At 43.3% G+C, this 224,830-nt stretch overlaps 1 protein-coding gene across 1 annotated transcript; it reads right to left on the minus strand.

The window, feature by feature from the left end:
- Positions 1-19,590: 19,590 nt before the first annotated feature.
- MARCHF11 (membrane associated ring-CH-type finger 11) lies at positions 19,591-158,158 on the minus strand. Its single transcript, XM_055140727.1, has 4 exons — positions 157,707-158,158; positions 156,462-156,617; positions 49,898-50,090; positions 19,591-22,028 (listed from the first exon to the last, which is right to left on the minus strand). Exons 1-4 carry the CDS (start codon positions 158,118-158,120, stop codon positions 21,706-21,708), a joined length of 1,086 nt encoding a protein of 361 aa, XP_054996702.1. The 5' UTR covers positions 158,121-158,158; the 3' UTR covers positions 19,591-21,705.
- Positions 158,159-224,830: the final 66,672 nt, after the last annotated feature.

Below are 224,830 nucleotides of genomic sequence, written 5' to 3' on the forward strand. Positions count from 1 at the left end.
AAAATTTTGAGCTTGTAGGAAAAAATTCATTTTTTATGAAGAAAATCAATTTCCTGAGATTTAATAACTGGAGCAATAGCACAAAGGGTAGAGCATTTGCCTTGCACATGGCTGACCCGGGTTCAATTCCTCGGTCCCTCTCAGAGAACCCCTCAAGCTACTGCGAGTATCCCGACCGCATGGCAGAGCCTGGCAAGCTACCCATGGCATATTCAATATGCTAAAAACAGTAACAACAAGTCTCACAATGGAGACACTACTTGTGCCCGCTCTAGCAAATCGATAAACAATGGGATGACAGTGTGACAATGATACAGTGCTAATAGTTTTTAAAAATCCCATCTCACTGAAATCTAACAAATGAGCTACCAGTCCCCAGTTCCTTCATTTGTGAATATTTGGGGTGAGAGGTGGAGGAAGCATATGGAAGGAGCACTGGAGTTCTAGAGGTCATCTGATTCATTGTCCTAAACAACCTGAGAACAATCCTCCCTGAGTCAGCTTGCAGAGGCACCCAGTCTGGCAAACAGCGGTGGTCCAGGTGCTCTGCCCTCGGCCTGTGGGTAAAGATGTTTAGTGGGAGTCAGAAGGAAAGATGCAGGAGAGCCATGGGATATTGATGGTTGGGTCCAATATAGCACTAAATTATTATGCGCATTTATGGGAATTGCAGGGATCCTCTTAGTTTAGGCCCTTTAATTTATTTTTCAAATGGCTCCAGAGCTATTTCTCCTGAATCCAACACCTACATCATAAGACAAAGGGACTTACCACTAACTAATTATGGACACTGGGAATAGCCTCATTATCTCCTCTTTTATCAAATAGAAATTCTCACCTGCCATACAGTTATTATGAGGAGAAGTGAGAGGCTATAGGCATGCTATATCTAGGATAGTGCTTCATGCAGAGTAATTGTTTAGTGATATATCATCTGGGTGATTTGTTACGTCCTTTTGTCCTTTATGGAAAACACTCACTTTCTGGAGTTTGATAACGAAACTCTAGGTTGCTTAGAAATACTCTTGTTTGTCGTTTCTTTAGTCTGGAGAGGTTGTACATTATAGAGATGATGACAATAAAGGAGATAAATAATAGATAGCTAGATAGATAATAAATGATTATTTGTGTAGAGATAGGAAAAATATATCACATCTGATATATGGAGAGCGGCATATAGCTACAAAAAGATGGAATGATGAGGGAAGAATGAGAGAGAGAGAATTGAATTATTATTCTTGACTCACCCATATCCCCTGGAGACATGACCATTTAATCTCCCTGGATCCAAAGTCAGAGTAATTGCAAATGATGTTTGAACTTAGGAGAATTCTCTGAAGACTGGGTTATTTATATTTCTTTCTTGGTACTGAGTGATGAAACATCACAGGAAAATGGAAATCATGGATAAGAAAGAAACATTTTCACCTACTTCTATATAAAAATAGACTCAAATAAAAATTGAACAGCAGGAACTTATATTTTTCACTCTCTATTTCCTCAGGCCTCCAACTCTGTTACAACTTCAGTATGTGCCTCCTCCCCTCACCCCACACCTTCTCTTCCCTGGAACCTCAACTTTTACTGCAGAGCTGGGAGGCAACTAAAGCTACTGTGTTTAGGGAACCTCGGAGTTCTCATGCTCACCTTGAAAGAACAGGGCCATACACCCCAGATTGAGCAGGTGTTCTCTCTTTTCCTTCTCCAAATGAACCCCTGGCAGTCACAGACACCCAGAAGAAAAGCCCGGGTATGTGGGACCAGAGACTGAAGATGCCAGGCCACATGGCATCTGGGACAGGACAGTCCTTCCAATCTCTGCGTCCTTTTGGGCTCCTGGCTGTCCTGCCTATGAGCTGCCTCTGGGTGCCATTTGAGCACATTAAGAGCCTCGATCCAGAGACTCACAGGTGAATCTCAAATGAATTAGCTTGCTGCAGAGATGTCTCCAGATCCCAGTTATTTGCAATTTTAGAATTCCAAAAGCGTGCAACATCTCACGATACTCATAACAAGCAATAGAAAATAAATTACCTAGCATCTGCCTGTGGCAGGCAGGCTTGAGTGGAGGTGGGAAAATTCAAAATAATGGTGGGTGGTGGGAAGGGGTAATGGTGGCGCGATTGGTGTTGAAATATTAAATGTGATCAATTAATGTGAACCATCTTATGAAAATAAAATTTAAAATTAAAATAAAAAGAACAGGGGCGGAGGCTATAAGGGGGAGACTCATGGGAGGGCAGAGAGGAGTTGTTCTAGCATGACCACAAACACCTCCTTACCACATGAGCAGTGGCCTTCCCACTGGCCACAACAAGAATCCGGAGACCACCTACAACTTGACAAACCAAAGTTGATCACAGTAGGTCCAACGTATCCTGCTGACCCGGGACTAGAGGCAAATATATGTATTTTTGGTTTTGTTTGAGGGCCATCCTTAGTTGTGCTCAGAGTTTACTCCTGATAATATTTGAGGGACCATGTGCAGTGTCAGGGGTCCAACTCAGATGGGCTATGTGAAAGACAAGCTCACTACATGCTCTACTATCTCTCAGACCCCAACTAGAGACAGAATTATGTAGGATTTATGGGGCATGTAAGTTCTTCCCAATCATAACCCTGGAAGAAAGCATCATTCCCAAATGTTCCTTAGACCAAGTTCACATTTGAAAACATAAAGTATTTTGCTTCATCCTCTGTGATTATTCTTAGAATTAAGTTTTTAGATCTTCCATGTTCCAAACCCCCTTTAAGAATAATGATTCTGGCTTTTTTTTCTTTTTTTTTTTTTAGTGGGGAAGGGTCACTCTCAGCGTTACTCAGAGCTTCACTCCTGGTGACACTTGGGGACTATATATCGTGCTGGGTATGGAAGCCAGCAAGCACCTTACACACTGTACAATCTTTCCAGACCAGGCAAATGATTCTGTTAAATTCTACCTCTCCCTCTCTGACTTTGATAACATTGTGCCAGTCCACAGAAAAAGCCAAGGACACGGGGCAATTAAAGTAGCTGCCAAAGTTGCATTGAAGATAAACATTGAGTTGTAAATTAGGCTACTTGGCCCTTGACCTGAACAGCTATACCATGCTTTTGCCTGACGATAGGCTTGCTTTCACTAAATAATGAGTCACTTAAGACAGAAGTATTCTGTGCACCCAGAATTCCTTTCAAATTAACCACAGCTGAAAAGAAAATATGAGGAGTTTATGCAGTAACACATGGGGTTATAGACTTTTAAAGAGGGCTCCCTTTGCCCTTGGAGTGCAAGACCCAGCCCTGACTTGTACGCCCTTAGCCCTCAGGGACTGCTTCTGCATGATATTCACACATTCTTTTAAACCTCTCCTAGAGAGGAGTCATATCCTTGAGTTCCGGGAATGCTTCTTCATTATTATAATTCATGCACGTATCACATCTTCACCAATAGGTGCTGAATAAATATTTCTGCAGTAAATGCATACAGATTTCTATAACTAGCTCCTGCTTCCCTGCCTTCAGTTGAAGGTATTTCTGAGTACACTTGATTTGGTGATTGGAGTCTTGGTAGAGCAGGTAAGGAACTTGCCTTCCAGATGGCTGACCCTGGTTTGACCCTGACATCCCATATGACAGTGATCTCTGAGTGCCAGGAATAAACCCTGAGAACTTGTGGGTGAGGCTTAACCTCTCCAAATAAAAATCGTATGGATTATCTGTGCATCTTTCTTTCTTTCTTTCTTTCTTTCTTTCTTTCTTTCTTTCTTTCTTTCTTTCTTTCTTTCTTTCTTTCTTTCTTTCTTTCTTTCTTTCTTTCTTTCTTTCTTTCTTTCTTTCTTTCTTTCTTTCTTTCTTTCTTTCTTCCTTTCTTTCTTTCTACTTTTCTTTCTTTCTTTCTTTCTTTCTTTCTTTCTTTCTTTCTTTCTTTCTTTCTTTCTTTCTTTCTTTCTTTCTTTCTTTCTTCATTTCTTTCTTTCTTTTTTCCTTTCCCTCCCTCCCTTCCATCCTTCCTTCCTTCCTTCCTTCCTTCCTTCCTTCCTTCCTTCCTTCCTTCCTTCCTTCCTTCCTTCCTTCCTTCCTTCCTTCCTTCCTTCCTTCCTTCCTTTTATTAAAGAGCCAACATTGACAAAGTTGCTAATATTTGAGTTTTAGACATGCAATAATTCAATACCAACCCTCCACCAGTGTCAACTTACCTCCACCATTGTTCACAGATTCCCTCCCCACCCAACATCCACCCACCCCCCCAGTCAACCTGACAGGCACATTACAAAGTTTCACTGGTTGCCACCTAATGATCTGTGCTTTCATAGACTGTGCAGTCAATGGTCATCTAAGGTCTTTTGAGAATGGGGAATCACGAGCAGAAGCGGAGTTAATTAGGAGTTCCCTCAGAGGGACCAGTTGGCCAACCTGAAGGAGAGTGAACATGCCAATGAAATACACAACCACGCACCAGATTCCATACCGGAAGTACACCAGAGGAACACTCTTCCAGTCATGATCCACTTGAGTGTGGTGGAAGGTGGAGGGCTTTGTTTGAAAGTATGACCCATGCAAAATCAGAGTAGAAGCTTTTCTGGGGCTTTCTTATCTCTCCCATGGCATAGAGAATAGTGTTTCGTTTGAACAAAAATTCACCTGTGTCAGTTTCCTTACCAATATTCATTTGAGAAGAGCACCTCAGATCCACCTATTGATTATAGATAAGATGTGTGTGGAGAGAGAGACAGTTTATTTAGAGAATGATCCTGAAGTATTTACCATTGACTTGGCTTTTTTCAGAAAGGTGGAATTTGAAAATCATTTTCAATCATCAACATGGTTATTCCTTATCGAGCATCTCAGGAGTCCTTGAAAAACTAGTTAGGATCTTGAAAAATGAGTTAATATCTATCTTTTCTTTACAAATATGGTGCCCACCCCCATATACTCAACAAAGCATAACAAATCGCTCACTGCCTGTTAAAACTATAAACCTCTTAAAAATGAGAAATGTACGAGACAAGCAGGTTAGTAAGATGCAGGCTATGCACGCAGTATCAACCTTTTGCTTTGGTAGAAATGATCAAAAGCAGAAATTTCTTTTGTGCAGAGATGAGAGTGAGCCCAGTGCTGGTTATGGGCAGATTATAGCATCTAAAGTGCATATAAAATCCAATTGTATGTTGGCTAAGCCCAGGGCATGACTGGATTCACTTATTGCTAATTGCAGTGAATAAAAAGAGACATGGGGAGATGTGAAGTTTAGCATATTCCCTAGTGAAAGCCTTTTGATGGGAGGAAATCATATTTTTCTGGTGTTTTGAAAAATAATTTCACAGAGTGTCTTTCCAGTATTTATGTCCTGAAATTTGTGCCATGTAAGCAATCAATTTCTAAATCCAAGAAACCCCTCTCTATCTGATGGGACCACAGGGCCCAAGCTAGGAAGAGAGCATGGATTCAGCTCCATATTAAAGAATGGCTCTCTCCTACCTGGCCACATGGAAGTATATTTTTCCTTCTGTCCCAAGTAATAAAATGCACAGCACCAAGCAGCATCCTGTATACTGTTCACTGAGGTTGGTGTGAACTGACTCTCCAGATAATTCACTTGTACTTCCACCTTTGGTGTTAGCTTCTCTTTATCAGGGTGAGTTCTTTACGTACTTCTAGGTTTTTTCAAACAAGGAGTTGGACAGAGGGAAGTGCAAGGGTACAACACAACAGATCAATGAAGTTCAAGCATGAAAGGGGATTTTTTTAATTGAATCCCCATGTAGAAAGTTGCAAAGCATTCAGGCTTAAGTCTCAGTTATACAATGATCGAACACCCATCCATTCACCAGTGCACATATTCCACCACCAAGAACCCCAGTATACCTCCCCTCCCACCCCCACCCCCTGCCTGTGTAGCTGATAATTTTCACTTTAATTTCTCTTTACTTTGATTACATTCAATATTTCCCAAAAAACTCACTGTTATTGTTTGGAGTTTTCCCCCGAAAATCAGACCTACTGAAAAGGAAGCATTTGATAATTTGTTTTCCATTGCTGAGAATGAAGAGATACGATGTTTTGGATTTCTGTATGTTAGTATTTTAGTAACTAAGTCCAGGGAAATTTCTGCCAGAAATTGCATCATTGCAAGCTCATTCCTCTCTTTAGTAGTCCTTATAAGATGGCGGGCGCCACACCTTCCCCTCTGGAAAGGAAAAGCCAAAATAGAACAACCTTTCCCCTCCTGAGGCAGCATGGGGCCATGGCTTAGTTCACAGTCTAGAGACATTTCTGCAAGAAGCTTCTGGTACCAAAAGTAGTTTAGCTGGCCTCCGGGATCATGGTCATCCAGCAACGGAGAGACGGCAAACGTGCGGCCACTCGCATCACATATGGGCGGAGAGCCGAAAGGGGATTTCTTACAGGAATTCTTACTGCACATTGCTGGAACTTCCCTTCCCTCCAACTCCCCCTCTCTGGCCAGTGGTGAGTTTGGAGAATCGTTTTGAGCTTCGCTCTATTTAGGGGATAGTTGTGTCCCTGAGGAAATGGAGAGTTTTGCAGAGCATGCTAAGCAATTGATTCCAGATGGATTCTCTTTATATCAGTTTTGGGTTTATTTTCTCTAAATGCATTCTAAAGATATAATGAACATATTAATGAAAGATTGGAGGATACTGAATAGTAAGTAACTAGAATGACAAATCTTTATATATTAGGGTGTCATTGTAGGTGAATGACTGCGTTATCAACTGTTTTCCTCTCCTTCTTCTTCTTCTTCTTCTTCTTCTTCTTCTTCTTCTTCTTCTTCTTCTTCTTCTTCTTCTTCTTCTTCTTCTTCTTCTTCTTCTTCTTCTTCTTCTTCTTCTTCTTCTTCTTCTTCTTCTTCTTCTTCTTCTTCTTCTTCTTCTTCTTCTTCTTCTTCTTCTTCTTCTTCTTCTTCTTCTTCTTCTCGTGTAAACTGCTTTCCAACAATAAAAAATTACTTGTTTTAAAGCAGTTACAGAAATAATTATAAGCTGAAGTTAATTGTGAGCATGTTGTATGTGTGTGAGAGAAAGAAAAACAGAGATATAAAAAGATAATGTGTGTATGTGGGGGGGGTCAACAATGAGACAAGGGGCAGAGAGAGCTAAATAAGAGAGATACACACAAAGAGAGACAAAGAGAGTTTGTAATGGATGAACCATACCTGATTCTTCCCAGAATTTTCTGTACAATGTGCCTGACATCTAAAGACTTATTATCAAGTAATCACCATGCAAGGGTGAGATTCAAGGCTGCTGGTTCAGCCCCAGTACCACTCAAATAGAACAAAGGCAGCTACAAAATTCCAGCATGACTGCCCTAATGCTCTTGTCAGAACATCAGAGTACAGGTAGATGGGCCAGAGAGTCCAAAGTTCTTGCTACACCTGGTCAGAATGAAAGAGGATGTGTTATGTGACTCTGGTATTAAATATGGATATTTTTACCACAACATATGACTTGGATCTAAATACTAAAATGTTAACTATATTCCAGGTGTCCTAGTACCTAGTTTTAGTTGCTTATTTGAAATCTCTATGAAATAGGTATCATAATTATGATATCCTTCTTATTTAGGAAGGTCAGAGGGTCTTCCTATTAAACTCAGTATTAAACCATTCTGGTCATTGAAAATGCCAATTGGAGCAAGGTAGTTTTTCAAAAAGTTGATTTGGTGCATTCCTTAAGCACTTTGTTATCTTTCAAACGTGAGTGTACTTTAATCTGGCAAGGATATTTTTGGTAGAAATTGCTAAATGAAATTTAGCACTGTTTTTCTGGCAGGAGCAACACACAAAGCATATGTTCAACATTTTCTAGTTTTAGTTTCTGAGATGCAAAATAAACCTGGAGACAACATGTGAATCAACCTCATGCAGAATAATCGAGATTTGTTTTATTTTCTATTACCTTTTCCAACACCCACCTTTCCTAGATCCACCTTGCCCAGTTCTTCCAGACCACTCAGCCTACTTTCCAGAGCAGCAAAGGTGGGGAGCACGTTTTCTGCATACTCCAATTTCACCATTTGGTATCATACTTGACTACAGCATGCAATATGACTGGTGTCTAGAGGGTTGAAAATAACTTGTAGACAATCCGCATGGTAAGGATAGAAACAGAGAGGTATCTTAAAGTGGGATCTATATTCTAAGAGAGTTCCAACTATATATAGTGTCTCCAACACTCATTTAGAATTAACATTCCTTTCCCTTTGGTGCTCCAGAGGCGGTAGAGTCTATGTTGAGAAAGTGGGGCATTAATGAAGCTGGTGACTTCCAAACTTAATGCTTTACAGTGCCACATCCTTGTCTTTGGACATACTACACATTGGAAGCATCCACACTAATTGAAGCTGTAGAGGTATCATCACCTGGAGAGGAAATGAGACTGTTAGCCTGGAGCCCTGGCTGAGCTTCCAGATGGAGCAAACCCCAATGTGCGACCATGTGCATGAACTGTACTGACAGCAGAGTCTTCAGTCCTGGTCCACCCTCCTCAGTTTATCCTGAATCAGAGATAGATGGTTCCTGTGAGTACCAATTTGGGAGTGTGGGCTGTTTGTACTAAAGAACTCATTAGGTTCTTTGGGTGTCATCTGTATGTTTCACAAGGGAAACTGGTAGGTTCACCAGTGGGCTTCTTAAAATACTACTGTAACTTTTTCAAGATTATGCAAATAATATAAGATAAAGTTTAGTATTGAACTCGAAAGTCTAATTCCAGAACTACATTCCCATGTACCAGAAAAAGCTTTTTAGCCACTACCAAACTATACAAAGCGGTTGGTGATTTATAATAATCTGGTCTGGTTTCTTAACTGGATGCTTACAGACAAATCATTTTGCTTTTTGCAGGGTCCAAGAGATCAGTACAAATTAATACCAGATTTTTAATTTTATAAAACTAGAAATAAAATTTAAACTACTCAATGAAATAAGTTTCCTCCTCTTACAAATACATTCATGAAATCTGAATGGTCATAATTAAGCTCTGTGACTCCTAGGCTAGGCCCTTCTCTTTCTACCCCTGAACTTTCTCCCAAATACAAGAATTTTGATCCCAGGTGCATCCCTCATCCATGCAGCCTGTTACTTCACCAGCTCCCTCCTAACCAGCCCCATATCCTCAGGTCATACTGGAGGCTTGAAACTCAATGTACTCATTCACTTTTACTTATAAATTGATATTCTAGAATAGCAATTTACAAAGCAAGTATGAGCTCAAGACAATTCAATTTTATTCACTTTCAGGACCAGAGGAATATGTGTACTTGGGTGGGCTGTTCTGCATGAGTTGTTTGTGTGTGTGTGGGGGGGGGGGAATGATAGCAGTTTCTCAGTGTCTCTGGAAAGTGCCACTCTTGGAACTAAAGTTTGGGACAGCACCCAAGGTTTCAGTCTCAAATGTCTGGAACTTGCTTTGTACTACCCTTCATGGAACCAAATGTAAGTCACATTCATCCTGCGTTCGATTCACTTAGCATCCATTTCCCTATCTTAAGAGGGCTTAAGGAGGTCTGCCTTCTCTCCCAGCTTGATGACCTCAGAGCCGACTGTCTTCAGTCCTAGCAGTATCCAGGATCCAAAAAAGAACATTTGCCTGCGGGAACAAGGCTACCTTCTCAGTAAATATTGGTCCTCAGTGACAAGCAGGTTCCAATGAGAGATGATGGTGAAGAATCTGGAGAGAAACATCACAGGAGAGAGAGATTTGGTACTAATGGAGAGCTGAGGAGAGGAGAGTGGCATGGACCCCTTACAGTGCTCCTCAAGTTCCCTCTACCCTTGACTGAATGTCAAGGGTTCATGTCCACCCAGAGTCTATCTAGAGCTCCCCTCTCCTCCTAGCCCAGGTTCTAGGCACTAGCACTCAATTTTTCTACCCCAAATGATTTGGGTCTACTTCTTAATTCTGCAGGGATCTCTTTCCTGGGTTCATTCTCTTGAGACCTGTCAGCTTCTATCTAACTGGATGGAGTGTTGGGGCCACTTGGACCACAGCAAGATAAAACGCTAGAGAGAAAATGAAAGGCCCGGGACTTTGGGTACAGTGTTAAGAAATTTGCATTTCACCCTGAAGGCCAAGAGGACTCTGAAAACATTTTAAGCAGAGAGTAACATGACTAGATTGTGGTTTGGAAAAAAATTACCCCAACAAAAGTTGGGTAATTGGTATATTTAAAAAAAAAACAGAAACTGGAACAAGAGATGAGACTATTGCGGAAAGCAAGGCAAGGCACAGTGTTGAGATGCTGTCAGTGAGTAGAGCAGCTGAGACAGGAGAATATCAAGGAAGCAAGCCCAGGGGAGGGAGGATATAAGGAGGCTCTTTCCATCCTGCCTTGGGCATCTCTGCGGGTTGGGATGCCATTGACTGAGGAAAGAAATGCAGGAGGTTTGAATCTGAAGTTGAGGGTTTGTGGGAAGGAAGTCAACTAGCTGGGATTTTAATGTGTAGCTTTGAGATGCCCGTGGAACATTCAGGAGGACACATCCAAAGTTCTGTTGGGGTTTAGGGTTTTATGGCCTGGAGTTAAAGAAAATAAAGAGAAAAACAAACATAAGTTCTTGGCTGAAAATTCCGTGAGAGAGTGGTAAGAACAATTGGACGATTTGGTGTTCTGCTTACAATAGAATTGCTTTCCTTTCTGTAAAAACAAAACAGAAACAGTTTTGCTTTTCTCACTAACAAAACACTCAGAAGTAAGTGATTCCTGGCATTGGCTTAAAGGTTCAAATATGATGATAGAAGCGACATATTGGAAGTTCTCTCAGCCTTGTGATCTAAGGAAAGCTGTTTTAGGTCTTGCCACCATAGACATTCAAAACCAGAAGCAAGAGGAAGTCATAAACTTCCCTGGAGCACCCTTGCCAGAGTCTGTCTAGTTTACTTTGCCAGAACAATTTGTACCTAGTGATCTGGCATTCAAAGGCCACACAAGTGAGGATACCTGTCACGTTCTGTATAGTTACAAGGGAGATAAGATTTGCAGTCTTAATGAGTGGGTGTCAGGTTGACCAAACAATAATGTCTGCTAAGTCCAAAGCAACACAAACGTATTAGTGATCAAGAAAGTTGGGAAGTCTCTCTAGGAAACCATGTAAATCTCAACACCTTCTCGTAGCAGGTTTCGAAAATCCCATTACTTGCTTATTTAGAGAAAGGGGGAACAACAGCTGACTTGTAGAGCTTTGTCTTTGGAAGGCACCGCAACAGCAAGGTGAAATATCATTGAGTTGAAGAAAAAGGACCACCAAGTAGGATGCTGAGCTTGCATCCAACAATGCCACTCCCCAAGCAGCTAGCCTTCCGTGTGGTACTAAACCTCTTTTTTTTTTTTTTTGCCAGAATTTCTTTTTCCACAAAACAAAAATAAACATCCCACATGGCACTTAGACCAAAGCAAGGACTCTCCCTCCAAAATCATGTACTCTCCTGGTCACATACAATTCTGATCATGGAAGTCAGAACAAATTTTAAAAATTTAATTTTAATGTAGACAAAGCCACAACTGTCGATACAATTCTAGAGTTGATGTTGAGTAAATGATAAAGCTCCAATACTAAAAACCACTAAGTATAAACGAATCGATTTGTATGTGAAAAATGGTTATATCTCGTCATGGAGTTAAGTCTTTGCCGAAAAATTTAGTAAGCTGTTTGCTGCTAGTTGAACTTTCTGTGGTATTGTTTTTATTTGTCGAGTTTAGCTGCCTTCTGTGACTATCCCATCTAATTTGGTGCGTTCCTACCGGTATTTCACTATTGCGGAATTAGGAGGTGCCCAGAGACTTCAGGACCTGTGGTCTGAGACAACGCATGCATATGGCAGCAGATGTGGGAGGTGGTCGCGGCTGCTGAGGGGGCTGGGGAGAGTCGACTCCCCTTACTCCAAGAAGACAGTGTATTTCTTAGCCTGGACACCAGGGTATACCTGAAGTTATTCACAGCGTGACGTCTCTGCAGAGAGTATTTATGAAGTGCTGGAGTGAGAGCCGGTGGGCTGGCTGCCACTGTGGGTGTGGGCGTGGTTGCAGGGGGCTGGGCAGAGCAGGGGCTTACCCGCTCGCCTCTAGAGGGCGCTCCGTAATTTTCAGAGTTGTTTGCTCAGATTCTGTCTGCTTGGCTAGCACCTCCTGGGAGATTGAGCCGGGAATCAGCAGAGCAGGGCCAGAAGCTTTGTTTTCTTAGTGAGGAAAGCACCACCACTGGCCCCAGGAGCCCGGAGCAGGCTAGAGCTCAGAGCATTGTCAATTCGCAGAGGATTGATCAGGCTCGCTGGTCACCTACACCCTGCATGTTTCTAAGATTGACCTGCAAATCATTGGGGTCTCTGGGAACACATCTGCTTCGAGGACACAGCGAACCGTGTACTCAGCAGTGGTCATGCTCCACAAGAAATAAATTTGAAAGACGCAGCCTTAGCAAGCGTCAAGAAACGAAAACCAATATGCCTGCTGCCTAGAGTGCAAAGTTGTGAAAGGCAAGACCATGGCCCTACATGGATGTCCTTATGCTCCATCTGCAGTTCCCTTACCTGTTAGAAAGGATTTGGTGTTTGGGTTTAAATTTAGGGTCTTGAGATCACTGTGAGACTGTCACACTCATCCTGTTGCTCATTGATTTGCTCGAGTGGGCACCAGTAATGTCTCCATTTTGAGATTTGTTGTTACAGTTTTTGGCATATCGAATACGCACGGGTTGCTTGCCAGGCTCTCCCGAGTGGGTGAGATACTCTTGGAGGAATCGAACCCTGGTCGGCCGCGTACAAGGCAAAAGCCCTACCCACTGTACTATTGCTCCAGCCCGGTCCTTGAGATGGAACCATTATTTTGGGGTGTGATCTGTGGGGAGACCAAATATAAGCACAAAAGTCTGTTTAAGGAGGAGACAGGAGAGTCCCTGACAGTGTGGCTGAGTCTGCAGTTATGGGATTTGAAGGTGGCAGAAGGGACTTCAAATCCAGGTGGGAGAACAACTGTAGGAAGCTGGACTTTTGACCCTCTCAGGTCTTGGTTAGACTCCAGATCTCCAAGAATGTATGCAAATAAATCTGTGTTGTTTGAAGCCATTTTAAGTCTGTTCTAATTCATGCTGGCAGCAGCAGGAAACTAGTAGAAGACCTTCTCATCTGCTTTTTATGTGGTCATGGGTCTCAGTATGTTCCTGCTTCAGGATTCCTTGATCTCTCTTAGAGCTGAAGCCAGGCTGAGAGTTCTTAGTAAGGAATGCTGAGACACGAACTGCTGATGGTTTCTGGTTCTTTGTACAAGCTAAATTTCTCTGCTTACCCCCTCCTGCATGCATGCACACACATAACATGTGTTTCTTAGGCACTAGGTCTAGATGACGGAGCACATACAGGTGTTCCTGGGTTATCAGAAGTGTGGTTGTATGGTTGTTGTCACTCTTGACAACCAAGAGTGTTGTCACTCTAGACACCAAGAAATAAGGAACTGAGCCAAGTCAAAAATCTAACTACCAGCACTGCCATAGAGGCAGACAGGGAATGAGGGGTAGGGGGTGATGGGAAGGAACCTGGGGACACTGGTGCTAGGAAATGTACACTGGTGCTAGGTGGAGGGATGGGTGTTGGGATACTGTATGACTGAAGTCCGATCAAGAACAGCTTTGTAAGGGTTTATCTCACATGATTCAACAACAATTTTTTTAAAAAATTCTACCTACCACAGAAATGGAGTCTGACTTTATATGAGCTGCTCAAAGGGTGATCTCAGTAAGCTACAACAGGCAAGTCCAAATAACTGGCTCATGTACATTTTAATTTGAAAGAATATTTAGGGGATGTTTAAACACTCTCCTGATGCATCCCATGCTATTCAGCTGACAGCCTTAGAAGCTACTCTCTATTGAGGACCATGTGGAAAACTTCTGTATCAATGCTTCTTCCTATATTGAACTGACCAACTCAATCTGGCTTTCTAGATTATCACTTTTTTCCCAAGTGAAAAACCACTTATATACCTAATGGTTTAATTCATTTGTGAATCACCAGTATTAGGCGGAGGACATTTAGATATTTATTACATAAGACACTGTTGCATCTTGTAGAGGATTATATAGGAAGGAGGATATATAGAGAAAAATGGATTCTCAATAATTTAGATCAGCTTTATATATGCAGTGAAATTAACCATAAGCCAATACACTAGACCAGTACCTTGTGGACATATCCTCTTAGACTATTTTCAAAACACCCATGACTTGTGCCTTTCAGATTTTATTTCAAGCACAAATGTTTATAGGATTTTTCCAAGTATCCCACCTGTGTACCAAAGTCAGGATTCGTACATGAAGATAAGGAGGGAGGATGCTGGTCAGTGTCCTGAGAGTGGCATCTAACACAACTCATTAGGTGTGTAAAGGCACAGTGAGCGACAATTTATTCTTCTCTGTCTCTGAAATTGATGTACCCTATGCCTACTTGGTTTTATCCTTCTGTCTTGATATTCCCAAAAGTCACATGGGAAGCAGTTCTAGTCTCTAGCCACTGTGTCCTTGTCACTGCAACTTCTAGATACGAGGCCTTGTGTCCCCAAGGCCCTGTGCAGCTGTAATGCAGAGCTAAGTGCCTGTAAAAGACATTTCTCCCCGGGGTTCCTCTGGCCTTGCTGCAGCTAGTGCCCCTTCTGTGGGTCAGTGACAAGGATGGGGATGAGCAATTCTACTGAGAGGCCCAGAGAACGGGATTTACAAGTACCCAGATCACTATTCTCCACCTCTCAAATGAGGACCCGTTACCCGTGTGACTTTACTACTTTTCTAGCAAACTTCTGATTTTTTTATGTACGGTGCTAGTGAAAAGGCAATATCCCGATGCATATAAACTTTTTTTCATCCAAAAGAAATTACAAGGAAATTTAGCCACTGCTAACTTGTTTTTAAAAAATCAATATAAAATGCCTTTGGTTTATAATATTTAAAAATACATGTAATAGGAAGTCACGCATTATTCTCATTCTCTCAGGTTTCCTATGTCTCCTATTTTATAGGAAAAATATCCCTTAAAATAAATGTAAAGTGACAAATTTACTAGATGAATCTACTGGATATAAAATGACACCTTAATGAAGATAACTAATTAGCCTCTTGGTGTTCTAGGGCACAGAACTTTGATCTGTGTTATAAATAATGGCACCGGCTATAATAATCTATAAATACACCCAATAATGGGAGTATTTTTTCTGAATGGGTAAACTGGAGTTGAACTAATTGCCTAAATTATCTTCTTAAGATCTTTAACTACTTAATATAGAGGAATCCAGTGTTTTGTTATTTTTTTGTCATGCCGGGAATCAAGTCTCATTCCTGCAGGGTACAAGTTCACTGCTGAGTTATATTATGGCCCGACATTATTTATATGGAGTGATAACACAGCGGTAGGGCATTTGCCTTGCATGCAGCTGACCTGGGTTCGATTTCTCCACTCCTCTCGGAGAGCCCAACAAGCTACCGAGAGTATCTCTCCCACAAAACAGAGCCTGGCAAGCTACCCATGGCATATTCGATATGCCAAAAACAGTAACAGCAAGTCTCACAATGGAGACATTACTGGCGCCCGCTTGAGCAAATCAATGAGCAATGGGACGACAGTGACAGTGACTGTGACTTATATACAGATATTAAAAATTAAAATAAAGTCATTAAAAATTGTCAGTAATTTTGATAAAGAATAGACTTAGGTATTTTGGGGCTGGAATATAGCTTAGTGGTCAAGTCTACCTTTCTTGTGAGGAAGGAAGGAAGGAAGGAAGGAAGGAAGGAAGGAAGGAAGGAAGGAAGGAAGGAAGGAAGGAAGGAAGGAAGGAAAGAAGGAAGGAAGGAAGGAAGGAAGGAAGGAAGGAAGGAAGGAAGGAAGGAAGGAAGGAAGGAAGGAAGGCAGGCAGGCAGGCAGGCCAGGAGAAAAGGAGGTCTGGAGGGAGGTCTGGAGGGAGGGAGGGAGGGAGGGAGGGAGGGAGGGAGGGAGGGAGGGAGGGAAAGGGGGAAAGAAAGACTCTTGAAGAGAAGAACAGCAATTTGTAAAGGGTTGCCATTAAGAAAATATTGACCATTTCTCCGCGCCCGCACCCCCAGAATGACTGACGAAGAGGAGGAAGCTGCTTGGGACACCAGCAGCCCACCAGCAACCTGCAGTATGTGACTTGAGAGTTTCCGCCAGGTCCCCCGTGCAGAAATCTCTCTCTCTCTCTCCTTCAACTTTTTCCCTGGACTTTAGACAGAAACCCAAAACTGCGCAGCCGCGGCAGCGGCCGCGCGACCTAATGTCATCTTAGTATCAGCAATATGTAATGGTTCCTTCTTAATGGGTCGGACTTTTGTGGGTGATCCTAACAAGAATAGTAAGTATTTTGTTGAAATATTGAAGGCAATCAAAATGGTAGCCATCTCTCTGACTGAACTAAGCTATATCCCCACGCCGGCTGAGAAGAAATATCCTTCTTTCTCGGGAAGAAACGTGGTGTGGTGTCAAACATAGTGTGATGTCCATTAAGCAAACAGACCTGGTGGCGTGGGAATGGGAAATAAGGGGAAAAATTAGGTACATGGACCAGCGGGACGCTGGTGGTATCTCGAGCCGGAGCCGATATCAGCGCAAGACCTTTGGTTCCAGAAACTGCTTGCAGACACTCTACTAGACTATCAACTAAGCCAGAGCCCCACGCCGGCTGATGACGGGAAATAACCATCCTCTTCGGTTTTTTTCCCTTTGTCAGACAGCGTGGCGATTACTAAACAGGCGTGAACTCGGTGGCGCGGGGCAAGGGGGAAAAAGAAAAGTTATGTAACAAACAGCGGGACTTAATATCTCTATATTCTTAGCAGTGGAGAACTATCAAATGCCTCCTTGGCAATAGGACTGTCTTTTTCTTTTTGGGGGGAAACCCCAGCAACGGTAGTGAGTTGTGTGTTGAAACATGGAATGTAATCGAGATAAGCGAGAATGAAGTGAAACTTATCACGTACAAGGGTGGGGACTAGGGAGGTGGGAGGGGGCGGCAGATATACTGGGGGGGTTGGTGATGGAAGATGGGCACTGGTAAAGGGAAGGGTGTTTGAATATTGTATAACTGACATAATCCTGAGAACTTTGTAACCCTCCACTTGGTGATTCAATAAAAAAAAAAAAAAGAAAATATTGAGGAATTTATGCAACATGTGAGCAGGTACTGGAAACCCCATCTTGTTATAGAATTTTAGATATTTCTCATTTCCTGCTTCGACCTTTCCCTGATATGAAGAAGTATCTTTATGAACTGCCTTTAGTGTTCAAGTTGGAGCCAACCATGGATTAGAGGAAACAGATGAGGTGTCCTGTCCCTGATGATGTCACCCAGACTGCTGAAGCCACATACACGTGATCTAAAGTTTTACAGAGAGGGCCAGAATGATAGTATAGCAGATTGCATGTTTACCTTGCACCTTACATGAGGCTGAGCCAGGTTCAATCCCAGATGGCTCCAAGAGCACTGCCAAGAGTAAATCCTGAGCTCAGAGCCCAGGTGTTGATCAAAATCCACTCCATCCTCCCAAAAATTTTACAAAGAGTATGGTGGGCCTGATTAAGCTCATCTGACATCTGTAGGACGTTCCATGACCCAATCTACCCACCACCCTTTTCTGTATTTGCCTACTTCTTCCACCAACCAATTATAAACCCACAACCCAATCTGGTCTGAGAGTCAGCTGGTTGGGGAGAGCAAGAATTCCACCATCATCTCAGATTCCTAGCACCAGAACCAACCTGTTTTTCTCCCAGTAGCCCTTTTCTTTTGAGTACTGGCGCTCAAACTGCAAGCAACTGGGCCTTGAATTCAGTGACAGAAGCGTGACCACGGCTTTGAAAATGACACAGAAGCCACGCAATGTCAACTAATCTGGGTTATCCAAAAGAAGCTAACTTTGCCTCTCACATCACGACTCACCGATCACTACAAAGAGTCAGCTGTATCAAAACTGCCAAGGGGATAAAAGATCCGAAGGCAGAAGATCCAGACTGGAATAGAAGCAAGAGCGCTCTTGCTTGCTGGAATCTAACTGTAGTCAATGAAACAGAAGCAGTAACCATTTGGGAGGGGACAGGGATAGAGAGATAGCCCAGGATTAGACACATGCTTTGGATACAGTCTACCCTGGTTCAGCCTCTGGCACTGCATGGTTGCCTGAACGCCACCTCGGATTCCCTTCTCTGAAGGCCCCCAGAAGTCTGGCACAGCAAGGCCCAAACAGCACCATATGCTCAGGCCCTAACATCGACCCTCTGACTGTAATGGCCACAAATGATTTGGAGGGACCCTTGGGCCCCCTGAGCACCGCATGAGAAGCCCCAAACACAGAAACAGTCAAATAAGATTAACATGATTTTTCCTTTTTTTCTAATTGTTTTCTGAGGACCCACACCCAGCTGTGTCCAGGCGTGTACACCTGGCTCTGGGCTCACTCCCGTAGGGGCTCTGGGGGTACCAGAGATCTAACTCACGCCAGTTGATGCAAGCTGTACTCGCTCTCCAGACCCAAGGCTAATGATTTTTTTCCCAGTGTGTAGCCAACACTTGATAAACTCATTTATGCTGGAATGTGTTTGGGGCACTTTTAAAGATGGAGACGTGATCTTTACTTGACGTATCTGTGACGTAGTTTCCTCTTTGGATCTGAGGGCTCAGCTGTCTCCTGAAAGAGGGGAGAGGAGCAACATGCCCCTTGGAAGTCCAGATGCTCCATCCTATCTCCAGCAATGGTATCTGTGAATGAGTGCTTACCACTTCACTTGGTAGGATTTCTCCAGACTCCTGTAGCTATGGTTACCACTGACATCATTTGATGCTCAGCCTTGAGAATGGGAAGTGTAAGTCAGGAATATGAGGATGGGGCATTACCTCGCCAACAATATGACCATTTCGTAACTGGGGGTTATGAGTGTGAGATATAGTGACTAGGTATCAGCTACCCACCAGTCCTTTAGGGTGGGTCATGCCCTCCCAGGTGAAATCTCTCACTCTGGTAGAACACATCTTTTGTTGAGCCCGAGCATTTCCCAGAATGCTCCTCTTCCTCAACTGGAAAACCACATGTTGCAGAACCCAAATCCTGTTAACTTCTTGGAGACACTTTCTCTAGCTGTCCTGGGGCACACTGATCATTGTGACATCCTGCCAATGCTTTGTTCACCAGTGTCTGACAAATCAGATGAGCTCCAAGACAACCCCCAAATCTCCCTGAGAATGTGTGTTGTTCCACTGTCCAGAGTGGCGCTTCATAAACATTGGCACCTCAAAACTCAAAGTGAAAAGAGGCAGACCACACAGGGGCCTAAGTTTTAATATTACTGAAAAATAAAATAAAAGAAAGAAAAAAAGAGAAGAGAAAATAATTAATTACTTTCAAATAATCCAAATTCTTTCCTTTCCATATCTTCAAAATTTAAGGCAACCTGAGTTTGAATTACAGTATTCACAACTGAAAGATAATTGTTTATACCATTACTCATATTGCACATTAGAATCTTACTTTTTTAGTAGTGAGTTCATGTCTCTTCATCTATTCCCCCCTCCCACCCAAGTGTGCTTTTACTGAGCTGCTTTGTATACATTTCACGGATGGTACGTTTGGTCAAATGGAAACTCTTCAGGTTCTTATTCCGGACTTGAGTTGGGTCCTCTGTGGACATGAGCATTTGTGTAGGTGAACTAGAAGCCAGTGAAAGCTATGCAGAGACAGAAGGTGCGTCCGAAGGTCAAGGGTGGAAATGAGCACCTAAGGGTGAGTATTCCTCCCAACTGACCAGCCATGTTTGTCAGGAACATCTCATCCCCCTCCCCAAAACACACACAGGCATTAGAGAGTGGCTTCTCATTTGTTCTTGGTTTTCATGAGTTGACATAAATGCAAAAGTGTGCGGTAATTAGGAGGCCAGGTCCTGCTAAATACTTGAGCCTTTTAGTCTGTGACTAAAGTCTTATTCTATACTTTTAACACAGTGGTTTAAACACCAGTACCCATGATTATATTCTATAAAATGTGTCACTTTACCCTCTTAGGGACTATACTTTCCAAGGCAAGGTTCAGCACCTGTGAGGCATAAATACTGATGGTTTTCTTGAGAGGAGATCTGCATTTCTATTCAATACTCTATTTCTATCTTAATTTATATTTGAATACTGTATTTAATACTCCATTTCTATTTAATACTCTGCTCCTATCCCAGGGAGCAAGAGTGAGTGAGGACCCATGTCAACCTCTGGGCAATTCTCCCAGGACTGATAATGTATAATATGAGATCCAAACCAGCAAATTGTAACTAAGGAAGTTTGGTGCATTGACTTGCTGGATAGGCCCCTCAGCAGTGATTGTCTTTCCCTTCCTTTCTGGTTTTGTGATTCACTCTTCCCATTTCTGCAAATTGTTACATTCTCAATTCATTTGTGACAGTTTCTCAAATGGGAAAATATTACTTCAAGTATTGACAGAATCTGCTACCTATGTGTAGACATATTCTACTGTTAATCATACAAAGGTTGTTTTTAAGAAAATAGGTATGGGGGTGTCAGAGATGTAAATATGACCATCTTTAGCTTCCATGCTCAACCCATGTTTATAAGAAAAGTAAATCAGCATGCTTCCTTATCCTTTCTTGTTGCCCATTAAAATGTGCTCATCCCCTCCATTAAGAGGATAAAAATGTTGGAAAATCCCCAGGTGCCACCACTTAGCAACCTATTCCTGGAGAGTCGAGAGCCTCATTTTTCTTTTCCTGTTTTCATTTAAAAACAACTTATGCTGTGAAAGAGACACACTCCTCACTGCTGGGGAATGCATTTCCCAAGACTTCATTAAACCCAGTAACAGGATCAGTGTTGAAATGATCAAGTAGGTACAGAAGCTTTTATGAACCAGAAATGGAATTAAGAAGGGGCTCATTGACATGAAGGTACCGACAATTAACCCAAAGAATCACGACAGGTCTCTGCAAGTGCAAAGCAGAATTGTTTACAATATGTGCAAAGATGCACCCCTTTGGAGAGCATTTGCAGTGTGGCTCACAGGAGGCCCGATCTGTATTATGGATGGTACGGGTAGGAGTACAACTATTCCACTATCACAAATCATCTAGGTCTTTGCAAAAGATTTCACACTTGTTTAGAAGTGAGAAAACAGGCCATTATTTCTGGTGACAGATTTCTTTCATTTCAGAAAGAAAAAAAAATCACACAATCCAGTTTGCTAGCATGAAGGACAAGGCAGGCAGAGAATTTAGTACCTGGGCACACGAGGGTCTGTCGTACAACCTTCTAAACTCTCTCCCCATTCCCTTTCCAGAATGTCTCAAAAACTACACAGGGAACAAAAAGTTTGATCAAAATATATTTAAATCAAGCAAGAAAAAAAATATTTTGGGCCTTAAAGATATATTGTTGTTTTTTTTTTTAACCAAGGCGAGTGAAATGATAGGGATAATGATTTCAAGTATCAACTTATAAAAGATGTGATAAACCCAAAAGCAAAGAACAAGAGGACTCTTTTCTTCAGAAAAGTGTATTTGCAATTCAAGTGTTCATATAAAAAGCATAAATTTTAAAAAGTTCATAGATGTGTGTGTGTGTGTGTGTGTGTGTGTGTTCCCGAAGCGCTACTGGTTCTGCCATTCGTTACAATTACATTCCAACGTGTGCAGGGTGGGTGGCTGTCCCCTGGCTCCTTACACGGAAGTCACTCTCATGACCACCTCTCCGGAGCTGTTGTCTTCCGACAAGTCTTCGTGGGTCCTCATCCGATTGAACAGGTGCAAGAGCACATACCCGCACTGGAACCTCGGGGAGCTTAACTGCGTGGGGTGGACCAAGTTCCTGTTCCTCAGAGCTGACAAGGGCAGCCATAAAGTCCGACTTGTGGAAGACTCTCCCCGGCTACTTTCTTCGATATCTGTGGCTTTGTCATAATTTTGGACATCCCAGTGTAAATTAACTGCGCGCCAACGCTTAAAAACTCTGTAAACTGCAGCTCCTTCATGGACAATGAGACCTGAAATACAAGGGTGGAGGGGGCATGAGATAAAAGAGATAATCAGAACAGGGGAATGTTACCGGGTATATACATAAGGGATTAATGAAATAGTTTACTATTATTCATCATCATAAAGACATATGGTATAATGACTACTCAAATATTATGGCTAACGGCAAGCTTTTATTACAGTAATAGCAGCTCAGAATATCAACACCCAAAGAGGAAGGCTGCATTCATAAGTATCAATTAGTATCAGGGATAGAATTAACTGAGCCACCATGGAACAGAACACACCTGGGCATTTGCACTGCCCCAAGAGAATCATGTGTGGTTCATTCATTCATTCATGCACTGTTTCTGTATATTTCTTGATTGTCACAGTGAGCCAGACAATGTGTTAGGAACTTGGTCCCATGTGGCAACTTAAATTGAGAAATAGATATTAAAGTCGCTGCCATCTTGCCACTTCCTAAACCCAAGCCTGGCCCATAGTAGAAAGAGATGTTTGTTACTTTTTCCCTTCCTCAATGAGTCCACAACTGAAATGATGAAAGAATTGCTGGGGGAGTTTTGTGCCGGACCTCTCTCTGCTCAAGCGCCCCTGCGATCATCTGAAGAAAGTATCCCTCCTTCGTACAAACAAGGAACCCGCTCAGGAGCAGACAGCTAGCAGGAGTCGGGCCAGGATTCAAAGCCAGGCGCGGGATCCAAGTCTAACATGAACAGGAAGCTGGTGTGTTTCAGAGGCAGACTCTCCGGGAAGTAAACACAAGGCTGCTGGGACCATACACCGCAGCACATACATCACAGACGCCAGCTGGTACACGGTCTGATCTCTATCAGCCGCCCACGTCCCACCACACTCTGCGCGTTCACACATTTATGCCTTAGTAGGTAGTCCAAATTTTTTGAATGTGTGATGCTTCACACACACAAAAGGGAAATACTGAGGGTGGGAGGGAGAGGGATCCTTTTGGAAAGAGAGGCAAGGAGGAACTCTTCTCTTTAAGGAGGTTGAAAGCCCATTAAAACAGTGGTGATGGGCCAGAGAGATAGTATAGTGTGGGGGGAGGGGTTTGCCTTTCATGCAGCCAACCTGGGTTCAACCCTTTCCATCCCCTGTGGTCCCCCAAACCTCTCCAGGAGTTGATTCCTGAGTGCAGAGTCAGGGGTAAGCCCTGGGCACTGCTAAGGGTGGCCCTAAACACAAAACCAGAAACTAAACAGTGGCAAAGACAATGAATCTTTCTCCTTTGAATATGAACCATGGGATATTGTGTTTTAAGAGTATGTCAACTGGTACCATCACTTTTTTTAACAATTTTTTAAAAATTTTCAAGGAATGAGTTGCTTAAACCTTAGCAAGAAAAGAAAATATACAGACATAACAAGGTTTTATTTTTAGTTAGACTTCACTTTAGTCAGACTTCACTCCCACTGGGGAGAAGCCTATGTTCCCTCTTGAACATCCTCCCTCCCCCTCCCTCCCCCCTCCCTTCCTCCCTCCCCCTTCCTTCCTTCCTTCCTTCCTTCCTTCCTTCCTTCCTTCCTTCCTTCCTTCCTTCCTTCCTTCCTTCCTTCCTTCCTTCCTTCCTTCCTTCCTTCCTTCCTTCCTTCCTTCCTTCCTCTTTCTCTGTTTCTCCCTCTCTCTCTTTCACACCCCCTTCACACATTTCACTAAGTGGATTTTGTCCTTTTTTTTCCAAAATGTTTTTATTCAAACACTGTGAGACAGACTCTTACAATCACTTTTTAATAATAAATTTTAAAATAAGCAGATCTTGCCTCCTAGCACTGACCTTGAGTGTATGACCTAAAGAAACTCACACATGTGAACTAGGAAATATGTTCAAAAGTACTCATTGCAGGGCTGGGGAGATAATATGGCAGACATGGTGCATGTGGCTTGATTCCCATCACCACATTTGGTCCCCTGAGAACTTCCAGGAGTGATCTCTGAGCACAGAGCAGGAAAAAATTCTGAACACTGAGAGGTGTACTCCCCGAACCAAACCTCAAAAGCCAAACAAAACCTAACCCCCCAGCTGATTGCATAATTGAACTCAAGGGGAGAAAAAAATCAGTGTCAATGCCCATTCTGAACATAATGGATAAATTGTAATGGTTGAATTTAAAGGGGACTGTAGCAATGAAACAAAAGTAGATCCTAGAATCGAGAAGACAAATATGAAAAGACATGAACTTCTATGTTCACTGCAGCACAATGCACAGCAGCCAAGATCTGCAAACAACCCTAACACTTCCAATACATCAATGGGTAAAGAAGTTGCGGTCTATATGGACGGTGGAAGAGGAACTTGGGCAAGATACAAGTTCAAATCTTCTTTTGAGACAACATGGAAGGAACCAAAGGCATTAAAAAAAAAATTTTTTTTAGACCACAGTTTCAGGAACAATTCCTGACTCCGCACTCAGAAATCATTCCTAGTGGTGTTTGAAGGGACCATAGGGGATACCAGGGATCAAACCTGAGTTGGCCACATGCAAGGCAAAAGCCAGTTTACTATCTCTTCAGCCCCCTTAAAAAAATTTTCTAAGAGAAAAATGTTGAGAGGAAACCAAACACCAGGAAGTGATCTCTCTCATATGTAGCATGGTGTGATATAAAGAAACAAAGCAAGGGAAAAGCCAAAGGAAAAGAAGTCGCTGGACTCCCCACAGAGCTGAGTCTACCACAAAGGAAGAGAGAGGGGATGAAATGGCTGGCGGGGTGGTGGATGGATACTGGTACTTCAGGGTGGGGCTGTTATTGTAACACCTATTTCAAGAGGCTTGACACTAGAGCCCTAAAATATCTACAGGTTTGTAAACAACTTCATGCTAACTCAATAAAGTTTAATAAAAATAAATCCAAGGGGTCAAAGAGATCATACAGGAGGTAAAGCATTTCCTTGCATGTCACTGTTTGGGCCACAATCCTGGTTTGATCCCCAGCACCATGGACGGTCTCCTGAGCACCACGAGGGGTCTCTCCTGGACATACAGCCCTGGACACAACTTCTCAAAAAAATAAATACAGAGCCAATAATAAAAGTCACATGAAACAATTGAAAGTGATGGAAAGAAAAGACTGGGGATTAAAAAGATGCCACATATCAGATGGTGGGGTGAGGGTGGATGAAAGGGAGGAGACGGACTGAATATAACATAAAGACACTGGCGTGGGTCATGGGGACTTTGGTGGTAATGACGTGTGGTCACCAAGTCCATCACAAACATACAAAATGGGGATGGTGGGATAGTACCTTGGAGCAGGCACTTGACTTGCATGCGGTTGACTAGGATTCTATCCCCAGCACCCCATATGGTCCCCTAAGCACTGCCAGGAGTGATCCCTAAGCACAAAGCCAAGAGTAAGCCCTGAGCACTGCTGGGTGTGGCCTCAAAAACAAATTTAGAAAGTCCATGCGTATTACGACTATTATAAACATAGACATATTATTGGTGGAGATGTGAGTGTTCAACAGAGCACTTAGACCTAATCTAAGATGGGGAACAGACAATCCACATAGGAGAGACAAATAAGGAAGTAAGGAGAAAAAAGAAGCCAGATTAGAATTGCATTTTCAAGAAGGGAAAATTCAGAGTTCCATATTTTTTAGACCTGAGAAACGTATTATTGTCAGAGGCTGGCAGTCGCTGACACACAGTTACGACAAAAGAAGGGTCTGAACATGTTTTCAGTGGGAGAAATTATGTTTTTTTTTCTTCCCAGCTAAAGCAACACCAGATATGAGTAAGAAGGTACCCTTCCTCTGTCTCCTGCCAGGAGATAAGCTTTGACACATGTATTCAACTGCATTCCAAGTACATTATCAAAGGCAGTAGTTGGGGCCAGAGATAGAACAGTGGATAGGGGCATTGCCTTGCAATTGCTAACCCAGTTCAATCCCCAGCACCACACATGATTAACTGAGAGTGCCTAAAATGATTCTTGAGCACAGAGCCAAAAGTAAGCGCTGAGCACCACTGGATGCCACCACTCCTAACACCCTAAAGTGCTGTGGTTTAATAAATAAAAAAGTCTTAAGGCCAATGATACATGCTAGCAAAATAAGGAGAAATTTTAACTTCCCCAATGATAGAAATTTCAAATAGCAATTTGATCACATCTTCCCAAAGGAATAAATCAGGGTTGACCCCAACTGACCAGGTAATTTTGGGAAACAGAATTAGAAGCAGGACTATCGGATTGCAATTGATGATTCTATTAGGAGCTTCCTGAAATCTCTGTGGCCCATGATTGAACTTTTCTGGTTCAATTTTTCCTCTTTAAAATGCACTCGGAACTCCTAATCTCTACACTCAGCAGGATAGTATGAAGACAAATTGGAATTCATCAAGCTTGGTTTTCCTTGGAGATGGTAACTCTATAAATGCAAGACACTGTTATTAACTGAAAGTCAATAGTCAATCTACATGGTTCGGAACATCCATTCCCACTGATCCCCAGTGATTAGGGTCTGGGACAGGCTCATTCCCAATAAGGATGGACTTGCTGGGGGAGTCTCTTACAGCATAGGTGCTATTTTCTTTCCTAATTTCTTTTTTTGAAGGTTAGAAATAAGATAATTTCCTAAAGTGTAAAGTCACTTTCTGGGACTATATTTCCAGAACCCCTTTTCTAAATACATAAATTGGCTCCACGTGCAGCAATGATATCCAAAGTCTTATCTGCACATTCTGAGCTGACAGTGTTCACAAAGATGTCATGTTTCTTCTTACTTAATTGCATTACGAGTTATGAATATACATTTCTAATTTTATCCTTTATGAGTTTTCAGAATTTTTCCTCACTTTCTGGAAGCTTCTATTCTATTGAATAATGAGGAAATTCTTCTTGCCACGCTCCCCCGTGGCTGTTCTTGACAGATTCCTTCTCTAAATCTGCAGCTGTGGCTCATGGGAGGTCCTCGACGGCCAGGATGGTAGAAACACAGGAGTGAGGACTCATTCTCTTCTAACTCATGTGTTAGAAACCGGGCTTTCCAAAGCTGCGTTGTCACTTGTCCTTACTGAGGGTGGCCTCTGGTCCCGGAAGGAAGCTCACTTTTCCTGCGGACCTCACTGTCTGAATGATAACTCAAGGTGAGCCTGAAAATGAATTTGTCTTGACCCTGAAGGTCATGGCAATAGGTTTAGATTTGGTTTTTCATTTAGTCGCTAAGCATGATGGAAAAAGCGGTAATACTTTCTACAAAATGGAAACATTAAATCTTTTAGGCTAGTTTCCATATTAATAGCAGCATGGTTTTCAATAAGATGATCTATCGGGCATTATTTTTAAAATTTGAGGAAATAGAGGAGAAAGCAAAAGGGGCGGTGGGAGGTGCTTGGCTGTTGTTTAAATTTTTTTTTTTTTTGCTTTTCGGGTCACACCCAGCATGCACACCCAGGGATGCACAGGGGTTACTCCTGGCTCTACACTCAGGAATTACTCCTGGAGGTGCTGGGGGACCATATGGGATGCTGGGGATTGAACCCGGATTGGCTTCGTGCAAGGCAAACGCCCTACCTGCTGTGCTATCACTCCAGCTCCTGTTGTTTAATTTTTTTAAATCATTTTCTTCCCTGTACATTTAATTGAAGCATTCCCTTATAGGCACGCAAAGGAATATTTTTATTAGGGAATTATTTTTTAAAGCAGTTTTAAATAATTTTTTTGTTTGGAGTAGAAGCACAGTGAATAAAGCACATCCAAATTTTTGAAATGGTGCCTTAGTTGAAATTCTCTTAAGGTAGCAGTAGATAAGCTAATTACTTGAAGAAATAATGGAAAGGACCACTGAGATAAATATGATCTTATATTCATATGATTGTATAGGTACTCACACAACATTTTCAATATAGACAAACAATGTGTTGCAATTAAACGAGACTTGCAAAATTTATGGTCAAATACAAATTTTTTGATATTAACTACCCAAACCTTTGGTAAAACACTTTAGCTTTTTGGTGTTAGTTGTCTAAGTCAGGGCTATTGTTGAATAGGCTTAGTATTTGCTAAAATAATCTAAAAACTAATTTATTATTAAAAATAAGTTTTGTGCCAAGCACTGTGCTAAATGCTTTTACATATATGGTTTTTACTTGCATGTAATTGGCAGATATCACACAAATAGATATCACACCGCAGATATCACACAAGTAGAAAGTATTATAGAACAATCTCAGACATTGGTGGAGGAAGCTGAGTCCTAGAGGGACTTAACCACTAGTCTAACCTCACAAAGCTCAAGTTATGAAACAGAGATCGGAGCCCAAGGTGGTCTAGAAGTAAATGTGGAAGACAGCCGTCCTACCCATGCTAATCTTTCATGTTCAGAAGACTCCGCTAGTCATAGAATGACTAACCAGCTACAATCCCAAATCCACCCACATGCAGAAGCCCTAATGCTGCTATGACACTCTGAAATGGGGACTTTGAGAGGGACTTTGAGTCATATTCAGCCAGAAATGGGCTCTGGCAATGGGGTCAATGCCCTTTTCCAAAGAGGTTGAAACGTAAAATTGTTCTCTTTCCTTGTACATGCACCAAGAAAACGCCACTTGAGCACACAACAAGTTGACTTCACTCGAGCTGGGGAGAGCATCACAGATCCTGCCCTTGACCAGGCATCTGTAAGTAATGAAGCCTCCTTGTCCGGGCACCTCCTGTGTCTTGTGTTAGAGCAGTTCAAAAAGACTAAGGCAGACATGGTTGCTAAGTTCCATCACTTTCTCACATAATATGGATAAATTAAATCTCGGAGGTTATAATTTGGGCAAAGTTGGTGCTTTTTTTTTCTTTTTGTGTCATACCCAGCGATGCACAGGGGTTACTCCTGGATCATGCACTCAAGAATTACTCCTGGCGGTGCTCGGGGGACCATATGGGATGCTGGGACTCGAACCTGGGTCAGCCGCGTGCAAGGCAAATGCTCTATCCACTGTGCTCTCTCTCCAAGCCCCAAAGTTGGTGCTTTTTACATCCTTGAGCATCACAGATACTGCCAATGTAACAGCCCCCCCACCCCACCCCTCCGATCTATGGAAGAAAAAAAAGTAGGAAAGCCAGGTTCCAAATGGTAGGCTGTGGGGCTCAGAAATTCACTGAGTGAATTCACATCCACTCTGAGTTTCCCTGAGAAATACAAGGTTCTCTCCGATGAAACACAGAGGAGCACCAGTTACCACCCTATGCAGGGTTGGTCAAGGGGCCTCACGGAGAGCAGATCACCAGCCCCTCACCACAGACAGTGGGCACCAACAGGGCTCTTGTGAAAGTGTGCGCGATTTCCCCTCTGAATTTCAACACTGCACTGCCACTCATGAAGCACTTCTATAACATTTACACCAAATCAACCCTGTAAACCTAATCCGGTTCCACCTGAGAAGATGGTGTGCACTGAAACTAAGAAATAAACGTGGGGCTTATTTCTTCTTGGTTATTCGCAGTGCCAGGGCTTGAACCCAGACCGTAGGCAGACCAAGCGTGCACTTGGTTGCTGAGTCACATCCCCAGTCTTGGAATGAATTTAACTTAATGACAGATTAGAGTCAATCTCATCAACTGACCTCAGTTTTGACTCCCTAAGATTCCGGTACGGGGTGAAGACCTATCTATGCATCGTTACATCCAAAGCAAATAACTAAATGAGGCTGGACTCCAAGAAATGCCTTGCTACAATCATCTTTGCTAGAACAGAATGAAATAAGAGACATTAACCCTCTGGCACAGTTTCCCAACATGCCCTAATTTAAATGCTCAACAGTGATGGAGACTTCGATACTAGGATCAAGATAATCATTTTAAAAGCCCATCCCCTCCATCATCAAATCTTGTTAACACAAGTCTTAAAGAAATAACTCTAAATCATTACTGTTCTGTACAGGGATGCTTGGCTAGATGGAGCCATAATTGAAGTTTAAAGCATATATGTACATTACAAAATTTTAAATTTAAATAGAAATATCAGGGAGATTGAGAAATAATTCCCATGTCACCATAACAGTTATTAATAAACTAGTATACTAAAATCCAGCCTCTGAAAACTATAATTGTCCTGATTACATATAGATATCTTTGTGAATATACATTTTTATTGTTTCTAACACCAGAGCAAATCATATAAAGTAATATTCCACAAAAACTGCATTTACATGTAAAATAATTTATAAAGGATGAGTTCTTCCTATTGCCAAATATCATTTGGATAGGTAGATAGGGGTGTGTGTGTGTGTGTGTGTGTGTGAGAGAGAGAGAGAGAGAGAGAGAGAGAGAGAGAGAAAGAGCGGGAGGGGAAGTGATAAAGAGATTGAGAAAGATATTTTTCCACTCAAAATCAAATTGAGAATGATGAATGAGGATTATGGGCTAGCTACAGAGCTTAAAGCTCAGAGGTTCAAATACAGATTCATCATTATCACTGGAAATAAAATCTTCTGTGCAAGAAATGTGATAATAGCAAAAAATGATTGAGGAATCTCCTGCAACATGAAAGCCCTTGAGGCTCCAAGCCACTGGATGCCCAAGCACTGACCCTGAGCCCCCTCCTCCCTAAGGCAGAGAACAGCACAGGCGGATATGATGGAACCCCCAGGGACAGTTCCCTGAGACCACGCGTCCTCAACACCACTCCTTCTCCCAACCCACACAATGAAATATACCCGTCACTTCCTAGAGGCAAAGAGCATGCCTGTGTTGGCACTGCTGCGTGGACGATACCACTACCTGGGTACAAACAAGGTCAGCAAGCCCACTTTTCACATAGGGTATAGCTAAGCTTTCCCTGGCTGGCGGTGAGGGCACCCCTTTTCTGAAAAGTCCTGCAGAGCTGAATCTGCCATCTGATAGCCATCCACGCCCCCTCTCCACCCCAAGTCAACTAAAGCCAAATCTAGGGATCCCTTGGCTGTTTCTCTCCCCCTGGCACATCCTTCTGCTAACTCTGGCTTTTCAGCTAATCTGAGATCAAACCCAGCACTGCTTGGCTTCAAACCTGCCCGGGACCATTTGCTTATACATCGGTGACACCAATCCGCCATATGTTTCTCAAATGCAGTACCCTAGTTGCTACATCACTTGTAGGATACCTAAAAGCGACTCAATAAATCTTTGTGCAAGTAAAGAGAGGAAAAAAAGAGAGTCATGAATCCTGGAATCTAAAGAATGTCAAGGATTGAATGAACCGAGTTATGACAGTGAGAGCAAACCAAAAGAGATCTCAAATACTGGTCTTTAAAAACACGAGAGGACAATTCTAAGACAGATAAACAGAGAGAGGCTCTCCAAGACCAGAGACAAATTAAGCTTTAGAGAATTAGGTCTGAACTTTGTGACAGCAGGTTTAGATCCCAGGAGCCCACAGTCCCCACAGGCTATGTACACACACAGTTTCCCCTTGAACAGCATAGGTTTGAACTACTTTAGACCACTTACATGGATACACCTTTATTTTTATGTTTTTCATGTATTTTTTAGTGGATCACTGTAAGGTACAACTACAGAGTTATAAACATTCATGCTTGCGTTCCAGTCACACAATGATCGAGTACCCATCCCTCCACCAGTGCCCATTCTCCACCACCAATGACCCCAGTATCCCTCCCACCATCCCCACCCAACCCTCCCCCTCCACCCTGCCTCTGTGGCAGGGTGTTCCCTTTTGTTCTCTCTCTCCTTTTGGGTGTTGTGGTCTGAAATAGAGGTATTGAGTGGCCATCATGTTTGGTCTATAGTCTACTTTCAGCACATATCTCCCATCCTGAGCAGGTCCTCAGAGCACCCTTTACCTGGCGTTCCCTTCTCTATGCGAGCTGCCCTCTCCCCTAGCATGTGAGGCCAGCTTCCAAACCGTGGAACTAACCTCCTGGTACTTAGCTCTACTATTTTGTGTGCTAGTCTCCCATTCTGTTGCTTTACATTCCACAGATGAGTGCAATCTTTCTATATATGTCCCTTTCTTTCTGACTCATTTCACTTGACATTATACTTTCCATGTTTTTCATATTTTTAAAAGACTTTTATTCTCAATTTTTAAAAAATTGAATCACCGTGAGATACAAGTTACAAAGCTGTTCATGACCAGATTTCAGTCAGACAATGTTCCAACACCCATCTCTCCACCAGTGTATATTTCCCACTAGTTTCCCTCCAACTCCCCCAACCCCCGCCCTCTCTCCTTTTGGGGTTTGCAGTACAGATACTGAGAGGTTATCATGTTTGTCCCTTTACCTATTTTCAACACAGTTCTTATCCAGACTGAACATTTCCAAGTATCTTTGTCATAGTGGTTCCTTCTCTTCCCCAACAGACAACATAAGCCTACATGATCAATAAATGAAGCAGAGGCGGTAAATACATTTTCTTTTTCTTATGATTTCCTTAGTGACATTTTCTTGACTAGTCTACTTTGTTGTAAGAATGCAGTATATGATACAGGTAACGTACAAAATGTGCTCATCAACTATCCATATTATTGGTAATGCTTCCTGTCAGCCATAGTTTATTAGTCACTAAATTAGGGGGTGGGGGTAAAAGTAAGGAGGAGATTTTCAGCTAGGCTGGTTGGTGCCTTTAACCCCTGTATTGTTCGACAGTCAAACAAACTAACAAAAAAATCAACTCTATGTTATATATGCAACATATGTAAACACACATATAAACAGAGCACACACCCTCTAACGCCTAATAAGCAGACATGGCTTCATCCCTTCTATTTCTAGGCAAAACAGGAAGGAAAATATTACAAAATATGCTGGCCACTCATTTGTACATTGGCTTTTCTAAGAAGTTAATCCACCAAGTTATTGATTTCTCTTATCCATTGGTAAGTAGAAAAATCTCCTGTCATTTTTTGATTACTCACTGCTGGGGCACAAAACAAAACTGTCACTGGCATATTCAGAGAATGTCCCTCAAAAGGTATAAGCATTGTTACTCAGGACCCGAGACCCAGAGGTCTTGACCTGGGTTGACTGAAGAGTCACGATTAGTGTCCCAGCTCCAAATCACAGCAGACTCTTGGCACCCAGGAGTTCTCCTTACCCAGAGCTTCTCTCACCCATGTCTGTTTGGCCTAAAAGCATTACGCAGACAATGAAGTAGCTAGAACCCAAACCTCTTCAGCAATATTGGAGACTGGGTTTGTAAATTCTCCTCTACCTTTTTTTTTGGAGGGGGATGGGAAATTGGACCACACCCTACTCCTGGCTCTGCACTCAGGGAACACTTCCAGCGTAATCCCGGGGACCTTACAGGGTGTGGGGAAGAGAGCACAACTTTTATGTGTGCACGGCAAATGCCCTATCCTCTGTATTATCTCTCTTGGCCTTGGGCTTGTAAATTCTCCTCTCCTCTTTCCCCTGAAGAGTTATATATGCTAAAGCATTTAGACTGACACTGGGTGGATTACAGTGACCTTCACAGTCTTAAAAATCAACTCCACAGACAGTGATGTAATAGTATTCGGTTTTAAAAACCAATCGATGTCCCTTCTTCTATATTAATTCAAGCTCTTAGGCTGGGAAATCTACTTTGGTTGATACTTACTTCCCACACGAAAGACAGTTTTTAAATAGGTCTGTTAGTGGATTTTTTCCTAGTGGCAGATAGAAAACAAAACTAAGTTTTCCTTCCTTCAGAGTAAATTGCACCTGTACTGGTTATTCAATCTTTGAAGGTGGGTATAATATTCTAAAAGATCTAATTAAAATGTCTAATTAAAACCTGTTTATCTCTGTGACCTGTAATAAGCTATTTTATTTGTTAGCTTTGTGTTTTTGTTTCTCTTAAATCACACAGGCAGTGGGTAAATTACAAATGGAAACTACCATCGAAGCATATCTAAAATTCCTAGTTCTTCAATTTTAAGCACGTAATATCAGTGAGCCTTTAATTGAAAACATTAATGGCATGTCAAGCCTGAATATAAAAATGCTCCAGAGTTAGGCTTCCTTAACGTATCATTCTGTGCCACAGACACCAAATCCAAGGCAGGAAGTGCTTCAATCCATAAATCCTTCTTATTAAGACACAATTTTTGCTTAGAAGAATGGTGAAAGATGACTTTGTAAAAGAACAAATCATACAAAACACGATCCCAAGTATCCTTAGAGATGCTTTTTCTTTCTTTTTTTTTTCTTTTTGGGTCACACCCAGCAATGCACAGGGGTCACTCCTGGCTCTGCACTCAGGAATTACCCCTGGCGGTGCTCAGGGGACCATATAGGATGCTGGGAATCGAACGCGGGTCAGCCACGTGCAAGGCAAATGCCCTACCGCTGTGCTATCGATCCAGCCCCTAGAGATGCTTTTTCGATAGCACTGTAGCACTGTTGCACTGTTGTCCCAATGTTCATCGATTTGCTTGAGCGGGCTCCAGTAACTACTCCATTGAGACTTGTTGCGGGTAGGGTGTTTGCCTTGCATGCGGCCGACCCGGGTTCTATTCCTCCTTCCCTCTCGGAGAGCCCCGAAAACTACCAAAAGTATCCCGGTTGCACGGCAGAGCCTGGCAAGCTACCCATGGCGTATTCGATATGCCAAAAACAGTAACAACAAACTTTTTAGGTGAAAAACCAAAAATCACACAAATGAAACCCTTCCTTTTCTCATGTCTAGAAATCTTGGAAAACACAAGCTGGGTTTCATCTCCGTGTACCTCTCTGTGGCTCCCTGTGGCTCTGGAGTGCTGCCTGGTCCTGAGTGAGCACCCACAGTGCCCCCACCGCTGTCTTCTGTGTAGGAGCACTGTTTAGAAGAACCACGGTGCTCACATCCTGCGCATTCTCTCCTACGCAGGAGCAGAAGACACCTCCCGGTCCTTGGGGAAAAGTGGGCGACTGTTTTTTGGGGGATGCCCTACCCCTCCTTGGAAAAGAGTGGGTGCTTATTTTGGGAGGACACCTCACCCCTCCCTGGTAAAAAAATAGGCACCTGTGCAGAGGGGACACCCCCCCTTCCTGGTAAAGAATGGGTGCTTGCTCTGGGATGTCACCACCTCTCCCTGGTAGAGTGGGTAACTCGTGCTAACAGGACACCCCACCCTCCCTGGTAAAGAGTGGGTGCCTGGGCTGTGCAGGGGGGGATCACCTCAGGTGCTTCTGTGTCCCCAGATGAGGGACGAGGAGGTCAGAGCTCCTGTGACAGCACGGTTGACCTGCTGCTGCTTCCACAGAGAACATTCCAGGGCCAAATCAGGGTGGTCTTAGTAAGAAGCCCATTTCAAAGTGGCCGAGGGAGACCCTCAGGTGTCTCTGTTGCTGCTATTTTGTTTCCCAGCCTAACATGTTTATAGCACTGTCGCACTGTCCTCCTGTTGCTCATCGATTTGCTCGAGGGGGCACCAGTAACGTCTCCATCGTGAGACTTGTTACTGTTTTTGGCATATCGAATACGCCACGGGTAGCTTGCCAGGCTCTGCTGTGCGGGCGGGAGACACCCAGTACTCTCCGAAGGGATGGAGGAATCGAACCCAGGTGGGCCGCATGCAAGGAAAACACCCTACCCACTGTGCTATCGCTCCAGTCCAACATGTTTATAATCTGCACAAACTACTCTGCTGGTTAAAAAGGGGAAATCACAAAGAATAAAGTGGTGCAGAAGTGCGCAAGCATGCTCCCTGTCCTGTACAGCCACACACACCCACACCCACACTCACATACACACACACACACACACACACACACACACACACACACACACACAGCCTTCAGGCCCTCATCCTTGTCAGTCATGCTGGGCGCCCTGGCCCCTGGCTCTCCTAGCCCTGCTTCACTCACTCTTCGCTCCTGCCTCAGCGTTTCTATTCCAGAAACGAAGCCCAAGCTCTCCAACGTGGCCAGCCGCAGCCGACAACCACCCCCTCATCCCCCTCCCCCTCCCTCTTCTCCTCTCCCGCTTCCGGTAGGCCCTGAGTTCGGGGCCTGCAGCCCTGCCCCTACCTGCCAACTTCCTGCTCCTGTGTCATCCTTCCCCAGTAGCTGGCAGGAAGCGCCCGAGCCAACCGCTCTCTTCCCATGGAAACACCTCGCTCCGTCCCGACTCCCGCCGGGAATCTACCCTCATGTGTGGTGTGCCCTGGGGGTCTCTCCGGATGCCCGTCCCCTCCTGGCCCTCCCCGTCTCCCCACGGCCACCAAACTGGCCACATCTTTCCTGCAGTTAACTCGCTCGGGAACACTGGCTGCCAGTCTTCACACAGGATAACCCTGTGCCCGAGTGATCAAACCCTCTCTCTCCTCTCCTCCAGCACGGCCTTCTCACCCTCAGCCATCCCGTGGGCTCTTCAGCCCCCTGAGGCCCATCCATATGTAGCCGATGATGCTCAGGGGCTCCCTGACTTCCCCCGAACTCCGTCCGCAAGGCTCTCCAGATCGATGCTGCTTCTCGTAGCCTGCTCCCTGCACTGCGCCTTCCCTGCTACCGCCCCTCCTCCTCTCCAACCTGCTCTCACACCATGTTTACCATGTATCTGAGTCTCACCTGAGGCCCCTTGGAATCTCTCGGGGGTCCACAGGAGGGTGTAGAGTTATATGAACAGCCTCCCTCCGTCTGTCCTCATGTCTATTTCTCTCTCTTTGTGTCTCCATGACTCCATTCCTCGCGTAGCTTCACCAGCAAGGAGAAAGCACCATCCCTGTACACCTCCCCTGGAACAGCCGGATGGCAAAGATTCTGCAAACATTCCATCATCATATCTCACTGGGAAGCAGCAACTGCTCACCAATGACCAAAATTGTTGGGGATTTGTCTGATTTCCTACAATGCTTCTTTTTAACTGCTGAGAATTATATTTGACAGCAGTTTCATGTGTCATGAAATAAAAAAATGATCCTTCTTGGATTTTTTCCCCCAAGCAATCCCGAATTTGTACAAAACCTGGTAATGGACCACGGACCCCGGATATGTTTGCGCTCTCTCTCTCTCTCTCTCTCTCTCGCTTGCTCTCTCTCTCTCTCTCTCGCTCTCACTCTTGTACTCCATGCTTAGGACACAAGACATCCTCAGAGAATGTCAGCTGACTAGATGACTGTTAACCCTGACAGCACTGTTGTCGGCTGACAAAGATGTCAGTGAGAGACCCACCACTTTCTGTGGAGGAAGACAGAGTCCAGTGGAACTTCAACTTGAACTTTACAAGGCCAAAGGAGGAAGGTGTTCAGTTGCGTTTTTCTCCCCCTGCCCTGAGAAGTCAAATTTCAAATACAGCTGACAAGTTCCCTTTGATTTCATTTCCTGGAACAATATTATTAATAACTATGATAATAACCTGGAGAGAAATTGGTAAACATCAGTGTGATTCAGGCTTCGAAAAGCCTATAATTTGTACCTCCAGAATAAAGAGATAATAACTGCCTACTTCCCAAAGCATAAAGATTTGTCTTTTCTTGAATATTTTTGACATTACGAAGGGCTCGCCTGTCCCACCCATGCAAGCTGGCTGTGCTATGAAATCAGAAATGCAGATGCTTTCTGGAGACAAATGCTGTTTGCGCTTCAGACTGGTCACTTTGGGTCACTCTAAATGAAGTGTGGAGCATGAAGCTTGTTAAAACAATCTGAAATTAAAAAAGCAATGATTGTGGGGCTGGAGAGACACCACAGGGGATATAGCCTTTGCCTTATATGCACTCGACCCCAGTGCGATCGCCGGCACGACACAGAGTCCTGGAGTACCACCAGGGGTGGCCTAAAACTTTCCCCCCTCCTCCCAAATGCAATGGCTGTGCTCCTTTATCTCAGAAACAATTTCACATGGCCTAAATGGCAGAGATATCCCGGCTACCCATGTCCCACACCCAAGTGCCATGTCCCCAACCTCAGTCCAGGAGGAAATCTGGAGGGAAATGTAGAGACGCTAAGAGAAGCAAGAGCAGAAGTTTCTGAGCCTCCAGTATTAGCTCGGGTGAGGGTCAAAAGAGCCAGATCGTATTGCTGGGAGGACAGAGTTTCCCACCATCAAACGACTCATCAGGAAAATGGATTCATTTTTTGCAGCAGAAACAGAGGATCCAATTATCAGCTTGGGTCTGCAGGGAAAGCCACGATACAAAAGGAACTCAGAGGCCAATCAACATTCCGAGTTACTTTGCCTCACAGTTGAGCTTCCCTTGCAGGCCTGATGATTCACTCGGACATGTCCGTGTTGGGGCTTCCTACGGCACTGAGAAAGAGACAAAGGAACAGCATTGCCTGCCACCTGCCTCCCACGGCCATCCTAGCGCCTGGGCCCCCACTCCGGCTGATGCCAACCCACTGCCCTTTGACGCCCCTTTCTGCCAAGTGATCCCAAAAGCTGCTGTATCAAGCCTGGTAATGGTGGTGCTAATAATGGCGGTGCTAATTCGGTGGCAGATATGCTCTGTCGAATGTGACAAAAGACTGAGTCTAGCTTCCATGGTTTGGGAATTTTATAAATGAAGAAGAAACAAACAAAACAATAAACAGCTTTAGCTAGCTCTGATGCCTTATGTTCAAACTTGTTGGCAACTAGCTCTGATTATTATCAGAGCTATATTATTTCTGTGCCCCAAAAAGAGTCTGAGAGCTCTATGAGCTCCACATTTTTAAGAAAAATCTTTAGTGGGAAAAGGTTTCCAGACACATTTGCATCTTGGCTGGCCTTGGGTGAGTCAGGAAAGGCTTGGCCATCAGACTTGCATGGCTGCCCTGAGCAAGGCAGCACCTTGCAGAGTGTGTATTGCAGGGGGGAGAGGGGGGAGGGGGCTCCAAGGGCGCCCAGGGTCCATGGCCAGGACCTCAGGAATTTGCAAGCACTGTGCTGAGTGGCTCCAAACACTGGTAGGTCTGGCTCTCAAAACCAAAAAGCAAAACAGAAAAAAAAAAAGGGAGGGTGTACATGGGATTCGTCTGCTCCACGGGTACAGACGTTTCCCAGTGGGTACAGAGTAGGGATGCTTCCATCCCAAAGTGGCTAGGTCACCATGGGGTGGTCACCATGAGGGTCAGCCATTTCTGGGCTCCTGGGAGACCCATCACCATTTCTGACAATCACTGTCACTGTCATCCTGTTGCTCATGGATTTGCTCGAGCGGGCACCAGTAACGTCTCCATTGTGAGACTTGTTGTTACTGTTTTTTGGTATATCGAATATGCCACGGGTAGCTTGCCAGGCCCTGCCGTGCGGGTGAGACACTCTCGGTAGCTTGCCGGGCTCATCGGGAGGGGTGGAGGAATTGAACTCAGGTTAGCGGTGTGCAAGGCTAACACCCTACCTGCTGTGCTATTGCTCCAGCCCATTTCTGACAGTATGCAGAGTATTTGAAGAACTACGGAGGTTTCAGAGAGTGAGAAGAAGCTCTTGTCTGTGGTTCTCCTCTTAACCCTTTCCTAATCAAATGGGCCCTCATTGCTTCCCTTGATTTGATTTTGTTGTTGTTGTTGTTGTTTTCGGAGTGAGCACACCTGGCTGTGCTCTGTCTGACTCCCAGCTCTGTGCACAGGCATCACTCCTGATAGGACTGAGGGGGCAGTACGGGGTGCCAGGGATTGGATCTGGGTTCGCCACGTGCAATGCAAGTGTTCCAGTTGCTCGACTATCTCTCTGTCTCACGGATGTAGAGAATGTAATCTGCGGGGGCTCATCCAGGTGTCCGTGTACCTGTAAGCGTGTCCTCTCTAGCTGGGAGCTCATCTTCCCTCAGGGCAGAAGCATGAGGCCACACCCTTTAGCTTCTGACTTCAGATGATGCCCCTCACCCCCCTGCCCCATCTCCTTGCAGGGCCCAGGTGTCTTGACATGGGCTAAATATCCAGGATCTACAACTGACTTCGGAAGCTACAGTCACGTCAACTCTCCAGGCCCATGCTACTGAGTTTCCCTTTGCTAACTTATCTGCTGCTGTGCGGATTCCTCGTCTCGCTCAAGAAACACCAAGGGGTGGGGGAGAGGGATTTTCCCTGTCTCGACAGGAATTTCAAACAGCTTCCCTGGGAACTATTTGACACATCTGGTATTTAGCTATAAATATTTTACAGTTAGGAAAACTGCTGTCTCTCCACAGTGGCTCAAGACAGCCCATCGGAACAAATAGTGTTGCCTTCACACACTTGTGATTTGCTCTTTCAAATCTCGTGCTTTCAGAAGCCCAGGGCTGGCGACCCCCCAGCAGTTGGGTATAAAACCCAGGCTCTCATGCAGTGGCCAGCTCCTGCCTTTCTGTCTGCTCTGAGTGATGGCACGCCTCAAACTTCAGTGCTCACTTATTTCTTGCCCTTTCTTCTCAGTAAATAGGTTTCCCACCAGAAATACTTCCAACAATATTGTCAAGTTCGGAATCATGATGAGAGAAGATACTACAGAGCACCATGATTTTAAGCAGGAGAGAGTCGAAAAAACTATTTTTGGATTTTGCTTGAAATGTTCAAGAAATCCCGCCCCTCCTCTTCCCTCCGCCCTCCCAACAGATTTACTTTCTGAATTATACTTTGCTTCTGCTAACTGGCTCCAATTTGATGGACATCAGCCACAGGAAGGCAGATGTCATCGTGTGGAATTTTAGGAGGAAACAATCCTGGTACAGTGTAGACATTCAGTCTCCATGGCTGAGGAGAGCTCACCTTGGTAACCAGAGGAGTTGGATAGTTCTGGAATTCTTTGTCAAAACTCTTCACCTAAACTCAGAAAACATACATTTGGAGTTCCACATCAACACAATGCTAACTTTCGTGTTATTCTTAAATGCTTGGGGCGGAGGAAGGAGGGGAATCACCAAAGAAACAACATCAAAGTCAAGAAAAAAAATTAACTTTGCCTTAAAAAATGCAAACATAAACCCAATATAATGAACCTGAGAACCTAGGAATCCATTCTCCTTCTTGTTCTAAAATTCTGTAATGAAACGTGAATATTTTACCCATTGGCAACTCGAACGTTTTGGGGGGCGTGGGGGCCACACCTGGTGATGCTCAGGGGTTACTCTTACTGCTTTACTTAGGAATCACTCCTAGGAGTGCTTGTGGGACCATTTGGGATGTCAGGGATGGAATCCAGGTCAGTTGCATGCACAGTCAGTGCTCTACCCACTGAACTATCTCTCTGGCTCCCCTAGTTTTCTTATGTGTGCAGAAATAACTTTATCTAGACATCTTAGCTACTCAAAGCACAGATTTTTTCCAAAAGGATTATAATAACAGCTCAACAAAGTTACATAAATTGTAAACAAGTTATTCAGACTGAAAATATAAGAGATAAAATTTTAGGTTGGAGAACATGAACTGTCTGCCAAAGGGGCGTTTTCTTTGTTATTGATAGTAATTGGCACAGAAAGATAAGATGATATTTCCATCTGCATGTATTATAGTGAATGTGTGTTAGTTTCTTAATTCCTCCATCTCTGCAGCTTTGAAAGCTCAAAATAGCAAAAACAATCATATTGTGCTTTATTTTAATATTCCAGAGCTCTGAAAGGTATTTTGGTTCTTGGTGGTTCTTCATACTGCGTGTGCTCATGTGTGTAAGCATGTGTGAATGAGTGCATGTGTCGCCTCCATTCTCTATGTGTGTGCTGTAACGTGAGACACAATAACAGAGAACAAGCAATAACATAACTGGTCCTTTGACCAGAAATCCAATTGTCAGAAGGGACAATTTTCTTAAAAGAAATTCAAGAAGCACTTTCAGCACATACAAAAGCAACTAGTGGAGAAGCAGGATGGCCTGCACACTACCCAATGTGTAATATGCAGAGAAATAGACCCCAGAGCCCATTCGCGCCTGCAGGGAGAAGGGAGGGATATTGAGAGGTGGCAGGCTTGGAGCTTCAAACCTGCTGCTGGTTCTGGCTTTCAGAAGTTATATTTTTAGCAATGCCCGGTGTGTCCATTTTTGTTTCTTAGGTAAAACTGACCTACAAACCTACATAGTTGTAGAATGGATTTTTTTTAAAAAAAGAACTCCAACAGTGTTAAATGTGGTTCAAACTATCAGTTACAAATATTTTAAAAATGCTGGCCAGATAGTACAGGGCGGGCAGAGTGCTTGCCTTGCATGTCTCACGTCCCAGCTTTAACCTCTGGCTTCACATATGGTCCCTGAGCACTCTCAGGAGTGATACCAAAGTACAGGGCCAGGAGTAAGCCCTCAGCACACTCGGGTGTGGCTCAAAATTTATTAAAAGTAATAAGTTGTTGGTACTGAGGTGTAGGAAAAAACAAAACTGGTGTATTCCGGAGGAGGCCGAGTTGGAAAATTCCTTCAGACAACATGGGCTGACCTACACTTAACTACTGCACCCACACATCCTGCTGCTTCTCACAATCTGCCTGACAGCGAGACTCCCTTTCTATTTTTTATTTATTTATTTATTTATTTTTGCTTTTTGGGTCACACCCGGCGATGCACAAGGGTCACTCCTGGCTCTGCACTCAGGAATTACCCCTGGCGGTACTCAGGGGACCATATGGGATGCTGGGAATCGAACCCGGGTCGGCCGCGTGCAAGGCAAACGCCCTACCTGCTGTGCTATCGCTCCAGCCCCAAGACTCCCTTTCTAAATGAGTGTCTTTTGCAGGATTTTTTTCCTAATGGCAGAAATGGATAACAACCTAAGTTTCCATCTGTAGAATGCAGGTGAAGTCAACCACTGCATTTGCTCTAGCAAAGGAAGAGCTCTAGATCATATTATTGAATGAAAAAGACCATCCGATTGACAACCCAAGGAGTGTGGATCTGGAATATTAAACATAAAACGCACAAGTGTGTATGTACCTAGAAGCATGGAAACCTAATGGAACAGATCTAGAAGACGGACATCAAAAGGCTGAGAGCAGCGTTGCTGAAGGGAGGACAGAGCGAGGAGGTGAAAAGTTCTTTTGAAACTTTTATATACTTCACAATTAGAACATAAAACATGCTTTTTATTTGTGTATCAGGACTGGAGTGATAGCACAGTGGGTAGGGCATTTGCCTTGCACACAGCCGACCCGGGTTCGATTCCTCTGTCCCTCTCGGAGAGCCCAGCAAGCTACCGAGAGTATCCCGCCCACACGGCAGAGCCTGGCAAGCTCCCTGTGGCATATTCGATATGCCATAAACAGTAACAACAAGTCTCACAATGGAGATGTTACTGGTGCCCGCTCGAGCAAATCAATGAACACCCGGACTGACAGTGCGACAGTGCTATAGTCCATATTTTGGGAGGGGACAATGAGGACACATTTTAAAAACATTTTAAAAACAAAAGTAAGGATTACAAATGTAATCCATGAGGGGTGACACATGGATTAAGGCATTTGCCTTGCCTGCAGCCAACCGGTTTGACCATCAGCACCACACAGCCCGTCAGCACCTCCAGGAGGGACCCCTGAATCAGGAGTAATGCTGCCACCACCGAGGGTACTCCACCCCCCACCAAAGTAAAAATAATGATGAGTAAATAAAGACCATAAAAATAAACCATGTTTCTACCTTTGATAACTACAAATTAGTTCTTCTCGGCATCTCAGAGATCAAACTATCCTCCAGACATGATTTTGGCAGTGACTTTCCATGCTAAGGAGAGTAGGTCTAAGCATCCTCTCTATGTTGGGACTCCCTCTAACAGAATAGGGTTTGGGTTTCAGTGTGCAGTTGCTCCAAGACACTGCGTTCCTCATCAAGTTGGTCCAGACACTAAAATGTCTTGGTAATTGCCTTCATGTTGGTGATGCAAAATCAGCCAAATAACTCCTCCTGCCCCCAAGGTCCTCTCTCAGCCCTTGAAGCTCATGGTCCTCAATGAACTCAAGCAGCTGGAGCTTCCCTTGGGACCCTGCAGATGTGGCCAGTCTTGTGGCTTTGGTCTTGTGAAACTTTCCACGTCAAACCCAAGAGCTGTACCCAGTGCTTGTGGCCCTGCATCCGCGCCTCCTTTCCAGGTTTGTGAATCTTCCTTCATCCACTGTGCAAATCTTTTGAGAAGAGGAAGCCAACAGGAGCCTTCTATGCTTATTAGTCCCTAAATGACTGCCCCTCGGCTATAAAATTGTGGGGATTGGAATCCTTTATATTAGTTTCGCCTCTGAAAAATTCGTCTGAATGCCATCTATTTAAATATTGCAAAGAGCTGCCCAAATATAATATGAATTTATAGCTCCGTATGCTTCAGTTTCTAGACAACATGGCTGCTTTGTACTGCTCTTTGATAACCTCTTAGCCATCCCCCTCGAGTCTTTACTACCCTTCTCTTAATCCTCCTGAATTCATTTCTACTCTGGCCATTTCCATGTGTCTTTATCAGGTAGGAAATACAACCCACGAATAGTATGAAACTCATTCATCCACGCTCTCTCCATTTATCATTCCAGCATAGAGGATTCATGCCATCCAATACGGTAGCCACCAGCCATACCAAGCCATTTAAGTTAAATTTAAACAAATTTGTAGCACTGCAGCACTATCATCCCGTTGTTCATCTATTTGCTCGAGTGGGCACCAATAACGTCTCCATTGTGAGACTTGTTGTTACTGTTTCTGGCATGTCAAATACACCACAGGGAGCTTGCCAGGCTCTGCCATGTGGAGGGATATTCTCGGTAGCTTGCCACGCTCTCCAAGAGGGACAGAGGAATCAAACCCAGGTCAGCTGCGTGCAAGGCTAACACCCTACCCGCTATGCTATTGCTCCAACCTTAAATAAATTTAAGTAGCATAAATTTATTTAAATTTTTAAATAAATTTTATTATTGTTTGGGAATATAGTGACAATAGTATCAACATGTATGGTGTTGGTGCAAAAAATTACTGCCCCACCACCAAAGTGCCAAAATCTTTTTTTTTCTTTTTTTTTTTTAATTTATTTATTTTTAATTAGAGAATCACCGTGAGGGTACAGTTACAGATTTATACACTTTTGTGCTTATACTTCCCTCATACAAAGTTTGGGAACCCATCCCTTCACCAGTGCCCATTCTCCACCACCCGTAAACCCAGTGTCCCTCCCACCCTCCCCAAACCCATCTCCCCCCCACCCCACCCTGCCACTGTGGCAAGGCATTCCCTTCTGTTTTCTCTCTCTAATTAGCTGTTGTGGTTTGCAATAAAGGTGTTGAGTGGCCGCTGTGCTCAGTCTCTAGCCCTCATTCAGCCCGCAACTCCCTTCCCCCACATGGCCTTCGACTACAATGTAGTTGGTGATCGCTTCTCTGAGTTGACCTTTCCCCGGAACGTGAGGCCAGCCTCGAAGCCATGGAGTCAACCTCCTGGTACTTATTTCTACAGTTCTTGGGTGTTAGTCTCCCACTCTGTTATTCTATATACCATAGATGAGTGCAATCTTTCTATGTCTGTCTCTCTCTTTCTGACTCATTTCACTCAGCATGAAACTTTTCATGCCCATCCACTTGACTACAAAATTCTTGACCTCCTTTTTTCTAACAGCTGCATAGTATTCCATTGTATAGATGTACCAAAGTTTCCTCAACCAGTCATCCGTTCTGGGGCATTCGGGTTTTTTCCAGATTCTGGCTATTGTAAACAGTGCTGCGATGAACATACATGTGCAGATGTTGTTTCGATTGTACTTTTTTGCCTCTCTGGGATATATTCCCAGCAGTGGTATTGCTGGGTCAAATGGGAATTCAATATCTAATTTTTTGAGAGTCGTCCAAATTGTTTTCCAGAAGGGCTGAACCAGTCGGCATTCCCACCAGCAGTGAAGAAGGGTCCCTTTCTCCCCACATCCTCTCCAACAGCGGTTGCTTTTGTTCTTTTGGATGTGTGCTAGTCTCTGTGGTGTGAGGTGGTATCTCAAAGTTGTTTTGATCTGCATCTCTCTGATGATTAGTGATGCAGAGCACAAAGTGCCAAAATCTTAATGCATTTATTTTAGGGGAGGACATCACAAATGATGCTCAGGGGTTCGTGGTCCCCTCCTGGTCATTTTTAAGTAACTGACCAAATGCCCAGAATGTGGTATTGCTGAGCCCCTGAAGCAGCATGAATTTAAAATTTAGTACCTCATTCTCACTAACTGATGCTTGATTTTAATGTTTAATAACCAAATATAGCTGGTATAAATGGCAGAGGTCCCAAACACAGACTTACTGTCCTCTTTCAGGAAAAAACAAAAAAGATCAAGCAAATAAACAGAAAATGCCCCCAACTGCAGCCAAGGTCATGGTCACGATCCCCTCACTACCCCAGTGCCCCTAATAAAGTTGCTACCACATTTGTGCTCTGTGAAGCACTGCACTACGGTACAGATGTTTACAACATTGCAGGAAATCCTGGTGAACAATCGAGATCTAGGAATTTTAGCCATAGGAGTGTCCAGCCCTTTGGGAGAAGTCAAACTCTGATAGCAAGAAAAAGTCAACTCTTGGGGAAGAAGAAAATACACCAATTAGTGATGAATGAAGCAACAAACAAATTCCCTGCATCTGGAATTGAACAAACCAATTTTTCCCCAGGATGATATCCTCTTCGAATCTTTACAGTTCTGTTCAACAATGCAAGAATAACCCTTTCATAAACTTCCTATGCCCTCAGTGGGTGGTGACATTCTTTTTAAGATTCTGTAATACTCTTAACTAGATTTTTTAGAGTTATTTTGTTGTAAAGACATTTATGAAGTTACCAATCTGTTCATTCTCATTTAAGTCTAAAGTTTGCAAAGCCTGGACCAACAGGAACATAAAACGCTTCCAAGTCTCTTCAAGCTCCGAATGAAGAGCTGATCTTACATCTTCCAAGGATGACAAGCAGACAGTCTCATGTCCCCAAGGAATCTGCCTGAAATCGTCCCCTCCCGGTAGTCATCTGTTCCGCTCAACCACTACCTTTACAACTGTACACACACCACTGAATTCTAATCACCTACGTACTTGCCTCTCCATCCTGTGCTGCTGGGAGCTCCCGGCAAAGTGACCAACTCTGATTTGTATTCTCGGCACCCAGCATTGTGTCTGACACAGAAAGTGCTCAATAAATCTGTACTGAACCAAGTTGAGAAAACGATGCTCAAAGCTGTAAATCTGCTCTTCATTCTAACACTGAGTAGAATTTACAGTCGAGGCATTTGAGTTATCTGTGCAATCTATTTTGTTATCACCTACCTTTAATTAGCAGACATTTGAAATGTCAGCCAGAGTTATTAGCAGCCCTGACTCAGCTGGTTACTGGGGGGTCTACAGTGCCAGGCACAGACCCGGGGATCCCCTATGACCGTCCGCCCTCTGAGCCATTTCAGCCCCGCTTTCTTGATTACAGTAGTTTCCCAATTTCTGGGGGATAAAAAAATATTTATCTGGGCCTAAACATACAAATGCCATTACTAAGTAAAATAAATAAAATTGCTTAATTTGAAATCTTTTCTGTTTGCTTTTGGGACACCCCCAGTGGTTCTCAGGGCTTATTCTTGGCTATGTGCTCAGGGATCACTTCTGGTAGTGCTAAGGATCAACTATGGAGCCAGGGATCGAACCTGGGTCAGCTGTGTGTAAGGCAAGTCCTTTACCAGCTATACTATCTCTCCACCCCCCACACCTGAATTCTTTATCAATATACACAAAAAAAACTAAAAAAAAGATAATTCAATTCAACAAGTTAGACAATGAACGGTACTGTCAATATTGAAAACTTGTATTAAACAGCACTTTCCGAATATTTCTGAGGAAATGTCAAATACTTTCTGTTCCTAAGTAACTTGCTTCTAGAAAATGAGCAAGCTTCCAGTTTCCAAAAGAAAAATCAAATAAGTCACGTAGCTCTGAAAGATCATTAGTTCATATGCATGCACTTTTTAAAACCAAAATTTTAATAATTTAGATTTTAAACACTGGCATGAGCCTTTGCGATTTTAGAATCAATTACTCAGGGATGAATGCAAGTTGTGAAAATCAGAATTTCCTGACCAGGAAAGGAATAGTGCTTTTTAACGCTAATGATAGAAACAAAGTCAACTGAACTTATCCCAAACCCACCCCGCACCCCAGCCTGACTTGGAAACCTTATGACTTTTCTGGTTTACATCTACTCCTGTGATAGCCATAAAACAGCAAATTGCATAACACTGTGTTGAAAAACAGAATAAACACTACTTCTGAAACACTGAGGGATTTGTAGAACAATTTAATGATCCGTCTTTATTTAGATGAATGCCCAAGAGATCATGTTGGTACAGACTTAGAATTTTCAAACACTGATACGTGATGATTACATCTAATGTAAATTACTGATATTCATGATTAGTCCAATTATTCAGGCAACATCTGTTCAGCTGTACATATTATTCCTGGCATACTCGTCCCCCTTCCTTTTTTTCCTTCTCTGGCATAATGTTGAATCATTTCCTTTCTTAGTTCTCCTTTAACAAGCGGCACGGGAGGAAACAATGAAATGAGAGAAAATCCAGACTGACTGTAACTTCAAATTTTATGGAGTTCCTTTAGAAAATAAAATGACCAAGGACATTCAGACTATTGGTTAAATTAAGGCTGTACTGAGTACAGGCGTTAGTCTAATAGATTTAAATTATTTCAATGTTTGTGACTTCAAATTGAATTAATCTACAACTTTCAATGAGCTCAATTATTACATAATAGTTATTTCATTAATTTAGGCCGTGTGCTAGGGATTATCAAAGATTAGAAATGAAGAGATTTGATGCTGAGTTTAGGCTTCGTGGCTCCCAAGCCTCCATCAGCCTCAGAATCTTGTGGGCTTATAAAGCTTGGTGGCTCGGGAGAAGTCTCCTTAAAGTTTCTGGATCAGGGGCTGGAGCAATAGCACAGTGGGTAGGGCGTTTACCTTGTATGGGGCCGACCCGGGTTCTAATCCCAGCATCCCATATGGTCCCCTGAGCACCGCCAGGGGTAATTCCTGAGTGAAGAGCCAGGAGTAACCCCTGTGCATCACCGGGTGTGACCCAAAAACAAAACAAAAGAAAAGTTTCTGGATCAGCAGGTCTGGGCTGAGGCTCAAGAACGTACATTTTTAAAAATCGGGTTAATGACGCCACTGCCAGTGGGGAGGACTGGGGCGGTCTGAGGACCACACTCTGAGAGCCACAGTTCTAGACTGCAACGGCATCCCAGCACACTTTACAGTACCCCATTGAGATGGAACCCTATCAGGGCCCAGAGTGTCCTATCAGTTGCCTCCACCCACCCCTGCCTCCCAGTGCCAAGAGGCCACCGTTGAACATTTCCTGTAAACGCCTCCTGTAGTAACTCTTGTTTTCTCGCAGTACTTAGGGAGCCTCTGATCTGGGAAGTGAAACCGATCACAGCCCTTCTCGGTGGACTTTCCTCGAAGCTAAAATGTTTGCTCCTTCTTGTCTCCTACATGACGGGATTTTTAAGTGAAATGAAGTGGAACCAGGAAGGCAAGTAAAACTGTTCCAAACCCCCTGGCATCCCAAGGAGCCTTTCTACCAGAGACTCTGTATCACTGTATCATGATGCAAGAGAACTAGACACAGAGAAGACTTGTCTCTCCCCAGAGACAGTCTCTGCACTGGCCCCAACCCATGCTCTACCAGTGTGGACGGGGGTGGGGGGGCCCGGGGGGAGAATGTGTGCTCACTCCCAAGAAACCAAGTATCCAATCGTCTGCCCCAAATCATTTCTTCAACATCTTCCCTTTTCAGCGCAAGATCGATGACTTTAAGTGGCCATGAACCTGTCCGTGTTTTCAGACTACATGGGCATATCGATGCTAAGCTTTTTGGAAAAAAAAAAAAAGAGCAATCAGATGGTGAACCCCTGACCTCTCCCCCGCCCCCCCCCACCACCCCAGACCACAAAAATTAATTAACTGGAGAATCAAGATCATGAGAATCACATTCTACATCAAATCCAAGTCGTTGAAAATAGCAGAGCTGGCAACAATGGATTACCGAGAGTCGAGAGTCGGTTAATGTGTAACATCATGGTCTTACCTATGCACACTAGATCCATAAAACCATACATTCCATAGCAGATTTGGAAAAGGATGTCCTTCCTCTGCCACACTGCATAGGGGCTGAAGGCTGACCAGAGGAGCCAGGTCACACTCGCTATTAAGAACAGGGATCCTAGGATTACAGCCACCATCTGAACTTTCTCAACCAGTGTTATAGAAATGCTTTGCCACTAAAAGAAAAACAGAGGCATGTAAGAAAAGGTGCTGTGTAGAATTTAAAAAGAAAGAAGAAAACATTTTCAGCCCCATGTGTCTCTTCATTAGACCCTTTTCAATCTGATCATCCCCAAGTAGATCACCCCATTTCATCCAGGCTGTATGCAGAAAAACAGACAAGCAGATAAAGATTAATGAATTGCCTTAACTTCGTTATTTTTTAGTAATTCAGCATTATGTTCATTTCATCTAACTTTATACCAGATAACAGCACTGAGTGTGAATGGCTGAGAAATATTTAGTACCTGGGAATTTCATTATTATCTCTCACACACGCGTGAAATTAAATACACTCTGGCAAGACGTGCTGAGAACAGAAGAAGCCTCTGTTTGGAAATTGAGTTTATTCTAACACATTTGGCTATTGCACAGGGGGAGAAAAAGCAACTGTCTCTTGTTTTTATGGGAAAATGTAGAAAAATTAGTTACATAAAGCAGAAAAAGTCATTAGGCAACACATTATATAATTCTAAAGGAATGATAAAATTGTAGATTATCTGTTATTGGTACATCTCATCTATGGAGATATCACTAACTTAATTATCTAAAGGGAAATCCACGAAATAATTTTTAGTCCAGACTCAGAATTTGTATGCAAAGTGAGAATATTTGAATGTCACAATCTTAGCACACACAACTCAAGGGGGTGTCTTTAAATATCAATATTTGGGTATAATTGGGTGTCCTGAGTATCAATATTGAGAGAATTTACAGTATAAAATGATAAAAAATCTTTCAAGAGTGTTATCGGCTAAAGAAAATTAATTAGTCATGTTCTCACTTTTGCATAATTGGGCCAGAAACAAAGCTAGAATTGCTAATATCTGCCAGCAAACAATGAAACAGTCTGCACGATCTCATTCCGAGAGGAAGAGTTCCTTCTGACTGTTGAGACATATGGCATACCAGAAGCATTCCTAAACAATTTAAAGAGCTTTGACAAACAAATGAGCTTCAATCACCAGGGACCAATGGATCAGTCTGGAACTTCCTCAAACTCTTCACTTACCTTGAGTCTGAATCTTGGCATCCCCCAGTGGCCAAGCTGCCATTTCCTTAACCTCCCTCACTGTCTGATCACCAGAGAGTCACATGCCTGCTTTCAATAAGCCTTTGACCTTGTGTAGCCATGACTACTGCTTGATTCTACATTTGCTAAAATATTAACTTTCCAAATTCACTGGAACTATCTCATTCTCTTAAGTCATCTATACTCTTTTTCAAGGACAGAACCAAATGACAACATTGGGTGGAACTCTATAAGAGAATTGCTTCAAGTCATTGAATTGTGAAGGTTCATTGACTGAGACATAAAATGGGTCTTGCTCTTACAATGCTGGAGGAATCATGATTAAACAAGTCAGTTTTAAGTCAGTATTATTTTCCATTACAAAGGAAGTAATGCCGTATTTCAAACATGCCTTCAAATTTGTTTCCGGTTTGTCTTGTTAACTTCCTGACATCAGTTGAGCATGTCAACTTCAAACAATTTGAGTCAGCATTGAAAGCCATCTTAAATTTTCCTTTAGGTCTTTTTAAAGTTTATGTTAGATACAATATGGTCAGCAGTACAGAAAATGACATCCAATGAACAGCCAGCAAAGCCAATGCCTTGTCTGTGATTATCCCGAGGGAGTTTCAGAGTGGGAAATAGAGGCACGAGAAAGATAGCGAGTTCTCTGCTCTCCAGCTTGGCCCACCAAGACCTTCCTGTTGAAGTACAGTGAAGGCAAGACTGGTCTAAGTGAGCAAAGCGCTTACATACGTGGTGAGGACCCTCTAGTGCTGCCAAGCCATCACTCTGCATCTAGTGAGGGAGTTGGTCCCCCCACACACACCACCCAGTGTTTCCTCAGGTTTCTTAGCTCTGCAGAACAAGGAGAGTTGGTCTGAACTTCGGCTCAGGTTTCCAGGGTTTTGCCTACTCTCCCAGGAGGGAATTCTAAAAGACAACTAGGGAAGCACAGAAACATTACTAAAGTGGGAAGGGAAAAATGCTTGAGAGAACACAGGCTCCTGCAGACAGGAAAAAGAACTCGCAACATAAAGCAAAGGAACAAACCCCAAGTCAGGTTGTGGGTGACTCCAGAAATGGACAGCATGTTTGTTTTTGCAAAGTTGGTTTTATAGACATTTTCTCAAGTCGCCTTGGCCTGGAGGTTTCTTCTGCAAGTAATAAGTAGTTCCTCAACTACAATGCCCCAAAGGGGAGAGAGAGAGAGAGAGAGAGAGAGAGAGAGAGAGAGAGAGAGAGAGAGAGAGAGGGAGGGAGGGAGGGAGGGAGGGAGGGAGGGAGGGAGGGAGGGAGGGAGGGAGGGAGGGAGGAGGGAGAGAGGAAATTGTCTGCCATAGAGGCAAGGGGTGTTTAGTATACAGTTTGCTGCAGGTTGACTTCAGGTTGACCTTGAGACCACTCAATACTTTCGGACTAGCCTGGCAAGCTCTCCGTGGCATATTCAATATGCCGAATACAGTAACAATGATGGGTCTCATTCTACTGACCCTGAAAGAGCCTCCAATGCGGCACCACTGGGAAGACCTAGTAAAGAGTGACTGGTAAAATCTCAGGATGGATGAAGACGTTACTGGCAAACTGATGATCAACGGGATGACAGTGATAGAGTGATAAAGTGATACAGAGGCAAGGGGAGAGGTGGGAGGGATACTGGGGACACTGGTGGTGGGAAATGTGCACTGGTGAAGGGGTAGGCTGTGTGGACTGATCACTGCATGACTGAAACTCAAACAGGAAAGCTTTGTAGGTGTAGCTCAGCTCAGTGATTAAAAAAAGAAGAAGAAGAAGTTGCTCGTGTTTAGTCAAGGGAAAGGGTCTTCTTTCACAGCCTTTTGTTCCTGCTATTCTCCGTTGGGCCCCTGCTTAGACTCGAATAAGCATTCAGAGTCTCAGACCTCAGGTGCCAGAACCACTTCCACAGGGGTTCAGCCCTGGGGTGTGGCTGGCATCCTTACTCAGAGCCTGGGGTAGAAGAACGTACTCCATTTTCATATCGTATCTTGATTCAAATAGTCCCTGAAACTGACTGCCCAGGGGTGGAAGGGTGGCCCACCAAGCTGCCGATCTGCCTGCCTAACTATCAGTCTATCGCTACCATAAGCAGTTCTCATTATCAGTTTATTCATCTCATCCAGATTTTTTTAAAGCATATTTTAAGTCTATCAGGGAAAAGAATCCCACATTGAGTGTGTGCATGCTTCGCCCTCCACTGAGTGAGCCACACATTTCAGAGTGCATGTGCCTGTTGCTGTATGTGCAGCACAGGAGGGAAGGCACACTGCAGTGCTTCAGTGAGCATCAGCACTGCATATGGTCCCCTGGTCCCTGAGCACCCAGTCAGGGTTCAGCCTTGAATGCCACCAGGTGTATTCAAGAAATACAAGAAAACAAAAAGCCAAAAACCAAAAACCAGCACGTGCCCAAACCCAAGCTAGAGAAGCCTTGAGTAATCACAGGTAAGAGATGAGAATTCATGAATGGGCTTCACTGACACATATTCTTTCGTCAAGAAATTTAATTTTAAATTCTAGATTCCTTACTTAAATTTAGTGGATCTAAGTGAGGACACAGAATATGAAATAATGGATGATATTCAGCTTCAGTTAGACTTGCTAACGAGCTGGTCCCAGGCTCTGCGCCTGGTAGTTAAGAAACTATATGGCGGCCCTCATCAATGTGGCCAGGCCCTACAGAAGCTGGTTTGGGTGACCGGTGGGGTCAGTAAGATGCTGTCTCTGCTGTGTCCTGGAAACAGGAAACTGTTCTGGATCATGTCCTGGAGTTCAATGGCTACGACAGAAGGAAGGCCGTACAGCACATGATGGGGAAGAGATGGCTTTAGGCTTACTCGGAATAAGAAATCCTGATGCCTCATACTTATTTGGGTGGAATCAAATTTAGAATGGCTTAAAACACAAATATCTGGGATTTTGGAATTAATGTACTGAAAACTATGTCAGGAAGCAAAAAGAACAACTCTTGATTAAAATACACTAGGACGTGTACTGTTAACTTAGAGATTACTTTTTGTTATGGATATATAAAATCATTTTAGCTTTTTCAGGCTTGTTCTAAAAAGACAAAACACTGACCATCTATCATCATAGATGGTCATCTATCACATATTATACGGAGCTCATCGTTCCCTAAAATTTCTGGCATTAGATTACCCTGCCGAGGGTACAAATGTTCAAATGTGTCTGAACGTGCATAGGTAACCCTAAAAATTAGTATCATTTCTCTGAATAGCTCATGAGGACAAGCCATTATTGAAACCAAAATTATTAAAGTGATTATGGGCGCTGGGATTTCCCTTTGGGCTAATATCATTTTGGTAATTTCTTTGCCCACTGTACACCCTGCTGGCTCTCACTTTTACCATCCTATGCAATAAGAGGCTGCTTCACATCCTTCCCGTAGAAGAAAGATGCTGTTTTCCACAGCCAGGAAGTCCCCACCTGGCGTCTGTCCTTGCCCTAGTAGGTGTTTGTAGCTAATGGGCTCAGCCTCAGGGAGCTGTGTTAATGGGCCATTAGCTTGGGCAATAGAAACAGAAGATGAGTCTCCAGGTCCTGCATTCTCCAACCCAGGGGGACCCAGGGCCTGGATTTCAGTTTGTAAAACAGCCTGGACTTTGAACAAAATTTGTCAACTGCTGAACATACTTTTCTCCTCTAAAACTTGATTCAATTATTCCATTTAAAATGGAAAGATCTTATCAGAGTATGGTGTGCTATGACAACAATCCATTTGGCTGTAAAATACTTGCTATTCCTTTATTTCTTTTCACAACAGTTGAGTAGATGTGACCCTCATTATATATGCTGGAAAGTCCTTCAGTTTTATACTAATTATTGGACCCGCTGTTTCTAGCAAAAGTGGGACCCACTGGCTCTTTTTCTAGAATCTAATAACCACAGCCTGAGTTTATGTAGAGCCAGGCAGCTTTCTAAGTACATATCAGCTCATTTAATCCTCACAACTCAATGAGGAATCTGCTATTAATATCCCCATTTTACAGGTAAGTGAATAGAGGCGAGGTGGTCATATCATTGACCCAAAGTTATTTGTTTCAGACTAAAGTGAATATATCCACCTAGGCAGTCTAGGGCCTTAGTACTTTCATCCTTGGAGAGCTTCGTATAATAATTTTGGGGAACTCTGGTAACAATTGCATATGCTATGCTCGTCTTGCCAGTATCAAGTCAATTTTCCTGGTAAAAGTTTGAAGTCTTCCTTCTCTGGTCCACTCAAATATGGCTCCTGCTGGACTTCTAGTTAAGACTCCGTGACTCCTGGCCTGCTCCTCTTGTGTATTCAGAGCCGATAGTCCCTGTGAAAGGAGAGCAACGATACCGAACAGGACCTCGGATCCCTGGAAGTTTCTCCTAGCACATGACATGGAGCTGTTGCAGGGAAGCAAGAGGACAGGGCTGGGAAGGATGACAGAGGCGGGGCGGGGGGGGGGGGGAGAGAAAAGGAGGAGAGAGAAGAGAAACAAGGAAAGTGAAAGGGACACCCTCGAGGCAGCTTCATCTCATCTATCTCATTCTGCCACAGGTGTTTGGCTTTGCTCTCTCTGGTCTCCGCTCCCTTTCAGCACAGTCCTCCCTCGGCATGCAGTGCGGATGCTCCTTTTCCTCTCGGTGAAACTGCACACTCATCCATCCCTGCCTCCACAGACTCCCTCCTCTCCGCAGGAGCCCACCAACTCTAGTTCACCATTCTTCCTCACTTAGATCTTGGAAAGTGTTTTGGTCTGCGGTCCTTGGACGACAGATGTTGAGTCAGACCCAGCCTCTGACATTCACCAAACACTGGCAAATGCCTGAGCTCCCTCAGGCCCCAACTCCAGGCGCCAATCATGTATCTGAGCACCGGACCCTCATCCATCGGGATAAAATGCCTGGCTTTGGCCCTACAGTCCCTTTGATGTAGGCAGATAGGGAAGGCCCCTCCCCAGGCAATGGCAAAAGCCAACCTTGCAGGAAACAGGAAAAACAGGATCTAAGACCTGCAAAGACCCTCACCCATCTACAGCAACAGACCCTGAAGAAGCTCCTGAAGAAACAAAAGACCAGGAAAGGAATTTCAAAGACCATCACCACTCCCAACCCCCCTGCAATGGACTTTGACCTAGGTAGAAGCCCCACGTTGAGCAGATTGGAGAAACCCTATAAAGGCTACCTTGGACAAAGGAAACCTGAGCCCATATGCTGCTTCTGCCCATGTGCCCAGGCACATGTGTCGCCTGCATCTCCCCTCTTGAAATGTGGACTTTCATGCTTCCCTGTCTAATGCTGGGCTGTGTGTAGGGGCTCTCTCTGCCCTTGGAGAAGCCTGGTTCTCTCTTGAGCACGTTACTCTCCACACTCTCCCACTTTCTCTCCCTCATTCCCTTCAAAACCACAAAAGAAAATCTGTTTTACTTCACTGCTTGTCTACTCCTGAAATTCCTTTCTGTGAGGCGAGGCAAGAACCCAGTAACCCTGGGTCCTGGGTGGCAAAGGCGGATGGGGAGAAAGTGACCGTCTTTCTCCTCCCCACTTCAAGTGAGTCACCAGTGGGGCCCAGTGAATCATGTTGTGTTGAGAAAAGATGCTCTCAACTCAGAACTCTGTTCCCAGAACCCAGGTCCTTCCCCAAATGCTGTTTTCTGCCTCTCTGTCTGCTTTCCTCTGTGTCCACTTTTGTGTTTTCCTCTGTGTCCACTTGAATCAAGACCTACACTTGAAAGCAAAATGAATTGCGGAGACCGGCACCTGTTCAAAAGGTAGTTGATACGGATATGTGGTCAGAACATGCAAAATGTGTCCAGTTCAGCAGAGAGCTAGGAAGTGCCTTCCTCATGGCTTCCTCACGCATTTCTTGAGTCTTTCCTGCAGTTTGTGGCATTAGAGTTAACCCCCACAAACACAATTTCAAGGAGTTTCTTTCTCTTTCACTTAAGTGACTAGGAAGGGATAAAATAAGTCATACGAGAAATTATTTTTCAATTCTCATTATACAAAATTGTTGACATGCACTGCACTTAAGAAAACATGTCTGTGGCCAAAATGGAGAGTCCTTTTATGTGAGGAGCATGGTGGTGTGACTTTCTTTCTAAGAAATTAGATTAAGTAACCCAATCACTACCAGGGTCTACTGAGAAAATATGGCAAAATTCATTACCCTTATCAACATTTGGCCAACACTGATTTATTTCTGTCTTCAGAGGGAAAAAAAATGGAATAAAAGCAAGGGATTTTTTCCAGGCCACAAAGGGATGGAGAATGTCCCCCTTACATAAATCACTTTCACCCAGAAAGATCAGAACTTGAAAAAGCAATCACTCCATCAGACCTCTGGGAAGCTCCTTAGAAAGATGGACCTGTCATTTCATTTTCTGAAAGAGTTAATGCACCTTCTCAATTCAGAACTCAATTTCCTCCCTACAGTAACACATACTTCTACGGAACAAGGCTGAACTCAGAGAAAGTAGATCCCTTTGGAGCACATTCGACCATTCAGTCTGCAGTAAAGTTTCATCCTTGCTTGTATAATGCAGCCCAGATCTGAAGATGAGGACATGACAGCTGGGGTTACTTACCAGTATCACGGGAAAAAACAGCTGTTCTTAAGAACTGTCCTCTTTGAAAAAAATGAATTTAGCTAAAACCTATTTTCAATCATCTTTAGATGGTATTTAAATGGGACCATTGAAGTTGGGATTGAAATGCTGGCAGAAATATCTCAATGTGTAATCAATTTGATGTGCAGATATGAGGCTCAGTTGGTTATATGCCTATCCTTTTACAGCTGTATTTATAGGCTACATATTAAAAGAAATTTCATGGTTTGGTATAAGTCTTCTCTACTGAAAAGAGCATATGCATAAACTTATCAGAGCTGAAATAAAAGTTGAACAAAAGGAAATTCCTATTCCTAAGAAAGGTGAAATTTATAAACGTCCAAGAGAAAGTTCATTGGAAAACATGGAATTGTTTCTTTTTAAACTAATAAAAATAAATAAAATTTCAGCAAGACTAATGAAGAAATAAAAGAAGGGATGTGATGACCAATTTTAGAGGTGAAAAGTGTAGTATGTGATTAGTCATTGTCACTGTCACTGTCATCCCATTGCTCATCGGTTTGTTCAAGCAGGCACCAGTAACATCTCTCATTGAGAGACTTATTGCTACTGATTTTGTTATGTGATTAGTAATATCAACTTTATGCCAACTGATTCAATTACACTGGGTTAATAGGCAACTTCCTTGAAAAATGTAACTAACCAATACTGACTGAAGAAAAAGTAGGATGTCAGAATTTATCTCCATATAACATAAATTGAATTTTCCATCAAAAGCTCCCAAAGTAACAAATGCTGCCAGTACTAGATGATTTCACAGGAGAATTGTAGCAATAATGTAGAAAAATATCAACTTTACATAAATACTTTGAGAAAGTATTTATTTCAGAAAGATCTATCACATCTTCCAGAAAGGCAATGGAGAGGATTATTCATGACTTCTACTTGGATCTCTTTGACAGCCATGTCCACCTGTCCACATACCAAATTCCGCAGGATAGATATGTCATTCCCAACATCCTCCCTTCTGAAATCCGACATGCCATTTTGTTGGTAAAGACGCGTAGGGCACCTGGTCCGGACAAGGTCAGACCTGAACACCTGAAGAATCTGCTGCCAGTACTCATCAATGCACTGGCTCAGCTCTTTACACTCTACCTGTCTCAATGCAAGGTTCTGTCTCAGTGGAAAAACAGTAGGACCATTCTGTTGTACAAGGGAGACATCCACAACATCGGCAACTATTGCCCAATCTGCCTGCTGTCTGTCGAATACAAGTTGTTGACTCATGTCATCCTGAATAGAATAGACAGAACACTAGACTAAGGACAACCATGCGAGCAAGCCGAGCTCCAAAAGGGATTCAGCATGATAGACCATATCCACACAGTGACCAAACTCATTGAGGTGTCACAAGAGTTCAAGATGCTGCTCTGTCTAATGTTCATCAACTTAAACAAGGCCTTCGATTCTGTTGAGATTGAAGCAGTCATCGAAGCCCTAGTCAAACAGGGCGTTCAAACTCATTATATCAAAATCCTCCTCGAGCTGTACTGTGGATTCACCACCAGGATCTCACTATTCTACAAGGAAGTTATCATTGATGTAAAGAGAGAGGTGCGGCAGGGTGCCACTCTCTCTTTAGTGCCACCCTCGAGAACATCATGCTATGACTGGTACGGGAAGGAATGGGAGTGAAGATAGACGGTCGGTAATTACACCACCTCTATTTTGCTGATGACATCATTCTCACAATGCCAAACATTAGCCAAGCAGCACAAACGCTGGCCGACTTCGACCACGAGTGTGGAAAGGTCGGATTGCAGCTGAATTTCAACAAGACAATGCTCAGGAAAAATGAACTAGTCCCTGAAGCTCCATTTGCTCTCAATGGAACGAACATCCAAATGCAGCAGCTATGTGTACCTGGGTCGAGAAATCAACATGAGGAATGACTTGGCGCCAGAACTGCGCAGGAGGAAGAGAGCAGCGTGGAATGCCTTCAAGAGCGTTGAAGAAGTGGTTAAGAGGACGAAGAACCTCCGACTCCGGGCACATCTTTTAATTCCACCATTCTTCCTGCACTAACATATGCCTCAGAGACCTGGGCCCTACAAAAACAGGATGAGAACGCTATTAGAGTATCCCAAAGAGGAATCGAAAGAGCTATGCTAGGAGTATCACATCTCACTCAAGTGAGAGAAGGAATCCGCAGTTCTGACCTCCGTCGACAGTCAAAAATCAGGGACACTGTCTTGTTTGCCAAGGTATCAGAAATCAGACGGGCCAGTCATGTAATGTGATTCAGAGACGACCGTTGGACTAGAGCTGTTACAGACTGGATTCCACGGGACATCAGAAGACCTCGTGGCCACCCACCAACTAGATGGTCAGATTTCTTTGTCAAATCCATGAATGAATGATTTGAGACTCTTCCTGTTCCTGGAGCAAGCAGATATCATTGGGCTGCCCTAGCTCGCGACAGGGACAAATGGAGACGTTACTGGTGCCAGCTTGAGCAAATCGAAGATCAACGGGACGACAGGTGATACAAGTGATACTTTCAGAAAATAAACAAAAATATTCCCTAACTCATTTTATGAGATCAACAAAACTTTGACACCAAAACTCTGCAAACACATTTCAAGAAAAATTCCAGATCAATACTTGGAACATAGATTTTAAAAATCCTGCACAAATTATTGACAAATTATCTCTAGTACTATAGAATACTGAAGTAAAGTGAGTGAAGTTTATCTCAGGAATAAAATTCAGCTACCACTGTAGCTGACCATAACAACAAATTAAAAATGAAAAAGATTCTTCAACATAAGTATCAAAATTATATGACAAAGATCCATCCATGATCAAAACTAGGAACAGAACAACTTAACTAAGGACAGTTTTAAAAAATGCTTAAAATTGGGCCCATACTTGATGGTGAAGAAAACACGTTTCCATTCAAAGACCAAAAATTAAGCAAACTAATCTACCACCGATATTTCCATTCAACATTAAGCTGTGTTCTATTCATTAAGGAAAGAAGGAAAAGAAAAAGGGAGGGAGTGAAGGGATGAAAAGAGGAAGGCAGAAAGGGAGGAAGAGAGAAAAAGAATAAAAACAGAAAAGCTGGTAGGAAAGATGAAAGGAAGAAAGAATTGTAAAGTAAAAAATGCCTCCATTTGAAGTTCATGACTATTTAGTAAATCTTAGGGAATCTATAGAAAAATCAAATAAATGGGGCCAGGGTGTACAACAAGTATAATGCTTACCTTGCATGTGGTTGACCCAGTTTCTATCCCCAGCACCCTATATTGTCCTCCAAGCCCATTAGGAATCATCCCTGAGTAAAGAATTAGGAGTAAGCCCTAATTACTGTCAGGTAAGGCCCCCAAACAAAACAAAAAACCAACCAAACAAAAAAAATCAAATAGAATTAAGAAGTTAATTTAGCAAAGCCTTGAAGAAAAGATCAATACAAATCAATTGCATTTTAAATATCAGCAGAAGATAAAATTACAAAATAAATACATTAAAAATTCATGAATCACAAACTATATAGGACTGACTTGTTTTCATTGATTTACATATTCCTGCTATTAAAAATTAAAGAAAACTCAAATGGCACTTTTATGTTAGCCCCCTTGATTTAGAATTGGTTAGAAAACCATCCTCCTTAAATTTAACTTCTAAAGTTGAGATGGAAGAAAACAGGAGCCATCAGTTTAGAATGATCATCATCCAGCTGATCGAATTAAATTGCCTAGAACTGGATTGTTCTCAAGAGAAAAGCAGAGAGGTTTAGGAGCAACTCAGAGCAATATTGTGAGAATGTTATGTTATTACACAAGAATCAGAACAGCAAGAGAAACATTCTTCCAATCACCCCATGACAGAATTTTATTGTTTGTCCTGGGCCCCACAACCTACAACCCACCATTCCTAAAAATATACCTTCCAGCTCTGTTTCTCTATGCCAACTCCTTTATGTGACCACAAAGATAAATAGTTGCCTTGTCATTATAAGTCCATCATCTCCCAACCTACCCACTTGTTTCCAATAAAGTTCGTTCTCAACAGGTCAAAAGTTGTAAAAATGCTTTCTTCCAGAAATCTAGAATTCCAAGATTTAACCAGCCATGTCCCGGAGCTGTGGAGATGTGCTTGGCATAGTTAGAAGCTCACAAGGAAGAAACTCAGCACCCCAGAGTGAGGAGGCTGGTGGGTGTGTATGTAACGGGTGTATATGTGCCTGAGTCCGAGGATGATGACAGCGATAGATGACACAGACGATGAGCTGGACCACCCCCAAATTCATCCAAAGGAAAGATAATTCATCCAGACTTTGGAACAAGGAGACCATGTCCTCTTAAGCCTGCCCTACCTGGAAGCTTCCAGATTAACAGGTAGATGGGAAAATAAAAGTAATAATAGGTGGGAAAGTTTCCTTATAAAGGATGAATACCCTTAATTGGAAGATTTTATATAACAGATAAAATCTCTTAAATAACTGTTTCATTTTTCTTTTGGGGTCACACCTGGCAATGCACAGGGGTTACTCCTGGCTCTGCACTCAGGAATTATTCCTGGCGGTGCTCAGGAGACTATATGGGATCCTGGAATCGAACCTGGTTCAGCCGTGAGCAACGCAAATGCCCTACCCACTGTGCTATCACCCCAGCCCCTCTTAAATAACTCTTAACAAGTACAACATTTCAAAGAGACAGAGTTTGTTCAGCAGCTTCAGGGCAGAGTCTATATAAGAAATAACAAAGATTCTGGAACTCACCTAGGAAAACACCTGTTTATTCTTCCCTTGTTTCTTCCAAAATTTTCCAGAACTGTCTCCGTTATCACCTGTTTAATTGTTTTGACTATTATCAGTGTCAATATACTTCAAGGATTTGTAGTCCAGATGTAACAGTTCATAAGTTTAAACAAAAATATATTAAGGCTGTATACTGCCTTTTATCTCTCTGTGTTGTTTCTTGTTGCAAATTTAGGTGCTATCCATTACTTCAAAGCAAGAAAATTTGCCCCAAGAGTCAACCGTCTGAGATGATTAGTCTCAGTAACAAGATTTTGCCCCAAAAGAATTAAAAGTGCGTGCCTATACAGAATGTATTTCCAGTTCATTATTCTTCTTGATATTTGATATTAATTATGTTTAAACACAGACTCACCAGGGAATCTCTATCAAAGTAATTAGTAGGTGATCAGAACCATATAGACTTGTGCTTCTCACAAGGAGTTGAAAGCTGCCTTTGCCAAAAAATGCTATTAAAACAAACTCTTGGTGTGCTGTTGCTGTTTTCAACCTTGCTTTTGGAGAAGTATGTTCTTGAAAATCAAGTACCTTTCCTTTTGAAAGATAATTTGGCAGATTGGAGCAAATGCTGCATATGCTCTTGACAATCAAAAGAGCATCCTTGCTAATTAGGGACCAAGGATGAGATGATCATGATGCAGTCTTTACAAAGTGATTCTTTCTCAGGTGCAAAAGGGCAATATACTGTGCTGAGACAGATTAGAATGAACTCTACCACCAAGTGACTTATTCCTCCCAAAAGACATCAATGTTTTTCTCTCTAAACGTATGTTTGACAGTTGACCTGTTGCTTGCTGTTCCACCATCCCAGGTGAGGCTTGTCTCTGGCTGAATCAGTTGACCTATTCTAAACAGGAAGTACAACAGGAGGCAAAGCCCCACCCTCCTGGGTGGGTTCCAAGAGCTTCCACCTCCAGCCTTCGCCATACAACACAGCTCACAATACAGCTCCTACCTAACCTTCCGCTGGATATTTCCCCATATTAGGCAGAGAAGACAGAGAGCCATTTCCAGCAATAGCCCTCAGCATCTCCCGGGGGCTTAACTACAAAGACTCACTTCTAGCACAATAAGAATACTAAAACATCAATGAGGAAAGCATGTATAATCCCATTAAGCTCAATAAGCAAAAACAGTATCACTGAAGACATAAACATTACCAGTAAATCCTCAGAGAGTGTTTTTAGCGACTTTATGACGAGGATGTTCAATGAGTTCAATGAAACGATAGTGCAGGTAATCAACAAAGCACAAGAACATATGAGACTCAAATGAAAAACTTACTGGCCAGTCATGACAGGTGATATAAAAAGTCAACAGAAGCTCTGAACAGCAGAAAAACAAACGCTGAGCAAAATATTGGGAAGCTCCAAGAGAGGAAACTGCTAAGAAGCAGAAGGTGAAAAATAGCCTGAAAAAAAGAATCCGAAGAGCAGATCAGAGAACGGTATGAGTTCAAGAGGAAAATGTAAGAATCAACTAAGTCAATGAAGAACAGGAAGACAAATGGGATGAACCATAGTCAAAGAAATCATTGATAGAAATTGCCAAAGTTGGGAATAACAGCCACCGAGATTCAGAGCATCTGGAGTCCCAGTGAAGAAAGACTCGGTTCAAGAAACTCATCATACTAAAAATGACAAAATCCAAAGGAAGAGACAGAATGCTGAAAGCAGAAAGATACATGCAAAGGAAAGCCCATAAAATGTACAGCAGATCTATCAAATAAGACTCTATGAATCAGAAGAATATGGAAGGACACAGAACAAAAACTCAACAAAATGAACATCTCACCAGGAACATGCTCTCCAACTAAATTATCATTCCGCTCTGAAGGAGCTATAGAGAGATTCATGGGCAGGCAGAAGCATGTAGAATTCTTAGCTCTGAAACCAGTTTTGCACGGTTTTGCAAGAAGTGTTAGAAGAGTTTCTTTAAGGATTGAAGGACCTTTTATTTGTTTATTGTTTGGGGTGTTTTTTCCAAATTTTATTTTATGAAAGCAGTATGCTACAAGGTTATTTATAGGTGGGATTTTGGCATACAATGTTCCACCACTGACCCTGCCACCAAAGCCAACTTCCCTCCACCAGTGTTCCCACGCTCTCTCTCCTACTTCTATCCCCTACAACCCCAGCCTGCCATCTTGACAAGCATCTTTTAAATTTGGTTACTAACTTTGGGTCTTGTGATTTCAGTGTTGTTGACTCTGTGGTTTAGATATTTAGCATATCCTTCTTCAACACCACCAAAGCACCTGAATCCACTTCACCCCTCCCCCTGCTGCTTCCCATGTATCTCTTTTCCCCTTCCATTTTGCTCTATTTCTTTCCTTCTCTTCCCTATAACCCGGGGCCATGGGGGATCTAGGCACACACCCTGCCCCATCCTCTACCCTTAAACCATTGCAATCGCTATCCAGTTACTTTAAATACCACATAGAAGTGATATAATTCTGTGTTTGCAGCAATTCCACTTGGATATCTATCTTAAGGACAGAAAAATGTTCATTCAAAAGGACGTATGCATATCGTTATTCATTGCAGCCCTCAGTACAATAGCTCAGATTTGCAATCAAGCTAGATGTCCAACGACAGATCAATGGATCCTGAAGATGTGGTATATGTACACAATGGAACACTATGAAGCTGTAAAGACTGAAGAAATCACGCAATTTGCTGCAACATGAATATATAACATAAAAGTGAATATGTCACAAATATAATACCATGGAAGATAATGTGTTATGAAGTATGCCAGAAGTAGGAAAAGAGGCCCGTTAGTGACAGGAGAAACTTCCCATCATGTGGCCATGTGACAGTGAGTATAGCACTCATGGAGCACTGGTTGTTCTCTACTAGATTAAAAAAATTAAAACCACATAGCAATTAATCAACACAAACTGACACTGATTTATTTTCTAATAATTCTATTTGACATTCTTTTTAGAATTTTGTTTAAAGTAGTCACTGTCACTGTCGTCCCGTTGCTCATCGATTTGCTCGAGCGGGCACCAGTAACGTCTCCATGTGAGGCTTATTGTTACTGTTTTTGGCATATTGAATACACCATGGGGAGCTTGCCAGGCTCTGCTATGTGGATGGGATACTCTCGGTAGCTTGCCAGGCTCTCTGAGAGGGATGGAGGAATCGAACCCGGGCCGGTCGCGTGCAAGGCAAACGCCCCACTCGCTGTGCTATCGCTCCAGTGCAATTTATATTAAGGTAAAAACAAAAGGGGAGGCTGGAGCGATAGCACAGCGGGTAAGGTGTTGGCTATGCACGCGGCTGACTCGGGTTGGATCCCCAGTATCCCATATGGTCTCCAGGGGACCACTAGGAGTAATTTCTGAGTGTATGAGCCAGAGGTAACCCCTGTGCAACACCTGGTTTGACCCAAAACACGAAGGGAAAATGGGGGGTAGCGAGATAGTACAGCAGGTGGGCAAACTTCTTGCCCTTGTCAATCCAAACTCAACCCCTGACAACCCCATACGGCCCCCCACAACCCAGGCATGATCCCTGAGTGAAGAGCCCAGGAACAAACCCTGAGTTCTGCTGGTTTGGCCCGAATCAAATTTTCAAAGACCTAAAGAGTTCAATGGAGGCAGGGCGACAATGCACAGGATTGGGAACATGCTTTGCACGCAGGAGCCTCCGATTTGATGCAGGGCACCACCTGGTGTCTGAAGATCACCTGAAGTGACCCCGGGCACTGAGCCAAATAGCAACTAAGGGGGTGAGACTCTTAGAAAGACATGATCTTAGGGTTTAAAGTAGTATGAAATAAATTTGTTACATGCCTGCTAAGGGGCAAAAGAATGCTTCATTTATGACAGGGCAGATATAATGATTACCACAGTAAGATTCAAGTACAAAATAAAATTTAATGCAGTGTTGTTTTCGATGCCAGAGATGAAAACTCAGTTATGCAAATGAGAATAGGCAGTATATTACATTGTATTAAATGATTTAAATTTATTTATATCATTAAAATCATATAGCAATCAATCAATACAAATTGACTTTTATTGATTTATTTTTTGATAATTCTACTTGCCACTTTCTTAAGTTTTGTTGGAGCAAGCAATATGAAATAAATATGTTATATACAGGACCAAGGGGCAGGCTGGGGAGATCAAAGAACCTGAGGGCACCAGTGGAGGGAAGGGAACATTAGTGGCCCGATTGGTTTGAGAACATTATTTTTTTTATTGATTTGGGAACATTCTATGCCTGAAACAACTCTATTGTGAACAAAATTATAAATCACGGTGTCTTAATAAAAAATTATTACATTTTAAAATTAAAAAATTAAAATTACATCTGGCACTGTTATTGGAGAATAATTGTGTCCCAATGCTGCTACACCTTGCTCACCTTACTTGATTGGTCCGGGGACGAAACAAATGGCTCTAAGACCATCATGAGGCAGAATCACTATCAGAGAGGTCACAGCCTGCACCGAGCAGTGAATGTGCAATGTCTATCACAGGGAACTGGGCTTGGCTTCAGTTCTCTGTTAGAGAAATATTGTCCTGGAACCATCAGAGCAGCATAGAGGTAGGTGCAGAATCCCACCTTTGGGTTTCTGACATGTAGACAGTTACCAGGAGCCTGGCACGTGTCACACACGCATTGGGAAAAGTCTTATTGAAATGAGACCACCATCCAAGCAGCAACTCGAAGCCAACAAGGTGGCACAGGAGCTGACTTAGAGAAGAAAGGCTGACTCAGTGGGAAGTTTGTGGAACTGAAGACATGAGGGAGATGACTCAAGAAGAAGGATGGGCAAAGGAGCTGGTATGTTTAAGAAAGAGTGAGTGTTCTCTCGGCACTAGGGTCTTAAACTCACATAGGCAGCTCCTTGGGGCTTCTGGGATGAGCTGTGGAGTGTGAACTTTGCAATGAAAGTTCATCAATAAAAATACCCACTCAGAGAGAGAGAGAGAGAGAGAGAGAGAGAGAACCCATGTTCATGAAACCCAATCATGAATAACTTTGTAACTGTGCAAATCACTATGATTTAATAAAAATATTTTAAAAATAAAATAAAAGCATAAATAAAATGTTTTTCAAAAGCGCAAAAACTAAAAAAAATACTGAAGGAGGGAAATGAGTCAAAAGAGAGAGAGGGGCGTAGAATGACTGAACTCATCTGTGGTACATAAAAACAAGGACAGTAGAAGTAAGGGCCAGGAGGACCAGATGGAAACTTGCCACAAGTTTAAAAGCAGGGGAAGAGCACCTAGGATAGAGAAGGGACCACTATGACAACTATAGTTGAAATGATTGCTCTGCATAGGACTGGGTGCTGAAAGTAGGTAAAAGAATATGCAAACCATAATACCCAGAAGGAGAGAGAGAGAGAAGAAGAGGAAGAAGAGGAAGAAGAAGAAGAAGAAGAAGAAGAAGAAGAAGAAGAAGAAGAAGAAGAAGAAGAAGAGCAAGAAGAAGAAGAAGAGCAAGAAGAACAAGAAGAAGAAGAACAAGAACAAGAAGAACAAGAACAAGAAGAACAAGAACAAGAAGAAGAAGAACAAGAACAAGAAGAACAAGAACAAGAAGAACAAGAACAAGAAGAAGAAGAACAAGAACAAGAAGAACAAGAAGAAGAAGAAGAAGAAGGAGAAGGAGAAGAAGGAGAAGGAGAAGAAGAACAAGAACAAGAAGAAACATGCCTGCCACAGAGGCAGACTGGGGTAGGGAGGTGGGGGAGGCAGGTGAGGAGGGTGGTGGGAAGGAAACTGAGGACTCTGGTGGTGGGTAATGTACACTGGTGATAGGATGGGTGTTGGAATACTCTATGACCGAAATCCAACCAGGAACAACTTTGTATCTCATGATGATTCAATTAAAGAAAAAAAGGAGAGGAAAAAAATACCCACTCTGAATATGACGGGGATCTCTCCGCAAGGCTGACCTGTCTGATCCTAGTCATGATTTCTGCATTTTCAGTGACAGGTACAAAACACCTCACCCCACAACCTTGTCTGCTGTGTGACTGGGGACATTCCACCTGGGAGTCCCCATTGCTCCACTCTCTGGAATGAAGAGACTCGGATCCATGAGCCACAGCAGAAGGGACCCTTATCAATTCCATGCCAAGAGACTCACAGGAGCTTCACCATCCTCACTCCTACATGTCACGCTGACAGCTGTGTGTGATGACCTCAGGGCCCCACTCCGCAGGGCCTCTCACACCACACAGGGGGTCCGGGATGATGAGACAGCTTGAAAGACAGCTTGAAAGTGGCACAGGGCGAGTTAGGGTGGACGCTGTCCCATGAGTGGACCCTCCCACTCTCCACAGAGACCCCAGCAGCTGCCGCCGCTGAGCCCATGCTTACCACAAAGTGATGCTCAAACCAGAACTGGTGGAAGCACTGGGCAGTTTCTTTAGCACCCAAAGGCCAGGGCGGCATCGACATTTGTTGAATATTCTTTGTATCCGGAGGACAGCAAGAGCACGAGGCTGAGACGTGGACACCCCACATTCCCGTCTTTGCCCTCATTTTCAATATGAAGATTTCAGTGAGATCACCGGAGGTCTTTTACAGTTTCACCTCCCTCAAAGACTCTTTATTTGGTCTTCTACCCTCTTTCTGCACAACCCCTTCACACCGTCCCCACATCCACCTAAAAGTTCTCTGACATGGCCTTAAAAATTGGCTGGGGAGGTAATGAAAACATCCCAAAACAGAAATGTAGTGACAGTTACACATGTCCATACATTTATGAAAAAAGCAATGAATCGTATGCAAGATTATGAATTTCATGGTATGTAAATGATACCTCATTTAAAAACTATTTTAAAGCCGTTAAAAAGTCCTTAAGAGGACAAAATGACTAGAAATCTTTCTGGGCAATTATTTGCTTGGCTTTCCGTGTTATCATAAAAATACTTGAAAAGTACTTAATTTTTAAGATTCTATATAAATCTGAGCGCAACCCAACAGAGAGAGAACTCTTCGGGAGCCCATTTGCCTACATTAAGTCTTTTTTGAGAGTCTCTTCCTGGAAAGCCACAGAGCAGAGGAAATGTTCGGATCCCAAGGCCAGTCTAGCAGTTAGAAGCTGACGTTGTCAGCCCTCTGCTATATGACTGTTGGCCAATGGGCCTTATTTTCCTCATTCTGATATGGTAGGGCTCTCATCTTACATGTGTAAGATTCAATCTCTGGCACCACAACCCATACACATACGTAAGCGTGCACGCGCGTGCTCTCGCGCACGCACACATACACACACACATACACACACACATACACACACACACACACACACTACATAGCACAGGGTCTGAGTCCATAATTTAGGTATAATTACTTGTCCCCAAACAAAAAGTCCTAATTGACCACTTCTCTCAGCTAAGAGCACCCCCTGAGTCTTGTATTTCTAGAGGTTTCTAGATGAAGTCTGAGTGAAAAATTGTCTCCAGTGTATCTGGACTATGCGGTCTCCCAAAGCCCTCAACTGTACCCCATGCCCTGTTCCATTTCCTGATACCCTGCATACCATGGGTTAACATATAACTTCCCTCAAGGGTACAGCAATGCTTTCCATACTCCTACTACTCTGGCCTGAATCTAGCCCAGAGTTAAGGTACCTGCCGGGCTAGCAGTTCGCCCAGGTTCTATCCCCAGCATCACATATCCCCGAGCACTGTCCAGACTTATGGCTGAGTATAAAGCCAGGAGTAAGCCTTGAGCACTACTGGAAGCTCCCAAATGAAATAAAAGTGCAAGTTTAAATAAAATGACTATATATCCAGGCTGAGAGTACAGGAGGTCAAGCGCTTGCCTGGAATGCAGCTGACCCAGGTGTGATTTCCCAGCACCCCACATGGTCCCCTGAAGACTTCCAGGAATGATCACTGAGCACAGAGCCAGGAGCAAGCTCTGAACACAGGCTAAACTAAACAAAACAAACTAAACTTTTAGTTTAGTTTGTAAACTAAAACAAACAAAACCACTGTACATTTCTTAAGATTTGGCAACTCAGTAAGGGAAGAGAGGGTGGAAAGAATTATCATAAAACTTACCAAAAAAAAAGAGGAAGGAAGGAAGGAAGGAAGGAAGGAAGGAAGGAAGGAAGGAAGGAAGGAAGGAAGGAAGGAAGGAAGGAAGGAAGGAAGGAAGGAAGGAAGGAAGGAAGGAAGGAAGGAAGGCAGACGACTGTTTGCGGGACCCTAGAAGAAGCACCGCAGAGAGACAGTGTGTCATACTAGCGATCTGTAGCTGTGAGTCCAACGCTTCCGGGAGAGTCATGTTTTCCTATAAATCCTTATAATCACAGCTGCTTCTCTGTCCACACTGGGAGCTCTCTGCAGGAAGTGACTGCATCTTCTTCATGTCTTACTCTTAATTATTTGACACAGTACTGATGCCCATCCTTAGAATTCAAGAAACACTGGGTAATGAGTGAGACTTAGTTTGATTTTGTCTCTCTATGTAACCAGTTTTGAGAGCATGAAAAGACCCCAAAGTCACTTTCATGCTCTGATTCTAGCCTGGTGGTTCTCAACCAAGACTGATTTACTCCAGTCACTCCCCAGGGAACATCTGGCAATATCCGAAGACATTTCTGCTCATCTTTATCCGGAGATGCTACTTGTGGCTCCTAGAAGGTGCAGACTAGAGATGCTGAACATCCTACAATGAGAAAGGCAGGTTCCATACCCAAAAAAATGACTCGTCTCCAAATATCTGGACAGTCAAAGTCGAGAAACCTTACTCTACTCTGCCAAACTTAATGCAGAAGTGGGCGTTTGAATTGTAAGACTTTCAGTTCTATTTTCTTCTGAACTTAGAGCATGTTTATGTTTTTTTAGGAGTGTGGGAGAAAGACCCTGGTTCTTTTCTAGGGAACTGCTCTTCGTTTACTGGGAAACTTGATGGCATGATGCCCAAGGTGTTTTAGGAGTCACTCCCTTGGTCATCACACTGCATCACCTGGGAACTGCATGAAGAAATTGCAGGAGAAATGGATAGCATAGAGAAGGCAATGCCAGACAGTGGCTAATGTGCTGATGCAAAGTGCCTCGCCAACAAGTTCAAATTCTTTATCACTTGGCATGCAAGAAGATACATCATATAGGTCTGTATATAGCCATAAATATATATGCAGAACATGCTATTTTTTTAATTAATGATAGTTAATAATAGAGGAGGGGAAATCAGGCTGCTTAAAGATTTCTTTAATAAAGGTCAGAGACAGGAAAGGAAAGAAGGAAGGAAGGCTGGCTAATGGACTGCTGATATGGAAGGTTGGATAGATGGATGGATGGATGGATGGATGGATGGATGGATGGATGGATGAACAAACTGATGGGCAGATGGACAGATAGATGGACTTACTGAATTATTCTTGTCCTCAGTCATGATCACTACAACATCTGTAATGCTGCAACCTGCATCATGTCTCTGTACACTGCAATTATTCATAGTAATGGCAACTGGGGCAGAGATGCTAGTTAGAAATGGAAGCTATCCCCCAAAGGTAGAGCAGTGCTACTCTACTGGAACCGGTTTCTGTTCTGAATGAACTCCATGAAATGTGCTTCTGAGGCAGGGATGGATTCCATACAGTAGGAAAAGGCAAAAACATACGGTTCAGTCCACCGAGGACCGAATTCAGTTTACTACAGATCTGAACACACAAACCTCAGAACTTTATGTCAAGAAACAGATTTGGGAGGAGGCAGGAAGTACCTCAAAGACCCATCATCTTAAGAAGAGAAAAGGGTGGTCCAAGGAGGAACATAAACAGCTGTGGCCAGGCCAACAAGTTTGCCGGCAGAGTAGCAACTGAGAGGCCAGTCCTGGCCCCAGTGTCCATCTGGCCCTCCCACCAGGCCTCTGCCCTGAGCTTACAACCACCCCTCCCGGAAACTGGGCCAGCTTCTCATTTCAAACAGTTCAGGAACTCTTCATTCTAAATTCTATCTTGCTAGTTGGTGTACTGCTTAGGGTATGACAGAAACCAACTTGGCCATCACCCAAATCATCAGAGGTATAGCAAGAGGAGGGGTCCTCAGCCCCACTGCTGCACAGGTACTTCTTAGGAAATGTGTCCAAATAAGGAGCATTACAGAAGGAATAGATATTAAAATATCCACTGGAGATGGTGTAAAAGCAACTCTGCTTGTACGTAGGGTTTATTGGTAGAAGATGTGAAGGCAAAATGTGGAGACTCTTCTCTCCTTGAGGATGCTTTGTGATAAAAAAAATAATTAAATAAGCAGTTTGTGGAAAAGAGGGTATGAAGGACGCCTTATTGATTGTCTTTTTCAAAGCAGATTACTGCATGATTGCTTTGGAGGGGGCCGTGTTCCTTTTTAAAGGATGATGTACTCTTCAACACACTTGTGACAAAAATTTGTCATCAGAACTAGGATTGTGTGGCTGCAGGGAATCATGCTTTATCAATACTAGAATAACTCAACTTACAGTCCCCTCGATAACTAACAGATGATTAAAAAGCAGCAACAATAGTAAACGGCTACTCATTGAAAGAAATAAGTACTTGGGGCTCTGGTGGCTGCGCGAGAGAGGACGGGCACAGAATGGGCAAGCTGCTGTCCTAATGGGCACAGACAGGGAAGGGGAGAAGGTTCCCTGTTGACAGAACCTTAGGGCAAGACGAAGTCCTAGAGGGACAAGAAGGGGTACAGAGGGCCGGGTCTCTCTCATGAACTGACATTTCAGGCAGCTTGGGGCAGGCGAGGGAGCACAAAGGGGGGCTCAAAACAGAAGCAAGAGCACTGAGAGAGCACCTCTGCATGCTACAGTGAGTGACACCGCAAGGCCAGGGAACTGGGAGAGAAGATACCACAGAACCAGGCAGGTCATTTTCCAGGCCGTGTTGCTCCTGCAGTGGCAGAAGCCGAGCACTGCAAGGAGAGCTCCACAAATGTGGTTATGGTGCACTGCATGCAAGGACATGTGCACGAGTGCCTCTGTTTGCACCCATTACCGGAAGTTGAGGGTCACTGGTTCACATCCTGTGCCCGAATGTGATGCTCCTAACCCCCTTTCCTGTATGGTTTGGAAAACTGTGACGCCCATCACAGCCCCAGTTTCCTTGTCTAAAAACAGCCAGACTGCTACGTATTTTTTTGGTCTGATGTGAGAGTCACAGGAGATAATTTTCATAGAACATCTAAGAGAATCCCTGGCACATAACTGCTCAATGAATTGGCATCTAAGGGAGAAGAGAACAAAGTTCCATAAGCTCATCAGTTCACCTCTGAGAGAAAGTTAAGTTTAAGGATGTTTTATCAGATGGGCAATACAGCAATCTCTACATCAGCACCCCAGTGGGACTATTTCTGTCCCGGATTGGTGAAGTCCTGTTTGGGAAATATTCTTTCTTCCTGCTCCCTAGCAGAAGGAATAACTGGGTTAAGATATTTTCAGTATCTTAGAGAATTTTAAAAGGCATTATAATTTTATAAAGTAGTTTTAAGGTTCTCTTGTATCACTGTATCACTGTCACTGTCATCCCGTTGCTCATCGATTTGCTCAAGTGGACACCAATAACGTTTCCATTGTGAGACTTGTTGTTACTGTTTTTGGCTTCTCGAATATACCACGTGTAGCTTGCTAGGCTCTGCCATGCGGGTGAGATACTCTCAGTAATTTGCCGGGCTCTCCGAGAGGGACGGAGGAATCGAACCCAGGTTGGCTCCGTGCAAGGCAAATGCCCTACCCGTTGTGCTATCACTCCAGTCCAAAGTTCTCTTGTAATAAACAAAAATAATACAATGAATTGGTTAGGAGGCTTAAGTGAGACCACAATCACATAATTCAGTTCATCTGTAACACTGTCTTTCACAAATGAATCATTCTATTATGTCACTGGGCTCTTTGAGACAGATGGAGTGAAGAAGGCTGTCTGTTCCTTCCACTCTCCATTTCCCCAACACTGACAATGGCAGCATAGGTTGTGGATGAAGAGTGACATCTTTAGTAGAAAAGACACCGTCCTGCTAAAAATAGAGCAGCAGGATATAAGACAGATATATTCGAACTAAGGAATAGCACAGTTTATCTTTATAAAAATGGCTATTTCAAAATAATCTTGTGTGAACTCCTCTGTTTTTTTTTTTTGTTTGGGGCCACAGCCAGCAGTGCTCAGAGCTTACTACAGGCTCTGTGCTTAGGGATCACTCCCGATGTGCTCAGGGGACCATCTGGGATCTATGGATCAAACCTGAGTCCACCACATGTAAAGCAAGTGCCCTACCCTCTGTACTATCTCTCCAGACCCAACACAGATTTTGCTTCAAATTATTAACTACCTTAACATGGTTTTTAGAAAACTTCATACATTGTCAACAGTCAAAGTATGGTATAATTTTTTTCTGAGATTTATATTCCAAAGGAAATACCTAAAGCTAACATATAGTTTGCCTTTCTGTAAATAATAACCAAATTTAATGTTGACAAGTGATCAAATAAAATATATAAAAACTTAAATGTAGAAGAGTTTCTCTAGGTATAATAACAAACTCAACATGTTATTATCATTTGACTTTTAAAAAGATGTAATTTCAGAAAGAAGTCTTTGAAGATCCTTTCCAGTTAAATTAAATATACATGTATTTGAAAGAGGATAAAGAAGAGTATAATTAAGGAGTGACATTTATTAGAAATTCAACTCCATGCTGTCTTCGAGAAACTATTAACAATGCTAATTAGAGCGATAGCACAGTGGTAGGGCATTTGCCTTGCACGGGGCTGACCCGAGTTTGATTCCTCTGCCCCTCTCAGAGAGCCCGCAAGCTACCTAGAGTATCTCTCCCTCATGGCAGAGCCTGGCAAGCTACCTGTGGTGTATTCATTATGCCAAAAACAGTAACAACAATTCTCAATATGGAGACGTTACTGGTGCCTGCTTGAGCAAATCGATGAGCAGTGGGATATGAAGAAAATATTTTTGTTTTCAAAGAAAGAAGCTATTCCTGCCACAGAGGCGGAGATGGGGTAAAGGTGATTGTGGTGAGAGGGATACTGGGATCATTGGTGGAGGAGAATGGGCACTAGTGGAGGGATGGCTAAATGATCACTGTATGACTGAAATGCAAACACGAAAGTTCATAAGTTTGTAGCTATACCTCATGGTGATTCACTAATAAAAAAATTTTAAAGAAAGAAAAGAGATTCTTGCAAACTAACATTGATATTAAACTTCTATCTCCTCATTTGTTTAAAGAAGCTATTGTCTATGGGGAGGGGTATGGCAGGTTTATAATGGCAGAATTCAAAGTAACAATGAAAACTGAGATCATACAACTAAAGAAAGACTAAAATCTGGAAAGACATTTATAATTCACTTTAATAGTGGTAATGTGTGCAGGCCATTTATCAACACTCTTTCCCCCTTAGTGTTACCTGATTTATCTCCCAGATGGAAGCAATGGTGTGGGTAGAATGGCAATCTTGAGAACTGCCACATTGCCCACTAGTAGATCAGGATAAAAAAGACCCACAACATACTGTGCAGTAGTTGGGGGGTAAGAGAGATTCACACCAGGCAGAGCTGAGGGTTAAACCTGGGGTTCCTTCATGCACGTCATACACACCATGCCTTTAAGGCATCTTCCCAGCCCCGAACCAGTAAATATGAAGTATATGCTGAAAATTTCTAAAATCTTTCTTTTCTAATCCAGAAGAAATTTCCCTATTAGTCAATAATATTAAAATGAATACAGTAATAATGCTATTTCTCATGTTTTTTTTCTTGACTGAATTTAGTTTGTATTATGTGCATTACTATTTTAAGAATTATATTTAAATCCCACATTGATGAAAATAAAGGGGGAACTCTTCGAGAGATGGATCTCAGAAGAATCCTCAACGATTCAAATGCATTGGCAAAGGAGATGAAAGCAAGCAAGTGGGATCACACCAAACTAAAAAGTTTCTGCACGGTCAAAAAACTTTGGCTAAAATAAAAAGGCACCTTATAGAATAGAAGAAAATATTCACATCCCCTATATTGAAAAGGGCTAATATCCAAGATATATAATCATCACCGAGCTCAAGAGCAAAATAAACACAAGTCTCCTGAAAAATGGGTAAAGAAAAAGAACAGATGTTTTCCTAGAGAGGAGAGACATCCAAATGGCCATACAAAAGGTATATAAATAAGTGTTCACTGTCATCCCATTGCTTGATTTGCTCGAGTGAGCACCAGTAATGTGTCCTTTGTGAGACTTGTTGTTACTGTTTTTGGCATATCAAATACGCCATGGGTAGCTTGCCAGGCTCTGCCATTCGGACGAGATAATCTCAGTAGCTTGCTGGGCTTTCCTAGAGGGATGGAGGAATTGAACCCAGATCAGCTGTGTACAGGGTAAACTCCCTACCTGCTGGGCTATCACTCCAGCCCAAATAAGTGTTCATCATCAGTTATTGTCAGGAAGATGCAAGTCAAAATGGCAATGAGACAGTGCCTCATATCAGTAAAATTATCTACATGAAAGAGATCAAACACACCCAGAGTTAGCAGGAACCCTCATTCACTGCTACTGGCCATCCTGCAGGGTGCACCCTCTGTGTAAAACACCTTAAGAACGTCATAAAGATTTCAAGATAGAACTCTTATATGACCCTGAGTTCATTCCTGCACCTTATCCCAGAAACACTGAAACATTAGTGTGAAAACATATATGCACACTTATTTTTTTCTTTTTGGGTAATACCAGCAATGCTCTGAGGTTACTCCTGGTGGTGCTTGGGGGACCATATGGGATACGGGAGATTGAACCCAGTTCGGCCGCATGCAAGGCAAATGCTCTATCCACTGTACTGTCGCTCGAGACCCACTTATTTATTTTAATGCTAAGTACGCATGGCAGAGCCTATCAAGCTACCCGCAGTGTATTCCATATGCCAAAAACAGTAACAAAAAGTCTCACAATGGAGACGTTACTGATGCCCGCTCAAGCAAATCGATGAACAACGGGATGACAGTACTACAGTGCAATGCTAAGTACATTCCTGGCAGTGTTCAGGGGACCATGTGGGATACCAGGGATTGAACCTGAGTCGACTTCCTGCAAGGCAAATGCACTACCCACTGTACTGTCGCTCCAGACCCTTTTGCACACTTATTTATTGCAATGCTAAGTAATATTAATGTAACCACTAAAATACAAAAACAACCCAAATGACCAAAGTCAAAGGAGTGAATAAAGACACTGTAGCATAAATACAAGTGGATACTATATGGCTGTAAGAAAAAATGAAATTTTGCCTTTGGCTACAGCATAGATGGATATGCTAATCATAATGTCAGCAGAATAAAAAAATACAGGATGATCTCACTTGTGTGCGCTACATAAGGAAAATAAAGCAAGGAAATTGTCAGTATCAGATGATAACTTTTGCCATCATCTGACAGAATGGAGATCAGAATGATGGGGAAAGGGCTATGAGGGGGGAAGACAGAGGGGGAAAGTAGTGAGGTAGAGGGTCTCTGGCATGTGGGAGAACAGGAACTGTACATGAAAAAAATAGCATCAGTACTATTCTAACATGTTAGCTTAACAGCAATGAAAATAATTGCTTTATTTTAGGCACCACAACTTACAATACTGTTAATAGCACGGTTTCCTGCATAAAACATTTCAGCTACACCCCCACCCCTAACACACACACACACACACACACACACACACACACACACACACACACACACCCCAATAAACTTCTACTGAAAATGAGGCCACAGTTTGTTTCGCTTGGGCATCTGCTTTCTCTCTACTATGTCTCTTTATATCCCACATATGAGATCATTCTGTGTCTGTCTCTCCTAACTTCACTCAGCATGATACTCTCCAGGTCTAGCCTAGAAGCAGCAAATTGCAAGACCTTATCTTTCCTTAGAGCTGAGTAGTATTCCATTATGTACAGTTAACGAAGTTTCTTTATCCAGTTATCTATTATGGACACAGCCCTTCCAGATTTTGGCGACTGCTAAATGAACAGAAGTGTTGCAAAGTCAACACTTTGTAATGAACACACACATGAAAATGTCTTTTCTGCAAAGAGGTTTTTGGGCCCTTGAGGAAAATCTCAAGACGTGGAATTGCTGGATCCAATGCTTGGCAATTCCAAGCCGAAGTGTCTGTATATTGTTTTCCAAATAGGCTGGACCAGTTGACATTTTTCCCACCAGCAGTGAATGAGGATCCCGTCCCTTTTGCCCTAGATCCACGCCAACCCAGGTTGTTTCAGTTCTTTATGATGGATGCCAATGTCACTGGGGAGGGCAGAGATCTCATTGTCTCGATTTGCATCTATCTGATAAGTGATACAGAAAATTTTCTTTCATATACCTTTTAGGTCATCTGTATGTCTTCACTGGGGAAGTTTCTGCTCATCTTTTCACCCCTCCCCCCATTCCTATTTTTTGATGAGGCTGGTTGGTTTTTATCTTGAAATTTCTACCAGTACTTTATATATCTTGGTCATTAACATTTTGTCAGATGAGTTGTAGGCAAGTATTTTTTCCCACTCTGTGGGGTGTCTTTTAATTCTGATCATTGTTTTGTTATTGTTGTGGTTGTCGTTTTTCAGTTATCACTGATTATTCATGTTTGACTCTGCAGAGATATTTCTGAATGGTGAAGGAGATGAGACACTATAAAGGATGTTTTTCAATTGACCAAAATCACTTCTTAGTTTGATGTAGTCCCGTTTGTTTATCTTTACTTTCATTTGTTCAGCCAATGACACTGAATCATTTAAGTAACATCTAGATTTAATGTCTTGAACTGCTCTACCTAGATTTTTTTCTCAATATAATTTATGGACTCAGATTTAAGGAAAAGGTGAAGGAATAATAATTTTCCAGCAACACCCTCCTTTCCCCAACACACACACACACACACACACACACACACACACACACACACACACACCTGTCTAAGATAGAATTCATCTATCTAAGGTTTTTTCTAGTTGAAGGCATTTATCAATAATGTTTCACTGCATTATCACAGTTCACATTTTTGCAATGAATAAATTGTTATCACTGATTATTCATGTTTGACTCTGCAGAGATATTTCTGAACGGTGAAGGAGATGAGACACTATAAAGGACGTTTTTCAATTGACCAAAATCACTTAAATATTTAGCCAAATGACTTAAGATAAAAATTTGTGAGTCTAATTCAATCCACTGTTTCATAATGAGTGGCCCTTTTCCCCTTCTCTGTCATTTAATGTCACAACACTTCCATTCGCCACACTGAATTCTCTTCCTGTGCCTGTCTGAATTTCATGCTGCATTGTGTACTGCTGGCTGTCAGGTGCAGCTCCATGTCGCAGCCTCATCCATTTATGAGAAAAGAATGAACTCATCAGAAAATCCGATTCACAGGAGAAAGGACAGAAGCAATGTCTCAAAGGAGAATTTTTTTTTCCTTCAAGAAGTGGTTTCAGAAGGCAGGAGTGTTAGCAGTCACTTAGCATTTTTCACACATTGGGGAGGAGGAACTGCAGATTCATATATAAAAATCTTGCCATGGGGCTGGAGAGATAGCACAGCGGGTAAGGCGTTTGCCTTGCACGCAGCCAACCCGGGTTCAAATCCCAGCATCCCATATGGTCCCCTGAGCACGGCCAGGGGTAGTTCCTGAGTGCAGAGCCAGGAGTAACCCCTGTGCATAGCCAGGTGTGACCCAAAAACCAAAAAAAAAAAAAAATCTTGCCAGGGAAATGGAAACTTGGGGCTTGTTTAGTGTTCAAAAGTCTTCCTATTTCTGGGACATTTTAATATAAGCAATTATGCTGAGATTGGTTCTGCACGTGTCTCTCTGGGAACTGAATCCTCCTGCCACCTCAGGTTGACGGGCATTTTGTGCGGCAGAAGATCATTTGCAGACAGGTGACAAAACTTTGGTGGCCCAATTCCAATATATCAACTTACTAATGACCCTCAGGAGATCATGAGAGAACAAAGAAAAATATCCTTAAGAAAAAAACTTTATTGGGGCTGGAGCAATAGCACAGTGGGCAAGGCGTTTGCCTTGCACCCGGCCAACCTGGGTTCTAGTCCCAGCATCCCATATGGTTCCCTGAGCACCACCAGGAGTGGTTCCTGAGTGCAGAGCCAGGAGTAACCCCTGTGCATCGCCAGGTGTGACCCCAAAAGAAAAAAACCTTTATTTAAACACCATGATTTACAAAGTTGTTCACAATACAGTTGTTTCATGTATTCAATATTCTAGCACCAGTCCAACCACTGATGTGCTTTAGCCTCCAGAAAATAATCCTTTTTAAACTCATGTGTACCAAAGAGGAAAGTTCATGCTCTGCATGAAACATTTCCATTACATGAGGGGCTGGTCTGCGCATCGTGACAGGGACAGCTGTATCTCTATGGCCCACACCACAGTGCTGGGAGACCCGGAGTGAATCTCAGTGTGGAGACCACCACCCCCGGCGTGGTCTTCACATCCTGTGGAACATCTCACAGACGAGCCACAGTCGCTCACTTTTTGGTGCCTGTAAGTTCATCCAACAGCCCTGAATATGGCAAATGGTTTTTATATCCCTGTCCCTCCCTCCCCCAAGCCACAGGGAGCTGTCATCAGCCGTGCTTTGGAAAATGCTTTCTGATACGAGATGCACTTGTGAAGGACAGAAATGCTAAGCAACTGATTGCATGCTGTTGACTTGGACAAGGTGAGAAAGTCCTAAAATGATGGGAAAAAAGGTCATGGAAACTGCTGGGATCATAAACCAAATAAAAGCTGTTACACTACTATGCATGATGGCATGACACTGGGGACCATGTGGAAAGAACTCAAAGGGTGGAACCTCTAGCAATGAAGAATAATTTCCTAGGACTATCTAAACCTATAGAAAATGCCTAAGAGCATCCCTGCATAGAAGCTGCTTTCTCAGACACTGACTAAACCCTCTGGCCAAGGTCAGAGGCACAGGAGGACACAGGCTCAAGGAGAAGGGGTAAGGCTGTCCAGTTGTTCCAGTAGAGGTGGACAGAGATGGTGGGAAAGAAGTGATGTGAGGAGAAAGCGACTCTCTTTCATTGTTAGTGGAGTGCTGAGTGACTGGTCCTGCCTTTTTTTTTTTAATTTTATTGAATCGCCATGACACAGTTACAAGCTTTCATGTTTGGGTTACAATCACACAGTGATCAAACACCGATCCCTCCTCCAGTGCACATTCCCCACCAACGATATCCCCGGTATACCCCCCCTTTCCCACCCTCCCCCTGCCTCCATGGCAGACAATATTCCCCATACTCTCTCTATATACTCTGGGGCATTATGGCTTGCAACACAGACACTGTGAGGTCATCATGTTTGGTCCATTATTTAATTTCGACATACATCATCCATCCCGACTGATTCCTCCAGCCATCATTTTCTTAGTGGTCCCTTCTCTATTCCATCTGCCTTCTCCCCTCTTCTCATGAAGCAGTCTTCCAGCTATGGGGCAATCCTCCTGGCCCTTATCTCTACTGTCCTTGGGTGTCAGCCTCATGAGAAGTTATTCTATACTCCACAAATGAGTACAGTCCTTCTATGTCTGTCCCTCTCTTCCTGACTCATTTCACTTATCATGATTCTCTCCATTTCTATCCATTTATAAGCAAATTTCATGACTTCATCTCTCCTAGCAGCTGCATAGTATTCCATTGTGTAGATGTACCAATATTTCTTTAACCAGTCATCTGTTTTAGGGCATTTGGGTTGTTTCCAGATTTTGGCTATTGTGAACAATGCTGCAGTGAATATATAGGTACAGATGTCATTTCTATTGTGCTTTTTTGCATCCTCAGGATATTGTCTCAGAAGTGGTACTGCGGGGTCATATATGGAAGCTCTATTTCTAGTTTTTGAAGGACTGTACATATTGTTTTCCAGAAAGGCTTGGTCCAGCCTTTTTTGGAAAACAATATGGGCATTCCTCAACAAACTAGAAATATAGCTTCCTTGTGACCCAGCATTACTGCTCCTGGGATTATAACCCTCGGGGCCAAGAACACACAGCACAAATGTCACCTGTACTTCTATGTTCATTGCAGCACTGTTCACAATAATCAGAATCTAGAAACAACCCAAGTGCCCAAGATCAGATAACTTGATGAAGAAACTATGGCACATCTACATACACAATCACACAATGGAATCATATGCAGCCACTAGGAAAAACAAAATCATTGAAATCTGCTTATAAATGGATGGCCATGGAGAGTCTCATGCTGAGTGAAATGAGTCAAAAAACAGAGACAGACATATAATTACCACATTCATCTGTGCGATATAAGAAAGCATAACATGAGACTAACACCTATGGACAGTAAAAACAAGGGCCAGGAGAGCTGGTCCAAGGATGGAAGCTTGCTAGAAATAGAAGGGTGGGGAAGGGTAGTTAGGATAGAGAAGGGACCAGTAAGACAATCGTAGTTGGAAATGATCACACTGGACAAAAACTGAGTGTTGAAAGTAGGTAAGGACATATACATGATAACCTCTTAGAACCTATATGGCAAACCATAATGCCCAGAAGGACGGAGAGAGAGGAGAGATACAGAGACAGAGACAGAGACTGACAGAGACACACAGAGAGAGAGAGAGGTAGAGGGTTGCAGGTGGGGAAGGTGTTAGTCAAGAAACTAGGGACATTGCTGATGGGACATGTGCACTGGTGAAGGGATGGATATTGTGGATATTGGAATACTGTATGACTGAAACCCAATCATGAACAACCTTGTGCTGTGATTCTCATGGTGATTCAATAAAAAAGAGGGAGAGGGAGAAGTGAATGCAGTGGCAGCCATGTGAATTAGAAGTCCTAAGTGACCATTTAAATTTCAACTCAGAATCGTACTGAGAAGGATAATCATACAAACACTGCAACAGGGATTACCCTGGAGATTTCAAGGCAGAAAGGAATAAGTGCAAGACAGAAAAAAAGGCAGCACTACTGTCTGGAAAGAACTACTGACATTAACACAGAGAAGGACTAGACTGTGAGTGCTGGGGTGGCTCAAGGCATTCGCTCAAATTGATTGTCTTCGATATGGAGAAAATAAAATATGACTAAACCAACTATGTTATCAGGTAGCTCATTAGTGAAGCTGTGAATGATTACTTCCTGCATGTCCATTCGGTAATTTCTTGATTAACTGTTTATAGCCCTCTGATGCCCTGGTGCAAACGTTTCTTAAATTGATTCACTTGGGTAGAGCTGCTTTAGGACTGGCCCTTTTCTTTTCTCTCTTTGAAACTTTCAGTTTTGCATCCAGAGACAAAGGAAGATGACAAAATATGAAGTACCTGTAAGAAGTGCTCCCTAGCCAAATATTGGAGAGATACTGCAGCTGAATCATCATAGGGAGGCTGTCTTCTGGTCTGAAATCTCTGGAGCCTTTTCTAGATGGGGGCAAGCTAAGTCCCCACCCTGCCAGAAGACCAAGTGCCACACCCAAACCCAACTTCCTGTGACATACAAACAGCCCAGTCCATTACTAATCTTGGAAAAACACCAGGCTGATGAATCATCCCAGTTTCACAGTTTCTGGAGCATGTGGCTACATATGTGGTCACGTGACATCTCTAAATTTCCTCAGTGCTGACGGCCACTAATTAGCACAGAAAATTAGATGGAAAAGTTCCATAGAAGCCCACTGAGTTCAGTGAGCAAAAGCAATAACACAACTCGCACCTAACAGCTCAGTAAATCCTTGGACAATGATTTCAGTAACACCATTCTAAGAGTTCTAAGATAGATGCTGTAACAAGCAATATAAAATAAATGATCTGGTGCCTGCTTAGGGGAAAGTTTGAGGGGTGAGGGCTGTCAATGCTCTCCTCTCAAAGTAGGAATTAAATTCATTTCTTCATGCTCATACATACCACTCATGATGTGTCTGATGCTTGATATTTGTTGATTAAAAGACAGAAAGAGTCCTATTGAGGCACTTCTCATAACTAAGCAAAAGATGCAGACAATGGAACAAAAGTGGTCAGAGGGAGTCATCATATATGATGACAAATACTTAGAGAGAGATGTTCGGGAAGAGGAAAATAGATGTTGTTTAGGTTAGAAAGTTCAAGGGAGCCTCTTTGTGTACACGTTACCTTCTATCCTCATACCTGAATGATGGGCCAGACATCATCAACAGATGAGCAGGGATACAGACAAGACGAATGCTGAAGTGTCTACAGTGCTTTCAGTGCCTCTGGAGATCTGTCGTTAGAGTGTGGCAGGTGCAAGGACAGGCACGAAGGGAGCTGGGAAATGTGAGCAGAGTTGTGAATCCTCTCAAGGACTCAGATGTTCTCCCATGCTCACTGGGGAACCGACTGCTGAAGTTTTAGGGCAGGAGATCACATTCCCTTCACCACCATATGGACTGAATCTGAGCAGAGAAGTAAAATAGATCCATTCAGACAGTCACAGAACTAGTCCAAATAAGAGGGGCCCTTGATTTGAGACAGGATGGTGTGAAAGGGTAAGTGAGTGGACAGGGGACACTGAAATGGGAAGACCAGAGAAATATGAGGCAAAGACCCAAGACTCCTATTAGAGACATCTCATTGGAAATTCTCTCGTACATTCAAATGGATACTTGGTACCTGGATTTTTGAGCATGAAAGAATCACTATATTGGATAGAAAAGGAAAAACCAGGAATAAAAATCAGAATAAAATATCCAAGCAAAAGAGAAGTCAGAGAGATAAAATAAGTCTAGACAAAGACTAATTTTATTTACTTATTTTTTATTTAAAATAAGTCTTTGACTAGACTTGTTTTATACCAGTCCCTTATTTTATGACTGGCTCCTTTCTTTTCTCTCTTTGAAACTTTCATTTATGCATCCAGGGATGAAGGGAGATGACAAAGCATGAAGTACCTATATGAAGAGAGAGCTCAAAGCCCCTGTCTTGCATGCACAAGGTCCCGAGTTTAATTCCCAGCACTGCCTGCGTCCACTCCCAGTATCACCAGCAACACTGCTGTGTCTGAGCTCCAAAATCATCAGGTACTCATCTCTAGACTGATTAGCACTGGGAGCAGTCCCCAGAGTATCACTGGAGTGTCCTCCACCAAAAAAAAGGAAAAAGAAAGAGAAACTCAGGATAGAAGCATTAAGAAAGAAAGAAAGAAAGAAAGAAAGAAAGAAAGAAAGAAAGAAAGAAAGAAAGAAAGAAAGAAAGAAAGAAAGAAAGAAAGAAAGAAAGAAAGGATGAAGGAAAGAAAGAAAGAAAGAGAGGGAAGGAAGGAAGGAAGGAAGGAAGGAAGGAAGGAAGGAAGGAAGGAAGGAAGGAAGAGATAGAAGGAAAAGAAAGAAAGAAAGAAAGAAAGAAAGAAAGAAAGAAAGAAAGAAAGAAAGAAAGAAAGAAAGAAAGAAAGAAAGAAAGAAAGAAAGGAGGGAGGGAGGGAGAGAGGGAGGGAGGGAGAAAGAGAGAGGAAGGAAGGAAGGAAGGAAGGAAGGAAGGAAGGAAGGAAGGAAGGAAGGAAGGAAGGAAGGAAGGAAGGAAGGAAGGAAGGAAGGAAGGAAGGGAGGGAGGGAGGGAGGGAGGGAGGGAGGAAGGGAGGGAGAGAGGGAGGGAGATCCTTTGCCAAGTCCAGTTTGGCTTTTGCATGAAGAGTTTTGTGAAAGTACCATCAGAAGCAGTTGGTTTAGAGCAGGCTGAAGACTGACAGGAAGTGAAGAGGAGGAAACAGCTCAGGAGGACAACACTTTAGGAAGTATGGCTCCAATAAAAAGAGACGCGCATAGGGGAGGGTCAAGGGAAGTTCCATTCACATCTTGCCTCTTCCAGTTTCTGTTCTTTGGAACTGGAGGGGGCCGGACTATCAAACTCCAGACAACTCTTCTGGTGTAATGCAACACACAGGAGCTTCAGGAGAGTCAGGCGGGCACACAGCAGCCAGGGAATGAGACTCTTGCATGGTTGGGAACTCTGGAGCAGGTGGGAAAGGAAATTCTGAAGAGGCCAACTGACCGCCGTGGACAGGAGGAGCTCAGCAGGAAGCCTGACCAAGACAGTCTTCCTACACAAAACCTGACACGTTTTAAGGTCTTTAAATTTATAGAGTCATAAAAAGTGGAAGTCTTCACAGTTTCCAAAGGGAGCCCCATATCTGGGGGTACTGAAGTCGGATCAGCCAGCAAAACAATTTTGCATACTGATTTGCTGACAACATTATTTAAGAACTCTCAAATTCTGAGTTTATTCCACCAATTATTTCTCTAAGGCAATATATATATATATATATATATATTTAAAAACAGGGCTCTCTTTCTTATTACATCTATTTATAGTAATAAAAAGTCAACCCCACAGCTTCAAATAAAGACCCAGAATGCAATAAAATAAAATGGACTAGCTTAAAATGCATTACTAAATAACCTTTCACAAATGGATTGCCCTAGGCTTTATGTCCATACTAGTCCTCTAAGTGCTTAACTCAAGGACACTCCCATCCCATTAGATGGCCGGGGGGTAATGAGCAACATCCTGGCATCTGCAGAGCAAGCCACGAGCTGCCCCAAACCAGTGTGGGTCTCTTAAGAAGTCTCCACGGGTGGGGGATCTATTTGGTTCCGCATGTTCACCTTGGAAATATGAAATACAACGAATTCCTTTACGCATTCACTTGGACTTTCCATAAATACTTTCAATTATGAAGTCAGACCACAGTGCAGCTCTATTTCTGCCTCAGATAGCTTTTCCGGAGCTGGGGAGAACAGCAGCGAGGGCATTTATGGTGCACAAGACCAACCCAGGTCCTACAGAGTCCTGTGAACCCTGCCAGGAGTTTTCCCTGAGCACAGAGCTGGGAGTAAGCCCTGAGCACAAACTGGGTGAGTCCCCAAGCCCAAACCGAAACCAAACAAAACCAGATATGTTTTTGTCTGTCCCGTGACACTAGAATGAAACCCAAACAGCCCATTTCAAAGCAGAGCTCTCTAGCTGCAGGGCTGGCTTCTCTCATTCGGGCAGGCTGAAGTAACGGCAGCGATGATTTCCACGTCTTCCCATCACCAGGTGAAGCCCATCCCCTCCCCCTTCCACATGGCTCCGTGATGAGACTTTGCCATGAGACTTGCTTGGATCCACAGAACATGGCAGGAGTCACTCCCAATTACCTCTCAGAAGGTGAGAAGTCAATGTGGAACAGAGACATATCACTGTTCCCCCCCCCCCAGGCCTCAACCCCCAACACCCCATCTTTGGGACTGACAGACCCTCCCTCTGTTTCCTGTCAGCTGCCAGAGACACAGAAGCAAAACTGTTAAGAAAAAACACAGAAGAACTGGCCGGCTGAGCCCAGCCAAACAGCTGAGGAACATGTCTTGAGCCAATTGAAGGGCAGTTTGTTATGCAACAGAACCTAACTAATACCCCTTCCCTCTCCATGTTGTCCCGCCACACCCATGCATTGACTGTTACAGGAATACAAATATGCGTGGCACCTCAGGACCTTTGCACTTACTATTCCCAAAAACATAAGAACATCCAACATCAGCGTGCCACTCCCTTTAGGTTCTCTGCCCAACAGAGGCCCTGATTGGTAACTCCTTGCGCACAAAATAATCCACCTACAACCCAGAACACCTCTATTTCTTTACTTTGAGCTTATCACCATCAGATATATTGCACTCTGTGTCTACCCATTTAAATTATTTTCAATCTGCCTTATTCTTTAGACTCTAAGTCCCACAAGAAAAGGACTTTCTCTCATTTTGCCATTCCTGCATCTCTGGTCACTAACACATTGTTGACACATGATAGAAAGGCAATAAATAGCGGTTCGTGAATAACTAAATAGTGACTGAACATTCACATAAGAAAATGTCACTGTCATTATCACTGTCATCCCGTTGCTCATTGATTTGCTCGAATGAGCACCAGTAACGTCCATTCTGAGACTTGTTGTTACTGTGTTTGGCATATCGAATACACCACGGGTAGCTTGCCAGGCTCTACCATGCAGGTGAGATACTCTCGGTAGCTTGCCAGGCTCTCTGAGAGGGGCGGAGGAATCAAACCTGGGTCGGCCGCGTGCAAGGTGAATGCCCTACCCGCTGTGCTATCACTCCAGCTTTATAAAAAAATAACAATCATTATAAATATAAAGTTAGGTCATGAGGTAGTGACTGGATGCCCACTTTCAATTCAGCAAAGACAAAGCCCCAGTGACAAGGTGACATGGGAATAGACAATGAAGGAATTCAAGTTCGTTTAAAAATGAAAGGTCCAGGGGGCTGGAGCAATAGCACAGTGGGTAGGGCATTTGCCTTGCATGCAGTCGACCCGGGTTCGATTACCAGCATCCCCTGAGCACCGTCAGGGGTGATTCTTGAGTGCAGAGCCAGGAGTAACTCCTGTGCATTGCCAGGTGTGACCCAAAAAGCAAATAAATAAATAAATAGAATTTTTAAAAAATGAAAGGTCCAGACTGCAGGCTCCAGGGAAGTGGCTCAGGGACAGCATGCCTGCCTGGCATGCACGAGGCCATGAGTTCGATCCCATCCCCATAGCATCCCACATCACTTGAAGCTACTGCTCTCTCCAGGAATGTGAGCACCTCCCTCAACCCTTCCCCCCCAGCAACAAGCACGAAGGCAACCCAACATGAAGCTCTAGCAGCAGCCACTGGGAGCGGAGGGATCAAATAAAGGACTCGGCGTCATGGAAGAAGGGTCTCTCGGCTCAAATTGCTGTCAAGGCCACCGCTGACAGGGCAGCGGAGGAAGAATCTCCATCCCGAGATACAAACTGAGACGGAAATGCTTCTCACGCTTCCTGTAGGGGACAGAGTCCACCCCCGATTGTGTTCTTCCCTAAAGCATCATCCCTAAGAGCCCCTGTCAGAAATGCCCCAAATCTCAGTGAGAATCTGGACCTGCGCGGGCACTTTAGGAGTGTCACAGGTATTTATGATCTTCATCCCACCGTTAAAACTAGGAGGCAGACAAATTTGGAAAGATTAGGTCCTCTGTGTAAGATGTGGAAAGATTTAGTCCTGTGTCTAAAGGAACAGGGCTAAAACCATATGTGAAGGGTGCGTCTCACACCTTCTGTGGAAGTGTGGGGAAGGCACGCCTGTGTTTATCATCCACCCAGTTGGCGGAACTTCATTTCAGCAGCCCCAATGGAGTCAAAAGACCCGGAAATGCCTGGGGAAGAGAATCCCTCTCATCAAACTTGCCCCATTCTTAGATCCTCAGAGCTGGGATTTTGATGGAGGTCATTTTCTTTTAAGGGGGGGATGCAATTCTGCTCATGATATGTAGGAAATGTAGAGTCTCTTGCCCGCACGCCTGGCTGTCTTCCTCAGGGCCCCTCAGAGAGGATGGGCTCCAGCTTCCCTCCCCGCCCCGAGCAGAGCTCCTGGCAGCCAAAGACCACCAGAACCTAGCCACAGCCATGCTCAAGGCCCCTCTCCACACGTTCGGACAGGCCTGATGCATGAAGGTACCGGCAGAGGAACCCAGGTGTGTGTAATCCCATCAAGAGCCAACATCCAGAGACTTAAAATCACGCTCCCAGAAGCAATATTTTATAACCTACTTCTCCCTCTGGGAGAAACTGGCAAGCTACTGAGAGTTTCCTGCCTACATGGGACAGCTTTGTAAGCTTCCCATGGTGTATCCATATGCCAAAGCCAGTAACAAGCTGGATCTCATTCCCCTGACCCTGAAAGAGCCTCCAATGCGGCATCGTTGGGAAGGCCGAGTGGAGAGAGGCTTCTAAAATCTCAGGGATAGGACGAATGGAGAGATTACTGAGCCCGCTCGAGCAATTTGATGATCAATGGGATTTCGTGATCGTGATATGTAGGAAATAAAATGAGGCGATGAGTTTGGGCAGGGTGTGGAAGGAGAGAAGGCTCATGCCAGAGGGGCAGACTCTAAGTTGCTCTGAATAGTGGCAGGGACCAGGGAAACAGAGACACTGTTGCTGCATGAGCCACCTGGCCACATCCAGGACCTTCCCGCTGAGAGGATGGGTGCCCGGGCGAGCACATGCAACACTTTGAGGCAGGGGGCGCCCCCACACGGCCATGGCAGACCCCGACACAGTGGCTGCTGTTTACTTCAAAGACTATGTCTGTCCCCAAGTTCTTCCAGCACCCCCGAAAAGCACCACTGAGCGTGATCTCTGAGTGCAGGGCCAGGAGGAGTCCCTGAGCACTGCCTGGGGTGGCCGAGAAACCAAATAATGACTCAGTGAGTGAATTCAACTTCGTCTGAAAATGAAAGATCCGAATTGGAGGCTCCAAGGAAGTGGCTCAGGGGTCACCAGCCCGCCTGCTGAGCGTGAGGCCATGAGTTTGATCCCTGTGACTTTAAAGATGGGTGAGGGATGGAGCTCAGGGGTAAAGCACACACGTCTGTCAAGCGTGAGAGGCTGAGTTCAACCCCTGGCACCAGCACGCACGGAAAGAGTCCCAGAGAACACAGATACAAGCGTGGGGTCTAATTTTTCTCAAGCATCTTTAGGCCCCCATCCCCCACACTGAGGAAGTCCCTACAATTTGAAATGGGGGTCAGTAAGCCTGACTGGCAGCCTGGCTTAATCTGCAGTGAGAACGGAATCTCACACAGGGGGGCATTCTGAGGGATGCAGTGCCGGGTTTTGGGTACTGGGCACTCAGTGGAGCAAGATTCTGGAGGGAGGGATAGAGGGAGGGAGAGGGAGGAAGAGGAAGGAAGAGGGAGGCACTCGGTGGAGCAAAATTCTGGGGGGCGGCATAGAGGGAGGGAGAGGGAGGAAGAGGGAGGCAGACTGTGGGGGGGGGGGAGGGGAGGACTGGGGACATTGGTGGTGGGAAATATCCAGTGGTGGAGGGAAGGTGCTGGAACATGGTTGACTGAAACCGGAGCAGGAACAGCTTTGTGCCTGTGTCTCGGGTGATTCTGCCCTGACAGCAGATAGCCGGGCTCTGGGGAGGCGCTGCTCAGGACTGCGGCACTGTCTCCTCCCAGGGCAGAAAGAGAGCTAGCTGGAGCTCACTGCCGTTGCTAAGGGCACCAAGCCCATTCAAGAGGGTTTCAGTCTCCTCACTTCATCACCACCCACCCCCCTCCTGACCCCATCCTGCTGGAGAGTCCATCTGGGTCCACGGGTCGGGGAGGGAGCAGGGAACAGAGAACATTTAGTCTTTAAGTGACAAGGATCAGGCTCCTGGGGAACCAGGAGGTCATCGGGTCCAGCCAATCTGACCCACAAGGGACAAATATGGACAAAGGCAGAAAGACCCTGAGAAGACAAAGGAGCAGCAGCAGATGCCATCTTTAAGCCAAGCACAGAGACGGCAGAGAGAGTCCGTGTGAAGCATCAGAGGTGGGCTTGAGACCCTCAGGCTCCCGGACCCTGAGGTGATAAACAACCTGAGTTGGACCACTTTGTTACCATCACCCCAGCTGGGGGAGGCCGTCTGCACCGGGCACCTGGGCTTTCCTTGTGAGACAGGTTGTTTGGCTAAGGGGACCTGCATTTATTCTTCCTTAAACTTAGTCTGAGCTCACTTATCTCTGCAACAAGCTGGCGGGCCAGAAACCACCAAGTCTTTTCCCTCACAGTCACTGCAAGTATGTTCCCAAAGTTTTCATCACCAGCACGGCACCATTTAGCAAAATTTGCAGCAAGAAAGATGGATTTGCAAAGGGCAATATTTAGCAACAGTCTTGCCAACTCAGAAATAAGTCTGAAGCCTTCTTGAATCTAGAGGTATAGAAGCCGCCATTTTTTTTTTTTTTTGCTTTTTGGGTCACACCCAGCGATGCTCAGGGGTTACTCCTGGCTTTGCACTCAGGAATTACTCCTGGCGGTGCTTGGGGGACCATATGGGATGCCGGAGATCTAACCCGGGTCGACTGCGTGCAAGGCAAGCGCCCTACCCGCTGTGTTATCGCTCTAGAAGCCGCCTTTTGCAAGCTAAGAGTTGAGTGAAGCATGTGGGACAGGACTCTCTGGTGGGCGGTGCAGGACATCACCAGAATCATCAGAACCACCCAGTACCCTCTCTCCAGAGAAATGGGAACTGCATGCTGTCGGAATTCTTTATTTAATGACTTCAAAGTGATCAAGTGCAAATCTTTACAAGAGGCTAATATTTAAGCTTGGAGATGATGAGAGTGAAGTTGATGAGAGTGAAACACCACCTCATCCCCCAGCCCCCATCCCTGAGGCTGATGTTGTGAACTTCTGAGCATGGACTGGCCCAGGATGAATGGCCGGCAAATGGTGAAAGTCATTAATGTGAAACTCTGAGGAAGAGGAAGCAAAACAGTTACTGAGAACATGTGATGCTGGATGCAAATTATAGAAATGAATCAATAAAGTGGCTTGCAGGAGACTCCACCGAGAACAATTTAGAAAGGAGGAGGAGACCTTTGGAGATCCAGGGTTGATTTTTAGAATGTATTTCTGCTTTGGGCTTTTTTTTTTTGAAATAGGTTTCTCAAATTTTGGGTGGTGACGAACTTTCAAGGGCTTGTCAGGAGACCCAGAGGCTGTTCCCAGCAATTCTTTACCTACAGGGTCCAGTGGTTCAGTGTGAGGGTCTGAGGGCCCATCTGCCAGAGATTACCCAGGCCACCCCCCCGCCCCCTGCAGTGCTGTGGGCCCCAGGGTTGCTCCCCACTTTGCACCTTGGAAAGCGCTGGGAACCATGTCTCACCAGGGAGCCACCTGGGGTTGGCAACACGTAAGGCAAGTGCCTTAACAGCTCCAGTCCCCAGGATTTATTTCTGTTTCAAATGTAAGAAAGAAAGAAAAAATAAAGAAAGAAGGAAGGAAGGAGAGAGATAGAAAGAAAGAAAGAAAGAAAGAAAGAAAGAAAGAAAGAAAGAAAGAAAGAAAGAAAGAAAGAAAGAAAGAAAGAAGGAAGGAAGGAAGGAAGGAAGGAAGGAAGGAAGGAAGGAAGGAAGGAAGGAAGGAAGAAAGAGAGAGAAGGAAGGAAGGAAGGAAGGAAGGAAGGAAGGAAGGAAGGAAGGAAGGAAGGAAGGAAGGAAGGAAGGAAGGAAGGAAGGAAGGAAGGAAGGTCGGTCCACAAAGAGCTCTGGAGTTTTGTCTCAAGGATCTAACGTGTTGAGTTCATCCTTCACTCAGAAAAGGTGCTTCAGAAAATGGCCCCCTGTGCCTCATCACTCCAGGATAACAGGTGACGTCCAACAGGGGCGGAAGGCTGATCTGGAGAGCAGCAAAATGGAACGATACCTGCCAAGCAGGAAGTAGAGGAAGCCCTCCTGGAGGATTGCTCCCCTCTCTGCCACTGACAGACTTGACTCCCCAAAGAAAAGGATGAATGATGCAACCCTGGGGGAGTCACATCCATCCACTTCTGTGGCAGGTGAATAAAATGGTCAGGCCAGTTCACAGAACCGAAACTCTCATCAAGGAACCATGTAAGAGACTTGTCTCCCTGATCTGCACAGGAAGTAGTTAAAAGGCCTTGGGAATTGCTCTAAGCCCACAGTCAATGCTCTCAGGTCAGGTTTGGGAGCCCTGAGTGCCACAGTAACATTTTTCACAAGGTTCTTTGATTGAAAGAAGCAGCATACGGTTCTGTTTACTAAAGCAGTTAGACCCAGGCAACTCAGTATGCACTAGCTAATTATATAAAGCAATGTAACAAAATAATATAGTAATATAAGGAAATACAGGGAAATGCTACTGTGAAGAGGTCCCCTATGGCTTGTAGCAAATTCACCACTACGTACAACTTCTCACACTGTAGCCTTCAAGATGACACTGCTACTTCCATTCTCTGTTCCCCCTGTATCATCTAGGGGTACCCACGCTTGATCACAGCCGGGGCTGCAAAATCAGACGGCATCATAAACCAACGGCATCAGCAGAAGGAAGGTAGTACCAGCCACCCTCTTACCAGTGCTGAGACCTGAAACGCTGATACACCCAGGGCCCAACAGGTGGCGCTGCACTTTTGTCTAAAATGACCTTAGCCAAAGGAGCCCCTGTCAAGTCTCAAGGCACAAATCTTACAGCATCATCCGTTTTATAGCTCAAACATACCGAAACAGCAAGAGACAAAATTCCCAGGATGGGGACCAGAGAGGTGATACAGCTGGTCGGGCACTGACCCTGCACCTGGTGGGCTTGAGTCTGAGTCCCAGAACTTGGGTTTAATTCACAGAGCCCTGAAGCCCAGCTAAGGATGATTGATGCGCTGAGCACAGAGCCAGGAGTAAGCCCTGATCACTGCTAAGCTTGGCCCCAGAACAGAAAAAAAAGTTTCCTTTTGAGCAAGAAAAGATGCAAATCTACATTTCTCAATTATCACTTTTGTGTTAGCCTGAATTTTGGAGTCAGGTATAATTAATCTGTCCTTGTGATTCTTTTGTTTTGTTTTATTTTGTTTCTCTTCTGAAATAGAGCTGCACTCGTCCCAGACATGCCAGCTTGGTCATGATCCGATTATTTGCATTTTTATGAGTGTCTCCATCAAGTAATTTCTCAGAGGAATATTTTGCGGCTTCTTTGTCAGGTTCGGGAGGGTAGAGCCGAGATGAAGCCATGAACTGCAACCTGCAGCGTCAGCTCACGGGGCCCTGGTAACTGGGCACATACATGAAGCTCACATGCAACATGAGCAAGGGAGACGCTGCAAGATGTCTGGAGCACTGCAGAGAGCAGATTTATGGCCAGCTGACGTCTGCTCCGAGCACCGGGCACTAAAGCCAATCTGTATGTTAAACATGGGCCAAGCTGCATGTGCAGAGGATAAACATACGCCAGCATCCTGCAACGGGGACGCCACATGGTGTCAAGCCCAATAAATCCTATTATCATTATCCCAGAGTCTGCAGGGCTGCAGAGCCCCCAGATACTCCCCTGCCACGTGGATGTAAAGGCAGAGAATAACTCCCAGCAAGGCACTGGCTTCCATGAAGAATCTTGTCCCTAGCATACTGTGATAGTACACTGTGAAGAATGGGGCACAGGGGCTGGAAAGATAGTACAGCAAGTAGGATGCTGGCCCTGCATGCAGTCAACTCGGGTTCGGCGCCGGGTACCCCATATGATCCCCTGAACCCACCAGGAGTGATCCCTGAGCATACAGCCAGGAGAAAATCCTCAGCACTGCTGGGTGTGACCTGAAAACAAGCAAATAAACAACAACTGGTGTCCAGAGACAGATTTGGGGCTTGTGAAGGTGGCCAAGTCCTGTCCATTGTCCTCTTCATGGTCATCTCTGAGATGATGAACCTCAAATCTCCAGATTCATGTTGAACACTGCTTCGTGTCTCGTCAGGGGATCCAAAGAAAGCCCAAATAGGTGCAAATCTAGCTATGTTTGCTATGTGTGGAATAAGGAGAACTGGAATACAAATTGCTCTTGGGTTGAGCTGATAGACACCTGTGAATCAACTGACATTTTTACTTAGCTTCATGAGATAAAAAAAAAAGACCCAGCAAAGATGTGTCAGCCCTTTGTAGACACTAGTGAAATCTGTAGATAGTAAATTAGTGTGAAGAGTTATCTCAATTTTCCCTGTGAACGGAACTTTGGGCTTGTAAGCCTCTAGACAGTCCTGGGAGTAAGTGTTCCCTGGAAGAGACTGGGAACCTCTTCAATGCTTTGTTGTTAGCTGAGGCTTTTTAGTACATCCTTCCTGTTTCAGTCACTGAGATTCTTAAGTCAGGTGGGGTGGTCAGGGAGAAAGCAGTAAGGAAGAGATGATGGCATGTGATGCCAATCTTGAACGCTTTTAAGTTGTGGGTCAGGCATGGAGGGTTCCCCTGGCCCCAAGTGAACTAGGACATGGAAATCCCAGGACAAATATAAATCACTTTCATGGCTGCACAATGATCAGAAATTCCCTGAAATCACATACCCAGAATGTACCAAACAAAGGTCATGAACTAACAACTAAATCATCGGCCAGAAAATGTTGGCAGATAAACAGTTTTAACACATGATTACTTTTGCACTTTATCTCAAAGCATAATATCTTGTCTCTGAACTTAAGTTCTTAATTGCAAATCCTTTTTTGATTCATTGTTATTGTCAAAATAACTAATTTTTAAAGGCCTTGTACAGACATCCTACAAACAAGCACTAAGAATGGGGTACAGGGACTGGAGAGATAGTACAGCAGGTAGGGAATTTGCCTGAATGCAGCAGACCTGGGTTGAATACCTGGTCTTCAAGGTATTCAGAAGCACTGAATGGTCCCCGAGCACTGTTAGGAGTGATTCCTGAGTGCAAAGCCAGGAGTAACCCCTGAGCATTATGGGTGGGGCCCAAAAGCAAACAAACAGGGTCCAGAGTGATAGTACACTGTGAAGAATGGGGCACAGGGGCTGGAAAGATAGTACAGCAAGTAGGATGCTGGCCCTGCATGCAGTCAACTCCAGTTCGGCGCCGGGTACCCCATACGATCCCCTGAACCCACCAGGAGTGATCCCTGAGCACAGAGCCAGGAGAAAATCCTCAGCACTGCTGGGTGTGACCTGAAAACAAACAAACAACAACAACAACAGTAACAAAAGATAATGGGAGACAAAGGCACTAGATTTTGACCTGTGTTTCCTCGGGCAACGTAACTTCAATGATAGAGTCTTCCACGGACCTCTTTGGTCCCAAATTTGGTTTCAAATACTTTGAAATTTCAAATACCAAGACATAGAGAGTTAAATTCTAATGGCAGCATTAGTAGTGAAATAAACACGGATATCTTTCAATGCTCAGTATGTATTCTTCATCCTAACACCAGGATTGTTTGTTTGAGCAATAAGTATGCAACTGGGGACTCAGGTGCCACAAACAGAGTGTTTAATCTCAGGGGAACATGAGCACCACAACTAACGTGGGTGACCCAGCAGACGCACGGGCCAGCATATGTGTGCCCCGTTCATCATAGCACCAGCAGCAAAGTGAAGGACAGAGAATAAGTCTGACAACTTGAAAAGCCTTGCTTTGTATGGATAGCATCTACTTTTGATAGGCCCATATATCTCATATGAAGTCAAATTAGCCACTTAAAGCATTAAAACCTGGGGGCAATGTTTTTAAAGGAGCAAAATCTTTTTTTTTTTTTTAAAAAAAGAGCATATCCCTGTCTACTTATATCACCTCAACTCTCCACCCTGTCCAAAAAAGAAAAGTCCTTTCTGCTGAGGAGTTTGGGGGTTAAAGCCATTTTGTCTTGCACATGGCCGGGTCCAGTTCCTTCCCTGGTACCACAAATGGTTTCTCCCTATTGGTCCCCCAAACATTGACCCAGAATACTGCCAGGACTGATCCCTGAGCACTGATACAGGAGTGAAATAAAGATGGGGGGCTGGAACAAGTACAGTTAATAGGATGCTTGCCTTGCATCTGCAAAAACCTGTCAGGAGTGATCCCTGTGTGCAGAGCCAGGAGTAAGCCTTGAGCACTGCTAGGTGTGGCCAAAAATAGAGAGAGAGAGAGAGAGAGAGAGAGAGAGAGAGAGAGAGGGACAAAAGAAAATATCTAGCATGTTTCTTTCAAATAATTAATTTTGGAAATAATTATCTAACTTTAAAAGTAGACACCTGGAGCTGGAGATATCGTATAGCAGGTAAAGCAGCTTGAACACAACTTACCTTGGTTTCTCTTGCACACAGCTGACCTGGGTCCAATCCCCAGCACCATATATGGTCCCTGAGCACACTAGGAGTGAGCCCTGAACATAGAGCTAAAAGTAAGCCCTGAGTACTGCCAGATGTGGGCCAAACATCCTCCCCGCCCCCCAAATACAAGTAGCATATGTAGAGTAATAGATTAACTCATCAAGTTTGATGGGACAGTGACAATCTCAGGACCAGAAAAATTAAAGGACATGTGCAAACACAGGGACGGAGTCATTCACTGACAGGGTATGAGCCCCAAGCTCCATGTGAGTCAAGTTCACAGAACAGACTCTGTATGGTTCTCACAATCCTCTTTGTCCAGCCATCTGAGTTGGAATTCTGTGATCAAGTGGGCAATAGATTACAAGGGAGAACATACCGATTATTCTACCTTATTCTGGATGCGACCATCACATTATCACCCCATCTTCTGGCTTCTGGCTGGAGCCAACAAGAAATGATCAAAAAGGAGCAAGAGAATCAGGGCCCATGCACCCCCAAATCCTCCATTCCCTGGTCATGAACTTGACCACCTTCAACACTCCCATCCCTTTCCTTTTCATGCCGTGACAACTCGGAGCAGACAGACTCAACAATTCTTCGCCAACCCCTCGACACCCTGGCCGCCTACTAGTTCTTGCCAGCTCCTAACCCTAATTATACCCCTTGAAAAGCCCTTTGGGTGATCCATCCACATCTTTCCAGGGCTCAAGCTGACTTTAAGTGATTGCCAAGGGCAGCACTGTCCTTAAAGACATCGCTAGAAAAGGCCCGAGACATTAGGCCGTGCTATCCATGGTGCAGGACCAAAGAGACAAAGTCGGGTTGCCTCCTCCTCTAATGCAAGCATATTGTGCCTTGGCTTTCTGCAGGAACCAGGGGCCCGTCAGGGCTCTAGTGAGGAACTAACATCGCATCTCAGCATCTCAACGGTGAAGCGACCTGGAGACCAGGGACTGTGCACAGCCAGTCAAGATGTGGCCATTAGGGGCTACAGCTTTGCAAACTGCCGAAGAGCTATTGATGTCCAAAGCATATACTGGATCACTGCGCTCACCCATGAAGATGCCCAGAAATAGGCAAGGAAGGGTTTGAAGTGACTCAGAGTGCCACTATAGGAAGGAGGGATAAAAGTCATAGATACAGAAAAGAATGGTCTTTACATCAACAGCTGTGTCATCTGGGGAGAAAACATGTTTATAGAGAAGGTGCTATGGAAGGTCTCTGAATACGGAATGTGCCTCTTTGGGAAGAATTCTGAGTGCACCAACCAGACACTACATTGTGTGTGTGTGTGTGTGTGAGAGAGAGAGACAGAGACAGACAGACAGACAGACAGACAGACAGACAGACAGAGACAGAGATAAAGACAGAAAAAGAGACAGAGACTGAGAGACAGAGATAGAGAAAGAGACACAGAGACTGAGAAAGAGAAAATGAGAGACAGAGAGACAAAGACAGACACAGACATAGAAAGAGACAGACAGAGATAGAGAGAACACCACTTCAAGTGTATATTTCAAACCCCAAACATCCAGTATCCAAAAATTTCGATGGGGAAACTGTGAGCAAATGTAGCCATCTGTTCACACCACTAATTCATGAGACATCGATTCCAGATGGATATTTAAGCCACAGACATCCATTCACTTGTTCTGCCCTTTCTATTGCTTGGTTGTTTTCATTTTCAAATTATCTCTTGCATTTTACACCATCCCCTTTCAACACCTAGAGAAGTCCCATTAAGCCCACTCACACGGATGGGTGCAAGACAAGCTTTGGAGGAAACATCTTTAAGATTAATACCATCATTCCATCCTGAATCTGCCTACCCAGAAGGTGTAACTGTTTGCCAGTGCTCATATAATTGGCATGAAGTGGTACTCCTGGCACAACACCGTATTTCTGAAGTTGTAGAAATTTCTCGCTTCATAGTCATCATCAGACTGAGCAAAGACAGTGACAACAGGTAAGCAATGCTGGTGAGTGCTGGGAGTGTTTTCTGTTACCTTCACCTACAATCACTATTTATTTGGCTCTGTCTTCTTGGCATTGCTGAGGAAAGCTCTTTCTGGCCCAGTAAGCCTATACTCCTTGTTTTATTTTTAAAGCAATATATTACAATAAACAATGATTTATACTCAGTTTACAATGGAGGAAACTGATGATTGCAATCAAGTACTTTATATTGAAGCCGCTCTGCCAAATTTAATTTCAGCTAATAGTTATCCAAAGATATTCAAAATATTTATTTAGCCGTATTTTATATTCTCATTATGCTTTAATTAAGTAATTTTTTCAGCAACCTGCTGATTCAGCAATACTTTCATTTCTACACCACTGAGTTCCAGTATTTCCTGAAAAAAAGACTTTATAGGAGTCAACTGTTCTAGTGCATGTCCTTCGCTGGTGTACTTTCAAGTACTGCAATTACAAACAAAAAAAGCCAGTAATTTCTACACAGCAACATGGGTGGGGCTCTTGAGCTCACTGGTAGTGGAGGAGTAACTGTATGCATCCAGATGTCAACATCATTGTAAACATATGACCTTAATTACAGTAATGTTTTAAAACAGAAAAACTATCATTTCCAACTGACATTCATACCAAAGTGTTGTATGGTTCGATCATTTAAGGTCACTTCATGGCAACAGTCCCCTCCTAACTTTTGCTTTTCTGTGTCAGCAGAGTAAAGGATGTAAATTACTGTCACTGTCACTATCATCCTGTTGCTCATTGATTTGCTCGAGCGGGCACCAGTAACATCTCCATTGTGACACTTGTTGTTACTGTTTTTGGCATATCGAATACACCATGAGTAGCTTGCCAGGCTCTACTGTGTGGGCAGGATACTCTTGGTAGCTTGCCGGGCTCTCCGAGAGGGGCCACGTACAAGGCAAAGGCGCTACCCACTGCGCTATTGCTCCAGCCTAAGGGATGTAAATCATAAAGAAAAAAGTCAAATAAAAACCACATTTAAAAGGGGAAAAAAACAGAAAGAGGAGAGTACAGTCAAATTCTCCAGTGAAAACCAAAACACAAAATTTTCATGTTAACCCCTCTTTTTGTATTTTAATACATATTTCCTAGGAAATTATTAGTGACAAATATTCCATCTGTTATAGAGACAATTAGAGATTCTTTGTTGGCCACTAAGATCCTATCTAACTGAATTATGTAAATATAGGTAAAATCTCATGCTAATAAATTCAATCATTACACCCGAATTCAATTTAAAAAATTTGGTTTCACCTCTCAGCTAATTATTCAGATAAAATGCTGCACAACAGAAAGCACCACAACTCCTAGGTTGTAAAAACACACACCAACATACACAGTAGGTATGTTAGTACTTTCATTAACCATGAATCCATGTTTCTAACCAACAAAGATCATGGGTTCATCAGCACACTGAGTATGCACAGACCTTAAATGTGAATACTCTGGTATGCTCACCAAGTCGGAGACAATGAAATGTGCTGTCACACCTGGATAAACATAGTTGTCTTGTTTTGCAGACTTCTGTAGAGATGCCAGCTGGGCTGTTATGGCATGTAATCAGTTCAGATTGCTAAATAGAGGTGATGAGTCTTCTTTTAGAAAACAAAGCAACCTTGGTTCTGGTTTTTAAAAAAAGGGGGGTGCCTAGAGCAATAGCACAGCGGGTAGGGTATTTGCCTTGCACGTGGCCGACCCAGGTTCAACAGGTTCAATTCCCAGCATCCCATATGGTCCTCTGAGCACCGCCAGGGGTGACTCCTGAGTACAGAGCCAGGAGTAACCCCTGTGCATCGCCAGGTGTGACCCAAAAAGCAAAAAAAAAAAAAATCCCCCATGAACATATAAATGGAAGGAGCAGACAGATAAAGAGAAAAGCAACAGTAATTTCATATAAAAAAAACAATCTGGACGTATTATTAAAGGAAGTTCGAAATGTTTCAGAGAAACTTCTAACTTGTGTTACAATAATTTAAGAAGAAAAGTCCTACTTCTGCAGAAGTTGGCCTCATCTCAAACCATCAGCTGACAGTCCAGTTGTAGGTAGGATAGGGGGTGTAGTCTCCAGCCTCACTGAAATTCCCTTCCTAAATCTTTTTCTGTCTATAATGCTTATTTTAATCTGCATATCCGTAGATGCACGTTAATTTAATGAGACAAATGTGATCTTACGGATCTTTCATTTTCAATAAATTAAATCACACTGAATATTTACTCATGCCTTTAAATATATGTTTTAAAGCCAGAAGTACCTTGACTGTTTAACAGAGAATAGCTGGAAGAAGTCACGGAGGGATAGGAGGGAGAGGTAAATCAACGGGAATCCAAATGCTAAGGCTGGTATTGCAACAGTTAAAAGTGATTCTTTTTAAAAGTGCAAAATTCCTAATCCTAACAGCAGTAGCTTCAAATTAATTTGTAAGGCAGAAAACAAATAATCATCATGGAAAGAAATAGCATGCAATAATGTGGTTTGGTTCGGTAAGCAGTAACATAATCCCATTAAAATTACATTCTCTGTAGAAACGGAAGCAAAAAATAGTAAATTGCTGTTGCTATTTATACTTTCCTAGACACGGGAAGTAGACTCTGGAACTATTTCCAATGTTGAAATATAATAAAAATACACAAGTGTGTAATTATACCAGGACAGAGCGGGGGCCGGGGTGTGGGGGACGTGGACCCTGGCAACGAAAAAGAGAAGAAAAATAGATGATCTGAAACGAGTGGTGATGCTCCCAGTGAGGCCAAGTGAGGAGGAGAGGGGGAAGCTGCCGATGAATCGGCCAAGGTTGAGGAGATCTGGCTCTGAACCCCCTCTTTCAACTGCACACTCTGGACGCGTGAATGAGCCACCCCAGCCCTCCAGGGCTCAGTTCCCTCTGCTGGAGCCCGATGATCCCTCAGATTTTTGTACGGCTCCAGTACTCTGGGCACGCTGCCCTTTCATGGGGAAGAGCTTCCACAGATCATTTTCCTTCCTCATAAAATACCTACGCAGTTCTAATTGCTGCCCACTTCTGATGTGAGACATGAAGCAGTGGTGAGATGACGCCGCTGGAAAGGGAGATGCAGAACTCAGACGGTGGATGCCCCGAGGTAGGGTGAAGTTCACTGGCTGTGGCTGACTAGAAAGCCATGAAGTGTGTCTGACTTCAGTCCAGCCCCGATGCGGGCCGGAGTCCTACGGCAAGAGCTTCAGGCATCCCTGACAGGGGCTGGGGAGGCCATGAGGTGGCCCGGGTGATGCTGCAGAGACGGGCACGTGGCTCATCTTGCCCACAAAGCCAGGCCCAGTGAGGAACTGAGCGGGAAGTTGCTGCTGAATGGGCCGAGGCGGAGGAGTCCTGGCTATGGAGCCTGTCTCTGCTGGGTTCAGCGCTGGGAACTCCCCTGGGGTGTTTCACTGAGAAGACCAAGAGAGGAAATGGTGGCAGTGGGTAACGTGTGCAGAACCACTGTCTGGATTCATTCCTGTCATCTCGCCAACCTTCAGGACAGACAAGTGTGCACCACCTGTCCTACTAAGCACCCTTTCCGGGCTCTGCTCCATGCAAGTCTCAAAACTCCCACTTTCAGCTCCTCTGTACACAGGGGCCCTCCTGAGGAGGCGGCCAAGACCAATGGCAAGCCAAGGATGGAAAGTTTGTAATTCTGCTGGTGTAAACAAGTTACTTTTGTCTTATTTCACTAGTTAAGTACTGGGATAGGGAAAAAGTCTGAACAGTCGGTAAATGAGGCACCAAATTTGCGTATAGATGATTTATATTTGAAAGGTTAGGGAAAAGGAGCATATGAAGTGACACAGTCAAGAATCAGAGTCACCTTCCATATTTGTTTATTGCATTCTAATGTTATTTTAATGTAATCTATAAAACAAGGGTATCATGGTGAAGACCATCTTCATGAGCACTTGAGTTGATAAATTTGATGAAAATGTACCCTGCTGCCAGGTAAATGTAAAGAAAAAAAAGAAAAAGAATAAGAGTCAAGTGATTTACTATAGGAACCCAAAGAACATTTGAGAAAACTTCTCAGAAGTCTTAGAAGTATAGAGGAAGCTGTGTCCTGTAAAATCTAGGAGCATAAAATAACGAGAGAAAAATCTCAGGTGAAAAGTCAACAAGAACAGACAGAAACACAATTGGCCACAATACAGATAAAAGCAAGTAACTACATAGAAATAAGAAGGCCTAACAGCAAACCAAGGTTCCCACTGGACCAAGCAGCTGACGAGAACAGAAAATAGGAATAGTGTTTGTGTTAGGAGACCAAGACCAAAAACACTGATTAAGACACTTTCCTGCATACTTAAAAAGGGGAAAAAACGATTTTTTATGTCTATTGAAGACATTCTAGAAAAAAATTACTGAAACAAAAGGTAAAGAAATAAACCAAAAGACTAAAAACAAAGCAGCAAAAGATAAATGAATAAACTAGCGGCTTACCGTGGAAGACTGAAAGCCAAACCACAATTAATTATCTACCCCTCTCATGTCCCTGCTCTTCTTGACAAATGTATTTTGCATTTCCTCCTGCTGAGAGCTGAAGTCTATTTCACCTTTCCTTAACTGGGCTGGCTCTTTGACTTCCTTTAATCAATAAAAGTGCCAAGCATTGCTGCATGCCAACTCCAAGTCTGTCTGGGCGCCCACCATTTGAACACCCCATCCTGGACTGTGGAAGGACCGGTCAGTTGGCTCAGTTCCGGCCCTGAGTGTTAAACCAATTTGCCTACACACAGCAGGTAAGACATCCTGGGTCCGGGGAGCTGGGGCACATCACCATAGCTGCCTGCGGGGGCAGCAGAGAGTACAACGGAAACCAGACCCCACAGAATAGCCCAAAGCTGAGGGGGGGAAAGTGACCCTTAAATTATACAGTAACCACTGATTTTCAGATTTTTTAAAATTATACTGTACTCCTTCATCCAAGTATATAGTTATGCAATACATATGAGTGCTTTCTGCACTCTCACACACACATATGTGCATGGACATAAACATTTGAACACATGAAAAATATTGAATTTTTAAAATTTATTTACTTTTTGCTTTTTTGGGGGGATCACATCTGGCGATGCACAGTGGTTACTTCTGGCTCTGCACTCAGAAATCACCTCTGGTGGCGTTCAGAGGACCTTATGGGATGCTGGAAATTGAACCCGGGTCAGCCGCATGCAAGGCAAACGCCCTGCCCGCTGTGCTATTGCTCCAGCCTCCAAAATATTGAAGTATTTTAAATGTCCTGATGAAAGTAAGCAAACCTACTAGTCAATAGTATTTCAATTCTCTTTATTATACAAGTCATAAAAATTACAAATAACTCATCAATAGAACAAGCCACACAACTCCATTGATTAAAAAAATTAGTGCCATTTTTCCTCAATTATATTGACAATGAAATTTAAAACTCATCACTCTAGCTTCTAGGTTATGATGCCAAAGCTATCGGCCCTACGTATAAATCCTGAGCATGAAAAAGGAGCTGGCCATACTCATAAGCAAGCTCCCCTTCGGAGCACAAAAAGCGCTGTGCTCACATCATACCCCTGCACACGCAATGTGTGATAATAAAACACAAACGCCCAAACTGGCAGCATTATTTTACTCATTAAATCTACTTCCCATGCTGCTTAAATGAAATAGTTATAAATGGATATAAATTTTGAAAACACAAGAATTTCAGCAAAAAAAGGGAGAAGGAAAAATAATTATCATATAGCCTCATAATTCAAAATTATGCTGTCATTTCAAAAAAGTTACATAAAGAAAATTTATCAAAATGAGAGGGAATGACAGCAGAAAGATGAAAATTTGATACCCAATGTTGATTATACACATTATGATGATAATGATCTGAAGTCACGTAAGAGTGGAAGCAAATACATACCCATGGCTATTAATGGCTAATACACAGGATTAGGATTATGGGTAATGCATTGCTCATGTATGTTCCCACATGCAGAGCTTCACACACTCTATAGAAATAATACTTCCTACATACATAAAGTCACTTGTTTAATGATTGAATATTGCTTGGAGTGAGTTTAGAGGTCGACTCCTGCCCTAGAATATTTTCTAATCCTTTCATCGCTGACGCATTGATGCAGCATTTACACCTACGAGTTTTGGCTTTCTGACCAAAACAGGAGACTTTATACATTCAGAATGACATCCTTAAATGCTGGGAGGATCAGAAACAAACAGAATGAGATCCAAAAGGGAAGTCTGCTGGGTCAATTATAGAGGATAAACTAATTACACCCTGCCATGTAGAGAAAGAGTGCAGGTGTGTCTGAAATAGATCTCCGGGTTAGTGGACCAGAAACAGAACACGAATTGGAAACCTGCATGTGAAATCAAGTACATTATTGAGAACAAATTGATGAATAAAACATGAGATTAATTTCACCCCACCCAACTGGCCCTGCACAGACATTTTATAAATATCATCTACGGAGTTTGGATCCACAATTTCACAAGAGAGTTTCAAAGGAAAATATAATTATTGTCTGTCTCCGGAAATGAGATCATGTAGCCTAAAGGGAAAACACTGCTGAAAAGATTATAAAATACTGGGATAGAAGAAAGTCCGTAACTGCCAATGAACCGATGGTCTTCAACTCTAAAGAAAAAAGTCAAAAATTATATTAGGATATCATGTAATAATCATGCCCAATTCCTCATTCTGATGCCTGGTTTTCACCTATACACATAGTTATAGACACGGTCTTACTTGCTGCATGATCCTCAGTGGGGAAAAATGTGAAAAGGTACCAAAGACAGAGAAGAATGGACAGAACAGAGAGAGAAGCCAAGGACAGAGAAAGCAAGGAGAGGCAGAGATGGGTTTGAGGGCATCACAGAAGCACAGACTCAGAAATCCCAGGAGCAAGAAACACGCTCCTCTGACAAGCCAGAGAGAAGGCAGTTCGGGGTGCCAACTCCAGTCCATCTTGTTTCCTACGGTGCCCTGGTTTCTGGCATACAAGCTAAGTACAATGATACATAAAATGTGTTCTTTACCTTTTCAGGAGAAAATGATAGCAGTTAAACAGGGAGACATTCTGCATAAAAGGTGTTCCTGAAGAAGAAAACAAAGCATATGATAAGTGTGTGTGTAGGGGGAGGGGGAGGACAGGGGCCAGGTGGTGAAGGGGAAGGAAGGAAACAGAGGGAATGGAAAGAAGGAAGGGACAGAGGGAGAGAAATGAAAGATTGAAAATATACATTTGTATAAAAATGATAACAATAAACAAAAAGTTAGTAGATCTCAATGATAAAGAAAAATCCCTTAGCCTACAGCATGGACAAAAAGATAACTCTTGAAGGGAAATCGAGCAACCAACAGTGGGGCTCTCCCATAGCAACATACAACATTAAAGCATAGAATGGTTCCCAGATCCTTAAAGAGAGCCCAGAGGAACTGGGGGCATGGTGTAGCTGAAGATTATATCTGCACCCTGGCACAGAGAAAGAAAAAAGAGTGAGAGAAAAGGAGAAGAGGGAGAGAGAGGGGGGAGAGGGGATGGGAAGGGAGCAGGGGAGAGAGAGAGAAAGAGAGAGAGGGAAGGAGGAAGGGAGAGAGGGAAGGAGGCAATGAGGAAGGAAGAGAGGACAAACTTATAAAGCACTCCATTTCTAGGATCACCCACATCTCAACGTGGGGCATGCAATTCCTTTCTCCCCTTTACGAATCTTCCTCTTCTCTTCCTTTCCTAACCCAAACTACTCTGCTTCACAGGGAAAGGGGAAAAGACCAAAACAAGAGTAGGCGAAGGTGTGGAGAAAAATCTTCCCATGTTCTCACTTGGTGGGATAAAACCTGCTGTGGTTTCAGTGGAAAATAGAGAAGAGATTTCTAAAAATACTGAAAACAGATCCACTGTTTCATGCAATGATTCCACTCGTAGGCACACAGGCAAAGAAAACACAAATACTGTCCTGATAAAAACACAGACCCACACCTACACTCACTGCCGCACTGATCACCATCACCGAGATCGTGAAACAACCAAAGATCCCAACATCTAAGCAATGGTTGTATGAAGTCGCTGTGGTATAAATATACAATGGGATATTACTCGACTCTAAGCAGAAACAAAAATGAGGGACCAGAGATACAGCACAGAGGAGAGGGGGCTTGCCTTCAACACTGCCCACCCAGGGATTGATTCCAGGCATCCCAGATGGTCTCTAAAGCAGCCCCAGGAGTGATCCCCGAGTGCAGAGCTCTACCTGGGCACCACCCGATGTGGCCCAGGAACAAAAAGAGAAAATACAAAAATGAAATCTTGCCTTTGTACAACACAGATGAGACTGTAAGGAGTCAAATCTAAGTCGGAGAAAGGCAAACACTGATGATCTCACATTGATGTGGGGTATCAAGTAGTAAAGAAAGGGAACAGCAAAGCTATTTAATAAAAAAAAATCCATGTTCTGGGCCACAAAACAAACCTAAATAAAATCAGGAAGATAGAAATAGAATTGAATCTCTTTTCAGACCACGATGCACTGAAGATAGAAGTTAATCATACACAGAAAGAGAGAATCAAATCAAACACCTGGAAATTAAACAGCTCAATGTTGAACAACGAGTGGGTCAGGGTGGAAATCAAGGAAGAAATCAAAAGATACCTGGAAGCAAATGAGAATGCAGACACGATTTACCAAAACTTGTGGGACACAGCCAAAGCAGTGTTAAGGGGAACATTTATAGCTCTGCAAGCATTTCTCAGGAAGGAAGAAAGGGCCCACATAAATAACCTGACTTCATGGCTCAAGAGCTTAGAAAAGGACCAACAAAAGGAGCCCAAACCAGGCAGTAAGAAGGAAATAATAAAACTTAGAGCAGAAACTAATGAAATGGAAACAAAACAACAGCAAAAAAACTTGTGAAAACCTGAGGCCCCCCAGGGGAGAAATTTGAAAATGAGTACGGGATGCAATAAGCTGTGAGTAACATAATCTGAACAAGTGTGAAATGATTTCCCTAAAACATATACAGTCTTGTAAACTGCTCTGTCACTAAATATTAAAATTAGACATACTGAGGGGCCAGAGAGAGAGAGAGAGAGATGACAGTGAGTAGGATGCTCTCCTTGCCCTCCGCCAATGCTGGTTGGACTCCCAGTATCACATATTGTCCCCCAAACACTGCCAGGAATGTCCCCTGAGTACAGCCAGAGGCAGCCCTATGCTCTTCTGTGTGCTCCAAAACCAAACATAACAAAAATATATTGCTACGAAGGTGCTGTCAAATATTAGTATTCTAATTAGATGCTATTCATCGGGTGAAAGTGTAAATCTCGTAAAATGATAGGAAAAACTTTCAAGCAAATTAAAACTATAGAGGCAAACATTAGAATAGTTTAAATGCATAGCACAATCAAAAACAAGTTGAAAGAAAGAGTGGGAAGTTTTTTTTCTAAAGTGGAATTATATTGATTTCTTCATGGGTCTTTGGTAGTATAAATAGAAATTGTCTAGAGAAACAGTCAACTAAATATAGTGAGGATTGGGGTTATGAAGGTTATCGCTAAAAAAAAGGATGGGACAGGCAAGAATGTTCTAAACGACTTTGGAAAAACATACAATTAAACCAAGACCCTATAATAAAGAGGGTTTAGTTTAAAGAAAGAACAATAACACAAAATGGAATGAAGATTTAACCCATGTATTATATATTTTGCGTTGTATAAAAAAATCAAACCAAGACACCCACAAACTGGCTTACTAAGGAAAAGACAAATGGCATGCCATATATAATAAATAGCCTAAATAAAGTGAGTCCAAATAGTTGGAATTAAAGATTAGGCAAAGAGAAAAACATAAACTCAAGATTTTTTTTGAATTGAGGTAACACTGGTTCAAAAGTCCGTGTTAGTTTTAGGAATATAATTTCATCCCTCTTCTAAATGTATTACCTCATCACACCCACAACTAAAGGATATAATACCCTCATCCAGCACAGCCCACTGGAATTCCTCCTTTCTCGATTCCCAGTCTTCCTCCTCCTTCTCCTCCTCCCTCCAGTAATCCCAGGCAGAGTGAAAGCATTTGTTCTTGTTTGGCTATGTCTCTTCCAATTCTTTGCTTCACTGTATCCCATATATGAGTGACATGGTGTGATTTGTCATTTTTTCCCCTCTGATTTACTTCATTTAGTATAACACTCTACAGTTTCATCCACATTGTACCAAAGGCAGGAGTTCGTCTCTACTTACAGCCCAACGGTAATCCATTGTGCATATTTACCACAGATCTTTTATCTGCTGTGGGACATTTGGGTTATAGCCATACCTTCATTATTGTAAACTGTGCTGTTATACACATTATCATGGATTTATCCCCCTGTCATATGCCTAGTGTATCTGTATTTTTCCCAGTTTAGGAGGATGTATTTTATAATAATGTTAGTTTTCTTTTAACTGTGAGGAGCTTTTTCAAAACTTCAGGTTATTTTTTCTTAATTTCAGACACATTGAATTCAAGGCAATTAGCATCTAATAAGAAATTACTTTTAAGTTACACTGGTAGCTGGAGAGATAAAACAGTACAGGAGTTGCGATGCTTGCTTGCATACGACCCAGATTCTGGGCTCAACCTCTGGTACTGCCAGGTGGGACCCTTGAGCACACAGCTAGAAGTAGCTCCTAAACACCACCATATGTGGCCTCCAAATCTCAAAACAGATAAATAAGGAAATCAAATTGTAGTGATTGAAACCTACAATAAATGACATTTAAAGAAACTTGTCATTACCATTTATAAAGCCAAAACTACCTGAAGCACAAAAATATAAGAAATACTTAATATGAATCCATGGATGGAAGCTTGCCACGAGTCGAAGGGTCGGGGGCTGGGGGTGAAGTTAGAATAGAGAAGGGAACGGTGAGACAATAATAGTTGGAAATGATCACTCTGGGCAAGAACTGAGCGCTGAAAGTAGGTAAAAGCATATGCATGATAACTTCTCAGTACTTGTACTGCAATCCATAATGCCCAGAAGGAAAGACAGAGAGAGAAACAGAGAGAGAGAGAGAGGAGAAGAGAAGTCCTTGCCACCGAGGCAGGCTGGGGCGGGGGGAGGGGAGAACAGCAAGAGAAAAACTGAGGATACCAGTGGTGAAATGTGCACTGGTGACAAGATGGGTGTTGGCACACTGTAAAATTAAAATCTGAGTCATGAACAACCTTGTACACACAACTGTGCATCTCGTGGTGATTCAATTAAAAAAACAACTTAAGTATGTAAATTTTTCTCTGTATGTTAAAGAAGATTATGTGGACAAGGATAAGAACAAAATTATAAAGTTGTTGTAATTGAATTCCAAGACTTAAAAAAAAGAGTGTGTCTTCTTTACTATTACTAGGCTTTAAAATATTATAATAAATGTAAAAACCTACATGAATGATTTGGGGCATTACCAATTATTGCAGTGGGATTTCAAAGAATAACACACACACCACACACACACACACACACACACACACACAACTTCCCTCTTCCCTATGCACCAGCTTCAATCAATTTCTCACTTGTGAATTCTACACATCCTTAAAAAGAACAGCTTGTTTCAACACTATTTATGATGCATTTTTTTAAAAAGGGAAGCTCTGGGTTGTTTCTACAAAGTCAGCGTAACACTCACACAAATGCCTGAAAAAGACTGTACACAAGATTTACTTAATGTTTGTAGTTCAAAAATCTCAGCTACGAACAAGAATTGCGTAGCCCCATGTGGCGGACAGGTGTGCCCGGCCTATGGGCCAACTGCAAGCCCCTATGCAAGTCTTCAAAGCAACAAGCTGGCATGAGCATCACATTCCCCATCAATGCTGAGACGCAACTAAGAAAAATGTATTCAACTTTAAAATGTCTCCATTTCTTGCTTTTAAAACTACAAATAAAGGAGAAACTATAGGGGTACCACAACTATCAGAATCGTGATGAAGACTAATATGATGCTGAGGGTGTGACCGGTTCTGCTCTGAGCTCATATGTGTCTTTCAAAAATTGTTCTTTGACCTTGTCCTTAGGTTATACTTCAGTGAGCTCTGTCACTGCCACTGTCACTGTCATCCCGTTGCTCATCGATTTGCTCAAGTGGGCACCAGTAACATCTCCATTGTGAGACTTGTTGTTACTGTTTTTGGCATAACGAGTACACCATGGGTAGCTTGCCAGGCTCTGCCGTGTGGGTGGGATACTCTCGGTAGCTTTATGGGCTCTCTGAGAAAGATGGAGGAATTTAACCTGGGTCAGCCGCATGCAAGGCAAACACCCTACCTGCTGTGCTATCGCTCCAATAAGATAAGGGGAACAAAGAACCCACATATACGTAGGAAGAGGAAGAAATCATTTCTTTGACAAGCCTAGAGAAGCAGCAGAGGCTGCAGTTTACTTCCTTTCGCACCCTTTTGATAGGACATGTCAGACTATTTTCATCATGTAGCATTGCTTTAAACCTCACGTGGGTGGGGTCGGAGTGATCGTGCAGTGAGTAGGGTGTTTGCCTTGCATACTGCCAACCCGGGTTCAGTCCCCAGCATCCCATATGGTCCCCTGAGCACCACTGGAGGTGACTTCTAAGTGCAGAGCCAGGAGTAAGCCCTGAGTATCTCCGAGTGTGCCCCCAAGCCCATAATAAAGAAACCTTACACGGGTATACAGTACAATACTCTATTTGTACTTGCTCCACACGACACCCGAGAAGTCTAGCTTCTCTCCACACCATCCTCTCAAACCCCCTTTTCTAATTTGTGCAGCCCACCCCTTCCCCCAGAGTTGCCATCATCTTGTCCCTCACATCTAAGCATTTGTTTCTGTTTGCTCACTGGTTTTGTATTCCTTTTTCAGGTGTGCAGCTTTAGAGTTCAACATGGACCTGCCAATCACACCCAAGTCTGCTCCCACCCCTCGCCTCATTCCTCCGAGTCCCTTTCCCCATTCTGCTGCCACCCATTCCTCTTCCCCTCTGGCCACCACCTTCTGTCGTCAGAATCTCAGGGGTTGCTTTTGTTCTGTTTTGTGAGTGTGCTTGCTTTGTGGCTACTGTCCTTGCTGCTGCTGCTGCTGTTTATCCACATGTGCATGAAATTACCTGGCAGGCATGTGGTGCTCCTCGGTCTGATGCATTTAAAGAGCACAGCCTTTGGAGGTCCACCCACGTCGTCACCAGTGGCAAGACTTCTTTATCTTTCGAGCCAACAGTAGTCCATTCCAAGGCGAATACAAGGGCCTTTATTCTGGGTGCAAATATTTCCTGAGTGCCAACTAAGTCCCGGACACCATTCCAGGTGCTAGCAAGAAACCAGCTTCCTCTAATACACCGTCCGCTCCGAAATTCAAAAGGAAGATGCACATAGCAGGGCCAGGCCCCTATGAGCAGCTTGCATTCCCCGAGCCTCAGGCACCGAGGCAGAGCCAAGCAAATGGGGGTCTTTTCCTCAGGAACAGGCACCATCCACAAGGACAAAAGCCATCTGGAAACCCAAGACGGAATTCCCTCAGCCTTGCTCCATTGTCAGTATGAAGGAAGAACGTCCTTGCAAAGTCCTCAAACAGAAATTCGAGAGAAGCACATCCTGGTGACACCCATCAGCATGGAGCGCCCGATCTCCTCAGCACGTTCACTTGAATACTTGAAGAATCTGAAGAAAACTGACACTTCAGAAAACTACTATTATCTATTTTTCCTTCCCCTTGAAAATGAGTTGGAAGTCCAGACTCAAGAAACTCAGATGAAGATTCTAATTTTGAGTGGGTCGAGAGAGGGTCCTGTGTGGGAAATACCTCAAGGTGCAAAGAAGTTTCTAGGTCACCTCTTGCACTTACCTCACTGCATGCAGAGATCTCCCACCAAACCCTCAGCGACCAGGTCCTTCTTGCTTGACTTGTAAGGAATGTCCTTCCCACTTCCTTGGAAAACCACTTGATCCAAAAAGTTTTAAAGGCAACACAGAGCCACCTCCTAGTTTTCATGGGACTCGATGCCAAAAATTTAAACCAGCCTGGTGAACGTGTTTCAGAGGAAAAAGAGCAGAGTCTTAGTCACAAAGCATGCACTTGGACCAAAACATTGGAAAAACTCGCAGACGTGTAGGAAATCACTGTGTGCAAAGCCAAAAGACTGATCTCAACTTGTCAAAATGGGGTGGGAGATGATTAAATTGGATGACATGTCACAGGGCCATGTCCGAGGTGAGAGTCTGAAGAAGCAAGAACACCTGAGAATTCATCCATCATAACACAGCTTTTGTGGGCAACCTCATACCTATATGATCACTGCCTCCTCGCATGTCTTCGCTCTATTAAAATCACAGTAACTCTTGAAAGTGATTCCATGCTAGGGCCTTTGGCACAGAGACCAACAATGCAAGTCAAGTCAATGATTCATAAGGTGACAAAGTCCCTGACAGAGATGAACCGTGGTGCCTGGGAGTGCCCCGGGGACTCAGATGGTTGCAGGTTCCACGTGCCAGGGCTTCGGCAGAGCATAGCAAACTGGTGACCTGGGGGAGGAAGTTCATGATCACTGATGAGTGTCACCTTCCTCCCTGGCCCCTCAATGCTCAGAGTGTAGCCTGGCCACATTTGGTGCACGTTACCCTTTAGGGCAACAGACCTGAAAGGAGGCAGAAAGCCCCAGGACTAGACCTCCTTCCTCTGCCTTTTCCTGTTGTTTTGTCTCTTTGCTGCACTGGCCTCTTCATGCTCTCTGGTGCTCTTTTAACTGATCCCTATGTTCTGATGCTGTCTGGCTCCTAAAGAATGCCAGGAGACAGAGTAGGAGACCACCATGAATGTGTTGGCAGTCAGCGAGGTAGAGGGCAGTGAGAGAGAGGAAGGCTGATGGGAAGACATCCTGATTCTCTGTTCACCTATATCCAAGTCATTTCTGGACCCTCTAACAATCCTACGTCAAGCCAACTGGCTGCTCTGGTCCCACCCTGGCTGGCCTGTTTTTCCTCCCTGTCCCCAGGTCATGGATTTAGACATTATTAAATAAGCTAGTCTGGCACCATTTATTTAGGATTCTATTGACCTCTGAGTGGCTAATCAGACAGCGTACAATGAGAATGTGCCTATGAACAAGGAAATACTTCAGCAAGACTCAGGACCAAGTTTGGGTCCCGACGAACAGAACACATTCGTCCTCAGATAAAACTGAATGCTCTGTGCCTAAGCTAGAGCAACTAACTGCAAGCTGAGTGAGGCCAGTGAGAGGGAGGCTAATTTGACAGACTTTCATCTAGTTCTCAGAGTGTGGTCTCGAAGAGGGAGGTCTAGCCACAATCCTCAGGGCTGGATGTGTAGGACTCCCCTTCTCAAATGATCTTGGTAAAAGCTCCTCAGAGTATTAGAGAAACGGGGTGTGCTAATATTCAGAAGTGGTCTGATTTAAATGGACTGCACTGGATCTCACTGACCCTGCAGGCAAGGGCCCACCCAGTTCAGCAGTGCTTGGAGAGAGGGTCTCCTTCTGTATTCACTAGATCCAAATAACTCAAATGGAAACACACTGAAATTCCTGGCTCTTTACCTCTGAACCTCCCTAAGTTTCACTGACCCCCCATCTGTAAAAGGAAGCTAATCATAAAATTTACAACACAAAATTTTCATGAAGGGATCCATAAATGAATGCATCTAAAATCACCTGATCTGTGGGAAAACATGAAGAAAATGTTAATTATAGTTTCTCAGAGGGACATTGAACATTGCAAAATGAGTGTAGCAATATTAAAGTCAGGATTATGTTCTTGAAGACTCAAAGATTCACTGAGACGATGGTTCATGTTGTTCCTAATGGAGTTTATCGAATGACTCTGTGACGCCTGGGTCTGACAGTGTTCCCAGGGGGTAACTCATCCTCCCTTGCAACCATCAGTCTCCCCTGCTCTCGCATAGTAAAACACTTTCGAGCTAACGTATTGCCCCATACATTCTTTTCCCCTTATTTTCCAGCAACCTTTATTAAATGCCTGCTGAATGGCCCTCTCTTTTCTTTATCCCATAATCTTTCCACTTGCTTTTCCATCAGTCTGGTTTATTGATTTGGGGGGCTGGTTTCCTCTAAAGCTTGCATTTTGATTTTTAATCAAAGCAACATATTGCAATCTGTTTTCCCTGACACAAAGGGATGCTCAGATCTGAGTCACACAGCTCCAAAGCCAGCAAAATTATATCATAGTTCAACAGCAAAATGGGGCATCTGTAGTGTCAGAGTGAGTCTATCACAGTGATTAGAAAATAATTTTCAGGTCATTAGTGGAAGTTTTAGGCTAACAGGCAAACACTTAAATTAAGTAGAAACATGGGACTACTTGGCTAAATGTCTCAATCTCATTCTGAGCTGTGGAGGCCATGTGCACACAACAGAAAAAGAGCAAAATGAATGGTGACAGCAAACAGAAAGAAAGAAACAGTACATAGTGCTGATGGGGAAATCATCAGGCAGAACCTTTGTATTGGAGTTACGAAAACTGGGATGCACTTGAATGCTGTCGGCTCATAGTAGAAAGTTCAAGAATTTCATTCAATGGAGTCCAAGATCTTCCGCCTATCAATTTTACTTACCTGTTTCAAAGAACAGGTCGTGGAGCAGGGTGAGAGAAAGGGGTGAGTGCATGGTAGAGAAACTTAACACAGCCCCCAAACAGAGACCACGGTGAGTGCCCACAGTGAGAAGCCAGGTGGACAGCTCCACCTAAACATGTCCACTTGAACGTCTACACGCTACATAGACAATGTATGTAGCATGTAGACGAGGGAGCTACAGCCCCAGTCAACCTAAGAGAAAAATATCATACAAACCCAAACACAAAAATCCTAGACTACAGCTGCCCAGTAATCCTTAAATGTTTCAAGACCATCAAAATCCAAGACTGAATTTCTGACACAGGAAAGGGTCAGAGCCCAGAAGGGCCAAAGAAGACACGACAACAAAATGTAATGTAGTATGCAGGCTGGGAAACTGGGGACATTTCAGTGAAGTGTGAAACTTACTGATGTGCTGGTGAGTTGTGGAGTCATGCGAAGGCACCACCGTAAAATAAGGTGTGAACAATCCAGAAACCTGGCTGTGAGTTTACAAGGATGATTGAATATCTTTGCTTGCTTTATGGGTAAAATAAGTTTACCACTAACAACTGGAAAAATAGAACAAATTCAGCAATGTGAAAGGGTTCCTTTTTAACAGGTCTGACTTGGGGAGGAATCTCCAAATAATAACAGTGAGTTTTTGTTGAAATATTGAAGGTTATTAAAGTAGCAGCCACTTCTCTGGACTGTGAACTAAGCAACAGCCCCACACCAGCTGAGAAGAGGAAATATCCCTCTTTCCCAGTTGTTTCATAGAATGGTAGTTTCGTCCACCATACTATGAGGCGCGGGAAGGAGGATGGGTGGGGGGGGGGGAAAGAAAAAGAAAAAAAAGAGTTATGTACTTGGAGCAGTGGGGCAACATATCTCTTCATTCTCAGCAATGGAAAACTAATTATCAAATGCTTCCTTGGTAGTAGGACTGTCCTTCTTGGGGGGAAACTCCAACAACAATAGTGAGTTTTGTGTTGAAAATATGGAACATAATCAAGGTAAAGAGAAAATGAGGTGAAATTCATCAGTTATACAGTTGGAGGTTGGGGGGTGGGGTGTATACTGGTGTTTTTGGTGGTGGAATATGGGCACTGGTGAAGGGATGGGTGTTTGAATACTGTATAACTGAGACATAAATCTGAGAACTTTGTAACTTTCCACATGGTTATTCAATAAAATTTTTTTTAAAAAGGACAAATTAATTGTATTCAAGGCAGGCATTTAGAAGGGCCAGAACAAATGGTTTCACTGTTGCTGCTTTTATATCCTCAAATGCAAGATCAGGCATCTCTTTACTATTCCTCTCCAAACTGTGCTATGCACTGGCTCTGATGAACGGGGCGAGTGAGACCCCTCCCTGCCCAAAGGACCCAGCCCCAGCAGCCTAAAATCTCCAAAACTCAATCACCACCCTGCTCAACGCCGCACTCCACATGCTTGGGCCCAACCTCTCCCTCTAGTGAACCCCCAGAAAACCCAAGTATGCAGGACTTTGTGACTGAGAACTCTGGGTTCAACGGGACCAGGAGCGGAGATCCTCTGCCCGTTTCCCCGTCTCTGGCAACCCAGCAGTCATGCTCATAAGCCACCTCTGGCTGGCGCCAGATCATCTTGTCATCGGCCACCATCTGGATCACACATCCTTCTCTCCCAGATGGGAGCATAACATGCTACTCGCCATAACCTTGCCACCAGACCCTGCAGCAGGCTGTTTCAGTTGGGGTGCCACAGAGGGGGGCAGGTGAGACCCCTCCCTGCCCCAAGGGACCCAGCCCCCGCAGCCGAAAACCTCCAGAACTCAACCGCAGCCTTGCTCACAGCGGCTCTCCACAAGCTCGGGCCGAGCCTCACCCATGAGTGAACCTCACCCATGGACCTTCATAGAACACCCCCTACCCATACTGCAAGAAGTGATGGGATCCAAAGTAGAAGGCAAACAACATTGGAGGGAAATATTATATTATTTCCGTTCTGCTTTGGGGATGGGATTGAGGTTTGGAATGGAAATGCCCGAAATATGGTGGTGGGAAGGTGGCAATGGTGGTGGGGTTCTTGTTGGAATATTAATTTTGTAATCAAATATTGTGAACTACTTTATAAAATAAAAATTCAAAAAGCACTGGCTGTTGCCTCCAGACCTCCAGACCTCCCAGACCCCAACACAGTCCTTTCCCCCGATTCCTCACTTCTACTTTTCCCTGGGCCTGTCTGAAGAATGGACTCGTTCCTTGATGCCAATACATCAACAACTCTTTTTTTTTTGCTTTTTGGGTCACACCTGGCGATGCACAGGGGTGACTCCTGGCTCTGCACTCAGGAATCACTCCTGGTGGTGCTCAGGGGACCATATGGGATGCTGGGAATCTAACCCGGGTCGGCCGCATGCAAGGCAAACGCCCTACCCTCTGTGCTATTGCTCCAGCCCCACATCAACAACTCTTAAGTAATCGCCAATAATATTGCAAAGACAAAAAAAATGCGACTTTAATGGAAAAATCTCCTAAATTTCGGAGCCATGAGAGATTTTCTGAACATGTTCCAACGTGCCCAGAGAATGTTGGAGGGTGCTCCCATCAGAGCACAGCTGAATGTGATTCTTAAACTAAATCTCAACATCCTTCTGAGAATTTTCAAGGACATGAGAAACTAGGATTTTATTATTCAAAGAAATATTTTCTATAATCCTAGAAATTGACTTTCTGTGCAAGGCATGTGCTCTCCTGCTGAATGCTCTCCTTCTGTAGGTATCGACTAAGTCTGGAGGTAAGTTCTTGGTATATTTATAGAAAAATCCGTGTGTTCAAAGGTGGGTGGTGATGGGGTGGGGAGGTGGAAGGGATACTGGGACCATTGGTGGTGGAAAATGGGCACTGATGGAGGGATGGGTACTTGAGCATTGTATGACTGAAACACAAGCATAAAAGTTTGTAAGACTGTAACTGTACCTCACTGTGATTCACTAATAAAAAATTAATTTTAAAAATATTCTTGTGTTCAAGCCTTAAGGAGCAATGTGACTGCATCTGGAAGTAAGATCCTTAGGATGTGGGGAAAAAAAGATCTTTAGGAGGTGGTTAAGTGATAATGCTGTCATAAGGATGTGGCCATAGCTTTATGGAACTGTGAGAGGGATTATGAAGAAGGCAGCCTTCTGCAAGCCATGGAGAGAGCCAACAGGACTGAAATCAATCAGCACCTTTATCTTTCCAGAACTGTGAGAAATAAATCTCTGTTGAGTATAAGCCACCCAGGATGTGGAGTTTTGTTACAGCAGCCAAAGCTGACTATAACACTTGTTTATGAAAGAAAAGGCAATGACAGAACACAGGACCAATGGCTGAATCTTATTCTATATAAAATAGCATGTGTTGAAAAGATCAGTGCATTGGTATTAACAGAAGTGTATCATCATCTGCATTTACCCAATCAAATGCTTAAAGTTGTTTTCTTTCTCATAAATGTGGGTTATGTGTCACAGAATCACTACTGTTTTGTTTCAATATTCAGTAATGTGTCCTAAGGCATTGCAAAGTGTCTTACTTGCATGTTTCAAATCATTTTCAAGACAAGTTATATCCATTTTATTTTGGTGCTGAGAATACTGGATAACCATACACAGGAAAAAAATAAAAACTGATCTGATATAATATACAAAGTTAATTCAAAGCAGATTAAAGATATCAAGATTAGACCAGAATCCACAAACTATAATAAGTAAAATATATGTAGAATGCTCCAAGATCTTGCCCTCAAAGTTGTTTTCAATAATATGATCCCACTGGCAATGATAACAGAAACAAAAAATAAATGAATGAAACTACTCTAAAATAAAAGGTTTCCACGTGACAATAAAAAAAAGGCTTAGGATCAAAAGCCAGCCTACTGAATGGGTGAAGATATGGGTACATAATACATCTGATACAGAACTTACATTCACCTCACAAATCTCAGCAACACAAAACACTCAGAGAGATAAACAGACAATTCCACATGGAAGAGTTACAGATGTCAAATAAATTTATAAGATGTGTTCACTGCTACTCATTGTCAAGAAATCCAAATTTTTTACCATTTCACAAAGTATTTTCTCACACCAGTAAGAATGACATTTGTAAAAAACACAGGAAACAACCAGTGTTGGGGGGAAAGTGGCACTTGAAAAAGACCCTTCATTCACTGCTGCTGCTGGTGTGAAGTCTGACACAGTCCCTACTGAAAACAGTGTGAAGACTCCCCAAATAGCACTCCCATCGGACTCCGTGACTCCTCCTTGGCACCTACTCTCAAAACACAGAACCATTCATTTGAGAAGGTATATGCACACCCATTTTCATTGCAGTGCTTAGTACAACTGCCAGGACATAGAAACAACCCAGATGTCTGATGACAGATAAAGAAATTGTAGCATGTATACACAGTGGAATATTGCAGTCACGAGAAAAAATGAAATCATGGCGTTCACTGCAACGTGTGTGGAACAGGAGGAATGGTTCTGAATGAAGACAGAGAGGGAAAGAAAAGTAGGAGATCCTTCCACTCCTCTGTGGTGTACAGGGAAACAGAGACAGATGATATCAGCTTCAGTGAACTCTGGATACTACAGTACAAAAGGAGAGCCTCAAGTGGGGGAGGGAAAGTGGCCTGAAGGTGACTCAGAGGCATGGATGGGGCTTGTGGGCACTCTGGTAGTTATGGGGTAACTGTGTACAGTAAGACCATGACTGTCAACATCACTGTAAACACATAACCTAAATCAGTTAATAGACAAATGGATAGATCTATTTTGCTCAAGAAAAATTGATTAGATAGAAAATGTGCCTGTTTGATGCTCTGGGCCTTTAAGAACATTCTACTAGAAATATTTTCAATCTTTAATGCCTCATTCAATGAACACGCCCCCAGATTTCACAAACGGGGTGTACCATCTAGTTTCATTCAGCTAGTGGCCATCTGAATGCAAAAGCTCATAATAACTTTCAAGGAGAGCGGGAAATTGCTTGACTTTGAAAAGAAGCAAAAGAATTGGGGTTGAAGGTCGGCCTCTTCAATCAGAATCTGGGGATGATCTTATTAATCTCATTAAGATCACGTTGTTTCTAATTTATTTTTTAAGGGGCAGGCATTGTCTCTCAACCCTCTCAGCATAAGCTTCTTTACAGTTCACCAAATAATTCAAGTCAAGGAAGTCTATGCCTGTTACTCATCAATTAGAATCACAATATAAGGTACAGGTAAACAAAATCTTTAATTTATCACGTACTCCTTAGTTCTCAGGAACTCGGATGGGAGAAATCGTTTCTAAAGAATACTTGAGCGGAGAGATGAAGACCTAAACTCAGAGATACCTAATTCTCTCTGGTTCTCCACTTCTTGGAGAGGGAATAAAACAAGAGAAAACTCAAACTCTGTGCTGAGGGAACAGGACTTAGTTCACCAGCTCAATAATCTTGGGGTTTGGAACATACGAACATAAAACGTCTAATAAATCTGCAGCTCTAACAACTGAGAAATTTGAAACCAATCCCAGGTCCTACCTGGGAAGCCTGGAGAAGCAAGAGACCACACTTGGCTGTTTGAGATTTAAAGCATGTGGCCCAATAGTTAAGCCTGGAAGGATGATAAACAAGCTCAATTTAGCTTTCGGGTGTCATTTGATGTGACAACAACTGGGGGATCACGTCTGCTGGCAAGCAGTTACGTTTTGTGAGAAGTGCAACTTTTACTTTTCCCTTACAGCATTGTGTAGGAGACTAGATTCCAAATAGGGAAACCAGAAATTCTTGCTTAGCTTTTCTGAGCTAAACATCTTACACAGAAACAAGGATGGATGAAGCTAGGTGGTGGCCTGCGTGTCCTGCATGTGTCTGGTGCTGGGTTTCATTTCCCAGCATCACAAAATAATAATAACATAAAGAGAGGAGAGGAGGAGGAGGAGGAGGAGGAGAACAAGAGGAGGAAGAGGAGGAGGAGGAATATGAGGAGGAGGAAGAGGAGGAGAATGAGAAGGAAAAGGAGGAGGAAGAAGAACAGGAGGAGGAAGAGGAGGAGGAATATGAGGAGGAGGAGGAAGAGGAGAAGAATGAGAAGGAAAAAGGAGGAGGAGGAAGAACAGGAGGAGGAGAAGGAGGAGGAAGATGAGGAGGAGGAGGAGGAGGGAGAGGAAAAGCAGGAGGAGGAGAAGGAGAAGGAAGATGATGATGAGGAGGAGGAGGTAAAGGAAAAGCAGGAGGAGGAGGAGGAGGAAGAATAAGAGGAGAAGGAGGAGGGAGAAAAATAAAAAGAGAAAAAGGCAAAATAGAAGATGCTGAACTAGCTGCTTTCAAGTTTGTCTGATTGGAGATGCTTCAAAGCATCTTAATAGTTTTCAGATGGATTTTCTCTAAAAAACTTTTTGTAGAATCATCCCATTCATTCCCTGTCAAGGTGTTCTATTTGAAGGTCATATCACCACAATGTCATGGTAGATCAAGCTCTGCGTGTTGAGTCTACAGGGACACTCCAGAACACCGTAAGAGCCTGTCCTTAGTTTCTCTTCACCTTCAACTCTAAAGTCCTTCATTAAAAACCACCACAAATCCCAGCTGAAATTTACTGAGTCCTTACTCTACACGTCACTGCTAAATGCACCCCACGCCTCATCTCACTTGATCCTCTCCCAAAGCCCTCTGACGCACTTACTGCTATTATTACCCCTTCATGGCCGTGGAGAATACTGGGTCATCAAGAGGTTTAAAAGCTGGCCCAGAGGCCAGGAAGGGAACTCAAAGGGCAAAAAGCACGCTCTGCTTGCTGCGATTCAAGCCTGAAGCAAGGCACGGTCTCCTAAGCACTGAGCCAGGAGTACCCCCCCCCCCGATACCCCCTGGGAGTGACCCAAACCTTCTCCTGGACATATACCAAGATTTAATCTGGCTCATAGGTTCATGGCAAGCAAATACAGAGACTCGGGAGCTGTGGGCTTATCAAGCAACAGCCACACACTCAAAAGAAGTAGCAGATCAAAACACGGCTTGCTCACTAGTTAGCTTGGGGAGTCTGCCAACTTTGGTTCTTCTGACTTTTTCTTTAATTTGGGGGGGAGTGGTTGAGCCACACCCTGCGATGCCCAGGGGTTACTCCTGAATCTGCAGTCAGGAATCACTTCTGGTAGTGCACAGGGAACCACATAGAGTGCCAGGGCTCAAACTTGGGTCAGCCGCATTGAAAGACACGTGCCTTCCCTGCCATGAGATCACTCCAACCCTGTTATTTAACTTTATAGAGACTCGATCTGGGTGATCTCAAATGTGTGTGTGTGTGTGTGTGTGCGTGTGTGTGTAAATCAAACATTAGGATCTCCTGACTTTGTTGAGTGACCTTGACATAGTTACTCCACTGCCCCCAGTCATGTGAGAAGAACCCAAATTGAACAGTAAGGGTCTACCAAAGATTCGTTTATGCTAAATATTATCTGGCACCTGTAGCTGTTTTACACTCTGGGCATGGGTTTGTAGGTATTTGGGTTCACTTGAAAGCCTAGAAGGCAGCCAGCCTATTCCTGCTATGGACTCCTCGTTCGTCACACCGTGCCACCTTGTTTTAAGGCACACAATCCATGCACTCACCCTTAAGAATTGCATAAGCTACGGGACCAAGAACAGGAGGCAACTTCCGGGTCACCGGGCACACACCTAAGTATTTTCTCAGACTGTGTCTATGCCTCACTCCAGACCAAGAGGCTAGTGCAGCATACGACCAAGCAGAGGGATCTCACACATAAAAGGTTGCACGAGAGCAGCCCAAGACACAGAGCAAATGCTTTAAGGTTCTGTGTATGTGACGTCTGTATGTAGATCAGACCCATTATGTGGGCGGAAGCTGGATTTGGAGTTGCTTTGAGTGACCCTCTAGTGGGACAAGCACAAGGGAGCCTGTTAGAAATGGCTCTGGGTGGGGGCCCCGTGCATGTCCAGCGTGTGCCAAAGCCACCAAGTGCAACACTTCAAGTCTGGGTCCTTTCTTTACTGCTATTATTAGAATGGTCCCTCTAGAGACCGTTCCCTCCTGGTTACAAATCAATTCTAGTCATCTGAGACTTCTTTTTTAAATTGAATCACCATGAGACACAGTTACAAAGTTTTCATGTTTGAGATTTCAGTCATACAATGATCGAACACCCATCCCTCCACCAGTGCCTATTTTCTACCACCAATGTCCCCAGGATACCCCACTTTCCCCAATCCTCCCGCTGCCTCTATGGCAGATCATTTCCCCCATACTCTCTCTACTTTTGGGCATTATGGTTTGCAATACAGATACTGAGAGGCCATCACGTTTGGTCTTTTATCTACTTACAGCACACATCTCCCATCCCAAAAGATCCTTCCAACCATCACTGACTTAGTGATCCCTTCTCTATCCCAGCTGCCTTCTCCCCCAGCTCATGAGGCAGGTTTCCAAGTATGGGGCAATATTCCTGGCCCTTGTGTCTACTGTCCTGGGGTGTCAGTCTCATCTTACGTTATTTTATATCCCACAGATGAGGGCAGTCCTTCTATGTCTGTCCCTCTCTTTCTGTCTCACTCTGAGACTTTAGAAGGCCATGTGTCTACATCGAGGTCCCAGGGCAGCCTGAGAATTAATTCTGGCTGTAGCCTACAAAAAAAAAAATAAAACAGCTGCACTGCTCAGAACCACAATACTGAGGAAGAGACTTCACTTCCCAGACTCAGAAGCCAGTCATGGAGCTGCAGAGAAGAAAGTGAGAAATGTGTTTCCTGCCTCCTCAAGTCCTGAAATCAACCCACCAAGGAAAACACAGTAGGTGGTGCCACGGAACAGCCTGGCTGAAGAACAGCCACCAACAAACCGTAGCCATAATAGCCTGGTTGAATTGTACCGCGTAAACCAGAGAAGCCACTGGTGGGTGTGTGTGTGTGTGTTGCTATATTCCAAACAGACTTGCCCCATTCCCTCTGAGTGAGCTGAGGATGACCTTATGGGTCAACGTCAAGGTGTTTGTTTTCCAGATTGTTTGTCCTATGTGTCGCTAATTCAACGGCTGAGTTTAAGCTCACACTCACTTAGAATCTTGCCCCCTGCAGCATCTTGCCCTTTTGCCTTTGTTCACCCCACTCAAGGTTCAGGAAGAGACCCATTTTTCATATTCTCAGGGTGCTCTGGGCACGCTATTATAGTGTATTTTCTTTCTTTAGGATACTGCTTTGGGGAACATGTGGTTCTGAGTATTAAACCTTGGATTCCCATGTGCAAACCATGAGCTCCCGTCCACTGAAATCTCCCTGGACCTGTAGACATACTTTCGACCCTGGATATTTACTCAGGGAACTTTATTCTCCATGAGACTACAAAACCCCTTGAGTCTGGCATCCATAACTTTGGGATGATCCCTAAAAGCCACTTCATGACTGTACATAAGCACCGTGGGTGAACACTGTCACCCCCCCAATCTAGAAAGTGCCTTTCTACCCATTCAGACTGATCTCTGGTTGTTAATAGACTCACGTGTCTATTAGGGTCTGGTGCCTGAGACCCTCTTTGATATTGCTACACTCACCTTCTCCTTCTCTCCAAAACAACATGAAGTTGCATTAGTTGTAAATATCTCTCATCCACAGCCACTTCTGGTTCAGCTGGAATGTCTTCATTTGATTTGAGTTACCAAAGGCCATGTTTAAGTGGGTTCTTCTTTTGGGAGGACAGGGGGATTTGAGCCACACTCATCTGAGCCTGGCAGTGCTCAGAACTTACTCCTGGCTCTGTGCTCAGCAATCAGTCCTGGTGGGTTCAGAGTACCCGTATGGGCTCCAAATGCTGCATATCAAACCCAAGTCAGCTGCAGGCAACGCAAGGGCTTTACCCACTCTACTATCACTCTGGCCCCCATCCAGTGGAATGGCTAGCCCTCTGCATTCCTAGATGGATTTAGATACACAGACTCATCTCTTTCCAGCTGCTCAACTACAAGGTGGAGTTAGACACGCATGTGTTCTATTGCTCTCTTCTGTGGAATCCATAGACCGTGGAATCCCCCTCCCCCCCCCCCGCGGCCAATATGTTTCACTAGCACCTTGGTCCTCTACTGGCTTACGGCACCTTCATTCACATCAGCACTCACCAGCCTCTATGGATGAGCATTTGGGTCTTTCCCAGTATTCCTCTTCCAAAAGCAAGGCTGGATGCAATCTCATCCATACCTCACTCGGACTTGTAGAACCCCACCCTTCCCACAGGAGAGCCGCTGCCAAACCAGTTGGGGGCTCTGGTACTCAGATCAACATCCCTAGACCACCCTTCTCCAGAAACAGAGGTGAGAGGCCTCACATCCTTCTCCCAGAACCACTCAGTAGCCACCTCCCACGCTTGGAGACTGGGTCATTATTTTGTCTCCTAGAAGGACAACACCCTGGAGACTGCAGGTCTGCATCTCTGCCAAGGGGGCCTGTTGGTGTGTCACTGACCACTGACCACCACCGGAAGCTTCCCTTTCTGTGCCCTGCCTTAATATCACAAGTAAATATGCCCCAGCTCACTCCTAATGCTGTGCTCCTGGCCATTAAACCTATGAAGAGATAAACTCCTCACAAGCCAAAAACTGTGAATAGAAGAATGGCCTTTGGGGTTTTGTTGTTGATTATCATTTTGGGGTGACAGCAAAGAGTACTACTGTCTGCGGACGTAAGTGGAGGGAAGAGGCACTTAAGCCCCTTTTGTGTTCTCTTCCCTAATTGCATTTGCCAGCACTTCCAGAACAATTTTCAGTAACAGCGGTGATAGCAGGCATTCATATTTTGATTCTGACGTTAATAGTTATATTTCCAGTATCTGTCATTAAGCATGAAGACGTTGCTAGCTGAGCATTATATTTTTATTTATATTTCATGCACACTTCTATTATGAAGAAATGACTTACCAAATGCATTTGTGTGCCTCTATCTAGACAAATCCATAGACGGGCAGGCTTGTGATGGTTCTGATTTAAACCAGACCCCTTCTACCTGCCTCCCACTGAGCTACCAAGGAACTATTTCAGTTTCTGTCCAAACATGAGATCTATCCCTAGCAACTGAATCAACACACAAAACTGCGAATTGAAACACATGTTCTGGGCATTTGTATGGCATAAGAGGGCAAGAATATTATCAACAGTCATATCACAAACCACATCTAGTCTTGTTTATTCAGTTTTTAAAAGCTGAGCCAAATTTCAGCAAGGTCTGTCTGGGGCAAAGAAATCCTGCCTGAGAAAATGCAGAAAGAAGACCATGGGATAAGAGTACCTACAAACAGCTTTTACAGCATCATCAGACATCCATTTCCTTAGCCTCCATCAGAGACACAAATGGAGCCCAAGATATTCATCACAACCCCCAAAGTTTATGAAATAAAGTGCCCCCGATGAATTCAATTGCAGGAACTGGCATTGTTTCTAAGCCCTGCTTCCGCTCTTTGGCTAAGAATAAATCTGTTAAAATATTAAGAGATGCCAGTAAGTGGTATCATGTTTTCTCTCACCACCTGCAGCTGGTTATGCTCTCTCTGAACTGAATGCATCTCTTTGCCTATTACCATGATCAAGTACCACCAAGATCATTTTGGACCACAAAGCTATACGTTATTATGTTAATGTAATATGATAATTTATTGTGTAAAATAAGTATTATGGCATTGAATGCACATATTTTACAAGCAAGCAATCATCTGCTTAATCTAATTTGCTATATTGATGGCCGATGTCACATCTACGGGAGGGCACAGCAGAATGTGAAAAAAAATTTAGTCAGTCCCCAGTCCTGCCCTCAAGGACCTCACAGTGCGGTGGAAAGATGGCACACATGTACTTGCAGAGGATTGCAGAAAAGGTCAAGTATCCTGGTGTTCCAGAAAGGAGAAGATGATCCTCTGTAAGGGTGATTCAATTATCTGAGTGGGCAAGTGGCTTTTGCACTTGGAAAGCAAGAGACAGGAATGCCTCCACATAGAACACTGGGAGTGATATTCCAGTGCATAAGAACCAAGATGCAGGCCTGGCGCTATAGTACAGTGGGGAGGGTGTTTGCATTGCGTGCGGCCGACCCAGGTTCGATTTCGGGCATCCCCTATGTTCCCCTAAGCATTGCCAGGAGTAATTCCTGAGTGCAGAGCCAGGAGTAACCACTGAGCATCACTGGGTGTGACCCTCCACTCCCCCCAAAAAGAACTGAGATGGTATTCTCCATACACGTGGGGAAACCAGGTTAAGTCTTTCATGACTCATGTTACAGGAAGCCGAGGAAGGAGTCAGACTTGGAAAATGCAGCTGCCATGAGCTCAGTTAGGAACCTGACTTTTATGCTAGGGAGCCTGAGAGTAACTCCACAAGTAGTCAAGAGTTGTTAGCCAGGAACTGATTGCTCAGAACTATGTTTTAGGGTGTAGGAAAGATGGAAAACTCAGTATTTTAGCAAAGGTTGCGAACAAGATTCAGAGCAGAACTCTACACTTCAAGACCCTTGTCCTCGCCATGGTGAATTTTGATGGATGGTTGCACATCTTGGTGGAATTGGTTAAGGCAGAGACTTAAGGTAAAATATTACAAATACATATTCATCCCTTTCTCATAAAGAACCCCCAAACTTCAGCTGGTCACAACAGAACACGTTTTCTAGCTGGCCTGGCAACTAAGGATGACCACATGACTAGGTCGCATCTCACAGAACAGAGTCCCGGATGCAGTGTCCAACTGGGTCAAGACATCAAGTCATGTCTGTACAACCCTTATGGGTTTCCTACCCCCCTCTGCTCGCTGCCAGGTGGATGTGATGTTCGGAGCTCAGACCTGCTGGGACAATATGAGCAGGACTGACCTCCCTCAAGGAAGAGTGTCACAGCCTCCAGACTGCCCTACTGGATATTCATGGAAGAAGGAAAGAAACTCCTGATTTCTGCTTTCTCCCACTGATGTCTGAACCACATCTTACCCAGTGTGGCTAGCGGGGACTTTCTGCAGTTACATGTCCAGCAAATCTGTTAACTTCACCTTATGAGCAAAATGACTTCTGCACCTGGACAACAAAATCAGCCTGGAGAAACTATATTTAACTATAACGAAAAAGTATCTTGTTTTCAAGTGCAGATTTACAGATGTTAGCCATTTGGCCAAAAGTCAAATCTTATAGTGAGAGAATTAATTCCTTCCAAGAATGCACAGCGGGTAGGGCGTTTGCCTTGCACTTGGCTGACCTGGGTTTGATTCCTCCGTCCCTCTTGGAGAGCCCAGCAAGCTACCGAGAGTATCCCACCCACACTGCAGAGCCTGGCAAGCTACCCGTGGTGTATTCAATATGCCAAAAACAGTAACAAGTCTCACAATGGAGACGAAATCGATGAGCAATGGAATGACAGTAATACAGTGATACAGTGAAGAATGTTCTCTAATCACATAGTAATTATGGTAGAAATCAGTAACGCAGAGATTGATAAGCCTCATTTGTTTAAAAGTTGTGTAGTACTCTGTGAATGTCTCTAATGTTCCAATTAGACTATTAATAATATAACAGAAATAGATCAAACTGGCCTTCAACAAAAGAAACTAAAAATTTGTAGTGATGTAAATCACTGTATCACTGTCATCCTATTGTTCATCTATTTGCCCGTGCTGGTGCCAGTAACATCTCCATTTGTCCTAGCCCTGAGATTTTAGCAGCCTCTCTTTTACCTGTTCTTCCCAACAGTGCCGAATTAGAAGCTCTTTCAGGGTCAGGGGAATGAGACCCATCATTGTTACTGTTACTGGCATACGCCACGGGGATCTTTCCAGGCTCTGCCGTGCAGGTAGAATACTCTCAGTAACTTGCTGGGTTCTCCAGGAGGGAGAACTAGACAATAGCAATGATCTATAAAGCACCTAAAGGATTTAAGAAAATATGGGATATAAGTCATCGGATTCTCACTACCCTTAGCTTCTTCAACCCACTCACCAAGAGACTCAAGGGGTATCATGTCTAGAAAACTCTCAATAAGAGCTGTTGCCCAAATATCTCTAACTGGAGAAATGACCTGAGACACTTGGCAATAAAAAAAATTATCAAAATCAAATGTGAATATTTCATCCTTTTGGCAAGCGTCCTGAACATGGCTGGTTGAATTTTAAAGTAAGCATCTATTTTAATCTAAGGGAATTTGAGGACTGGAATATAGAGGAGGAAATCCTAAAAAAAAGAGAGGAGAGATCCAGAACAGTGTCCTACATACAGACAACACTTGGAGCAGTCCTAGTTTCCCATTAGGCACTAAGGCAAGATCTTTAATCCAGCCTTGGATAGATAGAAGGATCATTACCTTCTAGGATGTTGGTGAAACCACAGAAGGAACTGTCTCCTTCATCTTAATCTGGAGAAAAATCTAGTCCCTAAAAATCAGGGATATGGATTATTTTAACTGAGTTTTTAATAGGATGTGGAATCACTGAATATCTATTTGGCCACCAATTATACAAGTAACTACTATGAATAGACACTGGGAACCTTAATCCTGGGACAGTTGACATATGCAAGACACTACCTCTTTCCTCAAACTCTATGATGATCCAGTTCTCAAATCAAACAACCCTAAAGATGACTGCAGTGAGTGGTAAGGCAGGGGGATTAATTTACCTCATATTATACTCCTGCACAACAAGATTAGATAGAAAGGTGTTTCCCGAGTCACGTGGGAAGTGCCGTTGAGTTGGGGAAGTGGTATCTTGTAAGAAACTAAACAAAGGGAGTTTCACTGTCACTCAAGTAGGGTTAACTCTCTACCTGGGAAAGTGAGTGCGGGCTGAGGGCTGGGTTTGGTTCCATGACTGCACTGAATGCTTGGCATGACTCAATTATTGGGGGCCAGAGAGGTTGTACAGCAGATCAAGTGCTTGCCTTGCATGTGGCCAAGCTGGGTTCAATCCCTGCATCCCATATGGTCCTTTGAGCCACCAGGAGTGATACCTGAGCACAGAGCCAGGAGTAAGCCCTGACCACTACCAGGTATGACCCCCAAACCAAAAAAAAATTAGAAATAAGTAAAAATTTATTCATCCTGTGGCCAGGAAATAGTACAGTGGCTAGGGCACATTCACCTGACCCAAGATCAATTCCCAGTTACTATCTGGTTTCCCGTGCAGCACTGAGATCAGCCCTGGAGACCCCATAACAGCCAAGGTGGGCTGGGCTGGGTACCCTCCATACTGTGGAATCAAACCAAGTAGCACTACATGCTTGGGCCCTGGCATGAAAGCACTGGCCCAGTTAGCCAAGAAATCACCAGTCATCCCGGGGCCTCTGGGACCACTTGGGGAGCACAACTTGGGAGGCACCCCCTCTCAAAAATAAAAAGTAATGATCAGCTTAGAGGTCAGAGAGAGAATGCAGCAGAGAAGGCGCCTGCTTGCACACACCTGGCTCAGTTTGATTCCCAGCACCACACCAGGTCCCCTGAGCCCTTCTAGGAGTGACCCCTGGGTGCAGAGTTAGAAGTAAGCCCTAAGCACTGCTGGGTGTGACCTCAAACATCACCCTCCCCTCCCCCATTAATCGGCTTTATTCAAATAACAAATAGGCAAGTGCAGTTTGGGAATGTGGCTGAGAGGTTCAAGCCACAGAGAACATACCTCACAGGAGCACGGGCCTGGATCAGATTCCCAGAAAGGCAAAGAAAATGAAAAATGAAAAAAGCAAATTCAAGTACTTCCAAGCATTTATCATCAGCGAGTCTAGAAAGCAATGTTCAATCTCACCACTAATTGAGAAAATATAGTGAAAATCGGAAGGCGACACTTTCATGCGACATTAATAATTAATATGTGCTCATTTCCATCAATGGTGAAAACAGGAGGACACGGCTGGTAGACACAAGTGAGTCCAGTGTGGATGGCAGGCAATCTGGAAGCGTCAATCGCAAGTTTAGAGTTCAAGCTCAAGTTCCAATGTTTCCACATCAGATGTCACACACACAAACACACACACACACACACACACAATGAACATACAATGTGTGCATAGCATTGATAACAGAATGTTTAAAACAGCAACACATTTTTGAGTGCCTAATTGTCCCCTTAACAGAAAATGGCTCAATAAGTCATTAGAATTATTCTGAAGAAAATGGTGCACCTGGAAAAATCTTGTTGCTAATATGCTGGCAAAGGAAGTTCGGGACTGAAGAGATATTAGAGATGCAAGCACATACAAATATTTAGCGTGTCTCAGAAGGCTACTGCAAGCCAATCTCTTCGACACCCATAACCTGGTTTGGGGCAATGGAATGGAGTGGAGTTCACGAGGAAGCAAGAAAAGGGATATTCATTTGTATTCTTCTGGTTTAGATGGCATCTGGATTAGTGTCGTCCTAGCATGCACTCTACAATTTTCTGTTTTCCTGAATTGCTTGCGTGGTTAGAAGCAGTTTGGTAAATGGTTAGGGGGATGCGGTGACTCACAAACTAGTATTCTGGCTTCTCTACCTGAGTGAGAAGCCTCTCTCCCACTTTGATTTAAACTTTTCTGAATTTCAGGAAGTTTGATCGATCTTGTCCTTCCAGGCACAATTTAAATCGAAGGCCCGAGAGAGATCCATTTTTCTCGATTTCTCCGTCTTGGAGCAATTTTTGAGAATGAAATGAGGCAATAAAACCTTTTAAGAGCTACACGAGGTGCCTGGCCCAGAAGAGTTCAGTAAATGGCAGTTATTATTATTATTACCAGAAAGTATCTCTCTAGCAGTCACAATAGAAAGACACCAGCCTTATAATAAATGTAGTTATTTTCCAAACTTGTCCAAAGCTCAGCCAGAGTCCGCCCGGGAAACTGGGCCCGTGGGGAGCATCCAAACAGACTCCAAACCTCCTGTTCTAAACCCCTCTCCCCTATACTTAAGAAATAATTTCAGGCCTGGAAATGGTAGGTCAGGAATCGCTTGAAGTCAACACGTATCGAATCTGCGTGAGTTTCCACTGTTACTCGCTTGAGTTTTAATCCATAAATATCTGTAAGTACAGAAAGCCACATATTCCATTTTTTTTACTGAGTTCTGAATGAACTTACTGGATAGTAATTGTATAATTTAATCACCATAAAGTCACTTTGCGGGCACTGCAGGGCTTTCATCAGATAGCCAGAAGAAATCCCATTATCAGCCTCTGAGAGCATATCAGAAATGAGCTTTCTTCTAAAGCACAGGCCAAATTCTGACTCCCCAGTGATAAGAAACTCCGGCTTACTTTTCATCACAGAACTGTCACCCATTTAGAGTCAGCAGCTGATTTGAAGCAGGGTCTTGCCTTCAAACTATAAACTAAAACTGCTTTCCAGAAACAGCGTGGAGGCTAGTGGCTCTAGTTTCTTTATGGAAAGACTAAACTTATGTCCGGAAGGAGCTGCCTGGAAATGGTGAAATCAACGCTTTCACGCAGAGCCTCCAAGGCAAATAGGCACTATCAGCATTTTCTCCCTACTCCCAACAAAACTTAATGCTATTTCACTGAAAGCTGCCCCAATCCGTTGCTCTTCGATTGATATACATATTACATATACATATACATATACATATACATATACATATACATATACATATACATTGTCACTGTCATCCCGTTGCTCATCGATTTGTTCGAGCGGGCACCAGTAACATCTCTCATTGTGAGACTTATTGTTACTGTTTTTGGCATATCCAATATGCCACGGGTAGCTTGCCAGGATCTGCTGTGCGAACACGATACTCTCGGTAGCTTGCCGGGCTCTCCGAGAGGGGCGGAGAAATCGAACACCGGTTGGCCTCCTGGAAGGTGAACGCCCTACCGCTGTGCTATCACTCCAGCCCCATATACATTGATATACATATTAATAAAGTTGCCATTCTGCTAATGGCTTTATGCTGAAAATATTGACTGATCAAACAAAATGGTTTTAATGTATAATACTGCAATGACCAGTGGCTTGCTGTTGGGAGAAACGGGCAAATGCTAAGTACCCTTGTAGGATAATTGGTTTGTCCTTTCTGCCTTGCCACATACTGCCATCACAGTGGTCCCATTCCTCTGTGTTTATTTGTAACTTCTTTGTGTTCTGCTGCACCAACTGGTCAATCACCTGTATCTCCTAATCAGACTCTGAATTAACTATGAAAAAATTAAGGAGAAGAGAAAAGCAATATTTACAAGTTAACAGAGTCTGATTGGGGGATACAGGTGATTGACCGGTTGAGGAAGCAGAACTCCAAGAAAGAGGTTATGAGCGTTTCTGCAACTCCTCTTAAATATGGGTAAAATGAGGGGAGGTTTTAAATAAATAGATAATGAATACAGTCATTTTATAGAGAAGATATACTCTCTTTCACATGAAAAGGTGCTTGTAGTATTTTTTGGCTTTTTTGGCTTTTTTTGGCTACACCCAACTCTGACCAAGAGTTTCTACTGGTTCTGCACTCAGGAACTACTCCTGGTGGTACACGGGGGACCATATGAGATGCCAGGTATTGACCTGGATCTGCCACGTGCAAAACAAGTGTTCTACCCACTGTACTATCCCTCTGGCCCCTGTTGCATGAACTTGATGACCACATCATTGTCTAACATGTTTCATGCTCCTCCAAAGCCCTAGCAGAGACTGTTGGAAACAGCAAAGCTGAAATGGTTGACCCTGAGCAAGTATAACAGTCATTACACCTTTGGCCATCCAACCTCTGCTGAGCTGAGTTATGGCTCAGTCATAGGACAGTCACAGATCAAGTTCTCTGAGCTACTTACACATCATTTATCTTCAGTAACCAACAGACCTATTTTCTGTGCTCTGAACTATGGGAAACTGTGTCCTGGCGGATCTGGAAATCAATGAACAATGGGATGACAGTGATATAGTGATACACCAAAAAAGTCACTTGTCTAATACCCATGATGCTGTGTGTGAAATACCCCATATTTCAAAAAGAGAAGAAGCACTGTTGCACTGTAGTACTGCCATCCTGTTGTTCATCGATTTGCTCGAGCGGGTACCAGTAACGTCTCCATTGTGAGATTTGTTACTGTTTTTGGCATACTGAATATGCCACGGGTAGCTTGCCAGGATCTGTCGTGCAGGCAGGATACTCTCGGTAGCTTGCCGGGCTCTCCAAGAGGGGCGGAGGAATGGAAGTCGGGTGGGTCACATGCAAGGCAAATACCCTACCCGCCGTGCTATCGCTCCAGCCAGAAGAGAAGTAAGCTTTCCAATTAAGAAAATGAGAATTCCATGCTGCCTTTCCTTATTTCTTTTTATCTTTACTCTTAGTTACTTTCAAAACACTTTCTGGAGCTTCTCAATCCTTGCAATCCCAGCCCTGAAATCCTTTTCCATTTGGCTCTCATTGATGAAGACCCTGAGGGGGTAGAGTGGGGGTCATCAGCAGAGTCTCCAGGTCACTGCTCCACGGCCCCTCTGCTTGGTAACTGAGCACTTGGGCTGCTTCTCCCTCAAGCAAAATGGCTTGCCACTAGAACCAGCAATGGCAACTGAAAACCTAATTTTTATATACAGTTCCTACATTTTACATCACACACACTGCTTTTCAACTGCTTGTCTTCAAAAGGTTGCCTTCAGCAAAATAAAAGTCCCTCTGAAAAACCCTTTCAAACAAAGTGTAATCACAGTTTGTCATTCAAATAACAAAAACTGCCCCAATATTTGATCAATACTTGCTTTTTCACATAGGAATCCAAACAAAGAATGGTCTTTTTGCCGTGTTTGGGGGGGGGGGGGAAATCTAAAATACCTGCTTGCCAATATGTTACAAATATTTTGGTAGAGATCAAATTACGTTTTGTTTGTACCAGTATATACAACTGGTAATCAAAAATTGAATACATTCTCTAAAATAACTTTTTCTTTGGAAAGTGGGATCACACCAGGTGATGCTCAGAATTTATTTCTGGCTCTGTGCTGATCACTCCTGATGGGACTTGAGGCACCATATGGGATGCTGGGGATCAAACCTGCATGGATCGCACGCAAGGCAATCGCCCTACCGCTGTACTTTCTCTCCAGTCCCTGTAAAATAACTTTAAATAGACAAGCTATTCTGTTTGAGTTGGCATGCTTTCTATTCTTTGTCTATTAGCTATTCTAAAATCTTTGAATGCGGCAAATATTTAACTACATACACACATTCACACCCCCAAACTGCTAAGTAGAACAGAGAAGAAAAAGAACATGTTTGATTTTATGAGAGTCTGGTCAGAAAAAGAAGCTACCTTTTTGGACAAAGGAGGTAAACAATAACAGCTGTCAAAGCTGTTTCAGTAAATCAAACTGGGGCTCCGTTAATTCTCAAAGAAGGTGAGAAACATAGAGAAATGCATCAAAAAAGGTTCGAGTCACAAGTCAAATTTTAGGAACAGTGAACAGAAAACAGCAGAGGGCAGTCTCCTAGTGAAGTTCTTACACTTACTTGGAGGAAGTTACCAGCACTAGAGGCTCGCATATGAAAACCTTTGAAACTGGTCACTACTGACTTATCTGTAAAGGTTTTCAAATTTTTACCATATGATACAGATGAATCATAAGAAGACGATCCAGCAAACTCTCGGGAGATCCCTTATCCTAAGAATGATCTATCGGCCTGAGTGTGTTCATAAATATAACATCTTATTCCCCGTGAAATGACCATCACTTTTCTCCTGAATAAAAGATTCTTAATAACCCACTTAAGCTTATGGCTTCTGAAAGCTAAAGGCTTTAAGTTATGGATGACATTTCCCATCAACTTGGGGGAGTTGATTATTCCATTTTGGTTGACTAAGTACTATAAGCTCAAATGAAATGTCTGCGTGTTATTAAAAGTTTTCTGAAGAGAAGGAAGGAGTTTCCACCCTTCAAAACTCCTTTATATTCATATTCCCTGTCAAAGGCAGAGGTGTTTGAAAATATGGGCTGCCCCACATCCCATTGCACTGATAAATTGAAGCCATTTACTTCAAATGGATTTTGGAAGCCAAATGTCAATTTCTGTAGCTCTGGGAGCAACATAAAAAGTCTCTTCCCCTCCTTAAGTCATTGCATGACATTCATAGTAGCCAAGTCATGTACAAACCACTTCAATATCTCCCAGTTATATTGCCTTGGAAATATCAGCCTCAAACATTCATTCTCCAAATAGCCAAGTTTTCTAAGTGACATTCAAAGTGATGATGGAACTCTCTCTTCAAAACAATTCATCTCAGAAATTGAATGTCTTCAAACAGAAAAAAAAAACAAATTTACTTAACCATAGATAAATATGCCCAATATAAAGCCAAATATAAGCCCTTCATGTTTAATTATCAATATGTTTATCAAAACGATATTGAAATTAATTATAATCCAAAATGGACCACATACGTCATGCAAGACAGCACTTATTTAAGATCCTAACTTGCTTGGTAATTCATTGACGTACGCAACAAATGTGACAACATATAGAGATATATTAAGTGACTCGAGTAAATTAAGGCCTGTGATTCTTAGAATCTAGAACACATTTCTCACTGTGCTTTTCCTCTTGCTATCTGCCCACATGCACTCTATTTTCTTGCTACTTGAACCAGCACCTTAATCTTTACCACCATTTCCTGCATCAAGGAAATGGGACCACTTTACAAAACCACAAGCTATGCTGACCTCTTCAGTTCACTCAGGAAAAACAAAAATACAGGATGAAATGTGCCTTTTGTAGAAAAAACATAGCAAACATTTCCTTTTATTTCTAGAAGCTCCAAGCATGTGAACTGGGACCTTTTTCTTATCACTTTGTCTACAACTTTGACTCCTAATATTTCAAATGTCCCTTTCCTGCCCTCTGCTTTTCTCTTGGTACTTAACATGAGTTAACTTACTAAGTCTTTACTTAGAATTTTTCACTTATGTGTGTCAGCCTCCCTCTCTGATGTGTATGCCCCTATAGGCTGACGTTTTCATTTTTTTAATTCACTTTTCATTGATTACCAATCCCTAAGACAATCCCTGATACTTCATAAGCAATTAACAGCCATTTATTAGACTTTCAGGAGGATTCACAAGTGAAAAAATAATAAATTCTGACCATCTAGAAGCTTGTTCTAACAAAGAGTCAGCAACATTAAAGAATCAGCACCAACTCTATCAACATTGGTTGTATGGGTTAGCGATTGGCTGGGCTAAACTTTGGATCCTGGTGTGTTTAATGCTTTCATGCTCTGTCCATTACATCACAATGGCCCTCATATCAATTCAATCTCTTCAGAAGGTGTGTGACACTTTTTTTAAAGGCTTAGGTTACAAACAATAATTGTGTCAACATACTCATACTCAGGAGGACCTGCCTTGGAAAAAAAAACCGATGATTATTTATGACTAGTAACACAAGAATCAACCCAGTTAGCACAAAATAACACATACTAATCAATAATTTCTGTATTTCATTAACTCTCAAGTGAAAGAAGATATAGGAGGAAAAATTACATAATAATTCAAAAATTATGGCAGAACAATTGCATAAATGTACAAGTTAGCAGAACATTCAGAGATTTAAGATATGCAATCTCATATGACACATAATCACCATGACGACAAAGTCATAGATGATTCTAAATAAATTATTTCACATTCACATAAAACAATCTCAACAATGTGGATCTTCATCAGGTTTTATTCTAGGAAAAACCATCTACAGGTCCAAACTCCCCTCCCCAACAATCCAACTACATACTCCTTATAAGAGACAAACTTTAGATTCACAAATTGGATGAAAGTAAACAATAAATGATAACATTCTAGCAGTAACCAAAACAGAGCTGGGGTGAGTATGCCAATACCAGACATAATAGATAAAAATTATGGATATAGACCAGGGAGAGACTGAGGTATTTCCTAAGACTAAAAGGACCAATACATGAATTAGATATAAACATACTTTTACCTATTAACAGCCCCAAATACAAGAAATCAAAACCACTAAAAGAGGTGAAAAAAGAGACAGGCAATTTAACAATAACAGTTGGAGACTTCAGCACTCCATTTTCAACTAGACAGAAGACCAGGGAAACAGAAGGCTCTAACAAAGCTATAAACCAATTACACCAAGCAGACATTTATAGAACACACGAACCAACAACCGCAGAATACACATTCTTCTCAAGAGGGCATGAAGCATTCTCCAGGATAGACCATATGTTAAATCAAAATGCCTCTCTCAAAACATACTTTGGACCATATGTGATTCAGAATTCCAAATTGTTTAGACATTGAAAATAAAATATGGTGCATTTTCAATACAATATGGGATGCTCCATTACCATCAGAGTCCAGTCAACATCATATAACCAATCACATCATTACTACAGGAAATATATGACAACTGACACTACCTGAGATAAATAAAGATTTTAAATAGTATTGTGTCAGTTCGGTAATTATAATGTGACCAAATAAACTACAAGTAATCATCATCATCATCATCATCATCATCATCATCATCATCATCATCATCATCTGTTGTTTTGTCTTTCAAGTCTTTCTCCAATGGGTACACTTTTCCTGTGGTCTTCATCCTTGCATGAAGCACTATCATATCCTTCCCACCCTCAAGGGACATGCATGAAAGCATAAAAGTACACATCTCAAGAGGGGAGATGTGGGCAACACATGTGCCCAGCCACATGGGCACAAGCAGCACATGGGTTCAAGCAGCATATGTGCAAACCAAGATGTTTTAATTACTCCTGCTTTGTAGTATGGTTTGAAGTTGGGGAAGGTGATGACTCTTCTTTTTCCCAAGGATTACATTAACTATACCAAAGCACTGCCAGGTGTGACCCAAAAACCAATTCATGGTTTTGTATTAATTTCAAGAGTATGGATCTATTTCTTTGAATAATTTCATGGATGTCCTTATATGGACCACATTCAGTACATATAATGCTTTGGGAAGTATTGCCATTTTTGTGCTGTTAAATCCTCCCAATCCACGAGCAGGGGACGTGTTTCCATTTCCTCAGATCTTCTTTTATTTCTTGAAGTAGTGTTTCATAGCTTTCTTTGTGTAGGTCCTTCACCTCTTTGTTAAGCTGATTCTGGTGTGTCCCTGATTTTCTGAGGCACAATTGTGAACAGGATTTTTAGAAAATATCTCTTTGACCTCTTTCATTATTTGTATATAGGAAAGCCACACACTTTTGTCTACTGATTTTGTAACCTGTCATTATAATATACAAATCTATTATTTATTTGGAGAATTTGTTTCCAGCCTTTTACTTTGAGTCTGTGTTTGCTCTGACTATTCAAATGTGTTTCTTTTAGGCAGCAGGATGTTGGATTCCGTTTTTTAATCCATTTTGCCATTCTGTCTCTTAATTGGTATGATTAGACCACTGAAACTAAGAGATTATTGTAGGGCTTTGTGACATCTTTCTTTAGAAGTTTATTGTGTTTGTGGGGTTTATCTTGCTTAAAGTAGCTCTTTCAGTTCTTTTTTCAAAATTGGTTTGGAGTCCATGAAGTTCCTGAGTTTTTGCTTATTCATGAAGTTTTGTATCATTCCTTCAAATCTTAATGAGAACTTAGCTGGGTAAAATATTCTTGGTGAGGGCTTCATTTCATTAAGTTGTTTTATTATGTCCCACCATTACCCTCAAACCCAGAGGCTTTCTTTAACTAGGTCTGCTATAAATCTAAGGGATGCTCCTTTGTGTGTAATTTCCTTCTTGGATTTTCAAACAAAAACAATATTGTTTTCAGTATTGTATCTCTATCTTCCTCTGTAGTTCAAGAACAACATGCCATTTAAGACTGCTCAATATATTTTGATAAGATTAGTGGTCATCTTGGTGGCTTAGCGTTTATTTCGTCATACTACTTCTCCAATTGCTGATGAGTCTTGTATGGATCTGAAAATAACTTTAATAAATGCCATAGGGGTTATGATATAAGGATACAGGGACAAGAAAGAAAATTAGTTGAAGTGAAATTAGAGAAATAATGGCCAGAATAAAAATTCCTGCTGTGAAATGGGTATGTTAGGATATGCAGACTGTAATCCTAACGTATCACGTGGCTCTTTCTTCCCCAATCCTTTTTGCATATCTCCTTGCTTACCTTAAACCCAACTCACAGGTGTTCCATCCCCCTAGTTTAAGATATCAAAGAAGAAGCTGGAGAGACAGGACAGAAGGTAGGACACTTGCCTCACATAAGGCTTACCCTGGCACCCTATATGGTCCTCTGAACCCCACCAGTTGTGATTCCTCAGCACAGTCAAGGAGAAAAGCCAAAACCACTGCCAGGCACGGCCCAAAAACCAAAATAAAAAATAAAGATACTAACGGAGAAAAGTTTTTTCACCATCCAGAACTTCCTACTTAAGGGAACCGGAACCCCATGGCCCAGCCTCCCAGCCCTTCCTTTCCTTTCCTCAAATAACACTTTCTACAGAATTCAGTCATCTCCTCTTTGGTCCTCTGCTCTCCCTTCTTATCAACTGAGGGCCAGATCCAAAGTCCTATAAACAGTAGGACTGAGAGTCCCCCAGGAAGTAAAGGAAGGAGGTTTAAATGCCCCCTTAGAGAGAGAGAGAGAGAGAAAGAGAGAGAGGGAAGAAAAGTGTCCTGTAAAAAATACAAAGACAAGCATGCACGGGAGGGGGCAATGATGTGTGACGATGTGTTGTGTTGTTCACAGGCTCTCGGGTCTCTCTCTCTCTCTCTCTCTCTCTCTCTCTCTCTCTTTCTCTCTCTCCCTCTCTCTCTCTCTCGCCGCTTGCATTTGGTGCTCTCGAGCTGCTGTGTATGGACCACATTGGGATGGCTCCTCCTTGTGCTCTGCTTCTGTGTGTGCCGCTATGCTCTCTTCTGTTTGTCTCTCTATCTCTGTGTCTGTCTCTGTAGTCTCTCCTCTGGTCTCTTCCGACCTCTCTCTGTCTCCACTTCTGTGTCTTCTCTCTTGCTTCCGTGTCTTCTCTCTCCACTTCTGTGTCTTCTCCTGTGTCTTCTGTCTTGCCTGTGTCTTCTCTCCACTTCTGTCTCTTCTCCTTGCTTCTTACCTCTTACAGTCTTACCTCTGCCCCTCTGTCTTGCCTCTGCCCTTTCTCCCCTTACAGTCTTAGTTTATATAGCAATCACATAGGGCAGTGACACAAAGGTGAATTGAACATTAACAAATCAACAAAGAGGGGTAAGACCATTTCTCTAGGAGATTAACAAAATCTCATCCAAGGAGATTACTCCATATTAGTAGGAGATCCCCTCAAGGGTGGGATCCAAACAAGGGTGTGTCGATTTCTTCCTTCCTCAGCTAGTCATCCACTTAAATAGTCATAGTCAATTTACTTCTAATATTTCTAGCAATATCATTCTGTATGAGCACAGTAAGAGATATATCAGACTTAAAGTTTGGTTCTTCCTGAGGACATTCACTATATTTTCTAGACCTGAGGTCAGGTTAGTCTTCCTAACCCCAGCAAGGTCCTAGTCTCCTTGTTACTTTTGGATCAAGACAGCATTTGTCTATGACCATGTTCTCAACTTACAGTTGAATATTGTGGCACTTTGGACTGGCCCATTTTAATGCCAGAGTAGCTCACAGCTTTCCCTGGGTCCATTCCGTCCCTCATCGAGACCCTGATTTGGGGGTGCTAGGAACTAAAGGTGACTGAGTTGAGAAAGCAGATGCCCTGGAGTAAGTATTATTGGAGTCAATCAGCTCCCAAGTTACAAAGCTTAATATTAACTGTCTTCCTGTGTCCATACAGAAAGGACATTGCTTTAAGGTAAACTAAGTTCCCTGTGGCAAGGCAAAAAAGGACAAACCCCATGTTATCCTACAGTGCCTGACATAGTAGTGAAGGAAGGGGAGGGGACTGGCAGAAGGTGGGAGGGAAACTAGGACTCATGGTGCACCGGTGAAAAGTACACTGGTGAAAGGGATGGGTGTTGGAACATTATATGACTGAAACCAAATAGTGAACAACTGTGTAAATGTGTTTATCACTGTGATTCAAAAAAATTAAATAAAATGTCCCCTTTTCTTTAAACTTCCAGGTTTGACTTGCAAATGGCTTGGTCCTGGTGAGTACAAGATAAATAATGATTTTTCCTCACTAGTTGCCATTGTGTATTTCTCCAAAGGACTGGAGGGGCCCCTGAAAACTTTCCCATCTACTTGCCCTCACTACAAACACAAAGGAAAGATGCTGTCAAGAACATGAAGAAAGTGAAGAGAAAAAATGTACAATGCTCACAATATGCATGGCAATCCACTGCGCTTTTCTACGCTGCTCTAAGCTTTTAATCTATGACAACCACCACATGCATTTTTACGTGAAAGTTTTTGCAAATGTAACAGCAAAGAAATTAATTCTGGGAGAGGCCATAGCGGGGAGAGAAATGAGCCAAAGTGTTTTCTGTGACTTTTAGAATATCCTTTCATGAATATGCAAGCAAAAGTCCCTTATATTTGTGAGGCCTGTTATCCTTCCTTAAAGCTTGCTTTTTAATGGAACAAGCTGAACACACCGAAATGAGCCTGTGAAAATTTCTCTAACAACTGGTTTGGAGTTCTGACATGACTGAAAACCTAGGCACAAGTGTGAATCCAGTTATATCACGGCAGTTCCTGAAATAAGAACTAACTGCATTTGGGATGGGTCCCTAGCACTCAGATTAAGTTGTGGCCACTCACACATAATTAGCAAAGCGAAAAGAGCAAGAAACCAGAGGCAGGATGGCAGGACAGACTAGGCATTCTCTACCTATTTTGAGGACAGGCTGCTACGGTACGATCAGTAACAAAGAAACTCTCTCAAAGAGACGAAAGAATATAAAAAATAAAAACACTGCAGAGAACTGAAGGTTTTAACTGGCCATTTTCTGCGCAAACCACTCCTACAGGAATGATAACAAACATCTCTTCAAGAGAGTTCTCTTTGAAGTGAAAAGGAAAAACACATGCACAAGACAAAGCAAAATAAAAATTAGACCAGTGGACCATAGAGCACAAAGCTGAGATTACTAGAAGGGAAATGCCGGGCAGTGGGACCAAAGGGTGCTGGGGAAAGAAGGGTGATCTAATGGATGGAGATCAGTGTTCATTATACTTTCACCATATCACTGTCATCCCACTGATCATCGATTTGCTCAAGCGGGCACCAGTAATGTCTCCATTCATCCTAGCCCTGAGATTTTAGCAGCCTCTCTTTACTTGTCCTTCCTAACAATGCTGCATTCAAGGCTCTTTCAGGGTCAGGGGAATGAGACCCATCATTGTTACTGTTTTGACATACAGAATATGCCACGGGGAGCTTGCCAGGCTCTGCCATGTGGGCAGGATACTCTCAGTAGCTTGCCAGGTTCTCCAAGAGGGAGAATTAGACAATACGAGATTGCTGCACACTTCTGGGAGCTTTGTTTTATAGTCTCTGGATCTTGGCTGTTGATCGTATTACACGGCACAGGGGTCAGTTTGTGGCTGTGGCTGCCAAGCTACTGGAAAATGGGGAATCTGGGTGGAGGAGGCCCAGTCCTGATCTAAGCAGGCTTGGAGATCTCAGCCCTGGGTCCCACACACCTGGTTTCCTCTGCCGGTTCCTTCATGCGTGAGGCTCGTCCAAGCATGTGGAGAGGGGCCTTGAGCATGGCTGTGGCTGGGTTCCGGAGGTCTTGGGCTGCTGGGGCTCTGCTCAGGGCGGGGAGGGAAACTCAACCTGTCCCCCTCCGAGGAGCCCCAATGAAGACAGCCAGGCGCAGGGGCAGGAGACTCTGCATTATACTTTAAACAGGTAATAAAAATGAAGTTCCCTTCTGAGATTAGCTGTCTAGAGTTGCTTCCAGGAGCCTCTCGCATTTTCAATCCACCTCGACTTCAACGGGGCTTCACTTGGTGAAGTCAATAGCGCAGCTGCTGAATGATGAGTTCTGTGCTCCTGGGAGGGTGCTGTCAGAGAGCCAAGGATGAAGGCAGGAAGCGCCACCAAGCAGCTCTTCTTGGCCGAGTCCTCGGTGTCTGCCATCCACTTACTTATAATCGTAGGTGATTATCTTCCCATCAGTCCGGCCCCTGCCTCTCGAAAGGGTCGGAAGCACTCTCACTGCCCTGGCAGTCATCCCGCTCTACTCTGGCAGGGCCAGAAATAGAAGGAGGCTGCAATTTCTTTGTTCCCATCCTCTGAGCAAACATCAGTTACACCCCAGAAAAGGCACACGCCCCGGCGAAGCAGGCAGTGAGCCACAGGAAAGGATCTGTCCTCCCCAGCGCTTCTCCCTGGGTCCGAGTACTATATTCACCAGTGGATAGGCACTTTTAAAACCATGTGACTGGGGCAGGAGCGGGGAGGGCCTTTGCCTTGCACGCAGCCGACCCAGATTCAATCACCAGCATCCTATAGGGTCCCCCTTGCTTCGCCAGGAGTAATTCCTGAGCACAGAGCCAGGAGTAACCCCTGAGCATTGCTGGGTGTGGCCCAAAAAGAAAGGAAAAAAAGAAAAATGTGACAACTGTATAGATGCGAATCTAAAGAAGAAACCTTGTTTTCAGTCAGGTTGCAGGTTGGTTTCACACCAAAAGGATGACGCCAGTTGACATTCTGAGCAGCTCATTTATACCCAGGACCATCTGGTCAAATTGCCAACAGATTATTCAAATTCTCTGAACCAATGCCGGATCAAATCTTTCAACCAGTGACACCCGAGAGAAAGCATATGAGCCACACATGGGTGACTCCACTTTCTCTGACTCTTTTTTCATGACATTTTAATTTTTGAAAAGAGCAGATATGGCTCACCAGAAACTTTCTTTATTCCAGGCTTTGAAAAATAGACTCCACACTTTCCTGAGGGTCTGGAAACCTGAACAGATGTGCCCAGACTGACCGGGGTTACGGTAATATTAGAAGATTACTCTCAGAATGTGTGGTCACATTAACACCCGGTAAGCCAATGGCTCATACATGAGCAAAGAATGAAATCCAATGTCCTAAAGAGAAAAATGCTCACTGCAGGCAAGCTCACCTCTCATTCTGTTCACCTGAAGCAGACAGCCACTCCTCCCTTCACTAATTCATTCATTCACTCATTCATAGCACAAATAGTCTCTGTATGGCCCTCAGAGGAGAACAACTAGGAGAGTGAGTCTCAAGCTAGGGTGAGCTGCCCAAGTTAGGGTGAGCTCTCTTACATGACGGGTTGCACAGTTGATCCCAGGCACTGTTATACTTACCCTCCTAGAAGAGATGCTTGGGGATACCAGGCAAATTAGACCGGGACCACTTTAAGACCTGCCTAAGGGAAAATATTCTAAGCACACCTGTTGGACTATATAGAGATTGTGGGAGAACTTGCTGCAGGCATCTATCTATCTGTTAGGACACTGTTTCCCAAAACGGGCGATACCTCCCCGAGGTAGGGCAGGGAGAGCAATGAAACGATGGCAGTAGGTAGTAATAGTTCAGAGCACAACCGAGATGACGGTGCTTCCTGTTCTTTCTGTTTGTTCACCTGCAGGAGGTAGTTTCCTTGCTGCAGAAATAGTAAGTACAGTGGGGAAGGTCCTTTTCAGAAGTAAGTCGGAAGGAGTAAGACAAGGAGTAAGCTCTAAGCCCTGCTGTCTCTGGCCACCAAAACCAAGAAAAAGAAAAAAAGATTTTCCAAGGAGATAGGGAAAGATTTTTCCCCCCAAATGAGGGCAGTAAACCAAGTAAGTCTGGAAACCTCTGAGCTAGAGAATACCGGTTCCAAATGCATTTCAAAATGTACTGAGACTAGAAAGGCTAGTCTATATTAGGGATACTGCAGACATATTCCAATATATCCTTAACCAAAACAAGTTCTGAAAGTATAAGATTTGTGTTTGATATGATCAAAACAACTGTTTGGAGGGGAAAAAATGTTTTATGACTTAATACTTAAGAAGCATTAACTTTAATTGTAGTTAGCCTTAAATTGCAGAGCTGGGGCCAAGTAATAGTACAGTGGGTTAGGGTGCTTGCCTTATATGCAGCTGACCCAGGTTCAATCCCAGTCCCCCAAGCACCACCAGGAGTAATTCCTGAGTGCAGAGCCAGGAGTAACCCCTGAGCATCACTGGGTGTGACCCAAAAAAGTAAAAACAAAATCAAATAAGTAACATAGAGCTGTATCCTAGTTGCCAAACATTGTTATTTGTAGGTTCGAGGGAAAATGACTTTGTCAAACCTTAAAACTTTGCTTAAAGACTTAAGAAAAGCACTGTATCACTGTATCACTGTCATCCCGTTGTTCATTGATTTGCTCGAGCAGGCGCCAGTAATATCTCCATTCGTCCCTGTTGTGTGCTAGTGTAGCCCCATGGCATATTGGGGGCTCTCTAAGGGTCAGAGGAATGAGGACCACCGTTGTCCTAAAATTATGTGTGCAAGAGTTTAAAAAAAATTGCAGCGCTACAGCGTCACTATTTCTTAAAGGATAGAAGTTTACAATAATTTCCGCTCAAAGTCACAAGGAAACATATAAATGTTAAAATACACTTCATGCTTAATATTCTAGGAGACAAGAAAACACCTAAGCCCATTTCAATAAAGGCTGGCAAACTACCATACAATCTTTTTTTTTTTTGCTTTTTGGGTCACACCCTGTGATGCACAGGGGTTACTCCTGGATTTGCACTCTGGAATTAGTCCTGGTGGTGCTCGGGGGACCATATAGAATGCTGGGAATTGAACCCAGGTTGGCCACGTGCAAGGCAAACACCCTACCCACTGTACTAGAGCTCTAGCCCCTACCACACAATCTTGAGTGAGAGAAATCCAGCTTACCAGCTACCTTTTCATAGCCCATGAATTCTTAAATTGGGGAAGGAAGGTGAGCCACCTGGAGGGGTGCTCAGGACTTATTCTTGGCTCTGCGTTCAGGGATCACTCCTGGTGGGGCGCAGGGGTCCCCATGGAGTACTGGGATCAAACTCGGGTCAGCAGCATGCTAGACAAGCACCCAAACCACTCTATTCTCTCTCCAACACCTTTAAATTTTAAATTATTTGGGGGTTGGGAAGAGGGGAATATCAGGATGCTATTTCCCAACATATTGAGGTAACAGTAGAATTCAAAACCAGAGTTGACATACCAGGAACACTGTACTGGGACACTGTCATGCTTGCATGCTTTATTCTATCTACAGCAACTTTCCTGCCTCAAAGACACACAGCCTTCTACTTCAGAGATTTGCTGAGCTCTGGTTTCGATAACAAGATAAGGGTTATCAAGTGAACATGTATTGGAGGCATAGCATGATTCTCCCACCCAGACCCGGCCAAATTTTCTACTTGCCCTAACTTGCTTTGATTGATAGTCTGCCCAGCTCCATCCAGTAGAAGGGACTTTCATCTACAGGAAGTGGAGTTATCAGGGCAAAGAGGGCAAAGAGGAGAAAGGAGTCAATGGGGAAATATTCTAAAGAAGTCCCAGGCACTTAATATCCTAAAGTCGACTATTGATACTAATAGCATATACTTGATACACTAAAAGCAGAAAAGCAGATGTCTCTGGAAAAAGAAAGTTCTGGAGACTCTCACACATTGGGATGACATCAACATCCTCAGCTCACTCTCGCTGACACTGAAAACAAGCTCTGGGCTTAGAGTTCAGAAGCGGAGTGCCTGCCTTGTGGGCATCAGGCCACGGGTTCCGTCTCTGGCACTCTCCCACAAGGCAGGCAGGAGCCCAGCTGCACTGCAGTTGGTGATGCCAAGGACCATCGTAAAAAATGTAGGGGTAGTATTAGGGTTAGGGTAGGGTTGGGGTTAGAGGCTAGGGATGAAGTTTAGGGTTGGGGTTCAGGTTGCCAAAAAGGTAGGTGGTCAACTGGATTTCTCCAATCTCTGCAACACAACACCCCTAAATGGACAAGCACCACAATCAGGTATGTGTCACCACCACCCCCTCCTCCACCCCAGTCACTACAACAGCAAAGGGACAGGAAAGGGCAAAAATGAATGAAAGGAGGCCAGAAAGAGAGTACAGCAGGGAAGGTGCTTGCCTTGCATGTGGCCAACCTGGGTTCAATTCTTAGCACCACAGAGGGGCCACTGAAACTGCCAGGAGTGATCCAGGAGCACAGAACCAGGAATAAGCTCTGAGCACTGCTGGGTGTGGCCCCAAAACAGAACCAGAAAAAGTGAAGGGGAGAAGGAAGGAAGAACTAAAGCCAGCACCAGCACAATGCCCATATTATTCTCTCTTCTTACCATCTCAGTAGCATCAAGCTTTAAAACAAATTAGAAACTCACGACACGGGGGCTACGCAGTACATCAGGGACAGCAATAGGATACAATGTCTATTTCTATTTTGTTCAATAGAAAATCATCAATCTGCTTGCTCTATGGAGCAAAATGAGGGTCCAGGTGTTTAGAGCGTTTATAAGCAAATGAAACAAAAATAATTTCAAAGGTGAAAAAATTCCTGGTGATGTGTCCTTTGTTTATTTTGACATTTTGATTATCTATAAAATATGCCAGTATGTGTATTTAAGTATCATATTTAGACATTATTCCTCAGCTATTTGGGCATGGCAATAAAAGTTCTACCCTGGCTTGGTATTAGCTATTATTAGCCCCACAGAGAATGTTAGGAAGACAGCAGATAGAGGGCAAATTAAAAAGTGGTCCCGGGGCTGGAACGATAGCACAGCGGGTAGGGCTTTTGCCTTGCATGTGGCCGACCCGGGTTTGATTCCCAGCATCCCGTATGGTCCCCTAACCACCACCAGGAGTAATTCCTGAGTGCATGAGCCAGGAGTAACCCTGTGCATCCCTGGGTGTGACTCAAAAAGAAAAAAAAAGTGGTCCAACCCACTAATGGGGTTGTGACTCTGCTGGCATGTACCACCCACAAAGTGCACAATCCTTGAATGGTCACAATCCAAATGGTCACGTGCAAAGCTGCTGAAGTTCATGCTCTGAGATCAATTTCACTCACAGCCAAAACTCACAATCAATTTTCAATGATCACTTGTCAGTGTTTCAAATACACAGTAATTTGTCAGCGGCATGGTGAGAGTGACCACATGATTTCTGAAGGTGGAAACACCTCCTTCAAGACAGAGCTCCATTTCGGAAAATGATGATGACAGGGTCCTCCAGAAGCTCGTTTAACACTTCAAAACACTTTACACATCCGTTCAGAAGCTAGACCTTAGGACAATAGCCAAGATGAGCCTACCTGGTGCCAAGTTCCTGTCTCATTCAAAAATGATCATGATAAACCTTAGGATCTTTACAATGTGGATAAAAGTGAAAAACAGTCTCGACTCATTCTCCTTCATAGGAGACTCCCAGCATTTCTGTTTGTGATGAGAGCAGCTGTGGACAGCACGTTCTAAGTATTTAGGAAAATCAAGAAGTACAAATGTCACAGCCACTACGAATAATGATCAGGGCCAAATACTAACCTAAGAGGTACATGGCCACAGTTAAGTCTCCATCCCTCCCTTGTTCTTTCCCTCTTCCTTTTCCTTTTCTCTGGTTTTCTGGGTAAAGAAACAAAGGGAAAACTGATGATCATTATTTCCCATGACTGATCTACCTGTGTCCAGCTGACACCCCCATCCCCCGCCTCACTACACCCTTTCCCTGGGTTCTCTGGGGCTACTCACACATCCTCTACCCATAAGGGAACTTTTGAAGCATCAACCCAGCACTCAGGGGTGCTGATCATGCTGAAAGGTGCTGCCCAGTGCCTGGACACCTGCAAGAGCCTCTGCCCAGTCTGAACAGGGGCAGGGTCCAGTGCAGACCCATCGTGAGGATCATCTGGGAGGCCTGTGCTCCTGAGTACTGGGGTCATTACATCTCATTCCTCCTGGTTTTTAAAAGGCTCTCTTCATTTATTATTTACAATAACAGATTAACTCAGAAAACGAAGCTAGGTTCCACCAGACAAAGCAGGGAGTGAAAAGCTAGGGGCAAATATGGAGCAACAAAGAGTCATTAAGTTCACTTGAGTGACAAGAGCCAGAAAAACAGGCTCCTGAGAGCGCTGTTGTTGGTCACAGCACGCCCCCATCTGTGAGCTAAGCGGACAAACCAAAGCATTGGGAGCCACCACTAAAATGCACCATTCTGTGTGAAGACTGTTCTAAACACTCCGCATTTACATACTTAACAATCAAAACTAACATCCAAAATAGGCATCATTACTATCTCTTAAGAATGAAAGACTAAGGCACAAAGAATTAAGTAACTTTTTGCAATACATTACTACAAGGTAATATAGCTATTACCTTACCTTTGCAAGATCTCTTTCCCTGTTTCAGCACTACCATCCGTCTCTTAAAGCATTTGATGTTCCCCATACAATACTTGAACTAGTTAAGGTTATCTCTTCAAACACTCATGATCCTTGGAAAGCTTTCAGAAAGCATTCACAAACATGATATAGATAAATTAGCTTGAAATGTCACAAAAATCAAAATCAATTTGATCTCAAATGCTCCTAGATGCCGTTAATTTTATGCCATGTGGTAAGATTCGGAGCAGAATGAGTTTTTAGTCTTAAAATATCATTAATGCATCATTTTGAATATGTTAATCAATAAAATGGATTCTGTAAGTAGGTAGGAAGGTAAATGCATGTTAATGACTTTGAATGTCTTAATTAACTCCTACTGCTAATGATACTGTAATTATGGTTTAAATATACAGTCGAGGATACGTTTGCTCTCTATTGGGTCATGTTGCTGAGTATCACTGAACTCCAATGAATAAAGGAGTTTCAGCGCCGAATTTTCAAAGTCCTCAAATCTCAATGAGAAAAACAAGCACAACTGAAGTTTTCGGCTTATGCAGCATCTTTATCCTTTCTCACACACCTGCTTCCTGGCTGGGGCTCCCTTCTCTTCTCTGTCACTTTGTCACTCTGCGCACCAGCTGGCACATGATGGTAGTGATCATTTCTGAAAGTTCTTGAGCATGTTGTACATTAAGCTCCACAACACAATGAACTCAACCTCCCTGTGCATTTTTTTTTACTTTCCCTGCTTCTGAGTCCAGGAAGAGAAGTTGCAGTGGCCTTACTGACTCAGATGAACCCAATACAGGCCCAGACAGCAACCAGTGGGGAGTGACAGGGTCGGATTAGAAACTGTCTCCTGGGACTGTTTATTGGTAGCCACTGTCCACTGAAGGAAAGACTCGGAGGTGAAGTCTATTTTCCCTCCTCTTGAATCTGAGTTGGTCCAGTGACTTGCTTTAACAAGAGAATATGGGAAACAAAAGACCAGGTAACGCTCAGGGATGGGCCTTGAAAGGTGTACAACCTTCCCTTCCATGCTTTGGCAACACAACCAATATACTACAAGGAGTCCCAGTGGAAAAAGAAGTGAAGCAGCAGCTAAGCCCCCACTGGCTTCCTGCCATCAGCCACCCTAAGAACAATTCCAATGAGAACAAGTCAGATGAGACAGTCAAACCCACTCCAGATTGCACACTCTCTGATGGAACAGGACCCTGGAAATAACCGCACCCAAGCCCAACTCTGAATCTGAGAGAAACCATCTAAAGTTTGCTATTTAGCAGTAGGTGATCAGACCATCTTTAAGACTAAGGGACCAACAAACTCATTCCGACTTGACTCACATTATACAGGACAATTCACGATATAGCCAGAAAGATCAAAGTGGCCATCCTGGAAGTTGAGAAAAAAACTCGCTCCATTATGAAGCAAGGTGGCCAAGAGTCAGGGCTTCCAGGACAAGAGACTAAATCTGAATTCTGGCTTTGCCTTTTACTATTTACCTGGTCAAAGTCACTCACCATGCTTCAGTTTCCCTTTGTATGGCTAGGGATTAGACTAGTCCTGTACCTCATGAATCTATTATAAAGACTAAATATTAGTATCGTGGAAGTAAAGCACTTAGAATATGCCTGGCACAGAAGAAGTGTTCAAGAAATGTTCTCAGTAGAATTCTTTATCCATCTATTCTGTTCTACACCAAGGAACCAGCCTCTCGTGGCCATAAGTGAGCTCCGTGCATAGAATAAAGTCGTGGGGGGGGGAGGGGGAGCAATTTCATACATGCTTCCCTCTTGATCCTATACCATGAAAAAAATGACTCTCTTCCATGCCATTTAAAGGGGTGACTGTGACAGATAGTAAATCTAATTGATTTCACTCCAGCAAGGGAAAAAAAATCAAAATTCAGAATAAATGTTCAGGATGTGGTCCAGTCACTTAGAAACATACCCAAAATATACTCAAACTTAATCTAAAACTAAACTAGTTCTAAGGTATAAGAATCCACATGTCGGGAAGGCTCACCAGGGAGTTTTCTTTTTGCAAAGAATGCTGAGTTTGAGATGTATGTATATGCCCCGGAAAGCCACGATCGGAATGCTCTGGATAGCCATCATCACACTCATCTTCACTTTCTTTCTGAAAACTATTCTGCGGTCCATGGCAACTAACACACGAGGTTGTCAGTCAGGATAGTTTGGGCCTATGCCATAAAATCCATCCTAAACTTATTAGTAATGATACAGCGTGAGTTGGGAGGATATGGTAGCTTTTTGTTTGGGTTTGGTTTCCTATCAGTTCACCCTTTGGGAACAAATTGTTTAAAAAAATAATTACTGGGGGCTGGAGAAATAGCACAGCAGGTAGGGCATTTGCCTTGCAGGCAGCCAACTGGGGTTCGACTCCCAGCATTCTATATGGTCCCCTGAGCACTGTCCGGGGGGCAATTCCTGAGTGCAGAGCCAGGAGTAACCCCTCTGCATCGCCGGATGTGACCCAAAAAGCAAAATAATAATAATAATAATAGTAATAATAATAATAATAATAGCTGAATGATTTTTTCCATGAGGCCAAAAATCACTGTAGTAATCAATTAATTTTACGCCAGGACTAGAATGCATAAACAGTATGTGTTTTTTTTCACCAGCCCTTTCTCTGTTGTGTTTTTAAATGACAACATGAAACTGTTTCTAACTTCAATATTCACTGTCCTAAATGAGTGAAAAAACAGAAACTCAAGTTTTTTAAAAATACTTTGCATTCAATTTTAGCCTTGAAAAGTCCTGACCACAGTGCTTCTCATGAAATTTTTCGCTAGGCTCCCAAAGCTCTCATTTGTCATCTCCACACATTTCTATTCATAAGAGCACTGAACACCCCACTATACAACTCATATCCTGTTGGCAGACATGCTTCAACCTGTTTTCTCAAGACAACTATGACAGATCCTTCAGTTGATGTCCTAGAAGCTCCATCAATTAGAATTCCTGCGGACATGTGCCAGGCCTGTGTCCATCTCTACACGATCATATTCTCATCCATAGCCATTAGTCTTTTCTCCCAATTATTTCTAAGCCTTAAGTCAGCCTGAAAAAATTTATATTTCCACCTCAGGTTTGGTAATCATGCCTTAAAAGGCAATTCCCAGAGACGTGAATTAATGGCAAACTCCATGAAGGATAGAAAAATTAAAAGGTTAAATGATGAATGCAGCAGTAAATCAGCTGATGGGTTCATTCTGCACACACTAACAATTTCACCTGTTTTATATTGCTCAAGGCAAACTAAATTTAATAACATTTAAAAAAAACGGGTTTAGAGCAATAGTACAGTGGGTAGGGTGCTTGCCTTGCACACAACCAACCCGGATTTGATCTCTGGCATCCCTTGTGATCCCTTGAACCCTGCAGGAAGATTCCTGAGCTCAGAGCCAGAGGTTAAGCCTGGGCACACTGCTGAGTGTGACCTTCCTCCAAAAAGAAAAAAATAGGAAAAACTAACTTTGAATACTTTCTTTCACAAACCTTTCAAGTCTCTCTTCTACTTCTTTTCATTACCTCTTTTCTTTTAACCTCCCGGTTCTTACCCTATTCCTCTGTGTCTGTTTAACTTTATCCTTACCTCAGTCCCAGGCTTATCAGTCACATGTCATTTTGCTCTGGTTTAAGGAAAGTGTCACTCACAATGCTTTGTATTTTACATACCATCAGTCTAGTCAAATTCCTGAATCACTTTCACTACTGAAAAACCAAAACACTACTTTCCCAAGGGCATTTGTAGGTTTTTAGAGGCTGTGTTCTGATGTGATTATATACCAGAAGTTTAATGATAGAATTTCAGTGGTGTTATTGAGAACAACTTTGGGAAATACTTTGTTATTAACTAAGTAGTTGAACATATTAACAAATAAATGTAGCTAAAGTTTAACCATAAAGGAAAACGTCCTGTAAAAAAGTAAAACCTGAGTAGGTTAAAAGATTGTTCAAGTGAGAACAAGTTGAACCAAAGTAGTGAAATTTTGCTTTACTTACATTTACTTTCAGACACAGACCCAACCCAGGCCTCTGATGTTTAAATTCACAAAATACTGCTAAAATGACATTACCTAACATTTCTAATTAGGTAAAAAAATGGCTGTCATTGGATTTCAGACAGTTTACCATCTGATCTTTTCAGAAACAAAGATGGGTATAATCTCATGCATAAATAAAAAATATAGGAAACCAGTGAAATAAAACATCCTCAAACAATGTCAGAGCCATGGAGAAGCACATCACGAAATGTACATCCTGGTTTTTTTTTTTTACTGTGATTTGCCTAACATAGTTTTAAAAATAGTGCAGGTACCACTTCTTGGCAGTAACTGAACTACTGTGATCTGGAACTAAATGAAACTATTTTGAAGGGTGGAGGAGGAATTTCAGGAAGTTACCTGGCAAGGTTGTTTCATTTTAATGGCTATGACATGATATCTGTAACAGCACAGTTCACAAGTCCAAGAACCTCTCTCGCTGATCCACTTTAGGAGGCACAGCTGATGCGTATAGCGAACGGACCCGTCACACCGGCAAGGGTTCAACAGCTCCCCCTAAACAGAAAACAGCCCAGTATGAATATTAATGTTCGCATCTTGACTGTCCAAAAACCTGACTCTCTTGCTTCTCTTCCTTTCAAAGACATTTACCCAGAAGCAGACAACAGCATCCAACTCTTGAGAAAATGGAATTAAATTTTTATAACTCTGATGGGAATGAAACTAAAGTCTGAAAACTATTTCAAAGAGAGTGCTTAGAGTTATGACATAAATGTTCTACCAACATACAAGATGTCTGCAAAGATATAGCTCCCGATGCCCTTGGGGAAAAGCTGGACTATTAAATCTCTTTAATAACTTTTAAGTGGATGGTCAGATGCATTTCCTCTGCAGTTATTCTTAATCATTGCTAAGGAAGAATTGCATTGCATCCCAGGAAGGAGCCTGCAATAGCATTATGCTTTTAGTTTTTTCTAAATGTAACATCATAAATATTGACTCGGGGCACTGCATTCCTGAAAGCCTGAATATTCTTATGCAACTTCCTTACTTTCAAAAATATTAAACCTGATGTTTCCTCAGACCACACATTTTGCGAGGCATGTCATCTTACCGTCTCCACGACTGCTCGCATGGAACTTTGCATGCGCCTCTAATACACTCTAATCATCTCCGAATGGTGTTGCTAGCCAGCAGAAAGTACCTTTCAGGCTGGGTAGCCTTTGACAAGGTCAAAAGGCATATTTCACTTCTCCGGTGAACACGGGGAGCCGCATTTCGCTAGGAAACGGTCCCCCAAACCTGCCCCGTAAGAAAAGATCCTGCTTTTTTTTTTTCAAGTGTTGATGTAACTCACTTCCAATTAGTACTCCAAGTCTATGCTGGGATCTGTTTATCCAGGAAGGCTTGCAGAACCCCCAAACTGATTTTGCCATTCCCAAAAGAGATACTCGGGGCACTGTCACTCAAGTACCTGGGGCCACGTATCAGGGCCAAAGCAGGTAAGGGGGTGCATGGGGAGGGGGTGTCCAACACACGAAAGGGCCTTTCCGCTCGCGGGACGTTCGGCTCAGCCTGCCAGCGGCGGGGCGCGGGGCGCGCGGCGGGCGCTGTCCGTGGTGCTGACGCTCCCGCGGGCCTTACCTGCTCGGCGCCCTGGAAGCAGATCTTGCAGATGGGCTGGTGGTGCTGGTGCCCGGCGCGCCGCTCGCCGCCGCCGCCGCTGCTGCTGCTGCGGCTGCTGCACACGGAGCGCGTCTCGGGCTGCTCGCCCGCGCCCCGCCGCTCGCCCTCGTCCCCGCCCCGGCCTCCCGCCCGCCCGGGACCCGGCCCCGAGTCGCCGGTCCCCGAGCCGTCCCGGGCGCCGGGCGAAGGCGGCGGCGGCGGCGGCGGCGGCTGCGGCGGGGGCGCCTGCTCGGCGCTCGGCGGCTCGGGGGGCGCGGGGGGCGCGGGGGGCGCCGAGGCCGGCTGTCCCGGCGGCGGCGGCGGCGGCGGCTCAGGGTCCCGGGTGTCCCCCCCACGGGGCCGGCTGCCGCCCGGGCCGCCCTCCAGGCTCATGGTGCTGCCGCCGCCGCCCTCCTGGCCGGCGCGGGCTCGGGGCGCGGGCAGCGCCGGCGGGGGCGGGGCGGGGACGCGGGGGGCCCCCGGGGGCGGGGGGCGCCGGGAGGGACGCGGGGCGGCGGCGGCGGCGGCGGCGGCTGCTCCCGGAGCCGAGCGCCCGGCGGCACTGGAGGCGGCGCGGGGTTCCGCGGGGAGGGGGCGGAGCGGCGCGGCGGGGGGCGGGGGGCGTTCCGGGGAGGGGGCGGGCGCGAACCCCGAGACGGCGGGGGCGGCGCGGACCCGGCGGGACGGGAGCGCTGGGGGTGGGGTGGGGGGGGAGCGTTGGCAGCCGCGTCCCCGCCCCCGGGCCGCGCACGTCGGTTCCGGGGCGCGTCCGCCTCCCACCCCCCCCTCCGGCCCGGTTCCCGAGCGCGCGGCGCTGCGGCTCGCGGGAGGGCTGGAGGGCGCGGGGTCCCGGGGCCATTAGCTGGGGGGTGGCAGCACCCGGCCGAGGTGCGGGTCCCGGCACAGCGGCCGCACACCCCGCGGGGGGCGCGCGCGAGGCCGCAGCCGCGCGCGCGGGGAAGGGCGCGGGCCGTGGGCACCGTAACGGCCCCGCATTGCTGCCCAGCCCCCTCCTCCCCACCGCCTCCCTCAAGGGCACTGGCGCTCCTCCCCGACCCCCCACCACCCCAGGACTCTAAGCGGGCGTCTCTGCACCCCGGGTCTTCCCGGGTCCGACTTTGGCTCCGGGGTCCTCCCCGCGCCCTCCGCAGCCCTCCCGCCTGCAGTGAGTAGCCGGTGGCTTTGCAAATGTCTCTCGGTGACATTCTAAGTCTCCTGGAGTAGTTCCCGGCGCAGAACCGAGGATCACGTTTCATCCTTGCTCAGTCAAGGACTCAAACGCCCCGAGAGGAAGAGGAGCTGCTAGTTCGCCCCCTGGGGTTTGCGCACCCCCCCACCCACACCCCACCCTTCACCCCAGTCATTTTCACAGTTCGGGGGAAACCTCGGGGGGACTTATCTTCGGGTTGGGCCACAGTCCCTCGGTTATTTTGTTTTGTCCCATTTTGGGTTTTTTTGGAAATAAACTAGGTGCAAAACCGTGGAAGTGCACTCGTTTGCAAATCCGTGGAGCGTCCTGAAGCGCTGGGTGGAGATACTGCAATGTGTCTTTCGGAAGCGGTGATTTTTTTTCCCCTAGTGTGACAATTAAACGTCTTCGGAACGACTTGCCTCGCGCTTGGACCCGGGATTCCTGGCTGCCCTTGGTAGCCTTGCACCCGGGATCAGATGGACAAAGTTACCGGTTCAAGGTCACAGGACGATGAACAAAGAACTTTGGAACTCCTGACTCCTGCCAGATTTTCCATCCGAAAGAGCGCAGGATGGGTTTGGGGTGGGGGGGCTGGTTTGTTTTTTTTTTTCTCCTTACTCCGCTCAGCTGCCTCTTGAAACTGTAGTATTTGGTGGCTTGATTCCCTCTAATAGATGACCAGCTTCAATTTCTCATTAGGAATTTTGATATTGAGAGTTATATCTGATTGCATGTTTGAGAAAGGAAAAAAAGCAGAGAAAGAAGGTAATAAAAAAAAAATTTAAGACTGGACAGCCACAAGGCTCCTATATGGAATACTTCCCCCGAATGTCTTCTAGTACCTAGTCCCCTTAGACCAGCTTCTTTGGGGCAGCGGAATGGCAGACAGCAAGTTCATTTTTGAAACAGTCGTCCCTGACATTGGAGAAATGTGATTGAAGACAGGCTTTCATTAGGCTTTCATTTTCAGTCGTCATCATCACCCGTCAGATGACATTGCACAAGTTTGTATATTGTCCTGGTCTTAAGGCAATCATAATCTTTCCTCCTAAAAGCTAAAAAAAAAATTAAAATTACATAACCGGGTTTATGGCCAGCAAATTCTTAGCAGGTGTGATAAAGCAGAGTTTCTATTTGAAGGACAGAAGAAAAGCTGTGTTCCGTATAAACAATGCAGAATGACTCAGGGGCCAAGTCAGGTGGATGAAGCAGTCACTGTTCTTCCAGCTGATTGTGCCTGAGAAATAAACTCCAGTAGGAGAAAATTCACTTTTCTTGATAAGGTGAGTAGCCACATAAAAACATTTCCCAGCTTCTGTGACCTACAAAGCTGACCTGTCCCTTGTCATCAGTTAATTCATTCAGTCTTCATGGAGCATCAAAAAAGGGCATTTATCACCTTGATTGTACCTCCTGCCATAAAAATAGAGAGCCAGAGTGGGGAAAGGAGATTAAAAAGATGAACTAAAGAGATGATAGAGATCCAGGCAATGGAGAAAGAGTACCTATAGGGCATCCTCGGATATGGAGCCATCCAGTAGCTGACATGCTTACCCAAATCATGTAGTAAGGGGATGGGGCGAAAGCTATGATGCAGCAGGTAAGGCATTTGCCTTGCATGCGTCCAACCTGGGTTTGATTCTTGGCATCCCATAGCCCCCCCCCAGCCCTGCCAGGACAGAGTGCAGAGCCAGGAGTAAGCCAGGAGGGCTGCTGGGTGTGACTCCCTCCCCCTAAAAAAAGGAACAAAGGCTAGAGTAAACTCTGTTCATTTGGGCAAAGGCTGATCGAACCTGCTTCTACCCACACAAATGAGAAAGATGTAAATAATAAAGCAGATGTTTGAAAAGTCTCCTTCTTGTGTCCCTCCCCCCACATTGCTGCCCCTGTGCCACCTCTCCCAGCCACACAGAGTGAAATGTCCCCTTTCCTTGCAAAGGTCTTTCATTCATTATAAAGGTGCGAATATTGGGGCCGGAGCAATAGCACAGCGGGTAGGGCATTTGCCTTGCATGCGGCCGACCTGGGTTCGATCCCCAGCATCCCATATGGTCCTCCATGCACTGCCAGGAGTAATTCCTAAGTGCAAAGCCAGGAGTAACCCCTGAGCATTGCTGGGTGTGACCCAAAAAGCAAAAAAAAAAAAAAAAAGGTGTGAATATTCCTATCCGCACTGGGGCTTGCTGGAGTTGCATCAGACGATGTAGGAGAGGTGAGAAGGACCCACAAAAGTGTGTCCCCCAAATTCTTTGATACAAATGGGTATTTGGAAAGTAGTCTCCTTGCACTTCCTTAGTGACCACACCCTTGCGATATCGCCGGACATCACATCAGGAATTTTAGAAAGAAATTTTAAAGAGGAAATTTACTGTCCTCAGTCCTTGAAGCTGTGAGTTGTGTTGACCTTCATACACCCTCCGGTAGGAGGGATAACAGTAAGAGGTTTTGCCTGGAAAGTTTTTGTTTTGTTTTGCTTTGTTTTGTGACCTTACCCTGAAGTGCTCAGGGGTTCCTCCTGGCTCTGCACTCAGGAAATATGCCTGGGGGTGCTTGGGGGAACTTGGGATGTCAGGGATGGAATCCCGATTGGCCACATACAAGGCAGATGCCCTCCCAGTTGTCCTATCTCTCCAGTCCCTGCCTGAAGAGCTTTGTGAAGTTGTTCTTCAGTTCTTTGCAGTTTAGCTTTCAGAGATGTGCCAGCATTGTTCAGGTACACCTTCAGGGTACACGCTATGGTCACAGAGTACAATACACGGAGTTCTCATTTGCTTTGAAGCCAAGAGAAAAGAAATGGAAAACTCATAAACAATAAGGTTATGTTGCACGGTGGGGAGTGTGATTCTTTCAGGAGAAGGAGCCTAATCTGGGCCGCAAGTAGCTGATGCAGTTTAGCAGTGTTGGAGAACAGAAGCCGAGCAATTCCCACGGTAGCACACTCCACCATTTGCCTCCTTTCCCGACCTCTTCATTCAACTCTAGATTTCCGCGTCAGCCCCTTTGAGTTCTCGACTTAGATATCTGCCATGCGTCCACCCAAAAGCAAACAAGGCCCTCAAACTCGCTCCTTCCCCAGACTCCAATACCCAACCTAGTTTTGCCCCTTTCACCTCCACAGTCTGCCCCAGCTCACCACGTCTCAAAATACCCTCCCCCCACCTCTTTCTGCTCTTAGATCCACCCCCATAAGCAGCTCAGCTAAGCCTGTGAGAATGTAAGGTCAGTCGTGTCACCCCCGAACAGAACCCAGCAGTTGCTTCCTGCTGCGCCATCTCAGAAATTAAGCATCACTATTTCCCATTGGAACTCGGTATCCACCAGGCGACCTCTCTGAAGATATCCCTGACTCCAACTCTAATGTTTCCACCACGATGACCTTGCCAGTCCCCAATGCAGTTATTTTCCACTCTTCTTCTTGCTCGTCCGGAGCACACTCCCTGTGCCTCACTCAGCTCTCTGCCTGGAGGCCTTGCTTTGCCTTCCTGTCTGACATCATCTCTGCTCCCATTTTAACACTGGCCCTTTCCAGGTTTTGCACTTTCTCATTCTATTGGATCACTCAATGTTATATCTTTTCAATATGGTGTGGATTTTGTTTGCTTATTCCCTCAACAACTTCCAGTGACTCTTGATTCCTTCTTACTCACTGCTGTACTCCAGCCCTTTCATGCTTAGTATCATGCCTGGTTAGTATTTATTAAGCACGTATGTGAATAATCCAGGCAATCACGTATAGGCTAGTTATAAACAAGCTTCTGTATTTAAGACACGGTGGAGGGGCTGTGGAGAGACAGTAGAGCAGGTCAGGCCCCTGCCGTGCATGCTTCCAGTCTGGGTTCAATCCCAGGAGAACCCCGGATGATCTCCCGAGCCCCGACAGAAGTGATCCCTGAGCACAAAGCCTGAAGTAAGCCAGGAGCCCTGAACACCGAAGGTGTGACTACCTAACCAAAAATAAAACAATAAGACAAGGTGCAGAAGGACAAACCATAGTCCCAGGGTGGGAATACAATGAAGGATGAAATAGCAGCATCTTGATGTGCTACAAGTGATGCGCCATATTTTTTTCATTGATCAACCAATGAACAAGTTGTGTTCTCTTAGGAAATTGTAGTTTCTGCTTAATTAGTCAATCACTTCCGTTTGTAAGTGTGGTCTTGGGTGACTTTGATCTCACATTCAATAAAGAAATCAGAAATTTGGAGATGTGCCCCCTGGTGTGATGGGGAAGGGAGGAGTATTTATTGATGCAAGCTCTTGACATCCAGCCCAACCCATTGAGCTCATGTGCCCCTCCCTTGCTTCCACAGTACACTGCACTCTACTGTGCCCATCTACTGCGTCTCTGATACCAATCTTTCCTTTATGCCTTCTCATCACTTCATTCCTTTTCACTGTTTTGTTTTTGTTTCTGTTTTTCCCCTGTTGGCTTCTCCACACATAAAGGCTTCAAAAATCTAAGCTGATCCACCTCTGTCCTTTCTACCTTAACTATGTACCTTGATCCGTACCTACATTTTTTTTTCCCAGGCATTTCTCCGATAACTTGCTATCTTCTGTGAAAACATACTGTCTATGAAAACTGTCGAAGCTATAAAATGGTTTTCTGATTTCTATCCAAAGCACTTCCATCTCCTAGAAGGGCTACAGGATCATCAAAAGAGTAAAATAATATTTAAGGAACTGCATGGATTTGCAAAGTGTCATACAACATTAAAATTACTGAAAGAATAACAAAATCTATTTCTGCTTTAGTCTCCCTACTCTGAAACTTGTAAATGTAGAGAAGCTTTACATTCAACAGGCTGAAGGTAAAGATATGTGTTTAATTATTGTCTACATAGGATATTCTCAGTCTAACATCTAGAATGCAACTAAATCAACTTGACATGATAAGGCCACCCAAATTTCAGAAGGATCATGAATAAATCTGACCCTGATTCCCCTCAGCCAAAAACCATGTTTTTCTACCAAATACACACACCAAATGCAATTTTTATGACCTTCATATTGTCTGTGAATAGCTATAGATTCATAAGGGATTCCACTCTACCATTTGTTAGATGGTAAGCTTCTCAGACTTTGAATTTATTTCAATTACCCTTTCTTTTGAAATGACTGACTAGAGTGGTAACTCGATAAACACAAAACATTAAAAATTATTTATCCCAAAGAATAATCATTATTAAAAGTAGTATAGGTCAAACCAAGTAACAACATAAATGCAGTTTGTACTTTCATCTTGTTTGGATGAAGAGCAACACATTAATTTACTAATTTTCTTTTCCAATAATTAGAAAACTCACGGGACAGAGATCATCTCTTCAATAGATACCATTATCACAGTTCCTATAAGGATCAATATGAGATGTATAACTACACAGAAACTCCAAAGTGTCACTTCTCTTCTTCCTTTCCCTGCCCTCTTCCTATCAGATTATTTGTCTCAATGCCCTGGGTTCACCCTCATTTCCCCAAACGTCCTGAGAAAGGAGAAATTTCAATCAAGAAACATACACAGGTGGTAGGCTGGAGCTTAACTTTAGGAGAAGAATTTACCAAGTCCTGGTGGTTCTATCCATAGATCTACTAGGTTTTCTATATATTTCACATAGTTTCTGCCTAAAATAGGGGGGTTGGTCTGACCATCTTTGCCTTAGAAGGCAAAGTTTCTTAGTTAATCAGATCACACACTTCATCCTCAAGTCCAAATACACCATATACAGGTTGTGACTATTATCGGCTGCATCTGGATTGCAAATTGCTGACCAGTCACTGCATATTTCTTAAGCAGAACTACATAGGTGGTGTGGATCAATAGTACTTCCTCAAAAGAAGAGAAGTGCTGCATGACTACTGGACAAGTAGAAACACCTGCCAACAATTCCCATACCTTAGTGTAGCCTATACAATTTACAGTACTGGTCAGCATTTGCTTCAAGTCCAGTCGAATCCCCAATTTTACCGCCTCCCAACTAAATCAACAAATAAAAAACTACAAAAGATTCTGAAATGCAAAAGCCAAAGTTATAAACTGCAACTACAACGTGCTACAGCTACACAAAGATTCTTCGTTAATGTCCAAAGTTTTCACTAAGTGGGTAGAAATTAATAAAGTGTGAACAATAATCTCTTATATTATAAGCATGATCTCAGTAGAGGGCATGTGAACAGATGTATAGTTAGGAATTCCACAAATAATGAGTATCACCAAAAGGCTGCTGGTTGCAAATCATGAAACCATCATTTGTACATTCAATAGTAATCAACTGACAAACATTGGTGATAAAATCTGAGATGTATGGACTTAAACTTATAAATAACATAATTCAACTAAGAAGATGGGCAAGTAGCCATAGATGTGCTGTACAGAGTATGGTGTAGCAGAATAATTTTTAATTTTCCAATGGGATGTGGAATGGTGATGCAAACAATTCTGCATGTGAAAGATGATTCATTCCAAGAAATGGATTATCAGAGTGAAACGGTTTGAGCCGAACTTTGAAGGATCGGTAGGAGTGTGTGAAATGTGCTGCATTTTTAAAAACCAACAAAATCATTTGTATAAAGAAACTGCTGTCATTTTTAGATGTATGTATGAGAATTACAGAGACTAAGAAGGACTGAGAGTATGATTCAAGTTCATAAGAAATGAAGACAGCTATAAGCAGGATAAAAACGAAGTTTCTTCATATTGACATACTGTGAGCATACTTTCTGCTGGAAAAAAATATCACTGCCAGAAGAATTTAGAACTTCTTGTTACCAGGAATTAACTATTGCATCGAGCATAGCCTATAACAACCTGAATAAATGAGCCAACCTGCCCACCAACCACCATTGACTTTTGCCTTATACACATCATACAACAAATCCACTTACTAATGACCACTTTCCCATCACTAGATCTTAAAGGCAGTTCTGACAAATATACTTCACCTAATTTCCACTTCCTCAGTAGCAAATAACACATAAATTTGGAAATAAAAGCAGAGGGGCAGCCTGGGGGACAGCTGCAATCCCCTATTCTTCTTCTCAAAGATACACACCCAATTATTTTTAAACAATGTAAAGGGCCAGTGGTGTGGTTCCACGGCAAAGCTAGTTCCTGGCCTGTGAGGAGAGGTCCTGAGAACAATTTGCTCCTGAGAACAATTTGAGTCAGGGGCAAATTGTTCTCTGTGCTGGTGGGTAGGCTGCTGAAGGAATGCTTGCCTGATATTCGTAACAAAAGGAGTGAATCTCCAAGTAACAGTTGCCAGCTGAGTAAAAGATGTGACATATTCAGAAGATTTCCTTTCATTATTATACAATTATTCACCACTCAGAACCAACGGATTAAAGAATTGAGCTTTAACATGGCCCAGTGATTCCACTTCTTGGCTTCACACCCCCCAACACACACACACACACACACACACACACACACACACACACATGCCCCAAGAGTTCCAAAACATTCATTTGAAAAGTGTTTTTGCATTCCTATGCTCATTGTGGTACTATTCACAATAGCCAAGAGCTGGAAACATCCACAAGTAACCCAAGGATAAAGAGTGGATAAATATTTTGAGATATCTACACAGTGGAATATTACTTAGCTATAAAAAATGAAACTCCGCCATTCCCTTCTACGCAAATGAAACTAGTAGGAATCATGCCTAGCAAAGTGAGTCAGTGGGAGCAGGTCAAAATAATCTTCTCTCGGGTGTGCGATATAAGGAAACACAGTAAGCAATGACAAACACCAATGTAAAGAACCCTGCGGGATACAGAACAGAGTTCGCCATGGGGTGAGGTGGAAGGGGTCTTAGAGACACTGGGGAAGGGTTGCTGAGTCTCTGGTGGTGCTTGTGGCCTTGGAACATTGATCCCCTGTAAGTTTCCAAATAAAAGAAGAGAAAGGGGGGTTTCCATGGGCCACATTCCCAGGCCGGAAGATGAACAGAAGAACAGGAACTGGGCCCCAGGCTGGTAGGCAGTCAGTTTATTTCTCTCTCCTCCCCGGCAGAGTCCAATCTCTCCCTTTACGGCGCAGTTGCAGTCTTCATTTTGGCCGTCGTCCTGGTCATCAAAGTTGCAGCATCCTAGTCTCCGTGCAGACCTCTAAGTCTCCAAAGTCTCAGTTCTGGTCTTCAATGTTTCTTCGTCGACCTTCTCATCCTCGATGTCTAATCCTCAGCATCAAGTCTTCATCTCCTTCCCCAAATGTCCAGTTCCAACATCTCGTTTTCAGCATCTCTTTCCAAGAGTCTCATTCCAGAATTTTCAACAACTCTTTCAGGGTCTAGTCTACAACTCTTGTCTCTTACCCCTTATAGCATAGTCATGTAGGAATCATGAAAAGTGGGGATACAAAGGTGGGGTTGAACATTACCATAACAACAAAGGGAGGTAAAGGCCACTCCTTCAGGAGATTAGCTCAAGGACAAAATCTCATCTATGGAGATTACTCAAAATCACTAGCATTATTCAGTTCAAGAGTGGGATTCCACCCAGCATGTATTGCTTTCTCCTTTCCTCAGCTAGTAATCCATTTAAACAGTCATAGTAAATATACTTTTATAATATTTCTAGCAATGTCATTTTGTATGAGTACAGTAAGAAACATATTAAACTTAAAGGCTTGGCTCTTCCTGGGGACATCTCACTATATATATATTCCAGACTACAGTCCTCAGGCCAGGTTAGTCTTTCCTAACCCCAGCAGGGTCCTTATTCAGTTACTACTTTTGGGTTGTGAAAGAGTTTGTCCATGACCGTGTTCTTAACTCATAGTTAAGTATTATGGCACTTGGCCTGGCCCATTTTGATGCCAGGGTAGCTCACAGCTTGTCCTGGGTTTGTTTGGTCCCTCATTGGGACCCAGCTCTTGGAGTGTTAGGAACAAAGGGCAACTGAGGCTTAAGTTAAGTAAATATTGATGCCCAGGAATAAATATTATTTTGGAGTCAATTAACTCTCAAGTTACATAGCATAGCATCAACTGTCTTCCTGTGTCTATACAAAAAAAGACATTGTTAAATAAACCATGCAAATGACATAAAGGAAAGAGAAAAGCAATAGGATTATTAGTGCCTGGTGGAATTGGGTGTGCCTCAGTTGCATTGTTGTGGGAGTGACTCAATAAACCTTAAAAATCCCTGCAGGAGCAGCAGGGACAACCCAGTTTTATCCAACCGTCCTGAAATACTACCAGGAATAGCTTTTAAATCAGTGTCCAAGTAAAAAATTATAACTGAGAAGCAAATCAATCAATAAATGTTGCCTAAGTAAGAAGCTTGGTTTTCTGAAGTCCTCTGGAGTCTCCCAGACATCTCTCTCCTCCCAGCTCCTGCCTTCTCCAAAGACAGAGGGCCTTTGGCACATGGTCCCCCAGAGCCCCCTTATTCTCTCCCCTTCCTTACCTGGCAGAAGATGACCTGTTGTTACTTGAGACCACATGAGTCATCTGCATGCAAAATGTGTAGTTGGTCCCCAGCAGTAGCTAGGAATGACTGAAGAGAAAAGAGGGCCTTTACTGGCAAGAAAACAACTTAAATTGGGATGCCTGTGTAACCCATGTAACCTTGCTCTACAAGCTGTAGAGCAAGCTTCAAAGAGAGGAAGGGTGTGTGTGTGTGTGTGTCTGTGTGTGTCTGTGTCTGTGTCTGTGTCTGTGTCTGTGTCTGTGTCTCTGTGTGTTGGGAGCAGGGTGAGAAGGGTCTTGTTTTGTGGCAGAGGGAATTAAGGTGATGCCACAGCATGCATATTTACGAGGAGGGTAACAGGCAGTTGAAGAACATACAAAAAGCATCCATGGTCCTGCAGAGCAGGTATGGAAGACGGAAGCTGTCACCAGATGTGAATTTTACTATGGTCACAAAGAGCTCGGAGACTGTCACTGCACAAGCTCCTCTTATTCATGCTCTCCAGCTCGGGTCTTCCTCAGTACAAAGGATTCTTATGGTTCTGCTTCTGTCTTGGCCAAACAAAAAAAAAGCAACAATGGCTTCTCCCATGTTTGTTGTCTACTCCATACTCACTTCATACCTCATCTCTCCCCTCCCCTCCCCTCCCTTCTCCTCTCTCCCTTCCCCTCCCTTCCCCTTCCTTCTCCTCTCTCCCTTCCCCTCCCTTCCCTCCCTTCCCCTCCCCTGCCTTCCCCTTCCCTTCCCTGCCTTCCCCTCCCCTCCCCTCCCTTCTCCTCTCTCCCTTCCCCTCCCCTCCCCTTCCTTCTCATCTCTCCCCTCCCCTCCCCTCCCCTCTCCCCTTCCCTTCCCTCCCCTTCCCTCCCCTTCCCTTCCCTCCCCTCCCCTCCCCTCCCCTCCCCTCCCCTCCCCTCCCCTTCCCTTCCCTCCCCTCCCCTCCCCTCCCCTTCCCTCCCCTCCCCCCCTTCCCTTCCCTTCCCTTCCCTTCCCTTCCCTTCCCTTCCCTTCCCTTCCCTTCCCTTCCCTCCCCTTCCCTCCCCTTCCCTTCCCTCCCCTCCCCTCCCCTCCCCTCCCCTCCCCTCCCCTCCCCTTCCCTTCCCTCCCCTCCCCTCCCCTCCCCTTCCCTCCCCTCCCCCCCTTCCCTTCCCTTCCCTTCCCTTCCCTTCCCTTCCCTTCCCTTCCCTTCCCTTCCCTTCCCTTCCCTTCCCTTCCCTTCCCTTCCCTTCCCTTCCCTTCTTCTTTTCTTGTTTTCTTGTGGATGCAGAGGATATAACTGCAGTGCTTAGGGACTACTCCTGCCTCTTAGCTCAGGAGTGACCCCTGGTGGTGCTCAGGGGACCATACACAGTGCCAGATTCAAACCAGGGCCCTCTGTATGCAGGACCTCCTGTACTAACTACATCTCTCTGGTGCTGGAGTAACTTTCTTTACCCCTGAAAGACCCTGGGAAGTTTGGCGAAGGAAGGAAAGAAGTAGTAAAGTAGCAAAACATTTGGGTTATTGATTGTAATACAATTATATTGGTATTTATTAGGTGGTCAAGAAGGATTTGCCAGGCAGAAGGATAGCACAGAGCATGAACCTTGCTCACAGCTGATCTGGGTTGATTCCCAGGATCCCATAGGGTCCCCCAAGCTTTGCCAGGTCTGATCCCTGAGAGTAAACCCGAGCATTGCTGGGTGTGGCCCCCCAAACAAACAAGCAAACAAAAAAGATTTGCATAATGCACATGAGGACAGGAAGTGATTGTAGCATTTCACTAGAGTTCTGCTCAGGGCCAGAGAGATAGTCCAGGGGTTAAGGTGCTTCTCTTCTACATGGCTGACCAGGTTGGCCCGGCACCTGAGTGACCCCCAGCACAGAGCCAGAAACAAGCCAAATGTAAGCCTGAGCCCCACCCTGGTTCAAGATCCCAAATAAGTCAATGAATACCATTTTTATTTTTAAAATAGATGAGTCAGAGATACATGAACAGTTCTTTCCTTTTTCAACACTAACACCTGGTCCTTGACCAGCTCAGACGCTGTACAATGCACTCCACACAGCTCCCTCTCCCCTGAGTTATGAGGGAGACTTCGTTGTCCTTTTTTTTTTCTTAAAGAGAACTTGGCATTTCCATATTTTATTATGTTAGTTTGAGGTCTAGTGTAGGATAACATGGGGTTTGTCCTTTTACCCTTGCCTTAGGGAACATAGTTTACCTTAAAGCAATGTCCTTTCTGTATGGACACAGGAAGACAATATTGTGCTTGTAAATTGGGAGTTGATTGACTCCAATAATATTTACTCCTGGGCATCTGCTTTCTTAACTCAGTTGCCCTTAGTTCCTAACACCCCAAAAACAGGGTCCAGACGAGGGACAGGACGGATCCAGGGCAAGCGGTGAGTTATGTGTTACCCTGGCATCGAAATGGGCCAGGCCAAAGTGCCACAATACTCAACTATAAGTTGAGGGCATGATCATGGACAAATGTTGTCATGATCCAAAGGGAACGAAGAGATTAGGACCCTGCTGGGGTTAGGAAGATTAACCTGGCCTGAGGATTGTGGTCTGGATTATATAGTGAATGTCCTCAGGAAAAACCAAACTTTATATCTCTTACTGTGCTCATACAGAATAACATTGTTAGAAATATTAGAAGTAGATTTACTATAACTATTTAAGCAGATTACTAGCTCACACCCTGACACACCCTTGTTTGGAATCACACCCTTGAGTGGATCTCCTTAAATGAGATTTCCTTAGATGAGATTTTGTTAATCTCCTCAAGAAATGGTCTTACCCTTCTTTGTTGATTTGTTGATGTTAAACCCACTTTTGTGTCACCACCCTATGTAATTTTCTATATAAACCAAGACTGTAGGACACTGAGGGGAGATAGAAGAGATGGGGATGAGAGAAAAGAAGACAAGGGAGACAGAGGAAGAAGGAGACAGAAGAGGGAGACAGACGAAGAAGACAGAGAGATAGAAGAGACAGAGAGGCAGAAGAAGACAGAGGAAAAAGAAACAGAGAGACAGACGCAGAGAGACAGGCGCAGAGAGACAGACGAAGAGAGCACAGTGGCACACACATAAACAGAGCACAAGGTGAAAGAAGTGAGAGCGAGCGGGGCAGAAAGGGAATTAGAGGAAGATCCAGAGAGAGATCAAGAACGGGGAGAGAAGCAGAGAGAGAGAACGAAATAAACTGATCGAGCAACCAGTTTGGCCTTCTTCCTTTCTTTGCCTGCCTCATCATCGCCATCAACTTCCCCCGGGGTGGGGAAGCGGCTGGAGACTACCGAACTCGGGCAGCGGGAGAGACAGAGCCCCGTTGGGCCCCCTCTTCTCTTTTGTGTTTTTACACAGTCTAGGGTCTTGAAATATTTCTTTTCTTTTTTTTAAATTAAAAAAAAATTTAATGAATCACTGTGAGATAGTTACAGACTTAAAAACTTTCGTGCTTACGTTTCAGTCGTACAATGATCGAGTACCCACCCCTCCACCAGTATCATTCTCCACCACCAATGGTCCCAGTAACCCATCCGCCACCCCCCATCCCATCCCCCCGGCCCCTGCTTTTGAGTTCGTTGTTCTTTGATGAGAGGAACGAGTGGTTGGAGGAAACAATTGTGCAGCTGGTACATCCCAGACAGCTGGTAAGGTGCCAGATGCCATCACCCACGGGTCAGCCCCCTCGAAAGTGCTCATCCACGGTCAGATCATCAAGGTGGTTTCGTCAGTTATTTCAGATTCCTTAAATAACAACAGCAACAACAACAAAAACAACAACACCGAATTTCCCATCTTCTCCCTCTGTGTTCCACCTTTTTTTGTTATTGACAGTGATTGGGCAGTGATCTCTGTGTGTCTTGTTATTTTACTAAGCATGACGTTATAAGGCGCCTCGGCAGATCCCCAGTGGCAGAATATCTTTCTTCCTTTAAGGCTGAATATAATTCCCTTAGTAAACACCACATATAAATGTATATAAAAATATTTTCTTTTTCTTTAAGCTCCACATGTTAAAACTACCACGGTGCTATTATTCATGCTTGAGGAATACAAGGTCCTATATACTTCCGATGTGAATGTGATAGCTGAATCAAGACGGGAAAAGCCCAGAAGGATTGGAGCAAATTTCCTTGCATTCCCTACAAAAAGCTGGTTAAAAGGGAAATGGGGGGAAGGGTAGCAAAGTGAATAATGATAGGATGAAGGGTTATAGCTATAATTTTTCCTCCCCCCCCCCAGATTTATGCCACTGGCAGAGAAAATATCAAGAGTGAAAAGGCCATGAGTGAGTGAAGGAGAGTTAGGGAAATGTCACATCTCCTAAGTTATTATCTGTGTATACTGTCGGGGGAAAAATAATCCTGCTGTGAAATACCTATTTACTTCAATATTTCAGGGAATACTTCACTTATAAATCACAGTTTAAAATGATAGCAACTGCCTAAAGCTTACCCTGACTCTCTGAGCAACAGTAATTGAGAGTGAAACTTGGCCTCTCTGTCTCCCTTCCCGTGGGACATTTACCTCTTCTGGGCCCAAGGAGAGGGACATTGCTGCTATCAGAGCACTGGGAAGAGGTCGGCGTGCCACCGACTATTCTGACTTACAGCACCGCTCCAGGCGCAAAGAACAACCTCTGCCCTATCTGTAGAGGCTCACAGTTGCGAACCTGATCCTAAAAATAACAAAACTCTTCCCCAGATAGAAAAGAATTCGTTAAAAAATTTTCATCAGTATGGAAAAGGAAATGATAAACCGCAAAAGGATGGGTATTATAAAAATAAAAAAGATTCGGAATTTTTTTTAAAGTAAGGTAAATATCAGATTTTTAAAAAATCTTTTTAAAAAGTAGAAAGAATTGGAAAAGAAGTGAGCAAAAGAAAACTATGAGCAAAGACTAATAGGACAGACTATGAATAACATAAGAACAAGTGCATACAATGTAAAGCTATTTATAATAGATGAAAAATAACATATGTGCAAGATGTAATCCACAATACACCAAGATTGTGTGTTTTCTTCCAGGTATTTTTTTTTCTTTTTCGTTGCTCCATAAGCAGACTACCACTGATTTCAAGGATTATATTTTTAAGATTAATTTTATGGAAATAAAAAAAATTGAACTTTAAAAACCCCAGTATTTGTATTTAATATTTCCTAGCAGACAAGGTATACACTAAAGTATATAATTAAGCACCGTAAAGATACAGTGGCAATGGGGCCGGGGCGATAGCACAGCGAGTAGGGCGTTTGCTTTGCATGCGGCCAACCTGGGTTCGATCCCTGGCATCCCATATGGTCCCCCAAGCACCGCCAGGAGTAATTCCTGAGTGCAAAGCCAGGAATAACCCCTGAGCATCGCTGAGTGTGACCCAAAAAGCAAAAAAAAAAAAAAAAAAAAAAGATACAGTGGCAAATGCCCTTGCACATGGCCAACCCAAGCTCACTTCCCCGGCATCATATATATAGTTCCCTGAGCCTAGCCCAGAGTGATCCTTGAGCACTGAGCCAGGAGTAAGCCCTGAAACTTCTGGGTGTGGCTCTGAACCCAAACATAAACAAGATATACATTTAATGTTCATGTACTAAACAACAATAAATATTTTGGTAAGGGTTCATTTGGTAAGGGTTCATTTTGTAAGTCATTCCCTTACTAAAATATTTCTTTGTAACAGTAACAATGACTTGTTACTGTTACTGTTTTTGGCATATCGAATATGCCACGGGGAGCTTGCCAGGCTCTGCTGTGCAGGTGGATACTCATAGTAGCTTGCCAGGCTCTCTGAGAGGGACAAAAGAATCGAACCCAGGTCAGCCACGTGCAAGGCAAATGTTCTACCCGCTGTGCTATTGCTTCAGTCCGAGAATGATAGTAATAGCAATTTAAAAAAAAAAAATCTAGTGGCCCAGACAATAGTTTAGTAGCAAAAAGTGTCTTGCTCCCAAGTACAAGGATGTTGATTCCTTATGTCACCCACATGTATGGTTCTGGCAGCTAAGATATTACTGTTTTACATGCCTTTCTATTCTGGGGTTAGAAAACTAATATTTTTTAAGTGTTATTTAAAAAAAAAACACCCTAAGTGCTCTCTGAACTCACTTATTTCATTAGGGTTGAGATTTTTGTGTTCTTTATACTATTTTCTGCTCTCCCTGAAATGTCCTTTTTTTCTGGTCTCTGAGAGAGGAAGCATGTTACTATCAACCATAAGATTTATAACTAGTTAGCCAACCGTACAGACTGAATCATGGCCAAAGACCTGGCAGGTCTGGAAGCTAACAAAAGCTGGTTTGAATGGAAATGGAGGGAGGGTGACAAAGCAAAGACTGATAGGATGAAGGGTTATAGCCATAATCTTTCTTCCCCCCACCCCCACCCCAAGCTCCCTAATTTATGCCACTGGCAGAGAAAACCTCAGGAGTGAAAAGGCGTGAGTAAGTGAGGGACCAGGAAGTGGTTCAGGCAGAAAAGTTTGGCGGGATCTCAGACTCATGCAGTGATTATCTGTGATTTTACATCAGTCTCCTTCCAGAGACCTACTTGTAGTAGCTCTTCATGTGCTGTGTTGATCCTTTGGGTTATGTGTTATGTGCTGATACTTGGAATTTATCTGACTCAGAGTTTTGGGAAACATTTCATGGCGTCCTCAAAAAAAGTGCTGTGACATCTAGGCTTCTTTCTTTCTGTTGTTGTAAGAAGGAAATCTTGAAAAGCAAAATGCTACTAGACAGCAATTGCAAGATACTCGTGAGTTTGAAAAACCGAAAAGTTCAAGACCATGTCTCTAAAGGAAAAATAGGAAATGGACTGATTAGACGGGAACTACAGAAAGTTAGATAAGAAATATGTCTAAATTTGTTTTTTGCCCGAGTTCCATCTTTTGGTTTTTTTTTTAATTTTTATTTTATTGAATCACCATGTGGAAAATTACAATGCTTTCAGGCTTAAGTCGTAGTCATACAATGCTGAAACAACCATCCCTTCACCAGTGCCCATATCCCACCACCGAAGACAAAAAAACAAACAAAAATAAACCACAGTACACCTCCCATCCTGCCCACCCCCGCAACCCCTCTGCCTTGTAACTGATAAATTTCACTTTACTTTCTATTTACTTTGGTTACATTCAATATTTCAACACAAACCTCACCATTATTATTAGGAGCACCCCACTAGAGTCAGACCTGTTGTGAAGAGAAATGAGGTCGCACGGCTGCAGTAGCGTCCGCGAGGTTTTGTATTTCTGTACTTTAACAACTAAGTCCAGGGAGATTTCTTCCGGATCATTGCAAGCTGGTAAACCCCATCTGTGGTCGTCATAATATGGCGGTCCCCACGCCCTTCATCCCCGGGAAGGGACAGGCGAAAGAGAGAAATACCTTTCCCCTCCTGGGCGGGCCTGGGGTCTCGGCTTAGTTCTCTGGCTGGAGACAATCTGCAAGGAGCTGCCCATATTGAAGTTGGTTCATCTGGGTCTGGATTCACGCTCTGCTGCAGCTGCGGAGGAGCCGCACGAGTGCAGCCCCCAGGGTCACATCTCGGCCACCGAGTTCCATCTTTTGTGACCTTCATGAATGAAAAAAAGAAAACAAAACATGTAATTGGATTAATTTACTTTTTCTTTCTGCTCTTGTTGACAAGAACTAGGCTTGATAACTAGCTCTCAAAAAGTGACTGAATAGCTGTCAGGCTTATACAGGGCAGGACCCAAGCTCTATTAGCAATTAGGCTGTCTTAAAAACAAAGGTATCATTTCAAAAACAATAAGGAGAAACCTAAAGCAGAGGTTCAAAACTATACTAAGATTAAATCAAACCAAGTTGGGAGCCAGAGAGATAATGCAGTGGCTGTTTTGCGTTGCATGCAGCCAGTCCAGGTTTGAGCCCTGGCACCCCACATGCACCCCAAACAAAATGAAACACAAAAGAAAGTTCTTTTATTTCTAGAAACATTGACAGCGCACATATTTTCCCTTAAGCTGGTAGATACCTAAAATTTTATTGAAATTTATTGAATTTTATTGAAAACACGTTTGTATATTTAGGTCCTCCCCTTTTCGTTAGGTTTTATTTGTTTCTATATGGAATGATTAAAATTAATGTAACATATACCATCTTAATGAACCCAATGTTTTATATATATTATATATAATTTGGGATGATTTTAGTAAATAAAAATATTGAAAATTTAATGACTTCATTTGAAATATACACATATTAAAGTCAGAAAATGGAATACAAGTTGTTCTTTTTTTAATCTTGCTCATGTTTGTTAATCAAAATTAGTTCAAGTTCAATATTTTTAAGTGGAGGAAGTAACTGGCTTGGTTTCTTTATTTTAATTTTTTCATTACAACAATTAAGATATAATGGAGTTTCTTGTGCTTAATACCAGTACAATTTCCAGATCAGGTAAACTTGCTTAAGAGATTAAAAAAAGGGGGGGGAGGACAGAAGAGATAGTGTAGCAAGTAAGGTAGTGCCTTGCATGCATACAGATGATCTGGGTTTGATCCCCAGCGCACCATATGATCCCTCAAGATCTTCAGAAGTATAGAGCCAGAAGTAAGCCCTGAGCACTATGAGATGTGGCCCCCAAAACTATAATAAATAAACATAAAAGTAAAAAGTTTGCCCAAGTAATATTAAACTCTAGCAACAAATCATCTCTGTGACTTTGAGTGACTTAAAACTTTGGGACTATGTAATAAGATAGGAATGATTATTTCAAGCAAGATCATCATCTTCCTGGAATGGCTCCAGATTGAATAAATTAAGACCTCACTCTGGAAAGTTGCAGTCAGGATACTGTCATAATGAAAATTGGCAGCATTCCTTTTGAAGGTGTGTCTTAAATTGTTCTTGAAATCTCTGGGAGAACCCAACTTTAATAATGATAATTCATGGAGTATACAAATGATAATGTTGCTAAAATACTAATTATTGGGCTTAATTTACTTTGAAACTAGAGTTTAAACCCATAAAGAATACCGATGCATGTTGAAGAAAGAAAATGAATGAAGATATATTTATTGAGGGAAAAGAAAAATGATGTCTTACAGTGTAACTGAGAAATTGAATTAAGAATAGTTGGGAGACTTAATAAGACTGCTAAATAAGTGGGGAAAGTTTGAGGAATGGCTTTTAGGGGAAGACATTTAATTGCAGTTCAGGATGAATAGATTCTAATGAATTGTTCTAAGTATCTTAAATTTAAGTTTTAAGAGCTGCAGTATATTTGAATAAAATCATATTTTAATTTGGCTACAGGATAAAAACATTCCTAAGATTGGTCAGCTTTCTTACACTGTAAACTGTTTTAGTAGCCTGTCTATTTAAAAAGGTATATTATTAAAGAAACTTCATATATTTCACATCAGTTTTATCATCAGGTCTTAAACAAATACATCTAGTCTTTATATGAGAGCTAAAGTTTGGGCCTGAGAAATAGTTCAATAGACAGAAAGTCTAGGTATGATCCCAGAGAAACCAGAAATAACCCCCAAGTTTGAGCTGGGAGTCACATTCAGGTAAGATACCCCCCAGAAAAGGAAGAGAAATAGAGTGTGTTTGCTTAGTTTTATTTGCTGCTTTAAAATCTTTGCTTGTTTTGTGGTAAATTTTAAATACCCGTGAGACCAAGTTTCCCTGAAATCGAAATTCTATGGAAAAAAATCTTTATTGGTTCAAGAGAAAGTACATATGGAAATTCTTAGAAGACCTACTAAGGCATTCCATAATAATAATTTCTTTTTTTATGGAAAAAGAAATATGCATAGATTAGGCCTATGTTGAAGCTTCATGGATGCATTATCACAGAAGGAGATATGTTTAATTTTTAACATACATAATGGATATTATAATTATATATTATATTATAATGGATATTTATAATAACATATAGATAGAATAATGGATATTCTAAACTTACCTATGGGCTGGAGCGATAGCACAGCGGGTAGGGCGTTTGCCTTGCACGAGGCCGACGGGGTTCGATTCCTCCATCCCTCTCAGAACGCCCGGCAAACTACCGAGAGTATCATGCCCACACAGCAGAGCCTGACAAGCTACCCGAGGTATATTCAGTATGCCAAAAATAGTAACAACAAGTCTCACAATGGAGATGTTACTGGTGCCCACTTGAGCAAATCGGTGAACAACGGGACAACAATGCTACATAAAACTCCTGAAGTTTCGAATATATTGCCGTCACTTCTGGGTATTTCAGGATATTTTATGTCCCCAAACTGAGCAAACTTCCTGTCTGGTGTGTTTTAATAGCATTCTTAATGTTGAGCATTCTAAAGCTTTCTTCCATTTGTTAAATTGTTCTAACTCCTGGTGTTCAGAGAAGCCCATGAATAAAAGACTTGGACAGATATGCCAATGTACAGATTGGACATGGGAAAACTACAGAGCTTATGGAAAAACTGGATGCTTAAAAATGGGAGGCAATCAAGATTTTCAACATAGAACTAAATGGACTATTTAGAATGACGATAGCTTTTAAGTGTTTTTGTTTGCTTAGTTGTTTAAACTATATGTTTTGCTCCATTTTTTTTCACTTTTGCAAATTTAGAGCTTTTTCCTTTTTTTTTGAGCTGGAACTTACTACCACCTACTAATGACAGGTGGGACCATTACAAGCAGAACAGAAACATCTGCTTTTCTCTCTTCTTGACACCTTCAATATTTCTTTATATGCTATGGTAATGTGTTTGTGTGAATCCAGAAAGAAATCTTTCCTTTTGTTAAGGACTTTGTCCCTAGCACAGGGAGAAAAACTCAGAAGACAGTGAAAGAATCCCAAAGTTTTCTTCCAGGAACCCTAAAGTGGCTCCTGTGTGATGTAAAAAATTAAAACAAACAAAGTTCTTACATGAGCCACTAGACCAGTCCTTAGCCAATACTCAGGACATCTCTCAGAAAAAATAATGGGGGTGAATGGGATAAGCAGAAGATTAAGTCTAAAACTGAAAAAGAATAAAAGTCTCGATAATATGCCATCTTATGGAGATCAGAGTTTAGTCCTCTTACACATTTTATGAAATTTTTGCTGGTAAACTGTAATGAAATCTGAATTTTTCTAAAACTTGGCTGTAGCTTTCCAAACAAGTATTTCCATTTTCCATTATCATGCATTGCTCAAGAACTCAGACTATGTCCTTCTACAAACACACAACTGGGGAAAGCCGCTACAGATTGCTGAGGACCGTCTGAAGGCCTGGAACCGACAACTCTAGGTTCCCTTGATGCGAGTTTTCAGTATCTTCCATTTTTACTTCTTTCCCCTTTTTTGTGTACACAACTGTCTATTAAGAAGTTATAATTAACGCAATATAGAAATGAAAGGAAGACTTGACAGTGTGGGTTGAAACCAGCCCAAAGAGATAAATAACTAAATTCCGTGCAAGAAACGAGAAAAATTCTCTGGGCAAAGAGTCTTGGAATTGTTAAAAAAAAAGTTCGCCTCATCTAGTCCTAAAGGATAAGGAGATTACTTCCCCCAGTAACCTTTATGGCCAGTCACAGTCAAACAGCTTGATAGGCTGCACGCTGGGGAATTTGTGAATCACCCTGGTGCCCAGTGGTCTCTAGCTCACCCTTTTTTTTGTTTTTAATTAAATCATCATGAGATACAGTCACAAAGTTGTTCCCGATTAAGTTTCAGTTGTACAATGTTCCAACGTCCGGTAGATACAATGGCCAGGAGGATTGCCCCATAGCTGGAAGCCTGCTTCATGAGCAGAGGGGAGAAGGCAGATGGAATAGAGAAGGGATCGCTATGAAAATGATGGCTGGAGGAACCAGCTGGGATGGGCAATGTGTGCCGAAAGTAGATAATGGAGCAAACATGATGACCTCTCAGTGTCTGTGTTGTAAGCTATAATACCCAAAAGTAGAGAGAGAGTATGGGGAATATTGTCTGCCATGGAGGCAGGGGGAGGGTGGGAAAGGGGGGTGTATACCCGGGAAATTGGTGGTGGGGGATGTGCACTGGTGGAGGGATGGGTGTTTGATCATTGTGAGATTGTAACCCAAACATGAAAGCTTGTAACTATCTCATGGTGATTCAATAAAATTTAAAAAATAAAAACAAACAAACAAAAAAACCATTGTTCCAACATCCATCCCTTCACCACTGTACACTTCCCACCACCAGTGTCCCCTGTTTCCCTCTCCCAACAGTCTGTCTCTGTGGCATAGGTTTCTTTGCTAATTTAGATTGATGTTGTTTTCTTGCCAACCAAGTCCCTCTTTTCTCTTAAGTTATTCTTGTTCCTTTCAGAAGACACTGTGTAGATACCCACAGCTGGGCAGGGTTAAATGCATTTTCCATCTCGTGGATGTGATAAGAAGTTCCACACTCCTCTAGGTTCTTCAGAAAATGAACAATTAACCAAACAAGAATGAGGCAGATTGAGGAGGAAATAAGTAAAGAGAAGTTTAATAATAACATGACAGTAAAACTGAGTAATTTATCACATTTTCTGAGATGCCGTGTTTTTCTATAAAATTTTATTATTGTTTATCCCCACTGTTGTTAAACTGAGTTCCCTAATCCAAAACCAATATTATTATTGCAATATCTTTTCAAATTAATGTTCTGCTACTTAGAGGTTGATGCTGAGACGTGGAAGCTCTAGGTCATATCAAAGCCCTTTTCTTACATTTCTGAGAAATCTCCATGGTCTTTTCCATAGAGACTGAACAGACAACATTGCCTCCAACAGTGAGTGAGGGTTCCTTTACACACGCACCCACTACTACAAGTTGTTTCTCTTTGATTTCCTATGTACCTTTCTTAATTAGGCGATATTTTATCATTGTTTTGATCTGCATTTCCCTGATAATAAGTGACAGTTTTTCATATGCCTTCTGGTTACCCATATGTCTAGACAACTATTAATCTCCTCTCCCTAATTTTTATGGGATTATTGAATTGCTGTTATTGAGTTTTGTGGGTGCTTTATTTCTCTGATATACTTGCCTTTTATCCAATATATGGTGTGCAAATTTTCTTTCCCATTCAGTATTTCTAAATTGCAACCCAACTTTCCTTTGCCATGAGAAAACTTTGGGGGACAGGGGAGGGGGTTCCATGGCAATGGGGGTGTATAGCATAACTGATAGTGCTCAGGGATCACTCCTAATGGGGATCAGGGGATCTTATGTGGTATCAGGGATTGAATCCTGGTAGGCCCTGTGCAAGGCAAATGACTCACCTGTTATACTATCACTCTAACCCTTATGAGAAAACTTTTTAACTTGATGTAATCTAATTTATACATTTTTGCTTTTGTTATCTTTGCCACTGGAGTCACACCTCTGAGGGCCATATCCTACAGAATTCTAAGTTTTCCTCAATGTGTTCTATGGGTTCTGGTAATTCTTGAGATCTTTAATTCACTTTGAATTACTTTTCATTGTGTGTGTGTGTGTGTGTGTAACTATCTAATTTTCTCAGCACCAATTGAGAAGCTTTCCATGCTCCACTTCACGTACCAGCAACTTTGTTAGAAACTGTATCACTGTATCACTGCCATCCAATTGCTCATCTATTTGCTCAAGCAGGCACCAGTAACATCTCCCTTGTGAGACTTGTTGTTACTGTTTTTGGCATATTGAATACACCATGGGTAGCTTGCCGGGCTCTCCAAGAGGGATGGAGGAATCAAACCCAGGTCGGCCGCCCATGCAAGGCAAACACCCTACCCGCTGTGCTATTTTGTGGGTAGCTGTAAACCACAGCTCCAACCCATCTGTTATAAATCTGACAGTTTATCTCTGTGATCTTACTTCTGTCCACTGTCATCATCATCACCACCATCATCCCATTGATCATCGAATTTCTCGAGCGGTTTCAGTAACGTCTTCATTCGTCGTAGCCCTGAGATTTTAGCAGCCTCTCTTTACTCGTCCTTTCCAATGGTGCTGCATTGGAGGCTCTTTCAGGGTCAGGGGAATGAGACCCATCATTGTTACTGGTTTTGGCATATGAATACACCATGGGGAGTTTGTGAAGCTTTCCCATGTGAGCAGAAAACTCTCAGTAGCTTGCCAGGTTCTCCCAGAGGGAGAACTAGGCCATAAGGGAGCTTGGTTTTAAAGTCTCTGGATGTTGGCCATTGGTGGGATTACATGGCACCTGAGGGAGTCCCTGGGTGTGACCTCAAAGCTACTGGAAGATGGGAAAACTGGGCAGAAGAGGCCCAGTCCTGATCCAAGCAGGTCCCACACACCTGGGTTCCTCTGCTGGTTCCTTCATGGGTGAGGCTCATCCGAACGTGGAGAGGGGCCTTGAGCATGGCTGTGGCTAGGCTCCAGATGTCTTCTGCTCGGGGTAGGGAGGGAAATTGAAGCCCATCCCTCCGAGGGGCCCCAGGGAAGACTGCCAGGCACAGGGGCAAGAGACTCTCTGTACCACTGTATATGCCGTATTTAAATGGCTTAGCTAATGCAAGCCAGAAAGATAGTCCAGTGGGTAAATAAGTCGCCTGCCTTGCCTGCAGCCCTTCTGGTTTGATTCCCAGCACCCGATAAGGCCCCCTCCTCCAGCCAGCCAGTGGTCCCTAAGCAAAGCCAGAAGTAAACCCTGAGCACTGTCATGTAGCACAAAGCCCACGTTCCCGCTGCCCCACTCCCAATAGCTTAGCTAACACCTAGAAAATCAAGAAATTTTCAAAAGGTATGGTGAGTTAGGAAGATCACTTAAAAATAAGGCACAATAAAACCACTCTTCAGTTGGTTAGACATGCCCCGGAAGGCGCCTTAAGGGAAATGATTATATGTAAATATCTCTTCAAAAGTAATCTTTTTGCCTCCGGGGCCCCTCCCGTGAAATGAACCTTTACCAAAGACAAAGTTTGGAAGGGGCAGATTTTAGCTCTCCTGTAGTATAGCACAGCGGGTAGGGCATTTGCCTTGCACCCAACCAACCCAGGTTCCATTCCTTTGTCCCTCTCAGAGAGCCCGGCAAGGTACCGAGAGTATCCCGCCCACACGGCAGAGCCTGGCAAGCTACCCGTGGTGTATTTGTTATGCCACAATCAGTAACAACAAGTCTCATCATGGAGATGTTACTGGTGCCCGCTCAAGCAAACCGATGAACAAGGGGATGACAATGCAACAGTGCTACAGTAGTCTTTTGGGAACATGAGCCACTCCCCTCCCCTCCCTATCCTTTGTCTCCTAATAGCTCAGCATCTTCCCAACGGAGAGAAGCAGGCCGAGGCTCACCCTACAGCTCAACCTCCCCAGCTGTGTATCTGGCAGGTACCACGCCCTTGATTTCTTCAGGTCCCTCTAGTTTTTGGAACTCAAGTTACAATAGAGCGAGGATGTGGTCTCCCAGGTCTGTTAGCATTCACCATCAATCTCTTACCAACGGATTCTTTATATCTGCAATTTCCTCTTTTATTATGCCATGGGCACCCCTACTGGTTTTCATTATCTTATGGATTTACTCAGCTATTTCTTCTCTTATTTTAGTAGGGCTTGAGAAAGAAACATGATTGCCAAGCCTCTCATTATCTAAACTGGACCCAAATTCAATAGACTTTTATACAGTAAGATTGCCTGTGTGCAAAATTAGACCCCATCCCAGAGCAATTGTAGGACCTGCACAAATTACTGTACCTCGCTTTCCTTATTGTAAGATGTAGATAATGCATAGCATTGTCCTACAGAGGCCATGTACAGCCACTCCTTAAATTCTTATTATTTTCTCAGCCGTATATATTGTAAAAGTTTTATTTTACTTGTATGCCGGATTATATGTGTATATATAGAAATGGGAATGTGTATCTACATCATTATGCTTTTCAATAATAAGAGCTTACACTTCTATAGTGCTCACCATAACTTATATATATTAACCTCTCACTGCATGGAGAAATTGCAGTGGTAATTAGAAAGTATTTTGGACTGATAATGAAAACACAACATAAAACTTAGGGGACGGCTTTTCCACTGTGCATCCTAATTAGCTATCACTGGTATCTTAAAAATGGTTTAGTTTCCGCTCATTTATTTTGAATCTGTTTCAATACTGAGCAAAGCCTCAAGCAGGGGGTATATGAGCTATTACTTTATTGGGAATTCCCATGCTGGAATTTAGGAAGAGAGCTGAAGGGGGGCAAAACGGGGATTGGGGATGTGAGCACGGGGTTGAGACAGCAGCCTAGTCTGAGATGGGGCCTGGGGGAAAACACAGGGGCCGAAGCCAGCTCTAGGAACTGAGCAAACCACCAGAAGATGCTCTTTACCCACTTCTCCTCCCTCCCTCCCTCATTCCTTCTTTCCTTCCTTCCTTCCTTCCTTCTTTTCTTCCTCCTTCTTTTTCTTCCTCCTTCCTTCCTTCCTTCCTTCCTTCCTTTCTTCCTCCTTCCTTCTTTTTCTTCCTCCTTCCTTCCTTCCTTCCTTCCTTCCTCCTTCCTTCCTTTTCTTCCTTCCTTCCTTTCTCTCTTGCTCTTTCCCTCTTTCTCTCTTGCTTATTCTCTTTTTCTTTCCTTTCTTTCTCTTCTCTTCCTTTTTCTTTCTCTTTCTTTTCTTTCTTTCTCTCTTTGTCTTTCTTCCTTTCTTTCCTTCTTCCCTCCCCTTCCCATCTCTCCCTTCCCCTTCCCTCTGTACATATACACCTTCCTACCTCTGAGCCTATCACCCATGTTTCCATCCTTCCACCACTTTTGCCAGATTCCCTCCTATCTGCTAACCCTGACTTTTTGATGATCACATGTTTTAGTTTTGCTGCTGTAGTTTGTGTCCTGTGCTTATGGTAGTGTTTGATCTATTAGTTTGATACTACTAGCTTTTACACAGTGGAGGGCTCTAGATCCTCTGACCCTTGCCCCATGTTCCTTCTGGACCTTCTTTCCTTGCTTCCTCCTTCATTGTTCTCTTTCCTTGGCATTTTTGTTTTTATAATCCAGAGTCAATGATAGGTACCTTTGCTACCTAGCATGCCATAGACATGTTATTCTGAGTCATATAGGTTGGTGAGAACATCCTTATTACCCAAGGAAGGGTAAACTCAGCTCTTCAATTTCTTACTCTATCCTTGTCAGAAGCAAGTCACTAGGTTCTACCCATCCTTTAGGTTTTCTCTCTATTGGTGAACTCTTCTGTTGTCTGGGTACACCTCTGCTAAAAGTGAGTGTGAATGACAAGCATGGCCCAGGGTTATGTTTCTAGCAGCTGGGGGCTGCATTGCCAGTGCATACCTGGCAAGATGTACCACCGCAGACTTGGATCAACCTATGTAGGGAGCAAAGCACAAGGGAAGAGGCTGGGGGGCAGCTTCATCCCAGCACCAAGCAGTAGAGAAATGAAAGCAATTCGGACCGAGCGTTCAATTTGTCATGGTCCAAAGTACAACAGTTTTGTCCATTTGATTATTTGTCTACTTCCTGTTTGTCTATACTCTGCATCCTCGTCTGATCCTGAGACCTTCATGGCTAATGTTTTAAATTATACTTATATATGTATATACTGTCATCCCATTGTTCATTAATTTGTTCGAGCGGGCACCAGTAACGTCTCTCATTGAGAGACTTATTGTTACTCTTTTTGGCATATTGAATATGCCATGGGTAGCTTGCCAGGCTCTGCCATGCCGGCTCAATACTCTCGATAGCTTGCCGGGCTCTCCAAGAGGGGTGAAGGAATTGAACTCGGGTTGGCCACGTGAAAGGTGAACGCCCAACTGCTATGCTATGGCTATACACATATACATAATTGGGTTTTTTTGGGGGGTCACACTTGGAGGTGCCCAGGGTTTACTCCTAGCTCTGTGCTCAGGGATCACTCCTGGTGGGCTTGGGGAACCATATGGGGTGTCTGGGACCAAATTAACTCCCAACCTCATCTAACCAATATTTTGAGGAAAACTTCCTTTTCTGATTAAATTAGCCAGAATTGTTTTAAACACACACACACACATAACCTGTTACTCTCATTTCCAGAAAATCAGAGTGCTCCAATGTTCTCATTGCTAGGCTATTTCTTCTAGTGTCTTCATCAAAAACAAGTTTCCCCCCCACCTCCTCTTTTCGGCTCATTATTCTCCATTTTCATTTTCTTATTCATGAAATTTATTGTAATCTTGTCCTTTTCCTTTTCTTTTGAGACTTTGTGTATCTGTTTCCCTTGATGATTTGTTTTTTCTTTCAACAGTATCAATTGCTCTTTCAGTGACAATTTTAATTCTGTGATAATGTTTTTATGTTGTTTTCAATCTTCCCTATCTCATACAGTTTTGTTTTATATCTACCTACCATTCAGATATTTCCCTATTCTTAAAACTTTGGAATTTTCATCTTGTCTTCCATCTGTCTGCAGAACTCATCTACTTCTGATTATTTTAGCATGAGTTGAAAATGTTTTCTCAAATTAACCCATTATTCATATTATGTGTGCATACACACACATACACACGCACACACATATTGATTTGGGAACCACACCTGGCAGGGCTCAAGGCTTACTCCTGGCTCTGTGCTCAAGGATCACTCCTAGCAGGGCTTGAGTGACCAAATATAATGCTGGATATTGAACCCAGGTTGACTGCTTGCAAAATGGCTTTCCCATTTCACTATCTCTCTGCCCCTCTTATTAAATATTTTGAAATGTTGTCTCTTTTCCTCAAGTGCCATCGTCTCTGTTATCTTAAGTGCAGAATTATTTCAAGGATCAACCTTGTAAAGATAATTCGACTTAAAGCATGCTCACCACCCAACCTTGCTGCTCAGATTTAAGCTAGAGTATTTTGGTATGTATGGCCCTTAGCAAACATTTTTTAAAATTTAGATTAAACCTAAATTCCCAAAATAAATATGGTATACCCTTTCCAATGCTGACTTCTCAGCAGGAAACTTTAAAGACAGAATAAACAGAGTATAAAATAGGCTAGCCATCTAAAAACATCTGCCACCGTGAACCGACAACAAACCGCAAAGAAAAGATGATTGGCAATAGTCATGCAAAATTTACAGTCTTCAATAACATAAACATATACAATATTATCCATATTATTAATCAGGTCAGAGAGACAGCTCACAAGCTGAGCACATGTTTTGCATTTGCAGTGCTGTGCAGTCCCCTGAGCATCACCGCCAGGTGTGGCCTACAAAACAGCAACAAAATAAAGTAAAATGTATTATTGATCTCCTGCAAATCATTAGCAAGAAAAAAACCTTCAAATTTTATACACATAGACAAAGATTATGAATAGGAAGTTTGTGAAAAAGAAAATATAAAGAGAGTTTCTTCAAGGAGCCAGAGCAATAGTATAGCTGGTGAGCGTTTGCCTTGCTCGTCGCCGACCCGGGTTCTATCCCTCGTATGCCATATGGTCCCCCGAGCCCACCAGTGGTGATCCTTGAAAGCAGAGTCAAGAGTAAGCCCCGAGGAATGCTGGATGTGGCCCAAACACTCTCCCACCCCCAATGGTAGTCACCTCAAAATAGGAATTGCAGCTTTTGGACCCGGCTGTGGAGCGAGCACGATGGAGGGGCCCGAGGGAGCGCCCTCGGACCCCAAGCAGCCCACTGAACTAATTCCGGCATGGGACCAGAGACCCCACGGCGTACTGAAGCAGTGGGACCCGGGCATCCCCCAATTCTTTTAACCTGTCTCTCTCTCAACTCCTCCCTCCTGAGCACAGCGCAGGGGCCGCGGATTTCCTGAGCGCAAAAGGGAGACGCCGATCCAGCCAAAACAGGACGTGAGCGCGCTTGCGGGAGTCCCCAGGGGGCGGGGGCGGCGACCCCCGCCCACCGCAGTTAGATACTTAAACCCACCTCCCCCACGTGTGCTTCCTTTTGGACCCGGCTGTGGAGCGAGCACGATGGAGGGGCCCGAGGGAGCGCCCTCGGACCCCAAGCAGCCCACTGAACTAATTCCGGCATGGGACCAGAGACCCCACGGCGTGCTGAAGCAGTGGGACCCGGGCATCCCCCAATTCTTTTAACCTGTCTCTCTCTCAACTCCTCCCTCCTGAGCACAGCGCAGGGGCCGCGGATTTCCTGAGCGCAAAAGGGAGACGCCGATCCAGCCAAAACAGGACGTGAGCGCGCTTGCGGGAGTCCCCAGGGGGCGGGGGCGGCGACCCCCGCCCACCGCAGTTAGATACTTAAACCCACCTCCCCCACGTGTGCTTCCTTTTGGACCCGGCTGTGGAGCGAGCACGATGGAGGGGCCCGAGGGAGCGCCCTCGGACCCCAAGCAGCCCACTGAACTAATTCCGGCATGGGACCAGAGACCCCACGGCATGCTGAAGCAGTGGGACCCGGGCATCCCCCAATTCTTTTAACCTGTCTCTCTCTCAACTCCTCCCTCCTGAGCACAGCGCAGGGGCCGCGGTTTTCCTGAGCGCAAAAGGGAGACGCCGAGCCTCTCTCTAGGTTTCTCCATCTTATGAGCACCATAAAAGGGTAAAAGTTTGTAGTGATGTTATTTCTGGTTGTACTTTCCCTGGACTGTATACAGAAACCCAAAACCGCGCGGCCGCTGCCGCAGCCGCGCGACTTAATGTCATCTTAGTATGAGCAATATGTAAGGGTTCCTTTCTAATGGGGCGGACTTTTGTGGGAGATCCTAATAGTAAGTCTGTTGCTGAAATATTGAAGGCAATCAAAGTGGTAGCCATCTCACTAGACTGAACTAAGCTATATCCCCACGCCGGTTGAGAAGAAATTTTCTTCTTTCTCGGGAAGAAACGCGGTGTGTCATCAACTACAGTGTGATGTCCATTAAGCAAGCAGACCTGGTGGCGTGGGAATGGGATATAAGGGGAAAAATTATGTACAAGGAACAGCGGGACGCTGGTGGAATCTCGAGCCGGAGCCGATACCAGCGCAAGACCTTCGGGTCCAGAGACTGCTTGGAGACACTCTACTAGTCTATCAACTAAGCCAGAGCCCCACGCCTGCTGATGACGGGAAATAACCATCCTTTTCGGTTTTTTTCCCTTGTCAGGCAGCGTGGCGATTACTAAAACAGGCGTGAACTCGGTGGCGCGGGGCAAGGGGGAAAAAGAAAAACTATGTAACAAACAGCGGGACTTAATATCTCTATATTCTTAGCAATGGAGAACTATCAAATGCCTCCTTGGCAATAGGACTGCTTTTCTTTTTGGGGGGAAACCCCAACAACGGTAGTGAGTTGTGTATCGAAACATGGAATGTAATCGAAATAAGGCGTAAATGAAGTGAAACATATCATGTGCAAGGGTTGGGACTGGGGAGGTGGGAGGGGGCGGCAGGTATACTGGGGGGGTTGGTGATGGAAGATGGGCACTGGTGAAGTGAAGGGTGTTTGAGAATTGTATAACCGACATAATCCTGAGAACTATGTAACCCTCCACATGGTGATTCAATAAAATTAAAAAAAAAAAAAATAGGAATTGCAGACAAAAACTGCTGGAGCGATAGCACAGTGGTAGGGCGTTTGCCTTGCACACGGCTGACCCAGGTTCGATTCCTCCATCCCTCTCAAAGAGCCCAGCAAGCTACCGAGAGTATTTTGCCTGCACAGCAGAGCCTGGCAAGCTACCCGTGGAGTATTTGGAGCCAAAAACAGTAACAAGTCTCAAGATGGAGATGTTACTCCCACTTGAGCAAATTGATGAGCAACGGGATGACATTGACAGTGCAGTGACTGCCATTACCTCCCCTTAGCCATAAATGGGCAAGGGCTGGAGAATTCTGCTTATGTTTTTGTTTTGGGCCATACCTGGGTCAGGATTTACTCATGCCTCTGTGCTCAGGGATCACTCCTGGCAGGGTTCAGGGAACCGTATAGGCTTCTGGGGATTGAGATGTATCTCAATCCACTTGTGATGTATCTCATCCACTTGCAATGCAAGCACCCTACCCACTGGACTATGTACCTGACCCCATGAGGGTTTAGAGAAATAAGCACATAGTTAATTATTATCAAACTATGGTTTTTGTTCAATATATAAAAGCTGACAGCTTCTATAATTTTAAAATTTAGAATTTTAGCTGTATACATCTTTTACTTGGACTGGAGCTATAGCACAATGGGTAGGGCGTTTGCCTTAAACATGGCTGACCTGGGTTCAATTCCTCCGTCCCTCTCCACAAGCTACTGAGAGTATCCCGCCCCCATGGCAGAGCTTGGCAAGCTACGTGAGGTGTATTTGATATGCCAAAAACAGTAACAAGTCTCACAATGGAGACGTTACTGGTGACCGCTGGAGCAAATCGATGAACAATGGAATGACAGTGTGAAAGAGAGTGTGACATCTTTTACTTGAGAAATTCCCCGTTAGAGAAAATATAAATATATCCCACACATATACTTACATATCTTCTTAAAACAATGTATTAGGTTATTGGTTGTGATGTTCTCTATTATTGCAAAAGATTGGAATGCTTTCAATATTCATCAGTAGAGGTTGGTAAAATAGAGATTACATTAATCTGTGTAATGTCCAACTTACACAGTGGAATGCTGGACAACACTGGAAACAGTGAGCAAGTCCTTCAGTCTAACATAAGTGAATGACAAGGAAAGCTGCATACACTGCCATGCGTTGTCCAGTGATGTTTCAAAGACAGACTCATATGGGATGGTATTCTCAATAGGCCAAACTGTACAACCTAGCTGTGTACAACCTAGCTGTGTAGATGACAGTATGATCGAGGTTGTCAACAGTGCTATCTACCTAGTGTAACTGTACTCTGTGATACCTACGCAATGAGGAAATCACCTAATGATGCATGCCCCCAAGAGTATCCCATTAATCACATCGCTGTAGAGGAAAAAGAAAACAAGGTGTTGGATACTGTTTATATCATGCTATCACCTGAGCGAAAAATAAGAAGCTGGGACCAGAGCAATAGCACAGAGCATAGGGCACTTGCCTTGCACATGACCAGTGTGGGTTCAATCTCTGGCATCCCATATGGTCCCCTGAACACCACCAGGAGTAATTCCTGAGTGTGAAGCCAGCATTATGCCCTGAGCACTGCTGAGTGTAGCCCCCGACCCCCCCAATTTTTTAAATATAATTAATCTCCCTAAATGTACATATGCACTAAGTAGACCTGAAATGATTCAAGAAACTACTAGCAACATTGATACTGGAAAAAGCATTTGAAGAAGAGATGCCCAGGGATATACTGCTACAGTCTACTATACACCCTTGGCGACATTTGATATTGGACTGTTCTAATCATTCCCAAAATGCAGTAGTATTAATGAAGGTGCAAGATAGTGTTCCCCCTTAACGTATGAGCATTTCAACTGTTTTGCTTATATAAGAGTTGAGGTGGGATTAACGTGACAGACTTTGCACAGGTATGATCCTAAGATTCTTGGAAAATTTTACACACAGAGTAAAGATTTTCGTTTTTTTAGATAATGTAAGCATAATGATCTGCAGAGACATCTTCATAGTAAACTCTTTAGATAGTAAGATAGCCAGGAAGAGTAGAGCTAAGGCTCAATTATTGGTTTTTTAAAATTAAACTTGATTCAGGTCTTGAACCAATAACATTAATAGAGAATTTTATCCAGGTAGACATGTGTGCCCATGTGTTAAGATATGCACAGTCCCAGATGAGATCTGGAGCATGAGCATGACACGGCCCCTCTGCTCCTTAAAGACTATAATCCGGGAGGTCTACTAAGCCATTTTGGCACCCAGAGACTTATAGAAAGGCATCTAGACTGTAAACTGAGCTAAAACAACAGAAAACCAAAGCTCCCATAATCTTCATTCTCAGCCATGGAAAACAAATTATCAAATGATGCCTTTTCAGCAGGTTTGATTGTTGGGGGAAAATTCCAAATAATAATAGTCAGTTCTCTGTTGAAATATTGAATGTATCCAAAGTATAGAGAATAAAGTGAAGATCACTGGCCACTCAGGTGTGGGAGTGGGTGGGAGGGGGGGTATATTGGGGTTCTTGGTGGGGGAACGGGGCACTGGTGAAGGGATGGGGGTTTGATCATTATATGACTGAGACTTAAACCCTAAAGCTTTGTAACTTTTGTCACAGTGATTCAATAAAATAAAATTAAAAAAATATATGTACAGTGTCTTAGTGCACATATGGTCAAGTGTTTGGCTTTCTGTTTGTATTATCAGGCCATAGATCTGAAATAATTTCATTTGTGCTGACAATTTTACCTGAAAAAAGTAATCTTGGTCTTAATATTATTTCTCCCATTTTCCCAGTTCATCTTAATTACAAATTTTTCTTCAAGTAGGATTTCTCTTTATTGAGATTCTGGTCTGAGTTCAAAATGTTAAATGAATCTTCAGCAGTCTTTAAAATAATATTTCATATGTTATGTCACTTTTCTGTCTAAAATTCAATTTATTTTATTTTCAAAGACAAAAACAAAAACAGATAAACATACTGGAGTGGCCACATTAAATAGTTCAGATACAATTTTGTTCATAAGAAAGAAAAATACTGGTTACAAATTCATAATTTATGGGGAGGGGATTCAAGTTTAGGAAGAATCCACTAGGTTGGTTGCTCTATTTTTGTATACATCAAAAGAATTTACTCTCTTAGGGCTGGAGAGATGGTCTGGCAGATGGGGCATTTGCCTTGCATGCAGCCTAACCAGGATTGATCTCCAGCATCCCATAGGGTTCCCTGAGCCCAGCCAGGAGTGATCCCTGAGTGTAAAGTCAGGAGTATAACTCCCAAGCATCTCTAGGAATGGCCCTCTCAAAAAACCAAAAAAAAAATTTGTATAAAAGAAAAGAAAAGAGTTTACTCTTTAAGCAAAAATTGAGGGCTGAAGATGAATCACCAGCCTTGCAAGTTAGGCTACAGCATCCAGGATGCTGGTTCTAATCCTCGGCACCCCAAGATTTGCAGCTCTCCGCTGAGTTTCTCAACTCCAGTAGATCCTCAGTGCATGTCTTGAATTAGTCGTCACACTACCTTTTGTGAACCAATCTGCAGGCATCCACGGTCTTTTGCAGGCCTCTAACCACTTTGAGAACAAGAACTCCTTTTCCCACTCTCTCTCTCCTACTGTCCCTGGCCGCGCCGTTAGCATTCTGGGCACGCAATAAACGTTGAGTTAAATTACCATTAGCATTTCATATGTTTGGATAAACCCTAAACAGTGCTCATCAAAAACAACAAGATGTTAATTTTTCAATGCTGACCAACAACATGAGTCTCTGATATTGAAACAGATGGTTAATGGAACGTGTATAATTATGTGGAACACACTCTTCCAAACAACAAATTGTTGTATAATTGGGCCTAGAGACATAGAACAGCAAGCAAGGTGCTTTCTTTGCAGGCAGCGAACCCAGGTTTGATTCCCAGCACCCTCTATGGTACCCTGAACCCTCTGGAAGTAATCTCTGAGCACAGAGCCAGGAGTCTACCCTGAACACAGCCAAAACAAAAACAAATTATTGTAGAACCATTTGGCTTCTAACCCATACTTAATACTTCACATTGTTCCCCCTGCAGTTGTGTACACAGACACCTGCTTGGGGGACTAAGTCTCTATCTGTTCAGACAGATAATTTTGTGTAGCCAAAGCAGACCAACTACTGCATCCTAGATAAAACAGCCTATGGAATGATTCTGTTCCCTTGGCTGTTGTTGTATAACCCTCCCACCACCGCTGGTCCATGCCTATTTATCTTCTGAGTGTTAGGAAATGCAAATTCCTTCCTCTACCTCCTGGACACTGTTTATTTAGTGTTGAAAAAAGTCTCTGAATTGCTTTTGTAATATTTCATGGATTTTTAGAACATTATCAGGACATGCTGCAATTAGATGCAGAAATATTTATTTTATAGTTGCTATAACTTAACCTCCTCAATAGTCGGTAAATACCCGTGTATCTAAATTGTGATCTGATGGAGCGGGAGTGAGGCATGGTGGACTGAAGAGTTTATATATGATTTTAAGGATGGGCTGCTTTGGCTGTTAATTTCTTTCAAACTCTGTAATGTATATAAAAGCATTAAATTTTACTAATGCAAGTGTTAACATGCTGAGTATTGTAAGAATAATCAATGATTTCTAATCCTGGCAGAGATACATTGTGCTACATTCTAAAGTCAGCCTACTTGGCAAAAATCAGATGGAGGCATCAGAGAGACAATTCAGGGTGCTGGAGCGCGCACTTTGCTTGCAGAAGGCCCAGGTTCAATTCTCGACCCGCTATTCTAAGCATAAGGGCAGGAATAGCCTGTGACCACCACAGGGTGTGAGCCCCAAACAAACAAAAATACCACATGGGAAAAGTTACTGCTGATAAACATCCACAGAAGGCAGCTTTCTCTCTTACCCCAACGCAGTCAAGTCTTTTCTCACATAACAACAGCTCAATACTTAATGAAGTTACTTGTTTGCCTTTAAGGACCACTTCGTATGAATAACCATTCACCTCGAAACAAAATCCTAATGTCAGCAGACATCTAGGAGAACCCAGCATCAGTATCAGATTTGGAGCCCATTGCCTTCACGTCTGCTTTGTTTGGGGGCCAGTTGGGGCTCCTGAGCAGCTGTTCTGGGGGTGGAGGCCACTCCCGGTGATTCTTGACCCAAAGGATGCTACTCTGGGATCCTGGGGTATATGGGCCATACAGGGGTCTCATTCTCATTTAAAAGTCTGTGCTCTAAAATGGAATGTGTGAAAATTCCCTACAATGACACACACTCTCTCTTTCACTCTCTCTCTCTCTTCTCTCTCTCTCTCTCTCACACACACACACACATCCTTTTCTGTGCGTTTGTGTATGTCTCTCTCTCTCTCTCCCTCTCATTCTGTCTCACTATCTCCCCCTCCTCTCCAGTTAGATAAGTCATAGAAATGAAAAGTGAGTATTTTGAGTCTACAGCTTTTAAATAGCTTGTCACCTACCCAACTGAAACCAAGGACATGTCTGGCCACTCAATCTATTTCAATAACTTTTTCCATTCCTATTCTTTTCAAGTGTGATTCTTGTTCTGAACCTTCCTCACCGTGATCATATAAGGTCAGTGTTTATCTGTTAATTCTATATTTGAAGGACTTGTAAAAGAACTTGGAATAAAGTAGAAAGTGGCCTGCTGCGGAGCATCTAGTTAGATGGCACAGTGTTGTCTCACATAAATCTGTGACTGTCTGTCTAGCTGATGCTCTCAACAGTTCCCCAGATATAGTTTCCACTCCTGACCACACCTGCAGAAACCAAGATGGCACCCAAAGACAAACACACGCCTCTTAGGCCTCTTACTCGCCTACAAGACCCACATTTTCTCATGACAATGTAATTGTGGTGTAGTAATTTGGTTAATGACACATTACCCAGGCCATGACTGTTTCTAATAACTATGACAAGCCCAGGATAGAGCCATATAAACAGCCGAAAGGGCTGGAACTCTGGTTTCTGGAGGAAACTCTCTTAATTCCTCTGAACACGTAGAAAGAGGTCTACTCCTGCTTCTTGGCAAATAATCAAACATGACCATAAAGAACTCGAAATGTGGAAGTCTGTCCCCTTTGCTCCATCCCTTTTACTTCAGTAAAGCCACTTTCAGTAAAAGCCCAGTCTAGTAATGTGTCTCCTGCCCCAATAGCAAGGCCAGGTGGTTCTTCACTTTAGTTCTCATGGTCTCTGTAAAGCCAGGAAGTAGAGTGTTCACACCCCAATCACTCAGGTGGGAGTGTCTGAAATTGTGGACTAGGAGAAGAACAGTATTCCACAAAATAACAGCTTAACGGGGGAGGGGAGGGAAGGTTGGGAGTGCTGGGGTTGGGGTATAAGAAATAAATCTCCTGCCCAAGACTCCGGGCATTATGGGAAAATCAGTAGTCTCATCCTTTGGCTTTGAATACTGTAGGGAACAGAAGCTCTCGAGAATTTGGAGATACCACTTGGTTCCTGTGAGGCTGAATAAGCCTAATTCAAAATACCTGTGAGATTCATAAAGCTTCAAGTCAAAAATTTAATTTAGAATATCATTTTTCATTTGATAAGGATTTGGGAATGTTTGTTATGGGGCCGCAGTGATACTGTAGTGGGCAGGGCGCTTGCGTGGCACACTTTTGATCCACGTTTGATCCTCAGTATTCCATATGGTCCTTCATGACCTGCCAGGAGAGATCCCTGAGCCAGGAGTAAGCCCTGCGCACCCAGACAAAGCCAATAAAAAGAAAAAAAAAGAAAAAGAAAATGCTTGTTTTGATTTCCCCCTTAGTTCTCCTAAGTACCAAGAGCACCACAGGCACTTTTCAAGTAACTGTAGGGACATGAGTTCCTCCAGAGGGAAAAACTGTCTGCTCCAAACAACACATTGAACAACTGTTAGCAAAACAAGACAGCCAGCTCTGTAGGGTATCTGGAAAAGCCCAATTTAACTTTCCTAGAGAAACCCAACATCAACTCAGATTTCAAAGTCCTTCATAATTTTCAAAGGAAAATAAAGTCATAGTCAATAGCTGTGAGTTCAAGATATGGGTGTATGGTGGGTTTGGTGGCTGAGAGCTGCCTCCACAGCCTCCCCAGAAAAGGAGCAAAGATATTCAGGAATAGATGGTCAAAATGGCCATTTTAATGCAGAGCTGTTCGCAGACTTATAGGACATCCAAGGGAGGTCCAGATATAGGACTGAACATAAGTGTCATTGATCATTTACAAAGGAAACATGTTTTGGGGAAGGCAATTCTCTTGGGATTAACTCAAGGAGACACTCTGTCTCCTAAGAACATCTACACTGCTTTTCTCTTTCCCTTTAATTATGCATATTAAACAATTAGCTTTACTCCTTATTAATACTTGCAATTATTTGAATAAACACAGTAAGAGATATAGGGTCCAAAACTTAGTTCTCTAGGGTCCAAGGACAAGCAAGTCTTTCACCGTAAATCTCAGACTAAGTCCTCAGTTGGTTCAGCCTTTCCTTCCCCTGGGAGTCCTGTCTCTTAAGTCATAATCACTTGCATCAAGACTGTGTCTTTATGCTTTCTAGACTGTCCCATTTTGATGCTGGGGTAGAGTTTTGCCACTCTCCTCGGGTCCATCCAGGTCCCACAATGGGACCCTCTTTGGGGGTGTAGGAACTAAAGCAACCCAAGCCTAAGTCAAGTAATGATGATAGATGCCCAGGAGTAGATTTATTTCAATCAATCAACTTCCAAATATTAGGAGCACAGCACTAACGGTCCTTCTGTGTTTCAGCAAAGAACAGTGCTCTATAGTAAAATATGAAAAGGTTATAAGGGAAATAGAAAAGCAAGTAATTCACTTCAAGTACAAAGTCCGGAGTCACCAGATGGTTTTGACTTAGTAACTAACACAAAGGAAAGATCAAAGATAAACTCAGGGGATTGGGAATGCTTGCCAAAGTACTGTAGGTTTCTCGCGGGGGAAGAAAGGCTGTCATCGTTTTACTGATGACATGTAGAACACTTAGGGTTAATATCCAACAAATAACAATAACAATAATAATAAAATCAATAAATAATCAGATACAACCTACAGAAGACAGGTGTGTTGGAGCTGGTTCCTGGACAGGAAGTAGGTAAGAGTGTCTGCAGAATGCACCATGGCACTGCCAGCCTGGGACTTGTGCCCAACCCCAACCCCAACCCCATACACACCTGTGCTGGCCTGAAAGAACATTATCCCTGCTGAAACCGCAGAATTCAGCCCCTCTCAGAGGGCAGAAATTATTTCAAGGTGAGAGTGTGGATGGGGAGGCGGAGTGGGGTGCTGTGGTTCAGGAGACCTGGGATGTGGGCACACACCTTAACCACGTCCTACGCAGGTTAGCTCTCAGCCACCCCTCCAAAGAGCTGGTGCTGCCAGGACAGCCTTCTGCTCACAGGGGTTGCTGTTTGCTTTCTCAGATGTAAGAACCAGTCACAAGAAATCTGGAATCAGATTTTTTAAAAAAGAGGTTAGGCGGTGGATCGTGCATGTCCAGTAGGCAGTGGAAAACTCTTGTTTACAGTGTCTTCAGTTCCAGCAATTCATGATAACCCAATTTCCTGTTTCAGATTCTCCACAAAGGGCCAGAGAGATAGTAGAGTGGGTAGGGTGCTTGCCTTGCACACGGCCAACCAGGCGTTGATCCCTGGCATTCCATATGGTTCCCCTGAGCACCATCAGGCGTAGTTCCTGAGTGCAGAGCCAGGAGTAACCCCCAAGCACTACTGGGTGTGGCCTAAAAACAAAAGACAAACAAAAAACAAAAAGATTCTCTACACATGAATTCTCCAGTCTCCTGCCAGGTGAGGTGGGCTGGATTTAAAACTAAAGTGGGAGAAGAAAAGGGGACTGGAGGTGACTTTTCTCATAACTAGTTGTAGGGAGACTCTGTCTTTTCCCCAGGCAAACCCCATTTTCAGAGCTGTATGGTGCTTTCCAAAAAGCTTCCTTTCTGGGCTTCTGTGTGATAACTCAACTTGCCTTTCCATCCTGGCTTCTGTCTCTACTTCCTCCGCATTGCTAATGAATTCAGCCACCACTTGCCATTTTCCTCCCCAGCCTCCAAACTTATGCTGCTGTTCTCCTTTTTAGCCTATGAGCATTGACAAGAATCTTTATAATCGTCATCTCAGGAAAGTTCAAGAAGGGGCAGAGAAATTTGCCTTGTGCCATCACCTGCAAACATCGACTTGCTTCATTGGAAGTCTCCCCTTTTCTATTCCCCTTGTTTCCTTTCTTTGTTCTTTTCTCCTTTTCCTTGCATTTGTTTTTATTTTTTATTTTATTTTATTTGCTTTTTGGGTCACAACCAGCGATGCACAGGGGTCACTCCTGGCTTTGCACTCAGGAATTACCCCTGGCGGTGCTCAGGAGACCATATGGGATGCTGGGAATCAACCCGGGTCGGTCACATGCAAGGCAAATGCCCTCCCCGCTGTGCTATCACTCCAGCCCCTCATGTTTGTTTTTAGAGGGTACTGGCTGTGCTGTCTGTCATCACCTTAGGCTAAGAATTCAGTATCCTGATGGGGCTGCAGAAATAGTACAGCAGTCTTACCTTGCATGTGGATGATCTGGGTTCCCTCCCCTGCATTCCATATGGTCCCCCGAGGCCCTTGAGCAGTGATATCTGAGCACAGAGCCAGAAGTAAGTCCTGAGCACCACTGGGTGTGGCCCTTAAACAAAAATCAAATGCAGTGTCCTGAGCAGACTGATCTTCATTGGGGCTCACGTGGACATGATACTGTTGGTGAAAGAAGTGCATGGATGCCGGACAAATCAGCAAGATCAGATATTAAATGTTTAATTCCTAGTGGAGAGGCACCTTACAGGAGACTGTGGCTCTCCAAAGCTGCATCTGTCACTCAGTGTGAGGAACCAATAGCACATCTCTATCTTGGTGCCTTTGGTCCTAGACATTGGCCAAACCTTCGTCAATCAGATGATCTCCCCTTAGAGCTTGGACCCTGAACAGAGAGGAGAGAGTACAGAATTCTCAATACACAAGGCAAGGAAATGGCTGCAATGCAGAGGAGTAGCTTGAGAATTCCAGTCAAGAGCTCCCACTGACCCTCACACCACAAGGGCCAGGGGCAGCTTCCTGTGATGCAGTCAGCTTCCTGTAAATGCAGCCCTGTGAGATACTGCATTGACCATACATCATGTCCTTCTGACGTGCTCCTTTTTTGAGGAGGTTCTGCTGGCTCATGGTTATTATGACTTCATGAGAGTAACCCCAAAAGTGACATGTGCTTGTAAAAGTGTTGCATTCAACGGCCGCGAAACAGTGAAGTTGCAATGCCCCAAGTCTTCATACTTCAGGTTCAGTGATTGATGACTTGAAGTTGGCTTTCAAAAGAGCTTTTGTACCATAAGAACTGGTAGGTGGGCCAGTAAGATAGTCCAGGGATTAAGGCACTTGCCTTGCATTCAGCTGGTCCCGGTTTGATCCCCAGTATCACGAACAGTGTTTTGAGTACTTTCAAGGGTCCCTCTCAAGTTCAGAGCCAGGTATAGCTCCTGAGCACAGTTGGGCATGTATCCACCCCAGCTCAAATATAAGAATTGGCAAATTTCACAAATCATGGAGTTTTTTTTTAGTATCTCTCCTCAGGAGAGCTTGTTATTAAATATGTAGTACACTGATTATAAAACTAATAATTTAGCTTTCAGTTTGCTCATTTCTGAAGTGAGTATAGTATTTCTGCATCCTTTCTTTCTCAAATATTATGTTGTTGAGATTTATCTGAAATGGCCAGAGTGGAAGTACAGGGATAATGTTCTTGTATGTGACTGATCCTGGCACTATCCCTGGAGCTGTATATGGACTCTGAGCATGGAGTGAGGAGTACGCCCTGAGTAATGCTCAGCGTGTCCCCACAAAGAGCCCCCTGCCCCTCAAAAAGAGATATCACTTGTATCACTTGTCATCCTGTTGATCTTCGATTTGCTCGAGCGGGTGCCAGTAACGTCTCCATTTGTCCCTGTCGCGTGCTAGTGTAGCCCAATGGTATCTGCTCACTCCAGGAACAGGAAGAGCCTCAAACCGTTCATGCAGGGTTTTGATGAAGAAGTCTGACCATCTCAAAAAAAGAGATGCTCCACATGGCAGAGCCTGGCAAGCTCCCCGTGCCGTATTCGATATGCCAAAAACAGTAACAACAATGGGCCTCATTTGCCTGACACCGAAAGAGCCCCCCAAAAAGAGATATATCTGAAATTTAAAAAAAAAAAACCAAAGCCTCTAAACTCTTTTAAATATTCAACGTTTGGGAATGTAAGTAAATCTCCATTAATTTCAATATATAATTGGTCATTAATGATACTGCTTAACAAGTAAGTGTTCACAGGACACACAGGTTGAACACATGTACTCTTGACTGGTTTATTTATACCCTGAGGAAACAAAGATAATAAAATGATGTTTCAGTTATAAACAGGAAGAAGCGAGCAATCTCTCTAGCGATTTCTCTTTGAACTGTACCAACCCCAACCTGAACGATGAAGACAATACTAAGTCCTGTTTCACTGGCTGCTCTGGTGCCAGGTGAGAAGTTCCAAGACTTTCTGAAAGACTGCAATCATTCAGCTGCAGGGCTAGCTCAGTGGCTCAGAGCATCTGCCTGGCACTCGGAAGTTGGCAGGCTCCAATCCCGGTGCCACTGCAGGTGCCAGGTGCCTGGCAGCTCTATTGCTGAAGCCCAGAAGCTCTGTTCTCCATGGTCCCCAACACCCCGCACAAGTTCTGGTGACCCACCTGCCCAGTGTGTATGAGCACCAAGGAAAAGGTGAGACTCCTGGCAATCTTCACTAAAAGATATGTGGCATTAAGGTCAGGAAGGCCGCTATTGGGGGTGGGGCACCTTGGAGAGAAGTGCAGGAATACCCCACCCCCCCCCAAGAAAGCCCAGCAAACCCGAAGTGTGTGAGTACCGCCACTAAAGAGAGCACCCCCTGGCGAGCATGTGTGTAAGCACCACAGTTAGAAGAAAGGCAAGACGATGACCAAGATAGCCGAGTATGTAAGCACTGCAATCTGAAGTGTGAGCCCCAGTGAGTACCATACCTAAAACGTGCGAGTCACAACACCCAGCAGTCACCAGGACAACCTCAACAAAGGGAAGTGGGGGCGGGGGCAGGGGGAGATGAAAGCAATCCTCTAACCTGAAGGGTAAAAGCAAAGTGTAATACATTATCGCTTTACATTAGCATACAAATACATTTTAGCAAATAAATCTATATGTCTTATCTCCTTCGGTGCTATTAACCTTTTTTACATTTTAAAGTTTCAGTATAGCTCTCACCTTGACTTTTTCCCTTTTCTTATTCCTGAAGTAGAAAGTGAAATAGAAGTTCTCCGATGAAATATGCTTTGGATTTCCATTCCGAGTGCAGCTAAGGAGCTGGGCTGCCACATTTAGATCTGTATCTTGGGCTTTGTGCTCCAGGCTCTGAGCACTTGAATTAACATCAGCGCCAAGCCCTTCATTGGAAACAGTTGAATCAGGACAGCGTGGATATTTATTGTTGTGGGGCTAAATAAACAAACTTAAGGTAAGCAATTCCGATAACATTAGAAAACTGCCACAAAGCAGGTGCTCTTGTTATTTATAGGGTGCCTTTGAGGACATAAAGAAGGGACAGTCTGTATCCATTGAGACCTGGGTTGAAGAGCAAAATGGGAAATAGACCAAATCAGCAAGTCAAAAGCAGGAGTGGAAAGGGAAAATGGTGAGATATTACTGGCGTTCAGTCTCCTTTCTCTTCTTACTTGAGCCATACTTCATGCCTTCTCCTCCCACTGAGAGAATTTTACTAGGGGACTGAACTCAAAAGATTTGGGGACGCATAATTCTGAAAACATATTTGCAAGAAAGGGATTTTGCTAAGGAAAGTCTAAGAGAAATATGTCTGGTGCACATAAGGGACAGCCTAGGAAAATTTATAGGGAGAGGGAGAGTAGTAAGAACTGACTGGGGGTGGGGGAGGGGTGGGGAGGATGAAACGAATCTATATAAGGAAGGGAAGAATAAACTTTGATCAAAAAAAAGCAAAAGAAAGGCAGTTGTGGTACATAAAGTGGTATTATAGATTTGTTCGCTAACAATCACAGAATTTTTCAGCTTCCATGGCCCATGTTTTCATTTCCACACTAGAATAAAAACTGTGAAGGAAACCATCTGCAGAAATGGATGCAACTGAAGGGGATGGAAGCTGGGGCTTCTCACACGCATGGAGCACCACTGAGGAGCATCGTGAGTTCCATCTTCCGCAACTCTTGAAACTGAGTTGACTCGGTGTCTGATGCCCAAGAATCATCCTGCTGTCCCATCTTTAAATCTTACCCCTGATTTGTATGGAAGGGCTTTGCCTGGGCAAAGTGATTTCTGATATCACTCAGAAGCCAAAGACAACTTTTGCCAAGTCCACAGTAGCTTCCCCATTAATGTACAGTCTACTTACTTAAATATTTTAGGTTTTCAGGGTTTTGGGGGGGTCACAACTTGCAGTTCCTGTCAGGGGCTATTCCTGTCTCTGTGCTCCTGAGTGTTTGAGTGAACTCCTGAGTGTTTGGAGGGGACATAAACAGTGACAGGGATGGAACTGGGGTCAGCCACATGCAAAAAAAGCACCCTAGCTCCTGTATTATCTCCCCAGTCCCCTTGATATATTTTTATTTACATTGTTTTGGTTTGTTTGTTTATGAACCACACCTGGCAATGCTCAGAACTTACTCCTGACTCTGTGCTCAGGGGTTACTCCTAGTAGGGTTTGGGGACTGTATGATGCTGGGGATTTAATCTAGGTAGGCCGTGTGCAAGGTGAGTGCTCTACCCACTATAATATCTCTCAAGCACTATTTTTAATTATATTGTAGACATATATATACATTTATGCATAGATACACATATCTGTATACATATACACATACAAAGATTAAAAGAATAAACATCCCCAACTGAATAAAGGAATAAAGCAATGACCAAAGATGAAGTTATGTCAGGAATTCCCAGCAAGGTAATTTTTACTCTTCCTTGTAACAAAGGTATAGGAGAGATTATCGGCAGAACAAAGGAAGGAAAGGAAGAAGAAAGGAACCCAAGGAAGAAAGCATTATCTGTGATTTGGTAACCTTGGAAACCTCATGAATACAATGATGCTAATAATTTCTTTAGCCTTTCATTTATTCACTCATTCATCACCTGTTTACTGAGAACCTGTATCCTGTCTGATTCATATTATTCATTTTCTAGAGTCAATAAGGCAGAAAGGTATTGTTGAATATCTTAAATTATGGGTAATGAAAGGAAACAAACAAACAAATATACAAGAAATATATCAAGTGGTGACAAAGAGCTCTCTCTAGAGACATTATGCAATTCATCAAGACCATGTTATTATTTGAAATTGTGTGGTCAGATGAGATTTCTCCAAGAAAGTAATATTTAAATTAAGCAAATATGCTTGGCAATAAGAAATAAACAATTAAATCCTTGCAAAAAAAAAAAACAAGAAGAGAAGAGAGTATCCTAAACCCAGAAGAAGGTAGATGTGGCTAGCACTAGAATGATAAGGAGTGAAGTGAAACTAGAAATCTAGACAGAGGTCAGAACATAGAAATTGGGCAGTGCAGACAGGAAAAAAAATGGAGAATAAATTTTATCTTGATTGCCATGGGTAGCTCTTTAGGATTTTAAGATGTGGAGTAGTAAGATCAGCTATAAATCTTTTGACTTTAAAAAAAAGAATTTACATCTGATCTTATCACTCCACATCTGAAAATCCTAAAAGGGCAATCAGGAGGCAAGGCAATCAGGATGAAATTACTTATCCTTTTTCTGATTTAAAAATAAATTTCTCCAGTCATCAGAACTAGTTTCTTCCTAAAGATCATTGGTTCTGAAATGGAACTTATTTATTGTTTCTAATTAAGTAAAAAAAATAAGTCCATTCCTTTGCATTTTATACCTAAAAGATTTTGTGAATACAATAAAACACCTGTTGAAAACTTGAAAAAAAGTAGTCAAAAGCTCATACTGGTTACTGTGCACGAAGAGATCATAAGATGTCAAGGTGAAAACAGAGACAAATTAAGAAAATAACACAATAGCTTAAGTGTGTGTTAACACTTAGAAGTGGTTCACAGAAATAGAGATAGTGAGAATTGATCAGGTTTAGAATCCATCCTGGCGGTGCTCTTGATAAGTGTTGCTTTTGAATTGGACAGAAATACACAGAGAAAAAAGAAGTACGTTATGAATCTTCTTCTGGAGGAACTGAGTGGATGATGGCTCATTAACTAGAATTTTGTTGAAAGGATATAAAGAAGATGAGTCCACTTTAAGCACATTAAGTTTAAGATACTTACTACATATTCAAATGGAGATTAGCTGGTTAGATATTATAGCCTGCAGTTGAAAGAATCTTTTAGGGATGGAATGAATTACGTGAGAATTTATAGCTTCTTGGTAATATTTACATCTATGGTCATGAGATCTACAACAAAAAGGATAAAATCTGAGTGAGAAATACCTAGAGCACTCTAATATGTTGTCAAAGAAAGAAAATTCTCATGAAGTGGGAAATCAGGATAGACTAGTGGTATAGTAAAGAACATTTTAAAATAGAAAAGGTGGTCAGCTGAAAGATGAAGGAAGTTTAAAAGATAAAGTGTCGGGTTGGCAGGTAGGTTAATCATTTGAGATACTGCCCTAAATGAAAAAGGATGGGGGGAGGGTAGTGGATGAGTACAAATGAAAGTACAATTAACACAAGTTATATTCTAAAGGGCTGGCGTGATAGCACAGTGGGTAGGGCCTTTGTTTGCCTTGCAGGAGGCCGATCTGGGTTTGATTCCTCTGCCCCTCTCGGAGAGCCCGGCAAGCTACCGAGAGTATTTCGCCCACACGGCAGAGCCTGGCAAGCTATGTGTGGCGTATTTGATATGCCAAAAACAGTAACAACAAGTCTCACAATGGAGATGTTACTGGTGCGCGCTCGAGCAAATCGATGAGCAATGGGATGACAGTGACAGTGACAGTGATATTCTAAAGGTAAAGTGTGAGGTCAAAGCAACAACAACATCTACTTGGGGCTGAAGAGATGGTAGAGGATAAACTTGCCTTACACAAGACTGAACTACAAATAGGTCCCCGGCACTGCCAGGAGTGAACCCTGAGCAGAGCCGGGAGAAAGACCTGGACACTGCCAGCTGTGCCTCTCATTCCTTTACTCCCCTCTCTCCCGCCCCTCCCCCAGCCAGAGCCCTACAGCAACAAACTAGCATCTACTGAAAACCATACAAGACATGGCGAGGGGAGGAAATGAGTAGGTAGCTGGAGTTAAATGTGAAGTTAACAGATTTTTTTTAAATTAATTTACCGGAGCGATAGCACAACGGGTAGGTCATCTGCCTTGCATGCAACTGACCCAGGTTCGATTCCTCCATCCCTCTCAGAGCGCCCAGCAAGCTACCGAGAGTATCCTACCCGCACGGCAGAACCTGGCAAGCTACCTGTGACGTATTCGATATGCCAAAAGCAGTAACAAGAAGTCTCACAATGGAGACGTTACTGGTGCCCACTCGAGCAAATTGATGAACAACGGGACGACAGTGCTACATTATTATTTTTTAAAAAATTTTAATGAACCACTGTGAGGTACAGTTACAAACTTATAAACTTTTGTACTTACATTTTAGTCATACAATGATAGAGTACCCATCCCTCCACCAGTGCCCACTCTCCACCACCAATGTTCCCAGTCTCCCTCCCACCCCTCCATCCCTCCTCCCGCCTCTGTGGCAGGCACATTTCCTTTTACTCTCTCTGTCTCTCTGTCTGTCTCTGTCTCTGTCTCTCTCTTTCTCGATCTCCTTTTGGTTGTTATGGTTTGCAATACAGGTATTAAATGGCCATCGTATTCGGTCTATAGTCCACTTTCAGCACACACCTTCCATCCTGAGTGGGCCCTCCAAGCATCTTTTACTTGTGATTCCTTATCTCTATCTCAGCTGCCTTTTCCCCCAGCATGTGAGGCTGGCTTCCAAGCCGTAGAGCGAGGGGGGGGGGGGAAACACGGGGGTGGAGGGAGTGGGGGGAGGGATACTGGGAACATGGTTGAGGTGGAGAATGGGCACTGGTGGAGGGATGGGTCCTCGTACATGGTATGACTGAAACGTAATCACGAAAGTTTGTAAGTCTGTAACTGTATCTCATGGTGATTCATCACAAATTTTTTTAAAAAAGAAAATGCGTGAAAGTGTTGGAGTTAGGATATGAGTAGAGAGTAGCACTGGAAGAGAAGAGGAAACTTTCATCTGCCATAGGAGGAAAGTGAGAAAAAATGGGTATAGATGGAGGTGAGGTAACACATGTGACAGTAGAGAGAGCCGGATGCTCCATGATCGATTCTTTTAATGATCAACACCATTTGCTGAGGAGAAGAGTCATACGTTGAGTGTTTAATGAGAGATTAAGGATAAATTAGATATGTTGAACCTTGAGAAATTTAACATGCTATGAAAATGCATTGATATCAAGAGACAATGTTGATTACTTGCTTAAGATATATTGAATTATTAATTAGGACTTCTCAGAGCTTGATGAATTAGCATCATTGTACATTTTGGGTTTTTTTTTCCACAGTGAGCAGTTGCTTGAATCCAAAGTGGTGAAAAGTGGATTGTTTGATTGAACCTACAATAGATCTTTGTGGATGAGTATCAATAAAGAAAGAAAAATGGTAAGAGAATGGAAGTAAGAATTTCCAATGGAGGGGCTGGCGCAACATGTACAGTGGGTAGATGTACCTTGCCTGCAGCCAACCCAGGTTCAATCCCCTGCATCCCATATGGTCCCCCAAGCACCACCAGGAGTAATTCCTAAGCTCAGAGCCAGGAGTAACCCCTGGGTGTGACCCAAACAAAAAATATTTTTTTCAATGGAATATATATCCTGATGGACCTGAAATGGGTTGTGGATAAGAAAAATGAGAAAGCATGAATTTTTTAAGTGATCAAGAAAACTGGTTGGGAACATAAAGGAATAATTGAGGGAGAAAAGAATTGTTCAAGTGGAAGAGAATTAAGTAGGCAGGTTCGTAGGATAAGATTGAGTCAGAAGTACACGCTTGAGACTCAGATCATTAAGTGGTGCTTTTGTGACTGATTATGTCAAAAATGTCACCATGAGTGTGGGTTGGAGTGGATGGAGGGAAATAACAAAGGTGGGAAGGGTGATGAAAGGAGAAACCAAGATGTAGAAGGGATCCACCGAGTAACGACGTCAGTAAGAATGATGAGGAGTTGAAACAAAGACTGGTGCTGAATCCATCAACAAAAAGGAAATGAAACTAGGTGTCTGTTGGAGGAAGCAATTAGGAGAGATTGCAGATGGTACAGTACGATGACAGGGGCTCACGGGAGTTAAAGGGTGAGGAGGGAGTGGGGGAGACACTGCTTGGAGCCTGAAACCAAGAAAAGCAAGATCCTAAAATTTTAGGGCAGATGGCAAACTGCAAAATCCTAAGGTTTTAGGGCATATGGATAAATAAAAATCTTCACTGAGCTGGAGAGACAGTACAATAGGTAGGGAGCTTGCCTTGCATGTAGCCACCCTGGGTTCAATCCCCAGCATCCCAAATGGCCCCTGAAACGCTGCCAGAAGTATCCCCTGAGCATCACTGGGTGTGCGTCCCCCCAAATAAATAAATAATATACTTTATTTAACATTATCACAATAGCAGCAATGTCAAGGACAAGAAGATTAAAAGAGTTTAAGAAGGAAGATAACAGATGTTTCTATGATGCATAAAACTATGTTTCCAGAAATAGTATGTCATCCAATGAATACTTTGTAGTTTGGGAAGAGTTCTGGATGTGTGGATACAATGAGCCAGATAGTTGTGTTCTCTGATGTTAAGGAATGTATACACTCACACACACACACACACACACACACACAGACTTTGGCGAAGTGCAAAAAGAAAATTACCAACAAAAAAATCAAATCCATTACTGCTATGGACAAAGAGGAGAACTGAAGTAACGTGACAGTGACCAAGTCTGACAAATGACTCCTTTGGGTGAATCAGGTACTGAAGGGGAGTCATTCTCTCAAGGGGAACTTTCCAGACAGGTGAGCAGGAAGGCTGGTGCAAGCAGCGGGTAGAAGCACATTCAGGTTGTTAGTAGGAATACAGAACTCAAGGGATTTACTTGGGCCATTATGGGTCTTGAGGGTCTGAGGGGTGTCCTGGTGAACCAGACTGTGAGGGTGCTAGGAAGAACCACAGCTCATGGGGATCACGGCACACACACATTAGCTTCCTAGGGTTGTGGAACAAGGCCATCACTACTGAACACGGTGGAACAACAGAATTTTGTTTTGTCATAGTTCCGGAAGCCACAAGCATTAAATCAAGGTGTGAGTAGAGTTGAATCTGAGGCCTTTGGCGGATCATCTGTTGCCATGCCTTCCTCCTCCGCTAGCATAGGTGACACTCTATGGAAAACTGCTAGAAGAAACAAAAAGGATGCATTAGGTGTTTAGATATAAACAAAAGTATCATGAGTTTCCAAGCCAGATAGCCTTACTGTTTTTAAAAAAAAGAACATTGGAAAATCTTATTCACTAGCTACTAGAGCATATTCAGTGAGTCTAACCCTGGCCTTGCTTCATTTTTTCCCTCTCTCATTAATTCCCCAATATGTAATAATTTACATACCTGCATAATTAGGATAAATTATGCATTCAATGCATGAGAAAACATGTATTACACACACACACACACACACACACACACACACAAAACTTTAGGACCACCCCGATCATGCTTCTCACACCAAATCTCTGTGACTGTACTATATTAACTGTCTCTTGGTATTGGGGGAAATATTTTTAAAAATTAGTAACAATTTCCTCCGTACTATAGACATTGCTACGTTACTCTAGCAACAAGAACTGAAATAGTTTCATCCTATTCTATATGCCTTTGAGTTCTACTGCTCTCATTCCTGCTATCCCAGGCCATTTTCATCTCATTGCCACACGGGGACTTATTTTAACCCTGGATAACAAGTTTAGAAGCTTCTGACAACCCGATTTCACAGTTTGTATTCATGTTAAGCTATTTCTGGATGGAGTTTCTGAAAGAGCTTATGAATAGTGAGCCAGGGGGTCACTCTGAAGGTCTGCTCTGGTTTAACATCTTTATTGGCAACCCGGAAGAATGTGAAAATGCCACAGTAACGAAATCTGATTCTAAGATAGGAGTCGCTGCAATGACTGAGAATAAAATGAAGAGAGAACCACAGAGTAACTAAAATCCAACTTGGCAAGTTACAATCTAATATAATCTGAGAACTAGAAAAGAATTCAAAACATGCACTGTCAATGGATGAGTGGAGTCGGTCAAATATTAATGTCCTAAGAGTGTGGAGGGTAATGGCAAAGTTAATCGAGCATCTTTGCAGAACTGAGACAAGCTAGAAAACGATCGATGCTTTCTTGTGCAGCAAGAAAAGAGGAGCTGGAAGGATGGATAATGTAAAGGACTGGTGACATGATCTCTAGAATTCAGTATCGTAGTGTGTCTGCTATTAGTTCCTCAATCACAAAAAAGTTAAGACATCTATCAAGGGAAGAACTGAAAAAGATTGACATTGAAAGAAGCAATATGAGTGGAGAAGAAAACAGATGAAGATGAACTGGCTATATCAGCAGCTATTCAATTTACAGAAAACAGTATATAAATAGTAAGATACTGTATCTAAACAGGTAAGAAATTTCAAAATAATGGTTTTGAGTATTCTATTTAGCCACTTACTTTTTGATTGGCTTAGAAAGTAGAGTAAGTCTTAAAGTCTCAGTTTCTGGTCTGAAAAAAAAAGAAATAAGAGTATCTGAATCATGGGTTATTTGAGGAGCAAATGAGATTATGCTTTTAAGAAATTAAGCAATTCACTTTTGTCAAAACTTTTTGCTCTCTATAAGTGATGATTTTTGGAATGGGAATTTTTCTAGACATGTCATTCAACTTACAGTTTTCACTCAACAATTCATCAGCTTCCATGCTAAAACTATTAATTTTAAGCCACTCTCTGTCCCCCATCACTTCCTCCACCGTATAATTTTACCATCTGTCCTGTCCTCTCTTCTTAATCAGAATAGCACTATTAGGCAGTTTTGGATCTAGTGATTTTTTTGATACCCAGAGAATATGGAATGAGAGCCAGATGGTAAATTTGAGCATATCTAGGACAATCACTTTATTTAGCTACAAAAACAAACAAAATTAAATGGTGGTTTCTCATTTTTATACATTGGTTTCCCTGGCCAGATATTCCCTTGAACTTTTTTAGATGACAAAAAAATTCCATGCACCCATCAGGTAGCACATGCAATTTCAAAGCACAAGCTATTAAATAAAGTGTCATTTGATTTCACCATTTAAAACACTCTCTGTCTTTATGTGGGTGTTTCTGATTGCCTGTGATTTTAAACTGAAGGACAAATATTCCCTTTGAAGGAGAGGAAAAGCTCTATCACCCCTAAAATATTTCTCTTTTGCATAATCTTGGCAGGAAAAAAATCCCTGAAAGCAGACAGAAGTTGTTCTTTTGTAAGAGATAGTACAAAGGGAATCTCCATTTTGAACACTATCTCCCTCCTATACTAGGTAGAGGATGATTCTGAATCTCTAGAAATCAGTGTTCAGGAGGCAAGAATTTAAATCTACATAACAATCTTCGCCTTGTTATTTATGTTTTCCTTGGCCAACTAGAGACAAAGCTCTCAACATCTTTGTCTTTAGCAGAAGATGCGATTCAAGGTGGTGGCTTGGCTCATTTGTGGGAGTTATTTGAGTCACCAAGAATGAAAGAGCAAAATACAAGCATTTATTTGGGGTTTTACTTAGACCCCAGCCTGGAAGACATGATTCAAAGAATCTTGCCTAGACAAGATAAGACTTAGCTCCACATTGTTCTCATGCTGTACAATTACATGAATCAGGTTGGAAACCAGTGGACATTCCACTTTGCAAGCTACATATAGCCCGCTTCGCAACAAATTAGTCAGTTGGAATCTGATTGGTCCAATAAAATAAAATGCATGTAAAGTTAAAAAAAAAAAAAGGTCTTGGTTTTTTTAGCCATTATTGGTGGTATATGGTGTCTGCCTTTGATTTGCTCTTTCCTGGACGTGGCCATGTCTGAGCATGCCTAGAAATTCTTGGACCCTTCTGGAAGTGTCTAGACGTCCGTGGAGCCTTTTCCTCAACAGTTTCCCAACTGTGTTTCATGTCCCCAGGCTCAAATGATTCCAACCTTTTCCCATTTCTTGTCACTCCTTTATCCTGGGTAATTCTCAGGATGTAAACATGTTATTAAGCAATTGTTGGTTTTTCCCCTGTTAATTGTTCTTTTATTACAATCAGGGATTCTTGACCCCAAAACTGAAAGGGCAAAAGGAAAATTCTTTCCTCTGTTTCTCCCTTCCTACTACCCTTTTTTTAAGGAAATATTTAAAGTTGATTTAATGTAAACTAAGGGGGAAAGGGACGGACAGAATATGATGACTATCCTCTGGAAAACACATAAATCTCCAGTTTAAAGAGTTTAGTAATTCTTAAAGTCAGCATTCTGATTCACCAGCTTTCCAGAGACTTGCGTGTAATGAAGTGTTTTCTCATTAAGGCCTTTCCTGAAGGACTGACAAGCCTATTTTGCTCTCCTGTAACTCAGAGCTTACTGTATTAATCAACTAAACTAAGCACATTCCTTGTTCAACTGCAAATTTGTGCTCCAGTGGCTTGATACATCTGATAACATTAAAATTTAACTATTCTAGTCCAAAATATTTTCCCTGAGAAAATCAATGAATGACATAATCCTTGAACGCATAGTTCAGACATGTCAATTTCTTTTCCAAAATTGTACAGTTTTTCAAAATGCCATAAAAACTATCAAGTAGATTATGACTAAGACATTACTTTGAAATAATAGATCAATCATCCCAATCATTTACGTTATTCTGGATTTTAATGCCCACTGAAATAATTTATTCTAAATGGCCTAATAAGCTAATTTTAAGTCATTCCCATGGAGACACAAATCATTTTTCTAAACTTCTTTTCAAAAGTTTTAAATTAAAAAAGATATCAATTACCAACCAGTGTTACATTTCTTTCATTAACACTGTAGCTCCACATAAGACTAGCAATGGTCTTAACAGTTTTAATATTTTTCTGAAACTCATTTTTGTCTAGGGGTAGGGTACTTCTCAAAAGAGGAAGAACATGTACCAATCTCCCTCACTGTATGTATGAACACACAAAAAAATACCATGATTTACTTGGAAATTTCTCACCTTAAAAACATTTTATTACTAAGAGAAATATTTTCCTACATAAAAGTTAACATATTCCACATATGTATCAATGAGACATCCAGTTCCTGGCCTGCAACTGAAAGGCATTTTAGTTCTATTTGAAAGGAATATCTTCCTAACTTCTTGAAACAGAAATGACAGGATGCCAATTTACTTTTTGCTTGTATGCGATGTGTAACAATCAAAGGAGCAACTGCACAAGACATATTGAATTATTTCCAGATTTGAGCATGCAGGTCACGTGTCTCTGTGTCTGAAGTACAGAAGGATAGAACTAAAGATTAGGTACCATATGAGATTAGGCATCCCACTTGTCTCCAGGTAGAGTATATGCCATATCTTGATTAGCTGTTTTGTGTGTCGATTTGGACTCTGTGTTGGTTAGATACATTTTTTTAATAACTTGTCTAGCATTGAACAGTGGTTTCTTTGGGCTTAAAAAATCAATTACAAAAGAACAAAAACTCATTTTTCATTACACATGGGTGCTTCTCTGAGGACTGTGTCTGTCCTTTTAATCAAGAGCTGTGGTTAGATAGAACTAACTCTTGATTTCTCCTAGAGAAATTTTATTAGAAAAATCTCTTATTCTAGAGGTGTCATGTGGACTTTCTTTGGTGGGTAAAATTAAGCTATTTACTTGGAAGAAAATATAGACTTTTTGCGATACCTGGGTTCAGTTTGCATCCACATCATTTATAGATGAACCATGGCTATTTCATATCCTGATCAGTATCAGGGAGATACTATCTCGCCCTGTCTGCCTCCAGATGCTCTTGCCCAGGATTGTTGAGAAAATTTTTAACTCTGACCTGTATGGCTATGAGTTATTACTCTGAATTATTACTCTATGTGATTGAGTCATCAATTTCCTGCTGCATCAAGCTTATCCAGACAGTGGAGCAAATTCCGTTTTGTTGTAGGTAAAGCAAGTTACCCTACATTAAGTCTGATAGCACACCATTCAATGGCTGCTACCTTGGGGGTGTTTTCATTCTTTAATTGAATTGGACTAGAGCGATAGCACAGCAGGTAGGGCGTTTGCCTCGAAAGCAGCTGACCCGGATTCGATTCCTCCCTCTAAGAGAGCCCAACAAACTACCAAGAGTATCTCGCCTGCACAGCAGAGCCTAGCAAGCTACCCATGGCATACTCGATATGTCAAAAACTAACAAGTCTCACAATGGAGACGTTACTGGTGCCCTGCTTGAGCAAATCGATGAATAACGGGACGATAGTTCTACAGTGCTAAATTGAGTTACTGTGAGACAGAGTTACAAAGCTGATCATGATTGAGTTTCAGTCATACAGTGTTCCAACACCTGTCCCCCAGTTCTCTCTGTCTCTCTGTCTCTGTCTCTCTCTGTCTCTGTCTCTCTCTCCTTCTCTCTCTCCTTCTCTTTCTCCCCTCTTTTGGGCATTATGATTTGCAATACAGATACTGAGAGGTTATCATAATTGTTCCTTTACCTATTTCACCACATAGATCTTATCCAGAGTGATCATTTCCAGCTATCTTTGTCCTAATGGTCACTACACCCGAGGCAGGCTTCCAACTGTGGACAGTCTTCCTAGCCCCTTTTATACTGTCTTTGGGTATAATACGGGCATTCCTCAAAGAGCTAAAAATTGAGCTTCCATACAACCCAGCAATACCACTTCTGGAAATATGCCCTGGGAACCAAAAATGGACTGACTAAAGAAACTATGGTACATAGACACAATGGAAAACTATGGGGCAGTTAGGAAAAATGAAGTTATGAAATTTGCTTATAAACAGATGAACATCAGAGGAAAGGGTTGGAAACTGGTTTTCTACTAGTTCCAAGAGGAAATGGGTTCCTTGTATTTATAGGACCAAGCTCTTCCTCTGAATTTTCTGCTTGTAACTGATACAGTGTCCTGTTGGGGACTGCTCAGGACCCTGAACAAAAGAGGACCCCGAAACCTTTACCCTGGACAAACCGGAAAATTCCATTACCAGCTTTGCTTGACCTGAGGCAAAAGTGCCCTTGTGACAAAGGAAATAGCCAAACTCAAGAGGTAAAAGTAGCCCAGGGCAGTTAACTAAGAGACGCCATAAAGCCCTAAAGTAGAATACCTTCCTCTACACTAAAAACCTCGTGCATTCCTCCTGCCAGATGCTCCTGCCAGATAAACCCTTGCCTTCCTCTCCCCACTATTTCTCAATCTACTCTTGAAAAATGTTGTAAGCCCACCTAATACACCCCGAACCTTTCCTTATTTGGTCTGAAAAGACACTTCCCTGATGATTGACAACTTATGTACCAACCCCCTGCTAAGAAAAGTATAAAACCAGCGTGGCAGTTAATAAAGTTGCCCTTGATCGGCATGTGTCGTCTTGGGCCCCCTGTTTACTAACCTCACTAGTCTTATTTCAGGTCGGGACCCTCACAGAATCCACCCAATTTGGAGCGCTTTCCACTGTTGTCTCTCCGCGGGCAGGAGAGATCTCCAGGGGAACGCGCAGTGTCCTTCAAATGCTTTTACATTGAGCATTGAGCTGTTTAAAATTCAACTTAAAAGTTCTTATGCACCTGGAATTCTGTTTCATGTTGGTAGTGTTCAATAGATTGGGTGTGTAGGAGAGTTGATGAAGATGTTATCTGTGGTCTGGTAGTCAAAGGCTGCTCACTGTAGCCTTTTTCTCTAATGTGGGCTTCCTAACATCATGGTGGTTTCAGAAAAGTTGAGTAGAAACATGCCTACCTCTAAACAGAGAGACCTAATTCACTCTTGTGTGGTGTAGAGAGAAAAGAGAGAAAGGAGACTAATAAACATGATTAAACAAAATAAGCTTTTGGATAATAAAACCCATTAACGGTGACCAGGACAAAAGAAGAAAGGGAGTTGGGTAAATCAAAACTAAGGGAACAGCTGTAAGGGACAGAAGAGCCCTGGACTTTCAGTGATGAAATTAAATCAGTTTCTACCTATGTTGACTCAGTCCTGCACACCTGAAACCTATAAAATGTTAGAATGTAATGTACAATTGAAAAAATGAGAGTTAAAACAATGAGATTGGGGGAAGGGTAGAGAAAGTCCAAGAGCTTCAAGTCTGCTAAAGCATGACATAAGGCCAGCCCGGGTGGCAAGGAGAGGTGGCAAGGACTTCCCTCTGAATAGGAGGCATGGCATGCCCCTCCAGGAAGTGAAGACATTGGGGAAGCCATCTTTGAAGATTGCTTATTCTGTGGAACTTTTTGTCTGTTTTTCCTCAAATTTCTTTTTTTTTTTTTTGGTTTTTGGGTCACACCCGGCGATGCACAGGGGTTACTCCTGGCTCTTCACTCAGGAATTACCCCTGGCGGTGCTCAGGGGACCATATGGGATGCTGGGATTAGAACCCGGGTCGGCTGCGTGCAAGGCAAATGCCCTACCCACTGTGCTATCGCTCCAGCCCCTCCTCAAAATTTTATAATGGCCACTGGTCTGCTCTCCATGATTCTCAGCTCATGTGACATCAGAACTATCTTTTCTAAAACCATCATCATCTTTATTGATCTCATGCAGATATTTTGAGCAAACTTTCTAAAATTCAACTCGAAATTAGCACTGTTTATTTCTGACCTTGTATTTCTAGTCTTCACTTCTCACTTCTCAGTGGAATATATGTTTCCTGATGAAAAGAAAATGGGTCATCTCTTCATCCATTAAAGAGAAAAGACTCAAACTTTTGTTGAACAAACCAACATAGCTTTCAATCCTTTCAAATCAATTCTCAGTAAAAGTGAGTGATGGGGATATATATTTATCTCCAAAAGAACCTTGTGAGTTTTGATTTTTTTAATTGTAATTATAAAATTTTACTGTTAAATGTACAACAGGCCCAGAGCCAGAATAATAGTACTGAAGATAGGGTGTTTGCCTTGCATGCAGCTGACCTGGGCTCAATCTCTGGCATCTCAGATGGTCTCTGGTGCCTCACCAGGAGAGATGCCTGAAAGTAGAGGCAGAAGAAAGTCCTAAATACTGTTGGGTGTGCGCCCCATGCAAAAAAAGAGGCAAATTCTGTAACTATTTCTCAGTACCCAATCACTTAACTAATTCTTAATTAAAACTCTTGTCTCAAGATTACTGTTCATATAATTGAATGGATACTGTCTTCAGCAAATAGCTGTCAGTCATCAAGAAGACTGTTAATGATCTTTACAATAATACTGTTGTGCTAACATTTTTACCCTAAGGTTAATCATGGGAAATAATTTTTAATGTGCTTTTCCTCTGCTAAACTTCCTTAATAAATATGATTAAATAAAGTAAGTTGAGAAGAAGAACATCAATTCAATGAAGATTGCTTAAAATTAGGCACTAAATTTACATTTGAGTAAAGCAAAATTTATTGTCTCTACTTCATGGCTCTTAAAGAGTATTTGGCTGTGACCCAGAATCCAGAATAACTCTGATTTATACCTCAATCTGATGGTCATCAATAGAGTATTACTTAGGGATTTATTTTGCATGCAATATACCCTATTTTCCTTTTTTATGTCAAAATAAGCATCATAATTCTTTACCAGGATAGAATAATAATAGAGGATAGTGTAGGAGAGCATTAAATAATTGCAGATTCTTAAAAACAAATGTGTTGAAATAGATTCCTAAGAACAAAATATTTTAGTAAAGAAATACTATACCTAACTTACAAGCATATTTCATACTAAATATGAAATATCTCTAACATTTATTTACTAACTTAATTTTTTTTAAAAAGGAACAGTATAGAAAGCACTTACTCAACTACCACAGCTACCTAAATAATGTCTTTCTCTCCAATCTCCACTCTTCCATGAGCTATCAGATTAGCCAACTGGCATATTAACTCTGACTCATTTAATATTAGACAAAACTTTAAAAATAAAAATAAGATCTATGACACTTAAAATAATTTAAGATTATACAGGTCAGTAGAAACCTATTTTATGCTATAATTCTCTTTCTTTAGTCGTATTAATCATTGTGGATTTAAGATTTCTATCGCTCTGTGGTCTACAATGATGCTTTGAAAAAAAACGTTTTTATATAGTTGTTAGTCACTTTCCCCTGTGCCAGACAAAATCCCAAAATAGCTCTAATGATGACATCATTTGAGAAAAGCTTGCAACTATCATTGAAGAGAGGAAATTAATTTATATTTGACTAGAATATGGAATTTTTTTTCAAGCACAAAAGTAGTACTCTGTCTCTCTTCTTTGAACACAAAATGTACTTGCTGGGGTAAAAAATTCCACTGAGGTGTCCTGGACTCAACCTTCCATTGATTTACTCTCTGCTTTAGGGAGGACTTACAGACTGGGCACCATAAAAGAACAACATCTGGTTTCCCTTGGCAGAGATTAGGGAGACTGGCTGCAATAGAAGCTTTCTTCTCTAGATACCATCTCCATTTAGCCCATTACTTTAAGGGCATGACATTCCCCCAATATTCCATTTTTTTTCATTAGATTACCTAGAATATTTGTCAGAGAAGAGTTCCCGCTTTTGGAGAGTATCTGTACAAAATACTCTGGAGACCCACTTCTTTTTAGATAGATTGTTGTGTGAAAGGGGATGGAACTATAAAGCATTTTTTAGAACCTCATGTTCAAAGCAATGCATATTGAAAGTCTATCGGGCACTGTGCAAAGGAGAAGATAGGGTTGAAGTTGTTGGGAACACAGAGTTGAAAAATAACAACAAACAGAAAAACCGTATTTTGTGAAGCAGTTTTCCAGCTATGAGACAATCTTCTTGGCCCTTGTATCTACTGTCCTTGGGTGTCAGCCTCATGTGATGTTCTTCTATACTCCACAAATAAGTGCAGTCCTTCTATATCTGTCCCTTTCTTTCTGACTCATTTCACTTAGCATGATATTCTCCGTGTCTATCCATTTATAAGCAAATTTCATGACTTCACCTCTCCTAATAGCTGCATAGTATTCCATTGTGTAGATGTACCAAACTTTCTTTAACCAGGCATCTGTTCTAGGGCACTTGGGTTGTCTCCAGATTTTGGCTATTGTGAAAGAGCAGAGGGGGGAAGGCATTTTGGCTATTGTGAATAAGAGGGGAAAAGGCACCTGGAATAGAGAAGGGATCACTAAGAAAATGATGGCTGGAGAAACCAGTCAGATGTGAGATGCTTGCCAAAAATAGATAATGGACCAAACATGATGACCTCTCAGTGTCTGTGTTGCAAGCCATAATGCCCAAAAGTAGAGAGAGAGTACAGGGAATATTTTCTGCCATGGAGGCAGGGGAGGGTGAGAAAAAGGGGGCATACCAGGGATATTGGTGGTGGTAGGGAATGTTCACTGGTGGAGGGATGGGTGTCTGATCATTGTATGATTGTAACCTAACATGAAAGCTTGTAACTATCTCACAGTTGATTCAATAAAATTTTTAAAAAGAAAAGAAAAAACATATTTCCACCTTCCGACTGCTGATCTCTGTTGTACATTTGTGTGTGTTCCTGGGGGTGGGGTTTCAGGGAGGGTTTTTATTAAAAGGTCCAAATCACTGTATCACTGTTATCCCATTGTTCTCGATTTGCTTGAGTGGGCACCAGTAATGTCTCCATTCATCCTAGCCCTGAGATTTTACTTGTCCTTCCCAATGGTGCCGCATTGGAGGCTCTTTCAGGGTCAGGGGAATGAGACCCATCATTGTTACTGCTATTGGCATATCAAATACGCCACGGGGAGTTTGCCAGCTTCTGTTGTGCGGGCAGGGCACTCCTGGTAGTTTACTGAGTTCTCCGAGAGGGAGAACTAGACAATAAGAGGTCGCTTCCAGGAGCTGTTTTATAGTCTCTGGATCTTGGCTGTTGATGGGATTACACGGTCCAAATATGCTCTAATAGTATGGTTAAAGCTGAGTTGTGATAAGTGGTCCCAAGTCACTTAAACCTTTGATGCCTTCAACGGTTGGAAGATCATAATGGGTGAAAGCAGGGAGCATGCAGCATCCAAAAAACTTCTAGAAAGAAGCTATGGTGGGGGAACGTGTAGAGGATTTGATGAAATGAAGTGAAAAGTAAAATCGTAAAATGATGGAATGACTTATAGTTTTACAACCCTCTTTGTCATAACTTCTTTTGAGGGGGGCACTGGAGGGGTTGGGCCACACCCAGTGATGCTCAAGATTTACTCCTGGTCCTGCACTTGGGGATTACTCCTGGCAGTGCTTGGGGGGATCATATGGGATGCTGGGAATAGAACTCAGCTGTGTGCAAGGCAAGTGCCTTACTGGTGTACTATTACATCCACCCTGTGTAACAATTTTAAAGGTCATAAACATCTAGTCCCTTCTAGAATGTGCTATACTGTCCTGATGCTTCAGAATCCAGATGTTGAGGGTCCGAGAGGATAGCTCAAAGAAGTAGTATGTGTGCTTTGCACACCTGAGACCTGGTTTCTATCCCAGACACCACCTGGTTCCATGCACACTGTGGAGGTAGCTTCCCTTACCCCAAAAGGTGATAAACAAGAATCAGGTGTTTAAGTTGATAGTCAAATAGCCCAGGTATCTCCCTTTAACAAGTACTCATGCTGCGATAAGTTCATGTCAGAAGGTCCCCAGTATGTATCCCTCCCCTGGCATCTAATACCCTTTGCCTTCACTATAGTTCTCTAGATCAGGGACAATAAACACTTTCTAAAACCAACCAGGTGGTGACGATCGTAGATGTCACAGAACCATCTTTGTCACTTTGCTTTGGCAGTACTTTTGGATATTAAAGCAACTATAGAACATACATAGACAAATGGAGTGGTGTGTTGCAATAACAATTTACTTCAAAAACAAATTCACCAAGATTTGGTCATCATTTCTGGAACCCTGTTCTAAGACCACTAATTTATTCAAAAAAATTTAGTAGTTTCTAGTTCTTGTCTATGGTAAAGACTATTAAGTCATCAAAACTCTTAGATTTCTCACCTTGATGAAACTGAGCAAAGTTTATTTTGGAGGCACTAAACTGAAATCTTTTTTTAAATATGGCTCTCAAGATGAATCTAGAAGACAAGTTTCAGTCTAACATTAGGGTAGTACTGCACTTGAAGGCTTCTATCACTTTTTGCCAAATAACACGTTTATTTTCATTTAGAAAAGAGCTTGAGAAAGCAGTTGGGTTATGTACTGCATCTTACTTAAGAAAGTGGCCATGCTCTCTGGTGTGATTTCAGACAGGGATGGGCCAACTCTGACCCTACAAAGCCCCATCAGCAACTCCCGCATCCCAAATTCTCTGCCCTGCCTTGGGACTGCCCAGTTAACATCCTGGAGTGTCTGAAGTGACATCTCTAAACTCTGTAACATGGCCATCCCAGCGGTAGCACACTAGATTGCATGGGATGTGACACAGAAGCCAACCAATCTCAACCAACTAAAACCTGACCACAGAAGGCTTCACTCAGAACAACAGTTTAATAAACCCTCAGATGAAGACTTACTGTCCCCATGGTGAGAAACAGAAATTTTGACAAAGTTTCTTCTATGAAAATATTTTTAATCATTTCATTAGCCATTTAATGGTAACAAGCAATATAAATAAATGATTGTGGGCCTGCTACCGGGGCAGGTTTGAGGGGTGGTTGGGAAAATGGAGACAATGGTGGACAAAAGGTGACAAAGGTGGTGGGATTGTGGTTGGAATATTGAATGCCTGGAACGCATCGTTATGAGTAACTTGTAAACCAGGGTGTTTACATAAAGTGGGGGGAAAAAAGTCATGGGGGATGAGAAAACTGCCACTTTCAGGCAAAGATGTGGTAGGTGGTAGAACATTTGCCTAGCATGCCTGAGGCCTGGGTTCAATTCCTTGTATCACTTGTATCACTTGTTGTCCCGTTGATCTTCAATTTGCTCGAGCAGGCACCAGTCACGTCGCCATTTGTCCCTGTCGCGTGCTAGTGCAGCCCAATGATATCTGGTTGCTCCAGGAACAGGAAGAGCCTCAAATCGTTCATTCAGGAATTTGACAAAGAAATCTGACCATCTAGTTGGTGGGCAGCCACGTGGTCTTCTGACGTCCCGTGGAATCCAGTCGGTAACAGCTCTAGTCCAGCGGTCACCTCTGAATTGCATTACATGACCGCCCATCTGATTTTTGATGCCTTGGCAAATGAGACAGCATCCCTGATTCTTGACCGTCGATGGAGATCAGAACTCCGGATTTCTTCTCTCACTTGAGTGAGATGTGATACTCCTAGCATAGCTCTTTCGATTCCTCTTTGGGAGACCTGAATAGCGTTCTCATTTTGTTTGAGTAGGGCACAAGTCTCTGAGGCATATGTTAGTGCAGGAAGAACGGTGGAGTAGAAAAGATGTGCCCGGAGTCAGCGGTTCTTCATCCTCTTAACCACTTCTTCAACACTCTTGAAGGCATTCCACGTGGCTCTCTTCCTCCTGTGCAGTTCTGGCGCCAAGTCATTCCTCAAGTTGAGTTCTCGACCCAGGTACACATAGCTGCTGCATTCAGAGATGTTCGTTCCATTGATAGCGAATGGAGCTTCAGGGACTAGTTCGTTTTTCATGAGCATCGTCTTGGTGAGATTCAGCTGCAGTCCGACCTTTCCATACTCATGGTTGAAGTCGGCCGACATTTCTGCCACTTGGCTAATGTTTGGTGTTATGAGAACGATGTCATCAGCGAAGTGGAGGTGGTGTAATTGCCGACTGTCTATCTTCACTCCCATTCCTTCCCATTCCAGTCATCGCATGATGTTCTCGAAGGTAGCACTGAAGAGTTTCGGTGAAATAGTATCAGCCTGCCACACCCCTCTCTTTACATCAATGATCACTTCCTTGTAGAATGGTGAGATCCTGGTGGTGAATCCACAATACAGCTCATGGAGGATTTTGATATACTGAGTTTGAATGCCCTGTTTGACTAGGGCTTCAGTGACCACTTCAGTCTCAACAGAATTGAAGGCCTTCTTTAAGTCGGTGAATGCTAGACAGAGTGGCATCTTGAACTCTCGCAAAACTTCGATGAGTTTGGTCACTGTGTGGATATGGTCTATTGTGCTGAATCCCCTTTGGAACCTGGCTTGCTCGCATGGTTGTCCTTCGTCTAGTGTTCTGCCTATTCTATTCAGAATGACTTGAGTGAACAACCTGTAGACAACAGACAGCAGGCAGATTGGGTGATAGTTGCTGATGTCGTGGATGTCTCCCTTCTTGTACAACAGGATGGTCCTACTGGTTTTCCACTGAGATGGAACCTTGCATTCAGACTGGTAGCGTGTAAAGAGCCGAGCCAGTGTATTAATGAGTACTAGTGGCAGATTCTTTAGGTGTTCAGGTTTGACCTTGTCTGGACCAGGTGCTGTACGCGTCTTTACCAATGAAATGGCGTGTCAAATTTTGGAAGGGAGGACGTTGGGAATGACATGTCCATCCTGCGGAATTTGGTATGTGGGCAGGTGGACATGGCTGTCAAAGAGATCCAAGTAGAAGTCATGAATAATCCTCTCCATTGCCCTTCTGGAAGATGTGATAGATCCATCAGGACGTCGGAGGGCAGTCATCTTGGTCTTGTAGTTGGCGAAGGACAAGCAAGCATTGCGAATACTTTTCCTGACTTCTGCTGCATCAGCCAACACTGCTGCTCTTCTCTCTTTGAGGTCTTCCTTTATAGCATCTCTGCACAGCTTTGTGAGCTCAGACGTTAGCTTGTGGTTGCCTGAGGCTTGCGCCAAACCACATTGACAAATGAGCTCAAGAGTTTCCGAAGACAGGCGTCTGTTTGTAGTTTTCTCACTCTCGTCATGGAGGTGCTGAACTAGTCGATCATATTCCTCGTCGATGTTGTCAAGGACTTAATACCTATTATTCCTGCACCATATTTGATGGAGTTCAAATATGGTGTGAACCATGGTAACATCTCTGAGGACGATTGGAGGCCACCCTTAAAGCCTCCATCCCTCTTGGAGAGCCTGGCTAGCTACTGAGAGTATCCCACCCGCATGGCAGAGCCTAGCAAGCTAGCAAGTGTATTCAATATACCAACAACAGTAACAACAATTTGCCTCATTCACCTGACACTGAAAGAGCCCCCAATACAGCGGCGTTAAGAAAAATGAGCAAGGAGAGGCTGAAAAAAATCTCAGGGATGAACTAGACTGCCAAAATGAAGAAAGACTAAAATAATTGTCTGTACTTTCAATGCATGTACGTTGGCATCAGAAGCATCCATTGAGGACCTGATGGTGCAAGCACAGAAGATCCTGTATGACATCATTGGTCTGACCGAAACAAGAAGACATCAATCGCATCACGCCATTTTCGACAGTGGAGGTAAATTGTTCCTCGAAACATGCGACAACAGAGGCGTTGGTGGTGTTGGTGTCCTTGTCAACACGAACTTGGCCATGAGCCAATTCATTTGAATGCCTAACAACCCGAATTGGATGATTACACTTGAATAGATGTGGCTCACTGCCTGCAGTTTCTATCTTCATCGTCTACGCACCAACGTCCAACTACGATGAAGAAGAAATTGAGAGGTTCTACATGGAACTAAAGAAGTTCTATAAAGAAGACCACACCTTCTAAAAGATCATTTTTGGTGATTTTAATGAGAAGATAGGTCCAAGGAGGTCGCCCGAAGAACTTCACATTGGGACACATGGCCTAGAATGGAACGATCAGGGTGAGAGACTCTTTATTCATC

Source organism: Sorex araneus, chromosome 1 (assembly GCF_027595985.1).
Source record: "Sorex araneus isolate mSorAra2 chromosome 1, mSorAra2.pri, whole genome shotgun sequence".
Lineage (NCBI taxonomy): Eukaryota > Metazoa > Chordata > Mammalia > Eulipotyphla > Soricidae > Sorex > Sorex araneus.

What these genes read in the sequence shown, in the direction of transcription:
- MARCHF11 (XM_055140727.1), bottom strand. Translation starts at nt 158,120, where the DNA reads ATGAGCCTGGAGGGCGGCCCGGGCGGCAGCCGGCCCCGTGGGGGGGAC. An exon ending in AAATGAAACAACCTTGCCAG is followed by an intron (nt 50,091 to 156,461) that starts GTAACTTCCTGA and finishes TTTTTCTTTTAG; the next exon opens with TGGCAAAGCATTTCTATAAC. An exon ending in TATGGATCTAGTGTGCATAG is followed by an intron (nt 22,029 to 49,897) that starts GTAAGACCATGA and finishes CTTGTATTTCAG; the next exon opens with GTCTCATTGTCCATGAAGGA.